The sequence below is a fragment of the Chenopodium album genome, chromosome 9 (assembly GCF_948465745.1).
Source record: "Chenopodium album chromosome 9, dcCheAlbu1.1, whole genome shotgun sequence".
Classification (NCBI taxonomy): Eukaryota; Viridiplantae; Streptophyta; class Magnoliopsida; order Caryophyllales; family Amaranthaceae; genus Chenopodium; species Chenopodium album.
The window spans coordinates 66,719,126-66,957,979 of NC_137842.1; the positions used below are offsets into that span (position 1 = coordinate 66,719,126).

The 238,854-nt window shown below is 34.1% G+C and overlaps 30 protein-coding genes, 1 non-coding gene and 1 pseudogene across 40 annotated transcripts; 16 read left to right on the top strand and 16 right to left on the bottom strand.

Moving 5' to 3' along the window:
• Positions 1-2,170: 2,170 nt before the first annotated feature.
• LOC145560256 (uncharacterized) lies at positions 2,171-3,643 on the top strand. The gene has a single exon (XM_081621512.1). It carries the CDS (start codon positions 2,295-2,297, stop codon positions 3,084-3,086), a length of 792 nt encoding a protein of 263 aa, XP_081477638.1. The 5' UTR covers positions 2,171-2,294; the 3' UTR covers positions 3,087-3,643.
• A 1,869-nt stretch (positions 3,644-5,512) lies between these two features.
• Positions 5,513-9,211, bottom strand: LOC145560257 (purple acid phosphatase 2-like). Its single transcript, XM_081621514.1, has 8 exons — positions 8,844-9,211; positions 8,332-8,532; positions 7,904-8,015; positions 7,515-7,744; positions 7,195-7,333; positions 6,532-6,752; positions 6,145-6,266; positions 5,513-6,042 (listed from the first exon to the last, which is right to left on the bottom strand). The coding sequence occupies exons 1-8, from the start codon at positions 9,039-9,041 to the stop codon at positions 5,844-5,846; spliced, it is 1,422 nt and encodes a 473-aa protein (XP_081477640.1). The 5' UTR covers positions 9,042-9,211; the 3' UTR covers positions 5,513-5,843.
• Positions 9,212-10,633: 1,422 nt separating this feature from the next.
• LOC145558870 (sugar transport protein 1-like) lies at positions 10,634-13,027 on the top strand. Its single transcript, XM_081620225.1, has 3 exons — positions 10,634-10,769; positions 10,912-11,234; positions 11,921-13,027. The coding sequence occupies exons 1-3, from the start codon at positions 10,634-10,636 to the stop codon at positions 13,025-13,027; spliced, it is 1,566 nt and encodes a 521-aa protein (XP_081476351.1).
• Positions 13,028-13,709: 682 nt separating this feature from the next.
• LOC145558871 (purple acid phosphatase 2-like) lies at positions 13,710-16,792 on the bottom strand. 2 transcript variants are annotated; one of them, XM_081620227.1, is made up of 10 exons: positions 16,666-16,792; positions 16,503-16,562; positions 15,878-16,097; positions 15,564-15,764; positions 15,347-15,458; positions 15,004-15,233; positions 14,786-14,924; positions 14,479-14,699; positions 14,254-14,375; positions 13,710-14,149 (listed from the first exon to the last, which is right to left on the bottom strand). In XM_081620227.1, the coding sequence occupies exons 3-10, from the start codon at positions 16,079-16,081 to the stop codon at positions 13,957-13,959; spliced, it is 1,422 nt and encodes a 473-aa protein (XP_081476353.1). In that variant the 5' UTR covers positions 16,082-16,097; positions 16,503-16,562; positions 16,666-16,792; the 3' UTR covers positions 13,710-13,956. The 2 variants fall into 2 exon arrangements, with proteins under 2 accessions (XP_081476353.1, XP_081476352.1); XM_081620226.1 differs by having other exon boundaries at positions 16,503-16,792.
• Positions 16,793-16,996: 204 nt separating this feature from the next.
• Positions 16,997-22,752, bottom strand: LOC145558869 (ABC transporter E family member 2). 2 transcript variants are annotated; one of them, XM_081620222.1, is made up of 13 exons: positions 22,612-22,752; positions 21,590-21,744; positions 21,044-21,129; positions 20,806-20,903; positions 20,604-20,721; positions 20,432-20,521; positions 19,926-20,230; positions 19,614-19,809; positions 19,350-19,535; positions 18,914-19,183; positions 18,405-18,650; positions 18,044-18,179; positions 16,997-17,305 (listed from the first exon to the last, which is right to left on the bottom strand). In XM_081620222.1, the coding sequence occupies exons 2-12, from the start codon at positions 21,690-21,692 to the stop codon at positions 18,060-18,062; spliced, it is 1,818 nt and encodes a 605-aa protein (XP_081476348.1). In that variant the 5' UTR covers positions 21,693-21,744; positions 22,612-22,752; the 3' UTR covers positions 16,997-17,305; positions 18,044-18,059. The 2 variants fall into 2 exon arrangements, with proteins under 2 accessions (XP_081476348.1, XP_081476349.1); XM_081620223.1 differs by having other exon boundaries at positions 18,022-18,179.
• A 2,978-nt stretch (positions 22,753-25,730) lies between these two features.
• On the top strand, positions 25,731-28,371 carry LOC145558872 (cysteine protease RD19A-like). The gene is made up of 4 exons (XM_081620228.1): positions 25,731-26,224; positions 26,910-27,029; positions 27,196-27,442; positions 27,731-28,371. Exons 1-4 carry the CDS (start codon positions 25,754-25,756, stop codon positions 28,006-28,008), a joined length of 1,116 nt encoding a protein of 371 aa, XP_081476354.1. The 5' UTR covers positions 25,731-25,753; the 3' UTR covers positions 28,009-28,371.
• Positions 28,372-28,833: 462 nt separating this feature from the next.
• Positions 28,834-39,449, bottom strand: LOC145558873 (V-type proton ATPase subunit a3-like). Its single transcript, XM_081620229.1, has 18 exons — positions 39,189-39,449; positions 37,953-37,997; positions 36,984-37,106; positions 36,746-36,853; positions 36,262-36,369; positions 35,994-36,167; positions 34,891-35,028; positions 34,056-34,163; positions 33,795-33,902; positions 33,540-33,688; positions 32,667-32,820; positions 31,660-31,820; positions 31,355-31,561; positions 30,946-31,129; positions 30,756-30,839; positions 30,477-30,670; positions 29,662-29,721; positions 28,834-29,457 (listed from the first exon to the last, which is right to left on the bottom strand). Exons 1-18 carry the CDS (start codon positions 39,321-39,323, stop codon positions 29,253-29,255), a joined length of 2,445 nt encoding a protein of 814 aa, XP_081476355.1. The 5' UTR covers positions 39,324-39,449; the 3' UTR covers positions 28,834-29,252.
• Positions 39,450-41,295: 1,846 nt separating this feature from the next.
• On the top strand, positions 41,296-43,575 carry LOC145558875 (pentatricopeptide repeat-containing protein At4g21065 pseudogene; annotated as a pseudogene).
• A 15-nt stretch (positions 43,576-43,590) lies between these two features.
• Positions 43,591-49,365, bottom strand: LOC145558874 (DNA replication licensing factor MCM4-like). Its single transcript, XM_081620230.1, has 18 exons — positions 49,239-49,365; positions 48,482-49,150; positions 48,241-48,369; positions 48,060-48,141; positions 47,305-47,437; positions 47,155-47,226; positions 46,944-47,069; positions 46,744-46,857; positions 46,445-46,657; positions 46,235-46,333; positions 45,881-46,041; positions 45,482-45,578; positions 45,235-45,396; positions 45,043-45,123; positions 44,843-44,921; positions 44,090-44,226; positions 43,949-44,002; positions 43,591-43,867 (listed from the first exon to the last, which is right to left on the bottom strand). Exons 1-18 carry the CDS (start codon positions 49,273-49,275, stop codon positions 43,793-43,795), a joined length of 2,520 nt encoding a protein of 839 aa, XP_081476356.1. The 5' UTR covers positions 49,276-49,365; the 3' UTR covers positions 43,591-43,792.
• A 7,456-nt stretch (positions 49,366-56,821) lies between these two features.
• Positions 56,822-58,285, bottom strand: LOC145560258 (protein SHI RELATED SEQUENCE 1-like). The gene is made up of 2 exons (XM_081621515.1): positions 57,964-58,285; positions 56,822-57,368 (listed from the first exon to the last, which is right to left on the bottom strand). The coding sequence occupies exons 1-2, from the start codon at positions 58,283-58,285 to the stop codon at positions 57,016-57,018; spliced, it is 675 nt and encodes a 224-aa protein (XP_081477641.1). The 3' UTR covers positions 56,822-57,015.
• Positions 58,286-70,774: 12,489 nt separating this feature from the next.
• Positions 70,775-75,647, top strand: LOC145560259 (uncharacterized). Its single transcript, XM_081621516.1, has 3 exons — positions 70,775-71,212; positions 72,706-73,107; positions 73,864-75,647. Exons 1-3 carry the CDS (start codon positions 70,865-70,867, stop codon positions 75,073-75,075), a joined length of 1,962 nt encoding a protein of 653 aa, XP_081477642.1. The 5' UTR covers positions 70,775-70,864; the 3' UTR covers positions 75,076-75,647.
• A 4,011-nt stretch (positions 75,648-79,658) lies between these two features.
• On the top strand, positions 79,659-80,843 carry LOC145558011 (uncharacterized). The gene is made up of 2 exons (XM_081619169.1): positions 79,659-80,004; positions 80,122-80,843. The coding sequence occupies exons 1-2, from the start codon at positions 79,659-79,661 to the stop codon at positions 80,841-80,843; spliced, it is 1,068 nt and encodes a 355-aa protein (XP_081475295.1).
• Positions 80,844-85,285: 4,442 nt separating this feature from the next.
• On the top strand, positions 85,286-86,470 carry LOC145558012 (uncharacterized). The gene is made up of 2 exons (XM_081619170.1): positions 85,286-85,687; positions 85,787-86,470. The coding sequence occupies exons 1-2, from the start codon at positions 85,286-85,288 to the stop codon at positions 86,468-86,470; spliced, it is 1,086 nt and encodes a 361-aa protein (XP_081475296.1).
• A 12,634-nt stretch (positions 86,471-99,104) lies between these two features.
• On the bottom strand, positions 99,105-106,249 carry LOC145558876 (coatomer subunit alpha-1-like). The gene is made up of 4 exons (XM_081620232.1): positions 105,878-106,249; positions 105,072-105,296; positions 103,639-104,133; positions 99,105-102,431 (listed from the first exon to the last, which is right to left on the bottom strand). Exons 2-4 carry the CDS (start codon positions 105,277-105,279, stop codon positions 99,496-99,498), a joined length of 3,639 nt encoding a protein of 1,212 aa, XP_081476358.1. The 5' UTR covers positions 105,280-105,296; positions 105,878-106,249; the 3' UTR covers positions 99,105-99,495.
• Positions 106,250-108,465: 2,216 nt separating this feature from the next.
• Positions 108,466-113,009, bottom strand: LOC145560261 (uncharacterized). The gene is made up of 11 exons (XM_081621517.1): positions 112,849-113,009; positions 112,660-112,745; positions 112,237-112,345; positions 111,599-111,697; positions 111,437-111,502; positions 111,230-111,346; positions 110,902-110,976; positions 110,423-110,525; positions 109,916-109,963; positions 109,370-109,491; positions 108,466-109,250 (listed from the first exon to the last, which is right to left on the bottom strand). Exons 1-11 carry the CDS (start codon positions 112,927-112,929, stop codon positions 109,149-109,151), a joined length of 1,008 nt encoding a protein of 335 aa, XP_081477643.1. The 5' UTR covers positions 112,930-113,009; the 3' UTR covers positions 108,466-109,148.
• Positions 113,010-113,589: 580 nt separating this feature from the next.
• LOC145558877 (uncharacterized) lies at positions 113,590-118,611 on the top strand. 2 transcript variants are annotated; one of them, XM_081620233.1, is made up of 7 exons: positions 113,590-114,369; positions 114,501-114,596; positions 114,759-114,872; positions 115,169-115,394; positions 115,719-115,756; positions 115,836-115,979; positions 118,142-118,611. In XM_081620233.1, the coding sequence occupies exons 1-6, from the start codon at positions 113,728-113,730 to the stop codon at positions 115,932-115,934; spliced, it is 1,215 nt and encodes a 404-aa protein (XP_081476359.1). In that variant the 5' UTR covers positions 113,590-113,727; the 3' UTR covers positions 115,935-115,979; positions 118,142-118,611. The 2 variants fall into 2 exon arrangements, with proteins under 2 accessions (XP_081476359.1, XP_081476360.1); XM_081620234.1 differs by having other exon boundaries at positions 113,597-114,369; positions 115,839-115,979.
• A 4,465-nt stretch (positions 118,612-123,076) lies between these two features.
• LOC145558878 (B-box zinc finger protein 20-like) lies at positions 123,077-126,323 on the top strand. Its single transcript, XM_081620235.1, has 3 exons — positions 123,077-123,400; positions 123,761-124,171; positions 125,978-126,323. Exons 1-3 carry the CDS (start codon positions 123,215-123,217, stop codon positions 126,146-126,148), a joined length of 768 nt encoding a protein of 255 aa, XP_081476361.1. The 5' UTR covers positions 123,077-123,214; the 3' UTR covers positions 126,149-126,323.
• An 821-nt stretch (positions 126,324-127,144) lies between these two features.
• Positions 127,145-137,433, bottom strand: LOC145558879 (kinesin-like protein KIN-7D, mitochondrial). 3 transcript variants are annotated; one of them, XR_014092615.1, is made up of 25 exons: positions 136,775-137,433; positions 136,545-136,645; positions 136,283-136,372; positions 135,988-136,040; positions 135,024-135,089; positions 134,769-134,822; positions 134,496-134,555; positions 134,327-134,405; positions 134,175-134,242; positions 133,384-133,440; positions 133,164-133,268; positions 132,878-132,982; positions 132,486-132,593; positions 132,252-132,383; positions 131,991-132,164; positions 131,446-131,628; positions 130,790-130,930; positions 130,275-130,394; positions 130,086-130,136; positions 129,434-129,481; positions 129,191-129,334; positions 128,108-128,839; positions 127,808-127,934; positions 127,604-127,696; positions 127,145-127,508 (listed from the first exon to the last, which is right to left on the bottom strand). XR_014092615.1 is itself a non-coding variant. In XM_081620236.1 (25 exons), exons 1-24 carry the CDS (start codon positions 137,095-137,097, stop codon positions 127,641-127,643), a joined length of 3,207 nt encoding a protein of 1,068 aa, XP_081476362.1. In that variant the 5' UTR covers positions 137,098-137,433; the 3' UTR covers positions 127,145-127,508; positions 127,604-127,640. The 3 variants fall into 3 exon arrangements, 2 of the variants coding, with proteins under 2 accessions (XP_081476362.1, XP_081476363.1); XM_081620236.1 differs by having other exon boundaries at positions 127,604-127,726; XM_081620237.1 differs by having other exon boundaries at positions 127,593-127,726.
• An 8,303-nt stretch (positions 137,434-145,736) lies between these two features.
• On the top strand, positions 145,737-149,565 carry LOC145558880 (D-ribulose kinase-like). 3 transcript variants are annotated; one of them, XM_081620238.1, is made up of 9 exons: positions 145,737-145,889; positions 145,985-146,202; positions 146,716-146,855; positions 147,006-147,258; positions 147,357-147,489; positions 147,823-147,911; positions 148,019-148,296; positions 149,064-149,133; positions 149,227-149,565. In XM_081620238.1, the coding sequence occupies exons 1-9, from the start codon at positions 145,829-145,831 to the stop codon at positions 149,416-149,418; spliced, it is 1,434 nt and encodes a 477-aa protein (XP_081476364.1). In that variant the 5' UTR covers positions 145,737-145,828; the 3' UTR covers positions 149,419-149,565. The 3 variants fall into 3 exon arrangements, with proteins under 3 accessions (XP_081476364.1, XP_081476366.1, XP_081476365.1); XM_081620240.1 differs by having other exon boundaries at positions 149,218-149,357; XM_081620239.1 differs by lacking the exon at positions 146,716-146,855 and having other exon boundaries at positions 146,992-147,258.
• Positions 149,566-154,018: 4,453 nt separating this feature from the next.
• LOC145560262 (protein terminal ear1 homolog) lies at positions 154,019-155,456 on the top strand. The gene is made up of 3 exons (XM_081621518.1): positions 154,019-154,095; positions 154,998-155,117; positions 155,255-155,456. Exons 1-3 carry the CDS (start codon positions 154,031-154,033, stop codon positions 155,424-155,426), a joined length of 357 nt encoding a protein of 118 aa, XP_081477644.1. The 5' UTR covers positions 154,019-154,030; the 3' UTR covers positions 155,427-155,456.
• A 1,855-nt stretch (positions 155,457-157,311) lies between these two features.
• TRNAP-CGG (transfer RNA proline (anticodon CGG)) lies at positions 157,312-157,383 on the bottom strand. The gene has a single exon. It is a non-coding gene; the product is annotated as a tRNA-Pro (tRNA).
• Positions 157,384-157,462: 79 nt separating this feature from the next.
• Positions 157,463-160,156, top strand: LOC145560263 (uncharacterized). The gene is made up of 3 exons (XM_081621519.1): positions 157,463-157,910; positions 159,572-159,778; positions 159,875-160,156. The coding sequence occupies exons 1-3, from the start codon at positions 157,491-157,493 to the stop codon at positions 159,956-159,958; spliced, it is 711 nt and encodes a 236-aa protein (XP_081477645.1). The 5' UTR covers positions 157,463-157,490; the 3' UTR covers positions 159,959-160,156.
• A 681-nt stretch (positions 160,157-160,837) lies between these two features.
• Positions 160,838-162,088, top strand: LOC145558013 (protein ANTAGONIST OF LIKE HETEROCHROMATIN PROTEIN 1-like). Its single transcript, XM_081619171.1, has one exon. It carries the CDS (start codon positions 160,838-160,840, stop codon positions 162,086-162,088), a length of 1,251 nt encoding a protein of 416 aa, XP_081475297.1.
• Positions 162,089-163,154: 1,066 nt separating this feature from the next.
• Positions 163,155-168,019, bottom strand: LOC145560264 (protein DETOXIFICATION 46, chloroplastic-like). Its single transcript, XM_081621521.1, has 14 exons — positions 167,468-168,019; positions 167,266-167,360; positions 166,791-166,899; positions 166,601-166,656; positions 165,967-166,022; positions 165,748-165,886; positions 165,476-165,613; positions 165,315-165,383; positions 165,108-165,218; positions 164,768-164,896; positions 164,243-164,320; positions 163,989-164,060; positions 163,779-163,841; positions 163,155-163,690 (listed from the first exon to the last, which is right to left on the bottom strand). The coding sequence occupies exons 1-14, from the start codon at positions 167,898-167,900 to the stop codon at positions 163,589-163,591; spliced, it is 1,650 nt and encodes a 549-aa protein (XP_081477647.1). The 5' UTR covers positions 167,901-168,019; the 3' UTR covers positions 163,155-163,588.
• A 2,670-nt stretch (positions 168,020-170,689) lies between these two features.
• On the bottom strand, positions 170,690-173,304 carry LOC145560265 (uncharacterized). Its single transcript, XM_081621522.1, has 2 exons — positions 172,757-173,304; positions 170,690-171,535 (listed from the first exon to the last, which is right to left on the bottom strand). The coding sequence occupies exons 1-2, from the start codon at positions 172,910-172,912 to the stop codon at positions 170,930-170,932; spliced, it is 762 nt and encodes a 253-aa protein (XP_081477648.1). The 5' UTR covers positions 172,913-173,304; the 3' UTR covers positions 170,690-170,929.
• An 853-nt stretch (positions 173,305-174,157) lies between these two features.
• On the bottom strand, positions 174,158-180,155 carry LOC145558882 (protein DETOXIFICATION 46, chloroplastic-like). 2 transcript variants are annotated; one of them, XM_081620242.1, is made up of 15 exons: positions 179,605-180,155; positions 179,402-179,496; positions 178,512-178,620; positions 178,282-178,337; positions 177,579-177,634; positions 177,283-177,421; positions 177,023-177,160; positions 176,867-176,935; positions 176,654-176,764; positions 176,191-176,319; positions 176,008-176,085; positions 175,477-175,548; positions 175,301-175,363; positions 175,096-175,197; positions 174,158-174,800 (listed from the first exon to the last, which is right to left on the bottom strand). In XM_081620242.1, the coding sequence occupies exons 1-14, from the start codon at positions 180,056-180,058 to the stop codon at positions 175,096-175,098; spliced, it is 1,671 nt and encodes a 556-aa protein (XP_081476368.1). In that variant the 5' UTR covers positions 180,059-180,155; the 3' UTR covers positions 174,158-174,800. The 2 variants fall into 2 exon arrangements, with proteins under 2 accessions (XP_081476368.1, XP_081476367.1); XM_081620241.1 differs by lacking the exon at positions 174,158-174,800 and having other exon boundaries at positions 174,807-175,197.
• Positions 180,156-181,267: 1,112 nt separating this feature from the next.
• Positions 181,268-186,868, bottom strand: LOC145560266 (protein DETOXIFICATION 46, chloroplastic-like). 2 transcript variants are annotated; one of them, XM_081621524.1, is made up of 15 exons: positions 185,972-186,868; positions 185,753-185,847; positions 184,857-184,965; positions 184,633-184,688; positions 183,948-184,003; positions 183,595-183,733; positions 183,385-183,522; positions 183,227-183,295; positions 183,013-183,123; positions 182,586-182,714; positions 182,402-182,479; positions 181,909-181,980; positions 181,735-181,797; positions 181,534-181,635; positions 181,268-181,443 (listed from the first exon to the last, which is right to left on the bottom strand). In XM_081621524.1, exons 1-14 carry the CDS (start codon positions 186,405-186,407, stop codon positions 181,534-181,536), a joined length of 1,653 nt encoding a protein of 550 aa, XP_081477650.1. In that variant the 5' UTR covers positions 186,408-186,868; the 3' UTR covers positions 181,268-181,443. The 2 variants fall into 2 exon arrangements, with proteins under 2 accessions (XP_081477650.1, XP_081477649.1); XM_081621523.1 differs by having other exon boundaries at positions 181,268-181,635.
• A 3,832-nt stretch (positions 186,869-190,700) lies between these two features.
• LOC145558883 (squalene synthase 2-like) lies at positions 190,701-198,060 on the top strand. Its single transcript, XM_081620243.1, has 13 exons — positions 190,701-191,097; positions 192,511-192,553; positions 193,040-193,129; positions 193,520-193,595; positions 193,953-194,022; positions 194,499-194,642; positions 194,732-194,836; positions 195,361-195,507; positions 196,366-196,441; positions 197,256-197,344; positions 197,425-197,516; positions 197,606-197,651; positions 197,722-198,060. Exons 1-13 carry the CDS (start codon positions 190,903-190,905, stop codon positions 197,788-197,790), a joined length of 1,242 nt encoding a protein of 413 aa, XP_081476369.1. The 5' UTR covers positions 190,701-190,902; the 3' UTR covers positions 197,791-198,060.
• Positions 198,061-198,707: 647 nt separating this feature from the next.
• On the top strand, positions 198,708-205,548 carry LOC145558884 (squalene synthase 2-like). Its single transcript, XM_081620245.1, has 14 exons — positions 198,708-199,070; positions 200,800-200,842; positions 201,292-201,381; positions 201,614-201,689; positions 202,485-202,554; positions 202,865-203,008; positions 203,127-203,231; positions 203,471-203,617; positions 203,917-203,992; positions 204,165-204,253; positions 204,502-204,593; positions 204,674-204,719; positions 204,791-204,872; positions 205,153-205,548. The coding sequence occupies exons 1-13, from the start codon at positions 198,876-198,878 to the stop codon at positions 204,857-204,859; spliced, it is 1,242 nt and encodes a 413-aa protein (XP_081476371.1). The 5' UTR covers positions 198,708-198,875; the 3' UTR covers positions 204,860-204,872; positions 205,153-205,548.
• Positions 205,549-205,951: 403 nt separating this feature from the next.
• LOC145560267 (squalene synthase 2-like) lies at positions 205,952-210,438 on the top strand. Its single transcript, XM_081621525.1, has 14 exons — positions 205,952-206,397; positions 206,596-206,638; positions 206,954-207,043; positions 207,202-207,277; positions 207,861-207,930; positions 208,322-208,465; positions 208,574-208,678; positions 208,834-208,980; positions 209,168-209,243; positions 209,338-209,426; positions 209,587-209,678; positions 209,780-209,825; positions 209,897-209,978; positions 210,160-210,438. The coding sequence occupies exons 1-13, from the start codon at positions 206,203-206,205 to the stop codon at positions 209,963-209,965; spliced, it is 1,242 nt and encodes a 413-aa protein (XP_081477651.1). The 5' UTR covers positions 205,952-206,202; the 3' UTR covers positions 209,966-209,978; positions 210,160-210,438.
• A 772-nt stretch (positions 210,439-211,210) lies between these two features.
• Positions 211,211-217,325, bottom strand: LOC145558886 (SH3 domain-containing protein 2-like). The gene is made up of 10 exons (XM_081620247.1): positions 217,164-217,325; positions 214,821-214,937; positions 214,674-214,743; positions 214,418-214,569; positions 213,390-213,491; positions 213,063-213,263; positions 212,892-212,954; positions 212,621-212,773; positions 212,105-212,179; positions 211,211-211,656 (listed from the first exon to the last, which is right to left on the bottom strand). The coding sequence occupies exons 1-10, from the start codon at positions 217,221-217,223 to the stop codon at positions 211,540-211,542; spliced, it is 1,110 nt and encodes a 369-aa protein (XP_081476373.1). The 5' UTR covers positions 217,224-217,325; the 3' UTR covers positions 211,211-211,539.
• A 559-nt stretch (positions 217,326-217,884) lies between these two features.
• Positions 217,885-230,288, bottom strand: LOC145558885 (MAG2-interacting protein 2-like). Its single transcript, XM_081620246.1, has 12 exons — positions 230,014-230,288; positions 229,888-229,936; positions 229,062-229,235; positions 228,096-228,297; positions 227,686-227,900; positions 226,569-227,535; positions 225,413-226,344; positions 224,951-225,039; positions 223,960-224,319; positions 221,293-222,490; positions 220,915-221,180; positions 217,885-220,752 (listed from the first exon to the last, which is right to left on the bottom strand). Exons 1-12 carry the CDS (start codon positions 230,098-230,100, stop codon positions 218,140-218,142), a joined length of 7,152 nt encoding a protein of 2,383 aa, XP_081476372.1. The 5' UTR covers positions 230,101-230,288; the 3' UTR covers positions 217,885-218,139.
• Positions 230,289-238,854: the final 8,566 nt, after the last annotated feature.

Below are 238,854 nucleotides of genomic sequence, written 5' to 3' on the forward strand. Positions count from 1 at the left end.
AGATAAAATGAATGATTCCAAATACTTAAATGACCTCGTGGAATCCACGGAAGCATTCAGCACTCTTTCTATTTAGAATAAGAAAGCACGAAACTTTCTATCTACAAAACTAAAGGTTATAATCCATATTTTTGGACCAAATTTGAGAATATTTTTCAAGTTTGGTGTCTTATAGGTTCATAATAATTGGTTTGGAATAATAACAAACCTATCAATAAGTCTATAAAATCCCGAGAATCAGTTAGATTGATCAATTATATGGCTATTTTGGAAATATGTTGCACGCACTAGCTAGAACTGAAGAGATTGTTCATTTCACCAACTTGGTTGGTTCCTATTAAGGTGTTGGGCATCCTTTATTGAGTCATTACGATGCACTGGTTGTTCTTGTCCATATTGATGTACACCCACCAGGACACCAGTCACCACAATACTATTGTTCATCCTGTGTGAAAGTATCCAAAAAAGAGTCTTATATGTAACTTCATGTTTAGGCCAGCTTGGTTATTGGACGAGTTGGGTGTAGATCGATAGTTGGTGTGGATTGATAACAAGTTGGGTCAAAAAAGGGTCATTTTGTATATTACAAAGCAATGCAGGCCGCGGGTTAATAGTGGGTTGATGCTAGTCGAACACATGGGCGAACCAAACCAGCCGGTCCAAGATTATTAAACACCCTAGTTACCACACCCATCAATCTTGATACTATTATTAGAAACCATGTCACCATGTGTACAATAGCGGTAAAGGCAATAGCTTTATCCCTAAATCCCCTCCACACCCAAAACCCCGAAAACTAGGCATTACGCTTACTAAACATTTCCTTTTGCAAGACAAAGTATCATTTGCTAATCTTCTAATCACTGTTACATATAAACATTTTTATTTTTCCCCTCAACTTGATAACTAACTTCATAAATAGTCAAGAATCCTTTCAATTTAATATAACTATTTCTCATTAGTCAAGTAAGCTTTGGCTAAATGTCAAATTAAAGAAATACCCCTTTTCTTCCTTCATGTTAAAGTGATTCCAATATTATGTAAAATGCAAAAAGCTGCACCATGGATTAACAATCAAACAAAAGGTCGGTCCATTTTATATTTACACTTCAGATACATAGAAATTTAATTTTCTGATTTTAAAGCTTATTCTTGTATGATAATTGCATGTGTATGTAATATGACTTCAACTCTTCAAGGAATATATTTAACTTTTGACCCAACAATTAATGAAAATAATAAATTAATATTAATTATGAATTCATCAAGCTTGAGTTCCTACACTTCCTAGTTCTTACACTTCTATAAAAGCAGTTGTTTGTTTTAGGATATATCATCATCAGCCCTTGAATATTAGTAATTATAACTTAATCATAAGTATAACTTACAATATTCATTAGTGCTATAATCAACTAATTAAGAAAAATGGGTTTGCCCAATATGATTTATCTTGGGTTCTTTGTTTTGTTTTTGGCTATCATGGCCGAGGCAGCAAGTACTCCACCAGGAATCGCTAAAAATCCTTCAAGAGCGTCGTGTAATAAAAAGGAGTACAAGATGTGCTACAACTTAGAGCATGTTTGTCCTAAATTTTGTCCTGATAGTTGTGAAGTAGATTGTGCTTCATGTAAGCCAATTTGTTCTTCTACTTCAACAAGTGAACATCATTCACCTTCGGGATCATCTTCTGCAGCATCATCCGCTGCTTCATCTGCAGCATCATCTGCTGCATCATCTGCAGCATCATCTGCAGCATCATCTGCTTCTTCATCGGCAACATCATCAGCATCATCAGCAGCTGCAGCTGCTGCTGCAGCTGCCGCTGCTGCATCTTCTGGTTCTTCCTCCTCTTCCTCCTCCCCCTCTTCATCATCATCTGGTGGAGGAAAAAAGAACTCTCATACATCATATTACCCAACACCATCAACTCCTAAGGCACCAACACCTTCTCCTTCTACTCCATCATCGCCTTCAAAGCCTACTCCCTCGACATCTTCTCCTCCTTCCTCTAATGCTGGCTACAGAAAGAGAGCTAAATGTAACAACAAGAAGTACGGACAATGTTATAACCAAGAGCATGTATGCCCTGCTAATTGCCCTACTTCATGTCAAGTCGATTGTGTCACTTGCAAGCCTGTCTGCAGTAAGTTTTTTTTTTTTTTTTTAATTTACTAAACAATATTACATTTACACTGCATACACCAATTTTGAACCCAAATGTTAGAAATTTTTTTAATTACTCTACATTGTCATTGGTTTAACTCTTACTCTGTATTAAATTAGCCACTAATTGTATGTTTGTGTACAACGTAGACTGTGACTATCCAGGAGCCGTATGTCAAGACCCTCGCTTCATAGGAGGAGACGGTATCACCTTCTACTTCCATGGAAAGAAGGACAAAGACTTTTGCCTAGTGACCGACCCCAACCTCCACATCAACGGACACTTCATCGGTAAAAGAAATGCAAACATGGGACGTGACTTTACATGGGTTCAATCCATTGGAGTCCTCTTCGACAACCATCGTCTCTTCTTAGGCGCTAAGAAGACCTCCGTATGGGATGATGCCAATGACCGCCTTTCCTTGGCCTTCAACGGGGAGCCAATATACCTAGAAGAAACCGAAGGCTCTCAATGGTCATCCACCTCCACTCCTTTAGTCACCATAACAAGAACAAGTAAGACCAACGAACTTATCGTTGAAGTCCAAGGAAAACTCAAGGTCACGGCTAAGGTTGTACCTATTACCGACGAAGACTCTAGGGTGCACAACTATGGTGTCACTGATGAGGATCGGTTTGCTCATCTTGATCTCGGGTTCAAGTTTCTATCATTAACCGGAAAGGTTGATGGTGTGCTAGGGAAAACTTATGCAAATGATTACGTGAGTCGAGTTAATACTCGTGTATCAATGCCGGTTATGGGAGGAGAAAGGGAGTATGCTAGTAGTAGCATTTTCGCCACGGATTGTTTGGCTTCAAGGTTTGTTGGTGCTCAAGAAGAGACTTCATTGCCAACCATGGAGCTTGCTAGCATGAACTGTGGTAGTGGGATGAATGGACGTGGGGTTGTTTGCAAGAGATAACTCAAAGTATTATTTCCATATATGTGATGGAAATGTATAAGTAATAAGATTTATTTATTTACTTACTCATATAATAAAGTACATAAGTATATGTACAAGGTTGAATGTCCTAAAGAATATTCAGCATTTTATAGTATGGTTGATATATGATTGAGAATTTGGGATATATTTGTAACAAAATGTGTTCAAATACGAAGTATACGTTTTTAGTAAAAATAATTAATACGTACATTGTACTACTAAGTTGTTCTTTTTTTTTTTTTTTTTTTTGGACAAAAGAACTAGGAAAAAACTAATATTGAGAATACAACAACTGCCTACGACGAGCACACCCAGCCAACCAATGAGCTGGTGAAACCCAAGGCCGAGGAACTTTCCGAATCTGTCACACCCATACATTTTTATGCCAATTGCATAAAAAATGATTAGCTTTACAACTATAAGTATATATCAGAATATCACCTATACATTTTTTTTTTTAATTTTTTTGGAAAAAAGAACCTCCAGCATTATATTAAGTTAATCAATTTTCGCCAACTATAAGATGTTGTGGGAAAACGGGCCCATACAAATGTACTCCAAAGTACCGTAGGTATCTCATCTAGCAATTATATGAGCTACAGTATTACATACTCTTTTCACATTGAGCACTACTAAAATAGTCAAATAGTGAGCTATATATCTAGACAATATCATTATTAAGGATAATGATGTCCTTTTTGCGCGAAAATGGTATGGATTAAACAAATAAGAAAGTCCATCCATCTTCTCCCTATAATACTACTTATTTCTCTTGTACAAAATTTAAAATATATTGTTTTTATGATCTTTTCAAATCATTCTTCATTATAACTCATTTTAAAAAAAAATGTTTTTCGTTCGAAACAAAAGAATGACGGTAAAAAATCATCACTTAAGTACTCGAAATAAGTGCATGTCTCCTAATGACCAACCGAAGTCTTATATTCTTCTTTCTTCTTCTCTAAACTTTTGTTCTTCAGTCAAAAGTCAAGTGAGATTTTTCCATAGTCAAGCTGAACATCTGAGCCATTGTTCTCGTTCTTGTTCCTTCCATTAATGCTACAGTGAGTGAGAACATTTATTGAGCATTTTTTGTTGGTGCAAAGTCCTAGAGCTGATAAAATTCAGCCCGGCCCAGCCCCTCCAAACGGGCTGATTTGTTGGCCTTGGTCCGGCCCGGTCGATCATCTAATCACCTCTATGCAAAGAGTTCAAACAGGAAGATGGTGTATGTAGATGGAATAGAATTCGAGCTTTAGATATCAAGACTCGAGACTTTAACCAACTAATCTAATTGACATCCATACTTGTTTAAAGATGAAGTACTTAACATTACCATGTCAGAGCAAACGCGGCAATGGCCTCTATTGAGCTCTATAAATAGGTAAAATAGCCAAATTGCCTATCCCAATCACAAGTGAAACAAAACTGAAATATTCATAATTACAGTTAAATTTTTTTTATTGCAAAGTTAATTCTCTAAATTTTCCTCCTCTGTTTCATCCCCTATCCAAGATACAACCACCAAGAGTCACCATGGCGCCACTTACACCGCCATGACTGTCATTCTGATTACCAAATACCACCCCCTTCCCCTCATTCAATAAACATTATAACACTCCCAAAGCATGCCAAATTACAACCAAAATTTCTTAGAAATCTTGTAGGTCTTCATTACCTACATGGTTGCATCCTAGAATGACCGAAATCATGTAAAATTTTCCTACCCCAGTTATTCAAAGTGTGTAACAAGATCTTAACTCTGCATTCAGCATGTCAAGCTCACTAAACTCTACATTCCTATGCCCTTCTAGCCCAAATCAAACACAATCCACATCACCTCTTGCCAAGAAACACATCCCTGAGCACCAAGAAATACCGCCTTTTTCTCCCTCAATGACCTCAAACCTTGAGCTCCTATCTTCAGTGACATGCTCAGAAACCGAAAGCTCAATCCATCAAAAGAAAAGGCACAGGAAGAGAAGGGTATGGAAACCCAAAGGCTTTCTGGCACAGATGGTGCACAAAGGATCTCAAACTCTTGAAGAGACAAGCCACTGTATGTCCCAAGTAGATGATCAAAAGAAGGATGGGAAGAATTTAATTATTGTGCAAGCTCTCTTACCTGTCGATACAGCAAAGATCTTTGATCTAAATAAACCCCCTCCAGCAGAGTTTGAAGAGCCGGAAACACTTTCTCTAACGCTAAAACACTAAAGTTGCAGCCTTGCAAGTTGGCTACCCCCCACCCCTTCGCATTAAGTGTATTGCCTTTAATCCTTTTCCAGATAAACAATATACGAGTATGATGTAGAATTGTAGCACCTTAACTAAATCCTTAAAAACTTTGCTTTTATCTAACATAAGCTAAATATGTTAACAATACAAATTCTGCTTCCTTAGAATTTCAGAACAATGCAAGGGTTTCCTTTACCATCAAAGAGAAACTCGTTGCCTACTTTTCTGTTCATTAGCGGAATTTACTTATTCATCAACAAGTAACAGGCAGAAAGTTTTCTTATGACTTATAACATCAGGTTCAGATAGCTTAAAGGAAATACAGGGGAATTGGAAACTGTATGCTTTATGTAACCTTTATTACTCTACCATTAGTATACATCTTATGCCTTGTGATCGTTATAGGTTATACAATTATACCTAACAAAGCACACAAAGAAAAAAAAGAAATTGATGAGAGAACGAGGCACCTTGCAGTATGTTGAAGAATATCTAGTATCAAATAACAGCATTAACAGATTCGGCAACAGGATGCCAGAATCTATTGAAAAACCACATTGAATCTGCTTTCACAGAGGAACCATCTTGGTTACGGTGCCAACTATAGTAAGCATGAGTCCGATTCTTAATGTCAAGAATGGCATGTCCGAAGCTGGCTTCTCGAAAAGCTGAGTAGAATGGCTGTGGTTCTGTCATACTGCAGATTTATATATTAGATGTTAGGGCCATTATTAAGAGGGGAGAAAATAAGGAATGGTATTTGATTCATAAACACAATAAATTGGTGTAGTTGTCTTACTTCGTTGCTAAACCTTCTAGATTTCCTCCATCTCCTATTGTTATGTAAACAGGAGCAGATTGGTCTTCAACTGGTCTGCATTCTCCATTGACAATGGTGTATCCAATATTCGATACACGTCTCTGCATTTCATTTCAGAAGTTAAAATTATGAAAGGCAGACTACTAAATTCATTTCTATCAGTTGGGTTTGTTCTTTTGCCTAAATAATTAATTCAGGGAAAATAAGGCCTAATCAGAAGGGAAAAAAATTGAGTTAAGGATCAATAATTAGTTTAGGTACGTTCAAATTAGTTCAGACAAGGGTTAATGCAATAGTAAGTTCAAATAAGGGACTTCCGGTTTACAAAAATGAAGACTTAGGGAAGTGAAGACATATCGAACTTACTGATCTCTCATAAGCATGAACATGACCAGCAAAGACGATATCAACTTTGTATTGGACAAACCAGGGCTCATACATGACTCTCATCGACTCTCCTTCCATGTAATGGTAATTGTAGCTATTGTACCAAGGAGAATGCACCAGAACAATCAACCAAGGAGTCTCATTCCTGTTAACCTTTGGTAACTCCTCCTCAAGCCATTTATACTGCGGGGTGTACTTTCCTGCAAAGGAGTAATCACAGTTATAATAATTAGAAAGTAAACTGCCGATAGAAAGAGTTGTTCTATTCTCCAAACACAAAGAGTCATAAAACAAGCAAGGCTTTATATATCAAACATGATGCTTGAAGTTTGATGGTCATTGTAACTATGCGAGAACTGAGAAGTTTTAAAATGCAGAGTGACACTGTCCAAGCATTAGTTTGAAAATTCGGGAGCAATACCAAAACTTATATTCCCAAATTTTTTTACAGAACAATCAATATGTTTCCATATTTTAGATGATTATTATTTAAAACCAATAAGCTTCAAACATTTAAGAACTATCCTTAAAACAGACTCATCAACTTCTCAGTTCTCAAGCTGCTAGATCACGTAAATAAAAGCCAAAGTTCTCAATATTCTTGTGTACTTTTTACTTTTATAAGGAGATTAAGGACTTTACCATATGCGGAGTATGATGATAGAACGATTATGTAAGCAGGGCCTCTCTTGATTGAGTACCAGAACGGAGCTGTACTGTTTGATGCTTTGTAAGGTGTGGGATATCTGTTCTTAAATGGTTTGAAAGGCTTTGTTTCACCCTGTTACAACATAGCTGATAGTAAGTGTTTCTGTATAGCTTAGCAGTGTGCACACTGAAGATAAGTTAGAATATGGAAACTATATAGATGCAAGAAAACAGACTTCTAGAAGCTTAATTTGTTTAACTTAATTGGTTTTCCAAAGAATAAGTTTAAAGGAAACAAAGGTTGAAGTATATACAATTTCAGGAGCAAAATCAATCTCATGATTCCCTGCAGTCCAAATCCAGGGTTGGTAGGCGACGCTTCTCTCAACAAATCTAGCCCAAGAATCCCATCTGTTATTATCATGATTGGGATAATTATCTGCATATGAAAGATCCCCAACAAACAAAACAGTTTGCCCTTTGATCGGGTTTTGTTCATAATGTGTTAGAGTCGCGTTTGAATCATAACTTTGTCCTAGATCACCTGCAAAAATGACTCACACTAATTGGATCAGGGTAAGGAACTTCAGACATATATCATGTACAAAAGGCAATCATATTGCTCATTACTCTAAACAAATCGAGGAAGTATTAGCCATTCTCAAAGATCCATGAATACCGAAAGTCTAAAATAGTTACCTACCTATAAGACCAAAAGCGTAACGAACATCAGGACCAACTTTAGGCGGAGTCTTGAACCAGAATGTTCTTGGGGTTTGTCCAACACCTACTTCATAGTAATATTTAGTGTCATACTGCAAAACATTCCAAAAACAATATGCTAATTAATTAATGTTCTAATTTAATGTACTAATACTCCATAACACTCCATGTCTGATATAAAAAATGCATGTACAGATTGACAACAAGGATATTTTACAAACAGGTAAACTACACCAAAAACGACACGAAAATTGTTCTATTGGACCAATTTGTACGTTTTGGACCATAGTTTGTGGGGATTAGCGAATTAGGTAACACTATTAATAATTGAAGACACTCAACATTAAAATATCACACCAATTTCTAATACTTTAGAACTGAATTAAAAAAACAGGTTCAAAATCTAACCTCCAAATTTTTTAGGGTACAGTGATGAATATACCCAGAAGTATAATTATGATACTTGTACTTCGACATTTTGCCCTTAATAGTTTTCTTCTTTTCGCTATTCTTTTTCCAGTAAACCACCTCATTTGAACCTGGTTCCTCCATTGTTACCCATGAAACTATCATTGCTTTTCCTTCATGATCTCCTTGAGTAATATGAACCTTCACACACCATACAAAAACCAAAATATATTCAATTAATTTTCATAACTCAAAAAAAAGGAATGATTCTATCCCAAATTAAGACTATACCCATGATTCATTTGAGTGAAAAGATGCAAACTTCGGATTATAAATCAAATTTAACTAACAGCTAAATGGGTATTAATTTCATCATAAAATAAGCAATTATGTGAATGTAGGGACTCGGGGTGGTACACAAGACCTCGGATCAAATCTCGTCTACATCATTGCCCTCGGACTTTAATTATAACTACGAGTAATGATTAATGGAGAGAAAGAAAGAAAGAAACCTGTTGGGGAGCATTGTAGCCTGGAGGAACAGAGAAGACATCACTATCAAGAGGCATATCAATTGTTTTTTCCACTTTTCTGACAAAATTGCTTGTTTTTCCTCCATGACAAATCAGAGCTTGGTTTAAAATCAAACCCAGAATAACAAAAACCCATAAAATTGAACCAAATTGGGAGGAAGATTGCAATGGAGCCATTTCTATTCAATTTGAAATTTTGGAGAAAATAATCCCCAAAATTTAGTATTTTCCTCCCCTTTTATTAATTTCTTCTTATATTTATAGCATTTTTGCTTTCTTTGTGAATAGGAAAATATTGCTAGGAGAATATTCAAAGAGTATAAAATCGCATATAATGTGAATATGTGATTTATGTAATTGATTATTGGTTGATTAATATAATTAAAAAAGTTTTTCAAAAAAAAAAATATAATTAAAAAAGAAAAAAAAAAAGTATGGGTATCTTTCATGATTGTGAAAGTCAACTTTCGACTTTGAATAATGAGAATCTTGAGATTGCGTAGGGATGATAAGGTTTGGGCCGTTTTTATCAAAATATGCGAGTATTTTGCATTGCTTTTAGAAAAAGGCAACAGTTAATCAATTGATAAAGTTTGTAATCTTACAATGTTTTTTGGTTTGTTATTCTTTTATTTATTCCCACGATTTCGGCATTTGGTTTTCAAGACTTTCGAAACAAAGAAATGTTCCTTTAAATCTCTTTTGTGATCGTCTATATAAAAATTAATCAGAATCTAATAGTTGTAAATTATGTTGACACACATATTTTCATTTTGTCTTGAGAATTTTGATATACAAGTAGTTTTTTCTTATGTTCAAATAAGTTAATTGGGAACTTCTTGATTTCACATTATCTATTTCAAGGAATGTGTGGAGTCTAGCAAACGAACGTTCATCAATGGGCCTATTAGAAAACTATGCAAGATGGCCAGCCTGTAAAGCCCATTACAAATGAGTCTAGTCACAATTCACAAATCATGAAATCAATGATATCTATAATTTTTAACTGCAAAATTATGAACCTAAATCCAAATTGAACCTGAAATTAGGTGTTTTGATTTTGAACCAAAACTGATTTTGTACCATATTTTAAATTAATTCTACAATATAGGCATATAGCAATGCTCAACCACTTACTATATACGAAGTACATTATAATGAAAACACGTGATAACTCTAATGAGATATTTGTACATAAATTCTTGTCAAATCTAAGAGAGAGAACTAAAAAAAAAAAAAAAAAAAAAAAAAAAAAAACTTTACTCCGTATAATAAGAACAGATGAACAATATTAGAGTGTACTCTAATGCAATTTTTTTTAGAAACTTGACAAATATTTATCTCCTTTTTTTTTCCCTTTCTCAATCATCTTCCTCAGCAGTAGTAATGGCAATTACTTTCTTTCAAAAAAAAAAAGTAATGGCAATTACTAAAATATGTCCAAAAAAAATAAATGGCAATTACGTCTACAATTCACATATTTGATGCATGCACCACGTCTAGATTATCTATCAAACGTACGTGTAAACTTTCCTCGTTGTGGTATGCCAAGTTTCCAAAAACATTTCCTACAAAATAAAATTCCAAAAATATGCATACTTTATGTATTATAAATACACCCTTCATTCATTTATTTGCAAAAAACATCATAATACTCCTTTTCTATAATAAAAAACTAGCTAAATATTTGTTAAACACTCTTTATTTTTTACTTTAATTCAATTCAATTCCCTCTAAACTTTAGCTCTTCACTCTCGCAGAAAAACAACATGCCAATACCATCAGGAGGATTTGTTCCTCAACATCAGAAAGAGTACCCCGGAAACGCAACACCTTTTGTGCTAGCAACATGCATTGTCGCGGCCATGGGTGGTTTGATTTTTGGTTACGATATAGGAATTTCAGGTAATACACTACCGGACAATATATATTCCATCCGTCTCAAAATAAAGTATTGCATAAACGTGTCAGAAAAATAGCTATTGGTTAAAGTTACAATTACTCGTGTATTTCTAATGTGTTATTGTGTACGTTTTATTTTTGTTAGGGGGCGTGACATCTATGCCGTCGTTTCTAAAGGAATTTTTCCCATCAGTATACAAGAAAGAAGAGCTAGACACTTCAACAAACCAGTATTGCAAATTTAATAGTGAAACCGTTACATTATTTACTTCAACATTATATGTAACAGCTTTATTAGCTTCTTTGGTTGCTTCAACTGTGACAAGGAAATTGGGTAGAAGAAGATCCATGTTATTTGGAGGTCTTCTCTTTTGTTCTGGTGCTATCATCAATGCTTTTGCACAAAATGTAGCTATGCTGATTATTGGTCGCGCTCTTCTCGGTTTTGGTGTTGGATTTGCTAATCAGGTATTTAATTACTTAATTAAAAAACTAATTAATTACACATCTCAAGTTAGACAGTGCAGACGAGTACTTAAGTACTTGTTTATTTTATTCTAAGATGTCACGAATTGTTTATTTTATTCTAAGATGTCACCAAAAAGTTGTCATACTTCCTCCGTTTTTTAATAGTTGCAACACACTTTTTCACGGTATTTAAAGTATGTGGGGTTCATATGGGGTGAGTGGTTGTTAAGAGTGTAATCTAGTGGACCATGTGCTTTAAATAAGGAAAATATTATAGTTTTTCCTCAAAATAATCTAGTGTGTTCGTTGCAATTATTGTGACATTTCCATTTTAGGAAAGTGTTGCAAATATTAAAAAACAGAAGAAGTGTCTTATAATTTCTTATAGTATTTTTTAATTTGGTGTAGTATGTTAAGATTTTTTTTGAGGAAATAGTATGTTATGATCATATTGAAAAAAGTTGTTATATTTTATAATTTCATAGATTATATTTTAATTTGGTGTAGTATGTTATGATCATATTATTGATAAACATGCAACTAAGTCTTTTGCAGAGTATTCCAAGGAATTATATGTATTTGAACTATAAGTCTTTTTATAAATTTAATTAATTATAATCTTATAATTACATTATTACTAATTTATGCTTAATTTGTGTCATTGTGTGATCATGTGCATATAACAGTCAGTACCACTCTACTTAGCTGAGATGGCTCCATACAAGTACAGAGGAGCACTGAATATTGTCTTCCAACTCTCAATCACAATTGGCATATTAGTAGCCAATGTTGTCAACTATTTCTTTGCCAAAATTGATAACTGGGGTTGGAGGTTGAGCTTAGGAGGAGCCACAATCCCTGCTATGATCATCATTATCGGGTCCATCGTTCTCCCTGACACTCCAAACTCCTTGATTGAGCGAGGGATGTATGACAAGGCCATCGAGAACCTTAGGAGGATTCGAGGAATTAAAGAAGTAGACAAGGAGTTTAATGACTTGGTGGAAGCTAGTAAGGCCTCGAATAAGGTGGATCATCCTTGGAGAAACCTGGTTGAAAGAAAGTATAGGCCTCATTTTACAATGGCAATTGCAATTCCTTTCTTTCAGCAATTTACTGGTATCAATATCATCATGTTCTATGCCCCGGTCCTTTTCAAGACTATTGGATTTCAGGACAATGCTTCGCTAATGTCTGCTGTCATCACTGGTGCTTTCAATGTGTTGGCTACTTTTGTTTCCATCTATGGTGTTGATAAATGGGGGAGAAGGATCCTTTTTCTGCAAGGTGGGATTCAGATGTTCGTCTGTCAAGTAGTTGTCGCAATTTTTATAGGAGTTAAGTTTGGGGTGAGTGGCAACCCAGCAGCACAACTTCCCCAATGGTATGCAATGCTGATTGTGCTCTGCATATGCTTGTATGTCTGTGCTTTTGCTTGGTCATGGGGTCCACTCGCTTGGCTCGTGCCAAGTGAGATCTTCCCTTTGGAAATCCGTTCTGCAGCACAAAGTATCAATGTATCAGTCAACATGTTCTTCACTTTCGTCGTGGCTCAGGTCTTCCTCACCATGCTTTGCCACCTTAAGTTCGGCCTCTTCCTCTTCTTTGCCTTCTTCATCTTTGTTATGTCCGTGTTTATCTACTTCTTTCTACCCAAGACCAAGGGCATACCCATTGAAGAAATGAGCATTGTGTGGAAGAATCACTGGTTCTGGTGCCGCTTTCTCCCTGATAATGATGATAATGACCTTGAGATGGCCAAGAACAGGCAGCCTCCCAAGAGCATCAATTGAACCTTGTCCAACAGTATCCATTAAACTGACAGGAGAGTTTTATTTACTTCATTCATGCTAATATTTACTGCTTTGCTGCTTATTTCTTTATTTGTTGTTCATTACTGGCAGAATAAATTAGATTTTAAATTTTTGGTCCATGTAGTGTAATAGATTCATTACTAAGTACTGATATTCATATATTCAAGTATGTTTATTACTGATCAAATTTGCCAAGTGCAGTTTTTGTTTTTTGTTTTTGTTACTATAACTTCACAATAGCACCAAAACATATACTAGTATTTGTCAAAATTGGACAATACAATTCTCCAAATCTTCCTTACACTCTAAATTAAGCCAATTGTTTAATCTAACAAATTACTGAGCTCCTTGAAAGCATGAAAATTTCTGAACATAATTTGTTTTCTATTTGTATTGATGATTGTAAGGCATTCCCAAGTTAGAAATAGAAGCATAAAGCAGATCCAAAACAGTTGCATTACTTAGAATGTACTTTTGTAACTTGTTCCCATTGCCATTCACAATCATATTTGATATCACTCTACCTTCTTAAGCTTACCTAACAAATAACCTAGTACTCGAGAATCCCAACCCCGGTCATCTCATGTAAAGTATAGATTGATCAAAATTATGGAAGATTCATAGCAAGGATACATCATCCAAATGCTCAATAACAAAGGAAGGAAGAAGACTACAATTGCATAAAATGAGGATCACAACAGTATTTTAACCAACCCTTTTCTGATTGCTGCTATCAGAACTTGTAATATTATGTTTTAAAAGTGCAATTTTGTTTAGTAAATGATGTAAAATTAACATAGGAATAGTATGCACCAACAAAGCATTACTCTATGATACAAAATGGGAATACACAAGTTAATGAGATTATTCTGTGAAAAGAAAATAACTCTTTTCTGTTGTGATCAACATCAATTGTCAGAGGAACTGTCCTCAGGCATCCAGTATCTGTTGTGTAGCCACATGGAATCGGCTTGGACAGAGTAACCATCTTGGTTACGGTGCCAGCTGAAATGAGCATGAGTTCGGTTTTTTATATCAAATGTTCCGTGCCCAAAACTAGCCTCTCTGTAAGCTGAGTAACTTGGTTGGGGTTCAGTCATGCTGCAAGCAAAATAGGGCCAAATAAGTTCAATTTCTTTTCAGCACTTGACCAAAAAATATGAAGAATTATAGCCAAGAATTATTATAAGTTGAATTGATCTTACTTGGTTGCTAATCCTTCAATATTTCCTCCATCACCAATGGTTATGTATACTGGAGCAGAACGGTCCTTTACAGGGCTGCATAGGTTATTTGTGATGTTGAACGCGATATTAGACACTCGCTCCTGTGAAATGGAAAACATTTTAATTAGACCATAAAGATAGACTGTATGTATGTTCATGCTTTAATTGCGAAAAATTAGAGCATATTTGGAAGACTGTACTTACAGATCTTTCATATGCGTGCACATGACCAGCAAAGACCACGTCGACATTGTACTGCACTAACCAGGATTCATACATGACTCTCATGGTCTCCCCTTCCATATAATGGTAGTTGTAGCTGTTGTACCATGGCGAGTGCACCAAGACGATCAACCAAGGTGTTTCACTTCTGTTTACCTTAGGAAGCTCATTCTCAAGCCATTCATACTGAGGGGTGTATTTACCTAAATCAAAATTTCCAATTATTACAGTAAGGACTTTTTCCCTTTTGGATCTAATTTTTGGCAACATAATTGCTTTGATACTTTACCATATGCAGAATATGAGGACAAGACAATAATGTATGCTGAAGCTCTCTTGATTGAATACCATAAAGGAGAAGTGCTCTCTGAGGCCTTATACGGTACATGATATCGGTGTGTGTAAGGCTTGAAGGGCACTGTTTCATTCTGCAGAGGAAAATGCTGATAAAATTAGAATTTATGTACATGTTAGAGTGCTTTGTTTTTAAATGTTAAGAGTGCTTACAATTTCAGGGGCATAATCAAGTTCATGGTTTCCGGCAGTCCAAATCCATGGTTGATAAGCTGCACTCCTCTCAACAAATCTTCCCCAAGTGTCCCATCTCACATTGTCATGAAATGGGTAGTGATCAGCATAAGATAGGTCCCCAACAAAAAGAAGGGTCTTCCCTTTTGTTGGATTCATCTCATAATGTGTAAGCGTCGTGTTTGAGTCAAATGTTTGGCCGAGATCTCCTGCATAATTATTCAAAACAACAAAGAATGATCAAACTATTTCTAAAATCTATACAAACCATTTTAGTTCTTCTTTTGGAATTTTATTTGCCAGAATGAATTCAATTTCTTGCCTATGACACCAAAAGTGTATGGTACATCAGGACCAACTTCTGGTGGAGTCACAAACCAGAAAGTCCTTGCATATTTTCCAGCCCCAACTTTGTAATAGTATTTGGTATTGTACTGCAAATGTTTATATATTATACAAATTAATTTAGAAGAATCTCAATTATATTAAAAGTTCAGAACGAACAATAAACATAACAAACCAAGAACAAGGTAACTAACCTCCAAGTTTTCAATGGTACAGTGATGAATGTAACCAGAAGTGTAATTGTAGTACTTGTATTTGGTAACTATGCCTTCAGCCGTGTACTTATGTTGGCTGTTATTAGTCCAATACACCACTGAACTAGAATCTGCCGCGATTGGAGTAACCCACGACACAATCACACCCTTTCCATTATGATCTCCTTGTGTTATATGAACCTTCAAACAATACAACCCGAAAAAACAATCTCAACAACGGAGAAAAAAATACAGCATTGACCAAGAGCAAAACACCGAGCTCAATGCTGGTAGGAAGATATCAAGATAGGTACCTGTTGAGGAGCATTATGTCCTGGAGGTAGTCTAAAAACATCACTGTCAAGAGGCATATCAACAGATTTTTCGACTTTCCTGACGAAAGCACTTGATTTTCCTGCATTGCTAACCACTGCTACATTCAGAATTAATCCCAGAACCAAGAGAGCACCTGAGCAAGGACTAGGATATCTGTTCATCCCACCCATTTTGTATTGCATAAACTTTGAGGTACCACTGCAGACATATATATAGTTTCCAAAATGTATAATTAAAAATAATGAAATGGAAATTTAAATGTTGTTGAAATTGTTAATTAGCCAATAAATCAACTGGAATATCCATAAAAGTTGAGAATATACTCATTAAGAAAGATGAGTTTTGTCTGTATATACACTAATTAGTTGAATTTCCAAGAAGAATCATATCTGATGCCATCCGTTAAACTAGGATATGTGACAATAATTAAATTTCGTTGACCAATAAATTATTAAAAAGTTCCTAGTTTGGTGACAGTACTTTGTAGGACATTTCACATTATCTTTCTGATCAAAGAGCCTTTTAAATTACTTTTTTTTGGGTTTTCCTTTTACACTGTATCTGGGTAGCTTCCTTTCAGTCAATAGTTATTTGTCTTCCTACCTCCGGTTCGTATTATATGCAACTTGGATGTAGTCTCCATCCGAGAGCACGATACAGAATCTACAGGCATATAGAGAGGCAGATGACTCCTGCAGCTCAATATAGCATATATCTAATAATTTGCAATCACAAGTGTACTTCGAAATTGGTTAGACGTGCTTACCAAAATTTTATTGAGGTTGGGTGCAGAATTCGTAAGTTTTATCCACTGCGAATTAGTCAAAATTAACATGCAATTATTGTTTCACTGGGAGGCAACTTCGCAAGTTAAAAAAATGTGTAGCTCTAAGACCACTCTCACTCATGGGCAAAAAATAAAAATGCCACTCTCTCTCTACTCACTTTCTCACTCCTCTTTTCCATTTTTTCTTATGGGCATTTTATTTAAGAAGAGAGGAATAACCTAAGATTGGCACAAAAAATAACACGCACTATTAGATTTTATCAAGAAAACATTATTGATTTGTATCACTTCAGTATAATCAAACGCCCTCAAAGACAAATCATCATCCTGATTCAAACCAATGCCAAAATTGGCCAAGGCAAAATTCACTCGCGCTAAAGCTAAAATCTTTATCTAGCCCAAACATGGTGCAAAATTTTATCACAACAGAAGAGATCTAACGCTAATGAAATAACAGTAACAGATCACGGAAACAAATAAATCAGTATGCGAGGAAAATCTGAAGGCCACCCTCTATCACCCCAAAATTCAAACTATCACCATCACCCTCAGCTCCAATATAACAATAGCCAGCAACAGATCAAATGCTGCAACTTCTTGAGATTGCTGGCAAAAATTCCTGCAAAGATGCAATCAAATTACAGACTTCAGCTGGTGGGAACAAAATCAAAGATAAATGCAAAGGGCATCATTTAGAATGGAAAACGGCAAAAGGTTATTGGAGTATGCAAAATGTCTCAAGCCGATATAAATCTCGCATAGGGAGCAACTTTTTTACAATTCACTATCATACAAGGCAAAAGTCTGATTATACTGAAGTTACGGCATATCTGTCAGAAATTACGGCATTGGCAGGTTAACATTATTCATGATATATTGGTAATACGGAATGATTATTTTACAATATGAGACTTCAATAATATAAGTAAAAACATATTTTGTGTTGTGATTCAAGTCCACCAAACCAAAAAAAAAAAAAAAAAAAAAAAAGTTGTTTGACAGGAGAAACAAAGCAAAGCATTATTTAAATACAAAACAAAATAAACAGGGAGTAACACACGACTTTGGACGGAGTAAACAAAAAGATTATCATGAAACTAAGAGAGCTTCACGTTTTTCACAATGTTGAAAACCAGATTGCAAATAGCGTTTCCATCTATAAGCTTGCCATAATTCTCCTACAAAGACCCCAAATGGCGACAAACTCTGCCGAAAAAACAAAGACAGCATAGGAACATTCCTCCAAAACAGCAGAGCCTAAGTTTAGCCTCCAAAACCAGACCAAGGACAAGCACAGACACTGAGACAAAGTTGGACAACAGAACTAAGACTTACTAGAAAAGGCAGAAGAGCAAACCTGTGTGAGAGCCAAATCAATCATCCAGGTAATAATAAGTTCCTGCAGATTTCTGCTCCCTGTCCTTAGTGGACTCTAGCTTGTTAATCCTAGGTCGAAAATTAGTTGGATCCCTTCTGAATGTGATATCCAGATGCTGCAATTATTCCCAGGAAAAAAAAAAGTTACAAATTGCATCACTAGCATTAACAAAACAAAGTAAAAAACCACACCTAGCAGAAAGTCTTGCTACATCCCAACACTCCCAAAATAGGCCATCTGAGCATGACCCTCAACAACAAAAATCCATTTAAAACTTAATAATTCTTGTGAAATAATCCACAATGCTCAACAAGATAAAGCAAAAAGGAGTGATACTTACAGACAAGAAAAGATTCATTCCAGTCAGCAATGATTGGGGAGAATTTGCAACACAATCCACAGATGGCATTCCTTCATACACAATCACTCTGTCCGCTAGATATGTTGCCATTATAAAATCGTGTTCGACAACAAATGCAGTCTTCTTGGCATGGAGAATAAATCTTTTTATCACCTTTGAAGCAACAATACGCTGCTCAGAATCGAGGTACGCACTCGGTTCATCGATCAAATAGATATCTGCAGGCTGCATGAGTACAAAATGCTTAATGTAATAAGAAGAATCATTTCAATTACTAAAAGCCAAACAGAAGAATTAGTAGCCAATCATTCAATAATATTTCACCATGTATACATCATTATTATGCCCAAAGAACCTGCATACTAAAAAAAAGTTTCCACAACATATCCCACACATACATCACACAGTATCAACCAAGAAATGAGAAATTAGAAGCAAAAGACAGAAGAGACAGAGAGCAAGTGAGCCACACCAACAAATAGGTTTACCTTTCCTAAGCACAAAGCTAATGCAACTCTCTGCAATTCTCCACCAGATAGATTCACAACTTCCTGATCCATTAGCTGCTCAATCTGAAGAGGCTTCATAACATCTGAGATAAATTGGGGGTGAGTATATGAATCCCGTATCTTTTGATGTAATAGACTCCTCACACTATGTTGGAATTTTGGACTGATCTTCTGGGGCTTGTAAGAAACATTGAACTCAGGTATTTCCACATCAGAGCCTTCCACAGTATCAGGCTTCAGTAGACCAGCCTGAAATTTCAGAATTAAAAGTGGGTTAAGGATCCTAGACCACCAAAGATCTCATTTCCATAATAGCATATGGTTTCTTTTTTTTCCAATAACCAAAACCCAGAGTAAATATTTTCCAGGAAAATTTCAAACTATTCATCTCTTAATTAATGTAAGGAAAGAATACCAGCATACGAATAAATGTTGTCTTCCCCGTTCCATTTTCTCCCAGCATCACAATAATCTGTGAGTCAGTAAATTCACCTTCCATAACACGCAGTTTAAATCCACCCTGAGTTTTCGTCATTGTTGGGTATTTGTATCGAGCATATGTCTCAACTTCCTCAGCGTTATCTTGAGGTGTCTCAGCAACCTAAAGAATCACACATGAAATGACTTATAATGGTATGTAAAGAGCAGCTGAAAGTATGTAGTGTAGATGAAAGATTACCTTGAACGTAAGAGACTCAACCCGAAAACGAAGATTTTCTGTAGGTACAAATCCAGCCAAGAATATATTGATTCCTTCTCTAACAGAGAATGGTAGGGTGACAACTCCATATGCACCCGGTTTACCATACAAGCAGCAAATGAAGTCTGAAAGATAGTCTAAAACGCTAAGATCATGCTCCACGACAATAACATAGCTGAAACACACAAGTAAACAACACAAAAAGAGCTTTTCAATTACTTGTTCATCCAGTACAAGGCCCCTTACAAGGCTACAAATACGGTAAGAGAGAGATCAAATATGAATAAATACCTATTGGGTCTAAGCAATGATCTAACAACTTGAGCAGCTTTAAGCCTTTGTTTCACATCCAGATAACTTGAAGGCTCATCAAACATATAGATCTCAGCAGCCTGTATGGCAACAACTGCAATAGCAAACCTCTGCAGTTCACCACCAGACAGATCTCCAACATTACGATCCAGAACTTTATTCAGCTCCAGATCATCACAAAGTACAACCTTCATATCTCTCTCATCTTTCTGCTCAAGCACCTGTCCAACATTGCCCTGGACTGCCTTCGGAATATGGTCCACATACTGGGGCTTGATAATAGCCTATACATAGATATGCAAAATTAAAAAAGAAAAGAGGCAAAACTAAATAGACAAGAAGTGCTCCCACCTAATAACACATCCAAAAAAAAAAAAAAAAAGACACAGAAATCAAAATTACAAAAAATACTCGATGGTTAACTAGTAGTCACCATTTTCAGTAATAAAGGTAAGCAAGGGCTTAAAACTAAAAAGAGTAGCTACCTTCAAATTATCTTCCAATATGCGCGTAAAATAATTTTGCAGTTCAGATCCACGGAAGTATGTTAAGATTTCCTGCCAGTCAGGTGGATTCTGCAGAGAAAACACTAGCAGGTGAATAGGCAGAAGAGATCACGAAACAATCAACAAAAATTAGTGATATTGAGCATATTACATTGAACCTTCCCAAATTGGGCTTCAATTTGCCAGCTAAAACTTTGAGAGCAGTTGATTTCCCAATACCATTTGTTCCCACTAAACCAAGAACCTGCCCTGGCCTGGGGACAGGTAGCCTGTAATTGAATGTGTTCACCGTTTAAAACTGAAAGATCAGATGGAACATAAAATCAGTATGTTAGGACCCCAAACCAGCAAACCTGTGTAGCTTGAAAGTATTGGGGCCATAACGATGTGTTGTATCCTTTTCCAAATCTTTTGGAAGATTGATGATCTGAATTGCTTCAAAGGGACATTTCTGCATCCATGATTGAGACATAGAGTCAAAAAAAAAAAAAAGCAATAAGCAGCACACAATGTAATTGTGGTCTACATAAATATGAGCATATGTTTTTAATATGTATGGGTAAGTAAGAGGGAGCATAGATTATAGCTGACCTTGACACAAATACCACACCCAATGCACAGCTCCTCAGATATAAATGCGAGCTTTGCTGCTGGAGAAACCTCAATACATAGTTTCCCTGGGATGAAGGAAAACAAGTAATAAAGGTTTCATTACAGATCATATAACGTACCAAATCTATACATTAATAAGTGTATCCATCAATCAGTATGACATACATTTGACCTGCTTACATATAAGCTTTCACAAAGTACATGGCTTTTCTCCGTCATCATAGCTCATGAACCAAACTCACTTTCAGGGGAAGGGAGGGGGGGGGGGGGGGGGGCAGAACATTTAGAAAACCACTGCCCCCGTGATAAGGTCAGTAAATAAGTCTCTCAAGCAACATTGTCAAGTCAAAAATATATCAGAATAACCAGCAATCACCACCAAAAATATACCACAAAATCTATGTACAACAACAAATATAGATTTAAGCAAATCTCTCAGAATATTTAAAGCGGGTGAAGAAGCCAAAGTAACACTATTGCACCAGAATGATAAATCAAGTTATAATACAGAAAACAAGTGCACACCTGTCTTAACCACAGGACAGCTCTTTTTGCACTCCTGACGGCATTTTTTCGGCTTGCACCGATCAGAGCTCACAATTGCAATACGTGTCAGACGTTCTGACATCCTGCTACTTCTTGTTGTACTAAAAGGAAAACCACCCAATAAGCCTACGCCACTGAGAGATAGAGCAAGACAAGTGAATGACAATAATGGAAGTTACTACTAAGACGTGTAAAAATCTCCTAATTACACGAGATAAAGTGTAAGACTAGTCATAACTCTTAATTTTTGCAAGACAATAAACAAAAGTAACTCAATGTCAACCAGAAAACACAACAACCAAGTCAATAGAAAATGGGCTACAATTTAATAAACAATCCTTAGTCACGGAACAAAAATTAATTACAGCAACTAAAACAGGTTATGAATATGCATCCCTCTATATATTATGATATAAAATATAACACATTTAAAAACTCTAAAGAATGACATAAATTTGTTCTTCAATAATAACTACAATAGTAATCGAAAAACGAGTGAGGAGCCACAGATTCCACAGTTTCTCCACACAATACAATAACAGCACAAGTGATCAGACAGATCTTTATCGATGTTTTTCCACGAAACGATCACAATAGAAGAGTACAATTAGGAATAAAAAATAAATTTGTGATCACCGTGTTTGCCACTTTATAGCACGGCAAAAGCAACCGAATCCATTTTCATTGTTCTATCCTAACATTAAAGACATAAGTAACAAAATTTTACAAAACATTAGCAATCAAATTTGATTCAATTATCAAATTAGGCTCAAAATCACGTCAAATTTTTCTCAATTAAGAACATGAATAGCAATATTCTAGCAACGAAATCGAAATTTATAATCGTTCATACGTTCAAATTTTATAACTAATTGTTCAATAATCCACCTTCAAAGAACCCTAAATTGACTGTACTGAGAATTACATTGAAGATTAACACTTGATTCTGAAATTGAAATTAGATTATTACAAAAATAAATAGAAAAAAAAAATTAAGGTACCTCGGAAGCTACTTTAATGGAGGACAGAAAGCTCACAAGCATTTCAATGGAGAAGAAGGAGGGACTGAGGGAGGCGTGCAGCGAACACGCGAAAAAGCTCTAAAGGGGGAGAAAAGAAACGTAAGAGGGTTTCTTATCTTTTTTTTCTTTTTCTTTTTTTTTTTTTTTTTTTTTTATTATTATTATTATTACTATTATTTAGTAAAAATAAAAATAATTTACTTTTACTACTTTAAAATCCACTTTTTACTCCCTTAGGCACTTTTTTACTCCCTTAGGTGTTTCATGTTTGGTTGGAGGGATTGCCTAAAAAAAAAAAATGTTTGGTTAGAGGGATAGGAATAAAATAGATAAGGAGGGATGATAAAAATAAAGAATCGATAGGTGTGATTATCGATGCCTATCGAGCGAGTCGATCACGAGATGAGGAGGGGTGCTCAACTCAACTCGAAAACTTTTTATATGTTTTCAACTCGTGCTCACTAAAGTTTCGAGCAAATAAAACCTGCTCGACTCGTGCTCATTAAAGTTTCGAGTCGAGTAGCTCACAATCTGTTCATTAAAAATTTATAATTTAGGTCCTTCTGTTATTATACTTTTTATTATTTTTTGTTCAATTATATTGTTTTCCTTATTATATATAGATATTACTAAAAATTTACTCTTTTTTTTTATGATATAAGTGTTTCGATTTTTAAGGCTTAATAAGTGTCAAATTTGTTTAAAGATAGTAACTTTATTTGCAAATTCTATATTAATAATATATTATCGAGTTGCTCACGAGCTTATTGAGTCGAGTTAGAGCTTGCTCAACTCGTGCTCGTTAATATCTCGAGTCGAGCGTTGACCGAGTCGAGTACGAGTTGCTCGCGACCTGCTCAACTCAATTGGCACCCCTGTGTGTGATAAGGACTAATAATTCTTATCCCATGATTGGTAGTATGAGAAATAAGATAAGTAATAAAATTATTAAAATACCCTTTTACCAACTTCTACCTTTTCCTTATCCTTTCAATTTCATTAATGACTTAGGTCCTTTTCATGGACGATGGAGGTATTGGGACAACATTTATTTTTTTTATTTTTTTTGGTGTTTGGAGAGCCACAAGGGTGGGGGTGAGAATTGATCCTAGGATCTCCTCGAATCGGGAGGGAAGCTCTAACCACTTGAGCTATCCCTCACTCTCAGGGACAACATTATTGAATACCCATAGAATTTGAATTTCTATGTTTGAAATACTTATGTTTCCGAAACAAAGATTTAGAATTTGAAATCCATTATTTCAATTACAGAAACTCAATTTAACTATTTGAAATGAATTCCTTGTTTCCAAACACAACCTAAGGGTAATTTGGCATTTTTAGCCTATTTCTCATTTCTTTTTCTTATATCACCCCCTTAGTTATAGAAATGGAGGGATAAAGGGTGTTTTTATCCCTATCCTCATTTGCTACGAATTGTTAGAGCTTCCCTCTGGATATGAGTAGGGTTGTTCATCGGTCCAAGATCGGACCGAAAATTAAATTTTTTAAAACCGAACACCGGACCGATTAAGCTATACCAAACCCGAATCGGACCAAAAGAATCAGTTTAAAACCCGGACCGGACCGCTTTGGACCGATTTAAGAATTTTTTAAAAAAGTATTCTAATTTTTTATTAATTTTATGGAAATCTAAAAAAAAAGTAAATACATAACGAGGGGCATAGGGGTCATTTTATGTAAATGATTGTAACTTTTACTTATTTCAGGGATAACTTTTGATTACTTTAGGCTATCTTTATAATAGATGTATAATAATTATTTTACACCCGCTTTTTTAAAAGGAAAAATTGATTCTAATAATCCCACCTTTGTCTGGTTTGCCGATAATAATCCTACCTATTGATTATTATTTAATAATCCCACCTTTGAGAGTCATCTTCTTCTAATGGTCCTTAACTTGTTAGTAACCAACTAACCGCTATAATAGGTGAACATGCGACGTGTCACTTTATGATTCGTCCAAATATATTTTATATTTAAAAAAAAAATTATTTTTTTAAAATTTTCTTTCCCTTTCCTCTTTCCTCTTTCCTTTTCCACTCCCCCTCCATTGATTCCGACCACCCAGACCAGCCACCTCCCACACGCAGCCACCTCCCACGCGCAACCACCTCTCTTTGAAATAGGCACCCTCACGACCTCACCCATAACCAGCCACCCCCACCCACGGACCAACCATCCCCATCCATGAAAAACTGTTGAAACCCATTGTAACCCACTTATGAGTGTCCCACATTGGAGAAAGAAGAGAGATGGTTTCACTTTATAAGGTAGAGGAATACCTCCTACTATTGCCAATTGGTTTTAGTATAAAAGCTCCAAAGCCTTGTTTGTGGACCAAACTCTCCTCCTCCTTGTTCGGGTTGTCCAGACCCGTTTCACATTGTTTCGAAATTTAACAAAAACCCCACCCACGGCTGGCCACTCCCATCCACAAAAACAGCCGCCTCACCCATAAAATACCCCCACCCACGCCCTACCACGACCGACAACCTTATGCATGAAACCCCTACCCTCGAAACCCTCACCTAAAAAAGTGAAAAACTTGTCCTTGGACTGACTTGTGATGGAATTGGAGGATGAGGATCTAAGGGAGAATAGGAGGAAAAAAAAAAAAAAAAAAAACTTACCCATTCTTCAAGTTACCGGTCATATAGGACCAATAAGAGAAGATGACCTCTATAATTGGATCATTAAATAATAGTTAATAGATGGGGTTATTATTTGCGAATCCGACGGAATTATTAAAATCAATTTTTTCTTTTTAAAAAGTTTGTGTAGTGTAGTACATAAAATTCATGATATTTTCCACCGCTTTGTGCAATTACTAATTTTTAGAAAATCACTACAAATACAAGTATACAACTATACAACTAATACAAGTACAGTACCATTTTTAAATTTAGACAATCATCATTAATAATCACGAGAACATTAAAAAATAAAAATTTTAAAAATCAGCATAATTTTCAGTACAATTTCCCCACGTGTCATAACACAATTCGCCCACGCTCCCGCCTTTCCAACAACCTATCCCACACTCACTATAAAAAACAACCAATCCTCACTACACACTCATCTACACAACGTGAAAAGCATGGCTCATATTTTCTCTCTCCTCACTTTCTCTCTCCTCATCCTCACCACCGCCGTATCCGGCGACATTCCCGGCGCCGGCGAATTTTCCGACGACTCCCTCATCCGTCAAGTCGTCGATGAAGACGCCAACTCACTAGACTTATCACAATCCCACCACCATTTCTCTCTCTTCAAGAAACGTTTCGGAAAATCATACGCCACTCAAGAAGAACACGATTACCGGTTCGAGATCTTTAAGGCTAACTTGCGGCAAGCTAAGGTTAATCAAGCTCTTGACCCGAGTGCGGTTCATGGGGTGACCCGGTTTTCCGATTTGAGTGAGTCTGAGTTTAGGAGTCAGTTTCTGGGTGTTAAGAATGGGTTGAAGTATCCTTCTCATGCTAATAAGGCTCCTATTTTGCCTACTGATGATCTTCCTCTTGATTTTGATTGGAGGAAACTTGGTGCTGTTACTCCTCCTAAAGATCAGGTCTATAATTTTATTTTTAATTTTTAATTTTTGGTTATTTTTATGAATTTTTTATGATCATGTTATGTTATTCAATTAATTTATTGGTGTTTTGTTGGGCGGAGTTGACTTGTGAGAGGTTCTGATCCAATAGAATACTTATGTTAGAAATAGTAGGATGAAAAGTGAAATTGATATGTTTTTAAAGATTATTTTCAATTTTTTGTTTAGGATATGCTAAAATTTTAGCTGTTCTAGTACAATGTGTCAAGAAAAGATTACAAATTTACAAGTCAAGTATTAATTATAGATAATGTGAATTAATGATCAAACTTTAGATTCAAATTAGGTAATTTTAGTGATGATTGTTGTTTAAATCAGGTGAATTTGGGTTATGTGTTGTGAAATTTTTTTTGACTCTGCATCTCAGCTGTAGCTGTGAATGCTGCTGTAGAAAGTTGCCTTTTCTAAGCTTCACATATATTGTTAGATTTGTAACTTCAACTTTGAGAAATTTCTAGGAACTTTCTAAATTTGTGATATGATGCTTAATCTGATATTTGACTTTGCTACTGTGCTGTACATTCTTTTGGTTGACATTCTTTGACTTTTAAGCCTACAATACTGGGAATGTACAATGATTCCTAGTTTTTGAATCAGAACATCAATTGTGATCTAATGTGGTGGTTTGATGTGTGATATTCAGGGTGGATGTGGTTCGTGCTGGTCCTTTAGTACCACTGGAGCCATGGAAGGTGCACACTTTATCGCGACAGGGAAGCTAGAGAGTCTTAGTGAGCAGCAGCTTCTGGATTGTGATCGTGAGGTTTGCACCAATACAAATTTTTAAACATCACTATATAGTTTTAATATATTGGTACATCTCTTATTGTTGTAAGAAGTTTTAGATAATTGAAAGATGAGATTCATGTAGTCTATGTTTGGCTTGCAATATCAAATGCTCTCTGATGTAATTACATGTCATTTGATAGTGTGATCCAGAGGGGGAACCGGATGATTGTGACCTTGGTTGCCAAGGTGGGTTGATGAACAATGCCTTTGAATATCTTCTGAAAGCTGGTGGATTGATGCGAGAGGAGGACTATCCATACACTGCTAGAAATGGTCGCTGCAAATTTGACAAGAGCAAGATAGCAGCTAAGGTAGCAAACTTCAGCGTTGTCCCTGTTGATGAAGGCCAGATTGCTGCAAACCTTGTGAAAAATGGACCTCTTGCTGGTAAGCCTTTTTCTTCTGTCAATTTACGATGTTTCAAATGGATAGCTCTTGTTTTTTTGGATGTTTATGTTCCTCGTGAATATATGTACTCCAGTAATGCACGAATAGATTTATGATTATATCTAATTTGAAATGGAAGCCTATTATTTGGATGGTGCTCCTGTGTGTAGCATGTTATTTGTTTTTCTCTTCATCTGGTTTACTAAAGTGCATCTACTTTTCTTTCTCTTCTTCTGGTTTACTGAAGTGCATCTGCAGTTCGTTAATTTAAGCTCATCTTGATTGCAGTGGGCATAAATGCTCGTTATATGTCAAGCTACAGAGGTGGAGTTTCATGCCCATTGACATGCTCAGCTGATTTAGAGCACGGAGTGCTATTGGTTGGCTTTGGTTCTTCTGGTTACTCTGATATGCGCAAGGAAGAGAAGCCATACTGGATCATTAAGAACTCGTGGGGTGAATACTGGGGAGAGAATGGGTATTACAGATTATGTAGGGGCTACGATCTTTGTGGTGTCAACACTTTGGTCTCTACTGTTGCCGCAGCTCCTGCTACCTCTCAGTAAGTCAGTAGGGTATGATGAATGCAGCAACCATATACCCATGCTACCAGCATACGTTACTGTACATTTAATGTAAAAGGAGTAAGCCTGAAACAAGAAACTATGTATTCAAGGCTTCCTCTCTTCCATCGTTACGATGTTGTAAGTCTTTGGAGGGGAAGGATGTCACATTGAAAGAGCATAAAAATGAAAATCAGTGTCTCTAGTATGTGTTATTATCACAGGATCTGTACTATTATTGTATCAGTGTATGCCCAGTTAGACTATCGCTCCAAATTGTTGGTTGCTTATATTTTATAGTTAATTGGAAATCAATTGAGTCTCTTTTTCTATTTTAATCATCTAGACTATAAAGTCTATTGGTGAGGAATTATGGCACCTTTTGAGCCATAAGACACTGGGACAGGCATTATTTTGACATATGAGAATGTTTTTGTTGTTTCATAAGCTACTGAATTAATAATGGCATTATGCTGCCTTAACACGTTTTGTCCGATAAATCGAATTATTTAACAAACCCGTGAAAGACGATCTACTTGAGCGACAAAAACCATCTTGATGTATGCAGTGGACACTGGACAACACTGGTTTTGAGAATTATAACTAAAGAGGCAATCATTTGACGTTCCTCAAATCCCAGACGATGTATAGAAACAATTTGTTGTGAATTTTTCGTGCATCACCGACAAACTAAAGGAAACCGAACTAAAACATTCAATTTTTTTCAGTGTTAACTGATTTAAATAACCCCGTATAACTGCATCAACAGCCTAATAATAGTGGGTTGTAGTGTTTCCTTTGTTGAGGACCTAAGATGACTGTGCTGAATGAAAGAAGAAAAAAACCGTATTCGGCTAAAGATTGTCATTAGATCAACAGATAATGATCACCCAAAATGTCTAATTTGACATTATTCTGATAAAAGCTACAATAATTACTTGCATTTTGGTGTTTAATCATCATGAACAATGATGTTCAAAGGAATAACTTATTGTACATAAACACACAAACAGCTGATTTGTTATGATACATGGCCAGTAACTTCTCTCTGAGGCCTTTTATTTCTTCCAAGTACAAATAAACAATTGGAAGGTCTGAAACTCTTCACTGTGCAAAACTAATTCTCGCAAATGTCCCTCAAAGGGGCGTTTCCCAACTTCCGTCTCCAGGAAGCTAGATAAATTAAGGAATCAAATATCAACAACTCGCAACTTCCTAGCGAAATGGCTAAGCTATATCTGAAACATTCACTCTTCTTCTTCGCCAATCAAAGAAAATGAGAAGGGGAGGAACTTGTATCCATCTCCAAAGTAAAACTTGTTCTGGAATTCCACCCAATGGAGACGCAATGCATGTAGAAATGCACTAAGGGTTTCCATGACTAGCAACACACCGACAGTAGCAAAGATGAAGACAATAATACCTACTATAAGAATAATGACATTGTTGTACCTGCAATGACAAGGAAAAAGTTAGGATATTCAACCAAGATGTTGCTCATAGAACAAAACATAACCTCTTTGATTTGTACAATTCGAGTGGATGAGTGAAACGCTGCACTTTCCTTTAATAGAAGTAGACTAGCATTCTCTCAAGGCTAAAATCTAATTTTTCAAAATGTAACAAACAACAAAGAGGATATTTGCTTTGACATACCCCCATGCAAGCATCAAAACCTTGTCATAAAACACTGTAGACAACTCTGAGTGAGCCAAACTGCATCAAAAAAAAAAAAAAATATCACAGAAACCATTAGCCATTGCTGACAAAATTACGGTATTTATTTATCTCATCAATTTATCCACACTAATACCCATGATGTCGAACATCTTTAATACTAATTTCTAACATTTATAAAAAATTCTATTTGATTAGCTTACATAGATTGTTTAATCATGTTTTGATTATATTTGAGGTTTTATATTCATTTAAAGAATTTAAATGCCAAACCAATATACTACATTAACTTGTATCATAAAAGTCCATATTTTAGATAACCTTATGGTGTACATAGACCTTCAAAGGTGTACATAGACCTTTACAAGAATTTAATACTCATGGGTCAATTCTAACATAAAGGTGCTTTAAATTTGTCATGCATTATACATTACTTTTTACCAAAATCCTTTAAGTTTGATGCATTTTGTGTAGTATTTAAGCGATATATCTTACTCAGACTCAATGATGCTCTTGCATCAAATTAACTTCTGCATACCAATATGCTCTGAAAGACAAAGACAGGCATGCGTTGAGTGCAATATGAACCTAGTGTTGCTAGTACCAAGGGGTTTACAAAATGCAATTGTTAGCATCCGGTCATCTGATGGATTGAAATTATCCGGCCAGTTATTTCAGTGATTGTCCAATTATAATTCAGGCTCAATACTACTATTAACAACATCAGGATTGCTAATTATGTGTTGTTCAGCATTAATAGTCTCTTAAGATTGGCAGCATTTAGCAACAATTACCTTAACGCCCATAAACGAAGGTATGACGCGGTATTTGAAACTGCTCCGAGCACGAACTCTATAGTATGAATGAGCTGATGCACCAGGACTTCACTGAATTCAAATTCCTCATGATCTCCATGACCTCCGTTTGTAGGTTCCACTTGAAGGCTTTCTTCTGCGTGAAGGGGAACGTATGACTCACCCTGGTGCCTCTGCAAGAAAGTTAAATTTGGGCAATGAGGCATAAAACCTACACTTGATCAACTAATAAGTTCAACAAATGTCTTAGAAATTTACACTTTGATGCTGGCTTTTCATGATAAAAGGCTTTGGAAGCAGCATCCAAGGTACAGCCACAAGGGCTAGCAGCAACAGAACAATCTGAAACACAGGGAGAAAGTAAGTGCAAATAGTAAGATAACCAAGGATACAAATATGTGAGAATTAAAATTTTAATCTCAAACAGGTGTTAAAAAAGATAAAAGACCTGAGTCATCTTCTGGCCAGAGAAAAGCTGATTTTCACCCAATTCATCAGTAGGGCTTAAAAACATGTAGATCATTATGTGATATAAATCAGCTTTAGAGCCAGTGCACCACTTCAATACAATAAGAAAGGAGAGGTATCCAAACAAACTATTCAAAAAAATCATTTGTGGAACAAATTGGAACCTGCAGCAAACAATTCAAAGGTCAGTGGCAAAGCCAGTGCAAAACTGTAGCTACAGGAAACCACGTTGCATTTCGCTATAAGAATAAGATTAAGTATAATACAAAAATCAAGAAGCAAAGAGGGACAAAATCATTGTAGCTGATAGCATAGTGATATTGCACATGCTGCCATTTATTGTCCAAAATCATAAGCACTAGAACTGAGTCAGACTTTTTAATACATACCATATATCCACACAACTTCTGAAGAACTTAGCATTAAAGAAACTCATCATGATCCCCAGATTCATTTGGGCAACACCAAGAAGAATTGACATTTTCATCTTTAGGGAGTTAAGGAAAGGCAATTCGCTTCGAGAACCATGCCATACAGGATCTAATCCAAACGGGTATGCATCTCTCACTTTAATCAAACCATCAGTCGTTGCATCCCTGAAATGCAATTGCATAACCACAGATAAACAAAACAATACTATGAAAAGTGCAATAAAAAAAACAAAGACCACAGTAAGCAATAGTTTTGTATATACTTGCAGGAAGGATCACGGCATGCATAGGCTGACTTTCCAAATAATTCAAATGGGACTGAAAAGAATTCGTTATAGATGAAGCCTGTGTAAATTGAAAAGATTGCCATCATCAAAATAACATATCGACCTCCAAACATCATCTCCATGATGTCTCCAAGTTTCTGCAAAAATAAATCAATGTTTATCAGATAAAATAAAATATTGAGCAACAATCAAGCCTAGACCAAAATTACAAAGCCAAAATCTATAACAATTAAGAATTGACTGACAGAATACAGTCTTAGTAATCTCCGTATTTCAGAAAACACCACCTTATGGCTTATATATGGCACTCTAAAAATGAGAAATTTATAAACTTTGTATATATTTGTGCACCACACCTAGAATATATCGCAGTAATATTTGAATCTTGGTGCCAAATATCAAATCATATTAAAGCACAAGGGCTTTATAAGCAAATATCTCTGTTAAATAAAAATGTTTGTTCATATGAATAATGGAACTTCTACTAATTTGTAACATTGTCTTCCAAATATAGGTTTGGCACCGTCCAGCAACGATTTGTGTTCCTCAAACATGTGAAAGTGAGGACTTTCCTCAGCATAATATTATTTTTTGTTCTTGATCCCTAATCCAATATGATAATTTAGTCATAAACTATGTTATTACATTACACCTGCACATAGGAGGAGAATATTGTGAGCATATGCTCCTCCACATGTGCTTTCTTCAGGAAAGAGCTTTGTACAGATGGCTGCAAATTTTAAATAAAATGCTCTCGCATTTTTTTCATTTAGATAATCTTTTACGGTAGTTTTACCCCATTCTGCATATGCAGTATGTCAGAAGATTTTGCTAGCCCAAAACATAAATAAATAACTTTCAGGTCAGTAAACAAAGTAGGAAGGAAGCAGACTAAGCACTATTTGAGCATGAAGTTAATTCACAAAACTCATGTTAACAGCTTCAGAGATACTTGATTGTTACATTAAGTTTAAGAGAATCACCTGACTCCCAAGCTTCTTCTCCCTGGCTACCAGGTATAAAGTTGCAAGTAACACACATAAACCATGCCCCCAATCACCAAACATGACTGCAAACAAGAATGGGAAAGTAACAACTGTGTATACAGTTGGATTTGCTTCTCGATACCGAGCAATCCTGCAGATATGACATTGATTACTTTAGCAATGATGAAAATTGATGCATATGTAAGCAGATAAAGAAGCTGCACCACCATATAGTCGACAATTTTAAAAAACTCATGAGCTAAATAAGCTTTAGGACATTAGCCACTCAAGTTCAATTATTCAGAAAGCAAAGCAAGCACCATTTTCTTACTGATTTGAACATATTCAATTTAAAAGGCATACAAATAGTAGCAAGTGAAACCTCAGAGAATTATATACAAGCTAAATTCTACTTTGGGAGGAGGTGGGAAGGTTTTATATGGGAATTACACACAAGCATACACCATGTCTTCTTCAAATTACACATGTTGCTAAGGAGAATATAAAAAGGTAAGAAAAGTTGAAGATGGAGTGAGTAACATTAAAAAGGGAAAACAGTGTAGAAGAGAGAGTTTGATATCCATCCTCTTAGTTGCAATTACAGTACACAAGAACATAGATCAAATGCATAAGTATGTTACCATGTCATCTTACAACCCGTGAGAAATTTACCAGAGATAAAGAAGGGGTTTGGAGGCACTGTTGTCTAAAGGTATAGAGTTTATTTGCTACAATTATAAGGAAGGTTAATTTCAATATTGATTATAGCTATTTGCTGCTTTCGGGCTTGGATAATATATACTACATATGTGATAAAGACATAACATTCATAGAACAGAACAATTAGCCGTCAAAGTTAAGATAACTTACCCATATGAATCAACAATCTCCTGAAAAGCAGAAGTAAATTTGTTTGTCCTGAAATAAGTTGGTGGTGACTCCCTTGTATGTAGAACCTGAAATATAGCTTCAACTTGTGAATTTGAGTCCAGCGTCGCCCTGTGCAACAAATCCTGGATCTGTATAGATGAAGCATTACTTCAGTTTCAACGCTTCATCAAAAACTATTTGCACGCACAATTAACCAAAAATTTACACTTCAGATAGTTGATATTAGAAGTTTACCTGTTTTGTGGCAAAAACTGGACACCACCCTTCAGCAACAAGACATTTTTTCGTTACATCCATGCTGAGCATGTTTAATGTGTGGTAAATGGATTTCTCCTTTCTCACCTTCAAAATAAGAAGGAAAAAAATAATCCAAAATTTCAAATTTTGACCACAAATCATTGGAAATGCTGAGCAAGAAAATTTACTAAATGCTTTCAAAATTTCAATTAATAACACAAACAAATTGCTGAATTGAATTGAGAATTTCTAACAGACCAGAATGTTCCATTGCTCAAACTGATCACCGATAGTCTGCAATAAGTTTCCACGATGCAGAAGTCCAGCGTCAATGGTAGTCCTCAGCTCAGAAAGTCTACCAGAAACCTAAAATCCAACCATGCAAGGTCAGAATTTTGCATTTTCCATGGAAAAAGATGGGCTTTGAAGTCAAAGGTAAGAAAATTTTCACAAAAAGAAAAAGTTGTACAAGCAAAAGATATCCACTCTACTCAAAAGGAAAACTAAACAGAAGCCAAAGAAGTGAATCTATCAACGCTGCTGCTTTAAGGTATAGTAATCCATTAATCTCTAGGTTTAATGGTGTTTGTGTTTGTTGACATTCACAAATATTGAGAAATTTGGGGATGTAAATGTAAATTCACAGTGAGGCAAACGAGCAATTAAGACAGTCAAGCTGAAACATTTAGACCAAAAAGAAGAAGAATTGCTAAGAAATGGAAGTAGTTAAGTTGACAAATAAAGGAATATACTTTTACAGTAAAAAGGCACAAGCAAAGCTTATAAATGATGCTAAGAAAAACTTTTCAAGGAAAATATAGCTTTTAAATATGAGAGATAATAGATCTGCAGAATAGATGACATATGTTTATCAAAACTGTCCACTTCCCAATTCCTCAGCATGCTTCAATTTTTCCACTGTATCAGGAGGATTTTTTATTAAAAAAAAAAAATTTACTGGAGAATGAAGAATGGTGCAGTGGATGTGGATACTAATAAAAATTCATCATCTTATCAAAGGTAGATACAAGAAAATAACCAGAGAAGAGGCAAACAAAGTAAGTAAATGGTAGACAAATTCCATAAAGCACACCTCTTTCAACATCTGAGCTTGTTTGCCAAAGTCATCACTGAAAGGATAACGGTTAGCTCCAAATGCTTCACATATCTTAAGAATTTTGTTTTTTGCTCTTTCTCCAGAATAGAATATTACAAAGACATTTTTCTCAACCTGAAAATTAGAATCCAAAAATTAGTAAAAGCACCAGACTAATAATCACTATGGTTGAAACTTGAAATGGTTCCACACAAACAAAAAAACCCAGCCTACAAGCAATGGACATTGAATTACAATACAATCCACCTTCTATCACCCACATGCTGAAGTACTTGAGTAAATTGTAGACAAAATGGGTAATTCTAGTTTTTCAGTTTCTCATATATTTCAGTAAATTACTATTGACAAATTCCTCATCAAGCCCTTTAAGCCATAAGTAAGAATAAAATACAATTATAATCCTAGTAGAAAAGGTACCGCAAATAATTACAATTTTAAGACTTCAAGATCTTTACAAAAATAAAATTTAAGATGTTACAGAAAGCTTTATTGCTATTCAAGCACACTCACCCTAGAAATACAGTGCCGGACTTACTGGTTTGGCAAAGTTAACAGTCCTAGCCACTAGTACGAAGGAATTAAACTAATACCAGGTTACTGACTCTTGGCTGAAAAGCTATATGCTGCATTTAAGGTGGAAGAGTCCAGGTAACAAAGTCATCTTCAGAGAAAAGTTAATTTAATAATTTATTCCAGATTAGTTTGGGAATAAATGCAACTTTGCACACATTACCTATGACCCATGGCCATTGAGAGTATCAAAGGATTACCCTTGATACTACTCTGCGTATAAAAATCAGGTATTTAAGAGGAAACAATGACCAAGAAAACCAGTCATCAGCTGAGAGAACTACAAAAATAATATATAAACAATATTTCCTTTTCAATCCAAAACCACATCGGTTATAAGTTCAAATTTATACACCTGTCAAAACTAGGAGGTAGAGCTGAAAAGATGCAACGTGGAGGAAAGAAAGAAGGGGTGAATGATAAAGGACTGGTTCAAAATTAAACTTGATAAGGAAGAAAATTTCTTCCAAAGCATTAAAACTAATGCATGGAAAGGATAATAGTTGAACCTTCTCTCCAGAAGCAGGATCAATCACTGGATTCTCTACTGTAGTCTGCCTAACGAAAACATTGCCCCTAGTAGCACGAAACAAGATCCTTTCAAATGGCATAGATTTCTCCCTGGGTACAAGGCCAGTAAAGAACCCCAGCTGCACCTGCTTTGATGGATCACCCGATTTGTCCTGAACACAATTCCATCAAAAAATTATTCTAAAGGAAATAAAAGCAGGCAAACAGGATAAATACAATCAAAATAGATGATCAAATCAAGTTTACTTGATCCATCAGTAAAGGTGTGTCCAAGGACTCTTCAGTTTGCTGTGCTTCTATTTCTCTCTGCTGAGCAGCCGCAGTTCTTTGAGCTGAATGGAAGAATTCATCGGCCTGAACAGAAATAAAAGAAAGCCATTTTCAATATGATCTGACCAATCAAGATAATTCATGCATAATTAATTACACTATGTATCTTGATATTGCAACTTGGTCTTTGAAATATGTTCCTAAAGATTATGCACTCCAATGTAAGAAAGAATGAGACACTAGAATTATTTTTTGCCACCCAACTACTTTTTTCAGAGCTACAGGAATATGGGATGGGTGCCTGAGGTTGTTCAGCTATAGCTAAATCAACACCCTAATATCTAAAAGTCTTAGTATTCAACTGCTTCACCATGTTGGATGATTATATATTTAATATGAAGGGGGGCTAATATGGACAGGTCCAATAATGAAGAGCTTCAAAGAAGAATGAATAGCTTACCTTCTGTAGAACAAGTTTATATTCAACAAGTTCATTATAAGTCCGCTGTAACTTTCCATTGTTTGCATTCATCTCAATAAGCTCAGCTTCCAGCTCTCCAAGTTTCACCTGAATAAACACGAAACCGCATGTCACTAAGTCAGTAAACCATTTTTAATTTTAATTCCCTTCAAACACAAAATTTATACAGAATCTGTATGTGAATAATGACAAGCAAAATGAAAAAGGAGAAACATACCTCCAAATCATCCACTTTGATATCATTCGTCAAGAAAGACTTCGGTGGAGTTGAAATGCCAGCATTGGCCATTTGTTCCCTGAAATATCGCAATCTACGTGCCATCTCTCCACATTTTTTGATCTTCAGAGAGAATTACAAAACCAAGTCAACCAAATTGCAAAAAATACATTGAATAAAGCACATTTGAGACTTTCTAATTTAGTAATTTTTAAACTTTGAATACAATGGACAAAATCAACTGCTCACTTAGACGTCCCTGAATTATTTTTCTGTGAAGTATTAGATCAATCAGTTGCCTTTTGGACCTTACCGAAGACAAATATTTTTACAACTGTAGAGGTAAGGCTAAAAGAGCTTCAATGCATCGCACAAGTGAGGCTATGAACAAATCACGTCTTAAGCTCTTTTCAGGGATTACTATTGAAGGAGAATGATTTACTTTAAAATCATTCAAACCAAGGAACACCACAGGATATGCATTGTACTAAGATTATTTTAAGAAGTATAGAACAACAGTTCAAGGCTGTCCTTTTACTTAAGCTAGAAGATGTCAAAATATGGTAATCACAATTCACAAGTCCATGTATGAAAAGAGTCAACAAGTAAGCCTTCATCAATTAACTATTACAAGGACTAGTTGCTAATCAGCTGATACGCCCTCATTGAACAAAAGGATCCAAATCCACAGTCAACAAACTGAAAATTGAGATTGGGCATAAAGAGCCAAGGAGGACTTGTAATGCTGAGTTTAACTTATTTAAGTACTAAACACGTGCAAGCTGTCAAATTTTAAGTGTATCCAATCCGTTGAGGTGAATGATGAAGTGGGATATGTTCAACCAATAAACACAACAACGCAAGTTTGCAACATGATTAAGGATGAACAAAGTAGGGCCTAGAAAGACATTTTGAATACTTGAGGCCAACTAGAAGATAAATAAATGGCGTAATTAAATTTCAACATACCTGATTTGCATAAGTTCGCTGGAAAGGACTCTTATCTGAATTCAACTGGAAAAAAGAAAAAAAAGGATGTCAGAAAAGTATATATCACCCAGCTACAATCACACGATGCCTCTTACAAACAAGGTGAAAGCAGAAAAGTTTGGAGAGAATAACAAATAGAAAAACAGCACAATCAGACAAACATGATGTTGAACAAACATCACAAGCCTAAAAATTATTACCAACACATTTCTACAAGCTAGGTACATTAGCTCTTAATTTCAAGGCAGTAGCTGTTACTATATCGACCACACATCACAATCTCTTTCCATTATTCCAAGGTCGAAGATACTGGCACATCAATCCATATAATTTCTCTACAGATTAAACTCTTCCCTTCAATATCACAAGCTTTACAACACCTTCAGAGGCTATCATCTCACAAGTGCCAAGCACATAACCTCAACATACCTCAGCACCCACAGTACCTTCACAGCCAACAGGCAAGCTACTCTATTTACAAAAAATCCTTCTTTCATGGATAAATTCATATTATACGTATCAAATATCAACAATGCGACACAATGCATTGTCAAAGCCAACTTCAATCCGTTGCCTTTCTAAATCATCAAAAACCTAAATACTTTAAAATAGCCAGCACATCAGTCCATACACTCCAACATACATCAAACTCTTCCCTTCACCACCACAACACCTCAAAAAGTTTTCATCTACCAAGTACTAATCACATAACCTCAAACCTCGGCATACCTCAGCACTCAAAGCACCTTTTGCAGCAAACAAGTTATCAACTTTACACACAAAAAACCTTTCTTTCAAGAATCATTCCATGTCAAAGTATCAATCTCATCAACACAACACATTGCATTAATCAAACTCAGCTTCACTCCGTTGACTTCAAAAAACTTCAAAAACCTAAAGACTTAAAAGTTAAAAACTTTAAATCACAAAACCATCACAATCCACAAAAAATAAAAACTCCAGAAACAATTCCGCAACAAAAAGTAGCAAAATTCAGAGCAGCAACAAACGATGATCAAAATAACCACAAAAACCCTAATCATCAAAATTCCAGAAAAAGACAAAATATGATCCAATCAACAATCAGATACCAAAATTCCAATCAAAATTCAACATCTCCAAACAATCAATAATCAGAAATTCCGATAAACAATTAAGCAATAAAATCAAAACAAAAAATTCAATGAATGAAAGAATTTGAATTGGAACACGAACATCTTTGAATTGGAGAAGGCCGAGGTCACCGAGATAAGAGACGGTGAGATGAGAAGACTCAAGCGGAATGATGAGCTGCACCAATTGCATCTCTTCGGACCGCATCAGATCCATGGGAGGACAACATCCCACCATTGTTGTTGCTGCAACTTTCTCTCTCCTCGCTCGCTCGACGAGATTGCTTTCTCTCTCCTCCTCTCCCTGGTAATTTGTGATGTTTCCTCTGTTTGTCTTTGGCTAAGATATATGATGACAGTGTCACGGAATGAGGAGAGAGAAACTGTGAAATTTTTGTGGTTTTATTATTATAATATTAAATTTAATTAAATAATGATTCGATTGATTAATCTTCTACCACGTTCGTCTGACAGCTATAACCTGGTTTTATGTTTTCTTACCTTCTTCTTGTTTAGATTCCTCATTAATTAAGGGTTACTGTCACTGTAAAATGTAAATTGTTGAGTTAATTATTTATGGGCAATGATTAAAAAGTGTTAAGCGGCTAGTAAATTTTCATTGATCTAATGAGAGTTGTCGACTACTGATAATCTTCACTTATGTGACTTGTGGTTTTGAGTTATAAATTTGTATTTTTTAAAAGAATAAGAAACATAAAGAAGAGTATTTTGTTTAAAGTAGGTCAAAAAAGGTAAGGACTAATGAATACATAACTTAAGTTGAAAAGAATAAGAAACTTAAAGAGTATTTTTTTATGGGGTCGGGGCAGTTTGTGTAGGAGGTTTTGGGGATCGGTAGTGGGTCAGGTGGGGCGTTAAAGGGCCAGTCGGCCGATTGTTGGTAGTTAAGGTGGTGACCGGCCGTTTTCCGACGAGATAAGGAGAGGGGCTAGGGTTTGGTGGTGGTGGGTAGGTGGCTGGGAAATTTTTTGTTTTTTTTTTTTTAATTTTTATGAATTAAGACAAATGTTCCAATCATATCATGACATGTGTCATGATTAAACCCTAATGACTAATGGAGTTAACAGTCGTTGGTCATGAATGATATTTGGTGAATTTTTAAAAAACTGGGTAGCATTTGGTGAATTTTGAAAAATCCAATGGCAATTGGTGAATTTTTAAAGTGCTTAATAACATTGAGTGAAATAGCCGAAAATAAAAAATACTAGATGAAGCCCGTGCGATGCACGGTTTGTTTGAATTTTCAAAAATAATTTTTTTTATACATATATTTATGTGCTAAAATTTGTTATATATTTAGATAAAATTCCTAATATCAAAAGATAATATTTTATATTTAATTAATTTAAATTGGAAAATCTCATTCGCCAATTTTGCTTACGTGACATTTGAATTATTTAATTATAAAAGATTTTAATAATCTCCTACTTAATTGGTTCCTACTAAAATTTATAATCCTACATGGCACACTAAGAAAATTAGATCCTATGTGGCTCTCTAAAAACTCGGGAAAAAACTCCCCTTTATATATATATACTAGTTTTGTACCCGTGCGATACCCGGGTTGTTTATTGAATTTTAAGATAAATTTTTAATCTATATGTCAAATTTTAAAACATATCATTGATACAAAATTACTTAGGAATTGATGTGTTTTTTGTGGTGATTTAAACTATATAGTAGGCATGTAATGACTAATAATAACATTGGTGAAAAACATTTCTTGACCCGTAACCTAAAATATTGACCCTGCCCGAAATGACTCTAGATTGTAAAGTATATTGTTTTAATTGATTAGAATACATTATAAATAATGGATGTGGTGCATTTTGAGCTAATTCCTTCGCTCCAAAAAAATACTATGATACAAAAAATAAATTTATATGATAATTTATGATTGTAATATTTTTTTTTAATAAAATTATAATTTAATTTGTACATATGAAATATTGATATTTTATCGAAAATAAAACTCTAAATTAACAATTTTATCCTAAAATTCTATCCAAATTTAATTGAAAATAGAATTATAAAATAATTTTTTTATCATACAAATTGAATTCTATATAACTCTATCCTACGTGGCGCGACACTTGGCGAAAAGTTGGAGCGTCAAGTGTCGCTATCTCGTCGTCTGGCTAAAAGTTTAGCTTTATATATTAGTTATATGATTAGATTTATATACACTCGTATGTAAGTTGCACCAAAGATATTTTTTACACGTCCGGTCCGGGTCCGGTATATTCACCAAGGGCAATAACGGCAGTTGCCAACCCGATTTTCTCCGCTCATCAATCAATTCATAGGGGACCAAAATCAACTGAACTCATCACCTTCCACGAGTATACTTTACAGATAAGATGTATTTACAGTAGAAAAACTAGAGTTACTTGTCTTCAAGCTATTCATCAATGGAGGTAACCACCATGTCTCAGGCTATGCAACTCCATGCTCAAGCACTCAAATCAGGCGCACAACCCCACCATCAAAATTACAGCAAGCTCTTCACTTTCTCTGCTCTTTCACCTTCAGGTGACCTCAATTATGCGCGCCTTATTCTTGATTGTCTTCCAACCCCAAATTCTTATTACTGGAACACCATGATTCGAGCTTACTGCGAAAGCTCAGACCCTTATCAATCAATCTTTCTTTTTCTTGCAATGCATAATGATCAATCTCATGGTTTCGTGCCGAAACCGGATAAATTTACTTACCCTTTTGTTTTGAAGGCTTGTGGTAGATTGAGGGATACCCAGTTGGGGAAACAGGTTCATTGTTTGATTTGTAAAATGGGGTTTGAGTCTGATAAATATGTTTGTAATTCTTTGATTCATATGTATGGGAAATGTAGTGATTTGGGGTGTGCACGTAAGGTGTTTGATAATATGCTTGAGAGAGATGTTGTTGCTTGGACGTCTATGATTGATGGGTTAGTTGATAATGGTAGAGCTGTCGAAGCGATTAGGTTGTTTGAGGAGATGGTGGAGTGTGGTGTGGAGCCTAATGATGCGACTATTGTGTCGGTTTTGAGGGGTTGTGCTGAGGCTGGGGCGTTCGAGGTTGGGAGAAGGGCTCATAGGATTGTTGAAGAACAGGGGATTGGTTTGATGGCTAATGTTAGTACTGCTTTGATTGATATGTATTGTAAATGTGGGTGTATTGATAGTGCTAGGGAAGTATTCGACAAGGTTTTGGATAAGGATGTGTGTGCTTGGACTGCCATGATTCATGGCCTTGCTAGTCACGGTATGATTAAGGAGGCTATTGATTCTTTTGAAGAAATGAAAAAATCGGGTGTAATGCCTGATGAGCAGACCATGACTGCTGTGCTAGCAGCATGTAGGAACGCGGGCTGGGTGACTGAAGCTTATCGTTACTTTGAAGAAATGAGAAAGAAATATGGAATCAAACCTAACCTTCAACATCATGGATGTATAGTGGACCTTTATGCGCGATCAGGACAGTTGGATGAGGCTGAAGATTTTATTAGGAAGATGCTGATTCGGCCTGATGCAGTGCTGTGGAGAACTGTCGTATGGGCATGTAAAATTCATGGAGATAATGATCGTGCAGAGCGTTTGATAAAGGAAATGAACGTATATTTTGATGACTGTGGGAGTTATGTACTTCTCAGTAATATTTACGCCTCTGCTGGAAAATGGCATGATAAGGCTATCTGTAGGGAAACAATGAGCAGACAAGGGCTTGTGAAAACACCAGGCTCAAGTAAGATTGAGGTTGATGGTAGTGTTCATGATTTCACTGCAGGGGATTCGAGTCACATTGAAGCACATAATATTTATAAGAAGTTGGAAGAGATATACGAGAGGTTAAGAGAAGAAGGATATAAACCTGAAATTTCAGAGGTCTTGCTAGAAGTTGATGATGATGAGAAGGCTACACAATTGCTTCATCATAGTGAGAAACTTGCTGTTGCCTTTGGACTGATGAAGATGAAACCAGGTTCCCAAATTAGAATTGTGAAGAATTTGCGATCTTGTGAAGATTGCCATTCTTTTATGAAATTGATTTCTAGAGTGTATGAAAGGGAAATAATAGTTAGAGATCGCATTCGTTTCCATCATTTTAGGAATGGGGTCTGCTCCTGTGGAGATTACTGGTGAACCTATCTCCAGCTACCCCCTTTCCACTTCTTTTTGTTGATGGAATGAATGTGCTAGGTCTTTGTTAGGCATTACACAATTTGTAATTATGTTGAGAAAAAGTAGAGGCATGTCTGAAAGATCTCATCATAATCCATCATATTTACAGGAAAGCAGGCCCGTCTGTTAAACACTATTACAACAAATCTTTACAAGACGCCTCTCGTTCCATATCTCCAGCAGCTTGATTCTTTATTTTCGTAGCTCGTTCCTGAATTTCAGGTTTCATGGGAATTTTTCTTTTGATACTTTCAACCAGCATTTCTAACACAAGGACCAACTATCTAATGACAAGAACTGAAGAACTCAAATCACAAAAAATTGTCTAAGATCATGGCATTCATATAATAATAAGATCAATAACACTACAGATTTTGCTGGAACCTTACAGAGCGGTCTTTTTACAATGAACTATTGTCACTGAAATTCATGAAACTTGTACATGCCAGGTTTTAGGGTGATACAGTTGGACTGTTTCCTTGATGAATATTCTTTTGATTCAGAGGTTTGCTGCATTCCTCTTCTATATTCTCTTTACACTATCACCATGAACAGATACAAATCCCTCGCTTGCTAGAGTTGATAATGCATTCCGAACCTGTTACATTGGAGAGCAAACAAGTCAATATCAATCAAATAATAAACAAACAAATAAAAACCGATAGATGCTATAACTTACATCATTAAGGTGGAATTCAGCACCAGAACTCTGCTTCTTCAGCTCTTCAAGCAGCTGGCAGGTAAATACATCGAATTTCAGAATCAGACCTCAGAAATTTGATACACAGATTCTTCATGGGATCTAAATATAAATTGTTACCTCTAATGTGCGTATTGATGGTCCGCCAAGTTGCATTTTGTCCATAATTACATTGCGGGTTGCAGACAGCACTTGTTCACGTCTTATCCTTTCACTTGCTGATATCCCAGTTGTAATTAGATCCATATCTATGGTTCCTGAGAGGAAGTAATTCAAAATGTGAGATTTGAGTACTCGCAGCAAAAGTTAATGCTGGAGATGGAGTGCTGGACAAGGTATATGAACTAATATAGAACTAAGACAGCACAACGAAAATAAGTTTGTTAATTGCTATACATAGTTCAAAACAATAGCTGTTCATATTCCCTCTATTACCACGAGAGTCCATTTATTGTAGGATATAGATAGAGAAAAGTACTCCATCTGAAATTAAATATTTGAGGATAAAAAATCTGCAACTACTTAAAATGGCAATTTTTCGGGTGTAATCATGTATTGTTCAAAATTGAGAGAGGTTTGGGACTTGGGACTTGGGACAACAAGGCAACTAACACCAGATATTAACAGGTTAATGTGTGAAACGGTCTATTTCTCCACCAATGATGACACACATACAAAAGAATGGTATAATCATGTATTGTACGTAATTAATAGTCTTGACTCTTGAGAAATGGTGCATTTTGCATTTTAAAGATAAGACTCTAACTAAAGAGTAAAAGATGGATATTGAGGTTGACAAGAACAAGTATCTGCAGTCATCCTTGCTGTTCTGTAAAAGTTAAATACGTAGTATACAATTGAATATGCATTTACCTGTAGAATGATCAGTTGCTGATTGTTGCATTGCAACTTCTAGTAGCCGAATAGCTTCAGTCACATCTTGCTTCTCAACCTGAATGTACCAAGATATTAAATAAATACAAGTCCCTCTCCAATAGCACCATGTTAAATACAAGTCCCTCTCCAATAACACCATGTTATGTCAATTCATGATAGTCTTAAAATTTACTCACCCATTCAGAAAAACGCATCCGAGCCAATGCTTCACCAAGTCGTATTAAACTTTCAAGTTGCCTAGGGGTTGCAGTTATAACCTGATCATAATTGAAATTAAATAAATCATGGATTACATAAAACCACTTTTATGTCCCATGAAGCATTGAAACTAGAAGAATCTTTAAAAGCTGTAGAGGATTTTACTATACCTTCTTACTACTACCCGGAAAGTTTCCTTTCCTTCTCATCTCAACATATCCACGGATTAATTCTTCAGAAGCTTCATCAGAAAGCCGCGGATGAATATTTTTTCTTGCATAACTCACATAAGTAGTTAATGTCTGAAGGTCTAGAAAATCCTGCTGTATACTCTGCAGATTGTAATAGAAGACATTCAGACACGTGCTGAATGCAATAGAATGTTCTCTTGCAACAAAAAACAGAACTTGATCATACCTCTGGGTCTTCAAAGTGAAGAGCAACTATATGCTTTGCCAGACGCCTGTCTGTCTGTTCATCAGCTTTGTCAAGTATCAAATAAATCAAATCAAACCTGTAAAAAAAAAAAATTAAAAAAATTAAAAAAAAAATAAAATTGAATTGATACACAAAAACATAGGGCTTCTACATTATCTTTAAAAATCCTTCTAAGCCTTCAGAGTGCAACCTAATATAGTTAAAACTATAATGTATGATATGCAGATAGACCACATTTGGGCATGTTAATGCCTATCTACTCAAGTTAGTATGCAGGATTACATGTATTATCACCTAAAGTGGTTAATAGGAGCATAGTTGTAAGGTTGATAGTATATTAGTAAACATAATGCGTGTTATGCAGGTGTGTATAATTACCTTGACAATAATGTAGGGGGAAGGTGTATGTTGTCAATAACAGACAAACGAGGATTGTAACGCGAACCACTGGGATTTGCACAAGCCAATACCGAGGTTCTAGCATTAAGGGAAGCAATGATTCCAGCCTTCGCAATTGAAACTGTTTGTTGTTCCATCACCTAAGTTGTGTTGAATTCAGAACCAGAAGTTAGGGATCACACAATTGCACTAAAATAAACTAATGCAATAGGAAGAGAAAATGTGAGAGCTGAGAGCTTCTTTTGGATTATATCAAAAGCTTGGCATGATGTAAAATTGACACAGCTATTGCAAGATGATCTCAAAGCAGCATGATTGGTGATGAACTCTTACCTCGTGTAACATGCTTCGTGCACTGTCAGACATTTTGTCAAATTCATCAATGCAACATATGCCTCTATCACTTAGAACAAGGGCTCCACTCTCCAAAACCTGAATTCACAAAACATATAACATGAAGGATATGTTACATAACCCATATGGCATTACTTATACTAATGGAAGCAGTGATTCAAACAAATCATAAAATAAGTACTATCTTACGGTTTCCCCTGTTTCAGGATCTTTGGCAACATAAGCAGTCAATCCAACAGCTGAACTTCCTCTACCACTTGTATATATCCCGCGAGGAGATAGCTTATGGATATACTGAAGCAGTTGTGACTTGCTTGTTCCAGGATCACCAACAAGAAGAATGTTGATGTCACCACGAAAATTAGCTCCAGCCGCCAGCTTCAAGTGACTACCACCAAACAGCTACAGATTGGAAAATATAGCAGCATAAGAATCAATCCACTAAGAATTCAACTAATCAGTTTGATTGGATGAGTAATTCTGTATACCTGACAAAGAAGGCCTTTTTTGACATCATCAAGCTCCCAAATATTTGGTGCCAATGACCTTGTTAGCCGATCATATATGTCAGGCAGCTTTGACAGCTCCTTCAATTTCTCCACCTAAAGACAGGAAGTGCATTGTCAGCCAAAAGATTCCAATAGATTGAAATTGATATGAGGTTTGAGAGACAGTAACGTTCAGTTACCTTCTTTTGATAGTCAACATTCATATCTTCTTCGTTATTGCTTGAGCCCATATCTATCTCCATGGGGTCTTCATTCTGCATCCTTGACTTATCGGTTTTCTTTATGTGGAGACAATCAATATAAGTCTGCCAAAAAAAAAGGTACCGTCAAGTTAAGAGATGGCCTCTTTGTGTCTCAAAAAATACAAGGATGCAAGAGCTAGATACATGCCTTGAACAATGACTTCACATTTCTTTGTGTAGGTCCAACTCTGACACTCATTGCCCTATAAATTCCAGTGACCTAGAACACACAAAGACCGCAATTTAACATGTGATAAGAGTTTGTAATGGAAAGTCATCCTCTGATATAACTGCTCACCTCAACCCGGTCACCTGGCTTTGCTGAATCCACCAATTTATCGTGCAACAACAAGCTCACTGTGTGAGGTGTCCCTCCGTCAGGAATCTCATCTGGTGTCTCTTGGAGCCGCACAATCTGCTTATCAGCAAACCTGATGGAAAATCACAGTAAGCCTAGTTTTAGCAGAAGCTGCATTATAAATTACTACAGCTAGCTCAGCATTCTTGACTGATTGGTATTTTTTACACCCTTTCTTAAAAATAAATTCCACGACAACACTATTGTTAAGCTAAAATTGAAGTGTAAAATGGAGCATCTATTCACATGCCCTACGACATATTCTTAACATAATCAAATATTAAGACAACATTCTTCCCGAGTTCCTGAAAGAAAAGATTCAAAACTATGCTACTTTGCTCTTCCACATTGACTTTAATTCATGTGTCTAACTTAAATATCAAGATACCATTTGACCCTTAAACTTTGTCTGAACGACATTGTCAAAATCCGAGGATGAAGTATGTTGGAATTCTAAATATATGATAAACGGTTAGCAAAAAAAAGGTTTAAGCATCAACAGCTAAAACAGAAATCCTCCTTTGACACTAGTTCTGATAACCACTACATCAGTACATTTCCTTAAGCTCTATAATCATCAATGTAATGGCATTTGTAGTTTTGTACTATATTAAGGGAAATTATACATATAATGAAGTACAAAATATCAGAACTAGCAACATTACACAGTTTTACAAAGAGTTAGATTGATATACCTGCATCTATTGTGAACAAGTGACATAGAGTTTTTTGCCTTGCATTCTTCCCTAAAACAGGCTGGAGGCTCACTAACTCTTCCTGTTAACGTTGCAAATAATTTAAATCACTTCAGCAAAAAAAAGCCTCAACTTAACACTTGCATAAATACAACAAAATGAGCAAATTAAGAAGATGTACCTCGGTCTACAACAAGGGAGTCAGTGAAATAACCACACACAAGACACCTGAAAACCGCTTCTCGAATATCGGGTATAACTGAACTGCATCTAATAACCATTCCCTTCAAAGATACCATCTTCTCAATATCTATCATATATCAAAAACAAATACACCCATTTCACAATCATTCTCAATTAAACAATGGCTAACATCAAAAACACATAATTAAAGCTAGTTTTAGAGAAAACAAAAGGTTTACCAGAAGGATTCAAATTCCTCATACAACTAGAAACTTTAAGATTAAAGATCCTAGCTTGAACATGCTTCTCAAAAAGGGGCTTAATCTTGGCAACAATATCCATCAAAACGATATCGAAAATCGCCAAAACTTCAAGAGGATACCTCACCATTTTATTATACAAATCAGGATCATAATCAAACACATGGTGTGCATCAACATCAAGCCAATCACCTTCAATCTCAATCACTCGTCGAATCGATCTCATATACTTCCCTTCCAACTCACCACTCTCAAAATCAATAGATTCATCCCTAAAATTCCTCAAGAACCTAAGAATTGCACCATTAACATCCTGAACACTAATATTAGTCCCCCAAACATACATTGGAGGAGCATCATCACCATCAAACCCCTCCCCGGCTTCGGACGATGTCGGGGTGGGGGCAACGGGTGTCGAAGGAGTTGGGTCACGCCGCGGTCCGCCTCTTCGGCGGGACCCAGTAGAAGAAGGGGTTCTAGCCTCATTTGAAGGGTTTAGCCTTGACCGAAGTGGAGTTGAGGTGTTCGACGAAGTGGGTCTCTGACTCCGGCGAGTTTGTCGGCCGCCACCGCTTCCGCCGCCGTCTCCGGGAGAAGAGAAAGTGTTTCCGATTGGACTAGATGCGAAATCATCCGGGGAAGAAGGACCTGCAAAAAAAAATTGTGGAAAAATTTAGGTTAAATTGAATCTATGAAATGGGTTTTTGAGAAAGAGGAGAGAGAAAGAGAGGGTTACCTCCATTGTTGTTGCCAGGAGAAGAATCGGACGCCATTGATGAGGGTTTAGGAGAGAGAAAATGAGGTTTTGGGGGTTTATTTGGGAGAAATTGGGGAAAGTGAGTGAAGGAGTGTTGTTTTTGGGGATTGAGTTGGCGGGAAATGAGTGTAGTTCCCGCCAGAATTGGTTAGTGGGTTTAGGTTAAAACGGCAAATGTGAGTGGCTGAATTTTATGGGCTGGTTAATTTGGGCTTTATGGTACTTAATTGATGGGCTAATACCATTTTTAGTCTTTTGTTTTGGGCTACATTTTTTTTTTTTTTTTTTTTTTTTTTTTTTTTTTTTTGAGGACAATGTTTTGGGCTACTGTGATTTTAAGGGATTTAGCCATTTTGAACTTTTAGATCCAAATGCCAACATTCAACAGTCAACACTAAGGGTCTGTTCTGATTTACTGAAATGAATTGTTTATAAGGGAAGGAAATTAGGAATATAACTAAACTGAAATTAAGCTAAAGAGAACATGCCCTAATATTAAAAGCTAATTAGGTTTTAGACTTTTTAGCTTGGTTAATGCCTTTTTTTTTTTTCATTCTTTGTTGTAAGTTACCATCTCTCTTGTGAGTTATGCTCGTTGTATCTTGTAAAGTACAACCAATTATCGAGTTTGTGAATTAATTTTGCTCATTTGCATTGTTGTGCTCATATATGTAAGTGAGTTTGCTTATTGTGTAAATGTTGAATTAAACAATTAAGTGAAAGAAAGGTTATGCTTGTGTATATGAGCACAATTTTCGCATCATAAGCAACACAAAATATCAATAAGTAGTACAATTTTGTTGTCTCTGTTATGACCTTTTTTGTTGCTTGTCACAAGTACTATCGAATTATTTCCTGGGATCTAAATTAAGGTTTCCTTATTTTATAAAGAGAAATCAACCAACCTTTGTTCTATTGATGGTTACGATAAGCTCTCATATTTGTAACCTATAAACTATGTTTGATCAACTAAGTCATATAAATCTCTATGTCCTCGGTACCTATTTATTATTACATTATCTTCATAATTTCTATTGTTGACTAGTGTTACAATTTGGGTAACACAACATTGCCAATTAATTACATAGTGTCTAATTCACACCCATCCTAGAAAGAACGAGTTTAATGTGACATTCCTACAAATGACATCTCTAGGTCTAGCTGAATTGTTTTGCAATTCTTCATGAGATTGAAAAGCTTTTAATTCATCATCCATATCCATTTTAAAATTAATCGTTAGAGGATTAGTGGGTATCTCCCAACATTCAAATTATTCCCACAGCGAACCTTTCTTACTTGCTTAATCATCTTCGTTATTGTTACCTTTGTAGGTAATCATCACAAATTCACAACTATTAGTATAGCTAAGATCGAAATTGAATTTTTTTTATTTTTTTTCTTTAAAAAAAAAAAAGAAAAATCTTATATGAACCTTTTATTAGAATTGCATGTCTCAGTTATCGTACCACATAGTATTTTTTGAGCAAGTAAATCAACATTGATATCATTAGCTTTAGTGCTTTACATACACAATCATGATAACTGTTAAATTGCAATCTGCGCATTCCATGGCTTTCCATTAAAAATATTGCAGTAAAAAAGATGAAAAGATTTAAGGAAGACCGATTGGTGTAACTCCTTGTTAAGGCCCCTACCTTCATGGAATATGAATTCAACTGTAACTGAACAGAAGAATAAACCTTTGAATTTACAGATTCTCATAATTATTACACTTGCTTCCTCTTTTGTTTTTACTGGCCCCTATTTTTAAGCCACCAATTCATCAATAGTTTCAAGCTTAGATATCTTTTTTCCCTCACTTTTTTAAAATTACCATTTTATCATATATAACCTCTTCATTCGGCTTCTACTGGTCCACAGTTTGGATGTGGTTTGGTCTTCTAGTTGTCCGGGCTCCGTAGCTCTTGGTTTGCTGCACGATCTTTTCAATTGTTTGTTATCTTCGATCTTCTTGTAATAGTTCTTAGTGTGTAGGTTGTAATTTTGTTTTTCTTTAATAGTATCTTTTGTCAAAAAAAAAAAAAAAAAAAAAAAAAAAACCTCTTCATTTGAAGCACGCGGTCTCTTGACTCTTCCTAAGTAAAGGATTTATCATTGCTAAACCGCTAAGAAAAGATGAAGAAATTGTTTTCCACCCTTTACATGATACTAAACAATGAAAAATAAAAAAGTTCGTCGTCAATACAGATGAAGCCTAATGCACTACTGCCTCTTTTTTTTTTTTTTTTTAAATGAATCACTTTGATTTTTGCACTATTCACATATTATGTTTGATTTAATTTTTTTACCTCTATAAAATAAATAAATGTTATTATATATTAGATTAGTCATAATGTCTAATTTCATAATATCATTGTATTACAATTTTACTAATAGACAATTAAAAATATTAATGATCAAAGTTGTGTCTCGGCAAATGTACCAATTAAACTGATACATATAAAAGAAAACAGAGGGAGTATTAATTTTTATATATTCATTTTCATTCAATTGAACTCATTTTTCTCATTCAATACAATTTAGATTTAGGACTAAAGTGACCTTGCTTTTTTGCACTTTGTTTCACAGTCTATAACAGTATTTGTTTGCTCCTCCATATTCGAGTTGATCGAAGATAATTTGATTTTGCAGAATTCTCACTAAAGTGATTGGCTCAAAACACAGGAACTAGGACCCTTGTTTTAAGGATACTTGCATGCTTTTATTTGTTGTTCAATAAAGTTGATGTAAAATAGGTCCCATGCTCCATGACACTAATACAATTTTGTTTAATAAGTCAACTTAACGTATGAAAAATGGAGCATTATGTTGTATAAACTTTTAATTGTTTTGTAATGCAGCCTAATAAAGTTTATAATTTAAAGGAACATTTTGTTTTGTACAAAAAAGGGGGAGAAATAGGGATGAAATGGTGCTTCAATGCTAGTACTTTTAGAGGTTTTGCATTATTTATGCCTTTGAAACTAACATACACAATGAAGAGACATAAAGGTCCAATATTTATATTTATAGTATGTATAATTTTAACATTAGAAGAGTGAGCTTATACAAGAATGTTCCTCCGAAAATAAAACTAGATAGAGGTTTTTATTAGTATTTCTATCTTATAAAATTTAAAAGACTTATAGTAGTTTTAGTTAATAGTCTTGACATAATAAAAATTACTCCTATTTTTTCCTATAATTTACATGATAATGACTCGTACGTCTTTAAAATCGTAAAATGTGAATCCTTTGATACCTGATTTTTGGAATCAAAACCTATCTATATACATGTTTGCCCTCAGTTGTCCATTTGCTATCCAAAATTGGAAAGTAGACAACATATGTTTACATAACAATCATGCTTGATTATATATGAGTATATGACACTTTATCATTACCTTTGTCCTGTGTATAGTTGTTTACTTCATTGGTTGTCTTATGATCTCTATTAGTAGTTATAAGTAAGTTTCCCTTCGTACTTACATAAAGTTATTTGCTACATCGCATTACATACTTGAGCACGGTATGTATTGAAGGGATTAATAATCATCTAAAAAAAAACTTTTTTTGATGATCCGTTTATTGTATAATCATCCGTCATATACCCATATAAGGAACTACATATAACAAGCTAAGACTTCTACTTCGTACTAATCAAGATTTGCTATTTGGCTACACAAGAAGCCACTAGGCAATGCTATGATACAAAGATTACAAACGACAACAAATTAAACCCAAAGTCATGGATACTACCTCTTAAAACTTTGCCACACGATAACTTAAATACGGAACTAATGATCCACAAGATATATGATTAATGCAATCATGGAATAATCACAAAGTTACCCAAGGAACCTAAAATTATACTGGTACAAACTAACATCCAAAATTCTATCAATTCAACATTTTCAGTACCCATGATTTCATGCACTCCACATACCAATTCCATAAAATGTGGAAGTGATATGATCACATTATATGCATGAAGTAATAAAACAAAGTGTAATAGAATGAGACAAAATTTTAACTACTAAATCAGTAGATAATACCCAATAAATCAATATTCCTATGAATGACATTCAAAATGCTTGAGCCAATGAACAAACAGTATGCAACTTAATGTCCGGTAACATCATCATTCATCATCAAAATCTGAAAAATTGATGCAGTACTGTAGAGTTGTAGTGTTCATAAATAGGTTTCTTTGCCTTTTCTCCCTAGTTTGCAGCTTAACACCAAAATAAGCACTTTTTTTTTTCTTTCTTTTTAAAAAAAAAAAAAAAGAGTATAAGAGCAACTCTAATGGTTGGAAAAAGGGACTAGCTTGCAAATATTAAAAATCTTAAGCTAGTAGCTAAACCATTGTTTCACATATTGTTGATTAGCTTTGGCAAGCAAATTAGCTTTGTAGAGCTAATTAGCTTGGCAAATATTTATTAGATAAAAAATATTATTTATTTAAAAATAAATTAATTTTCAACTAGCTTAACCATTGGAGCAACAAATAGCTTGAATTGTTGTAGCTTAAGAAGATGATGTGGAATGTCAAGCTATTCAATAAATTAGCCAACCATTGTAGTTGCTCTAAGAAAGTGGCATATCAACATAATGCAGATTTATTTACAGCATATTTCACTTAGCCAACACATAAAATACTTTAAAAAAATAATACGTACTAATACATATTATCTCCGTTTCATATTATTTGCAACGTTTAGACATTTTCCCTCTCTATTTTATGTCAAATCGTTGCAAATAATATGAAACGGAGGTAGTATATCATGAAAAAAAAAAACACAAATGTATAAGGTGTAATCATAAGCCGTTGATATTTTATAAAATTTAATAAGTGGTATGGTGAAACCATAACTTTTTAGGTGGTTCGCTACAACTTAACAACATTGGTTATTAGCTAGCTAAGTAAACAATTATATCATATTATTAATTAGGTTGGAAAACCGATTTTTCCAAATTAAGTTCCTACAAGTATATATAAAATTAAGTACAATCCAAAAGACACATGAGTTTTTATTAATTAACACTCAAAATCTTGACTAAAAGCCCAGAATAGAAGCAACAAAGTAATGCATCAATACATTGCATGAAATAACGAATCATTTTTCGACATGAGCCTCAATTCTACACTTTGGTGTAAAATTTCTAGAACAAACATTAAAAACAAAAGCAATTATACATTTATTCCACATTCCATAAGATGAGTAATTAATCAAAGATTAAGAAAATGTCAACTAAAGTTATGAGTTTACATTAATGCACATCTTTTTAAGAGATCCAAGAAGGCTCTTTAGTCTTTAGTATGGTGGAAATGCAAGAAAAAGAGAATGTATCTATCAAAAGACATAGTACAACTCATTGAGTTAGTGATATCCTCCTTTTAAGAAAGCATTAAGCACATTGTTTTGCTAAGATCAGGTGCTTTAAATGCATCATGAAACATCATCATCTATAATTAACAACTAATTAGGAAATTAAAGCTTAATCATGTCCACAATCGCCATAATCTAATTAAACTAATAACGACGTACTTCAATCAATCCCACAACCTTTTTCCTAATAAGGAAAAGGGATTTGTAAACTTTAATCAACAAGTAAAGGTCACTAAGGTAAGCTTAAGATTAATAATATTAATTAGGTGAGTCGATATTTGAAAATGCACGCAAGAATTTTTTCCATCTTAAGTACAAAGGATATATTCCTTTAAAGGTATTTTGTGTCACTTAAGGGTATCAATCTTTTTATTTTCATAATTTAGTGTAATGTAAAGTCTCTTTATTGAAAGAGAATGCTTAATCTAGGGTTTATTTAAAAAAGTCTTTGTACTACCCAACAAAGTTACAAGATGCCCACTTATTCTTGCTTATTTTTGAGAATTTTAACTAAGTCACAAAAATATGTCCAAAACTTTAAGGGTGATACCTAAAAGAAATGCAATTATTCCTTGCTAACTTTCAGCATATGTAGTTTAAATAAAGTTATATTATGGCCCGGTTTCATGAAAGTTGCCTAACATAAAAGAAATTAAGGACTTAGTTGGGGGGACATAAAACAATACTCATCTTGTCATGTTTGAGCTATTTCAAATATGGCCAAAAATATGTGAGACATCCCTTCACACTATTAAAGACTTGCAACATGATAGGTTTCATATTACCGATCTCCCCTTATAATAATATACAACCCCTAATAGTCACATTGATAGCGTAATTCAAGTCATGACAAAGAAGTGTGAACTAAATTCTAGGTGCTAGATGTGCATCAAGAGAAAGGCAGATTCAGACACACTAACATAAAAGAAACAACTTAGAAAATTGATGATTATGATCTCTAGTATGATATATAGATAAGTAGTTAGTTAAATAACAGATGCATTATGCAATTAACCATAAGCATGGATTCTAAAATGGAGGCATTTCAGAAACCACACTATAAGACAGCCTCTTAGTAACCTAAGCATCTTCATAAAATAGACTTAAGCATGACCATGTATAATATTTGTAGTCGAGTCTGAGTAACATAGCATTAGAGAAGAATATCTCTCCGATGTTAGGTGAAGTTATGGAGGAGGGATTGAATCTTATTACCTTGTACCTGTACAAGTCTAATTCTAACAGTAGTATTCTTTCTTTTGTACAAAAAGCTGAACTTGTGAGCCTATACATGATTATTATTTATTACACTAGCTAGTACTTCTAATAAATTAGTTAATCACGAAAGAAAACTAATCACAGGTTATTAAGCTAGTACATTCACATTTGACTATTTAAGCTAATGCTTTCTTATATTATATAGCTACCTAAGTACTTTTATTTCTTAATCAAGTTCTATTCTAGTTGAGCAAATTGCAAACACAAATCACTCCAAATCTCAATAATAATCACAACTCACTACGACATACCCTCGAAAATCCTTAGTTGAACAAATTAAACATTACCTTAGCTTAGCTTCTAGGAAGACCTCTATATCCTAAGTCTTATTAAGAAATGAAATCGTACTAGTTAATTAAGCACGATTATTGTTCTCTTACATGTGTATGAAAAGAAGAGGTTCTTCGAAATGATGCTTGCTTTACCAATATGATCAGGTGGAAATGCATGCATGAAGGACAAATAAACAAAAGCCATTAATCTAAGCCTAAATCTAATTATACAATTATGTATGTACTAAATATTTTAAACTACAATTGCATTATTCTAATCCCGCCAACGAAACAGATAAGAAGGGGCAAAAAGTATGCTTAGGAGAAGATTAACAAAGCATAATCAATTCATTAGCAAATTAAAGATTGACATTGAGCTCATCACAAGAAAGAAAAGTACCCTTAATTAAATTAAACAACTTAAGACAAACACTGCAAAATCTATCAACAAAGCTAACAAGATCATATATTATAATCAAAGGACATATTAATTAAAACATAAACATACATAATATACAACAGATCCCCAACAAAAGAGAACTAACATTTTTATTAAATAGAATTGAAAATTAATAAAGTTTAAGACATTAGAGAGACAAGATCAAATAATTTGGCCATTGGAATTATTAACAAATTGGGTAATGTCTCTCATCTGTCCTTAAATTGTCTTATATGCTCCAGCTTAAAGACAACATTAACATAATATAATAAGATTAATTGTTATTAATTATTTGGCAAGAGGAGAAAAATCAATTTAACAAAAAAAAAAAACAAGATTGACTAATTTTAATTTTAATTACACTAATTTAATTAATTAATTAGGCCTTGGATGGGGGAAGAACTGCATACCAGGCAAGAAAGCATTGAAGCTAGGAGCAGAATATAGGGATGGAGGGTGGTATATATTAGCACCACCCGCCATGGAGGTGGCGGTACCCGTGATATTGAACGGGAGATGATCGCTTGTGGCGATCGATGAGGCCTCACCACCGCGTCTTGCGGTGGTGGGGCCTTGATCATAGAGTACCCCTTTGAAAACATGCCCTCCTATTGTAATTGAGGTTTGATAAGCATATTGATCCACCACATTATCCTCTGAGCTAACCCGAATGCATCGAAAAGTCGCCGAGGAATTCACTTCTGCCGGAAAATTCCCCCCTTCTAGCCCTGCAACAATTATCAACAAAATCAAAACACTTCCACAAATAAACCTAAACAATTTTTAAGTCATGAAGATAACAAAAAATGATTATTATTATTAGGGTTTTGTGGAAATAGTGAATGAATAAATAAAATTGGAATAAAAACAACTTATTAATTGATAAGGTTCCAAAAATTGTATAATAAGATGCACTTACTATATAAATGTAACATGAAGCTAGATCTAAATAATTTAGCGTTGTTAGGGAAAAAAAAAAAAAAAAAAATCAAGTGTCATAATTTTGTCAAAAAGAACAAAAGAAATTTCAAAGAAAGAAAGGGAAAGATAGAGAAAGGAGGTACAATAATTAGGGTTTACTCATGAATAGTACTTCTTGTAAAGAATCATAACATAGCTACAAAGCTACTAAAATAAAAATAAAAATAAAAAAAGCTAAAACTCAAGAAAAGGACTAATCTTGTTTCAAAAAAAAGAAAATGACTAATCTTGACCTAGCTATATCACATACCAAAAAAACAAAAAACACCCAAAAAACCAAAAAATAAAATAAATTTTCAAAAATGACAAAATAAAAAAAAAATGTGAAAAATAATTTATTACCAGCTGAAGTAGGGCTATGATGATGAATGTTTGAAAGAGAAAGAGGTAAAGGAAGGTATTGATTATAATGACCCATAGTATTCGACGAGGCGAGGCGGCCGTGTTGTTGATGATGATGATGTTGTTGCTGTTGTTGTTGTTGTTTTTGACGCCTTCGAGCAACCGGAACCCAAGTGCTTTTAACATGAGTTGCACATTGAAAACCTCTACTCTTACAACAAGTTCTGCACCTCATATGTTCACAATCTCTCTTTGCTTTGTTTCCACAATCTTGACAACTTGTATTAGTACTACTACTTCCTCCACTTGAGGATCTCATCATCCACAATTTATCACCTTTTCTTTAAATTTTGCTCTACTTTGCGGCTATTACTACTACTACTATTACTATTACTACTAGCATCGATCGAATGAACTAACCCACCATTCTAGCTATATATATATATGTCACGATTCTATTGGTGCATTTTTATATAATAATAATAATAATAATAATAACAACGGATACAGACACAGATACAGAGACAGGTAACGCGTGGTGGATCATTGGGGTGGTGGGATAATATAAGATCTAGGATTTACTATTGTAGATTATTTTGAAGATAAGGTTTGTGGGTAAATTTTTTTTTTTTCCTCTTTCAATTTAATTTTGGTTAAATTGTTGTTTAAAAAAAAATTGAATTGATCTAAATTTAGTACTGTGTAAGAATTGAAGTATGTTGATATAATTGTGGGATTTATTTAATGTGGGGAACATAGGAAATCTATGAAAATTTCAATCATAATCTAAAATAATAGTGACTGAAATAATAAAAATAATAGTATGCAATAATAATAATAATAAAAAGTGATGATCAATAATATTATTATCATGGTTAAGGTTTTAAGATAGAGGAGAGAGAAAATGAAAGAAGATAAACATAGTCACAGTCTCCAAAGAGAAGCAGAACAAATAGTACTTACTCTTTTAGAACAGTAGCATAAAAACTCAGGTTGCTAGCTTTTGGCTTAATTTGCTCTTTTTAATTTCAATTTTTTATTTTTTTAAAAAATTTTATGTAATAAGATGATTTTTGCTTTGTTTTGTTTTGTCCTGTTTTTCCGGAAAAAGTCTGTGTGTTTTTTTCCTTTTGCTTGACCCTACGTAGAGACGAGGGGGTGAACAAAATAAGCTAGTGAGTGTTTGAAATTGAAATTGTTCTTCCCCAACTCTATTATAAATAACCCTATTTAGTTTTTACCCTATGTGTTAGGATAGGGTGTGATAATGTAGCTTTTTGAATGTTTCAAATCGACAATTTTAACCATTTATTATTTATAAAAGTTGTAATTTTTACAGGTACACCGTACCTGTGAAGGTATGTTTGAGGGTTTACTTTAAAAAAGAATCTTGTGACATGGTAAAAAAAATTCCTATTGATGAGCGTTATGTCCGTCTATTCCTCCTTGATTTTAAAAAGGGAGGAGAATTGACATTAAACTTTGAATTCTCTTGCGTGCTTTTTTTTTTTTTTCAATTTGGCCTGGGTTTGTTTAGCTATTTAGGACTAGCCGACTAGGTAGGAATTTATTTTTCTTCGTGTCGTTTTCCTCTCCGCAGTCCTCGGATTCCTCACTGTATTCATATCTTTCGTTTAACCCTACTACTCCCATCTTACAAATCATACATAATACATAGTACTTTTTTGTTATCAGTCAAATTTTAGCGCATAAAATTAAATTTTGTTCTCTTTATAAGCAAAATGTACATAATGTGACGTATTTAAGTATTCTATTTGAGTTATGCTTGAAACTCTCTCAACTCCAATACCCTGACCACCATAAACTTTTAGTGTTATAGATTATCATCGATTTTTAAATGGGTAACTGTAAGCCCTAGTTTTCAGCTATATGTGAGTCTTCACATATTTCCAAACACAAAAGTTTGACACAAAGTATTAATTGAAATTAATTAATTAACTTCAATTTAAATACGACGTCACATGACATTCTATAGATTTCCTAATTTTAATCATAAGTTTAAACATATGTTACAAACGTTTCATTTACCAAACAAGCAGAGCCATAAAGATAAGAATTTCATTAATGTAACATTAATAATATAGAATAATATCTTCCAACAAATTACAAAACTTCCTAACCACAAGTGTTGGTTGGGTGATTCCCTAAGCAAGAACAGTAGAATTGAGTACAAATATGCTCATAGTTTAAGCTGAACAAAAGTAGATAAAAGAGGTACACCAGTTCTAATGGCAAGTCAAGTTCAACCCTTCTACTTTTAACAGATTTAAGTTTAACTGCTTCTCTTTTCCCCCTTAAAAAAGGCGGTCTCAAAGGCCCCATTAGCCAATAATATCGTGCCACCTTTACATGAAAAAAAAAATGGTAAAGACAACAAAGACGACAACAATTTCTAGAGTATAGAGTGGAATTTCCTCTAATTTAAGCTAGATTCAGGGTATACGTGCTGCAGAGGTGGATTTTTAAAAGAAAAAACATTCCTGACTAATTTCTAAACTTAATTTTATTTAATTCTTATGGAATCAACGTACTCTTAACGTTCCTTCATTTGTTATTTTACTTAAAAAATGTACAACTTTAGAAAACGTTATTATGTTCATTTGTTATTTTACTTAGAAATTTACAACTTGGGAAATGTTATTATGCTATATACCCCTATATTCATTCACTTAATAACATTGCATGTTATACAATGATGCAATGATACATGTAGATTATACATGGCTGGTGAAATAATAATCTTTAGCATGATCAGAAAAAGACAAATGTCATAAATCTTAGCTTCATCCTTGAGCTAAATTTTGTTGCGGCTATTCAAGTTGAAAGCTTCATATATATGAAATAGGGAGTACTTTATAGAATGAAGCATAAGTAGCTGTTTGGTTGACAAAATCATAGAAAGTTGTATTGTATAGCAAAGTTTGTTTCAATCTCACAAAACAAAGAAATTTGATCACCTAAAACCTCTTGTTTGTGGCCTTAAGTACGCATTTCCATGAGAATTTAATTATTCAATTAATCAACCAAACTAACTGGTACACTTCACTTGAACTAACTAATATGGAGTATTTTATTATTTGTTGAGCCAAACCAACATGTACTAAGAAAAACGAATAATTAATCGTGTTAACTTCCTAAGAAATGGTAATTGGATATTTTACATTGAAATTTACCGCATTACTCAATAATCATGAGCTTAAAAGAGGCGAGATTGATAGATTTACTACTTTGATCTCTTACTTAATTCAAATGCCTTTCTCTATTGGCAAGTAAACTTGGACATTATTTATTAATTTAAAAAAAAAAATCCTTAGTCAAATATTCCAAACCTTAAGAATGACAACCATTAACCATTAAAAAGTTGGCACTTGGCATAATATTGAAACCATGACAAAGTTAACTGCAATGCACAGCATGTGAAGAACGGAACCATATACTTTCTACTACTCACTTCTTGTAAACTGCGCACTTTCTTTAGCTTGTTCTTCGAAGCCTCCAAATCTTTATTTTTCTTAACATTGAAACAATAAATTAATAAAGTACTAAAGGTACATAATGATTAATTAAGAAAATTAAATTACACTGTAGATACAATCAACGTGTATTAGTGTAGTCGTTTATAATAATTAAACTTGATTTGTATAAAAAAATTAGGCCAAAGTTGTAAGGTACGAAGACAGAGAAATGTAAAAGAGTAGATTATGATTTCACGCGGATGTATTAGTATTAGTATTAGTAATAGTGTTAGACTAGTAGTGTTACTTTCATGCACTTTTAATGGGAAATAATACCTTGATTTCTTAATATTAACTTGTCTCTTATTTTGGAACCAGCAGCTTTTCTCCTACTGACTAGGGTAACATACGCCATACAATTTTGTCAATTATGTTTGCACCTTTATATACATTAAATCATCACTAAATATGATAAACGTAATTTAATTAACAGTTATAGAATGAATAAATGTCAGAAAGTTTAGAGTGGTTACCAAAAACAATCGAAGACATGACTACAATTATTGTTTGATTTATTATAACCTTCCAACATTGCTGAATAATCTTGTCCATTTAGACTTTTTTCTTTTTTATTATTCTTTATTTTTTACCGGACATTTTGTTGGAAATAAATAAAGGAAATTCTATGGGCGCCTGATCGGGCGCCCGACCGAGCGAGACCCGCCCGATCGGGCGCGAGAAGAGTTGTAAAATTCTAGAGTTCCGCCGCTCGATCGAGCGCCCGACCGGGCGCGAGAAGACATCTGGAAAAAGGGAGTGTCCGCCCGATCGGGCGCGTGTTTGTCTGTTGGACTCCAACGGCTCCCTTGATTTCCTTTTCTTGTTTGATTTCTTGTAACCCCCAATTTAAGAGGTTGATTATGGTGTTTTAATCACCATAATATTTTTGACTTCTTTTCTTTGTTCATAGAAGATTCCTCCATGATCTTTCATCTTCTTCTATCATTCATCTCTATAAACTGGAGGATGTTTTTTCTGATTTTCAGATACACAAGAAATACATATCAAACACAAGCTTGCTTAAACACATACTCTATATTGGGCATAAGTTACTTGGCTCCAACCTTCCACCCAAAAAGTGCCTTTGTGTGGAAGTGGTGTGTTAACCTTAGGGAATGTGCCGACGAATACAATAGTGCACCCCGGTTGCGCCGGAATTTCGTTTTCAAGTCAGAGATTTGCATCACGACACACCGTACTCTTCCATTGTCTCAAGATCATCTTTTCGATTTTCTTATTTTATAATATAGCCTTGAAAATACTTCTTATATTACAACACATTTAATTAGTTGACATTACATTATTAGTATATAATACTTTAAATTGATCTTAGTATATAAATGAACACAATTAACATAATTACTACAACGTAATCTATGATTAAAAAAAAATGGAGTTTCATTCTCACCAATTCTTCATGTGTACGTACGAATATATTATTTATTTTAGTGTTTAGAGTGCCACAAGGATAGAATCGATCATAGAGTCTTCATTAGATATTATGTAAGGTAATCACTCTTAGAAAAATAAAACTTGTATATAAACTCCTCCACATAATGCGTGTTGTTGCTTGCTATTATTTTGTACTATGTATTACCATTTTATTTTAAGAAAAAAAAAAAAAAAAAAAAAAAAAGTATATTGGACATATAGAAAACAACTTAAATTTGTCAAAAATAAAAAAATGTTGTTCAAGGTCTTAAGGAGCAAAAAAATTGGTAATATAAACTTAAGGACCAATAATTAATGAGATATTTGTAGGAATAATTAGTTGTATAAATGTCCTAAATAGCAGTATCTAGGTACATCGAGTACACGTTCACTTTCGGCGGACTGTCCCTGATTTCGTATATACGAAGATTCAACCATTTGTAATTCTACTACTCGTACTAACCGATCATTCGATATAATAACCTCAACGTGAAAATCATACTTGGGTTAAAAAAAGGGTGTCATGTATCATGTATGTGTTTGTTCATGTCACTTTTGTTTACAAGATTTTTATTTAAAAAAAAAAAAGGAATTTTGTCTTATTTACAGAATTACAGAGAGTATTAGTTATTAATTTATTATGATTAACGACAACTTCAATGGTGCATTTTTGTTGTAACATAGAATAGTTTAGTTTTACAATTAAACCGTGGAGTTGTAATGAGTTATCTAACCAATCAACATAAATTGTTCGACTCTATATATTTAAGGAAGAAAATAAAAAATGAAATTGGTGTAATAATGTTTAATTGATATGTGGGGTCGTATAAACAACATGCTTTACTAGATGTTAACACAAAATAGTTAACACAAAATAGTTGATTAAAGTCTTAAAGTGATACTTTACATCAATACGTTTCGCGGCTCTTTTTAAGCATAAAAAATTATGTTTCTTAACTCGCAAGTAAATGAAAATGATTAAAAAAAAAAAAAAAAACCCGATGTGGTGATTTGGTGAATATAATGTTGCTCAACGTTTAGATCAAATTAAATGTAGATGTTAACTCTCTTGATCGGTTACAGTCTAAAGAGTTGTACTACATACAGAGTTGATATTGAATCTCATCCAAGTAATTTCATATCCTAATAAAGGACATTTTAAGATTTATAAATGTGTACGATGTACTCCGTATATTTTACGAGTAAGTTTTTAACTACTAAAATGCACTATAACAAAGTCACTCAATCTCATCCAAGCATATATCAAGGTGGTTTTTTTTTTTTTTTTTTTTTTTCTTCTTTTATTTTTTTTAGTTGCACATAAATGCATAATCGCATTAGTTTGATTGTGTTCTTTTTTTCCCCATCAATTGTGTACTATAATTTACTTTTTTTAAAAAAATAAAAAAAATAAAAAAAAAAAAAAAAAAAAAATGGTATGAAGAATATAATCAGACCTACTTCGACCCTCACAAATTTTTGGTCCAGTATTTATAGGTCAGGTACTTGGGATTAGAGGGGAGGGTAAGAGAATTCATACCCCCAATTATCTCACTTGGTAGGATTCAAACCCCAAACCTTTGGAATTTAAGGTAAGAGTCTTAAGGTAATACTTTGTTTGTACTTAAATCTTATTGTATCCATTTTTTTTCCCTAAAACATTATACGCAGTACAATTTACGTAGAATGTAGATTATTGAATGTATATTTTCGTTTTTATCACCAGGTTATCACTTATATACTTATATTTAAATCAAGGAAATAAACTTAATATCTATCCATTATCAAATCCCCAATTGTCACCTCATAAAAACAATTACTCTGTACTAGATTCTGATTGTAGTAAATTTGTTGAGTTTTAACTTTTAAGCACTGACTAACTAACAATGAGGCTTGGTTCAACAAGATTTTAATGGACCTGGTCCGGCCCACTCTACATTCTTGACGTAAGAAGGAAACCTTACCAACAACCTTACTAACATTCTTAAGATTGTGCATTTGAATGGCCATTTAGCTCTTCACCTAGCTACCATGTAAAATTTTTACTAAATTTCATCTAAAATTACTTGGAGGGTAAAAAGCATTTGACTGTGCCATAATAAAAAATAATAGTTAGTATCGCAATTATTTTTATTTTAATTGGATCTTGCTAACAGTGTCTTAGGGTGTTAGATTATTACTTAAAATAGTTTTAAGTTAGGAATGTATAACAAAGTCACACATTAATTGGTGTAATTAATGTTAATTTTACTTTAACATTTCCACTTTTATTTTTCTTATCGGAAGCTTTACGAGTGCTTGTAGCCCTTACCCATTTCAAAAAATTACTTGGAAAAATAGCAACAAAAACACAATTACATTAATTAGCCAAGATTCAGTACAATTACTCCGTAGTAAAAAAAATAGGACTAATCTTGACCAGCAACAGTTGACTCTGTTCATGAAAAAAGTATGTTGAAAAGAAGTAGGCAACAATTGAATCTAACATTAAAATTCAAGTTACAAATAGCAAATGGGCTGATTGCAAAAGACAAATAACACATGGTAATGGGCCACTGAGACCAATGACATGGTACTATTAACTAGCATATTGCTAAAAATGTCTTATCATACAAAAAAAATCCACTAACAATTTATATCAAAATACAATTATTATCAATGTTGGCCATGAAATCATCTTTAAAAGGGTGTTTTTAAGAAGGTAACAGTGTAAAACATCATATCATATCTCCAAGTTAAATGTGGAGTCCAAAATAAGAGGTCATTTTCATCAAACTTTTTCTCTTCCAAAGGCCACACACCAAGGATTTGGTGGGATGAGATATGCCATACCACGAAATGTCAATGATTTTTCTTTGTCTAACCACTCGTTTTAGTCACTAATTATAAAGGGGTTTAAAGGGGGCAATATGGGGCATTTCAACTAGATGACTAGGCAAAGTCGTGAGGAGGAGACATGAGTGACGCTTTATGTTATAACGAATGCAAGAAATATATGCGACGACTCCATCCCTCCATTTTTTAGAGTCTTTTGTCGTTGATGAGCTCTTCATTTCATCATATAACGTCTTAGCCTTAGAAGAAAAAACATTATATCACTCAATTTCATGACGGAAAAGAATAAAGCTAACATAAATCACACTCTAAAACATTATTTGAACAATAATTAATCATATTTAATGGTTAATTATTGTTCACCTTGGCCATCAAACTTGCAACAAGGTATCCAGGTAGGTAGGTAATCATATATAATGGTTAGGTGTCCATCTATTATTCTATTGTACATCACTTAGAATGTGACTTACGTACATACATATATATTTGATGATAGCTCAACTAAATTAAAGTTTCCTATTGGCCAATAGTTGACGTAATTAGGTGAAAGGGAGGATTAATGAAGTATTAACCACGAGATAAGTAGAGATTTATGATATGCACGGTATTATACGTAACTCTTCCCATTAAGGGCTTGTTTTCTTCAATTTCAGTTCAGTTGTTAATTTCCTTCTCTCATAACCATTTCAGTTCAGTTCAGTAAATCAGATTAGGCCCTAAGTACTTGTATATAATGCTCCGTACTATTATCTTCAAATGGTTCTTCATAGAAGTGTAAAAGGTAATAATTTTATCATGTGTCTAACAATGTCATTAATGATTATTATTTCTAATTTTGTTATTCGTATTATATATATACATAGCTATAAGCTGTTACATAGAATTATAACAGGTCTTGCCGATGCTAATCTTTGATCACTAATATCTTTAATTATCAATAAATATAAATTCTAACAACTGAAAAATAATAATCCATTCATTAAGATGATTCCAACAAGTACCCACAAGACTATATTTTTTCTTATGTATAAATCACAAACATTAGTCTAAGTAGGACAAATGAATAGTGTAAAAAATATAAATGGAGCAAGTATTTAAATACGGAGGGAGTAATATTTTGAAGCATTTGTTAGCTTTATGTAAGAAGGGCAAGTATTTACTTAACTAACCTAGACTATCTTAGTTTGACCGTTTATGGTCTCGTATGAGCCATATTTCTGTACCTCTCGATCGTTTCAAAAATCGGTTGTTCATTTCTAGTTAAGCCAACTAAACATAATACAATTGGGATTAGAGATTTAATCGTATTACCGTACAACACCATTAGCTGTAATCCTGTTCTTCCTCCTTTAATTCCTTTTATACGGAGTAACTTAATTTGAATTGTAGAAACTTCAATCTTGTACACTATTCTAGCAATAATAACATGAGAAATTAATAACAATTGCGTATGAAGCAAAACGTGTTGTACACTTGTATATTCTGCAGAATTTAATGTAAGCAATGATCAACTCGTTCCTTTCACGAAACCACCCTACTTTGAGCAAATTGCCAAATTGCAAAACAATTTTGTCAAAAAAAAAAAAAAAAAAAAAAAAAAAAAAACGTTGCACATGTTTATCTTTTACATTACTACCTCCGTTAAATGTTATGTGCAACTTTTAACGGAGGTAGTATTTTCAATCAAATATTTGATCATCCATCATTCTATAAAATGTGTTTTAAAATATGTCAAATAATAACTAGTATAATCCAACATACATATATGTTTAGATGTATTGATTAAACAAAATCGAAATTCCCCTCTTCAAATGAATACTCTAAATAGGGAAAACATTAAAAGTGAAGGGAACACATCATAAAAGTATTGTTTTACATAATTGTATAGTATAATTCATATTTAGTTGAATTGTTAGGTCTATGGTTGTTAGTCAATAGTCTTTATCAAAGTTAATAATTATACATGTTTATTTGGTTGATATAAAGATAAATGTAACAACAAAAAATTTCATATTAAGAATATAAGACGTGGAATCATTTACTTGCAATTGTTGCAAACAAATGAAAATTTGCACAATCAAAAACTTCCTAAATCTCAAAATGACGGATTCTCAACACAACTTCAATTCTTGTAATTGCCTAAACAAGCACTAACTTCCTAATTCTCAAAATGACGGATTTCCAACATTACAACTTCAATTCTTGAAATCGCCTAAACAAGCACCAACTTCCTAAATCTCAAAATGACGGATTTCCAACATTACAAGTTCAATTCTTGTAATCGCTTAAGCAAGCACTATGAACTACTAAATGAGTAAAATGACAATCTAACCAACACTCTAGGAGTAATAGACTTTTAAAAATCTTTATCACACACATGTTCTTCACGAAACACCAACCACATTCAATAATTCCAAACAAGTTACCTCCAAATTATAATATTATGTCATCAATAAAAAAGCAAAATAAAGGAAAAGGCCAAGAGATGTCTACATCCATCATTTAGAAACTTATGAAAATGCCAACAAATTGTTACCAATAGTTGAGGAATCCATAAGTCGTAACCATCATAAACTAAAACCACAAATCCAATATCATCGATATGATCACATAAGCTACTGCATAACGTATGGAATTGAATCCCGCCTACATTACCAATTGTAAATAACGTATGGAATCAAATCCCGCCTACATTACCATCTTATCGTAATTGAATTCAGCCTACACCCGAAAAGAATTATATAACATAGGGCCACAATATCAATTGAACCATCTACCATATTAACATAACATCCAATCATCTTGGACAAAGATCAATTTATTTACAAGATACTTTGATTACTACATACGAAGTAGACAATTTACTTACAATTTCTTTCCCATGATCATAATCATCCAACTAAAAAGGAAAAGGAAAAGAAAATTACAGAAACATCAACTAAGATTAACACCTAAAATCAATGATAAAATGGTCCAAATTACCATGTTAATCAAGATTATCTTCAGTAAACTTTGAGCCCTAAACCATGCTTACCACGAACACAACCAGGTCGAGTAAAAACACGAGCAGATTTCTTGGATTTCGCCATTTTTCCAAACGAATTTTTCCCAGATTTTATCATCCTCTGTCTCACGAATCGATCTTTAACTTCCCATGGTACCAATTCATCATCCATGCCATACCCACCATCATCATCATCATGAACATCATCATCATCTTCATCATCTTGAACATCATCAGCAGCAGCATCATGAACATACCCATGAAAATTCAAGTTCGACCCATCAGAAAACTCAAAGAACACATCAGGTTTCTCATGATAATCATCACCAAACTTACTCAAATCAACATCATGATTTTGCCCCAAATCAGAAACCCTAGAACATTTCATACCATCATAATCGAGATTCTTGATGACATCATTTGTGGGTCCTTCATTTTCTTCATCATCTTCTTTCGCACCATCATCATCTACCTCAGATGAAGACGAAACAGAGAGAGAATCAATCGATTCAACAAGATCGTAAATGCTTTCATCATCATCAACATCAAATTCAGCCCCAATTTCAAAATCAAACCGATTGACAAATTCCCAGTTGCAGAGATCTTCTGGGGTTGCGATTGAAACAATTGATTGGTTCGCCATTGATGATTGTTGAAGTTTTTTGTGGGTAATTTTTGAAGTAGATGTGAGTTTCTCTCTCTAAAATTTGGTTGTTTGTTTATCTATCACAGAAATGGTGGTGTTGCTTGTGAAATGTGAAATGTACTTGGCTTTTTTGAATTTAAATAAAAAAGGAATAACCGAATCTTTTATGGTTTTAATATTTACGTGTTCCTTGGATTTTGATTGGTCCACGTAGGTAAAGTTGTGTTCATTTCTCACATTTTCCCATTTTTTTTTGGTTTTTTGACTATTGTACTAGCGTAGCCAATAGGAGTGTAATTCTGTAATGAAATATAATAATCTTTTTCATTTTATTTTTTTTTAAAAATGACGTGCAAACGTCTATGAGAAGTCTGAAGTTTGGTCAAAAAAAAAAAAGAAGTCTGAAGTTGTCAATTTCCTTTTTTTTTTTTCTTTCTAATTTTATTTTAATCTGTCCATTAGAACTAAGGCATGGGCCGAGTTGGTATGAAGGCCGGTCTGCCTGGCCAACAGTCCAAGTGTGGCACAAATATGGTATGGACGGAGACAAATCCCTCACAAGCCCGATGCTAAAGAATTTGCATGCCGATAGGCCGATAGGGTATGGATCACGCATGGACATTATTTTCAAAATTTGTTACAAACACAACAAGCTAGTTCATGTGTAGGCGTATTATCTATAGTCTACCAAAAATAACGTTGTATTATGTGGGTTTGATATTTTGATGGACTAAAATAACATGACATGTGAGTCAGGTTGTGCACAAGCTTTGTTAAGAGTTAAGATAGACATGACATAATTTTCTCTTAAGTCATTCTAAGCACAACCTAAAAGTGCAAGATACGGTGCATGGTATGCGAACTTATATGACATGCTTTAGCTCCAGCTTGCCAAAAATACTCCATATTCACTATCTCTTCCATAATAATGTTATTTTTTCTGTAAAATAATTGCTGAAGAAAGGATAGTGAGTGTGAGAATTCCATAGGAAACCCTCTTCACGAGTGAAAATCCTAATGTAACGCAGACATTAGAGTAGGTTTATAGTTTTTTATGTGTATTGAAAAAGTCACACATACAATAATGTAGACAAGATTCGATCTCATGTTTTGGGTATCACCTCAATAATTTAGTGTTGCCTCAATTAGAAAATACAAAGTATAAATTGTCAATTTACTTGCTAATTATACATAGATATTTTTTTTACTTGTTTTTTAAAAAATATTTTTGAATTCCACAAAAAAAAAAAAAAAAAAAAAAAAAATGTTTTTTTTGGATTTTTTCACACTTTTACCAAACCTAAATATCATAACAGGGGAAAAAAAAAAGGGACTTTATGTAGAATGCCAAGTTGCCAACAAACCAAAACCCTTGTTACCCCAGAAATGCTCTTCAATGGAGGAAGAAGCTAACTCCTAAGAGAGAAATTTAGGGTTTAATCGATCACTATGTTTGTCACCAGAAATCTTCAAAGACAATCTCTCAAAACCCTAACTTCTCTTCTCGACAACAACCCCTTTTTTCTAAGAAATTCAATTTTTTCTTCAAATGCTGGAATTCAGCAAAATAGTTCATCAATCTTCAATACATCTTCTTCAAATTCATCAAATTTGTATTTGGGTTTCAATGGTTTTCGACGATGGATGTCGACGGCGAAAGGGCGGAGTATGAGGAGCAAAGTAGAGCGAAGAATGCAGAGAGAAGCTGGTAAAACTCAAAGGCAGATTCGTCAAGCTAAGAAGATTAAGCTTAAGCTTATGACTGAGGAAGAACGCCTCATTTATAATCTTCGAAGGGTATTTTTCTTTTCCCTAATTTTTTGATTTTATGAGAAATTATTATTGTACTTTTATTCTGATGTAGTCTTGAAGCTCTCAAGTCTTAACTCCTCGTAATTAAGGATATGACATGATTCGGCTCGATGACCATTTGTATTAGTTGAAATAGTAGTGATATGATTAGGAAATGTGGCATCTTGAAATAGTATATGTTACTATTATTTACCGGAGTTGCATACTTGGCTTTGTGTAACATAAGTTGTAGTGATTGTCATTGCCATTTTTACATTGTTGATTATGTCAATGCTTTGAATTTGGGGGCTAGTTATGGTGGAATTTGGCAATTTGCTATTATGTTGTATGGATTTGGGAATGTGGGGTTAATTAGGATTGCTGGGGGAGGGGGGTGGGAGGTTTTTTTTTGCGATACATTTGTCGTACGCAGTTTAGCAGATAGTAGGGTAATTGGAGAGTGAAATGAGGTTATTCATCTGTCTAATTGTGGAAATTTAATGGTATAATTGTAAGTTGTAACCATGATGAAGTATTGGAGTAACAGACTGTAGAAATGTAAAAAGTTGGAAATGTAACCATGAGTTTATCGGTCCCTTGGAAATTTGCTGAAAGATGAGTTCCTTTCTTGTCATAAGCCCATGGAAATCCTTCAGCTGATATTAAAAATTGATGGGATTAAATTGGTTTGTCCTATTTTCACTTGAACTTAAATACCGAATTTCACTTAGGTGAGGTAGTTGAAGCTTGAACAAAAAGTCAAAGGTTGTGATGATATTAAACATTTAGGCTATAATGCTAAATGCTTTACCATACTCTCCCAAACTGTTGGGTATCACCATATGGTCTGGTGAATCCTTGTTTGGAGCTCTCCTATTTTCATCTGTCAGAAATTCACTTAAAATGTATGATGCAGACGTGTAGTGTGTGCTATGTTACTAGATTGTTTTCTGAACTAGCTGGTTAAATAGAATATTTGCTTGCATCTCCTGAAATCTAGTGATTTCTGACTACTGGTTTTGGTTATGATGACCTGTTGTTTCTCTGGATCATGTTTGTTGCAAAGTTACAACTATTGTCATTGCGGCTAACACTTGCTTTGTTCTTTTTACCTTAAAGGCAATGAAAGGATTATGCTCAGATTAAGTTTATACTATAATTACAAATAAGTGCTTCTCCAAGTTCAATTTTATAATCTCAGATATATAAGGTGTAATGAGTTCAAATAAGCTCCATTATGTTTAGATTTAGCATATTCAGGTGAAAAGATCAAAGCCTTGTGCAGTTCATAAATCACTGGTGTTTTCTGAAATTCCTTTATAACCACCACCAGGAAGAAAAAAAAAAAAAAAAAGCTCCTTCTACAATGGGGCACTGCTCTACGCAGTTCAATCAAATTATGACCTTGTATCAGTTTTGCACAAAATATTAAATATCATCATATGATTGTTTTGCACTGAATACTTAATATCATCATTGATCTTTAAATGATGCTGCAGGCTAAGAAGAAAGTTGCATTGCTTCTGCAAAAGCTCAAGAAGTATGAGCTGCCTGAGTTGCCTCCACCAAGGCATGACCCAGAGCTGCTGACAGCTGAGCAGCTCCAGGCTTTCAAGAAGATTGGCTTTAGAAATAAAAACTATTGCGAGGTTGGTGTTCGGGGAGTCTTTGGTGGAGTTGTCCAGAATATGCATCTTCACTGGAAGTTCCACGAGACTGTGCAAGTTTGTTGTGATAACTTCCCTAAAGAAAGGATTAAGGAGATGGCAACAATTCTTGCAAGGCTAAGTGGTGGTATTGTGGTTAATGTACACAATGTAAAAACTATTATTATGTTTCGTGGTAGGAACTACAGGCAACCAAAAAATTTGATACCTGTCAATACCCTTACGAAGAGGAAGGTATGTGAATCTAGTTTTGTTGTTGTTTTCCAGATCTGCATGGTTAGAGTTGCCTATGGCTGGTCATTTTAGAAATTTTGTGTCTTGATTGATACGTATGTTACTGGCTAGTGCCTAGTGGCATCTACCTCCTTCCCCTGAGCTACCTTGAGTTGATGATGAGAGTCTCAAGTAGGATGGTCTTTATATGCGTGGCCTTGAAAATTGAAGCCACATTCACCCCTTTTGTGGAACTTCTATCCTGAATTTTTTTTCATGTGCTCATTATGTCCAATGAGGGCTGTCATTTCTTGCATATTGGGTTTGTGTGTGTGTGTGGGGGGGGGGGGGGGGGGGGGGGGAAGATGGGGCATAGCTGCAATTCCATTGATGGAGTTCCTTTTTGTAAATTTTAGTGCAATGATATAATTTCCATTGTTTTAGTCCATCTTCAGGTGGTCTAATTCAATTTTCTAAAGCCTGGTCTGGTTTACACTAATATATTGTAAAAATTATAGTCAAGCGGGGTCTTTTTAGATGTCTTAATGTGTATATTCCAAATATCTAATTTTTCATAATATTCAATAATATGGTTAAGAATTTGGCAGTAATCTAATTATAAAAATGATGATCCACTCTGTGTCCCGTATGATTTTAAAAAATAAGATATATGTTCCCAAAATAAGTTGAAGTGAACACTGCCTAGTTGCCTGTTTTTGCATTTGTCTTCTACTGGAATTTCATGCTAATGATCTACATTTTGGTTGGCAATTGCAGGCTCTCTTCAAGGCAAGATTTGAGCAAGCACTTGAATCTCAGAAACTCAATATAAAGAAGATTGAGCAGCAGCTTCGCAAAAAGGGAATAAGCCCGGATGATCCTGTTGCCATGGCAAGTATTCAGAGGGTAGCATCAACATTCTTTAACGCAATTGACAAGAAGGAAGGGAGCCCCTATGTCTTCCGTGAGGCTGAAGAATCTGTGAAGCAGCCTCTGAAAAGATCAGAACACTCTGATCCTGCTGAGGATAGTGATCAAGAAGAGCTTGACAAATTTATAGCGGAGATAGAGGATGCTGTTGACAAGGAATGGGCTGAGGAGGAGGCTGCAGAACAGGAAGAGTACGGAAAGATAAGGTACCGGAACAAGGAAGAGTATGGTGGAAGATTCAACAAACCAGAGCGCTTTGTAGATAATTTCTCCGATGATGGAAATAGAGGTCGAGGTAGAGGTATGATGGATACGCATCGAAGGCAAAGAATAGAAGACAGTGAAGATGAAGATTCTGCACCTATTGAAGAAGATAGCGCAAGCGAAGATGAAAGGCAGGCTTATGATTCTGATGATGATAAACTTAAATGCCGACCATCCAGAGTTGAAAGATGGAATCCAGAAAGGTCAAGAGGATCACATGGAAACCAAGGCTTCAAGCAGACCAATAATAGAATTACAGGAAAGATGTCTGAAGAGGAATCTGAGCCAGAAAGTATGTTTGAGGACCTAGATGATGTAATGCGTGAATCTGATAGTGAAGGGGGACATACACCAAGACTACCAAAGACCCCAAGAAATGAATACCATAGTGGCCATAGCTCAGATAGGAGAGAGAGGAGTAGTAGGGTAGATGGTGCAGGTTATCCTGCAATTGATAGTGATGACTCTGATGAAGGTGACAGAAATCCCAGGTTTAGAGATAGAACCAGAAATCAGGACAAAAGAGGCAGGGCTGATACTGTGGGAAGAAAATGGGGGAGTGATGGTTCTGATATTGATGAAGATTTTATTGAATCTGAAATTGCCATGTATGGATCAGGTGATAATGATGATGATGATGCTCTCGAATCCAGCGCTCTGAGAGGAGCCGATGAGGACTACAACAGCTTGGGTGGGCTGCCACATCATCATGCCAAGGTGGAGGATAACAAAACCCCTAGGAGAAATCAAGTGTCTCGAAAACAGAATGATGATGAACTTTGGGATAGTGATTGAGCCCGGTAAATGTGAGTCCATCAGTGATAGCATCAACTATTGCAGTCCTGGAGTAAAACTGCATTTCAATTCGAGAAAGGATACAACTTTCAGGATGACTCGACTGTCTCGTGCACTGAAGATGGAAGTACTGCATGTGAAATATCACATTGCCTGTATAGGGCTCTGACATAATCATGAAGTACAATATACAGCACCTCTTCCAGAATCCATACATAATACGGGCTACTGTACGTGGGTAAGTACAATTTATAACTATGATATTCATACGAGCTCATGACATTTCATTGTGTATTCTGCTCATGTTAGGGGTGTTAGTGGTTAGGTATCTTTTTGAAGGTAAACTCATGTATGAGTGAAGTGTAAGTGTGTAGAAATTCACAATGTAGCTTGCCTTTTGTGTTGGTTTGAAGGAATTTTCCATGTAGCTTAATTTAAAGAAATAATGATGTTGCTTTTGCCACAAATTGTATTTGTACATTATCCTGGATGCTGTTACTGAAGTTGAAAACTTGTTGGGTTTCGATAACATTTGTTAATTCAATAACATTTGTTAAGCTCTCTTTTTTGTTTTTCCTCATTTGTTTCTACTATATGAATGTGATATCTATTTCGTATTTTCATTGTTGCGACACAGCTGAATACAAGTAGTTTTTTAATGTGATTTGGCTGTATGAAATAGGAACAATATCATCTTCTGTTATCGATTGGTCCAGTTATTATGTGTACATGTATATGGAGGCTTTGATTCGAAGGATATGAAATGTAGTTCCTAGTAAAGTAGATCGACACTGTTGGTTTTATTGACATGAAAGTGGAATACAATACACTACTCCCTCCGTCCACATTTACTCACATTAATAGTGTAATAAACACAAGTAACCAACTAATTCGAACAGAGGGCAATCTCAGAGGAAGGTAGCTTAACCAACGTGAGGAATTACCACAACATTTCCTGCATTATCAGTCCAGATCCAAACTCGACTGCAAACATAGTCATGAGTTACAATAGCCGTTTGCTTCTTGATGATCGCCGTTACAAAAGGATTCTGTGTCTCAATTATCCTTTTCGCGACTTGAGCATTTTTCCCTAGTAATTCTGGCCAGGCATTCTTTCCTGCATCATTATAAGAACCTTCATTAAATCATTAGATTTAGTTTAACCCCGTAAAAATCAAAATCAAAATCAAAATTGTAGACCCAAAAAATATAAGTAATAATCACCTCTACAATAAATTTCCATCTCAACTTTTTTAAAAAACAAGGCCGCTGTTGCTTAAACTCTGAAAGTTTATTTTATAAATTTTAGAGCTAATTATGTGTATGTTGTAAAAAAAAAATGGTACAAAAATGCTGATTTTATAGAGGAATATTGTTGTTTATTAATAGTAACACTTGTTTAGTGAGTGGAAAAGTGTCTAGACTTCCAGAATTCAGTTTGTTCATGACATACAGCGTTATCGGGCATTTACTAAACTTTGGACACACTTACGAAGTATTTTTTTTTTGAAGAAACCATATTTGATACTTATGTATAAACTTATCTAAATTATTTTTATTTAAATTTGGATTAATATGGTTTTTTTATTTGACTAAACTTTGACTATATTGAAAAAAAAAATTATCAAATGAAATATCGTGAAATTTGTATTACACGAAGTATATATACTTACTGATAAGAAAATATAATAGAGGGGTATGGTATACTTCCTCCGTTTTTCTTTTATTGCACCATATGGACTTTTACACTATTCACTTAATCTCCTTTGACCATCTTTTACAAAGTATGATTTATCCATTAGGAAAAACATAGTCACGTGAGATCTAGTTACATTCGTCTCGACATCTACTTTTCAAATATCAATTTTTAATAATTTTTACAAAAGTATAATTAAAGATATTAATAGCCAAAGTAATGCATTGGCAAGCGTGAAACCCCTTATAGTGCAATAAAAAAAAACGGAGGACGTATTAGATATTCCGATCTAGTTATTGGTAAATTAAGCAAACCATGGCCTAATTTAAACTCCTAATAAAGTTAAAATTTAAGATGTAATCTTTTGTTCAATGGAATCATTAACATATAGTTTTGTACTATTATAGGAAAATAAGAAATCCTGGACTCGTGTTTCATGTATGGATTATTTTATTATCACTTGTTAAACGTAAAAGAAGATCCCAAAAATAATGATGATGGTTATGAATTGTGTGATATCTAGTCATTTGATCATGGATATTTTTACCAAATATTTTTTGGCGTTCATCTAAAATTATAGACTACGTACACAAAATGTTGGCGTATAACTTGATTATTGTTTACACGTTGATAGCCATATACTCACATTAGTGTACCACAAGTTATTAGGTTACCCTTATGGTAGCACCACATCAACGAACGCACGTGTTACTTGTGTATTAAAAAATTATAACGAAAACGAGCAATCAAATACTCATTATACAATAATAATATTGCTACTATAGTTTTATTTATTGATGAAGGTAGCATTACATAATATTTCAATCAAGGAGATAATGAACTTAATCAGCCAACTTTAGGTACAAGGACAATAATTCCAGCATCATTCACCCAAATAATAACCCTATCACAACGATGATCATGGATATAAAGATTTTTAACATTAATAATGACTCCCGTCACAAGTATGTTCTCACGCTCTACCACTTTTTTACCTTCTTCACCACTTTTTCCTAGCAATTTAGGCCAGAAGAGTGGATCACCTGCATCAATATATAAATATAAACATATCGTTAGTTAGTCGTTTTAAATTAACTAGTACGTGTACGTCCCTCCCCCCGCTTCTTTTTGTTCTTCGTATTTAGAATTATTTTGCCAAAACAAAAAGAAGCAGAGGGAGTAATTCGGCACAAATGAAAAATGAAACTAACATAAAAAGATCACATAAGAATTGAAGAGAAATAAGTAATGAGGTAATTACCCTCACACTTATCTTGTGCCATTTTTTTTTTTTTTTTTTGAGAAAATTAAAGTTGAAAATGTAAATTTGTGTTTTTTGTTCATAGAAGATTAAAAGAGGGGGTATTTATAGAAGCATTTTGATGAGGTTATGCCTAAGATAATATTAAAAAAAAAAAAAGATTTATTGCTTAATTATTACTAATTTTGTAGGAGATAAGCTCATAAATATGAACTTTTAATTACAAAGGATTTATTCCTTAATATTTTTTGTAAATGCGGTTGATTTGATGCGGAGTATATATTTTTGTATTGCTCTTGTTTAAATTCCCCTAATCTCTTACTTTGGGGCTTTGGATACATTGCTCATACAAGTAATTGTATTATCTCTTCTATGAGCACATCTTTTATAATGTATATAAAAGAGATTAAGATACCTTGTATATAAAATTAAATACTCATATGAGCAATGTATCTTAATCTTAATATAGGGTACCTAAATAGAATTATACATTATTCATACAATTAAATACTCATATGAGCAATGTATCTTAATCTTAATGTAGGATACCTAAATAGAATTATACATTGTTCATACAATTAGTTGTATTATCTTTATATACAAGGTATCTTAATCTCTTTTATTTAAGTGCCCTACATTATTTTTTATTTTTATTTTTTTTAATGGAATAGGGAGGGGTGATTTCATTAAATAATAATAGTCATTCAGCACTTACAATCATCCCTTAAGAGATCTAAATTCTCAATACAGGAATTAAATACCCCTAAACTAATGGCATCACTTCTGAACTGCTCATGGATAATTTTAGATGTCTTTGCATCGTTCTTGACGGAGCTCCATTGATGTATAGTCGCAAAAGAGATATAACTTGATTGATCATCAAGATCTGCAAATTTATTAGACGAATCTTCTAAATCTGCACCCATATACCAACAGACGCGCAATTCCACAAATTTACAAGATTAATCTTCTAAATTTATATGCCAGCACGCACTAAAACCAAACAAACAAACAATAATAAACCCTACATGGAGGGACTGACAAAACCCTACATGGAGGGTCTGACTATAATCATCATACTGATGGTGATCTTTATTGGCCAAAAACATTAAATTAAAGAAGAATTTGGGGCTTACCATCGATAAAAATCGATGGCAGCCCCTAATTTTAATATGGTGGCTAGGTTTGAAGAGAGAGAACAGAGAAAATTTCAGGGTTTTTGAAGAGAGGGTAGGTGCCCTACATAATTAGTATAGTTATAGTGCGTAATGATAATAATATTAAAATATATTCAGTAACATTTGCTCTAAGACCTTAAATTTGTTAGCTTTCTTGAAATGTTATGGATGTTTGTCATTACAATTTTTAGTGAGACAAGATAATGTCAGATCCAAATATATGAAATAGAAGTGGTTGTTGACTAAGTAAGGTTTTATTTTTGAAACAGTCCAAAAAATTAGTGAAATTTGGTAGATTAATGAAAAAAAAATGATAATAAGGTTCAATTGATTAAAAAGTGAATAAACAAAAAGAGTCATTTTGTAGTTTTTAGCCACTCTAAAACTAGGAATTCTTTTGCCACATTCGGCCCCTCCCACTGTCAGTTTTTTCATCAATCTTCACACCATGGGTTGGGATTCTACCAAAGTTGTTGATTGGTTTGTTCCTGCGGATGCTTCTACAATCCCGGCTATGGAGGCCCCTAATACGACTCAGGTCGATTTCCGTTATTGGGCGGGTACCCCTTCTGGAAAGTACTCGGTTAAAACTGGGTATGCTATGCTTCAACAACAACTTCCCCTTCCTTCTATACCGTCCGCCTCTAATTCTTTCTGGAAGGTTCTTTGGTCTCTTCCGGTGCAGCCTAAATGGAAGTTGTTTTTATGGAAACTGCTACACTGCGCTCTTGCGGTTAAGGCGGAACTCAATCATCGAGGAGTTCCGATTCTAGACGTGTGTTGTGACCTCTGCCGTTCGGAACCGGACGATTTACAACACCTTTTCAGAAAGTGCTTTAATGCACGTTCGGTTTGGAGGGGAGGATGCCTCGGCATTTGCTCATAATTTAATGGAGACCTTTCTCTCTCAGATTGGATCCAAGATTATATCCGACTTTTTATCAGTCAGGATGGTCTTTCTAGTACTCGCTTAGGTACCTTTGTTGGTACGCTTTGGTGCTTGTGGTTATGTCGTAATTCCAGGATTTTTAGGGATCTTTCAGCGTCTCGGCCTTTTGATTCTCTGTTTCAGGAGGCAATGGATAATCATTCAATTTTTGTCAATTCAGAGGCCCCTACTAGTAACCCGGCTTCTGCGGACGCAGATGGTGGTGCCTCGTCTCCGCCTGGGTTTTACATGGCTCAGCTTGGTCTGACTCCGCATGGGAGTGCTCTACTTTCTCTTCAGATAGATGGCGCTTGGTCCAAAGATTCTCGACGAGCAGGAATGGGATGGTGCTTGGATAATGATGACCCACTGGATGATCGGATCATTGGAGGTAGTCACTTCGGGGTTTGTTCCTCGGCTTTACATGCGGAGGCGTTGGCTTGCATGTATGGTCTACAATGGGCGTTTGATCAAGGATTCACGTCTCTCGTGGTTTTTACTGATTCCTATCTTCTGGTCTCCCTGCTTCGAGGGAAGGGGCAAGGTTATATCGCTTATATATGGCTCATTCGGAGGATTTTACAGCTTGCCTCTAGGTTTCGGGTTTGCACTATTCACAAGGCGAATCGCCAGCGCGTCCACAGAGCTCATCTAATTGCTGGAGAAGCAGCGGTTAACTCTATTTGCTTTAGTATTAATATGTAATTTCTTGTTTGTATCCTTTGTCAAAAAAAAAAAAAAAAAAAAAAAACAACTCTCAGTCTCTCAATTCTCATGCACTTTTTTTTTTTTTTTTTTTTTTTTTTAATATAACTTTCAAATAACTCCCATAACTCCAAATAATTAATTTATGAAAAAAAATTATCATAACTTCCTTTTTTTTTTTAAAAAAAAAAATCTATAACTTTCACTTATACTAACTTTTTTTTTTCCACATGCATTAGCATGGATACATCCGGCCCATGCATTAGCATGGATATATCCGGCCCATGCATTAGAATGGATACATTCTAGCTGAAGAAATTTCCCACTAGAATAAAATAGTGAGGAAATTTGGTTGTTCAAAGTGAAAAGAAGTAAAAAAAAAAAGGTGAAATTAAAAATAAAAATAAAAATAAAAATAAAATAAAATAAAATAAAAAGCAAGGTTTAGGAATTGAAACTATAATTTGAGACTATAATTTTTTGCCAAAATAATAATGATAAATTATTACTTCCTTCAATCCTTCAATTGATTCATTCCTCTTATTTCACAATATTAAGAGTTATGTTGCATGACTTGTAATTTTTATCTTACATGTTGGAAAAAAAATAGGTCTAACAAAATTAAACGAGGCAATCCAGCTTTTAGTTATGAGACAGACAAGTTTTCAAATAAAAAAAAAAATAAATAATAAAAAATAAAAAAAAGAAGCTGATTTGGGTGAGTCAAAACTCTGCTAAATGCTTGGTTGAACAGAAATTTTCAAAAATTCTACCAACTATGAGAGTTGGAGTCTTGATAAACGATGCAAATGGTACAATTAGGGCCTATTCTCATTGACTGAACTCAGCTTAATTGAACTGTATTGAACTGAACTGAACTGAACTAAAATGAATATTTTATAAGAGAATGAAATTAGGAGCTGCCTGAACAGAACTGAACTGAACTGAATTTCAACGTATGAGAACAGGTCGTTAATCGGTTTTCATAGGCAGCAAATACTTCAAAATTTAGAACAAAAATCTAATAGGGGAGGTGTGGGTTAAGTAAAATCTCCATATTTCTACATAACTGAATGTTCATACGTCATTGTACCTATTTATCAGTGGCGGATCTTGAAACATTTTTTATCGGGGGCCAAAATTTTTTAACATCTTCTGTTATGCATTATAGCATTTCACAAATATTAAAGACCTCGTACCAAGCAATTACTGATCAGTTTGACTCATATTAAGACTGGGATGTGACAAAGTTTTTCACTGGCTGTCACTGGCCTACCAAGTAAACAAGGAAAATATACATGATAAATTGACTCAATTGCACAATCAATTTTAGCGTTTATAATCATTTATGAGTGTCTGAATTTATATAAGAAATACATAGTACTCCGCATACAATTTGATTCAATTTTTTTTTTTTTTTTAAACATAACTAAAGAATTTCAATACCATATGTTGAGTAAATGTTGATAACATGAATTGACAATTGTTCACAAATTTTGATAACATGAATTGGCATTCATTTACAAATTTACTTGCAAATTGCAATAGTGTTGCATGCTCATAGAGATAAGAGAGAGGAAAGTCATTAATAATAAAATAGTACTCCGTATAAGTTAAGTGACCCACTTATCATTATTAGCTGTTAGATTATTATAAGAAACTCTATCTTTTACTAATACGTACACTTCTTATTTTATATATAAAGCTTATGTGGCAGTTGGGGGTTGATATTTTCTTGTTTTGGGCTTCTTTGTCAAATGGTCTAATATTTTTATTTCAAAAATCTTTCAGGGGCTAAGCCCATGCGAGCCTCAATGAAGGACCGCCTCTGCCTATTATGACCATATCTAGTTTAACATGAGCCCTTTAGCCATTTCTGTCTATCAACATCTAACATGAATGACCAAAAATTAAAATTCCAGAGTTTATCACATCTGAATTCGTAAAATAAACTAAAGATAGAAAGTTAAAAATAAATTGACATCACAAAGCAAGTTAAGAAACATTCATTCGATGATCACTCATAAAACGTACAAGAAAATCCCTAATACATCTGATGATGGTTGTGAATTGTGTGATATCTAGTCATTTGATCATGGATATTTTTACCAAATATTTTTTGGCGTTCATCTAAAATTATAGACTACATACACAAATTGTTGGCGTATAACTTGATTATTGTTTACACGTTGATAGCCATATACTCACATTAGTGTACCACAAGTTATTAGGTTACCCTTATGGTAGCACCACATCAACGAACACACGTGTTACTTGTGTATTAAAAAATTATAACGAAAACGAGCAATCAAATACTCATTATACAATAATAATATTGCTACTATAGTTTTATTTATTGATGAAGGTAGCATTACATAATATTTCAATCAAGGAGATAATGAACTTAATCAGCCAACTTTAGGTACAAGGACAATAATTCCAGCATCATTCACCCAAATAATAACCCTATCACAACGATGATCATGGATATAAAGATTTTTAACATTAATAATGACTCCCGTCACAAGTATGTTCTCACGCTCTACCACTTTTTTACCTTCTTCACCACTTTTTCCTAGCAATTTAGGCCAGAAGAGTGGATCACCTGCATCAATATATAAATATAAACATATCGTTAGTTAGTTGTTTTAAATTAACTAGTACGTGTACGTCCCTCCCCCCGCTTCTTTTTGTTCTTCGTATTTAGAATTATTTTGCCAAAACAAAAAGAAGCAGAGGGAGTAATTCGGCACAAATGAAAAATGAAACTAACATAAAAAGATCACATAAGAATTGAAGAGAAATAAGTAATGAGGTAATTACCCTCACACTTATCTTGTGCCATTTTTTTTTTTTTTATTTAGAAAATTAAAGTTGAAAATGTAAATTTGTGTTTTTTGTTCATAGAAGATTAAAAGAGGGGGTATTTATAGAAGCATTTTGGATGAGGTTATGCCTAAGATAATATTAAAAAAAAAAAAAAAGATTTCTTGCTTAATTATTACTAATTTTGTAGGAGATATGCTCATAAATATGAACTTTTAATTACAAAGGATTTATTCCTTAATATTTTTTGTAAATGCGGTTGATTTGATGCGGAGTATATATTTTTGTATTGCTCTTGTTTAAATTCCCCTAATCTCTTACTTTGGGGCTTTGGATACATTGCTCATACAAGTAATTGTATTATCTCTTCTATGAGCACATCTTTTATAATGTATATAAAAGAGATTAAGATACCTTGTATATAAAATTAAATACTCATATGAGCAATGTATCTTAAACTTAATATAGGGTACCTAAATAGAATTATACATTGTTCATACAATTAAATACTCATATGAGCAATGTATCTTAATCTTAATATAGGATACCTAAATAGAATTATACATTGTTCATACAATTAATTGTATTATCTTTATATACAAGGTATCTTAATCTCTTTTATTTAGGTGCCCTCCATTATTTTTTTTTTAATGGAATAGGGAGGGGTGATTTCATTAAATAATAATAGTCATTCAGCACTTACAATCATCCCTTAAGAGATCTAAATTCTCAATACAGGAATTAAATACCCCTAAACTAATGGCATCACTTCTGAACTGCTCATGGATAATTTTAGATGTCTTTGCATCGTTCTTGACGGAGCTCCATTGATGTATAGTCGCAAAAGAGATATAACTTGATTGATCATCAAGATCTGCAAATTTATTAGACGAATCTTCTAAATCTGCACCCATATACCAACAGACGCGCAATTCCACAAATTTACAAGATTAATCTTCTAAATTTATATGCCAGCACGCACTAAAACCAAACAAACAAACAATACTAAACCCTACATGGAGGGACTGACAAAACCCTACATGGAGGGTCTGACTATAATCATCATGCTGATGGTGATCTTTATTGGCCAACAACATTAAATTAAAGAAGAATTTGGGGCTTACCATCGATAAAAAATCGATGGTAGCCCCTAAGTTTTAATATGGTGGCTAGGTTTAAAGAGAGAGAACAGAGAAAATTTCAGGGTTTTTGAAGAGAGGGTAGGTGCCCTACATAATTAGTATAGTTATAGTGCGTAATGATAATAATATTAAAATATATTCAGTAACATTTGCTCCAAGACCTTAAATTTGTTAGCTTTCTTGAAATGTTATGGATGTTTGTCATTACAATTTTTAGTGAGACAAGATAATGTCAGATCCAAATATATGAAATAGAAGTGGTTGTTGACTAAGTAAGGTTTTATTTTTGAAACAGTCCAAAAAATTAGTGAAATTTGGTATATTAATGAAAAAAAAATGATAATAAGGTTTAATTGATTAAAAAGTGAATAAACAAAAAGAGTCATTTTGCAGTTTTTAGCCACTCTAAAACTAGGAATTCTTTTGCCACATTCGGCCCCTCCCACTGTTAGTTTTTTCATCAATCTTCACACCATGGGTTGGGATTCTACCAAAGTTGTTGATTGGTTTGTTCCTGCGGATGCTTCTACAATCCTGGCTATGGAGGCCCCTGATACGACTCAGGTCGATTTCCGTTATTGGGCGGGTACCCGTTCTGGAAAGTACTCGGTTAAAACTGGGTATGCTATTCTTAAACAACAACTTCCCCTTCCTTCTATACCGTCCGCCTCTAATTCTTTCTGGAAGGTTCTTTGGTCTCTTCCGGTGCAGCCTAAATGGAAGTTGTTTTTATGGAAACTGCTACACCGCGCTCTTGCGGTTAAGGCGGAACTCAATCATCGAGGAGTTCCGATTCTGGACGTATGTTGTGACCTCTATCGTTCGGAACCGGAGGATTTACAACACCTTTTCAGAAAGTGCTTTAATGCACGTTCGGTTTGGAGGGGAGGATGCCTCGGCATTTGCTCATAATTTAATGGAGACCTTTCTCTCTCAGATTGGATCCAAGATTATATCCGACTTTTTATCAGTCAGGATGGTCTTTCTAGTACTCGCTTAGGTACCTTTGTTGGTACGCTTTGGTGCTTGTGGTTATGTCGTAATTCCAGGATTTTTAGGGATCTTTCAGCGTCTCGGCCTTTTGAGTCTCTGTTTCAGGAGGCAATGGATAATCATTCAATTTTTGTCAATTCAGAGGCCCCTACTAGTAACCCGGCTTCTGCGGACGCAGATGGTGGTGCCTCGTCTCCGCCTGGGTTTTACATGGCTCAGCTTGGTCTGACTCCGCATGGGAGTGCTCTACTTTCTCTTCAGATAGATGGCGCTTGGTCCAAAGATTCTCGACGAGCAGGAATGGGATGGTGCTTGGATAATGATGACCCACTGGATGATCGGATCATTGGAGGTAGTCACTTTGGGGTTTGTTCCTCGGCTTTACATGCGGAGGCGTTGGCTTGCATGTATGGTCTACAATGGGCGTTTGATCAAGGATTCACGTCTCTCGTGGTTTTTACTGATTCCTATCTTCTGGTCTCCCTGCTTCGAGGGAAGGGGCAAGGTTATATCGCTTATATATGGCTCATTCGGAGGATTTTACAGCTTGCCTCTAGGTTTCGGGTTTGCACTATTCACAAGGCGGATCGCCAGCGCGTCCACAGAGCTCATCTAATTGCTGGAGAAGCAGCGGTTAACTCTATTTGCTTTAGTATTAATATGTAATTTCTTGTTTGTATCCTTTGTCAAAACACTACAAGAAAAATCACTTTTCGTAGCGATTATTTCGTAGCGATTGTTAATTCGCTACAATATGCAAGTATGTTTGTGAAATAATTAAGGATGTCGTATCATTTTTACAATCGCCATGGTTTTCCCATATAAAATCGATACGGAAAGCATAATAATACATATCCACACTATTTTTACACATTTATATAATTTTGAGAAATCGTATCATTTACAATCGCCACTAAATCCTAAAAATCGATACGAAAAGCCTTTTCAACACTAGATATATAAATATTGTATGACAAAGAATACATAAAATATGTCATAACTTATTGGTGAAACATTTAATATAAGAGTTTGAGGTTGCATGTTTGAATCTTGTAAAGATCATACGCATGTTTTTTTTTTTGAAGAAAATGAGTTGAACATTTATAGCGGTTATAATCGCTACAATAATCACTACGATTGGATGTAGTTTTTCGTATCGATTATTGAGGCCAACCCCAACGATATTGAAAACCACTACTAAAGGCTAAGGCAACGGGGGGTATTGTATCGAATGACCATTCGTTGGGAAAGCTTTTTGTTGCAATTACAATCGATACTAAAGGTTAAAATAATCGCTACGAAAAGGTTATTTTCTTGTAGTGAAAAAAAAAAAAAAAAAAAAAAAAAAAAAACCCAACTCTCAGTCTCTCAATTCTCATGCACTTTTTTTTTTTTTTTTTTTAAATAACTTTCAAATAACTCCCATAACTCCAAATAATTAATTTATGAAAAAAAATTATCATAACTTCCTTTTTTTTTAAAAAAAAAAAAAATCTATAACTTTCACTTATACTAACTTTTTTTTTTCCACATGCATTAGCATGGATACATCCGGCCCATGCATTAGCATGGATATATCCGGCCCATGCATTAGAATGGATACATTCTAGCTGAAGAAATTTCCCACTAGAATAAAATAGTGAGGAAATTTGGTTGTTTAAAGTGAAAAGAAGTAAAAAAAAAGGTGAAATTAAAATTAAAAATAAAAATAAAATAAAATAAAATAAAAAGCAAGGTTTAGGAATTGAAACTATAATTTGAGACTATAATTTTTTGCCAAAATAATAATGATAAATTATTACTTCCTTCAATCCTTCAATTGATTCATTCCTCTTATTTCACAATATTAAGAGTTATGTTGCATGACTTGTAATTTTTATCTTACATGTTGGAAAAAAAATAGGTCTAACAAAATTAAACGAGGCAATCCAGCTTTTAGTTATGAGACAGACAAGTTTTCAAATAAAAAAAATAATAAATAATAAAAAATAAAAAAAAGAAGCTGATTTGGGTGAGTCAAAACTCTGCTAAATGCTTGGTTGAACAGAAATTTTCAAAAATTCTACCAACTATGAGAGTTGGAGTCTTGATAAACGATGCAAATGGTACAATTAGGGCCTATTCTCATTGACTGAACTCAGCTTAATTGAACTGTATTGAACTGAACTGAACTGAACTAAAATGAATATTTTATAAGAGAATGAAATTAGGAGCTGCCTGAACAGAACTGAACTGAACTGAATTTCAACGTATGAGAACAGGTCGTTAATCGGTTTTCATAGGCAGCAAATACTTCAAAATTTAGAACAAAAATCTAATAGGGGAGGTGTGGGTTAAGTAAAATCTCCATATTTCTACATAACTGAATGTTCATACGTCATTGTACCTATTTATCAGTGGCGGATCTTGAAACATTTTTTATCGGGGGCCAAAATTTTTTAACATCTTCTGTTATGCATTATAGCATTTCACAAATATTAAAGACTTCGTACCAAGCAATTACTGATCAGTTTGACTCATATTAAGACTGGGATGTGACAAAGTTTTTCACTGGCTGTCACTGGCCTACCAAGTAAACAAGGAAAATATACATGATAAATTGACTCAATTGCACAATCAATTTTAGCGTTTATAATCATTTATGAGTGTCTGAATTTATATAAGAAATACATAGTACTCCGCATACAATTTGATTCAATTTTCTTTTTTTTTTTTTTTAAACATAACTAAAGAATTTCAATGCCATATGTTGATTAAATTTTGATAACATGAATTGACAATCGTTCACAAATTTTGATAATATGAATTGGCAATCATTTACAAATTTACTTGCAAATTGCAATAGTGTTGCATGCTCATAGAGATAAGAGAGAGGAAAGTCATTAATAATAAAATAGTACTCCCTCCGTTTTTTTATATGCATCACTTGCATTTACACGAAGTTTTAGGAAAGTTATTTGTTTCAATATTATATTGTGCAAGTGGGGCAAGTGGATGATTAATTTATTTTGATAAAAGTACAATGTGGGTCATGAAATAGATAGTATGTGAGAGAGAATAATTTATTTAATATATAAGTGGGGACCATGAAAGAGAGTGAAATGATAAAATATTTTCGTGGGGTATTTGAGAAGAGAGAGAGGAGATAATAAGATATAGTATAAAGTTACCAAATATAAAAGTGATGCATATATAAAAAACACCCCTAAATAGAAAGTGATGCATATAAAAAAAAATGGAGAGAGTACTCCGTATAAGTTAAGTGGCCCACTTATCATTATTAGCTGTCAGATTATTATAAGAAACTCTATCTTTTACTAATACGTACACTTCTTATTTTATATATAAAGCTTATGCATGTGGCAGTTGGGGGGTTGATATATTCTTGTTTTGGGCTTCTTTGTCAAACGGTCCAATATTTTTATTTCAAAAACCTTTCAGGGGCTAAACCCTTGCGAGCCTCAATGAAGGTCCGCCTCTTCCTATTATGACCATATCTAGTTTAACATGAGCCCTTTGGCCATTTCTGTCTATCAACATCTAACATGAATGACCAAAAATCAAAATTCCAGAGTTTATCACATCTGAATTCGTAAAATAAACTAAAGGTAGAAAGTTTAAAAAAAATTGACATCACAAAGCAAGTTAAGAAACATTCATTCCTGTCCAATTTCCTTACATGTGTAGCTGTTGAGGTTCATTCTTTGGGATATAACCTTCCTTGGCAGATGCGAAAGCAATGACATAGAATAGAAATGTCTCAATCGAGCAGGGAGGTTGCTCATCTTACCTTAGACTCGTGTTTCATGTATGGATTTATAATCACTCGTAAAACGTACAAGAAAATCCCTAAAAAAATGATGATGATTGTGAATTGTGTGATATCTAGTCATTTGATCATGGATATTTTTACCAAATACATCTAAAATTGTAGACTACGTACACAAATTGTTGGCGTATAACTTGATTATTGTTTACACGTCGATAGCCATATACTCACATTAGTGTACCACAAGTTATTAGGTTACCCTTATGGTAGCATCACATCAACGCACGTGTATTACTGGTGTGTTTAAATATTATAACGAAAACGATCAATCAAATACTCATTATACAATAATAATATTGCTACTATAGTTTTATTTATTGATGAAGGTAGCATTACATAATATTTCAATCAAGGAGATAATGAACTTAATCAGCCTTGTTTAGGTACACGGACAATAATTCCAACATCATTCACCCAAAGAACAACCCTATCACAACGAAAGTCAGGAATATAATAATCTTTAATATTAATAATGACTCCCGTCACAATATCGTTGTCATGCTCTACCACTTTTTTACCTTCTTCACCACTTTTTCCTAGCAATTTAGGCCACCAGACTTTGCCATCTGCATCAATATATAAATAAATATAAACATATCGTTAGTTAGTCGTTTTAAATTAACTGCTACGTGTATGTCACTACCTCCGTTTCTTTTTAAAATTGTTTTGTCAAAACAAAAAGAAGCAGAGGGAGTAATTCGGCACAAGTGAAAAATAAGACAACATAAAAATCATATAAGAATTGAAGAGAAATAAGTAATGAGGTAATTACGTTGACAATTCTCCGATGACGACATTTTTGAGAAAATTAAAGTTGAAAATGTAAAATAGGAGGGGGGTATTTATAGAATCATTTTGGGTGAGGTTATGCCAAGATAAAAAATGATTTCTTGATTAATTACTAATTTTGTAGGAGAATCTCGTAATTATGAAATTTCAATTACAAAGGATTTTTTTTTTTCCTGATTTGTATATTTTTTTATGTAAATGCGGTCGATTTGATTCTATGTACATATTTTTTGTATGGTTCTTGTTTAAATTCACTTGATTTCTTACCTTTGGGGCTTTGGATACATTGCTCATACAAGTAAATGAATTCTCTCTTCTATGAGCACATCTTTTATAATGTATATAAAAGAGATTAAGATACCTTGTATATAAAATTAAATACTCATATGAGCAATGTATCTTACTCTTAATATAGGGTACCTAAATAGAATTATACATTGTTCATACAATTAATTATATTATCTTTATATACAAGGTATCTGAATCTCTTTTATTTAGGTGCCCTACATAATTTATTTATTTATTTATTTTTATTTTTTTTTTGAATGGAATAGGGAGGGGTGATTTTATTAAATAATAATAGTCATTCGACACTTACAATCATCCCTTAAGTGATCTAAATTCTCAATACAGGAATTAAATACCCCTAAACTAATGGCATCGCTTCTGAATTGCTCCTGGATAATTTTAGATGTCTTTGCATTGTTCTGAACTGCTCATATAGGTGAGGTTATGCCAAGATAAAAAAAAAATGATTTTTTGATTAATTACTAATTTTGTAGGAGAATCTCGTAATTATGAAATTTCAATTACAAAGGATTTTTTTTCTTGATTTGTATATTTTTTTTTTTTATGTAAATGCGGTCGATTTGATTCTATGTACATATTTTTTGTATTGTTCTTGTTTAAATTCACTTGATTTCTTACCTTTGGGGCTTTGGATACATTGCTCATACAAGTAAATGTATTATCTCTTTTATGAGCAATGTATCAAAATCTCTTTAATATAGGACACCTAAATAAAATTATACATTGTTATTTTTGGTGAAATAAAATTACATTGTATAAACGTAGTAAAAGAGATTAAGATACACGTATAATTTTGTTATATAGGCCACCTATAAAAAAAGAGATTAAGATACCTTAGCTTGTATATAAAATTAAGGAAATAATCATATGAGCAATGTATCTTAATATCTATATAGGGCAACTAAATAAGATTATACATTGCTCATATAATAAGTAATTGTATCGTTCACCAAAAAAAAAAAAAGTAATTGTATATTTACAAGTGTATTATCTAGTATCTTAATATCTATATAGGGCACCTAAATATAATTATACATTGATCATACAAGTAATTGTATATACAAGGTATCTTAATCTCTTTTGCGCTGAAACTTAATTTTGTTGCTTTCTTGAAATGTTATGGATGTTTGTCATTACAATTTTTAGTGAGACAAAACAATGTCAGATCCAAACAGATAAAATACAAGTGGTTGTTGACGAAGTAAGGTATTATTGTTTTCCAAAAAAAAAAAAAAGTAAACAAATTTTTTTTTTGGAAATAGTCCAGAAAAATTATTGAAATTTGGTAGATTAATGGAAAAAAATATGATAATACGGCTCAATCTATCTATCTATATATATATATATTTATATAGGACCAAGTTATTATGAGAACCAAGGCTAAAATAAGAACTAGGAACTAATCTAGGCCCTTAAATCATGTTAATCGGACGGCTCACATGCTTCCCGTATCATTAATGGCATTTTTGTAATATTTGAATGTTACAAACTGATTCCCAGCTTCATTTCTAAAAAGTAAATGAAAAGTTAGTAAAAGTAAATGAAATCAGTCATTAAGTAAATGAAATTGCCTTAAAAGTTAAAAAACTGGAAAAAAGTTTGAAAATCCGCGAAATTACGAAAATGCCATTAATGAAAGCGGGTGAGATGTGAGCCGTCAGATGGAGCACGATTGAAGGCTAAGATTGGTTCCTAGTTCCTATTATTCACCTTGGTTCTCACATGATCTCAATTATATATATATATATATATATATATATATATATATATATATATATATATATATATATATATATATATATATATATATATATATATATATATATATATATATATATATATATATATATATATATCCGTTCTTTTATTATTGCACCACTTGCTTTTTTAGGAAGTTTTACAAATATTGCACCATTTCTTGTTTAGGAAAAAAATTATTTGTGTTCACACTACAAATACCCAACATACCCTTGCTTTTTCACACTTATTTTTTAGTTTATCAATATGTCACATGGGCAATTTTGTATTTTTACCTTTCTCTTTCTTACTTTTTTCCACTACCAAAATATTTGTACTCAATTCATGTGGTGCAATAATAAAAAAACGGAGGAAGTATATATATTATACTAAAAGACAAGCGCCTCAATGTGAGGATGACAAATGTCACTCTCTCATTGGCTTATCTTATGTATAAAATATATACTGTTTACATATTCAAGAATATTTCTTTTTGTTCAACTTTAAACAATAAAGTAAGTTTCTTTACATGCATAAGATTTTCATGATTTCCTAACATAAATATTGATTTAATTTTTAATAATAAAATATATACTTTCCAATACTACAAATAATCCATAACGTCTTTCCAATCTTTATTTATAATCAAGTTAAAGAATAATAACTAATTTGAAGCAATATGATTAAAGTGGCATAATTAAGGAAACAAATATTTCGTATTTTGAAAGGCTAATATTGTTTTTTTTTTTAATGAAAATTAAATAAAATCGATAGAATTTAGTTTGACGTCAATTATGAAATCAATACAAACATTTTAAAAAAAATAAAATAAAATCAGATGTACAGTAAAATATTGTGCACCTATTATAAAAGTTATCCTAAATTCAATACAAGTTATCGGATGAATACAATAGTTTTTTTATAAAGATACAAAATAGTGTAAAAATTACTTTTATCGTTTGTTGTACTCCTTGACAAATACTGAATGCTGAGCCGAAATGTTGTTTTAGAAAAAAATGTATAATCTTGAACATAAATTTAATTTTAATTGGCCTTTTATTTTCTATACAATGCCTTTTACAATCACCTTTTGTTTTTCTCACGAAAAAAAAAAAAAATTGAACCAAAAATCAATCTAGACAAAAAGAATAAAAGTTAAATTGAATTAGACATTTAGCATAGATATAAAATGTATTATAACTATTACTCGGGTTTAAAATTGTAATATTCTTATTAACAATGCTATTACTTATGAATTTTTTTTTTTTAGAAAAACTAACATTTTGATTTAAAAATCGTGCATTGATCATGTACTATACTAGATATACGACAATCATATGCAATAATTTATGTTGTTTTATACTTCGTACTTAATAATACTTTTAACTATAATTTAGACTTTCAAATCAACATTTTATAATAAAACAAATATGCATATATGTCATTTTTTATTACACCTAAACATTATATAATAAGTCATATTGTTAAAGTTCTAATTATATTATTGGAATGTAGGTATGATACTATTTTCATGTACTTTACATTCTATGTAATAACGTATAGTTTGAAAATTAATATATTTCGTGTAAAATAGTATGCGTATATAATATAACATTTTTATAATATAAAAACGTATATGTATATACTATAATATTTTATAACATGGGTCCTCCATATCAAGTGTAATCTCAATCACCACTACACCAACAACCAATTGGTGTAGTGGTGATTGAGACTAGGGAGGACCCGTGTTCGATCCCCTGCAACAACAATCGGGAGGGGAGTGGAACCTAAAAGCCCAGAACTGATCTTCGAATCCGGATTAGCCCAAAGGGTAGAACACCTAAAAAAAAAATGATCGACCAACTCAATGCATATTTGACAAGAATTAACTTATCCTTTTTCTATCTTATACTTCCTCCGTTTTTTTATAGTTGCAACACACACTTTATCACGGTATTTTAGAAAAGTGGACCTCACATGATATAATACACTTAAAATGGGGTTAAGAGTATAATCAAGTGTGTCATGTGCTTTTAATATAGGTAATAGTACAATTTCCACCGTATAAACCTTCCTTTTATGGTGTGTTGTAACTATTATGACATTTCCATTTAGGGAAGTGTTGCAACTATAAAGAAACGGAGGAAGTACAAAACTCCAAAGTCTATATTTTTTTCAAAATGTAATAATAACATTTGTAAATTTTTGTTAATATGAAAGATATAAACCTATCAAAATGTATAAATAGTTAAATTGTTTAATAACTTATATCGAATGCGTAATTTTATTGAAATTATTTGCATGTAGTCATTAAATGTGTTGGATGTTGTGTAGCTATGCAATGTTCAAAACTTTAGTTGAACTACTTTGATTTAGTGATTGTACTGTAAAAAGATATTGACTTTGATCTTGAAATATAATAGTCTAAAAAATTCAAAATAGAAAAATTAAAATAAAAGGAAATGAAAATAGTAAATGGCTTTAAATAATGAAATAAACATAATCTAGTAAATCAATTTAGTGAATTCAAGAGACAACTTTAAGACTTTTAAAATTAAATGGGGGAAAAATGTATGTAAAAGAACATTTTTAGAGATATAAATGTCCATGCACTATTATAAGAGTTTTGTTAACTTTTTTTATAATTAAGGTAGGGATAAATCTTAATATATACTCCGTATATTTTATTTATATAAAATAATCAGTATCCATACCTATATACGAAGTATTTGTGTTGTATAGTGTATTTAATCAGCTGTTGGTTATATGACTATTATATAATGTATAGTTTTTGGCGCAATGTTTAACTTAGGAAAATATATGTATTGATAGGTTAGATATAAGGTTATTATTGTGTCTATAGATTTGGTGAGTGTGACGGGTAAATAAAACATGTACTTCCTCCGTTCTTTATTACTTGACCTGTATTCCTTTTTGAAAAGTTTCTTTTTACTTAACCTGTTTTTTTTTGGCAAATTTAATACTACACTTTTACTTATTTACCCTTACATTTTAAACATAATTAAAACCATATACCCTTTGTTACTACACCCCCTTCTCTCTCATCTCAATTATTCAACCCTCATAGTTCACCAGACCACCATATCCTCCCTGCTCCCTCCAAAATATCCATGGCAGCCACCAATCTCCACCACCCCAACAATTTTTTTGAAACACCACCACAAAACATCAACCATCGCCCTTATCTACCTCTTCACCGTCGATGGTCTACCGTCACCTCCATGGCTCTACCGTCGCCGTGACCATCTTAATTTGTAAAAACGCTTGAAGTTCACCAAAATCAAGGCCATGGTGGTCGAATTTGGCTAGCAATTGCAGATCTGAAACCACCATAGCCAATTTCGACCACCAATAAGCTCTTAATTCTCAAAATTCTGCTAAGGGACGGTGGTTGCCTGGTTGGAGAAGTGTGGGTATTTTCTCTCTCCTCTTTCTTTTATTTTTGTGGTGGTATGTACGATGCACGGTACATATGCGATTTTTGTCAAGTTTACGATGGTTGTGGTGGCGGCGGCGTAGGGGATATGGTGGTGGAGTGAGAGGTTACGCCTTACGGTGGTTGTGGTGGTGGCGTCTGGGTTGTGGTGGTAGCATGTGGGTTGCGGTGGTAGCGTGTGGGGGATAATGGTGGCAGCGTGTGGGTTGCGGTGAGGGGATGTGGTGGTGGAGTGTGGATTGTGGGGGTGAGACTGTAAAAGTGAAAAGTCAGTGGAGGGGGAATAGTTACTTGGCAGGTGTAAGACCCTTAATAATCGTGTATGGGCATGATGCGCGGGTGCGTTTGTAAATGGTATTGTTAACTCTATGGTGTAGTTAATTGTGTCGTTTGTAAGTTTGTAGCATTATATATATGATATGATATTTAACTAAGTACCTACGGGCTATCTTTGGTTCCAATGGATGGGCCAAAAGTCCCATTATTGTGTTACTGTCATTCCAGTGTTCACTAATATTTGAAGCCTAGAACAAAATAAAACTCTTTAGGGGGTGAGTGCCTCCTATGGTTGGGTGTGGCCGTAGGTATCTCCTTGGCTTGGGCAAAGGGGTATGGTGCTAGCATGGTATGGGGCATGCTAGACCTTGGCACGGTTGTTGGCTTGATATTTAGTGCGATTGGATGCGTGACTTAGGTTGGGGCTATGCAGTGCGTAAGCTATGGTGCCGTAGCACGCATAGGTGCTTTAATGCTTGGCTTAAAGCTACGGTTTGTGTGTGAAACGACACTATCTTCATAGTACATGTTATGGTACTTGTATTAAGTCATATGGTTGACTATTATCCGTTGGATATTGCGCTATGGTGCGCGCTTGTGCGAAGTGTCGCTTGGGGTTCGGTTGTGGTGCAAAGGGACGCTACGCTTGGGAAGTGTTGCGATGCTTGGGCGAAGCACTAACAGCGAGCGAAGAGACACGATGCTTGCGAAGCATCACGTCGATTGGCGAAGTAATGCGTTGCTTGGGGAGCGACGCAATGCTTGGCGAAATGGTATGTTGGTTGAGCATGCACAAGTAATGGTTGTGTGGTCAGACTATTTGGTGCCTATTCATTGATGCGTGTGTTGGGCACACGCCCTGGTAGTTATCCTTGATGGGTCAATATTGGCCACCAAGGGATGCGTCAGTTGGTGAGATGCCTATGGTGGCATGGCTGACGGTTAACAAGTGTGAGTGAACGGTTGCTTTTGGTGCGAATAGGTGCGATGCTTCGAGGAGGCGCTATGTGGCTATGTTGTGGATAAGGACGGTTAGGCTTATGTGGGTTCGGTTTATCTGTTCATTAGTTTAGCTAAAGGTAGGCGTTGCATGGATGCCACTTGGCATGCATGCATGCTCGTGTCTGTTCACCCAAGGGAGGGGGTTGTCCTCCCATTTGTCTATAAATAGAGGACCTTGGGGGTTGTCCAAGGCATTCATTCATTCTGATTCGTATTCTTATTCATTCAAAACCCTTGTATCTTTGTCTGATCATCAATAAAATATATAGTTGCCTTTAGGTTTAATATTTGGGTGTTTGGTTACATTGTTTAAGTATTGTTTCCGCGTAAAATTCACGAGGGTATTCTAACCTTGTAGGCTTTAAAGTTAGGCTGACTAGGGGGCGTTTCCTAGTGCCGCGCAGCGCGAAAAATTACGCTAGCTGTGACAGCAGGGGTAGTGGGCAGGGGTATTTTGGTCTTTGAGCTTTTTGCTCTAGTCTTTCTTAAATTGTGTGCCTATTTACAATGAGTCAAGTAATAAAAAACAGAGGAAGTATATATTAGATTGATTGTAGCTACTAATGCGGATGGTATGATAAGAAAATTTAAGTTTTTTGTCAACGGGAGATATAAATAAATTAGTCCACTTCTCTTACATAGTTATGTGGAGTATTATTCAATTAATAAAATAACATTATAAAAATTAAAAGAAATTCAAATAACATAAAATACTATTCAAATAACGTTCTTTTAATAATTTTTTTTTTAATTGACCATTAGTAACCAAGTCCTTTATTAGTAATTGAATTACCTTTGTTTTTATTTATATTTTTCCTACGGGTTTTATAATTTGATTTATAAACTGTGCATCGCACGGGCACTATGCTAGTTGATTAATAAGTGAATAAACAAAATTGTGAGGAAATTTCGTAGAATTTTTTATGGGTTTTTCTAAGTTATACCCCCAAACTTCTTCGATTTTTAAGTTGTGCCCTCAACCTCACTAATTTTTATTAACAATAACCTTTGACGTTAACAATAACCCTTTTTTGTATTATTATTTTATTTTCTGATTTTAAATTTTTTTTTAGAGTATTAAATCAATTAGAACGGGACACATGTAAAATTAATAACGCCAAGATTTTATTGTTGATGAAATAACTTAACTTTCGTTAACAGATATGGATTTTAAAGGGTATTGTCGATAAAATATCGTGAGGTGGAGGGCACAGTTTATAACTATAAAAAAGCATGGATACAACTTAGAAATTCAATAAATTAGGAGGCATAACTTAGAAAAACCCATTTTTTACACCCCGGTGTACTGTACACTCAACTAGCTTTCGAAATTTCATTATTTAAAGTGAAAAGAAGTGTAACTTAACGTGAAATTAAGAAATAAGGGTTTTTTTTTTTGGAATCTAAACTTTTATTTGAGACTACATTTTTTTGCCAAAATAATACGAAGTAGTAATGAAAAATTAGTACTTCCTTCCATCCTTCAATAGATTCATTCCTCCTATTTCACAATTTATTAAGAGTTATGTTGCATGTCTTCCAATTATTATCTTAAATGTTGGAAAGAAAAAAGATTAAGATAACAATGTTAAACGATGCAATCCAGCTTCCAGTTATGAGACAGATGATTTTTCACACACACACACACAAAAAAAAAAAAAAAAAAAAAAAAAAAAAAAATTTAATAATAAAATTTTAAAATAAAATAAAATAAAAAAATAAATACAGTAAATAAATTGGGTGAGTAAAAAATGCTTGATTGAACAGTAAAGTTCAAAAGTTCTACCAACCATGAGAGTTGGAGTCTTGGAAAACGATGCATATGGTACAATAACTCAGTTTTCATAGGCAGAAAATACTTTAAAATTTATAACAAAATTTAATAGGGGAGGTGTGGGTTAAATAAAATCTCCAAATTTCTGCATAACTGAATGTTCAGACGTCGTTGTACGACTTGTACCTATGACCATATCTAGTTTAACACGAGCCCTTTGGCCATTCCTGTCTATCAACATCTAACATGAATGACCAAAAATCAAAATTCCAGAGTTTATTACATCTGAATTCGTAAAATAAACTAAAGGTAGAAAGTAAAAAAAAAAAAATTGACATCACAAAGCAAGTTAAGAAACATTCATTCCTGTCCAATTTCCTTACATGTGTAGCTGTTGAGGTTCATTCTTCGGGATATAACTTCCTTGGCAGATGCGAAAGCAATTAATGCCACAGAATAGAGCCAATGCAGAGAGGGTAAAGTTTACAAATGTCTCAGTCGAGCAGGGAGGTTGCTCATCTTACCTGAGATGGGGAACAAAGCAAACCAGATGCATCTTCTCCGATCACAGCAAGCTCACAAACGTTACAGATTTGCCCTTCTTGGCTTGGAACAAACCGTGCAGTACAATAAGGACATGAGACATCTTTTTGACCACGATAAATTGGCACATATGTGGCCCCACATGTCACAAAAGGATTTCGGAAATCATAGTCCAGTTCAACTGCATTAGTCATGTTCTTCTCGGCAGCTTGTACAACTTGCCGGGCAAGCTTTTGCTGTTGCTCACTGGGGTTTGTCTCAATGAGCCGTCTGGCAAAGCTAGCAGCTGTGAGGAGATTCTTAGCTCTGAAGCAAACGGTCATAGCATTTTGCAGGGCCAGCTTCAAATGAGTAGGTTGAAGCTTGCAATGAGTGAAATAAGCAGCAAGCTCCTGCTGACGCTTTGGATCATCCTTCAGCTCCCTTCTCTTAGTTTCCATCTTGAGACCCAAGACATATTCTTTTACTATGTCAATCAGTTCTTTAACATCATCAACTTCTCTTCTGGACTCCACAACTATCAGAGGAATAGTATGAAGCATACTTAAGAAGGTCCGAAGGGCATCCGAAAATTTGCCTTGTGTTGTGAGCTTGTAGCCAGTCTTCAGTTTCTCTTCAATTTGGGATAAACTATACACCAAGGCCGGTGGGCTTCTCACATTAGGGCTGGCTGACTCAGTCCAACCCCTTTCCAAGGCCACAGAAATAACAGGAGCAGATGCAAATGCACGTAAATAACTATGACTACCAGAATGAAGATCTAGGAACATGGGTTTCAAAGGAGTAAAATTTTTAATCCCAAGTTGCCGATTCAGCAATTTCATTGCAGTATCAAAATTCCCAGCCGCTGCATGCTCAGCAGCAAGAGCTGATCTCTGGGTCCAGATTTGACTGACGGGCATGCCAGGAGTTGGAGCAACAAACATTGCTGAACGGGCACTAACAGAAGCTCTTGGAGTATCTATCTCTGGGGGAAGATCCAAATCCTCCAAGATCCATCCTGGTTCCTCATTATCGTCAGCTACTTCTTCGTCAGCCAAATCTTCTGCCACCTCCTCATTCTCAACATCATTCATATTTAAATCATTATCCCACTCACCACCAAACTCTTCTTCTTCCTCTTCAGCATCGACCCTGTTAACAGTATCAAATTCGCTGAAGATCCCCTTCATCACTCTCAACAGGGGCCAATCTCCAGCGCACACAACAGGTGAAGGAGGTATCAAAAGGGAGGGGACCTTACCTTCAGGTAAGGACGGAACATCATCTCCCAACTCAGTAGCTAGCCTCTCAGCAACATCATGCAGCCCATGGACTGAAGCAGTGATGTAAGCCAGAGGTAAATGCCCCGCATTCTCCAAAATCTTAACACGTTCCTCTACATCACCCAAATAAAGGGCATTGTGAAACTGACCCATAACATCATTCTTTACCTCAGCAATTTTCAACATCTTGTTTAACTTTTCCACATTTCCAGTCATTAAATAAAGAAAAGACAGCCTCTCAAAATTCTTTGTCCTCTGGTAAGCATATTCTACAATACCAGCATTACCCTGGCGAAGAGCCTCCAGCCCTAGTCTATACCAGTGATCTTTCTCATCAATTTCCTTTGCTGAAGCAACGGCGATTTGAATATTTCCACTCTCCAGAGCTAAATTAAAACGGGTCCTCTCATCTTTAACAAAATGCAAAGCAACTTCAGGAAATCCTTTCTGCTGCAAATAAGCTATCATTGCTTGCCCTACAAGTTGAGAGCTTCTTATCATGTTCATCACATGGTCATACCTCTTCCTCAGCAGAGATAACTTGAAAAGATACTCTGTTGCATCGATAACTATGGCCTTGTTCTTTCCATCCCGATCCAAGCAAAAAATTGTATTCCCAGAAACCTTGGTGATGTAAATTGGAACGTCAAGCGTTTTAATTATGCCACTATCTCCATTAGGAAGACAATACTTGATGTGATTTAGAGTTGTATAGATGAATACTCCATTATCATCCCAGGCTCCACTCTTGACTCGAATCGTTTCATGAAGAGTGCATTGATGCACAAGCTTTTTACTTGCAATCACAATGGCGTGTTTACTAAGCAAGGCAACACTCTCCATGTCATTGGACCAGACAACATACTTGACAAAAGGGGTTTGAAGTTCACCAAGAATACTCCTTTGTTGAAGGTCAAATATAACAACCTTATCCTCAGCCCTACAGAGCAAGTTACCTGTACCAGCATAGAATATCGCATCAGTGGCAATAGGGAGGACGCTCTTTTTCCCAGTCTCATTCTTCAGATTCTTTATCAGCACTTCATTTTTGCTTTTGTCAAGCACTGCAAACCTGTTACGAGCAATAAAAACAGCAGATCCTCCAACACCTCTTTTTGCCTCTTGTGCCGTATCACCCCTGCCAAATGAATCTTTAGGTACAACATAGAGCTCATAAGACCCACCATCAACATCAGAACATACAAGGACAGCATTCTCTGTAGGACTATAAGAAAGAGTCCGAGGACCCTGATTTAAGCTTGCAGTGCCAGGCCGGCGAATAGGAATAACCTGAGTATCTCGTTGAGTTGAAAATTCAAAAAACCTCAAGAAACGGTCTTTAGCGTAAAACATGGCATCACCACTGACATAAAATGCAGGACGCTCTCTCTCCAATTTGAAGACAATCATCCCACTATCATGACCAGCAGCCAGGAGATTCATCTCAGGATGAGCTGCAAGAATCCAAAATCTATCTTGCTCCCTACGAAATGTCTGAATGCCGGTCCGCTTTGTTACATCCCAGACACGAATACTTTTGTCTTCTGAATTAGATACAATAATATCCTGTTTGGCATGGAACATAACACAGGAAACATTGTTCATGTGTCCCCTCAACGTGTCCACCTCCCAAGCTTTTGTATCTGATAAAAAAATGAACTAGTAAGAGCTAGTCATTCAGCAGAAAATCATGCAAGAGCAGGCACGAGATGCCTCAGCCTAAAATAGAACTGAGAGCCAACTCTAGACTTAACACAATACTTATTCCATGACATTCATGTGCAACTTTTACATTTTAACTAGGGTATAAAGATGTATTAATTTAACTGGAAAAAGTAACTATGCAAGTTTAATAGCACCCAATGTTAACTGTAATAACACAAGCGCGCAGACACACACATGTACCAATGTCCTATTTTATCATTTAGGTAGATTTTATAGTCACAAAGCTACACAAAGTATTTTATAAGAAGTTAACAGCTCAATTACTCTATATTTTATACCAATGTCCTCTTTTATCTATCAAGTTGATTAAAGTGACAAAGCTATATTTTACAAGAGGTTAACAGCTTGATTACTCTACACAAAACCACATTTGAAAAAAAAAATAAAAAAATAAAAATAAAAAACAAGAGCAATCAAATCAACTCAAAAAAGAAAAGAGCGAGAGAGAGATGTATGTCTACAGATTGTTCAAAATCCAACGCTTCCTTTAAACAAACAGAACATTAAAAAAATGCCTCCAGGGACAAGTTACATGAACACGTAAGATATCAAGGACTACTACTGAAGGCATATGGGGTATTGTTTTGGAAAAAAAAAAAGCACACTAAACTTGGAACAAGGGACTAAGGACTAAATTAAAGAACTCTTTGCTAACCCGACAAAGGGTACAAATTGGGAACATATTAATTCTGATCTATATTAAAAAAAATTGCCTTAAGAGTGGAATCCAAAAACCTATCCTGGAATTTACTCATTGCCAGTCTAGAGACTAGGCAAGCCATGCCAAGGTTCAAAAAAAAAAATGTATCAAAAAAGTGGTCGCAGAAAACCCATGTACTCTATTTTCTATCTATGAAAGAGACAAAACAGAAGAAATACTGGGCACCAGAAACAAACAACACTCCACTCGTCTAAAAGCAGGGAAGCAACAGATTAATTGCTTATTTTAACTCTCTATCAGGTTACTCCTACAGATAATTTAAGTCCTAATATTATAGGAGAGAGCATCTTGAGATCCATAAAACTGATGGAAAGTCATACAATTAAAATATTTATTTTTAAGTCCTGATATTAACATCCATATACAATGGGTAAAAAAAACCAGAGGTCACATAATAGACTTACCATTCATACGCCACAATTTCACTTGACGGTCATCAGCTCCAGAAACAATCAAGGGCAGACTAGGATGAAATGAAGCCCAATTAACCCCCCTGTCATGACCTTCCAAGACATACTTGACCACAGCATCAACCCCACCAAAAAGATCTGTATTCATCTGACTCAGTCGCAATAAGTCATCTGCAGGAGATGCACTTTTCTTTTTAAGCGACCCAATATCCCAGACCCGAACAGTCTGGTCAAGAGATGCTGACACAACAAGGTCTTCTTTCGGATGAAATGAGGCACACATAACATAATGGTTGTGTCCTGTCAAGACAGAGATACATGTTCGCGACTGCCAGTTCCAAATGCGAATAGTCTGGTCATCACTGGCACTCACAATCCAAGGGCTTTCGTGGTGGAACTGCACCGTACGAATATAATCAAGGTGTCCCAGTAGAGTAAATAGACACCTGTGGAGTTTATAGTTCCAAACTTTAATCTTGTAATCATCACCTGACAAAACAAAGGAAGTTGTATATACATCACTTATGAGACGCATATTACAGAATATGTCAACTTTTACCAAAATCATCTACAAAGTATAACATAACTGCACCTAATACACAATCACTGCACTCGTGAAACAAATAACCAAGGTCTAAGATGTTCAACAAGAAGTTAAATGCACTGAGAATCCAACACATCAAGAAAACATGGGACAACTAATATATCTTGCATCTTTAATCCTATAATTATATTATAAACCACACGTCTATAATATCTATACGGTGTCATATGCATTTTGCCCCACATCCATAGAGATTATATAGTATTGTATAAGAATACAGCTAACTTGGGGATACTTTCTTCAGTGCATCCAGAAACTCATATAAACAACCTTGAATCAGTTTTCATCTATGAGTTTCTATACCAACATCCCAGCTGGCCTACAAATTATTATAGAACATCAATCTTAGCCCATAAATTACAAGTTCCATCCAATATTATAAATTTAGGAGTCGTAATCTGCTTGTTAGCCTGGAGACAATGGGAAATGGATCAGGCATTGGTTTAATTTGGCTGCACTCTAGCTCATTAGCCTTGACACATTCACTAATGTGTGATGAGATCAGGTGAGACTGAGAAATTCCATCCATATATAAGTTGCAAAGAATTAATAGGTAATTAAGGTAAATACCTCAAAGGTCACTACTAATCCATGCTTCAAGACCATAAGGTGGTAAGGGATGTTAGAGAGGGTATAAAGGCAAATTCTCACAGCTTACTATCCTGAAGGAAGGAGACTATTTTTGCCTCACATAAAGAGATGAACATTATTTATGAACAGGGTATACATGTTATAATCTATGGCATGAAGGTTAAACTATTATTCGATGCTACAATTGACAACCAAAAAACGCAATGAACACAATATTAATATAACTTTTTACCTCCTGACACAAACAGTGGCTGAGATTTATGGAAGTGAACACCACGAACAGGGCCATCATGCTCATCAAATCGGTCAATCAGTGTACCCATTCTGTAATCCCATAGCTGGATCACACCACTGTGGAGACTCGCCAAGATCCATGGCCTCTTAGTGTGGAAACTAAGTCCCTTAACCCTGTTACTCTTTGTCTCGAACTTTGTCAACATCACTCAAATCTTTCTCGCTGCAAACAATCATAACCCAATCAGAACAGATACTGCACAACTAAGCTCTAAGCATCCTTATTATGTTTTTACCAATCAAAACAATGTAATTTCAACAAAATGACCACTCAATTAATCATTTACATTCGTCGAAACATCAACATATCTCAGTATCCCTAATTCAGTACCAAATTTATAAAATAATTTACGACTTCAAGCTCAATCACATACAAATGTACAGATAATCAAATCACACACTCAACAGTCATCCCAAACAACACTCACATCAAGTCCACTAAATTCTCCCCCAATTTCTGAAACCACTACTAATTAAAACAATCTAAGCTCATTATTTCAGCATAAAAGCTAATTAAATCAAAAAATCTGATCGAATTCAGAAAATACCTAATTACACATAATGCTCAAACTAAATCAAACCGAAATCAATTAAAAACTTACCAAATCAATTACAACCCTAACTAAATAAAAATCAAACCGTAAAACAAACTAATTAAAAGCAGATCGAATGCCAATAATAAATCGAATTCAAAAAAAATAAAAAGATCGGTGAAAATAAAATTGAAATTCAAACTAAAATTACCTTCAGATCTGAAAAGTGAAATAGTAGTGGTAGATCAAGTGAAGCGCAGAATTTGCATCCAAAATCGACAGATGAACAAGAGAGAGAAATTAAAAATTGAGAGGATTTTAGGAGAGAGAAAATGAGGGAGTGGAGAGAAGAAGGGTTTTTAGTACTGTATTTATTTTTTTTCCCCTTTATTATGATAGTATCGTAGATCTGGATTCACTGCTGCGTTTAATTAGAAAGTAAGGAAGAGTGTAATTTCTTAATCATATCCATAGCCTCATAGGAGGGAGGTGTAATTCGTGGTTTCATTTTTCTTAACTTGACACAGTAATTCGTGGTTTCATTGGGATGGCTGATGTCACTAATTAAATTTTATTTGAGTACTCCCTCCGTTTCCGAAAGAACGACTCATTTGGGTTGATTACGCGGGTATTAAGAAAGTTGTATATTGGAAAGAAAAATTTACATGGGGTTTGTAAAAAAATAGAGAGAGAAAATAATAAATAACATGGAAAATCAAATTTTTATATGGGAAATCTACTTTTGCACAAATATTATTACAAATTGGTGGGTGTTAATGCAAATGGGTCATTCTTTTTGGAACTAAAATTAGGTCAAATGGGTCGTTCTTTCAGAAACGGAGGTAGTATTATATATACGAGGGAGCCCCACTTAATCCCTAAGATTAACATTCCAAGTTAATCTCATGGTAAAGGCTACACATGCAATTGTTGTATGCCCCACATACAACTTTACTTTGTCATGTTTTTATTGGCTGCAATAATGGGTCATGTTCCATTAGAATTCAATTTATATTTGACTCCTAATTTTCTCCCTTTTTTAATGATGTGTCAAATTTCTAGTGATGTTGTATGTAGGAACAACATACAATGATTGTATGTGCATCCAAAAAATGCAGGAAAATTTTTAACCTGACAAGTGTCATTCCTAGTTTCGCCTTTAGTATAAGTTATTGATGATTGATGTTAGTATTTTTGTAATTAAAAGTTTCCAAGTATATATAGAATATATGTAAAAAATTTAATTGAGTAATATTGGATTAAATATGTTGTCAAAATAGAAATGACTATTATTATATGTTATAAAAATGTATAGATGTCATTAAAATATGGCAAAAAAATTAAAAAGGAAGGGAAAAAAAAGGCGGGAAAATTTTTAACCAGGAAATGACAAGTGTCATTCCTAGTTTCGCCTTTAGGGCCTGTTCATATTTACTTAATTTGAGTTCAGTTCAGCTCCAATCAGTTCAGTTCAGCTTCAATCAGTTCAGTTCAGCTCCTAATTTACCTCTCTCATAAAATATTCATTTCAGCTCAATTTAGTTAAGTTCAGTTAAGTTCAGCTCCAATCAGTTCAGTTCAGCTCAGTTCAGTAAATGTGAACAGACCCTTAGTATAAGTTATGATTGATTGATTCGCCTTTAGTATAAGTTATTGATTATTGATGATTGATTGATACGATCAATATGAGTATGCAACAAGTTAATAACAACACATTTTGTGTATGGTTTTTTCTTTATTTTATTTTATTTTTATTTTATTTTTATTTTTTTTATAGGTCATTTTGTGTATGGTTGGTTATATCATGTGACCACTTATAATTTTTTTTTTTAAAAAGGTAATCTTTATACTATTGGCCGAGTAATCCCTACAACACGTGGACAATGAGCAAAACATCCACGACACGAGATTTCTTAACGGTTGCAAGTTAGCTTTGTCAATTTTTAAAAAATCGAATAGTGTATTTACATGTGATAGTATTACATGCTCTTTTAATACTAGTATTAGAAAAAAAAAAAAAAAAGAAAAAAAAAATCAAAACATAGACTATATTTCCTAATGTCATCTAATACCAAAATGTCCAAATGTATAGGAGAAACCTATGTATTCTTTGTGTATTGCTGCTTGAACAACATTTACAATATCACTTTCAAAGTTTCAACCATTATACGTGTAGTTTCAAACATTTGAGAATGATGGATAGCTCAAGTGGTTAGAATTTCCTTCCCGATTTCAAAAAATCATGTGATCAATACTCACCCCCGCCCCTGTGGCTCTAAAAAAAATGATTAATACGGAGTATTAATTAGAGTTGGACCATTCAAAAAATAAATAAATACTGAGTAATATTTTGGGGATAATATTAAGAGTTGGACCATTCATGGGTGCATTGGGTAATTGTACATTTGTACGTAAATTTTAATCACTATAAATCGTTGTCATCACTCATTCACTCATCATCCTTGCATATAAAGCAAGATAGACTTAACATTGGAAGAAACAAAGTCAATATTTGGCTTTTTACCACTTGCGGATTAAATGATTAGATAGGGAAAAATTGCTTTAGAGAAGATATTTTCCAAAGTTCAAATTATTTTGGTTGAATTTATTTCCTGTTCTCCCTTTTTGAGAAATATTTCCTGATCAATAAAAGGAGAATGATTAAAATCAAAATAGTTGGTTTCTGTAATTTGTTTTTAAACTAAGAATAGATGAAATATTATAAAACATTTACCGCTAAATCATGCCTAAGGCTTCTCTAAAAATCTCAAGATTATGTGGTCAAGATTTATCTAGTTTGTACGAAACTACAAATACATTTACCATCCAAAAATTTCATTGTCATGCTTAAATCGTTTAAATGAATCGATATTGCATGCAATCAATAATGTTCTTTGGTACCAAATGTTGTCCATATACTTTGTATTTAACTCCCTTTGAGCCTTTTAGGTGCTTCATATATAACACCACATACTCCGTACTAGTTTCGGACTTACTGGGAAGTGGGAAGGTATGTAGAAGCCTGCCATATGACATGAAACATGATCTTTACCCAAGCCTGAACATCTACGTTATCTCAAGATTTGGACCTTTTCGTCTAATCTAAGAAGCAAATTTTGATATTTTGGGTACATGTAACGTATTCAAGCATTTTCATGTCAAGCAGGAGTGACTCCGAGGGGAATAACATGAAAATCTAATCGAAGAACTTCCAAAGAAAGCAACAACCACCAAAAATGGGGAATCTAGTATCTATGAACAGGAAGGGGAAGTTTTGCAGCAAACTTTATGTTGAGTTGTTCCTGAATTTTCAACAGAGTCAAGGTGGTTTCATCAAAAGATGATTTCTGTAGCAAGGAGAACTGTATTGGAGAAAGGCTGAATTCGTAAGCGTGGCTTGAAAATTCTTCATTTTCTTTAATGTCCTGTAATAAGCCGGTAACTACCTTAACTGTCTCAACTCTCAAATGATCTTCGAGACCTCATTGTTGGTTTCCTTGTAAGGCCTGAATAACTTCCTCAGCTCTTGACTGTATGCCTTTAAGGTACTCGGTAAGAATACGCTGCTGGTAAGATCCTCCTTCCTGAACATAGGAAAATGACTGATACCTCTAATAGTACTGGTTACAAGCTTACAACGAGGAACTAATGTGGATATATGACACAGCCAAAAGGGGAAAAGGAGATAGTGGTTTTTACTTACTGTTCGAATCAAAACTCGTTCTCTTCGTTTATTAAGCACAGCATAAAATTCCTCTGGAGAAATATCTCCTTTTGCAATTGTTAAACCATTAAGCAGCAGCATGTTCCATTCACTTTCAGGAGCTGCACAAGTTCAAAAGTGTTTACGAATTGCTGAAAGGCAAGTACAAGCAGTAAAGAACTATAATACACATAACACTTCCCAATATCCCATGCAAGCTGGCTTTAGCTAAATGCACAGGTCAAGCTAAAGATGAACTTCATATCAAGCAATGTGGTTCACCACACAATATCTAGATGAAATCTGACGGGCTGAAGAAAGTAATTTCAAGAAACAGGATTGCAAGCAGTAAAAGTGAACTTAAGATGGGAGATTATGCACTCAGTAATCAGAAATTTTTTCATGTCTTCCAAGAAAGGTTAATGGCAGAAAGGGACATAAGATGTTGCAGATTTCCTCCGCGTGGAAATGAAGATAATTCAATGCTAAGAGAGGAAAGTTGAGCAAAAATTAACCAGGAACCAACATTGATAAAAGATGAGTTACCTTTAATAATAGTCTCAAGGAATTGCTCCGTCTTCAGGATTTCATTACCTGTACAGAAACACATAAAGACTCCAATTACTCATTATTGTAACAAATAAGCATGAATTTTCGTTTACTGCCTCCTTCAGCGCCCCTAACACAGGAATACAGGATCAATCTACAAAGTACTGGGATGCTGAATATAATATTAAAGTAACACTCAAAGAGATAATTAAGCAATCCTTTGAAGCTAAGGTTAATTTTAACTTCACAAGCAACTATTCGCACAAGAATAGATTTTCCAAATCTAAGCTACTGAAACAAGAAATTTGTTAGCAACACTAAGTTCTGAGTAAACTAAAACTTTCACTGGAGATAGGGTCCATATAAGAGTCTGACATTCCTTTGATATATATGTATGTAAAACAAATTAATTGACACCTAGTATCTGGATTCTGGAAGTACAAAAGTTTGGTTCTGCCAAATAGCTAATAACAACAGACCAGAAATATGGGTGGGGGTACATACCTTTTTTAGCATAACTACGTTTTGAAAGAATTCTGGAGGCATAAAGCTGTAAAACTTTTTGCAGCATAGCCACAAGTCCTGGCTTGTCCCCGTCTTCTTTTGCCTGCAAGAAAAGATGAAAGACTACGGACTACAGCTTCCTCCATGATATTGGCAGTAATGTATAAACATCTGACTATTTGAAAGTTTGAGACCTCAAACCACAGAGGACTAAATGGTTCTCTTATCCATGTATGAATATTTCAGTTTGTCACTTTTTGATACATCTTATTGAGTTTAAAAGGTCACACCACTTCGGCACTTCATGTGATAAGCTGGCCTCAATGACCATGATGAAGAGAAACAGAAGACATGTATACAAGTCTTTTCAATGAATAATACGGAGTATCAGATATGGTTGGTTAAGATTGAATTGGCCAGTTCTTTACCACAATATACAAGAAAATCTAAATATATCACATAATGAAAGGAATACTCACTTGCCGCAGTTGTGCATTGACTTCTGAAAGGAATCCTTCATCAAGATATCCTTCTTGTTCTCTTTGATTTAACTCCTGGTGAACACATATAAAGGGCACAATGAAATTTTTTTAAAAAAAAAAAATTAAAAACGTCAAGAAACAAGAAATTTTCAATTTACTTATAATCTCAAAAGCTAGATGAACCTGTTGAACACTATACTGTAGACACTACACTTAATATGATAAAAGCAACTAAGTTTCGAAATACATGCAATGGACACAATATATAAATAAGCAGTGTGTCAAAATAACAAAAAATAATCAGTGTACAAGAAGATGGACGTGCCTGTTCCATCAGACTGAGAGCTTCGGGGTCTCTTGGTGGCCAAGTAAGCTCTTGATCTTCATCCACCACATGTTTGAGAATCGATTTTAAAACATCAGTAGCTGACTCAATTTTTTCCTTCAAAAGAGAACAAAGAACATAAGATCAAGCAATGGACAATGTGACTGGATTGAATGGAAGGGTATCCCAATTAAAACAAGAAAGTACATTGGTTTTGTGAACAAGACGGTCTACTGTACTCATTAACGTTGCTGCCAATTCTTCATAATCTTTCTGCATGCAAACAAAGCCAGGTCATTTTTTATGAAAATAAGAATCCACAACTTAGTATTCCACAGAAAAATAATGACAATAGTGAAGAAACCATGCTTTATCATCCTCTGATTTGCAGGTATCAGTTCTGGCAGCTAGCCGAATCCAGAAACCCTCATTGAAAGCCAGAACATTTTCAGCCACGAGCTGTGGTAGCTGTTACAAATAGAACCAATATCAGCTAACGAGAAACTGTCAACGGAAACACAAGTCCTGAACTGGTCGGATTTAAACAATCACTTAAGGCAAATTGGCTAATACAACTTTTTGTTCAAACAATGATTTCTGAAGTACACTTGCACCAAAGAAGTGAAAGAACCTCTATCAACAATCACAAAAGCTTACATACATGTACCTCCCTACTCCCTAGTACCTGGCAATGATACTACTCCTACTCGATTATAAATGTTACAAAAATCATGACTTCTCCGTGCATTGCCAGATAATCAAACCACAACATGGTCAGCTAATTTATCAACATCCCCATTCCTATGAGTGGCTATGAAGCCCACCGCCCACGAGCATAGGATTTTGGCTACAACACGAATTTGCAGCATTAAAGAGGACTCCAGGACTAATATATCATGCAAAAATGTGTTTCTTGAACATAGCTGAACTATAAAACAAAGCAACCTAACACTAAGAAGCTTGTAATCAACAAAAGGGCAAACAAATTATGCATAAGAAATTCTCACCTCTTTCGGATTAGCTTCCCTTAACGTATCGATCAGCCTATCGACTTCAACAGTCTTCTTGAAAGCTTCCTCAGCACCACCTTGACTGACTGCACAGACCAAATTTCTCCTGTTTTAAATATACCCAAAACAAGGCCTTTTACCATGAAAATGATCACCCATTTAACAATTATAATGCTGAATGTCTCAACATACAGAATATTGCACCTAGAAAATAAACTAATTATAAACCCCCAAAACATTTGATTTTTTTTAGTGATTCTATTAATTGAACACAAATAATTAGTAATAATCATAAACATTCATTTTCAACAACATTTAGGAGGAAATTCTACATTAATTTTAACGAAATCCACCCAATTACATAATTATATAAATAAATTGAATTGAACTATAAAAAATTAAAAATTAATAAGGAAGTACCTTTGGTTGAACAATGGAGAAGGGAGTTGCTTAATCATTTTACAAAACCTGATTGTTCCCTGCTTCCATGATTGACTCAAAGCATACTGTAATTCCCACAATTTTCCGCCATAAAAAAAGATAATCAAGCAAGAATTTAGATACAGTAAGTAAAGAATTACAGAACATTCATAAATGAGATAGAGAGACCTGGGAATGAGAAGAGTAATGCGAAGAAGAGATGGTTGAAGAACAGGAGGGCGAGGTGGTCACTGCAATGGATGAAGCCATGAAATGAGAGAGAACAAACACAGGAGAAAATGACCAGAATTTTTTGAGTGGTGTAGAGTTTGTATTATGAGGTACAAGTATATGGATCTTGGTTACTTGGGGTGTATTTTCGGGTAAGAAGAAGGATCCTACGCAGCACTAGTACTCCCTCCGTTTTTAAATACTTGCTCTATAAAAGTACGTTATTACTCTAAAACACCCTAATAATAATGAAAACTTGTGTAGGAAAACAAATAAATTATGGGGGAATACGCATTACCACGGAAGTGAATAATTAATTTTTATCCATTATGGATAACCTATCATGTTGGGCACGAACTTTGTTGTGTAAATGCTCCAACAAGTTGTACCAAGAAAAGTTGTGTAGATATTTCATAAACAAGTTTAAATGTTTAATAGTTTATATGTCGAGTCATGTCAAGTCAACAAACTTTCATCCCCCTTGATGTCTATGCACAACTCATGTCATGTCAACAAACTCCCTTCCCCTTGATGTCTATGCACAACTCATGACCTACCATCGTGTCTCTCATATTATGCTCACGTCAAGTTACGCCAAATTGCCAACTATTTAGAATAAGCAATTCAACCCCATTTATGCCCTACTCTATCATAGAAACCAATTGGTGATTTATGACAAACTATTGAAAATGGAAAGAGAAAAATAAAAACATTCCACCATGGATAAATAAGTTTCTTTAGCTAAGAGATGGAACACTCAATTGTGAAGTAGGAAACGGAGGGAAACTCACTATAAAAAAATAAAAAAATAAAAATACCCGAAAAAAAACAGACGAAATGGCGGTAATAATATCTAGCAACTTCTACACCATTACCAATCATCCAAACCTCCATAACCATATCCAAAGAAGCTTCCAAACTACCACCAAAAACTCCAATCTCTCTCCTCTTCATCATCATCATCATCATCATCTTCGTCGTTGCAGATTACGTGCATCATCAAACCCTAGCGATTACGAAGCAGAAGAACAACGATGGCTTCGAGAAGAACAGAGATGGCTTCGAGAAGAACAACGATGGCTTCGCGAAGAAGCTCGCTGGAATTCCGAACGACAATCTTTGTTACGCCAGATTTCCGAATTATCGCTTCAAATTCAACATTTGCAGTCGGAATTGGATGATTTTCGTAGTAATCGATCGAATTCTGCTGATTTTGAGGTTACTACTCTGACAAAAATGGCGGCTCTTTTGGAAGCTAAGAATTCTAATCGGATTCTTGATTTTTCTGGTAGTGAGTTGAATTCTGAGGTGGAATCTGTGAATTTGGATTCTGGTTCTGATTTTTCGACTGTGAATTCGCCGGAAAGTGAGATGAAGGAGGAGACGAAGCCATTAGAGAAGGCGAAATCGAGTTCGAGTTCGAGTTGGAGTACTAGTTTGAGAATTGGATGCGAAGGTGAAGAAGTTCGTGCTATGCAGGTTTGATTGATTTCATTTTCTAAAACCTAATTTTGATTTTAATTTCTTCCATTTTTATTTTGAAGTATGATTTGTTAATTGTTAATTTTATTTTTATATGATTAATTTATGTAATTGTATGTATATGGCAGGATGCATTGATGAAATTAGGGTTTTATTCTGGAGAGGAGGACATGGAGTTTAGTTATTTCTCTACTGATACTGAGAGAGCTGTTAAAACTTGGCAAGTATGTTGTTTTTTTTGTGTACATTTTAAACTTTTTTGCTCGAAATGGTAAATTTCCATTATAATCAAGAAAGATTTGATGACCTAGTGCTCTTAAATTTGGATAACAGCATTGTTTGATTATGCTAAATTTTACATTGGTTGTGATGAACATAATTCACAGGCTTCAATTGGCATTCGCGAGGATGGGATTATGACTCTAGAGCTGCTTGATCAATTGTATGCGCCTCAACAGAGTTCGAGTCCTAAAACACAAGTCAAGGCTGATATCCCAAAAGTGAGTGCTATGGATGAAACAGGAATGGTTTGTTTTCTAATATGTGCTGTAGCTGTGAGCTGTTTCTTCTTTCGTGCTGTATTTTTGAGGAATCAAGCATCGATGTGTAATCGTGTTACATTATTGGGAGATTGATTCTTTGTCCTTGTATACAAAGAAAACAAAGCACAGTACCAGCTTAGTAGTGTTATAGGGAATATACATTGTGTTTGGTGTTTGAGTGTAGTGTTGAGTATCTGAGTATTGATTTATAATTCGATTCAAACTGCTTAATTCATTTGTTGTTATGGTGAAAGGACAAAGCAAATGGGGCTCCTATCAAAGTCAAAGAAGTTCAGCAGACAGTTGCAAAGAAAGTGCCAACTGATGTGGGTATTCCTGAACACCGAGTATTTCTTCTAGGTGAGAATCGGTGGGAGGAGCCTTCCAGGCTAAATAAAGGAAATGATAAGTTGGGTGGCGGAAAATCATCTGCACCAAAATGCCTCAGTTGTCGAGGGGAGGGTCGTCTATTGTGCATGGGTATGTAGATTATTCTATTTCACTTGCAAAAAGGTATCTCTTTGGTAAATAGGTCCCTAGAGTTGATGCACAATATTTTTTCCAATCATTTGAGAATTAGTCATGACATACGCTGGAACTTCTTTCTATATGTGCTATGATTTACTTGGCCTCAATCAATACTTGTGAGCTTTGGCTTATCCCCAACAAATCATACTAGAAGCAATACAATGCTAGTAATTCTTAAGCTTCCGAAGGAAATAAATAACTGGCAGCAAAAGCTCTTGCTTAGGTTTACATGTTATCAATCTTTCTAGCTAAACCCTAGTTCCCTTTTCACTGCAGAGTGTGATGGAACGGGAGATTCACAAGTCGAAGAACAGGTTGGTTGAAATTTCATTACTATTATTTATCTTTTTTATTTGCATGTTTTCTTTGCATCTTATGTTCAGACATATGAAGCAGTTTTTGGATTGGGTGGACGGAGGAGCAAAATGCCCATATTGTGAAGGCCTTGGATACACTGACTGTGATATTTGTGAAGGGAAAGGTACTGCCTAGTTGCAGTATGGGGTATTTGGACCCTTTGCAGTTTTGCCCAACCAGGTACCGTTCTTTAGCTACTGGAGATGTCTGATGAGAGAGTTTGAGTTTAGATTGTCCTTTATATGCTTGATGCTGTTAGAAGCTGCCTTATCACTGCCCCATCCCCTACCGGCCTACCCACTTGCACACACCACCACTGCTGTTTTATAATTATGTTGATGACACTGCTTAATACAAAGTTAGGAGCTTTACATAAATTATTGTGCTTGGCTTGCTCAATCTCTCAAGAATAGCAAACAGTATTTGCCTTACTGGAATGCTATTCAATGATGTTACTAGTTACAGTAATAAGAAAACTCATCCTATCAATTAAATATTATACCAATTACACTTTTGTACATGTCAGATTCTCTATGATCTAGCTTGATCACCTTTACAATTCCTGTATCAGCTGCATTCTTCAGATCCTTAAAGTCCACCCCTCTTTCCTCCCTCCCTCTTTCCCAGCAATAATGCTGTCATTTATAACACTCTCTAGGTTCATTTGAGTGTGAAAGGATATTTCTCACCTCCTTCAGGCATTTGGTCTTTCTTGGGCAATTAAGAAATCAAATGAGTAACATTGCTGAAATATTGAATAATTAGTTTTAAAATGCCATGGCTTATGGCCCTTTCCATTACAATAGCAGAAGAATCCACATTTATAGCTAGGAACAAAGTGGTTGGACTCAAGACTAATCCTGAGTCATGGCAATTAAACTTATTCAGATGTTTTTGCTCTTCAAAATGCAAGATATATTCATTATTCAAATACATAAAACTGAAGATAATTATATGTACATGTATTTACATTATTATCCTGTTTTCCTATTCATCACAAACTGGGTGGTTATTTAGTGCTGTTTTAAGTTTATCTTGGTTCGGTGGATGGAGCTGAGCTAGGCTTATTAAGGAGGCACATATATTATTAATATCATTAGCTCTTAATTTGGAGCAAGGTGAAGAGATATTGGGCTTTATATAAGTGCTGATTGCCTGACAGCCTGAGGAGACCAGGAGCTGTCCATGGTCCTCCATACAGAAGATGCATAAAAAAGATAGGAGCAAATGGTAAAGAGTGATGAAGGAATTGATGTGGGAGAAACATTTTGGGTTGGAGATAGTACATTACTATCAAGTCCACATGTATATATTTTTATTTTTGTTACATCTATTTATGAATGTACCCTACGGAATGTCAGAATAATGAAGATGTCAAGGTCCACTGAAATCAATAGTTATAGAGACCATGTTAATACTCCGTAGTTCGTACTCCACAGTAGAGCTACTACAGCAGCTAACATGTTGACCATAAGCTGTTGAAACAGACCCGCCAAAGTTGATTAGATTATCTTGAACATTTCATGCATTATGAATTTTACGATGATACTTTTCATGATATGAAATGTGTTTTGTCTACATCGTATACCGTCTTATCCAGCTTTGGCTAAAAGGATTTTTTTTAGACAAGGGGGGCTAGAATATGACACAACCATCTTGTGAACTCTTACATGATTTTGGTTCAAAAGTAAAGTGTCTAACTGTCATACCAATACCTGAGTATTGAATACGGGGCTTCACACATAGGTATTTGAGGTGAAATGAAGAGTCAAGTGATGTAGCTGTAAACTAAACATAACTAAGTGGGCGCTGTAACTGGTCAGTCTTCAGATTTTTTTCTTTGGATGTCTATGCTACAAGAGCTTATCACAAGTACCATTAGAATTTTGTTGTGAATTTTAATTAAAAACCTTGACTAAGTTTGTGCTACCTATGCTTGTTAAATGTGCTGATATTGTTCTCTAAGTTTTCTTTTTCACAAAATAATCTTCACTGTATGTCTGCATAATTCTCGCAAAATGTGTTGTTTTTACTACTTCCAGTCTCAGTCCTGTATATATAGTATTATATGGGCTACAATAAGGATTTTCTTGATTTCTTCTATGGTCTGTCAACTCCTAAAGTTTTTCCTGGTTCCTTTTTTTTTTTCTTTTTTTTTTGGCTATCTGCGCTTGTATAATTAAAAAAAACTGTCATAAAACTGTTATATCCCCAAGGAGGCAGGAAAAAATGGAGTATTTTGTGCTACCTGTGGTTTGGATACTCCTCAGGTTTATACTGCTATAACTCTGTACTGATGTACCAAACTTAATTAACTCATCAGAAGAAACTTTATATTACAGATTTACAGGACGTTGTTGGCGATCAATTTTCAAGACCATCTCTAATTCTCTATCATGGAAGTCCACAATGTCCTACAGGCTTTTTACTCGGGCTTATATCAGTTATATGAACTGCCTGCTTCTCTCAGAGTCTGATTCAGCCACTGAAGTATTAAATTATACTCCTTATGCCGTAGCCTGATTTGACGCAGCGTCACAGCCCATGATCACCATTAGTGTTCCGACTGGTGGAGCTAGTAGAAGAAAAAGATACTCCCACAGGAAAGATGAGCTAGAAAGCAGAACTGTTTGTGGGCGATTTCCTTTTCTTGAGTTCTGATGTCTAAATTTAATAAATCATGTAAAACCAAACTTTTATGCCTTTTACATGATAACGATCTTAAAATAAGTATTTGTGAAGGGTTGTATTTGACATAATTAGTGTTAATTGTTGAAGGTTAAGAATCTCAGTCTTGATATTGTTCTTTTCACCTTAAAGTTGTGTGTAGGTTTTGATAAATTCACTCTATAGCTAATAGGATTTGAGCATGATCTATCGGATCCGATCTCTAATATGATGCTAGAGCAATGGCAACTAGCAAAATGTTGAGCTCAAATCTTTGGATTTCTTATTGACCAATTGTCAAGGTTTGATTCATTTCTACTTAGCAATGCAATCTAAAATAAATGTGTAAAGCACAAAGTTTAGATAATCATATATCCAACCAACATTAGGTGACACAAAGCTTGAGATTTTGTGGAATGTGCGCTAAACACCTTATGTGAATGTGTCATACCATTAGTTGATGGTATCACATCTAATTTCTGATCAAAGCATGTGTAAAGAAAACTTATTAGAGTTTTAAGCTTTTGATATGTAGTTATTTTGTATTACATATACAATAATACAAGTATATCACTCAATTACCCAATGTATTCTATTTTTCTAAGATGTGAAGATAAATAAGGTCAATTTTTTTTATTAAAGGAGGACTTACTACACTATCTCCCTTTAAAATTCTCTCAAATAAAATTGTTTGAACACCAACTTGGACATCGAAGGTTCTACCAAGGGACTAACATACGAAGTACCGAAAACATACATCAAGATATCCATCCATAAACGACCAAAAGCGAAGAGGTAGGCCCTTATGCATAAATGAAAACTTGTAATTAATTTGCGATCTAGGACATATCTTGAAACCTCATCCCATCAAGATCGTTTATGAATTATGAGGAGTTGCTAATAAGCTACGCGACGACAATCATTTAAAGGACAGCCAAAAGTGCATCAATTACACATGGAAACTGAGCAATGGAAATTTCAAGAACAAAGTTCTTAAACTAGAGTAATATTTTATGAGTACTTTTTTTATTAATAATGCATTATTATTTTAATAGTCCAACAAAAGCCAATGAATTTGATTGCTTCAATTTCTCACCTTTTTTGGATAGCTAAACTATTTATCTAAATTTTATAAAGGGTTGAAGATTCCTCTAGATTTCCTCGGTCAAATAATTCTTACAAAAAGGTGTTGTTTGTCTTAGAGTACCAACTACTCCGTATTACTAATAATTAATCTACTTTCCTGTCAAAAAAAAAAAAAAAAAAAAAAAAAATCTACTTTCTTCCTCTTTTAGATGTAGCAATTTCACCAATATTCTCATGGGTTACCATTTAAAGGGTACATATTCAACTACAAGCATTTTTTTTTTTTCTCTTTTAAGGGGGATTTGTTCAAGCAATTAATAAATAATTTGTTTGAAATATTTGGTGAAACTTAATTAAGTCACAATGATAATATTTGTTTGAAATATTGACAAATGATATATCTAAAATGATTGTTGTATACAATACAGTCTACTATCTTATAATTTTAGTTTTAGAGTACAAAGGGTAGAATTAGGGCTTGTTCTCATTGACTGAACTCAGCTGAACTGAACTGAACCTGAACTGAATTGAGCTGAACTGAACTGAAGTGAAATGAATATTTTATAAGAGAAGGAAATTAGGAGCTGAACTGAACTGAACTGAACTGAAATGAGCTGAGCTGAACTGAACTTAATTTCAACGTAAGAGAACAGACCCTTATTGTAGATAAAATTTGTTAAACTCGAACATTACTCAATAATTTACATGGAGTAAGTGACTACATGTCATGTGTTTATCATTGACTTTTTATAACCTTTTTTTTTTTTTTTTAATCTTTATTTGTGGCAAAAATTAGTACTACGTAAGTACTTTGTTTATGGTATAGATTGTAGTCAAAAGGCAAAAGTTTGTTCTTTAGCCAAACCCACAATCACTCATCTTTGAACTTGCATTCACACATCCATATTTTAATTATCTTAATGTACATCGAAAGCATTAGTAAAACCTTGGTTCATGCATTCATTCATATATATATATAATACTTTGTATTTGTGGACGCCCAAAAATGCATGCATTCAATAATATAATCTTACTCGTTTTCAATAATTCCTACAAATAAAAAACATGCATAAGATGGAGTAGTTATTATTGTTCCAAGAAAGCGGCAACCTAAAAATATTCAAAGATAAGGATTTCACATGATAATGCTTGCTCCCAATGAAGAGAATTTGGTTGATTGAAAATTTGAAAGTCCAAATCTTGTTGTGTCACTTACAAAAGTGAAGTTTTGATTATATATTTGACGTTGTCATGTAGGTAAGCCGCTATTAATTCCAAAAGTGAAAGGGCAATGTTACTACCTCTTCAATAATGCGGAATAATTATGTATTACTACTTACTAGTAATTCCTTCGTCCTAAAAGTTATTTATGTCGTCGTATAAACTTGTAACATAATTTTAAAAATATTTTTTTATAAGTTTTATTTATAAGGTATGTAGTAAATCAAAGAGGAATAATAAGATACGTGTACACTATTTCAAAAAAAAAATAAAAATAAATAAGATACGTGTACACAATTTTACAAAAACAAATACTACGTTTGTTTTTTTTTTTAGTTGTAATTTTGGGATATTATTTGAGAAATATAAAATATTTCAAAGTTGCAACTAAAGAAAGGCGGTGGAAGTAAATTAAAAGTACGGGTGTACTATTTACATGGATAATGGACGGAAGCAGTAATCAGAACTTTACAAGCAAAGTGGGAGAAGAAATCGAAATGCAAAAACTACAAAAATACCCATAAATGGTACGGATAATACAACATATATGGGTCCAATTTCAAAATTTATTTTGTTCTTTATTTCTAATTTTAATTGCTCATCAAAAATCAAATAAAAATAGAGAGTAATACAGTAGTATGTATTTATGTGCAGTGGTCCATGTATTATGTAGCTATACTATTACTATTAATTATAGAGTTTGTTAATCCACAAGTTACAGCTAACAAGTTTACAACCAATATATGGCTTTTCTGTCTACTTCGTATATGACTAATTGTCTATTTAATAAGGATGCATGGGATATTTAATTTTTTGAAAAATGACACGGTAGAAACATCAATATTATATTATATACAAGTATATGGTTTAATAACTAAAAACAAAAAATAAATAAATTAGAAAACTCTAAAACCAACCTCACTATCACATACACTCATTAGAAATTAAATATCCCATGCATCCTTATTAAATGTTCTTCCCTATATATTGCTTTTTGATATATCAAACGAAGTATAAAATAAATTGAGATAAGAAGTTCGAATAATATAATAAGCCAATGTTCTAGAGTTATAACTCTTATAAGTCAATATACGAGTAATTCTAAATAAATTTTAGCAGAACACCCTTTTAACTTTATTCTTCCTTTTTTAAAAAGATTTTAGGGTGAAATGATGAAGTATTACTCGTACTAAGCTTGTTGCGGCTCATTTCTCTTCTTGTCAAGGGAAGGAATTTAATAGGTATTATCTCATATAAGAAGAATAGAAGATTGTAAGAAATTAGTTGGGATCAAATTTGTTTTTAATGATCTAAACTAATTTAAATGAACTACGACTATTGATTTTTATTTACATTGTAAGAAATAAATAATTAAAACTCGTTCTCAAAAAAAAAAAAAAAAAAAAAAAACATTAAAACTCAGCTAAACACTTGAGAAACCTTACTAATTAAGCTACTTGAACTTCTTCAATTCCAACACAAATCCAAAGCTACCAATGAAATGAGCTGGCACATTTGATTATCTAACTTTTGCCTATCTCCTCCAAATAGTTATTATGTCAAAAGATGGGCTCTACCCAATTGGGATCAATTCATTCAATGAAAATGCAACATAAATTCTATCTTTATGAAATATTAATTCTGTACATACAAGAGCATATAAGTTACTAATTCACTTATGCTAAGATGATATAAGCTATGAGTCTGATCCACCTATCACATATTTAAAATCAATTTCTTACAATTCAAATTTTAAAAGTGTTGAGAACCGAAATCAAATTAAACTCTTCTCAAACGCTAGCAATTAGACTCGAATTTTATACTTTTGACTCACTTATCTAATGATCAAACATCAATCATTCAATCAACCAGCCACTAGACCAAACCTACCTTTCAAGATATACATGAGAAACTCATATCAATAAATACAAACATATAAAAGAACTTCACCATAACTTCATCCCCACAATGCCAAAGAGATCTAACTCATATAAAGATCATCATAACTATCTTTTAGGCTTTTAGATTTTTGATAGATATCAAAATCTTCCCATTGGTCCACTTGCTCTTTTTCCCCTTGTCTTTTTCCAATATTTTCTCCTCACATTAGTATATAAAAGGAAGAGGAAAACAAAGCAAAAAGAGCAACAAAAAAAAGGGAAATCCATGTTATGTTATCTCACTTTCTTTGTCTAGAAATTTCCTTGCCCATACCCTTTTTTCTACAAAAAAAAATTTAATAAAAATAAAATAAAAAACCCTTATTAAAGAAATAAAGTCCTAAATTTAATTGGTCTAACTTAAATCTTTTTTCTTTGTTGGGTATCTTTCAATATATTCCTTTTTTTACTCAAAAAATAAATTGAAAGTTCATACTTTTTTTAGCTCATAATATTACACTTTCTAAGATTTTTCATACCCACAAAAATAAATTAGGAAAAATGAAGATTCAATGTGATGTTTGTGAGAAACAAGAGGCTATAGTGTTTTGTACAGCAGATGAAGCAGCACTTTGTGAAGGGTGTGATTATAAGGTGCACCATGCCAACAAGCTTGCTAGCAAACATGCTCGTTTTTCTCTTCTTCTTCCTTCTTTCAAAGATTCTCCTCTTTGTGATATTTGCCAAGTAATTTTCTTATCCTTTTATTTAAGTTTATTTTTCCTAGTAACAATACCGACAATTCATTGAGACCTTATCCTTAACAACTTAAAGCTCGTTAAAATGATGTTTTTATTTGGATGCTGATATGGATAACATTTTTTAAAATTTGAGTTTCGACGACAATCCACTATTTTTTGTCTTTGTCGTGTTACTGAAAGTCGTGTTTTCCACTATTATATTTCTGTTATCGATCTACGGAGTAGAAAACTTTGAATTAACATCCTAAAATTTAAATTGTTTTAATTAATTATAATTTGTATTTGTACCTTTGTTAATTTAAAGACTAAATTATAATTTTATTTTTTATTTTATTTTTTTTGGCAGGAGAAAAGGGCATTCTTGTTTTGCAAAGAAGACAGGGCAATATTATGCAGAGAATGTGACATACCAATACACAAAACAAATGAACACACACAAAGTCACAATAGATTTCTTCTAACTGGTGTTAAACTCTCAGCTTCATCAGCTACATACCCTACTACTTCTCGTTCGTCTACCTCGTCCGGGCCGAATTCCATGTCACAAACTAGATCATCAGTTACAATATCTAGCTATGATCATGACATGTTTAACCAACACAACACAACCCCATCATCAACAACGACAACGACGACGACGACAAATTATGATCAAATTAATGAAGAGGGTATATCAGAATACCTAATGGAGACTTTACCTGGTTGGAGAGTAGAAGATTTGCTTGACTCTTCTTCAGCTTCCCATAATTTTTGTAAGGTTTGCATTATCCTTCTTTATTTAGTCATTTTTTTTTATAAAAAAAATGTGTTACTTTATTCTTTTTGTTTTATGTATACATAAAACTAACTTTCAAAAAATTTAAATAAAATATCAACGACTATAAGCTACAATTATGAGCACATAGTACTTGAGGTCAATCAACATGTACATTGGTATTGAATTAGAATTAGTTGTCTGCCTTTTTCAATTGACAATAAATTGGTGTTTTTATTTTCTGATTAATTATGATTGAATATATTTTGATGACTGAAAATTTTAGACGTGGGTCGTTTACTATAAACTCAAGTAGTAAACTTTCCTACATGTGTAGGTATGCTATAATTAAATTAGGATTTTTTTTGTTACATTATTACAATTTTTAAATTTTATCATAGTTCCATTGACCATGTCTTTAAAAAGCGCAATTTTAACATTTATTATATGTAACTCCTATAAAAATGGGGTAATGTTATATGTAGCCCTAAGGGCTATATATAAGCACTAAATATACTCTTGGAAATTGTATAAAATTAGGAATTCGTGTAAAAAAAACGCGTAAATCAGTATTATTAGTGTTTATATTTTGATGATTTCTTAACTTTTTACGATTTTCAAGTGTAAATTTAATGCTTATAGGTAGCCCTAAGAGCTATGTATAACATTTTCCATAAAAATGAAGGTAATGTTATATCTAGCCTTTACGGCTATGAATAATCATTTAAAATCTTTCATTAATTTAAGAATAAATTACAAAATCTTGCACAAATCAGTGTAGTTAATGTTATATTTTTATTTGATTTTTTCGTTTTTAACTCTTTATATGTAGCCTTTATTATTAACGTTTTCACTAAAATTATTCATTCTTGGACGGTCTATCATACATTCTCACGTATGAATATGATATGTCCTACAAGGCTACAACTACCAATTGTCCAATTTCTTTCAAAATGTTCAAACATTCAGCATGTTTTGCAGTCAATTATAGCACATTATTAGGTGAAGTCAACTTTGGGTCCAAATAAATTTAGGGCATGGGCCTTCATAGCCCAAGACTAGAAAGCATAATTTGTCGTACAAACAATCCTTTTTAACATTTTAGACTTTTAGTGAAGGTTGAGATTAATTATGCATGCAATAGAATTATAGGTTAGGATTGAATTTAATAGCTAGTATAAAGAATTTAGTTAAGCTATTGACTGTTGACTCCTAGTTGCAACTTGGTACTATTATTCCAAATTTCCAACATTATGTAGCTGTTATATGACATTATGACCCCAAAACATTAATTTTTCTTATGACTTTGCACTTGCACCATGAGAAGGGAGGAAAGGGTAAGGGGTCCCTAACACAAGTGGTGAGATGCGGAGTGAATTTTGCCTTAGGGTTGCGGAAAGTTAGATTGCATGGAAACAGATATGAACATAGATATTGGCTTAGATAGTTAGATATGATACATATTATTAAGTGTTGAACATAGAGATATTGGACGTATACTCGTATAGGTATGATACAATTGTGTCCATGTGGGAGGCCATGGTATATTTCAACACTAGGTAATACTCGTACATATAATAAAGGCTATTTATTATTGCGTGTTTAGTGGTATAATATTTTAAGACATTAGAATTTCCAAATAGCTTCATCTTTTTTACTGCGTATTATGTACTTCGTAGCTGCTTACACATACTGTATTAGATACATCCAAAAAAAATGATTTGTACTATCTTTTAGGGCTATCTAAATCTTACGCCAAAAAATAAATAAAATGATAATAATAATTTGATTCTTGTGTTGTTTTTGCAGATTTCTGACTACACAAATATAAATCCAGTAAATACAAAGCAACAAGTTGAGGAAAGTATGGGTGGATTTGGTTCAGAAAGTAACTCAGTAATGTGGGAACTTCATCAACAAGCTCATAATGTTGGACCACTTGTTTCTTCCCATATTCCTACTAACTTTCATCAGAGATAATTTTTCACATTTTATGGGAGCCCATCAACATGATATAAAAGTGTCTCCTACTGTCAAGAAAATGCTGCAATTTTGATTCTTCAAGAAAAACTAGAAAAAGAAATCATGCAATTGTACATTATCTCAATTTCCCATTATATATCACATATTTAAAAATTATTTTTACTTATAAAAATTTTTAATACGTATTTGAGCAAGTTAAATCGATAGAGAATCATAACCATAGACAATGCGACATTACATCCAATGCATAATACATATTTATAAACGCTTTTCCATTGTTATCATTTATTACCCGCCTACCAAATGGATCATTAGAGTTAGTGAACTAGCGATGAGTAGTTATAAATTGAAATTCGAAAACTAATAGGTAACGGAATTTAATACTACAAAAATATATTGGTAATGGAAATTTATACAGCACAATTGGATTAACTCGTAAGATAACTTATTTATCCATTAACAGCGCTGTTGACTGGAGAAGATTTGTTTACTACGCAATGCAGAAAGCGTAAAAACGCAGGAAGCTTATTTCATCGAAAATTGAGTGAAACTTCATAAAAAAAATGAGGAAACGTAAACATTCAACTTGCTTAAAGACATAAAAGTTTAGATTTAGAAGAAAGCAATCTTGTTCATTATGAAAACGAATTATTCATCTTCATTCTTCTTAACTTGTTGGAGTATATTACACGAGATTGAACATGATGCCACATGATTGTAACCTCTAATCTTCATTCAGGTGTGACAAGAAACGGCCTCGTTTTTCTTTCGAGTGTTCTTAACATTAAAGTAGTGTTATGGCTAAGATCCTTTACTATAAAACTGGGCATGGGAGTTTCTTCTCATCTTGCTCCTTCGAGTTGCAAATGATAATAACTAAACTGATTAATTTAACTGCGAATAAGTGCACGCATAAGTCTTTTAGACGTCGGTTCATGGCATATTTGTAGGGAGTACATGGGGGTGGGGGGAAATTAAAGAAGTTCTTGATGCAAGAAATGTGATTATAGAGATCATATTTTCTTTTTCGAAGCTTACGCTGTTTCTTCTATACAATAACAATAAACAGGGTATACATCACAACACTGCTGCACACTAGAAAACAATCAACATGCAGCAATATGCAACCTTTTGATGTAGGTTTCCTCTGTCCTCTCACCCCCAATTCTTCACCTTTTCTATTTTGAGTTCTTATTTTACAACCCTTAGCGGGAAAAAGGAAAAGCCGAGGGACTAAAAAAAGAAATAAGAAAAATAATATACCTGGGGGGAATAGATACAGGCTAACTAATAAAAGAATTTGCACCGGCCATGGAACTGAAACTCAGCAAATACGGCAAAAAAATTTAAATACCCCCTGAAAAATGAAGGCAAAAAAGACCTATCGTTAAGAACATAAAATTTGTAAAAGACTAGATTATCGTAGTAAATTATCACATACCAGTTAATTACCTTCATAATCACGGGTGTAAGTGTGTAACACACATTGTCATGAAGTGAATGCGAAAATTCTATCTGCTATATTTGTGCGGCATATAGGACATTCTGAACAAGCCAGTGAACAAGGTTTACATACTGCAAAGAGACCAAGCGTAACTAATTTTGAAAAACTGGCATAAATGTTGAACAAAGGTAAAAACAATACGGATAACTTACAACAAAAATGTCGGCAAGGAAGAAGGATTGCAGCTGTAGGTGATTCATAACAAACTTTGCACAGATGGGAATTTGTCTCTCCATTGCCCATATGTTTTTCTTTGTCTTTCATCTCTTGCATCCTTGCCTAATATTTACAATACATCAGTTACTAATGGACAAAAGCTGAATCACCAATATTTCTGCTCACAAAGTTCTATGTTAATGTACATGGTAAAAGTTTAATCCTGTCCATCATGAGTCATGAGACTCGTTACCATGAAGTACAATTATAACAAAAACTGAGCATAAAATAGTCACCTTTAACCGAGCAACTAATGGCTCTTCGCTGGGAGCATCTTGAGCTGTTTTGTTGACCTCCAAAGATTGAGTTTCCTTGATGAAGCCATTTTTCTCTACCTCAGCAGCTTTCTGTCCGTTCGAAATATCCCCATTATCAAGCCTCTCATCAGACATAGACTCGTGAGCAGCTCCGACTTCTTTCTTCAACTTGGCGACCAGCACCCACATGTTTGCCAAATCATTTTCAAGAGCTACCTCCCTTCTCTTAGCCTCTTCAACCTTTTTCCGGCATTCCTCTTCCACATATTCTTTGTCAGCCAAAGCAGCTTCAAGAGCTGCCTCCCTCTGTTTCCGTGCAAGTAGTTCCATTTTAAGGTCTTCCAGATCCAAATTATAAGAGTCAAATTCATCATAAAATCCTCCTGATACATCATTACCACGACCAGGATATCGACCTTTTCTTCCAGCTTTCATGCCGTCCCCATGTTTCCGATTACCACCATTGGAAATTTGGGAGCCTCTGGAGTGACTAAATTCACGAGCAGCCTGCAATTCCTTTTCTAGTTTTGCATTCTGCAATGAAATTTTTGTTACTTCAGCAGCCAAGTTTTTCAGCTCAACAGCAGCAGCAGAAGCTAGTTCCTTAGCATAGGAAGCCTCTTCGGATAATTTTTGATTCTGCACACACAATCCACTATTTTCTTCCACTAACTGAACATGTTCCAGCTTCAATTTCTCATTTTCCATCTCCTGCACAAACAGAAAATATTAAATTCTATAGCTTATTTAGGTTAAAAAAATTTCCAGAGTCGACAATCTTAAATGAATAAGATAAAGATGAATTATCGCTATACAAAGAACAAAATGAATACAATCATACAGTTTTATAAATGGTTTGAAATTGTAAGAAAAAAAACCACATAAATAACTAAATATAATTTAATAGATTGCACAGATAGAGTTTAGCTAAGCAAAGGGCTATAATTCCAATCTTCGAGCACACCTAATTTTCAAGATATCAACATAACAAACTCACATTATCATTATGAAAACTATTAGAGTCCATGAAACAGTGAACTATATCTTAAGAAAATTATTCACCTGTGACTGAACTTTCTTTCTCAATTCCTCAGTATACTCATCAGTCGTGGCCTGTTCAGAAGGCAAAGGAAAATCATCACCAGTTGAAGCCACATGCTTTTCCAGGGCATTCAATCGATCCAGTAGTTCCATATTTTCTGCACACTGTAAGAAACAGGAAATACAAAAGTAAGACTAACAGTGCATATAATTTTATTCTCCCAGCACATAGGAAACACTAAATCGAGACAAAAACTAAGATACCTTATTTTGAAGCTGTTCCTGAAGAATCCGGTTGTCGGCTGTTTTTAACTGCAAGAGAAGATTAATGATGAATCCACTTGATAAAAATGCTTTTGTTAGAATTAGTCATTTCAACTCATCACAGTTTAAACCAATCGAAAAGGTTTCATTAGTCATTTGTATAACAAGATCAACCATCAAAATGCACCTGTAGCAGACACAGAGGATGCTAGTTCAAAATGCTTAAACATATTCTTTTGACTAGTCAAACACAAATATCCACGTCATAAACCATCAATCAGGATTCAGGAGTGCTCTCCAATGGCTAGTTGCCAAAGGGAAAAATAAATGATTACAACGCCAAATAACCAATAAACAAGTACCAACAAATTCTTGATGAGCTGATTGATGGAAAGGAGAATAGCCAGAAGCATAGAAAATCATCATGCATATAGATATTTCGAAATGGTAAGTAATATTCACAGAAACAACAAAATTTGATGATGAAAAAAAAAAAAAAAAAGCAAAGTTTACATGAACATGCAGTGCTAAATGGTAAACAGGTGCATGTACTATGTTAGATACAATACAGTATCAGTATCACTTCAAGAGTACTGCAGCAGTAAAAAAGAAAACCATTGTCATTCAGACTTATATGCAAAGAGAAACATACCTCTAACTCAAATTCCTTTTGGCTACACTCGGTCTTTAATCTTGTAACAGTCTGTCACAGAGGAAGGTGAGATGTTAAAAGACGACATCTTCGCACATGGCCCACTCACACAAAGGCCATGGAGTTGAGAGGGAAAAAAAAGGATGTAGGCTACAGAGAACAGTAATTCAGATTGTTCTAGAAGACAACCTGCTGCATATCAAGCAATGACGCACTTGCCACTGAAGCCTCACCACTCTGGATAATGCGCTGTTCTAGAAGCCTCATCTGCTTCCTCTTATCTTGGATTTCACATTCCAAATTATGGATCTGCATTTCAGAGAATTATAAGAACAGTAGAAATCAACATTAAATATGGGTACTCGCATTAATGGATATATATACATTTATCAGCTAATCTAGAAATCTACAAAAATTTCACTTAGAAACAAGAGGCCATGACTTCATAATTTCATATAGGAGCACATGTATAGATAAAGTGGGTATCAATACTTTAAAAATATAAATGCACCCTTATAGGAAATTAATGTCCTAGGGCAATCCGAGAATATCAATTAGAGCAATCTAAAAAAGTGTATTAATAATGGTATTACAAGGAACTTAACACCGAAATTCCCCATCTAGTCTAAGCACAAGCACATATACTAAGACTGATTTCCAACATGGTAAAAGCTGTATGAAAAAGGGCAATAAGAAAAGCATACTTGGCTTTGGGCGGCATCGGGATCATTTGCAGATTGCTCAACCAAGCGTTTCAGTGTGCTTGTACTGAAAGCAATTTCACCAGCAAGCATCTTCACTTGCTCCACAAGAAGGTCCATCTCATCAGATGCAGTTATATCGTCCTGACACCCAACAAATACATGAATGCATAAGAAATTATAAGCAAACAACAATGATAATAATTAACAGAGAATTTTAGCATTTGTCTCACATGTAAAAGAGCACATATAATAAGTAAAAGCACACTTGTGCAAGAATTTCACAATAAATTGCAACATATTATTCAACAACATGATGAAATAGTGAGAAGGATGCAAACAGGGTAAAAAAACAAAAAGTAACATTCAAAAAAAGCAGAACAAAAACAATGTTCAGATCAAAGAAGTATGGTCATTTATTTGGCTAATGAATTCAGAAATAAAGAACTATCTAATAGCTTAATTTCAAATTAATTTAAAACAAGCTGGTGGTACTTTGAGCAGGAAAATTAGAAGCCTTCATATTTTGATATTTGCAGCAACAATCATTGCCATTATGCCTTCAACTAAATTATAACATAAATCATTCACATTTATGAAAAAGGAAAACAAACATAACTAGACATATGTATCAGGACTGAATAAAACAAAATACATACAGTTGTAAGGTTAGAACCACTGATGAACTCGCCAGCTTCGTTAGATTCTGCGAGTATGCTGCCAGCTGCAGAAAGTTCGTCATTCCATTTGCTAGATGAGCGTTTGTGTTGGAAATCAACCGCAGGATCTGACAGTGCTGACGGGGAATCCTTATTGTTTTCACAGTCCCCAAGCTCTAATTTCTGAGACCAGATAAATACAAAAAATGTTATAAGCGTAGAACACAATCTTTGTCTCTCCAGAAGGTAACTTTTATTGGTTCACATGCCACTCTAGGCCTCCTCAATAAGTTGACAATTTTCATGTTTTCCAATCTCTTGTTTCTTTCCTAGTGTCAAAAGGCCTAGAAGCAGTGATCATAGGTAGATGAGGATAATGGACTGTATGGTGGATTGGTGGCAAGTGGCAAGGGAGTATAAATGGCCAAAAAGGAAGAAAAAAATAAAGAGGCATGTCATGAGAAAGAGACGATGTAGTAGGTAACCTTTTCATATTGGAGGCAAGCTTGTCAAAAAAAATAAACTTAAGATCATGCAGAACTTACATCATCAGAGTGACTTCTCTGGTAACCAGCAGCATCACCCAGATATGAAGGAATACTGTTTTTTGAGGAAACAAGTATCAATTTAGTCAGCCTCTGTATTCTACTCATCAGAGCTGCCTTTGCTTCTTCTTCTTCCTCTAGCCTTGATTGCATTTTAAATTGACCTTCTTCCAACTAGAACCAATACTAGAATAAGCATAACAATGCATACAAAACAGCAAATATAATTACTGTTAAGTACTAGTTAAAACAGCAAGGAACCTTTTGCTTTAAGGTCAAAATCTCCTCATGACTAACTCCAACAAGCATTCCTCTCCTTAACTGATCAAGTTCTTCCTTAAGAGTTGTAATTTCTCGCTGGTACTTTTTAATTAAGGACTTCTCATCAATAATCTGCACAATAATAAATTTCATACATCATTAGTTAATTTCAACATACTGGAGTCCAATGGTCAACAAAACGTTGGATTACATTTCCACATGGATAAGGCATACCTTATTACGTGAAGCAAATATCTCCACACGCTTAGCCCTGCTAGCAAATTTCAGAGTATTATGAGTCTCCTCCATACTACTAGATGCAGGGGTAACTGTGCATATAAGCTGCAAAATTTCCAACAAAAGGCCTGTGATAAGAAAGTTGCTAAATCATAATAAAAAAAATCGTATTGTGCGATTGTGCCACCAAATATTAATTTGAATACAAACAGCGGTGTTTGCTAGTTCACAACACGCCAGCAACAGACAGTTATTAAAACAAGAATGCGATCAAAAATTGTCCAGACCTTTTTGCATTACAAGAAGTTACAATAATGAGTGATCTTAAAAGTATGATTCAATTCCTTCATGGAACCCTAGTGTAAAAATAATATCTATCTCCAACTTACTGAAACATGTCCACGACCACTAAGAGAGGATTGCAGAAGGCGAGTAAGCTTCGAATCTCGATAAGGAATGTGAGATGCCTTCCCCTCACTGAGCTTCCCAATGACCTTCACATCCAAAAAAAAAAAAAAAGCACATTATATGGCATGAAAAAGAGTAGTGCAACCAAAGAAAAATTCTAGCCAGATGATCCTGCTGGGACAAGTCAGCTACTTGCAAAACGCCTACACCATAAATTCAATGCAAAATACATTTGGGAGAAAACAGATATAAATGTGGAGCACTTACGGTTCCAAGAGTCAAAAGACTCTTATTGATATATGAACCTTCCTTTCTTCTCAATCCTGTTGTTTCGGTTTTGGAGCTTTCGGATCCAGCTAAATCAATCAAATTCTACAAAAAAAAAAAAAAAAAAAAAAAAAAAAGGTAAATAAAATAACATATTGTCATACAGAAAAATCTTCAAAATTGCACATTTCATACACTAAATCATAGATCAGAAATGTACCAGCTGTGAGAATACCACCCCATCATATTCATCACCATGGGAACCACTCTCTATCATCTACAAAGTGAATTACAGGTCAATAAATATGGCATATAAACAGAAATTCAGAATTGCCTAAACTGTAAAAATCGGTAAATTATGCATAAAGCCACATTGGCAACTATACTAAATTTTCAGTAAATATACAAATTTAAGGTCCTGTTTGGAACATATACATCTGGGTAATCTCAGAAACTGCAAATGACAATACATCCTCTAACATGTCAACCCTTTTTAGGCTGCTATAAAACTACTTGCAAATGGAAAAATTAGATACATATGGACGACAAAGTTAAAGAAAAAAGTATGCATCCTAATCTTGTCAAACTATTAGATACATTTCTGCAATGAAGCCTACAATAAGATTCTTCAGAAATTAACAATCTATGCAGCCATCAAGCAGTACAAATAACATGCCAACCGACAAGAGTAACTTTCACATATCCGAGAGCGGTCCTTACAATGCTTGAAGGCTGCATACTACAATTAATTTCTGGAAACCCAAATAACCCATGCATATGGAAACAGAATAATAATTAAACTACAGAGAATCTTGGTCTTACTTAGAGAGATTTATATAAGCCACTTTAGATTACTGAGATTGTCTCAAATGGACGACGAACCAGCTAATGATTCCAATAAATGTAGTAAAATAATGGAGCAGCAGCAAAGACATAACACTAAGAGCCAAAAACAGACATAATTAGAGAGAAGTTAGCATAAAGTTCACAAAGTACAGAAGTCAACTTTACCAGTGAGAATATGGTGTGGCTTCTACTACTGAAAAGGTTAAAATTGTTAGAACCAACGTGGCGATGCTCTGCAGGCATAAAAACTGATTTAATAACAGGAACTTAAAGACGGTAAAATAAGAAATCATAAGGCATCAAACTCTTAAATGTACCTTCCCCAGCAGCAATAAAAGATAATGCATGCCCAGGAGACAAAACAACCTCTTCTTTAATGCCTTCAACATAAGTTCCCTGAAAAATCTTGCACGATCATTTTTATGTACTGTCACAAATGAATATGGAAAGATTATGTTCCAGCCAATAACTGAAACCAACACAAACCTGGGCATCTTCTCTTACACGTAGATTCTGACCAGTTGGATCAAGCAAATCATTTATAACCTGAAATCACACGATTCAGATTAAATACAATTCTACTCATAAGTAAACCCTGAGATAAATACTTGAAACAGAAAACTTAATTAAAGAGAATAGCATGACGGGATGATCAATAAAAAGCCTTCATCGTGAATATTAAATGTCAATATGCTGTGTTATAAGTCAGTAAAAACTTCTCGATTATCAGATCTATATTAATGTATAAGTTATCTTTACCTCATTATAGATCTCGAGATAGGAAACACGAAGCAGGAACTCTCTCCCAGGAGTCTGAACCAAATGCGAAGTAAATCAGCCATAGTTCATTAATATAAGGACATAAAGAATGATAATTCTAGTTGAACCCCACGTATAATCAAACATGGTTCGTAGTAAAAGATAATAAAAACGTAATAGCAAACGGTGAAAGAGCAGCTTCAAATGGAACGCTCAATATCCAATGGCTATAGCAAGAGAAGAAAGTGTGCTTACTTCCTGTATAATACTGAAGACATCTTTGATTGCCAGTGGTATGATACCAGGACAGTCTTGGTCCCCCTGTAAAAACAACATCAGATTAGTCAATGACAATGAATCATTACTTTCCAAGCTATGAACAAGAAACATGAGCCATTTAGTCAATGACATTTCTGATATATTCAAACACTTTCAAAGATCTCATGAATAGAAGTCAAGAATAATTTAGTCAAACAAGGACTTGTAGTTGAGGCCTTGTAGCCAAAGCAGCAATAGGAAAGGTGTCATAACAAGTGTCTCAAAGAGTAACCTTCCCATCATTTCATCATCATTCATACTGTCAATTCAAGAGATTATGGCTTAGATGGAGGTTAAAGAGCAAATTTGAGGGAATTGTATTTGTGACAATGCCTGTCAAGAAAACCATGTGTTCTACTCCATAACTGTTCAATTAGATATTTAAGAGTGTGACAAAATGCATGGTAGCTTCCCACAAAATGAGATGTATATTTCCTACCATAGCTCCTCTCATCCATCACAATGATCATAGCTTTTGGTGGTGATAAAAGAACGAGTTTGGTGGAATTGTGACAATGGCATTCTACTCGGATATCTATTCAAATTGGGAATCAGAAAATAATCTTTATAATTTGTTAAAACGATTAGTTGTCTACAAATTAAAGGTACAGATCCATCCTACTTCAGCTGCCATCAACATTGCACAGTACAATGACATGGCTCATTCTTGTAAACCAGAGTCACTACAACAGCCACTGTAAATAACCCAAATCTAACGTAATGACTTTCTTCGCCAAAAGAGTTAACATAAGGGGAGATACACTGTTAATCTCGATAGATAAGTTCATTAATTGATCTCAAGATTCCCAACTTGTTATTTGGATTACGATAAATCTAACGCAGCCAATAATAAACACGAACATAATGTATTCATATCAAAGGCAGCTACTTAACCACTTACATGCATTGTGTGTGTCTTCCCACTACTGGTAACACCATAAGCAAACACAGTACCTGCAATATCAAAAGTGCACTTTCACATCACTAACCGTCGAAAAAACACAATTCCTACATTACAATCAACTACAAGATCACCACTAGCCGTCACAATTCAACTCAAAATCTAAAGCACTACAAATCAATAACCATTTGATCATCACTGGCAACAGTATTACACCTCAATACCAAAAATCAAAACAATAAATCCAATTTCATTCAACAAACTCGAGTCCGATCAACCCTTACACAATACATACCATTAACACCATCCATTGCAGCTTTAACAACAGGCCGAGCCGCAACATCATAAACCTCCTCCGTATTCGCATTCGGCCCGAAAACCTTATCTGCCAACACAAATTCAATCAAACATCAACCGATTGCTACGATCACCATAATCAAAATCAAATTCAACATCATTAATTCAACAATTCATCAACCACATTACATTAATTCCTTATTTACTTAATTAATCCAACATCAATTAACTCAAAGCCTAAAAATAGTAAAATTGATTACCAAATGCATAAGCACATGTAGCTGGACTATACTCGCTTCTTACAGTCTTATCACCATCTGGATACCATGATACCTCATCTCCTCTCTGATATTCTCTATCACTGCAAAAATAAAATCAAAAATAAATTCAAAAAATTAAGATCCATCAATTTATCATCAATAAATAAAAATTCAGATCTAAATTCAAAAAAAAAATGAAAATTAAATGAAATTAAATAGTATTAAATAACCTCATGGGACGAAATCGGACGGTGACGGAGATACTATCAGCGGTGGATCTAGGAGCATCGAACGGTTCAGGAAGAAGGTCATCGGAAGGAGAGAATGCGACGGGAGAGCGACCGCCATAAGTCCGGTTCGGAGTCATGGATCTTGAACCGTAAGTGTTGTTACCGGTTGAACCGTGGAAGGAGGAAGAAGAGGAGCTGTTAGACCGGGGAATGAACCGGCCACTAGTGTTCATAAACGACGACGTAGAGGAAGAAGAAGAGAAGGGACTAGAAGTTCTCCGATTATGGCTGAACGGTGAACTACTTCTTGCCCTTGACGACATCTACTTTACGACGCCGTTTTTGGGTCAAATGCAACAATTTGAAGAAGAATGAATTTGGAAGGAACAAAAATGGAGGAGAGAGAAAGTTGTGGGAAGAAGAATTTGTCAGAAATTGCACATGGTGTCAATGACAAAAAAGGAAGTGCATTTTTGTATTTTTTAAAAAAATTAATTTTGAAGGTTTGAAAAATGAATTCAAATAATTTAATTAATAAAGTAAGTGAAAAATGGAAGGTTTTGAGAGTTGCAGAAGAGAGAGAAAATGGAGGAGAGAGAAAGAGAGAAGGAGAGAGGAAGAAGATGACCAATAACTGGTGACTGGGGAGAGAGGTAGGAAGTAATGAGGACGACGGTGTAATTGTCAATATAGTTTTTTTTTATTTTTTAATTGAGTTTGTAATTTAGTGGGTTATTTTTTCTAGAGAGTGAAATTCAAATTTTCAAATTCGGGCTGACGTGGAGAGCTGAGGTGGCGGGAGTGGAGGGAGAGTACTCTATAGATTAATTCACTTTGAAATTTTTATTACTCTAATTAAGAAATGCTTGACTCTTATTAAATTAGTTGAGGCAATGGACAATATTTTATTTTTCATATGATGATTTTTTTTACTCTATTCAGTTTGAAATCAAGAGGTGATCCGAGTAAATGTATCAATTAATGTTTTTTTTTTCATTTTGTTTACTTATTTCTACCTATTATTTTAAGTGTCTGACTTGTAAATATTGTACAGTAAAGCCCCGTTCTCTTCACCTTATTTTTGTTGAACTAAAATTATTTTTACTGAAATAAAATTATATTTGCTAAAATTGAATTATTTTTTACTGAACTTAAATTAATTTTATTGAACTGATATTATTTTTGTTGAACTAAAATTATTTTTACTGATTTTCTATTATAATTTTTCTTTAAAAAAAAACTAAATTTTACTTAACTGAAATTAATTTTAACTAAACTGAACTTATTTTTACTGAACTGAAATTATTTTTACTTAATATTATTTTTTTTATGGTGAAGAGAACAGGGCCTAAATTAAGAATAAATATACAGCAAAAATGGTTAAAGTTTATTTATGGTTTTGTCCTTACAAAAAAAATGTTTATTTATGATCTAAGCTATTCCATCACCTTTACAAAAAAATGTAAGAAATAAATTAAACTACTAGTAATAAGCTACTACATTATTTAAATAATCTTTAAAAAGAAATAACGAGTTCTTATTTTAGTTTGCAATCCTTCTATTCTTTGGGTGTATTATATTTGTATGGAGGATGTGAACGTGGTTCTACAAATTGTCTCATTTGTTTCAATATGTTGTAGCTTGTATAGTTGTATGCCGTAGTATTATATTTATATTATTGTTGTATTTATCAATGTTATTTTTGATAATAAATAAATAAATAAATTCTTATTTTTTTACCTCCATTAAACTCCTTGCTTGTTACGTCTTTTGTTTGTTTCTTAAATTATGGAGTAAAATAATTTGACTTATTTACTATATGTATATACTTCATACATACACGTGCTTTTTAAAAAAAAATAGTTAAGGGCTTGTTTGGCATCAATTTTGGTTTTCAGTTTCCTTTTTTTTTTAAAACCAAAAACAAAAAACAAGAAAAAGGTGTTTTCACTTTTCTGTTGTCAGTTTTCAAAATTATCATAATTTTAATAAGTTTATATAATTTTTGATTCATTATGGGACACATATCTTATACTTTTAGAATACAAAAAACCACATCAATGCCAAACGAACCTTAAACTAATAATTTTAAGTAAAATGTCATTAACTCATCCTAACATGTATACTTTTTAATATTTTATTTCTTATAGGATCAAGTTATTGTAAATAGATAATTAAATACTTCGTATATTAGTGGTTAAGTTGTTTATTGACACTTGGCAAATGGAATATTTTGTAACGTAACTTCCATACAATATATGAAGTATTAAGCATAAATATTCTTAATATAGTAATTAAAATGTTGATTTTGTTAAATCAAACTACACGTTGAATCAAAATATATACTCCCTCCATTTCATAATGTTAGTCTCATATAGAATCAATCACATAAAATAAGAAAACAAATATATTTAGAATCTAACATTAAAGTACAACATAATTCATAATTAGTTTACCTTATTTAACTTTTTTGATTTTTTAATTAGGAAAGCACAAGTCATAATTACATAATTTGAGGTAAAAATTTCCTTATTTAGAGTTATGTCATTAATCCACAATCAATTAATTCCAAAAAAAAATCAAGATATAAATGAAATATATTCAATATGGGTAGATCTTTTTGAAACGCCCAAAATAGTATATGGGACTAACATTATGAAACGGAGGGAGTAATAAAAAAAAATGACTACGAAGTACCATTCCAGTAGAATATATATAAAAAAAATAGTAATAAATAAAGTAAGCGTCACAACTTTTATTTTAAATGTAACAACCTCAAAAATACGGAGTAGTTTTTTATACAAAGTATTGTACTCCGTATTAGAGTTTTTTTTTTTTTTTTTTATTATTATTTCAAGTACTCGTAATGTATATATGAATACCAACAATGAAGTAGAATGTACTAGTATTTAACAACCACAAATCCAAGCATCTATAAATTAACTCTTATTGTATTCTCTTATTTAGTCAAAGGGCAAAAACCTAAACAAAGATAAATTCATCCACAAACTCATGATATATAATTATACACGGAGTACTATTTCGGAGCTTCTTGACATCAATTATTAAACTTTGATAACCAAAAAGTCAATAGGAAGATAGCAAGAAAGAACAACATTTTTAAATTTTTTTTGTTGTTTAAATGAGGACAATAGAATAGGAATAGCTATCAATTATTTGGATTATTTTGACAAATTCAAAATTCCAATTGTGGGTGATGTGGAAGGGAGTGATGACGTGGAGGAGAGAGAAAACGAGAGTTGGTGAGTTGTTTTTTTTTTTTATTATTATTAAAAAATAAATGGGAAAAGGTAGAGTTTAAAGAGAAGAAAATGGGCGGGAAGTTTTACATTATTTACTGGAGTGTGTCATAGTTGCAGTCGAAGGGGGTCAGATAAGATAGTTGTAAACTGTAAAAAGGTCAAGGCTGGAGCAAGTAAAACACAAATTTCCTCAAAACTTTCAACTAATCAGGGCATTTTGGTCTTTTTAATGTTTGGCTTTGCTTTCCTACTACTCCAGTACTCCTTGGTAAATTAATAATTACGGAGTAAGCTAATTACCGCATAATAATTACAATTAGACTACTCCCCTTTTATGGTGCGTTGTATACTTGCATTCACCTATGTACAATACCTATATTCACTAATTTAAACTTAGGGCCTGTTCTCATTGACTGAACTCAGTTGACCTGAACTGAAATGAATATTTTATAAGAGAAGGAAATTGAGAGTTGAACTGAACTGAACTGAACTTATTAGAGGTAAACTGAATTGAATTGAAATGAAAATAAACGTATGAGAACAAACTCTTAGTTTAATTGTAAATTAAATTTGGTCCAAACTTTATGTTTGTTTTTTATAAATCTACACTATTCACAGATAATATACTCCGCATGTAGAAATCTTATAAATGAAAATTAGATAAGTTGAACTACTTTGAAAAAAAGTGAATTTATGAAATTATAAATGGTTCTATTAGGGAAGAACATGGAAAATTAATACTCCGTATTATCGTATTATAGATGTGTCAATATCAAACATAAAAGAACGAATGAAATACATATTCCCCCATTCTTGAAAATTCGACTCATTTTGTATTTGCGCAATATTTAATATATATCTTTGACCATGAATATCTTCGGACATTATGTAGATTAAAATTATAAAAAGCTGATATTAGAAAAAGAATCTAATAAGATATCACATGTTAACTTATGAAATACTCATATTTATTGTATAAAAAAAAATGGTCAAAGTTAATTTAGTTTGAATATTTTATGAGAGAGGGAAATTAAGAGTTGAACTGATTGGAACTGAACTGAACTGAACTGATTGGAGCTGAACTGAACTGAACTGAACTGAAAATAAGTAAATATGAACAGGCCCGAAGGTAGTATCTAACTGAAAGCATATTTACTTTGGTAATGAAATTTCACCATTGTTAACCATTTGCTTATTGAGCTCAATCTTCTATTTTCTTATAATTTTCAATGGTTGTTTTACAATTTAATACTCTGGTATATCAATTTACTAAAACGGCACCTCTTAACTCCCAAACATTTTATAGCTGATGGGGCTCAAACTTGTGACCTCAAATTCATAAGATGAGTTCCCCCACCAACTCAAAGCTTGGTTACATGCTCTGATGCTCTTACAAGATAAGGTAAATAGAATAAATCTTTAATAGCAAGAGTAGAATGTACTCCGTATTAAAGATAAAGGATTTTGGGTTTAACAAGTGTGATTTAGTGAAGGGCAAAGTAATTAATTAGAAAGGCAAAGAGGACCCGAAAGAGATCCAAATCCACGTGAGAGTTGGTTGGCTTTTGGAACATTGAACCTTTTTGCACATGATACCACTTCCTTAAGTTAGAATCACTATGGGCCCCCTTTTCTAATTAACTACACCCATACATACTCTCTTGACTTCTCAGGTCTCAACTCATTTTGATAAACCTCCAAATATTTAGTCCAACAAATTCTTAGTTGCATCATTATACAGCTAGGTAGCTAACCGAGGAGGCGATCAATGAGGAGATGGAGGGATGGGTATCTCCATCTCTCTCTCAAGTGATGATCGTTCGATTTCTTGAAAACCCCACTTTTGTGATAGAGTTAAGGCCATTTTTCCCGTAATTTACCATTAAAAATAAAATAAAATTATTATTTATCTAAACTAACTTAGACCTATTGATTTAGTCCTTCCTATAATTTATTAATTTTTATTCTTTTCAACTCAAAATAACTAACACATGTATTACACACTTATTTTTGTCCGTCTCTAAATAATTAACACATTATTAAATATAGCATGAGACTACTAGTTAAAAACTAGTATTTTCCTTACTCTTTCACGGCCCATTAATTTTTGAATTACAATTATAGCCACATTTTAAAAAAAATTATAAAAAAAGAGGGAATTTTATACAACTTCTGTTTCATATCAAATCGTTACAAATAATATGAAACGGAGGTAGTATTAAACAAAAGTATTAAATGATTTCACTCAAATTTTTCTTAAACTACATGCCCGTTCCAGCGTCCTAGATATTCTGAAATGGAGGGAGTAATTTTTAGCAAAAATGATTCTTAGTTTATTGTTATAAAAAAAAAAGGTAAGTACTTAGCATGTTTGTTTTTTTTTTTTTTTTCGAGAGCTCTTAACTATACAATTAAATCAAAAGCCAAGCTATAAATATCCATGAAGAATCAATTAAATGTCCCACATTGACAATTCAATCAATTTATCTATAGCTTCCTCATTAAACACACCTCAATAAAAAAAAAAAAGAATGAAAAAAATCTTAAACAATACATTATTAGAAGAAAAAAAAAACATAAAGATACAAGAATCATAGAGTACTTTGTACTTTCATAAACGAATTTAACAAGAGTGTTTTAAAAATAACAAATCGTACATTTTTTTCTAAACATTAAACCCTCATACAACCTAAGGCAATAGTTTCGATTGTTCGTTGATTATATTAGCCCCGTCTAATTAGAGACATCTAATTAAATTGAAACGACGTTGATAACCCTATTAGCGAGACTTTAATTAATTTTCCATGCTAATTAAACACAGCCTAATAAGACCATGCTTTGTCTCTTTGTCCACACTTTGAACGAACCTTAACAATAAAAAGTAATGATTTTTCTGCTTCCTTGCCTCTTGTATGTTCAAATATCTTAAACAAAATAATTAAATTAAATTAGCTAGGTGATTGATTACACTCCACCTCTCTTTATAGTGGCCCGCAATTTAGGAATTAAAGGTGAGACATAATTTTCTTGCACCCATATTAATTAACATAAATTTATTATAACCTTTTGATAATATTTAGATAGATTTGTTTTAAATCAACCATGCCACCTACTATGAGGATGATATCTAATTGGGGCCAAAAATGATGTGATAGCTTAGTTTATATTATTTTTTTTTACCTTGTTTTGGTTATTAGTTAATCATTCTCCACTCAAATCTTAAGCACACTAATAATTTCAATAGTTTTTTAGGTAATTTATCGGCTAGCTACTGGTTTAAAATAATGTGCATATTTAACTTCTTCTAACTAATTATTGAATTCAATAGGTGCAAATTAAAGTTGCGCCAAGGGCCCAAGGTTAAATATTGACATAAAGGTTATAGAGTGACTAGAGCTTATGACAAGGAGCATTATCTAATTAATTAATTAACCCAAAATTATTGAGAGAATTCCAAATTCAATTCAACACAAACTTGAACAATATAAATCGATTACATACAACACAATTATCCTAATGTGTAATTATTCTATTCCATGCAATTCAATGTGTATCTAAATTTTGTATTATTTGAAATTATAGCTAAGGCCAAATCTAATTATTTAAATCACCAAAAGTTTCAGGCTAAGTGAGCGATAGCAAATAACCTCCAGATATATATCACACTGACAATATATAGAGACAATTGCTCATATTGTATTAAGAAAATGTATAAAGTGGAACGAATGAAGAGCCTCAACCCTCAGGTATATAGAATTGTAATGCACTAAATTTATTACGAGTCATTAAAAAATATTTACTAAAAGTAACTAATCATTATTACGATCAATAAAATCCATCTGATGATAGTTAATCCGATCTCACATAATAAGATTATACGAAATCCGTCTGGTGACGTACCATATACAAGAATACAAACAATGGTTATCGAAGTGCTACCATGAAGGTGCAAGACCCACTCATAGTACAAGTAAAAAATATTCTTGGCAAAGAAGAGTACAAGCAAAGAATGCTCAAATATCCATGATTAGTAACATAGAGAGACCATCTTTTTTCTACTATGCCACCCTTTTTCTGATGCCTAAAATTACAACTCAAGCTATATAAGTATATATTGTGGTCCTTCTTAGATCTTTATACTACTACTACTACGGAGTAACTACATACACACACTTGGTCACTTGTATTATTATACTGAATCTGAGAGTGAGTGCTATTCTTAGCTGTCACTTCCCATTACTACCATGTGATATTGTGTTACGCATATTATACACTACTTGCGCACGTGCCAGGGGGCTTCTATTTATTTGCCACGTGTGTCCCACACTTTTCTTTTACATCTTTTTTTTTTTGTAGAAGCTTCATCATCTTTTTGCATATTGTATAGTCTGGCAGATCTCATCTTCCATTATTATTTTGTTACTCTATATATTATTCGATCTCCTTTTGTTTGTGCTATTTATTAGCCTTGGAGGCTTGTACCATAATGCTTTTTGCAGAGCTAACCACTTACCATCATATAAACGGATAAACCTCTTACCTATTTACAATCGATATGTACAATACCCTTGTCAAAAGAATAAATAGTTACGAGTCTTACGAAGCGTGAAGTATAATCAATTTACTACCTCAAGTAGTCCTTGAGCAACCTCTATTTGGACGAGGATCCTAACGAATAAATTAAATATATACTTGGTACGAAGTATATTATATGATTATATCAATTGGTGTAATAGTCGCAAGATTGCAATTTTTTTGCTACTAGATAGCATTGTGGAGTAATGGAATACTATGAACAATTTACAATAATGTTTTTGTCTTAATGATGATTGATCAAATTGGTCCTACTAGGGAACTAAAAAGCTATTATCTGACCAAACAATTAAAATCTCATACGTATACATAATTATTAACAAAATGAACGTTGGATATTCATTGACAACTTTCGATTTTGTTGATGATATAATTCAATAATTGTCCTTCACATAAATTAATAAATAGGGCCAATAATACTCATTAGGGGTGGTCCTTAACGTCCTTCAACGTCTATTTCAACTTCTTCTCTAGTTAGAGGCCCAAAGGAAAAATGGGCCTTACTTTTTCTTTAATCTACATTTAAATCTGAACAAGCCTTGTTGATGAATTATGGACTGGCCCATTCCCATGAGATATTTTTAGTACATTAACTTCATACCGTTTCATACACCCTCTGTTTCAAAATAATGGTTACATCCTAATCGTTGAAGAATTGAAGATCAATGAAGCATAAAAGAGGTTTTTGGTTTGAGGCCAATCTTGTACAATAGTTTTGTACTCAAGTCTTCACACGCCAATTTGAGGAAGAAAACGGGTTGCTTAACAAAATACTCTAAAACTTTCCTTTTACCGGTGTTTAGGTTATTTTAGTTTAATAGTCCATCTATATTTTCTATTCTTTTCTTTAAAGTAGAGTGCTAAGGGTCTGTTTTCTTCAGATTATTTTCAATTCATTTCAATTTCAGTTCAGTTCTTAATTTCCTTGTCTTATAAAATATTTAGTTTAGTTTAGAGTTCAGTTAATCAAAACCAGCCCTAAGATCATTATTCGAAAGGCCGAGTTAGACAACTCGTGTTAGTTAAACCAACTTTTTTTAAAAATTTTTTTTATTTAATGAGATATCCAATTTTTAATTTTTAATTTTTTGGCTCCTATATGGAATTGCCTTCAAACCAAAAAGAAAGGATTGGCTCTTGGTTAAGTTTGCCACATTGCCTTATCCTAGAGGAATAGTGAGCAGAAAATCAGGAAGAAATGCAAGCATCAGTCCACCCTATAACATGCTATGTCTCCTTCTTTTCTCTCATTCATCAAGGTAATTTTAATTTCTTAATTTTCTCCCCCTTTTCTTTAATTTTACAAGTTTGACAAATTAATATTTTCTTACAAAAGTTGGACTCTATATTTCAGGAAATGGTAGTATAAATGTACATAAAGCATTTAGAAGAGGAAAGGTTTATTGCTCAAAGATATCATCATCAATGGAGAACCCTGAAAAGGGCAAAAATGGTAATTCAGAACGATTATACCTTGGAATGGACTTTGGTACATCAGGGGCTAGATATGCTCTCATTGATAAACAAGCCCAAATCATTGCTGAGGCCAAGAGAGAATACCCTCTTTATTTGGTATATGCTCTAATTTTAGTACTTTGTTCAAAATTTATGTTATTTAATTTTATTATGCTGCTTGAAAATTTGAAATCTGCTTTGTAGAATGGAAAAATAAGTTTAGCTAAGTTCGATAAGTGTTATGGAGTACAAATTTTGATTCGTTACTAAAGCTAGATTGTACCCGTACTAATGCACGTGATATTATAACATCAGAGAGTAGATAATTAAACTATTACTAGCTAAGATTGCATTTCTTAGGTTAGGCAAATTGCTATGGCTTTAGTTGATAAATTGGCAAAGATTGCATTTGTTTAATTTAACTTTTTATTTGATTGGCATTTATATGGGACAAAGTTTGTACTAAAATGTGGTATTGTGTAATGTTTTGTGGCAAATTAGCTAGTAGGTAAATTGGTATATAATAGGCAGAAATTTAGAAAAGTTCTTGATTATTAGTATTTAGTAGTAGTAGTAGTAACTAGTGATGAAGTTTGTTGGGATTAACATTTATGTTAAATGTCTAGAAAGGATGGAGAATCTGTTAACTGGGCGCGCTCATGGAAAGAAACACTATTTTCATTGCTTGAAGACGTTCCAGTACAGCTTCGGCCTCTTGTTGCTTCCATTTCCATAGATGGCACATCTGCTACAACTATGATTGTTAACAGGTTAACTCCTTTACCTTCCATTTGCCTAATGTTGTTGTGGACTTACTACCTTACGAATAATGATATTATTTAGGAACGGAGGAAGTAGTTGTTTTATATCCCTTTTTATAGTGGTATATGAATTTGTAGCATTTAGACTTGTGGATGCAGCTCTACAGGGGAGCCATTATGTAGGCCTCTTTTGTATAACGAGAGTTGCCCGGATGCTTTACCAGCAGTTAAGTCCATAGCTCCCCCAAATCATACTGTCTGTACTGGTTCCTCTACGCTGTGTAAGCTGGTTTCTTGGTGGAATTCTGACAGCCAGAACAAGGATTCTGCTGCATTATTGCATCAAGCAGATTGGTTACTTTGGCTGCTTCATGGAAAATTAGGCATCTCGGACTACAACAATGCTCTGAAGGTACTTTGCTTCTTGGCTCATCTGCTTCTCATTCCGCTCAAACTTTGATTTTCTTGGGACTGTGTCACTGATGGGGTTTGTGTGTATGTACTGTGTAGGTTGGTTTTGATCCTGGGATGGATTCTTATCCACCTTGGCTGCTGTCACAACCTTACTCGAGCGTTTTGCCTTCTATTTTAGCTCCAGGGTCTGCAATAGCAAATGTCAAAGAGGATGTCAGAAAAAGATTAGGTATCATTTTTTGTGCTGTCTGAGAATTCTCTATACAGTCAAGTAATGTATGCTGTAAGATGCAGTTATCCTTCTACCTTTGAGTTTGATATGATCTGAGTTCGCATTTTCTACTTGATTTTTATAGGGGCTTTGAATTATTGCTAAGTTGTAGCCTTGTTTTGTGAATGAGCCAATAGCTGTATGTTCTGCAGGGAAGTAACAGGGTGACAGTAGCTCTTATCATCAGACATCATTCAAAATGAGGACAGGAATCAATGATAATTTTGTCAAATTCTGTGTAAGAATTGACTTATATTGGCATGTCATATTAATCATTGAAATGCTTGACAGGTTTCTCTGAGGATTGCGTTGTTTGTGCTGGAACAACTGATAGCATTGCCGCGTTTCTTGCAGCTCGTGCCACAGAACCAGGAAAGGCGGTAAGACTTGCATTTAACATATAAGACTTGAGTTGATAACTCGATATCTATTCCTGATTTGCAATTGAGACTTCTGCTAATGACTTATGTTAAATAACTGTTTCTAGGTAACATCTTTGGGTTCAACCCTTGCAATAAAACTACTAAGTAAAACCAGGGTTGAGGATGCGCGATTTGGAGTATACAGCCATCGGCTTGATGATATGTGGCTTGTTGGAGGAGCTTCGAACACAGGAGGGGCTGTCTTGAGGCAACTTTTTACTGATGAGCAGCTGGAGAAGCTGAGTGAGCAAATAAATCCTGCACTACCTTCTTCTCTAGATTACTACCCTTTACCAGCTGCCGGGGAGAGATTTCCTGTAGCAGATCCTGACATGCAGCCCAGGTAAGAGTCTACACTTATGTTAACTGCGTACTTTGTGAAAATCAAGTAATATGGCTGGCAACACTGTTTGTCTAATGTGTGCATCTTTATTGTCAGAGAACTGAGATGGAACTCAATTTTATACTTATGCAGTGACCTTTATCTATAATTGTTCGATTATTATTACATACGAAGTAGAAAGATTCAATAGATGTTGGATTGCTAAATTTGGCTTCTATTCACTTTCAAGGATTGGTAAGCTACAAGAAAAAGGCGTAGGATTAAGGCATACTGTCATAGAATTTGTGATTTGGGAGGGAGTGAGGGACTAATTAGCACACAGGTGCCGTGGTTCTTGCTGCTTTTTTCTGTTTTATAAATTCTGTACACTAAGCTAGCTTCAAGATATGAGAGTGAGGGATAGCTCAAGTGGTTAGAGCTTCTCTCCCAATTCCAGGAGATCCTGGGATCGATTCTCACCCCGCCCTTGTGGCTCTCTAAACACCAAAAAAAAAAAAAAAGCTAGCTTCAAGATATCAAGTAATTTAAAAAATAATTAAATTTTGGCATACAAAAAGTCTTTTAAGTTTTCAGCAAATTTGTCTGAGCAAAACTTTTTGAGTCTTGAGAAAACTATCTGATGATTTTGATGACTACTTTAGTGTTTGATCATCGTCTCTTAGGGAGTTAAGGATTAACGTGCTTATGATTTGCACATTTCCAGTTATAAAAAATGTATGTATAGTGGCTTGCACAGCTGAATTATGTATTACTCTCTGACCACGCAGATTACATCCGCGTCCTGATAGTGATTCTGATTACTTGCATGGTGTTCTAGAGTCCATTGCACGCATAGAGGTATACTAAAATCTCCCTTAAACTTCAGCTATATACTTAATAACTTGCAAGTATTTCCCATCTCTGTAACCTTACCTATTTAAGGCTGTTTAGGCAAAAGGTTATGGCCTACTTAAAGATCTTGGGGCAACTGGGGCAGATGAAGTTTTCACAGCCGGAGGTGGGGCAAAGAATGATAAATGGACTAAAATTCGAGAGAGAGTGCTTGGTTTGCCAGTCAGTCGCGCTGTTCAAACAGAAGCTGCTTATGGTGCTGCTCTGTTGGCATTGAAGGGTGCTAGATAATAAGGAAATAATCTAGCTTATGCTTTACTACCACTGCTAGTATAACTTGGAAGTCCCAAATTAGGACTTTGTCCTTGTCCTTTCTTGAATTTATGACTTGTGAATGAGTGTTCTAATTTTTTATGGCTATTTTTCTTCTTCTTCTTATTTTTCCTTTTTTTTTTTTTTTTTTTTTTTTTTTTTTTTTTTTTTTTTGATAGCATACAAGTTCATTTTGTTAATTTTCATCTCTATTGTTTTTAAAGTTTTGAATTGCACTTTGTAGTTAAAGCTTCGATAAAAACATGCAATTAATTAAATAAATGATTGTTTGATTTGATAATAATAATAAAAAATGAGACATTGTTTGGTTGACAAAAATATATATTTTTTAAGAAGTTTTACTTCATACTATGTACTTTGTATAACTAAAGTAGTTTATCTAGATTCATGTAAGTGGGATTTCCATGATCAACCAAATAAATGTGGTTGAAAATTCTAATCGGGCGCATTCAAACCCGATTTCCCACATTTGTAGGCCACAACTTGGTCCAACCTAAAAAACCTCTTTATCCTAACCCCAATTTTGCATATATTAAGGGGGTGTTTGGTATGAAAATTTGTAATGTAAGAAACGTAAACAAATAAGTGTTTCCGTTTTTATTAGTTTGGTATGAGCTACAACTAACAAATACCGTTTCCAAAGGGTAACAAAATTCCCCAAATTGTTATCCTAATCCAACTAGTGGAAACAAAATGTATTTCCCTCCTCAATCATAAACTCAATTTGTTTCCATTTTATAAAGATACCAAACATATATCAAAGGTAACGTGTATCATTACCCTTTCCCTTACTTATATAAATCATTTCCATTACATTTACAGAATTTATACCAAACGCCCCCTAAATGCTTTTTCATACTTACACATGCCCTTGAATCCATTATATCTAATTATTTAAAATGAGTTGATCAAATTAAGTTTTGCTAGGTGATTTTAGCTCAAGGTAAAAATTAAATTTATTGAACAAAAAATACGGAGTACTCCGTAGTACATAGGGTGTTATATGTATTCTTATGATTTATTGAAGAAGGGTAGATTTCTTGTCATAAGACTCATACAAGATTACAAGTAACTCATAAGAGTAGTAGTGGCTTAGTGCCAATAAAAGAAACAAAAAATACTGCGTAAAACGTATATGCTCATGTCAGGCTAATGTCAGCCATATCTATTTGTTTATTTTGGGCATATCTCCTTGATTTAAGCCGGTTATCCCAATTGTTCTACATCAAAATCTTAGGGAACATTAAAGATAGAGTAGTAAATTAGTAAGCGTTTGTTCTCTTACGTTGAAATTCAGTTAAGTTCAGCTCAATTCAGTTCAGCTCAGCTCCTAATTTTCATCTCTTATAAAATGTTCAGTTCAGTTCAGTTCAGCTCAGCTCAGTTCAGTTTAGTTCAGCTCAATTCAGTTCAGTTCAGTTCAGCTGAGTTCAGACAATGAGAACATGTCCTAACTTTCTACTCTCACTATATATGAAGGATTAATCAAAGCAGATAAATAAATACAATACTAATAGGGCCTGTTCTCATTGACTGAACTCAGCTGAACTGAACTGAGCTGAACTGAACTGAACTGAATTGAGCTGAACTGAACTGAACTGAACTGAACTGAACTGAATTGAACTTAGCTGAACTGAAATGAAATGAAATGAATATTTTATAAGAGAAGGAAATTAGGAGCTGAAATGAATTGAGCTGAACTGAACTGAACTGAATTTCAACGTAAGAGAACAGGCCCTAAGTACTTCGTATATTTTATGTAAAAAAATTTACCATAGTCGTTTGAAATATGACTATCATAATGTTTTGGTGGTTTTGTAGTTTATAATTGATATATTTTTTTTCAAGTAATTAATTATATTACTTTGTTTTTGATAAAATAGTATTTATAAACATTTTTTTGATTTATTAAATTTTTTTATTTTCATTTATGTAATTTTTATTCTTATTATATAGTTTGTCCTAAAATATTTATTTTATGTTGGATTAAAATTGTCCAAAATTATAATTGCATTGTAGATATTAAAATACTAACTGTGGTCATTTTATAATGTGAAATAATAAACCGGTCATATTATATATCATTAAAATAATATGATAGTTATTTTTAAAATGACTGACATAATATGGGCACAAGTAAATGTCTCTACGTAGTATGAAATTAAAGTAGGACATGGTTCGGATCATACGAGTTTGGGGGGTGGAGTGTGAGTAAAAAAAAGTCACGAAAATCAAAGTTGTAAAGATTAGCAATTTCGCACATTCTTATTTTAAAATTTTCTTCCCATATGTTATGTTAGCTTTCTAGTACAATACGAGATTTACGAGGTATACTTTTATTTAACTCACAGATTGAGTCATAGCTTGAGGTCTTGATTTTTCAAGACTCCGTCAGGACTTTACCAAGACCTATCTAATTTAATGCTACATAATACGAGTACAAATTATTCCGTTAGGTCTTAAAACTTATTACGAGTATATTATGACATACTATTTTAAAAAAAAAAAAATCTATTATGAAATATGATGTGTCATACTTTGTTAGCTTAAGACGTTAGTTATAAACTTGCTAAATGAATTGAAGTTTGATCTGCATATAACGAAATAGGTATAAATTAAACAAAAACACACTTATTATTAACTCTACCTCTACAATTGCACACCTCTCCTCCCCTTAATTATATAAATGTTAGAAATGGATCACTTGCAACAATTACTCAACCATTCAAATTACAAGAATATGAAAAACCTTCATTTCTACTCAAAAAAAAAAAAAAAAAAAAAAAGAATTAAAAGATTTGTCAGTGGAATTGTAGATTGAGTAATGTATGGTTGGTGCACCCGGGTGCACCATGCACCCGGAAAGAACATAAGGTATATTTAAAAGAACATGGGCAAAAAAAGAACATTATATATATTTATAAAGAACATGAGCATAATATGTTCTTTAAGTTTGATGATTATGTTCTTTGAGTTTGAACTATATGTTCTTTATATTATACAATATATTCTTTAATGCATGTACATTAAAAAAAAAAAAAAAAAAAAAAAAAAAAAACCAATCACTCGAGTAACCAGAAAAAAGAACATGTTCTTTAATGTATTATCATGTTCTTTTTGTAAAGACTTTATGTTCTTTGGCTAGAGGTGATCAAAGTTAGAACAGCCCGACCCGATTTTGCACGGGTTTTGGGCAGAATTTTTTTCGCCCCCAAAATCGGGTCGGACCTGGCCCTTAAATTTAATTTTTTGGGCGGGTTTGGGAATGCGTTTTATGCATTTTAGTTGATTTTTTTACTCGACCCGAAAAGGCCGCACGGCCGGACAATTTTGGGCACAAAAACTTCGGCCCAAAATTTGGCCCGACCCGAGAAGTGAGCTGATTTTTTAACCTTGGCCCGGCCCACCCAATGATCACCTACATCTTTGTCAAACACGAACCTGTTCTTTTTTGTCAAATATAATGTTCTTTTTCAAACACGTTCAACACCTAAATAACCATGAAAAATAATATGTTTTTTTTGTAAAGACTTTATGTTCTTTGTATTGTCATGTTCTTGTCAAACACAAACATGTTCTTTTGTCAAATATAGGTATGTTCTTTTTCTAACACTAGCATGTTCTTTTTTTTGCCCATATTCTTTAAAATATGTCTAATGTTCTTTTCGGGTGCACCATGCGCATGGTGCACTATACTATTTTCATAGATTGAGGCATAGAGCCATAGAGATAGATAGAGAGAGATTACTAATGATATGACTATTGACAGTCTTTCCTATGCCTCTTCTCCTCCTTCAAGATTGTATTTTTCCTTTTAATATTTTTTTTGAAAGAAAATACAGTATTTTATTTTTTGGGAAAACCCAAATACCTAAAAATAACTTTTTAGTTAAACAAAATAAAATTACACCACCAAATATATATATCCTCTTTTGTTTCTGCATCCTTAAAATACTCCTACTAAAAAAAATACTACACTTTCTTTTTTTCTTTGAGTATAAACCCTAACAAAAAAAGGAGAGAAAGAATGAGAGGAAGAATTAGAAGAAGAAGAAGCTACTTAAATCCTGGTGCCCCTGAATTTCATCCCTCTTTTTACTCTACTAGTAATAATAATAACAATAATACTAGATTTACTAATATTAATTGTTATTACAACTATAACTACTATCATCCTAATTTTAATCATCCTAATTTCCCTTACTATCCAACTCTCCCTCCACTGCCACCACCATCTTCAGTTGTACTTGCTCAAAATTTCCAAAACTACCCTCATTTCATCAACCAACCTAACCACATGCAACTCCCACCACCTTCGCAAATGGGCCAGCTACGACCTACAGCTCCTCCCTCAGCCCAGTTCAGGTCAGGCCCATCTCCGGCATGGCCCAAAAGCCCAGCTATCAATGGTAGTGGTGGTGTACGTGGAAGAGCAAGAGGAAGATCAAGAAGTAGAAGAAGGGATGTTATTAATAAAAATGAGAGGAAACAAGGGTTTGATTTTGATACTACTACTACTAGTACTAGTAATAATTTAGGAGGAGAGAGAAAAAAAGAGGAAAGGGTGGTAATGACGGTGAAGCCTAATGGAACTGAGACTACTGCTATGATCAGGAACATTCCTAATCAATATACGTATGATTTTTTCCTTACTCCTTTATTTTCATGATAATTAAATAATAAAGCTAAATAAAAATATTTATAAAGCAAGTGTTAATTAAATCCATTTTTTTTTTAATTAATGAGGAGTTCCGTTAATTAAAAAATATTTATTGTTTTTTGATCAAATCTCTTAATATTGTTCTTACTTAAACCGTGATTGTATCATGTGTAGTATGATGAGTAAAAAAAAAAAATTCAAAAAGTTGGAATAACATTATTTAAAGACAGCACATTATGTAAGCCAGATGAAATTTAATTTCACTAAGGGGCTGTTCTCTTACGTTGAAATTTAGTTCAGCTCAGCTCCTAATTTCCTTCTCTTATAAAATATTCATTTCAGTTCAGCTCAATTCAGTTCACTTCTGTTCAACTCAGTTTAGTTCAGCTCAATTTAGTTCAGTTCAGCTAAGTTCAGTGATTGAGAACAGACCCTAAAGTTCAATTTGCTATTTCATTGATAAGCTCCATGGTTTTTGGCATTAATTGCCTTTATTTATTATTCTATAATTTTTTTTTTCTTACCAATTTATATACACGTAGTTTAATTTATTTTACTCGGTCATATTGTTTGCTCATTTTGGGAAAATGTACTACGAGTAATTTTTTTTTGTTGGATATTAAATGTAATTATTGCCTTGAAAAACACAAATAAATTTGGTTCATGCATAATTTATTTTCTAAGACAAGTTTGATTGATTGATTTACTGGTTTAGCCCACTTCAGAAGGGTCTATGACGTAGCTTTACATACTAGAAGTAGTAGCTACTAATACAGACCATACAGTACAGTGTAGGTGTAATAATTAGTTTTATGAAATTGTAATAATAATAATGATTATATTTCTAAGCATATACTCAACGTTTAACTTGTTTCAGGCGTGAAATGTTGATCAAGTTTTTGGATGAATTTTGCCGCATTGAGAACCAAAGATTGCGCCCTACTGATAATCGTCAACCTCTTGCATTTGATTTCCTCTACTTGCCTATTGATTTCGTGTAACGATTTTTTTTTATCGACTATATTTCATTTGATTTCTTTGAGTAGATTTGAACAAAGTCTTCATTTTTCGGGTTTTAATTTTTTGATTTGATGCATGTTGATGATTTATATAATTTTATTGGTTTATTAATAGGAGAGGAGCTAACAAAGGGTATGCCTTTGTCAATTTCACCCATGCAATCGCGGTGTGGAAGCTTCACCTTGCTTGTAGTAATCAACCCTGGAGTCATTGCAACTCTCCTAAGATTTGTAAAATCAATTATGCCTCCATTCAGGTATATTATATTATAATTAAAGTGATATAATATCTTAATAAAAAGGTCTCCTAATATCCATTAGATACATTATACATGTCATACATACATGGTTACATGATCAGTGCAATAATCCATCTCTCACAAGTTGCAACCCCTACAATATAGTGAAATTTTATGGCAATTGCAAGGAAAAAAAAAAATGAATTTTAAATTTTTACGAGTGTAAATTTTCTAACTTTAAATCATGTATAGCAATAATAGTACCATAGTGTGACTATGGTTAAGGATTATATTATACTTTGTTATATGCCTACCCTAACTCGAATCCTTAAAAAGGAGTTTATACTATTGGTGTATGTTGTACTATGTGATATGTCTTGTTTCCCCCTCGAGTTGCTTCAATAATTTGACTATATTTAGGATGTTAGGTTTGTGTTCGATATCATTTGAATTCTAGTTAGCTTGATTGTGATTTGAGGCAAAACCATGCATTTATATGGTGACATTGTACCTTTGAAGTTGGGAGTTTGATTTGATTTTAAATTACCAACCCTACCTCTACTTTAATGCATGACGACTCTACATGTCTTTTAGGTCATATTTTACTCCTTAGGTTCTCTCTACCCTCATAATTAATTAATTAATTACTCCAGAAGTGTTTGTAATTAGGGTTCATTAGGCATTGTATCAAGACGATTTAGTAATTTTAGTATACCTTTACAATACCAGAAGTGTTTGTAATTAGGGTTCATTTGGCTAGTTTGCTTGCTTGTAGTGGTAAACTTACATTTGTAACTTGTTTAATTACATAACGTGCTTGAGAAATCTTGTGTTACCATATGTTATTTTTTTGTACAACTTTTGCAGGGCAAGGAAAGGCTAGAGGAACACTTTGGTAGAAGTAGGTTCATTTGTAACCATGACGAGTATTTACCAGTTTGCTTTAGCCCTCCTAGAGATGGCTCTGGTGCTTCAGTGGCCGAAACTACAATTGGAACCCGTATCTCCTCCTCATCCCATCCCAAAAACTAATCGTTTGTTGTACTGAATTAACTCCTAGGTCTAGCTAGTTATTTTGAGTGATGATAGTCCAATCTCTAGATCATCATTATGGACGACTTTTGAAGCTTATATATGTAGGTTTTGGAGGGTGGAACTCGGCGCCTAATCTATGTCAAATCTTCAAAAGAAAGATATGTTGGATATAACTCCGAAAATACACTCGAATATACGAAGTTTATTTTCAGTCTTATGTCCAGCAATTGGCATAGGCAGGTGGTTGGTTCCACCCTTGATCAAGGAGATCTTTGTTGTGCGTTTTTTTTCCCCTTCTTCTTCGTCATGTGTATTTGTTATTCCACTCGATCTTTAATTTCTGCAATGTATAGTGCATGTAACATATTTGACTCCTTGAATTTTAATTAAAGCTTTCTTATCGTAGGATAAAGGTGCACTGTATTTGTTTTTATTGATTTGACATGATAATCTTAGGATAAACTTCGGACAAATATTCCTTAATATGAAGTAATATTTCTGTATTTTATTATTAAGTTGTAACTTTGAAATACTTTATACGAATATTTTTCAAATAATAATACCACAAAGTTGCATATATATGAAACGAATAGATACAGTACTTTGCATTTGCTTAGGATGCTAAAATATTGCCTTGACAAAAATTTTACTGTATTTCGTGTGCATCATCACTAAATCTTATCAAGGTACATGAATTTGTAGCCCAACTATGCAAATGCTGTGTTCTATTACTTGATTTTCACGCATTAGATCTGATCTTATTCAATACACGAATGAATAGATTTAACGATTAATATCATTAACGAGCAAAATAAATGTATAAATAGTGTCAAAGTCAAAATGTGTGAACTAATAAACAAACGGAGGAAAATACATTTACGTAAAAATATAAAAAAATGGGGCGTTCCGGGAATCGAACTCGGGACCTCTCGCACCCGAAGCGAGAATCATACCACTAGACCAAACGCCCTTGTTGTTAATTAAGCACAACCTTTATTATATAAACAAGAAAAAGATAAATGATTAATTCTTAATTATATATCCTCCAATTTTCTGCCATTTTCGGATAAATAAAAAATGGCAACCACCGCAACACTAACTCAATTCCTCCTCCACCGCCATATCTTCCGCCCTCTCCACCTCTCAACCGCCGTCCCTTTCTCTCTCCTCCACACCCCTAAACTCTCTTTCTCTCTCTTAAAATCTCAAATTCAACCACTTTCTTCTTCATTTCCCCTGTTTTGTTCCCTTGAAGAAAACATTAACCTTAGTAATTCCGAAGATTTTAAGGAAAATGAAGCAACCCCAGAACCTAAAATTGCTAAAATTAAGGTTGGAGATTTGCCCAATTTGACTGTTAAAGAAAAGAAGGATCTTTGTTCTTATGCTAATAGTCTTGGTGATAAGCTTAAGTCTCAACAAGTGGGTAAATCTGGTGTTACTGATAATGTTGTTTTTGCTTTGTCTGAAACTCTTGAGGCCAATGAACTTCTCAAGGTTCGATTATTGTACTTTGTTCTTGTTTTATTGTGTTAATTGTTGTTTGTTTTGGATTTTTTGTGTGAAATGGTTGAATGTGTTTTTGAGGTTTTACATTTAAGGATGAATTTTTAGTACTGTTTATGATAGAATGAATATGGGATTATGTAGAATTTGAATTTGCTTGAATTTGATTGTTTTTGGATTTTTTGATTTGGGAATTGGGAGTTGAGTTTTAGCGGTTTAGGGTTTATCATGTGGTGGTGGTGGTAGTTTTGTTTTGGATTTGTGATTGGTGATATTTTGCTGATGGAAATGGGGTTTTGGTTTAGTGCAATGATATTGGAAAGTTGGGACTTGGTTTTGTAGCACCAAAAGAAAAGAATTTTTTTGTAGGAACTATGGAATTGACAATCTTGATTATGCTTAGAGTAAGAGCTAAGAGAAAAGGAATGATTTAAGGGGGTAGTAAGAACTTATACTTAGTTGCGAACAAAAAGGAACGGAGGGAGTAGAAGTTAACATAATGTGGGTGGAGGTGGTTTTGGTGGTGGTTCATACAACCTATGACAGTTTATATGATTACCTTGACTTCTTCATAAATGGATTTTGGAGAAGTGTGAATAAGGTGGCTTTGGCTTTAAGATGTGAGTTGCACTATTCATAAATCTTGGGGATTAGCTAGTATGTTTGAATTTTCGAAGAACCTGTTATCTATTTAGGACTTCGGAATTGGGAGTTATAGATAACTCTTGTTGGTAATTGATCATTCTTCCCTACTATTCTACAGGATAGTGAATCCCAAAATAGTAGCTATTATCCAACTGTTTGATTCCCTTGTCCCAAGCTTATCTTTATGGTGTTTTTGTTCCATTTTGGGATGGTATTTTTTATTGCATTTGATGCTTCGTTAGGATGATATGGTCCGTTGCCTACATGACCGATGTAGAAGTATAATGAATGTATTTCCTGGTTCATTGGTCATAGTATGATATATCTGGTGTATTGGATAGTGAAATTCAGGAGTTGCAAAGCTTGAAGACTTGCTGATTTCATGAGATGATTCGTTCATGCTGGTTAATCTAATTTCTTTTGCAGTCTGTAAATTACTGTTGTGGCGTTGCTTGAATGATTGTGGTTCTAAAAGATATCCTTATCTTGCTATGGTCTCACTTCTCAGACAAGTTTACATATATGTAAAAGCGGTAACCTAGACAGTGCAAGAATCTTATAACATGTACAAGTAGTCAAGTAGTTATATTGGAATAACACAACTCTTCTCCAAATACCAATAAAGATATCAAGTCACTGTAAATGTTTGAAGACGCTTGCAGTTGCTGTGGCAACTTCATACTTGTATGTTTTAGTTAGAAGCTATCATTGCTTTTGTTTGGACACATGACATTGTGTCTATTTGAGTTAGTGGATTTAGCTTGCCATCCTGGATAGCCGGCATATCCCTCCATGGTTTGATTTCCAAAGCTAGTGATTTGGCTTTAATTTCATTCTGCAAGATCCTTTTTCTGTCTACCTGGTAAATGTCGTGACCAATGCAACCCCCCCCCCCCCCCACCCTTTCTTTAATGGCAGGATGAACGCAACTGTTTTATCACATATCTTCTTCCTGTACTTGTATAAAAAAAATTCGCTGAGATTTGTTTCGTTGTATATTAAAACAGCTTAAGATACATAGAACCTGCCCAGGCGAGATGGATGATGTTGTTAAGCAACTAGAACTTGCTACTGGATCTGTTGTTGTAGGCCAGATTGGTCGAACAGTCATATTCTATCGGCCAAGCCTTACAAAATTAGAGGCCGAGAAGAAGAAAGAGCGTTCTCGTAAGCTTTTTGCTCAGAAGAGGGAGAGGGCTCAGGCCGCTTTCATGGTAAAAATTTTTACACCCACCAGGCCAACATATGTGATAAATCGATTTCTTTACAAATTATTTTCTGATTAAAGTTTTCTATGTGAAAAATTGCAGAAAAGAGAACAATTTCCAAAACGTCCAGGAGGCCCAGGTCGAGGTCAGTTTGGATATCGCAGATCTGAGAAGGTTGCCTCATAGATTAGCTGTTTGGTATTGTTGCTACAATTATTAGCATCACCTGTCATAGTGTAGATCATTTTTCCCCTAATCATGCCACTTCTTTTGTAAAAATTTGAGTATCTAGTATCTTAAAATGCTTATGTGCTTCTTTGAAGCTGTTCCCTTTTGTATTTATAAGAAGATAAATCAGTTTAAGGTTGAGCAAGTGCAAGCCAATATGAATCCTCTTTCTTCATCTATTGCAAACAAGATAATTCGTTCGTATCATTGCGGCTAGCTTAGTATCATTGCCAAACAAGATATAGGCATGTTGCTGCTAGCTTAGTATCATTGCTGCTAGCTTAGTATCATTGCTGCTAGTATCATATCATAAACAAGATAATTCTATTAATGTCAATTCTTCCCGAACGGCTTTAAAGAGAGATTCTCCTTAAATGGGGTAAGAGATACCACAATAAAAACGTCTACTCCTATAAGCTATGCATGTTGACTCTGAATCGCCTTCACCTAAACACCAATCTGAACCGCACCCAATCATATATGAGAATAATGGGATTGGTCACTCTTTGCACGAGAGCATACATAGAACGCAAGATATCCATTATACACCCGAGTGTACAACAGGATACATTCTGAAAATTGACTAGGGTCCGAACCCTTTTTGACCTAATGAGACTCAAAAAAAAAATATGGCCCACAAATCCAAAGTACACAAAAAATCGGCCCAGAAAAGCTGATACATCCAAACTACCAATTCTTAAGGGCTCCACTAAAAACCTTTTATTCTGATTACCTGATAAAGTATAATCAGATTCTGGTTCAGACTTCAGACAGACAGAAGTCAGATGCAAACAAACAGAGGAGAGAGAAAACAGAAACAGAAGAAAGAGCTGACAAATGGATTCTCCTCAATTAGCAGCTCTACTCTCTTCTCTAATCTCTCAACTCACCCTCTTAATCCTTCTCCTTTACCCTTCTTCTCCCATTCCCTCTATTGCCGATTCCAATTCCAATTCTTCTAATTTCCAAACAATTTTCTCTCTCCTCCACCACTTCCTCTCCTCCTCCGAAATCGCCGCTTCCCTTTCCCTCCGCCGCAAACGGAGGCGAACCCATTTCTCGGATCCTGATTCCGACCCGGAATCCCTTTCCGGGTCATCCAAACTCGCTCGACTCGCCCGAGTCGACTCAGCCCCTGACTCGTTCCGGGTCTTCTTCAAAATGGCGCCATCAACCTTCGAGTGGCTTTCCGGGTTGCTCGAGCCACTCCTCGAATGCCGAGATCCAATTGGATTGACTATAAACCTCTCAGCCGAGCTACGGCTCGGTATCGGGTTATACCGATTGTCAACCGGGTCGGACTATTCGGAGATTGCGACCCGGTTTCGGGTCACTGATCAAGTTGCCAAATTCTGCTCTAAACAACTTTGCAGGGTATTGTGTACAAACTTCAGATTTTGGGTTGGGTTCCCTAACTCGGTCGAGTTGAACTCAGTGTCCCAAAAATTTGACATTACAGGGTTACCCAATTGTTGTGGTGTGATCAGTTGTACAAGGTTTAATCTCAGTACACAAGAGAGTATAGCTGCTCAAATCGTTGTCGACTCGTCGAGTCGAATTCTGAGCATTGTTGCTGGATTTCATGGTCATAACAGCAACACAAAGGTGCTAAAATCAACCACATTATACAAGGATATACAAGAAGGGAAAATATTGAACTCAACCCCTGTTTATTTAGGTGGGTTGGAAATACCTCAATATTTGGTTGCAACAAATAATGAGTACCCTTTACTACCTTGGCTTATAATCCCATATGATGACCCTGTACCTGGATCAAATGAGGAGAGGTTCAATGCTGCTCTTCGAATACCGCGAATTTCGATGCTTAAAACGGTTGCTAGTTTGAGGAATTGGGGTATATTGAGCAAGCCAATTGAGGAGGATTTTAGGAGTGGTGTTGCATATATTGGTGCTTGTGCTATTCTTCATAATGCTTTGTTAATAAGGGAGGATTATTCAGGATTATGTGATGATTTAGTGGATTATACTGTTAATGATCATGGGTTAGTACAAAGGAATGGCTCTAAAATGGAGGAGATTTCTGTTGATGGATGTCTAATCAGAAGTGCATTGGCAACAAAACAGTGAGAAATGATTCAATATGGACAGATTTTTCATAGGATTTTTTTTCTTTGATTGATTTTTTCATCACTTGATAATACAAATTTTTCATTGAGTGAAAATTGTTATTTATTTTCCTTTTTTTTTTTCTTGAATTTTAGTTAATTAGATGATGATTTTTGCCGTTCAATTAACCTGTTTGCGATACAGAAGATTGTACCATCTAACCTTGAGGTTGGGTGTTCAATCTCTACTAGAGGCACTTTGAGGATGGGAATCCCTTACGCTTCCTCCCTCACTCTCAAAGTGTACCGTGAGGGTTGAGGTTTGATAATGTCCTCTTTATGAAAAAAAAAAAAAGATACGTAATTTAGTAGGTTTTAGGTCAGATGATCTTACTATACGGCTTTTGAGTGCTTAGTCATGGAATAATGATATTTTAATGTTTCTACTATAGGAAGATACTTAAATTAATGGACATATGAATCACCCCTTTGAAGGGTTCCTAATCTCATTTCAATGGACCATCTTACCTTAAAAAAAAAAAAAAGGTTTAAAGATATGATATGAAACTTTATTGTATGGATTTTAATCATAATGCTGGGTATCTGAAATCAATTCCTCCCTAAGCAGCTACTTGATTGGGCTGTTGGAAAAAGTTAAGATAAAGATATCTTAAATATACCTTTCCAAAGCTATAGTCTAGCACTGAGTTAATATTTTAATTATGGTGTGTTTTAGTCAAAGGAATGAAATCACTATTTATAATAATTAATTAGTGAAAAAATGAATGTAGGAAAGCACAAAGCACCCTATGACCCTTCAGAACAGAGAGGACCAGAATTAGGAGGAGAGGTGTAATCACATATTGGGATTAGGTTGTACTATAGTTAATTAGTAATGTACATTAAACATTAAATAAGGCCCTCTTGCCCCACGACCCGTATTAGGTATTTCAAAGGGCCAAACACTTGGTAGAAGGCCGAGGGGAAGGAAGGACCTCGATTGGGTTTTTTTCCTGTAAGGCGAATTTCTGTATCGTTCCAATTTTATCGGATTATCCTGAAGGGGTGAACCAACAAAACCTGAGTGGTTCTTTACCAAAATTTGTCACCTTTTGATCTGAAAGTTGTTCTCTGTCCTTATTGACACTTCTTGTTACAATAATCAGTTTGCTTAAACTCTTTAAGCAGGCCTAGGATTGCTCAATGAACTGTATAATTTTCAAGGGCTTCTATATGTTTTCAATATCTGATTTAGTATGGATAATATGCATCTGGCTTGGTTCCGGTCTTTGAAGCATTAATATGAGCAACAAACTTACACAGAACAGTAGAATTACACCAAGTAGTATACAAATCAACTATCTTTTGTAGTATAGATGCACTGCGTCACCAAGTAGGTAATCTTCTAAGCCTCATTTGGGCTTCAGAGAGTGATGAACGCGACTTCTGGACCATATGCTGTGGTTTTAAAAACATCCAAAGCACCAAGTTTTGTCGTTAAAAAATGTGGCTGGTACAGCATCTAAGCTGTTTTTAGCTCAGATAAATTAAAACGGAGAAGATCCTCTGAAAACAGTATCCCACTCGGAGAAAGAAGGCGTTGTAGAGCAATAAAAAATCGTGCCTAGAAATTGAAGGTGGAGGGGAAATGCAGTCAGGCAATGTTAGATGATGTATTAAAAGAACTGAAAATTTGATGGAGAAAAAATTACCCATTGAAATCCAATTAGAGCAGTCCAGCAGCCTACCAAACCCAAACCTTGACTTCTCACAAGCTGTCATAAATTGCAAATGTGTTAAATTCACTCGAGGGAAGCTAAGTGTTTGGGAAATTTAGATGGAAAAGAGGAAGACAGAATAATTGTACTGAATATCAGCAAGAGGCCGATAAATAAACATCAGAAAGTTCAGCATCGCAATACCAGCAATACAAGAGAGCCCAAGACAAAACATCCAGCCATTGATGTACTAATGAATTTAAGGTCCCTTCCAGCCTGCATGTCAAAGGCGATAAACCAATCCAATGTCAACAACCATAGGATGATTGAGACTATGACAGTATGACTTTTAAAATTGATTCATGAGTTCAGTTGTTTATATGGTGATGCAATGACTAATTACTTGACAATTTACAGTTTGACAAGGAAATGATCAAAATGAAATCTCCAACTCTTACCAGCAATGTTCCCTCACAGCTGAGTATACAAGGAGTCACACATAAAGAGAGAAAGAACGGAACCCATACTTTGTGCATCTGCAGTCATATAAAAATGTCACCATTCCGCAGGAGTTAAGCAAACAAAAGACATTCATTTACTCGATTTATGGTCAGAAAGTTGCAACTGAGAAGCTGATTTACCATAATATTGTACCAATGTACCCCCCACATTTCTAATATAGGTATCCCAAAATAATACGCCACTTCCACATTTTACACTTAATAATACAAATTACAGCAGCAAGAATTTTAAAGGAAGACTAATATATGGTATGGTGGTGTTGCAAAAATATAACGCTGAAGATAACATAGTTCTCCATAAAATTCTTAAAAAATTCCCAGGTCATATGTGGCCTATAATCTGGGGACAAAAGGATACGATTTTACATAAGCAAAATTTTGACTTGTGTTAATCTACATGTGTTTGGAAGTCCAACAAGCATTACCAACTCATTTATTTTTAAAAAGGAAAACGAAACTAACCTCTGCTATAACGGCAGGATCAGGAGTGAAAACATTGGGAGCCAAGAAAGGAATGGATGTTGCAACAATGGCTAGAAAAAGACCGACAGAAGCACCTATGATCAAAAGAGATTTCAGCAGATCTCTAGCCTGTGCAACATGAACATTCACGTCATCAGTAATATAAGTAAACTCCTAGATAAACTTGTACACTGAAGTGTCATTCAAAATGTCCTCAAATTATGACTTAATGATGAATAATGACTATGATTACTATAAGAGGCACCTACTCGGAGCTAAAACAAATCAGACCACTAGGATTTGGTGGCAGTCAAGGACTAGAAACTGACTGCTAGAATACCTTTACTAAACTTCGGTTTACTCCATACAGCAGCTCTGGCATGAATGATTGTGCTGTCTGAGAAAGGGGTTCACCCCATACAGCACACATGTGGAATATTTGAGACAGGACCTACAAGGTTTTCAATTGGCACTATGTTAACCACTTAAGTTCAGCTGCAGTACAGAGCCAAATATTATTCAAAAGCCTTGAACAAATTAGGCTCACCTGATGAGCAGCAATTGTATGCGTTCCCATGGAGGTAGCGAAGTATATTATCAAAGAGTAAAAGGACACCTAAAACAAAATTAACATATCTTGAATGTCAGCTGAGTTTTGCTTCAAACAGCTATAATTTAAACTTGATGCTACTTAAATTCGCAACAAACCTTTGAAACTATAGTTATAAATACTGGGGCAGCAATTGCAAATATTTCTTGAAGTTCATGGAGCGTTGGAACTGCAATAGAATACCCATTGTATCCTTTCTTATTCAAAGCATCAATCATTGTGTAGGCTGCAACAATCTGAACAAGGAATATTCCAGCAATTGAGATCAGAAACACAAAAGCAAAATAACAATAGTAAAAACTAAGTTATAGTAGAAAAGAGCGGGATAGCAATAGTAAGAGAACAAAGAAGATAAACGGACTGAGCTCACCTGTGATATTGCAGTTGCCCATGCTGCACCAGCAATCCCATAGCCAAGGAACATGCAGAGTACTATATCACCAACACCATTTAAGACACTTGCGATTACCAAGGCCTTTAAAGGTCCCATTGAATCTTTCATGCCCAGACTAATAGCAAATTAGAAAACATATGTTTTAACATAGAGGTAAAATAGAAGATAACTTTTTACACAGGGAACATCAAGTACCTTGCACTCTGAGCAACCCATCCTACAAGAATAGCAGGCCATGCTAAAGCTCGAATCTAGCAGGCAAAAGAAAAAGTCTTTGACAATCAAAGGAAGAAGAAGATGTTGCGCGCAAATAAGACTCAACAAATCAGAATTAAGCAAACCAAAATACCATAATTTGGAGGTAGAAAGTGGAGAGCTGTCTAATACCATTTAACAAGCAAGTACATTGAAGCAAGGAAACATGAATACACCTTGTTTTAGATACACCACTATCCAAGGGATGAACATTTGAAGATTTTTAGAAATATCAAGGATACATGTATTCAATCTTGTTACTTTAGTCATAATAGAAATTTACAAAGTCATATGTACTTGAAATGTACACATGTATCAGTCCTTTCATGAACTCAATATGTTCAAAATCTCTAATTTTAGTACATATTGAAACATCATATTCCTGTGTGATCAAAACCATTTGAAAACAGTGCCAAAATTTGTCACAGATACTCCTAAATCCCAACTGTTAACTCAATTAGAGACCAGACCAAAACCTCTTCAGCAGCACAGGAAGTTATTGCCCCAAATAACGACCAAACAAACTAGAAAAAAGACACAAGACACAGAAGTGACCACAATATAGTAAACAAACCTGAATATAAGAATTCGCAGCAGGCAAAAGATGCACATTCTGTGCTCCAGCAAAAGCTGCAATTATAGCAAGCAAAGGCTTTATTCTAGGAATTAGAACAAAACTTTCCAAGGAGGCAACAAATGATCAAGTATTTCACTGAAGATCAACATGTATATACAAAATATGTTCTTATACCAGTTTTATTTACCAGTTAAAGCCCATGTACCAAAGAATTTCGTAAATATAAGCATCGACACTCCACAAGCCAAACCCACAAATAGCAAAATTGATATCTGATGCTGCACTTGCTTCTCATCCTGCATTAATCACACAAAGTATACTTCATATTGATATCCATATACAAAGTCATACAAAATGAAAAAAAGAATACTACACACTCGCTTTGTTACTAAATAATAGGCGACAATTCTATTTTGGATCGCCTATTACCCTCCACATTACCCTAAACTAACCATTATAAGAAATTGCAACCTTTTGACATGGTGGATACACTGATACAGTAAAAAAATTTAAACACCTTAGACGTAACAATAGTTGTGTAATGATACTTTAACTCGATTTATTGAAAAATAAACGTACGTGTCACAAATGCGGCCTATTATATAGAAATAAAAGTAATAGTGTAACACTACTATAACTAATTAGTGAACAGAGTAATGCACCTGTCTAGCAAGTGAAGTTGCAACCATATTAGATGTTGCAATTGAAAGAAACATAAACACATAGCTCATATAATCACAAAGAACAGTTCCAGGACCTGCACAATAAACATTACATTAGCCCCACTTAATTAAATCATAACCACAAAATAAAATTGTTAAAAACCCCAAAAATATCACAGAAAAAAAATTCAGATTATAATACCCAAAGCAGCAAGCTCAATGGAGCTGCCTTGACCAATAACAGCAGTATCAATGAGACTCATCAAAGGCCCACAAATCCAAAGCCCAGTAGCAGGCCCAGAAAACTTGATGATCTCAATCATTTGATTCCATAAGCTTGGACTGGTGGATTTCTCAGTTGTGGGGTCCACCAAATCAGGGATTTCTTCTTCTTCATCCCTAAAATCAGATTCACTGGAAAGTTCTTGAGCAGGGGTGATGCAGTGAAGTTTTTGGGAAATGTGAAGAGTTGGGTGACTGAAAGTTGGTAACTTTAGTGAAATTGAAGAGGATTTAGAGCGGAAATGTGAGGAATGGGAAGAAGTAAAAGAGGGGAAAGGGAAATACGTTGGGTTTAAATTTAAGGGTTTGAGTTGAATAAAAGGGGAAATGGGTGTTATGGCTTTGAATTGCATTGTTTGGTTGTTTGTTTAGTACAAGGAAAATGAAGAAGATGATGAAGGAAAAGGAAAGAAATGAACTTAGGAAGTGTTTGATTTTGGAAAGAGAGGAGAAAGGGTAGTTGGTGCTTGTAGTTTTGTGGAAGTTGAGATATCCTTTGAAAGATCCAAGAATGACTTTAATGATATGAAAGTGAAATTGGAGTATAATGACTTTGTAAGTTTGTAACAAGGTTAAATTTTGTCAAGGCACAAGTGCTCGAGGAGTCGAGGGATATGGTTTAGATGTACATCAGTACATGCTTTCGGTAATAGGTCCTAGTAATTATATTTTTTACTTTTTTCTCGAAGTATTAAATAGGAAAAGAAATAAAATGACAATAGTAAACTTTAAGTCACCGATTGATAAATTGAAGGGAGCTCTATCACACATTTTAGTTATATCACATTCTATCTTTACATTATCACGCACAACCTATTGTATCACACTTAGAGTTAAACAAGCAACATAGTCTCTCCTAAGCAGACCGTGTTTTCCACTCAACTTTCTATTGACGGATAACCACCATGGCACCACCATTATCACCTAACTACCACACGTCCACAACTAGGCCAAGACCAATACCTATCCCCCCTTCCCCTTTCCCTCCCATAACGGGTGAAAGTTTAAGCTAAGGGAATCACTCATTTGGGTGAGCATTGTACATTTGTACCTTAATACAAATTGATATAGTGGGCACTCTAATGTTAATAGATGAAACAAGAATAAGTTACAAACTTACGGAGTAATAATAAATCTCGTGATTTTATAATTTGTACATCTTTACATGATTGAAATCTAAAGCTACATTTAGTAAAAATTTAAAATTTATTTTATATTGAAATATTACAAACTTATGGTGTTATTATAAATCTCGTGATTCTTTAATTTATTCGTCTTTGTATGATTGAAAATTTGAAATCTACAGCTACAATAAGTAAAAATCACGGCATATATTACTTTATAGTCTACTCTTTATTCCAAAAACATTACATGATGGTGGAATACTACAAGTCTATAAGCATACTTCCCTACAGCAACACTGGTGGAAGCAGAGCAACTACATATCTTGTGCTTACCATAATTCTCCAACTATTTTGGGCCCTTTTTCTTCTTCCACCACAACTGCTAACTCCGTAATTGGGTCAAGTGAAATAATGCATAGCCTAGTGGGCTCCACTTCATTCTTGCCATTCAATCAATGTGACTGCTAGTGTTATAAGTCGTTGTAATTCCACTTGTGGGTGTCTTACATTTGATTAAAAGGAAAAATATTTTCATTGGATCATAGTATTTACTGATCCGTTTTAATATGGAACCTCTCTGGGCCTTATTTTTAACCGAATTCTCTTCTTCATTGTTTGGGTTGCCTACCTCGTCTCATATTATTTTAAATTTTATCATCATATTAGAGCTTGAGTTGCAGGTTCCTTCTAAACTTTATAATTAACTCTAAGTTTTTAAGAAAGGGGTAGGGCATGTTTTGATTTACTGAACTGATTGGAGGCTTGGAGCTGAACTGATTAGAGTTGAACTGAAATGTACTGAATTGAATATTTTATGAAAAAAGGAAATTAGAAACTGAACTGAACTGATTGTAACTGAATTGAACTGAACCCAAAATAAGCTAAAGAGAATAGGCCCTAACTCCTAGTCTCCTACCTTCACCGTTGATTTTTGTGTGGAACATTCTTGGGTCTTGTTTTTAGATCAAACTTTCTTCCTCCTTATTCTAGGTTGTTTAGGTCTGTTTTATATTATCTTAATATTCAACAAATAGGAATTAAAACCGATACAATTTATATTATTAAAGAGAAAATCGAAAAAATTGAAATTATTTGAATATCTAATCCCCTATCGAAGTTACTATTTGTTGATGGTAATTTTTAAACCCCTCATTTAAATAGAAACTTTTGTGTACATAAATATATTTCTTAAAAAAAAAAAATTAGAGTACATCAAACAATTTTAAGATGACTTTAAAATGAATTTGGGTAACTTTTGATACGATTTTAATGTAATTAGATGATTAGCTTCACATAGTGTGACTTAACTTCAACTCAATTTTATCAATAAAAGAACTTTAGACAGATTGGGGTATCATTCTAGTATAATTTCATAATCGATGTATAACTATTGCACTACCAATTTATTTAAAACTATGCTATAATTACTTTTAAGACTTATTGTGAGGCTTGTGGGCCTATTGGGCTTTTAAAAATTTAATTAATCTTTACCCCATTATTATAAAATAAAGTTCATGGGCCATCATCCAGGCCTTAAATAAAAATTTGTTTCATTAATTTGGGTTTTCTGAATAGACCAAACAAAATGATCTCCATGAAATTGGGAATACTATGAAAAGCCTTAAATGCAATTGTTGTGTTAAAGACTTAAAGAATATCATCAGTTATAGTTCACTAAAATAACACAAGGGAGTAGAGTTTTCCATTGTGTGTTACCTTTAGCACTCCTAGAAATTTTCACAAGGGCTTCGCGATTGAAGATCAGAGTACCATGGTGTTGGTAAGTTGGTAACTTGGTAAGGCATCAGAGCTCGGAGATGTCATACCAGTCTGACCATTAGCTAACTTAAGCAACGGAGGGAGTTTCCTTGAGTTACCCTCGAGGGCAGTTAATATGTTATTACTTGCAGCTACTAAGTATGCTACTCGTAGGCTCTTGATAGGCATACCTGTTCAAACCATCTCATTTCCATACTTCGGATAGTATTGAAAGACATTGAATTGAATCAAAAGAAGGATGAAAAGCTAAAGAAATTTTTCCTTAATCATGTATAACTTTAGAAATGTACAAGTCTATTAGTCTATCAATAAACTACCTATCTCAGCTCTCGTAGAACTATCATCTTTCATAAGGCTGATACTAAACCATACTAGAAGTATTACCCCCACCAAGAAATGCTAGAGGATGAAACCATTCAAAATCCAATCAAACTGGCTGCATCCGACTTTAATTCCTAGAAAACCCGAGCTCATATGAGTCACATCGACATGTTAAGATCAATCTTAGGCTTCTTATTCATCGTAGGCAAATGAACAACTGAATTGCACTTAGGACATTTAGGATCATTCTTCGATATCAACACATATAGCAAGCAAGCAGGGCAAGCTGCAGCAACCAATAACCCTTCATTTTGATTATCAGAAGGTAAAGAATTCGACAACCTTGATGACTCCCGTTCCTCCTCACCAATAGACAATGACAAGGAATTCGAGGGTGATGGAGATGACTTTGATGATGATCTGACAGTCGTAGGCATCATCATCCAACGCTTCTTAGATGAAGACGACGAGGAAGTTGATGATGAGGATGTAGGTGAGGCTCTCTCAGCTCTATCAAGAGCTGATTTCACCTTGTCTAAAGTACACACACTTGAATAATTTGAGGGTTGATTATTAGGGATTAACTTAAGGTCTAAACTTGGTTGTTCAAGCAGTCCAAGTGTTGGCTTTGTATTGGATGATGATGATGATGATTGTTGAAACACGTTTAAATCTTGTGGTTTGGTGGAAATCTCTTTTGCCATTTTCTTATGTTCAGATGCTGAGTTTGCAGGATTGCTTCTCTGTATGTAGACTTTTCCTGACTGCAGACCAATACAGATACAACGCGTTAGTAAACCCGAACATTAATTACACCAATCAATACGTGACACTAATATGACCCGTCTTATGATATAGTACTATGTTCAATTTGCCCTTGGGGCTATGAATATCAAACTCCATTTTTTAATTTTTTGTTTTTTTCTACTATCAGAAAACAGAACATAGTACTCATAATTAGTCTCGAAATACCCTCAAACAAACACAATTAAAAACAGGTTTAGCTAGGTTTTTTCTTTCTTTGAAAAACTACAATATTAATTACTCTTCTCAGTCTTTAAGATTGAATTTTGACCACTTATATTTCAAAAAATTATCAATAAATATTATACAAAGTACTATAGTTACGTTTGAGGTATTAATTAATTCTTCATATTTCTTCTATAATTGCATTGTTTGAACTTTCACGTTTGTCAATCAAAACTTTTGACTATATTAATATCTCTAGTTATCCTTTTTTTAAAAAAAAAAATTGATATTTTGAAAGTAGATATTAAGACGTATCTAACCAAGTTACACGTGATTGGTAAATACTCCGTAGTTTAAAAGTCCAATAACGGAGGAAATAACTTGAATTACATGTATTAAAGATAAATCAACTCCAACATTATCAACCCTATTTAACAGGAGAATTAACTTAACATATGCCAACAAAAATTAATTGTCCTGACCTTCAAATTTAAGGTAAGGTAATAGGATTATAAAATAATTATTTAAAAATTAATCAAGATTTGAACTTTGTAACATCTTAACATTTACAGATATAATCAGAGGAAATATATAAAAAGAGAAATTATAATAGAAAAAAAAATGAACGTGAGCAATCACTATGCTTAAAAGTCACACATTGATCATCGTAGCATTTATTTTTTATTTTTTTTTTGACGGGATCGTAGCATTTATTATATCACTTAAATGATGCAATAAATTTCTGAATTCATAAATAAATACATTTCTTCAACATTAAAAACGAAATAAATTTAAAAAACAAAAATATAAAGTGCAAAATTTTTAATGAACTAGTCGCATAACTATAAGTCTATAACCCATACATATGATCACCGATTATCTATTGACAAGAAGGTCACGAGTTCAAACATTGATTACACCTTTTAAACCCGAGCTCGGGTTTTAAAAACCCGGGCACAATCAAAACATACGAAACGAAAAGAAAAATAAAATAAAATAAAATAAAAGTATGGTACCTTAAGATCAAGACGTTTTTCCCAACCATTAGGAACATGCAAATCAAGGTCTAATTCTTTAGAATCAACACCAAAACACCCACCAAGAAAATCACGAGTAATTAACCCAGATTTCGTATTATTATCTTTAATCAACATACTAACATCAGCAGCCATAATTTTATTCAAAATATGAAACAGAGGAGAGAGAAAATGATGAAAAAAGGAGAGAGAAAATAGGAAGAAAAAAAGTGGAGATATGAAAAGAATGAAGAAAGAAAAATGAATAAATAAAAAAAAAAAGGGAAGTTCGAATTAATTACGGGGTGGGAAGAAAATGATGAAAATTAAATGAGGGTTTGGAATTGGGTGTGAGAAAAAAATTAAATAACCATTAATTAGTTTTGGTTTTATTGGTGTTGGAATTTAATGTTATAGCCAAGAATGAAAGGAGCGTAGTAGTAATAAAGAAGGGATATTGAAGAGTTGTGGGGTAAACTAATTAATTAATAATTTCCAAGGAGAGAGAAAATATTTATTTATAAATGTAAAAGGAGGCGTGTGAGTAATTGGGGGGTGTATTTAATGTTGTTTGATGAATGATAATTAATTAATGTACAAATGGATGTCTTTTATTGTGATTGTTTTGGTATTCTTTTTATGGTCTATATTGGATAATTAATTAGGTAACCTACTATGACAAATCTTAAGTACTTATGATGAATGACTAGTACGTCCTTGGCATCTTTGGTCTATATAAATGTACATGTACATACGGAGTTATTGTGAATTTATAATCAATGAATATTTCGTGGATGGATGGATGGACGGACCTACTTGTTATTATTGTTATTATTAGGGTTGTGTTATTGGGCATCAGGGTCGGAGAATTCTAATTTGGAAATTTTGGGTCGTGGTTTGGGTTTGAGGTTGCGCGTTGGGGATTAGGTTGACCTGATTGTCAGACCCATGTTTTTATCGTGCCGGATCGTGTCGTGTTTTTTTTAAATATTATTTTATGTCAAAGTGTTAGAGTTTTGAGTTTTGACATGCCCATCTGTAGTAATCGTGCCTTTTGTATCTTGATTCAGCTTGTCAGGGCAGGCCGGTGCTATCTTTAAAAATTCTAACCCGACCACTTTTAAATCATGTCATGCTCATTTGAATAAATAAGGGAGGTGGGGTGGGGCGGAGTGGGCACTTAAGTAGTCATACTATGTAAAAGTACACCCAAACAATATAACCCAATTTGCTGACTTAAATGGTAAAATCATCAAAATTGTACCTAAAATTAGATGACTCAAATTGCAATTGATTTGAACCAAAATAAATTAAATACATAGTATAATCGAAACTTATCTACTTTCCATAGTAAATTGATTTCCATTGAATCTGAAAATGACCCGATCCAAACAAAAATGACTGCTCCGTTACTCTCCAAAATCGAACACTGTATTTCCTTTGTCACTTCTATAGATTTTTAAAAGCTCACGGGCCTTTCCAACACAAAAGGGCCAAAAAAAGTACATATACTATCAAGCATAACTTCACACCTCTCGTCCATTACGCCGTTTCGCACGCTTTCTATGGGACCATATATGATGATATACCACAATTGTAACACCAAATACCAAGTAATCCAATTTCAGATTTGACCCAACATAATAAATTATTAATGCAAAACAAAACAATACACTAAGTCCCAATCTTCCCAAATATTAACCACTGATATTTCGAAACAAAAAACTTACAAACTTTGGAAGCATGTCTCTTTTCTTCTTGCAAAGGTTGAACACGAGTTTCTTAAGACTGAATTCAGCTTCTTTAGTTGCCCCCTTTTTTTTTTTTTTTTTTTCCTACAATCACCCCTAAACTTGTGTCGGTTCGCTTCACTAGTTTGTACTGAATTACTCCGTTTTTGTATCAGTTTGATGTTTATAATGGGTTTTTGATTGTGAGTTTTTGTATGCATGAATCAATGCAAAGTTGTGTTTACAAGTCGACAATTGGAGATTGTACATAACACGACAACTCGACAAGTCATGGGGTAAAAGGGGTGGATATTCTGCAAATGATCCCAAAAAAATGAATTATGATACTTGTAGTTGATTACAGTTTAGCTTAAGCTATATGTATACTCCTCTCTCTGAGACTCTAATGTTAGAGTATCATTAGAGTCTCAGAGAATACAGTTGCAATTCTTGCAGACAGTATAGAATAAAAAAAAAAAATGTACGTAATAGTTTTTATGATTGTACAAACCCTGAAGCACCAAATTCATCTTACTTGAATTTGCTGAAGGTAGTTTAAGTGTTTAACCAATGAAAAGAATTTTCTGAAGGTGTTTGTTGAATCTTTACCTAAGCAACTTTAAGCTCGGCCAATCTCAAACAAGCAAGATCCTCTGAGAATAGTACGCCACTAGGAGAAAGAAGGCGTCTAAGAGAAATCAAGAAGCGTGCCTGTGTATTGTATCAGAGAAAATTGATCAGAAGATGCCTAATGATTTGCTCTGAACAGACATCAGTTACTTCATAACAAACTTGAGAAAAGAAAGGTACGTACCCATTGAAATCCAACAAGGGCACTCCAACAGCCTAATAAGCCTAATCCTTGACTTCTCACGAGCTGTCAGATTTGAACAAAGGCAGGGATATGCATCAATTTCACCCAAGGAGGAGAGGATAAAATTTTTTATGATTGTAAGATATTTTAAATACTAAGGAAGATCAGCAGAATACCAGTAATACAATTCCGCCTAAAGCGAAACATCCACTCATTGATACACTAATGAATTTGAGATCCCTGCCAGCCTTCACATGAAAAAAAGCGAAACATCTCAAATTTTTAATCTGTTACTTGATCATCATATCAATAGCTACAGAAATTAAACACAAGACACAATTAAGCAGCATGTGTCAAACGGGTCAGCAGAGTTGGGTTTGGGTCGATCATCATAGATTTCTGGATTTGAAGTGCTTATTTGCACCATAATTTAATGGGCTTTTGAAATAATATTCACATTTGGTCCTTTTTCTCAGTCAGGTTGAGGTCTGTAAAGCTCAATTTGTGGGAAAGAATTTTAGGCTAACTTTACAGGGACTTTCATATATCAAGATTACAAATATACAAGTTGGATTTAGTCAGATTTAACCCGGTTGGGTCAACAATTGACAGGATAATTTTATATACAGCTCCACAAGTGGAAAACTATATTCATCGCAATGAAAAAGATAATATTCAATGAAACAAGGAAGCAAGTTAGATTTTACCAGCAATGTACCCTCACAGGGGAGTATACAGGGTGTCACACTCAAAGCCAGGAAGAAACAAATCCAAACATTGCGCATCTGCATACAGAGACAATGCCGTTATTCCAAAGGATGTGGACATAGTTCAAAACCTTAAGACACCAAGATAAAGAATGGGCGAAGATTGTAACAAGTTCAACCAACCTCTCCTATCACTACTGTATCAGATGTGAAGAGATTTGGAACAACAAAAGGGACCGCAGTTGCGGCAGTTCCTAGAAGAAGTCCAAGAAACGCTCCTATTATCAGAAGAGACTTCAATAGAGATCTCGCCTGTTTGTAAAAACAAACTACATGAAACTTAGGATATCTTTAAAACCTTAAATGGAAATAAGGAATGACTTCAAGATTTTGGCTGTACCTACTGCATATAATGTATTGATGTTAAAGTTATACCAACAAATAAGGCACATTCGGTATATTTTCCAATATCTCACACTTTCTATTTCAGTCAAAAAATTAAAAAAGGTTAACATTCCTTCTATTCTCATCACATGGGTGAACATTCTCATCCCTCTCTTCAACACATGAGTTAATAAGTGTATCATTACGGCTATTGAAAAACAACAGGAGGATTTGTAATGACAATGTCATGGATAACAATTACCTTTACTAAACTTCGGTTGGCTCCATACAATAGCTCGGGCATAAATGATTGTGCAGTTTGAGAAAGGGGCTCACCCCATACTGAACATATGCCAAATATATTAAGCAACACCTACACAGCAGTCAGTCAGTTGAGAGCATATAACCTGTTTGCTAGGAGTCTGCAATTAAAATAGAATTGGAGATCCCTGAACATTAGGCAGTTTTAGCTCACCTGATGAGCAGCCACTACATGCGAACCCATAGACGTAGCAAAATATATAAGTAGACCGTAGAAGCCCACCTGACACGAAATGGGATAGCTTACATAAATTAATTAGGAGTAAAAAAAATGCTAGGATCAGATGTGAAGTTACTATAATGGTCAAACCTTAGAAACCATGGTTACAAAGACGGGGGCAGCAATCCCAGCTATCACTTGCAGTTCAGCAGTTGATGGAACTGAAAAGGAATACCCATTGTAACCTTTTCTATTCAAACCATCAATCATCACATAAGCTGCAGCAATCTGAAAGATCATTCCCACGATTTAAAAAATGGTGAATACAAACATGTAGACAATGGAATGATGAAACGACTGAATTGGTTAAACATTGATACATAAACAAAGATTTTATTCAGTCAACACACTTGTGATGCTGCAGTAGCCCATGCTGCACCAGCTATCCCATAATTTAAGAAGGTACAGAGTACTATATCACCAAGGCCATTGAGAGCACTGGCAATGAGCAGGGCCTTCAATGGTCCCAGCGAATCTTTCATGCCTAGACTGGAAATTAGAGGCAGGACATCAACACATTAGCATATAATTAGGCTTTTTGTTGATAAACAAGAAATATAACATGCTTAATAATCGCGTGTTTTTGTAGGCCAGGTGCTAAAAGCAACCGATTATATAAAGGTAAATAATATGCAGTGTGTTTTACCTGGCACTCTGAGCAACATAGCCAACAAGAATGGCAGGCCATGCTAAGGCACGAATCTATCAACCCATGCAAAAAAAAAAAAAAAAAAAAAAAAAAAAAAAAAAAAAAACGATTAAGCTGAAGGAAACTTACGTGCCAGAAAAAAATTTTATTAAAAAAATATAAGATGTGAGTGTACAGTTACTTGAAAGACAAAAAAAATTGGAAAACATTTAATAGGGTAGGGCATGAGTTCACTTGCATCCTTGTTGAACATTTATGAGTCAGAAAAACAAGCTACTACAATGGTAGTGAAGTTTATTCAAATATTGATTTTGCAAAGCATGATTGTCAGCAACTTACCGAAAGAACATAAATAATCGTTTAGTGCGAAGAAAAGACATTGTTACTCATTATAAAGGGTCTCCAGTTTTTCCCATTCACAGTCTAAAGAATACTTAATAGATGTAAGTTGAGAAAGAAGAGTTTATATTCAAATTAGGAATGCACAAATTTTCTACAAACTACTTAAGATATGTGTCATATATATACCATATCTTATTTGGGAGTATTTGAGCACTAAAAGCATAGTGAAATTTATCAGCATTTCTGAGTGTTCTGACAATGCTCCTATTCAGATGAACATTGCACATTATCAAATGCACAACATCCTCTAATTCCTAAGCAGAGTAAACAGATAGAACACATATCAAAAGTAACAAACCTGTATATACGAATTCGCAGCAGATACAAGATTCACATTCTTAACTCCCACAAAAGCTGAACGAAAACACGGAGATATGAAAAATGAGATGGTGGCAGTCTGGTGATGGTGAAACAACACAATCTACTCAACAGCAGAAATCAAAATCAAGACAGAAAAATAAGGTGTTTTCATTAGAAGTTGGCACGTGGACGTGGTAGCAACAAAGTTCCTGTACCAGTTTCAATTACCAGTTAAAGCCCATTCACCGAAGCCTTTTGTCAGCAAAAACAACAGCAATCCACTTGCCAGACTGATGAATAGTAACATGGATATCTGATGCTGCACTTGATCCTCATCCTGTTTCAATTACATGCAAGTGGATCGTGACTTTGTGTGCAATATTAAACAGCAATTACAAATCACACTATATGCATATTAGTAGATGGCACAGGCTAATTTGATAGTCAGTGTTGTTCACAGATAGTTCCAATTCCCACCAACATTGGTACTCCGTATCAAGTATGGCATGTGTATGTAGTCTATGTTTGATGTAGTTAACATTAACAATCATTATGCCTAATGAAAAAATATCCAAAAATATCAAATAGATACATTTCATTCTCGAGTAACTAAAACTAATTGGACATTAATAATAATAAGAATACCAATACTGCAACAGTTCTGATCTTTCAAAGCCTTACAAAACTTACAACCCATTCGATCACTGGTAATAAATGGACGTAATAAGAACAAATTTGTACATAATTTTGTCAGAATAATCAATGTTCATTCTCGTGGTAATGCTAAATTATCTCTCTCTCTTTACATATTTCATTATCGTCCACTACCATTTGGGGGGCGGTATTAGATGGTACTCAACATTTCCCTATATGAAAACACAATGTTGGGAATGAGATTACATTACTATGGACATTAAGATGTTACTAAGCTTGTCATATTACACATAAATTCATTCTCATTAAGATAAACAATATCTCAATCCTTGATAACTCAACATCACAAATCAAAGTTACTAAACCTGCCCTTTCAACAATTGATACATAATTAATCAATGAAAAACTATTACAATTTGGTAAGCACATAAAAGTAAGAATTATAAGATGGTAAAGCAAATGACCTTTTGAGCTAGTGAAGTAGCAACCATATTGGAAGTTGCAACTGAAATAAACATAAACACAAATCCAACATAATCACATAGTACAGTTGCTGGACCTGCCCATTTATTAACATATAAAATCAATCACCATTATATTAAATCAACCTTATAATCATAATCATTATTTATAAAAAATAAAAAAAAAAAATCAAAATCAAAATTACCTAAAGCGGCTAGCTCAAGAGAGCTGCCTTGACCAATAACAGCAGTATCAATGAGACTCATCAAAGGCCCACAAATCCAAAGCCCAGTAGCAGGCCCAGAAAACTTAATAATCTCAATCATTTGATCCCATGTACTTTGATTAGCAAATTCTTCAGCTTCATTAGTGGGTTCTGAAAATTGAAGGTTTTGAATTTCTGGGTTAGTCTCAAAACTAGTAATTTCGGGCTCTGGTTCATGGGTTTGAAGATTATCACCCAGAAATTCTTGGCTAGGGCTAATGCAGCCATTTTTCTGCAAATTTCTGGGAATTGGATGGAATTCAGGAAAGCATAAATTGAAGGGTTTGAGGAAGGATTTAGGGCGCTGCAAATTGGATGAGAAAGATAAATGTTTAATTGTGGGAATATTGATTTGAATGTTAAGAGAAGGGGAAAGTATGGCTTTGAGTTGCATTTTGGCTGGTGTATTATTGTCAAAAGAATTGGAGAAAGATTTGAAAAGTGTAATGGTGATAACGGAATAAACTGATATATTGCAAGTGAAGTAATAGAAGTCGAATTTTGTGGAGCTAAGCAAGTGAGGATGTAAGTTGCATGGACCATTTGGAATTTGCTATGTTTGGACTTTGGAGTATTGAAGTTAGTTGGTTCAATACTCCAAAATGATTAAAAAAATCAAATCAATCATGATTAAGGGTTCTTTCTTTTCTTTTTTTTTTTTTTTTTTTTTGGTGGAATAGATGATTAAGGCGTTTCTCTATGGGTAGAGCCGTAGAGGCGATCATGAGTCGAGTTCGGGTTGTGCTTGCCAAAAAAAGAAAAAAAAAACACATGACGTTGGACAGGGTCGAGTAGAAAATGCTTGCCCAAAACCTGTAAATTTTAATCAGGCCATTTTGGAAAAAAAAAAAAAACTAGAATTTTAAAATGTTTGTCCACAGCCCACCTAAAAACCGGGTTGAGTCTATCTTAATCACCTCTATTTTTGGGTCACGATCTACTTTGAGAGTAAAATAGTGTATGTTTATCTTTTCGGTATATTTGATTTTTCCGGTTTTATTATGTAGGTTGAGAAGTAATTTATCATCGGCATGATTTTATCAATTATATAGTTTCTCAATCAAAGCTTTTAATAGAGAATTCGAAACTGGCCCCTCAATCGAGAAAGTGAAACATACAAGTAGTTTCAATAGAGAAATCAAAATTCTCGAACATCTTCAATGGAGTAGGACGAGAAATCCTGCCCTTTTGGCCTTTTTAGGTTAACCACTCATCTTCACTATTGCATCCACTCCAACCCCTCTTGGTGTTAGTCTCTCTCCATCATTACATGTTTATTAAGGGCTTGTTCATTATCGTTTTTTTGTTTCGGGTCCTAAAACAAAACTGTGGTAACCATAGTTTTTGTGTAATTTTACTCAAGGTTTTGCAACTATTTACCTGCTTTATCTTCTTGCAAAGGTTGACCACTTGAGTTTTTAAGGATTGAATTGAGCTTCTTTTGTTGCCATTTTTGCTAAAATCACCCCTAAACTTGTGTTGGTTTGTTTCATTAGTTTGTACCAAATTACTCCGTTTTTGTATCTGTATAATGTTTCAAGGTTGTGTTTACAAGTCGACTAGAGATCCAACATAACACAATGAATGATGGGGTAGAGGGAGATTTTCTGCAAAGCTTATCAAATACATAGAATATGATATTTAATTACATTTCACCTTAAGCTACATATGTACTTCTATCTCTGAAACTCTAATGTTAGAAATATCAGAGAATACAGTTGCAATTCTTGCAAAGAACTACTATGGAATAATTTTTATGATTGTACATACCCTGATTCCCTGCAACATCAAATTTATCCTTACTCGAATTTGCTGAAGGTAGTTTAACCAATGAAAAGAATTTTTTGAAGGTGTTTGTTGAATCTTTACCTAAGCTACCTTAAGCTCAGCCAATCTGAATTTGTCAAGATCCTCGGAAAATAATACACCACTAGGAGAAAGAAGGCGTCTTAGAGAAATCAAGAAGCGTGCCTGTGTATTGTATCAAAGAAAATTGATCAAAAGATGTCAAATGAACTGCTCTGGACAAATATGAGTTACTCCATTACAAACTTGAGAAGAGAAAGGTACCCATTGAAATCCTACAAGGGCACTCCAACAGCCTACTAAACCTACTCCTTGACTTCTCACGAGCTGTCAAATTATAAACAAAGGCAGGAATATGCATCAATTTCACTCGAGAAGAGGATAACAAATTTTGTGATTGTATGATATTTGCAATGCCAAGGAAGATCAGCAAGATACCAGTAATACAAGTGCGCCCAAAGAGAAACATCCGCTCATTGATATACTAATGAATTTGAGATCCCTGCCAGCCTGCACATGAAGAAAAAGTATCTCAAATTCCTAATGTGTTACTTGATCATCAGATCTATAGTTACAAAAATCAAATACAAAGCAGCATGTATCAATTGGGTCAGCAGAGTTGGCTTTGGGTCTATCATTATAGATTTCCAGAGCTGAAGTGCATATATGCACCAATATTTATTAGGCTTTTGAAATGACATTCATATTTGGTCTTCTTTTTTTTTTTTTTTCAGTCAGGTTTAGGTCTGTGAAGCTCAACTTTAGGGATTTTGTCGGGTTTTACCCAGTTGAATCAATAATTTGACAGGTTGCCAGTCAACAAATTGAGTGTGATACTTCTAGATATAGCTCTACAAGTGGAATACTATATTCATAGCAATGAATTAGATAAATATACAATAAAACAAGGAAGCAAGTTGGATTTTATTACCAGCAATGTACCCTCACAGGGGAGTATACAAGGAGTCACACTCAAAGCAAGGAAGAAGCAAATCCAAACATTGCGCATCTGCATACATAAACAACTTTCGTTATTGCAATGGAAGTAGGCATAGCTCAAAACCTCAAGATACCTAGATACAGAATGGGCAAAGATTGTAACAAATTCAACCAACCTCTCCTATCACTACTGTATCAGATGTGAAGAAATTAGGAACAACAAAGGGGACAGAAGTTGCAGCAGTTCCTAGAAGAAGTCCAATGGATGCTCCTATTATCAAAAGAGACTTCAATAGAGATCTCGCCTGTTTGTAAAAACAAACTACATGAAATTAAGATATCATTAAAACCTTAAATGGAAATAAGAAATATGTCTTCATGATTTTGACAGTACCTACTGCATATAATGTATTGATGTTAAATGTATACCAACAAAGAAGGCACTCTGTATATTTTTTACAAGGTTAACATTCCTTCTGTTCTCCTCATCACATGGGGGGACATTGTCATCCCTCTTCAACACATGAGTTGATAAGTGTTTCATTAAAGTTATTGACAAACAACAGGAGGATTCCTAATTACAATGTCATGGATAACAATCACCTTTACTAAACTTCGGTTGGCTCCATACAGTAGCTCGGGCATAAATGATTGTGCAGTTTGAGAAAGGGGCTCACCCCATACAGAACACATGCCAAATATATTAAGCAACACCTACACAGCAGTCAGTCGATCGAATACATTTAACCTGATTGATAGGAGTCTGCAATCAAAATTAAAATTGAAAATCACTGGACATTAGGCAGGTTTAACTTACCTGATGAGCAGCCACTACATGCGTACCCATAGACGTAGCAAAATAAATAAGTAGACCATAGAAGGCCACCTGTTACAAAATAGGATAGCTTCCACATAATTGATTTGGAATTAAAAAAAAATGATGTGATCAAATGTGAAATAACTATAACGGTAAACCTTTGAAAACATGGTTACAAAGATGGGGGCAGCTATCCCAAATATCTCTTGCAATTCAGCAAGTGATGGAGCTGAAAAGGAATACCCATTGTATCCTTTTTTATTCAAAGCATCAATCATCACATAAGCTGCAACAATCTGAAAAAAAAAATGGTGAATACAAATATGTAGACAATGGAATGATGAAACGATTATATCCAGTTAACACACTTGTGATACTGCAGTTGCCCACGCTGCACCAGATATTCCATAATTTAAGAATAAACAGAGTACTATATCACCAATTCCACTGAGAGCAGTGGCAATGAGCAATGCCTTCAATGGTCCCAGGGAATCTTTCATGCCTAGACTGGAAATTAGAGGCAGGACATCAATACATTAGCAATTTTTAAGGTAAGAAAAATAATCATTAGGAAGCCCTCCTCACAAAATTTGAGGCTTTTTGTAGATAAACAAGAAAATACTGATGTACTTAATACAACAAATTTCAATTGCATATTTTTGAAGGCCAGGTGCTAAAAGCAACTGATTATAAATGGTAAATAATATGCAGTGCATTTTACCTGGCACTCTGAGCGACATAGCCAACAAGAATGGCAGGCCATGCTAAAGCACGAATCTATCAACCCATGCAAAAACAAAATTAGCTACAAGAGTACAACAAATAAGCTGAAAGAAACTTATGCACCAGAAAACTATGGGGGAAGGAAAAAAAAAAAAGTGAGTGTATGATTACTTCAAAGAACAATATATTGAAAACATTTAATAGAGCAAGAGTTCACTTGCATCCTTATTGAGCATTTATGAATCAGAAGAACAAGCTACTACAATGGTAGCGAACTTTATTCAAATTTTAATTTTGCAAAGCACAATTTTCAGCAACTTATCGAAAGAACAAATAATCATTGGTGCAAAAAGAAGATATTATAACTCATCATAAAGGGTCTCCAGTTTTTCCCATTCCCAGTCTATTAAATACTTTATAAATGTAAGATGAGAAAGAGGGGCTTAAATTCAACTTAGGAATGCACAAATTTTCTACAAACTGCTTAAGATATGTCATATACTTTGTACAATAACTTATTTGGGAGTATTATAGCACTAAAAGCATAGTGAAATACATTAGTACTTTTGACTGTTCTGGCAAAACTCCTATTAAGACGAACATTGCACATCATCACATGCATAAAATTCTCTCATTCCTTAGCAGAGCAAAACAGAAAGAGCACATGTCAAAAGCAGACAAACCTGTAAATATGAATTTGCAGCAGATACAAGATTCATATTCTTCGCTCCCACAAAAGCTGAAAGAAAACACCGTAACATGACAAATGAAATGGTGGCAGTCAGGGGACAATTAAGTAGCACAATCTTCCCAGCAGCGAAAATCAAAATCAAGACAGAAAAATAAGGTACTTTCATGAGAAGTTGATACATGGTAGCAACGAAGTGCCTGTACCAGTTTCAATTACCAGTTAAAGCCCATTTACCGAAGCCTTTTGTCAGTAAAAACAACAACACTCCACTTGCCAAACTTATGAATAGTAACATGGATATCTGATGCTGCACTTGATCCTCATTCTGTTTCAGTTACATGCAAGTGAATCATGATCTTGCGTGTTTACACTATAAACAGATTACATAGTCTAAACAGATAGTCATTGTTGTTCACAGATAGTTCGAATTCTCGCCAACATTGATATAAGGTATGGCATGTGTATGTTAATGTTTGAGTAGTTGACATTTAACAATTATCAACATGACAAATGAAAAATTATCCAAAAATATCAAATAGATAAATTTCATTCTCTAGTAATTAAAACTTAAGTGGACATTGATGTTAATAAGAATACCAACACTGCAACAGTTTTTATCTTTCAAAATCTTACAAAACTAAAAGCCCGTTTGGCCATTTGATCACTAGTAATAGATGGACGTGATAAGAATGAATTTGTACATAAATACGTCAGTAAAATCAATTTTTATTCCCGCGGTAATGCTAGAACACCCCAAATTATCTCTTATTCTTCACATATTTCATTACCAAAACAAAACAGAAAAACATTTCCTTACAGAAAAACAAAAGGCTGGGGATGAGATTGCATTACATTGGACATTAAGATGTTACCTAGCTTGATATATTACACTTAAAAATATTCGCATTACTACTATTTATGATCGGCTACCAAACAGGACATTTAGATAAACAATATCTCATAATTCTCATTCCTTGATAACACAACATAATCACATATCACAGTTGCAAAATTTGCCTATTCAACACTTGATTAATTATTAATCAATGACAAACTATAACAATTTGGTAAGAACAAAAACAGAAAGAATTATAAGATGGTAAAGCAATTACCTTTTGAGCTAGTGAAGTAGCAACCATATTAGAAGTTGCAACTGAAAGAAACATAAACACATATCCAACATAGTCACATAGTACAGTTGCTGGACCTGCCCATTTAACATATATAATCAATCACCATTATATATATAATAATCAATTAATCACCATTATAATCATAATCATAATCATAATTAAATAAAACCCCAAATAAAAAAAAAAAACCAAAATTACCTAAAGCAGCAAGTTCAAGAGAGCTGCCTTGGCCAATAACAGCAGTATCAATGAGACTCATCAAAGGCCCACAAATCCAAAGCCCAGTAGCAGGCCCAGAAAACTTAACAATCTCAATTATTTGATCCCATGTACTTTGATTAGCAAATTCTTCAGCTACATTTGTGGGTTTTGAAGGTTGAAGATTATGAATTTCTGGGTTAATGTCGGATTCTGGTTCATGGGTTTGAAGATTTTCACCCAGAAATTCTTGGCTAGGACTAATGCAACCATATTTCTGCAAATTTCTGGGAATTTGATGGGATTTAGGAAAGCATAAATTGAAGGGCTTAAGGGAGGTTTTAGGGTGCCGAAAATTGGAGAAAGAAAATTGTTTGATCATGGGAATTTTGATTTGAATGTTAGGAGAAGGGGAAATTATGGCTTTGAATTGCATTTTGGCTGGTTATTTGCTGATACTATAGAATTGGAGGAAATTTTGAAAAATAAATAAATAAATGGTGAATTGGTGATTAGTTGATTACTGAAATAATGCAAATGAGTACGGAAAAAAATGTACGACAGAAGAAGGTTGTGGAGCTAAGCAAATAAGGATGTAGAAGTTGCATGTACGGAGTACCATTTGTAATTTGGAATTTAGTGCTCAAGTTAGTTGGTTCAATACTTACTTCAAAAAAAAAAAAAAAAGGAAAATTCTCAATGATACTCTCCAATTTTATAAAATTCTCAATGGTAAACAAAGTTTTATAAAATTATCTTTGGTACTCACTAATTAGCATTCCTAATTCAATGGTAACATCAATGATATAAATATGCAATTATAAGTTAACCTTAGTTAACTAAAGGCATAATGACCTATACAACCCTATTAATTAAATTAAAAAAACCCCAACCACCCCAACCCCCTGCCAGCGGCGGCCGGCTACCCTATCCTTCCCGGATTCCCTCTATCAGCAAGATTTCCGAGTCTGATGAGAGGGTATGTTCTTGCATATTCTAAAAAATGCTCCATATGATTCATTCTTTTGGTGATTTGCTACTCGATTATCTGTTATTATTAGTCACCCACACTTAATCGAACTCCGCCGCCGCCCAAGAACCACCAGCTTCATTCTCCTGATCATTCGCTCATGGTAATGCCAAAAATTGTTAATTTTTCCTAATTCTTCACCTGGGTACTTGAATAATAGTATTAGGGGGATAAATCCTTCAAATGCTATGCTTCTGTTTAACTGTTTCAATCCACATCAATTCAAGGTTTGAGTTTAATGGGTGATAGGATCATCGCCAATGTTGGGGTCATGGTAGAGGGGCTGGCTGGGTTGGGGGAGGGGAAAGAAGTGTGTGTGTTTTTTTTTTTTTTTAAAAAAAAGGGTATTTTAGTCATTTCTCTTTTCCCTCCCTTTTAATATATGAACCATGGTTAATATTTCCTTAAAATACTTAACTAATGCTACCACTGCGTTATTTTTACAAATTATAGATTACCAATGATAATTTGATATTTTAGTGTTTACTATTGAGAAAAATAAAAAATTGGAGAGTACCATTGAGAATTTCCCAAAAGAAAAAAGTTTTTTTCTATGTTATGTACTTCAAGTTCTTTCGTTTCTAATCTGTATCCATGCTTTTCAAAGTTATAAGTTGTGTCCTCTATCTCACGATATTTTATTGACAATACCCTTTGAGAGTTATTTTCGTTAACGAAAGTTAAGTTATATATCAACAATGGTGTCGAGGCGTTATTAATTTGACATATGTCACATTCTAATTGGTTTAACACTTTAAAAAAATTAAAAATCAGAAAATAAAATAATAATAATAATAATAAAAAAAAAAAAGGTTATTGTTAATAAAAATTAGTGAGGTTGAGGGCACAGCTTAGACATTTCAAAAAGCAGCTTAGAAACCGAAGAATTTTGGGGGCATAACTTAGAAAAAACCCAAAAAAAAAAGTTGGTTCAAAACTCCAAATGATTAAATGCCTTTTAATCGAGAAAAACTTTTGTATACATTCGGTTTACACTAATATTAGTATGTATCAAGCGATATAAGGATAACTTTTAGCTAAATTTAGGGTAACTTTTAGCTAAATTTAGGGTAACTTTTTTTTTTTTTTTTTTTTTGGTAACTTTAAACATAATGTTACCTTCGATTTTTTTTAGTTGTAACTATGGAATATTTTATATCTCTCAAATAATACCCTAAAGTTGCAACTAAAAAAAAAAAATCAGAGCTAGGCCTGTTCACATTTACTGAACTGAACTGATTGGAGCTGAACTGAACTGAAATGAATATTTTATGAGAGAAGAAAATTAGGAGCTGGACTGAACTGAACTGAACTGAAATTAAGTAAATGTGAACATGCTCGTAGTACAATTTTTATATAAATAGACAACAAGAAAAGTTTTATAAAGGTAATTTAATTACATTCAATCACTAATAATTAATTTTTAGTCATTTAAAATTTGATACTTTACTAATAAAGAATAAATAATTTTTATTTGTATTGGGTTACTTTTATGCATATTGGAGTGACTTTTATTTATTTCAAGGGTAATTTTTAATTATTTTAAGATATCTTTATAATAGATGTACAATAATTATTATACCCGATTTTAAAAAAAGTTTGTGTTTAATTAAAGTATATTGGAGGATCCAAGGGCATTTCGAGGATTAGGAGGGTTCCTAATAAAGCACCTTGACTTGTCAGGTGCATTAGTGGCCTTGCTGTAGCATGTAGGCCTTAGCTAGCTTTATTTTCCTTTGTTTTATTTTCGTATTTCTTGTTTTTTTGTTTAGTAGTTGTAGCATTTTTGTTCGTTTTTTAGGCTTGTCCCTCGTGTGCACCAAATATATATAATTATAGTTCATCTTAATTTTATTTCAGTTTAGTTCAGCTCAATCAGTTCATTTTAATTCAATCCAGTTCCTAATTTCCTTCTTTTATAAACATTTCAGCTCTATTCAGTTCAATTCAGCTCCAATTAGTTTAGTTTTGTTGTTTTCAGTAAATCAAACATAGGCCCTATGTTATTTCTTTTGGCCACTAGTAGAGGCGAGCATGATAATAGAGTAAGGGTCAAGCTTAAAGGATTTTTAATAGACAGGGCCTCTTATGGACAGGGCCCTTATAGGATATGGTCAATATAGGGCCAAAATGTTTTTCCAATTTAATTGATAAAGAAAATAGATAATGTAAAAATAATTACATAGATAAATATGTATTCATATATACTTTGGTTTTGTCCAATATTTATTTTGATTGATATTTTGTAGGTCTGTCCTTTAGCGACATGCGACCGCATTGGCCCGACCACGATATTAACCCTATGAAATGTGACCCTCCTTGACCCGACCTGCACCGACCTTGACCTGCCCCGCCCATTCGCCCAATAATCAAGTCTACTGCAAAATATATTGTTTTCTTACTATTTCACTATGCAAACACCAAATATATCCCTATTGACATTTTCATTATAAACACAAGTTTTGTTCATTTAACCAAATATATCCCTATTGACATTTTCATTATAAACACAAGTTTTGTTCATTTAATACGAAGTATGATTTTTATAGTCACTTTTCACCTTTTCCTTAAAAAAAAAATAGTCACTTTTCACCTTTTGATGACCCTTTTTTTTTTTTTTTTTTTTTTGATAATTAATCTCGTCTATCCTCATGTTGCATATATACAAGCCAGATACAACCATACATCTAAAGTAGATGAGTTGTATACTTGCATTTTTGACTTAAGACTATGCTTGATGGGTTCACCAAAATTACTATAAATTGTTTGGAATTTGCCAAGTTAGGGACTTAGGAACTAGGGCCATGATCGTAAGATACAAAAGGCTAAATTTGGTTTGACCAAAAAAAAAAAAAAAAAAAAACATGATTTTCAAGGGAATACATAATTTAATATGGAGTAATTGATAGTTCAATCTACTTTTTGGAAAAAAATATACTGTACTCGTATTACTCTGTAGTTTTTATATATAACTAGTCAACAATTAATTATCGAATGAGTGCTATAATTTGTCTAATTTCACATCTAACGACCCTTTAATAGCTAACTACGAGCTGAATTTTTCCATAATATTCCCTAAGAGTTCACAAAATATTCCCAAAGATTTCATTAGAAACTCATAGCCATTTTTTTTTAAGAAAAACATCGATCGAGATATTTTTTTTTTTTTTTTTTTTTTTTTTTGGTGCGAAAGAGGAGCAAGCCCCAAAGAAAAATAACTAAAACACAAAAAATAAGAAAACATAACAAAAAGGAAAGAAAAAAAAAACAATAAAAAGACTCCACGACGCTACTTCAATCCCTATTAGAAGGGTTAAGTCTCACCCGAGCCACTTTACTCAAATCCTCCAATAAAACAGCACGAAAATCCCTTGAGATCGCTGACAAAATCACCATATCAAGATAAATTAATTAATAGCCAAAACATCTGAAAAATATTGTTTAGACTTTAGATCAAATTTTATAATTTGGAGTAATTTTCTTTTGTACTCGTAAGTTGGTTTGAGACTTTGGGCCTTAAAAAAAATAAACATTCGAGATCTCCCACGAGCTCGCGTTCCACGTTCTCCCTCCAAACCAAACAGACTCTCAAACCCAAAAACACAACTCACATTTTACTTATTAATAAATTAAATAATTCGCATTTAAGGTCCCACCAACTCTATTTTTTTCTTTAAAAACCCACAATTTTTTTTACAATCTCCACTCAATTAAATAACTAAATTTGTAGTATTCATTCATTTACGGATTACAAAATCAATTCTACGAATTACAACATCTCAATTTGATTTCCTCGGATTCTTCTTACGCCACATAAATACAATTTCAACCCTTTTCAAAATCATAAATCCCATCAAAATCCCAGATTTTGAGCAATACCCATTTTTCAAATTGATCAAAAATGGGGAGTTTAGGTGCGATTTTGAAACACCCAGATGAATTTTACCCACTTTTGAAGTTGAAAATGGCGGTCAAAGAGGCTGAAAAGCAGATCCCACCTGAACCTCATTGGGGTTTTTGCTATTCTATGCTTCATAAGGTTTCCAGAAGTTTCGCCCTTGTTATTCAACAACTTGGTACTGAGCTTCGCAATGCTGTGAGTTTTCTTACTATTTTGTTTTTCCGATTACTGTGTTGTTTTTGTTTTTGGTGGTGGCGATGAATTCGAGGTTGTGCGGGTTTACTCGCTTTGTCCCTTTTTGTTTGTCTCATCGATATTTGATTGAGTGGGGTTGATTAAATATAGTGATTGTGAGAGTAAAGTAGTGATCTTGGTTATTATTTTATAACACGGGACGTTCTTTTAGGGACATATGTGAAAATGTAGCAAACAAATGGGACCGAGGTAGATTTTGTGTACGATTGTGTGTATTGATGTTAACTTGTGAAGTTATTAAATAAAAGGTGACAATTTGTTTGAATATACATTGATTTTGATAAATGCTACCAGGGGAATTCAGTCTCTTTTTAATATCTGCGATTCATTTGTGTGAGATCGATCAATATGAGATACACGGAGTTCAGAGGATTAACAACATTGGCTTTCTTGTAACTTTAGTCAACGTTAATATGTGTATATGCGTGTGTTTTTTGTTGTTTAAAAAGAAGGTATTTTGTAAAATCTCTTTTGGAAATTTCAAAGTTTAGTCCTTTAATTTTTGACCTGAGGTTTCATAGTTCTTCTGGAAAGCCACCAGAGGTAAGGAGGACTAGTTATGCGTATGGATGTTAGATGTTTTATTAGTATGTCTTTTTCGAAAAGGTGATCACATTTTTTTTTACTTGCTTTTGTGTCTTTATTTGACTTTATTAAAAAAAAAAGCCTTACATGCTTAATCAAGAAATAATTGCATGCTTTTCCTGTTAAATTAGTTGGTTTAGTTGATTGTCCCTAAATGACAAGATTTGATGATGACAGTGCAAGTTTCTTGATTGTTCCTAGTTTCTGGTCCATTTGAGTTTAAAGAAAATGATGCATGATGTGCTAGATAGTTTATAAATATGGCTAGATTGATGAATACTGAAAGAGAGATATATGGTGTAATTGCTGGTTCTTTGTGCACTTGTGTATGATCTATGCATGTGAGGGTTTTATGTAGAACCTTTTACTGCCTATTGGGAAACTCAAAACATGTTGCATTGAGGATTTTATTAAAGGGCGCACTTTACAGCTCTCTATATGATAGTTTGATAGCCATCAACAATCACATGAGAAGTGCATTGGATTCGTGTAGGTTGCGGCCAACAGATGTGGTTGGCTTGGACCTTTTCTACTGTTTGGGGGAAAAGATGAGGGAGGGGGGGGGGGGGGGGGAGGGGGAGGGTGTTAAGTACCTTAGTAACTACTAAAAGTGCACTGAGTTTCATCTGACGTAGGAAAATTATGGAGTAAAACCTGGTTCCTTTCTGATCTGGTACTTAAAGTCTAAGTTTGCAGAAGAATAGTTCAACTTTTTCCTTTTCTGTACACAATTACTATATTTGCTCATAAATTTTACTTGTGTTACAGGTCTGTGTGTTTTACTTGGTCCTTCGAGCCCTCGACACTGTAGGTTTGTCTCTACAAGCTCAACAACTATATCCATGCATTGTTACTGACTTACTGTTATCATGTCATGTAGTTATAAACTTATTATGGCCTCCTTAATGCTGCTGAGACTAATAGTCCTGATGACGAGATGAAAATTGTGATTTTAGCTCAGTTTAAAATCTAAACTTTATTAATAGGCCTTATCTCATCTATACTCTTTGTCCTCTTCTAATTTATTTAGTCTTCTAGGATTTTGAATTACTCTTGAATTTTGTTTGATTTTTTTTTTTTTTAAAAAAAACATCCGGTGACACTTGACACCCATCCTAGGACCAGCTGTACTGATTTTTTTTGTAATAGTCAGTAGCATAAAAACTAATGAATATGAAATGAAAAAATGTATATATTGTTTCCCGAGGACCAACATATATGCTGAAGTTTGGATTGTGAATTACCATAAGTATGTATCTTATCTCTTATTGCTTTTCGGTTTGGTACTCATGTGCAGAGGATGATACAAGCATTGCTACAGATGTCAAGTTGCCCATCCTAGAAGCTTTTCATCAGCACATATATGATCGTGACTGGCATTTTTCCTGTGAGTAACTGAGTTTTTCTCAACTTCTCTTCCATTGTCCAAATCTTGTTCTTGTTATTCATAAATGACCTGGCATTCAAATTGGGATTTTGGATATTGTTTGTCCAATGTTTATCTCCTTTTATTGCTATTTTTATGATATAATTTTAACTTTATTGTTATTAATGGTTTTATCTTATTGTGTTACTAAGAGGCATATGCCTCATATCATATCTGCCGTCTGGTTTGAGATTGGTAGATTCTTTATGCACAATGTCACAATCCATCTATTGATTTTCTATTACGGAGTTATTATTATTTCATACCCCCCGCCCCCCCTTCCCCCCTCTCCCCCTAGATCTTTGTCTGAAGTAACATCTGTCATTTTGATTGTCCTTTATGTAATATAAGGTGGTACAAAGCACTACAAAGTTCTGATGGATGAGTTTCATCATGTCTCAACTGCCTTTTCGGAGCTTGACAGAGGGTGAGCTTCTTATCTCCTTAATCTCTGTTGCATTTCAAGATTAGCATATTGCAGTGTATGCAAAAAACTTCTATGCTCTATTAATGCCTTCTAACGTTGAAGCCATAGATAAGTGCTTGTTAATTTGCCTTTGCTTTTCTTCTAGGGAATATCCGGCTTTTATATTAACCTTGTTTTCTCTTAAAATATAAACCTTTAGGAGTTAAAAAAATGAAGCATTGCTCGTTAGTGGTCATTCTTAGTTTATATAGTCGTGGGCTATGTTTCCTTGTTCTGAATTGTTCACAAGCTCTTGTGTTTACAAATTTATCTACTACTCTTGATACTATGTGTGATATTTACTTGTGGCATCTGCAGATACCAAGTGGCAATTGAGGATATCACAAAAAGGATGGGTGCTGGTATGGGAAAATTTATCTGCAATGAGGTTTGTGCAAAATGAATTAGAAAAGCTTTTTTGTATTCTCATAATAGTTTATAATTGGTTCCCCTTCCCCACAAAATTCCCCGATACCAGAAGAGTTTTACTGTTAGATTTAAGAGGAAAATGTTTGCAATTCCTTACCTGCTTTCTCTGATGTATCTGTCTGCTTGCCCATATACCTTCATTAAAATCATTATACCTCTACATGCTTGGGAGTTGGGAATTCTAGAACCTTTTTTTTTCCTTGCAAATGATATGGATCTTTTTTTTTTTTTTTTTTTTTGTTTTTTTTTTTGTGGGAGTTGGGAATTCTAGAACCTTAATCATTATTGCCTCACAGAAGCAGTTTGTACGTGATATGGCCATAAAGCATGTTATTTTTGTGTATATCTTATAAATATGGGATTTAACTTTGTTAAGGTGTTAATCTTCCAAATGAGGTGTAAATCTACTTTAAAACAGTTTTATTTGTTTGGCAGGTAGAATCCGTTGCTGACTATGATGAATATTGCCACTATGTAGCTGGACTTGTTGGTTTGGGGTTGTCAAAGCTTTTCCATAATGCAGGTTTAGAGGACCTTGCTTCAGATGATCTTTCCAATTCAATGGGTTTATTTCTTCAGGTATTCCTTTTTGCTTGGAACCTGGTGTCTTATGTGCTCCATGAAATCATATATAATATTTTGCTATACTGTCTATCCAAAATGCGCAGAAAACCAACATTATTCGTGACTACCTTGAAGATATAAATGAGATTCCAAAATGTCGCATGTTTTGGCCACGGGAGATATGGAGTAAATATGTTAATAAACTCGAGGTTAGGCACTTATATATTTCAACTGTTTTATCAGATTCTGTCCTCCAGTGAGGGACTCAATTACAAGCATATTAAAATGAGGTGGATGAGAATGACATGCTTTATGCAGGTGCATAGTTTTTGAACTACAGATACATCACTTTTGGGGTGCTTACTTTCTGAACTGCATGTACATGTTTATTTCAAACAAGTCGCCCTGAGAAAAAGTGTATCTATTGTTCAGAAATCACGCATCCTTAAAGTTCATGTACTTTGTAGCTCAGAAATTATGCACCTTATGTAGAGATATGTGTATGCAATTCAACAATCATGTACCATCCTCATCCTTCTCTTTCGACCTTTTAAAATTTGTTCTCATTTACCTCTTTGTTTTTCTGGATGGACTGGATCGTGTGAATGTGATGTAGTATGAGATATTGACATATTTATCTCTAGATGGAGGTGGGCGAAGAACCTGCCCTTTAAAAGGGAAAAGAATTACTTGTAATAGTTTTACTTAACTTTCTGTGAAATTTGTTATGCAGGATTTGAAATATGAGGAAAACTCAGAGAAGGCAGTTCAATGTTTAAATGACATGGTGACAAATGCCTTATTGCACGTTGAAGATTGTCTAAAATACATGTCTGATTTGCGGGATCCTGCTATATTCCGGTTCTGTGCTATTCCTCAAGTATGAAAATTTCTGAATCAGCACTGATACAGCCTCCCTTATTTCATATATTACCCTTATTATCAATTGTTATCTACTATGGAGTAGTTGTTATTACTAGTAAAAACTATAAAATGTACAACTAAAAATCACATTGGGTGAACCAAGAACAATCAATTTGAGGTAAAACCTAAGGCTTAGATTAAAACCAGAAACTATCAGAGTAGGGCAATGATCCCCCCCCCCCCCTCTCCCTCCCTCCCCATTTTTTTTTTGCCATATTTATCCAAGTAGAGATGCAGTGATATGGTCTGAGTTGACTGTAGAATGATGTTTATAAAATACAGAGCAAATGCTTTCTGCAATTGCTATGGAAGAGAACAATATTAAACTGCGTTAATTGAATAAAATTTGCTGATGTATGCTTCTCCCACTATGCCTAAACGATCGTAATGTTTGTTACTTTAGCCATTCCCCTTTGTTGGTTACATTTCAACTATTTCTATTTCCAATACAGATATTTTTACTCAATTTCCCTCATATATACATTCTAACAAGGCAACTATTCCCATTTACCAGAATATCTACCTACTCCAAAATCAAATATTCCCATTTCCCAACGTTGACTTAATGTCTTAATACTTGATACATGTGACATCTAATCATTGCTTTTCACTATCTTTTATTCCTTAATAAACTCGTAAAATCACCATACGTAACCAACTAACCATCATTTAGGATTGGAAGGAGTATTATTTAAAAAGCCATATTCCTTCTTTTGTGCATTTGATTTTGTTTCTGTCCACAAGACCAAAAGGCAGAGGTTTTATTGTTATCTTAGCGTTGTAATCGCATGTTACCCTTCTGTACGTGTTTTAGATCATGGCCATTGGAACTTTAGCTATATGCTACAACAATCTTCAAGTGTTCAGAGGTGTGGTGAAAATGAGACGCGGTAAGTTAATCTGCTGTTTGTTTCCTTCTTACGTATATCTGCTAGTATTTATGATGTTTTTTATGGGCTTGCTTGACCTATGCTGCTGTCACCTTTTATATGATGCCATAATTTGGATTTTTTTATTTTTATTTTGAGAGAGGTAGCAATTGTTCCTATGCTTACTGCTTCAAACTAAGCCTGGTGATGAGATCTAGAAACTTGCATCTTGTTCTTTTAGTATTTTTGTCCTCCTTGATTCTGGTGTCAGTTCTACCTTTAGTTTTTGGCAGCTTTATGTCGTTGCTTTAATGACAGATGTAGGATATGGCTGAAGGCAAAGTCTTGGAGTCTATACTATGAAACAAAATTTGCTTCTCTTTAGACTTTAGCTACTTTGAACTGTGTTGCCTATTTTAGATGACTGAAACGTTTTGGAAACATTGTCTTTAGTCTTATAGCATCGTTGGCCAAAAGGATATATTCAATGGCGACACATGTTAATCCGGGCTTTGCATGAACCATATGATTAAGGAGGTTGCTCCTATAACCTTATATTTTGCTGCTGCTGGATTCTTTTCTATGTGATCATTAAAGCTACCTTTGCTTTGATCTTATTTCCTTTGCCTTAATGTTTCTCATTTATTGTAAATTCTGCCATAGATTAGAGCTGGTTGCTTGTGTTGTGGTGTTCTTGGGACAGACCTATATCTTCTTGTGTACTCTATTGTTCGGAATATACTGTGTTTATTAATTGTTTGTGTCCAAAAACCTGTCATTTTGTTAATTCTTCCAAGGGTTTTTTTTATAATTTGTTTATTTTTGTGCAAATTAGGTCTCACTGCTATAGTTATTGACCAGACAAACACAATGCCTGATGTTTATGGTGCCTTCTATGATTTCGCCTGTATGATGAAACCGAAGGTAAATGCCTCATAATTTTAACAAATTGACTTCTATACGTACATATATTAGAAAGACTTAATTTGAATTTACTTATGTAGGTTGATAATAGGGATCCAAATGCCACAAAAACACTAAGTAGGATCGAAGCAATCCAGAAAATTTGCAAGGACTCTGGAACTCTGAACAAAAGGTGATTCCGAATTTCTGCTCATGCATAATTTGAATAATTTTTTCACAAATGATAATTTTTTCACAAATGATAATTTTTTCTTTTCTCAGGAAATTGAACGTTATGAAGACCAAGTCAGCATACACTCCAATCATGGTGAGAACTTGTGAAAAATTCTCTTAACGGCTCTGTGGTTATTTAGATACTGACTAATATTTCTACACAGATGATGGTGTTCTTCATTGTATTGGCGATCATATATGCTCGTCTGTCTTCCAACCAACAGAACAATTGATTATTTAGCAGTGGTACGAAAAGTACATTGTCATACACACTAGAGTTACCTGCCAGATAGTTTTTACCGTTTATGGCTGCAGTTATGCAGAATGGCTTTCTCGTGTGGTTGCTGTCGAATGAGGATGACTTTCTCTAAGTTTGAAGCTGTGGCTTGTTTGATAATTTTTTTGTAATATATTTGCTAGAATATTTCACGTGAATGTTTGAGAGACGAATTTATTGGCACACTTCTGGCTTCTTATATTCATTGTTAGTATCATTCTTTTCATTGTTCAGGCTGCACAAACACCATGTGTAGCATTACCAGAGTTCTGAATAATCTATTGTTCGGAATTTCTCCAATTTTCAACTCGAATCGAGAATCTCATTGGTTTGTTTGAATACACTTTGGACGGACATAATTTCATTGCTAAGAAACCTTTGTTTAGAAGAGTAATTGATGCATCTATTAATCTATCATACAATTGATCAAAAGAACTATCTTAGATTTACTTGCTAGGTGATCCTTTAATTTGAGCTTTGAGCTTATAGTATTAGTTTGAGTGAAACTAGTAGATCAATCAATACTTGATTATGATGAAAGTTGAATTCGCATAAACAAGCAAATTTTTATTTTCAAGGGAATATAAAATGAGCAAAAATTTAACTCGGGAATTTTTCTTTAATACTCCATTTCTAAATAAAAAAAAAAAAACCTACTTTAAAAAATAAAAATTAACTTGAGTATATTGTTAGATTCATTAAAATGTATTATGTATATTTTTCTATCAATAGAAATTAAAAGCATTAATTTCTCAAAACAATTAATTTTGTCAACTAAACAAGCACAAAAAAATATCTCACGCAAAGAAATCTTACGTGGTGAGCTAATGAGTGATGACGATGCAATTTCAGAAACACACACCAATTTAAAAATTATAAAAATAAAATAAAAAATACACCCCAAAAAAAAAAAAATGAAAACACTAAATTCAAGATACCAAAACACGCACTCACAAAGTTACAAGTCAACTTTGAATATTGACAATTGTAAGTACAAATTACATCAAAATCACAGATTTTTGGCAACAAAATTTGATAAAAATGGGGGTTTTTGAGGAGATTCTGAAACACCCAGATGAATTATACCCACTTTTGAAGTTGAAAATGGCGGTGAAACAGTCTGAGAAGCAGATCCCAAATGAAGTTCATTGGTGTTTCTGCTATTCTATGCTTCACAAAGTTTCCAGAAGTTTCGCTCTTGTTATTCATAAACTTGAACCTCAGCTTCGCAATGCTGTAAGATCTTCAATTTTGTCCTTTGTTGTTGTTGTTGTTGCTGCTGTGAGTTTGTATTACTCCTTCTGTTCCTAAATACTCGTAATTGATCATGTGTCGTTTTTATCAGTTTCTGAAATATTACTGCACTTCCTATTTTGATACTGACCCATTATTCCCTTTAATTGTTTGCCACGAGTTAGGGAAATGATTTTGGCACACTCGATAATTATACTCTCAAATAGGGGTGTGTCAAAATCAATTAGTGGCGTGCTAAAATCACTTTCCCACTAGTTACGCTTTGCTTTATTAAGTTTTGGTTGGGTGAAGTTGATTATTTATAAAAATTAGTGGGAATTAAAGGTGAATTTTTTGAGAGTAGAGTTGTGGTCCCATGTTCAATTTTCGTATGTGGCAATGTCCTAAGCCTTGACAATCAGCTTCACATTGCTGTAAACTCTCCAAATTTTATCTTCTTTTACTATTGTTGTTGTTGCCAACTTTGTACTAAGAATAAGAAATAGAAAATTTATGTATAAGTGAGAGCACACTCCATTAGTTTGAGGTTTTTTTTGAAAGTTTTCCAAAATGAACTCCTATGTTTATAGCGGACAATATCATACTAATATGGAGTGAACTCGGTGTAGGAAAACATGCAGCCCAACAAGTAGTACAGATCCGAAGCGATCTTGGGTGGTATGAAAATTATGGCAAACTTAAAAGGATAAATGAAGTACTTTCCATTCTATTTTTTATGGCATTAATTTGTTTTATAATTAGTATATGTTATTCTTCTCTAATCCCTTCCTCAAACTGCTGAGGGTCTGATAAATTTTGAAACAATATGAAATGGGCCTGGGCAACCCGAATAAGGAGGAGGAGAGTTTGGTCCACAAACAAGGCTTTGGGGCTTCCATACTAAAACCAATTGGCAATAGTAGGAGTAACTCCTCTACCTTATAAAGTGGAACTACCTCTCCTCTTTTCTCCAACGTGGGACACTCACAAGTGGGCTACAATGGGTTCAACACTCCCCCTCATAAGTGATACACATTGGAGAAAGAGGAGAGGTGGTTCCACTTTATAAGGTAGAGGAGTAATTCCTACTATTGCCAATTGGTTTTAGTATGGAAGCTCCAAAGCCTTGTTTGTGGACCAAACTCTCCTTATCCTTATTCGGGTTGCCAGGCAGGCCCATTTCATATTGTTTCAAAATTTATCATGGTATCAGAGCCCAGGTTTGTTGGGCCGTTTATAACTGGGCATTTGTCAAGCCACTGGTTAAGGGGCCTCTATTGGATGTTCATTCCCAAAGAGGATTTATATTGTACCTTCAGGTGTGCTCTAATTCTAAGGGCACTCACAAGTGAGGGGGAGTGTTGGGACCCAATGTGTATCACTTGTGAGTGTCCCACATTGGAAAAAGAGGAGAGGTGGTTCCACTTTATAAGGTAGAGGAGTAACTCCTACTATTGCCAATTGGTTTTAGTATGGAAGCTCCAAAGCCTTGTTTGTGGACCAAACTCTCCTCCTCCTTATTCGGGTTGCCAGGCCCATTTCATATTGTTTCCAAATTTAACAGGGTCAAGTAAATATTAGGAGAGGAGGCAACTAACCATTCTCATTTTATGAATGTCTATGCATTATTTCAATCATTAATTACCAATAAGTAACATATACAGAAATTTATTTACCTATTTTTGCTTATCAGTTTAAGATATTTATTGTGTTAAAAATTTACAATTTACAGGTATGTGTCTTGTACTTGGTCCTTCGAGCCCTCGACACTGTAGGTTTGTCTCTTTAAGCTCTACAAATTTTTATTCATGCAAGCTATAAGCCTATAACCCGATTCCATATTTGATAAGTTAGACATGGTATGTGTCAAGTGTTGGACTCACATTCCACATAATTATTTCAATATCTTTGGTCCAAATGTCCAATATAAAGTGTCAAGTCTTTATGTCCATCTTATGTTAAACATGTGGTCATATCCATATTATGTTAGACATAGGTATGTGTTGACTCTGGTTTTAATGAAAATATTTCGGTATCCTTGATCCAATATATAGTGTCAAGTGTTCATATTTATGTTACCATGTGCTAGGCAATCTGATTTGAGTGTTGAGGTGAATTGAAGAGTCCGTTCAACTTAACATGGCAATGGCATATTGAAAGTTGAACTATGATTTACTATAAACTTCATCTTTTTCTCTTATTGGTTTTTGGCACTAATGGACAGAGGATGATACAAGCATAGCTACAGATGTCAAATTGCCTATTTTGAGAGCTTTTCATCAGCACATATATGACAGTGACTGGCATTTCTCTTGTGAGTCAACTCAGAATCTATTCTGTAGTCCAAATCTTAGTATTAGTATACTGTTTTCTAGTGTGTAATATTGTATGGTAGAATGTTTTTCACTTAAATTTCTAATTCCCTGTAAGTTTTTCTAAATTTCTTATGCATTTGCTTAATTTAGCCATTTCATAGCTAAATTTATTTTATATTGATATGATATCTGGTTCTTTTGCTCTATATGTCCGTTTTCTGCTGTACTAAGGTGGTACAATGGACTGCAAAGTTCTGATGGATGAGTTTCATCACGTCTCAATTGCTTTTCTGGAGCTTGAAAGAGGGTAAGCTTCTTATCTCTCAAATTAATGTCTCCTTCCAAATATAACATTTGCTACATATTCATTAAAGAGCTTTTATGTTGCATATAAAATTCTTGTTAATTATTTAAAACATAGTCGAGTAGCTTGATGTAAGTTCCTTTACCTATCTTCTTAGTTAGGCGGTTAGGCCTAACATCTATGCATAATTCCTGCTATCAACATGTATTAGCAATTTTTTTAACGTTGTTATTGGTTGCTTAATTGTTATAGTGTATACTCCTAAAGTCCTTTCCTTTTTTCGCAACAAAGCTTCATATCCTGTTTGCATACTATTCACTACTTGCTAATTGCCTCATTCAGTTCCATTCTCTATCATCTGAATATTTTAGTTAGTTTGGTTGAAGTTTGATCAAATTTAAAACTCTTTTAAGTACTTGCTTTAGTAAATGGATCAGGATGAAATTTGGCACTATCCTTTAAAACAGTTTACCTTTTCTGTGTCTGATTATAAATGTTTGTATCTTTTGATATCGCATGCTGAGTAATATATATGTCTGTGCATGAAGAATGGCACCTTGGTGTTAACATTATCCTTGCTGCATGGCCTCTTGCAGTAGCTGCTTTATGGAAATAAATGTATGACTAGAACTTTTGATCTAATGCATTGTTAACTATGTATGTCTCAGCTTATTGACTCATTGCTCAATAGTTGTGTTCATTTAAAGTTTTGTGAAGTCCCAGGCTCTGTTACATTGTTCCGAATTGTTAACTTGCTCTGATTTATGTGTGAGCTACTTATACTCGTGGATTCTGCAGTTGCCAGGTGGTTATTGAGGATACGATCAAAATGATGGGAGAAGGAATGGCAAAATTCATCTGCAAGGAGGTTTGTGCATATGAATTACCAAATGACTTGTATATATAGAATTATTTATAGTTGTTCTATTTCCTTCCTAGCTAACCCCCCAGTTTTTCTATGCAAAGTTGCTGAGGCAAGAAAACATATGCTAAGTGATGAGCTATTCCTATATAATATACTTGTATAATTCTTGATACCTGAGTTCGCCTAAATCTGCTGGAAATCCAAAGACTTTGATTTTAAAAATCTTTGCTAAAACTATGGGACTTAACTAATCTTCCAAACCTGGTGTATTGACATCTATATCATTATTATTTAAATGTTCCTTACATGGCAGATAGAAACGATTGGTGACTATGATGAATATTGCCACTATGTAGCAGGACTTGTTGGATTAGGGCTGTCAAAGCTTTTCCATTATGTTGGTTCAGAGGATCTAGCTCCAGACAATCTTCCCAATTCGATTGGTTTATTTCTGCAGGTATTAGTTTCTGCCTTTATTTCATTGCAACCTTCTCGGTCTGCTATACTGCTCTGTGATAACAAAATAAGTATGCAGTATGTTGTTACATAACAAACAATCTGTCCATATTGTGCAGAAAGTAAACATTATTCGTGATTACCTTGAAGATATAAATGAGGTTCCAAAATCTCGCATGTTTTGGCCTCGGGAGATTTGGAGTAAATATGTTAACAAACTTGAGGTTAGTAATGTCTTTGTAATTGTAGTTAGCTTGTTTTTCGCTCTTATCATCTTCTTAGAGTATTTTCCTTTGTTTTGTCTATAGAAATCATGTAAATACAGGTGATTGTGATGTGCGCAAGTAAATGTGAAATTACTTGCTCAATAAACTTTAAGGAGCTTGGTAATATATGTGAAAAAATACTGAAGAATTTCTTGAATTGTAGTATCTTTAAGATTGAAATTTAATTTTTTCTGCAGGATTTGAAATGTGAAGGAAACTCAGAAAAGGCAGTTCAATGTTTGAATGAGATGGTGACAAATGCCTTATTGCATGTGGAAGATTGCCTAAACTGCATGTCTGCTTTGCGGGATCATTCCATACTCTGGAGCTGTGCTATTCCTCAAGTATGAGATCTTCTGAATCAGCTAGCATTCTTACTGCCCCCAATTTTCATATAATTGGGGTCTTGTTAGGAAAAAATTCTAGATATTATGCATCAAACAATTTAGGAGTATTTTCAAACAGCATCAACTCTGTTTCATAATATTGTGCTTGAAAAGGTAGAATACTCTGCTACGGAGTACAAGATTTTTATTTTTTTCTGCAGATTTTAGCTGTTATTTTTCACGAGGCATCTCTCTTTTACCCTAAGTCTTGGTGCCTGTTATTATAACCTCTTGACATTCTTCTTTACATATTCTAGATTATGGGCATTGGAACTTTAGCTTTATGCTACAACAATTATCAATTCTTTCAAGGTGCTGTAAAAATTAGACGTGGTAAGTACTATCAGCTCTTTTTTTCCACATGTATCTGTTATGTATCCATCCTAAGAAATGACATACATGACATTACAGCAGGTTGTTTGTAATGTTTCAGTGGTTACCATAACTGTATTGTCTCCTTATGATGTATTTTCTATATTTGTATTTGTGCATATTTGCACATTAGGTCTTGCTGCTGTAGTTTTTGATCAGACGAACACAAAGGCTGATGTTTATGGCGCCTTTAATGATTTCGTCTCAATTATGAAAACCAAGGTAATGCTCCGGAAAACAAACAGCCATTGCTTTTACACTCCAATCATTTTCAACATAAACAATAGGCTATACACGATCATCCTATTTCAGATACCGAATTAGCTTGTCCTTCATTATGGTTACCCTGACATCTCTACCACACCAATGTTATTACTAGAGATGAAAGGACTATATTGGAAAAGGAAGAAAGTGTGAACACAACATGATTTGCCTTTTCTATTTAGTTTTACACAAATCCTCTTTTGTAGGTTGATAAGAAGGATCCAAATGCTACAGAAACACTGAGCAGGATTGAAGCAATCCAGAGGATTTGTAGGGATTCTGGAACTCTAAACAAAAGGTGATTACAGATGCATATTCTCGCTGAGACCATGTGTCTTTCCACAACGTATGATAATTTCTATCTATGTTTTTCCTCAGGAAATTGCACATTGTGAGGAATAAGTCAGCATACTCGCCAATCTTGGTGAGAACTTTTAAAATATGCTATGGTGGCTAAAGGTTTAAAGTTAGAGACTGACCATAATTTATATGCAGATAATGGTGTTCTTCATTGTTATGGCAATCATTTTTTCTCGCCTTTCTGCCAATCGACAGATTGCTTAATTGTTACTCAGTGGTAAGTATAGCACAACTAGACTTGGATGTCATATGATATGCTTATGTAATTATGTGCCATGACAATATGCTTATTTGCCTAATTAGTTAGGCAACTAACACGGAATGAAATGAACTAAGTATCATGAGGCATGAACAAACCGTAGTTATACTGAAGTAAGGACATTATCAACATCTCGCACATGTTGCCTAACTAGTAGGCAGACATCATCTGGACTCATGTCATTAAAACTAATGCTACATGCCAACATTATTTAACATGTGTTGCTGCATTTTTGTAGGTATGGCTTCATGTGCATTTGAGTGGTGTGTTGTTGTAAGAATATACAGGAATACTTATGTTCTCAAGGTTCGAAACGAGCTCCTGAGTCATAGCAGCAAAACAAAATATATATTGCACATAAATCACTCATGAGGAGAACGATATGGCACACGTCATTATTGATGGTTTGTAGCTGCTTCGTAACATTCTGATAAGTTTGCTTGTAAGTTGTAAGTGCTGCTGATGTACTTTAAGGACCATTTCAGTCTTGTTCTAGTTTTGGCACGAACTTAATTTTATTGTTTTTTTAGTCCATTTAAAACGAGACGACTATTCTTCATTCCTTCTTTTGTTTTACACAATTTGTATGTATTGGGAAGCATTTAATTACTATGGAGTACTATTTTTGAATCAATTTTATTTTTTGCTAATACTCATGAGATAATGACTGGTAGCCTCTTGCCTGCATGTGAGAAATAACAAAAATTCAAGGCATGTGGGACATATTTGAAATCAGTTCTCAATTTTTCAGATGGAAAAAAAATATCATACTATATAAATTGTCGGGGTAAAAAAATTGACATTCTTGTAGAAGAGTTTAACTATTTAATAACTCCGTAAAAACTTAACTATCAATTCAACATCATTGTTTCATACAATTCAACATCATTGTTTCATACGGAGTATTTTTTTTTTTACCAATAGTTATTCCCCTAACAATGATATAACGTTGAATTGATAGTTAAGTTTTTACGGAGTACCTTTCATTTCAAGGTCATATATTCAATATTTTAGAGCAACAATGTTTATTTATTCAATGTCGGTATTGTGAGATGAATGAACTTAATGGAGTATGAGTATTGAAAGATGAGTAGACCAACTTTATTTATTTTTGTTCAAATAATGCACAAGGCACTGATTGCTAAGTAACAAAAAAACAAAAAACAGCACTGCAGCATACACTCACTCACATTGTGAACTTGACTTATTATCATTACTGAATTATACTCTATATTATACATTGAAATATCATATTTAGAGCAATAGCCAGTTCTTACAATTGATCAAAATGGAAACTTTGTGGGAGATTTTGAAATACCCAGATGAATTTTACCCACTTTTGAAGGTAAAGATGGCTGTTAAAGAGGCTAAGAAGCAAATCCCACCTGATATTCACTGGGGTTTCTGCTATACTATGCTTCATAAGGTTTCCACAAGTTTCTCTCTTGTTATACAACAGCTTGATACCGAGCTTCGCAATGCTGTGAGCTTCATCTCCTATCTTTTCTCCTTACTTTGTGTCAAACATACAAATGTATTAACATGAAGATAGAATATACAAAGTATTCTTTACATGCAACATGTGTATATGTTTTTATATGTGTTCTTTTGGAACAAATGTGCATCATGCTCTCAAATGTACTCTGCTAGGTTTAATTTGTGCTGCTTCATTGTATTACAGGCATGTGTCTTTTACTTGTTCCTTCGAGCCATCGACACTGTAGGTTTGTCTCTTTAATCTCAACAATATTGTATAAATGATTCTTTGCAAGCACTTACATGAACTATGGAATGCACTTATGCTAGACAAGGGTATGTGTCCATGTGTCAAACTCGGATGATAAATATAATTTTACATGTATTTGGACAAATTGGTCCAAGAGACTAAAATGTTGTGCTGAGCTGAAATGAAGAGTTTGTAATGACATTGTAACAACTATAGCCTGCAATTTCATGCCATACATGTTTTAAGTTGTTTTCTATAATTGCTTAGTGTATGTGTATCTTATCTCATGTTGCTTTTTTGCATTGATGGATAGAGGATGACATGAGCATAGCTATGGATGTCAAACTGCCTATTCTGAGAGCTTTTCATCAGCATATATATGATCGCGACTGGAAGTTTTCTTGTGAGTGAACGAAGTTTTGCACAATTCTTTTGTCCATATGTTGGTCTTGTTATAATTTGTACAAAATACAGTATTTAATAACATTCTTTGTTTGACATTTAAATTAAATCAGTGCATATACATATTGTACAACTCTGATTATCTTGTTCTGTATAAAGGTGGAGCAGGGGACTGCAAAATTCTGATGGATGGGTTTCATCATGTCTCAACTGCTTTTCTGGAACTTGATAGACAGTAACCTTCATATCAATCTCTTGAATATTTATCGCCTTTCAAAAATATCATTTTCCAAAGCATGCAATAACTTTAGAATTGGTTAATTATCTTACCAATTTTCAGTGTCAAAATATTCATGTGTGCATGTGCATCTCCTGATGATATTGCATGCAATGTGATAATATGATATTAAATGTTTAGAAGGCACATTGTTTGTTCTAATGCACTAGTTCAGTACCCGTCTGTCTGATCCTGATGATACATTTTTTTATTTTTAAAAAAATTCGAATTAACCGGCTAAAATAAGTTGCAAACGGAAAGTTTACCTATATTGTAGGTTATAGTACTCTATTTGATACAAATGAAAGTTCGGTACCTTAATTGATATTTTTTGCAAAGTTTAGTACCTTGTAGTGTATATAACTCCATCCAATTATGTATTTATACCTCACTACTGGCTTCATTGGTCATGTTAAGCTTGCAAAATCCTAGGCTGGTTCATTGTTCTGAATCTTAAATCTTTCACATGCACCAACTTATCCTGGTTTATCGAGTTCCAATTGTAGGCTGTGAGAACTAATTTTACTTGTGTCATCTGCAGTTTCCAAGTAGTAATTGAGGATATGATTAGACAGACGGGTGAAGGAATGGCAAAATTTATCTGCAGGGAGGTTTGTTACATTATTTACCTGCTTTTTAGTAGAATAATCTGTCTGCTTGTCTCTTGTACTTTCATATTACATTGCTAGATACCTGAACATTTGTTTACAGTTCCACCTAAATGTGCTGGAGATCCATTGCCGAAACTGAATCTTGTAACATAACTCTCTTAAAGGTTGTTCTACTAGAGGCAGAAATTTTGCCATCATGATATGAAACAGAAACCGTTGTTGATTTGGCCTTGAGGCAGAAATTTTCTTACTATTACCATAAATATAGACTTATAAACCTTATATATAGACTTATAAATATGTTATTTAGCTTATGTTTTTACAAAAAATCAAATTCGGGATACAAAATAGGTGATGTTTTTTTTTTTTTTTTTTTGTTTTTTTTTTACAGATAAAAACAGTTGGGGACTATGATGAATATTGCCATCATGTAACAGGACCTATTGGTTTAGGATTGTCAAAGCTTTTCCATAACCCTGGTTTGGAGGAACTAGCTCCTGAGGATCTTTCCAATTCGGTGTCTTTATTTTTGCAGGTAATCCGGTCCCTTTTGCTTTAGACTCTGCATTACACCTTTCTCTGCTCCATGATATCATATTTGTCTATGATATTACATATTGTAGTATCTGTCTATATTGTGCAGAAAACAAACATTATTCAAGATTACCTTGAAGATATAAATGATATTCCAAGTCCTCGCAAGTTTTGGCCTGGAGAGATTTGGTGTAAGTATGTCAACCAACTGGAGGTAAGTCATCCTTCTGATTTTAATTGGATTTAAATTAAAAATTGGACAAGGTAAATGTGATTTAGTATGAGATATCAATGTCTTGAAGAGGAGTGTGTTGGTGACGAATTTCTTGATCAACTGTCTCCCTAACTTGGTTTATATATGTTATGCAGGACTTGAAATGCGAGGAGAACACTGAAAAGGCGGTCCAATGTTTAAATGAGATGGTGACAAATTCCTTGTTGCATGTAGAAGATTGCCTAAACTACATGTCTGCTATAAAGGATCATGCCATTTTTCGGTTTTCAGCTATTCCACAAGTATAACTTCTTCTGAATCACCTAATTTTAGCTGTTATATCCAGTAGATATCTTTCTCCTTATGCACTTGATGTCTGCTTATAGTCATCTATGAATCTATGATGATATAAGGCAATTAAGGCAGATGTTATATTAATTATCTTTAGAATTATAATGATGCTGTTCCTCTGTAATTTATGCGCGTTAGATCATGAGCATTGGAACTTTAGCTTTATGCTACAACAATAGCCAATTCTTCAGAGGCCCTGTGAAAATGAGACGCGGTAGGTTGAACCTGTATTTTGTCTTTGCTGTTTCCAATTTCCATGACTGCTCTGTCTTTGATGTATTTGCTATGTTTGAATTTGTGCAAATTAGGTCTTGCTGCTGTAATTTTTTGTCAGACAAACACAATGTCTGATGTTTACGGCGCCTTCTATGATTTCCTTGCTTTGATGAAATCCAAGGTAATGCTCCATAGGAAACAAGTCATTACTAGTATCCCATTCGGCTATTGTCTATAAATAATAGGCAACATGAATGATCAAGAAATTGAGTTAAATTAACATTACTGTCTTTTACTTTTCTGATTTTATCAACTTACGCAGATCCGATCCGCTTATGTAGGTTGATAAGAAGGATCCAAATGCCACAAAAACACTAAGCAAAATTGAAGCAATCCAAAGTATTTGTAAGAATTCTGGAACCCTGAAAAAAAGGTACAGTAATTCCAAAATCCTACTCTCACAATTCACAAACGATGTAACTTTTCACAGCATTTGATAGAATCCCATCTGTATTTTTTTTTTTTTTTTTCCAGGAAGCTGCACATTGTGAGGACTAAGTCAGCATACTCTCCAATCATGGTGAGAACCTTTAAAAGTATGCTATGGTACGGTGTTTCGATCAGTATATTTACTATCCATGACCTATGCAGATGATGGTGTTCTTCATTGTTCTGGCAATCATTTATGCTCGTCTGTCTTCCAACCAACAGAATAACTAAATATTAAGCAGTGGTACGTATAACACTAGTACACTACTCGATGTGGATGTCATAATAATGAATTACCTAACAAGTTAGGCAACTAACACGGGGCTAAATGATCTTAGTATCCTGCAACCAGCCAGGGCTCATGCTGTAAAGGCTAGAGTTACATGCCAATATATTATTTTTAACAATTACCCGCGTTTTTGTAGGTATGGCTTCTTGTGCAGTGGCTTGGCTTTTTTACTGTATGGGTTCGCTTACTTTCTCTAAGCATGAATTCGTGAAACCAATGTTTTTTTCAAGTAACTGCCTTGTAATAATACGCTTTGTATTTTCTAACTTCTGATTCAACTTGAGGATCAGTTTATAGTTCCTGTTTTGCTAAATAATTAATACCTTTGATTGGAAGGTTTAGTGATGATAACGCTTGTTGTTTGATGAATTGATGTATTCATTTAAAGTTAAAACTATAGTGTAGTGTTATATAAGAAGGGTATCCTATTATATTTTCACCTTTCAAATTATGACATTTTTGTACTTGTTCATTTGTTTTTTGTAACATTTGGTACAATTTGAAATAATTAATAATTCTTGTTAACAAATTTGAGATGAGATAAGCGAGGTTCAGAGGTTATGAACAATTTTTCCATCAAAATAAGGCTTCCATTCATTCATTGTGTTGAGTAAAACACAACATCAATATACTAGTATTACAGTGCTTCCTCCGTTTCTTTTTAGTTGACAGTTTGACACATTTCTTTAGTCACGGTGCACAAATTCAACCATTCATATCTTTAATTACCGATAAGCAAAATTATGAAAAGTTCATATTTTGAAAATATATATCGTGATGAATCTAACAAGATCCCACATGACTATATTTTTCGTTACGTATAAAGCACAAAATACGATCAAAGCGGAGTATGTGAATAGTGCTAAAGTCAAAACATGTCAACTAAAAAAAACAGAGGTAGTATAATACAAAGTCAACAGTCTCATTAATCGATTCAATTCCACACATTCTTGAGTCATGATATCTTTTTCTTCCTCATTCTAACTATTGAATTTGGGATGCTAAGTTAGTAATTATTATAATCCTCTCTTGCAGCTATTCACTACCCCCATGCAACATAGATTTTGAAGTATCACTGTATCAGTCACACAAGTGTAATAGCAAGAGTCACATTGAGTATCAGTTGGCATTTGGTAATAAACCGAAAAAAAAAAAAAAAAAAAAAAAAGAGTACAACAAATAGGCAATAAACCAACAAAAGAAATCAAAAATAGCATATTAAAAATTTGAAGTATCAGTCACACTTTCATGACATCCTCACAGTCATTCCCCCTCCCACTTCCGATGTAGACAATACATGACATATACTTCTATAAGATGGCACAAAATGTAAAAGAAAAAAAAATTGGGAGATCAGAAAGTAAACAAAAATGATAGCTACATCATACACTACAGTAAACCTACGGCAATTGTTCCATTTATATATCAAACAAACAATGAATTTTGGGCTTTGATGTAGAGTTGAAACACATTACAAACAAAACCTTTTTCAGTTTCAGCTACCCAGACGTAGATTTCAGAAAACTTCGGCGATCTTGCTTGCTAGTACGCGTTCTCTTCTTTCAATGTAACCGTAAGGAAACCAACCGGCTTTGCCTTTGCTTTCACCTTCAGCCCAGCCGTTGTTGGATACCTGTCAATAGCAGGTTTCAATTTGTGTTTTACTTGAAGTTAAGACAAGATGTTTTAACAAATAAATAGAGGGAAAAAAAAAAAACAGCTTGTGCCTTTTTCCATCATTAATTATGACAAAATATGTGATTTTCAGAATGTTTGATAGGCTAAAGCTCAAAAGCTTTGCTCTTTTCACATGAAATACTTGTCTAATTTAATGTTTAAGTCGTGAAATGAATTAGGTAGCCCATATCTGAATTTCCATTTCTTCAAAACTCATATTACTAAGGTGAAATGAGCACCATCAGTCCTGTAAGTTTATGTAACTATGGGGATAACACCATAACGGCATAACTGTCAAAAACAAAATTCATTCAAGCACATAATTTCAGATGCTTGTGACAAAATAACTAAACACAGCAGCAGCCAAAGAGTCAAAATTAAAGGTAAAGATGTAAGCTGCAAACCTTTCGAACAACAACATAATCCCCTATTGACAAATTCAACTCAATGTCGGACTCTGCTTGGTATGGGCATGTGACCTGCAAAATGAAAATATACGTTAAAATCAGAGAAAATCACAAGGGAAGGGAGAGTTACACACAAAGACAAATTACATTAAACCAGCTCCATAGTTTAGCAATCAGTATGAAGTGGGCTCAGATTGCTATTCATTAAGCGTACTGCTGCAGCCTATGCTTCTGTGCATATATATTGATGAAAAAGTAATACGTTCCATCACATAAATACTATGAATTGTAACAACCTTTTGATCAATTGAAGCCCTTAGTTTGGAGTCGTATTTTCTTTGGTATAGGCCTCTATTTCCTTCATAATTTGACATTTAAGAAGATGATGATATCTTCTATACTATATTCAACTTCACTCCCACCAGCCCCTTACTGAGCAAAGAAATTGATATATGCATGCTTCTAAGCCATGTTTTTACTACATAATAGAACACAAGGCCAATAGTTACTAACCTCTCCTAGGAAATAACCCATGCTGTCAGTTGTGCCATTCTGAGCCTGAGACGCAAACCCACCATTAACTTCTTCATAAGCTGGAGGTGGTGATACATTGTTCTCAATACTTGGGCTGGGGGCAGCTTCTATACGTTGTCGCTCTGATATCATCTATACATCACCACAAACTAAAGCTTGACCACATCGAAAGAGAAATGAAAAGGATTGCAGACTCAACAGAAACATAAATAATACTTCATATACACCAACTAAGATGAATTGAGGATACCTCGCCTTCAAGCTGTTCAAGTATCTGGAGTGCTCTTTGATGGTAGGCACGTTCTGCTTCCACCTTATATATTGTGGACACGGAAGGGGAAAAAACTTATGGTTCAGCCTTACGACATATGTACTGTATAATATTAATTTAAGTTCTGTAAGATAGAGAATTCCTTATTACCATGGCAATGAGTCGTTGAAGAGTCAATCTCTGTTGCTGACCCTCAACAGCCGCCATTGCAGATGCAGCTTCCTTTCCCAATATCCCCATATTAGATTTCAAGTCATGAAGCTTTGACTCAGCAGCTTCCAACTTCATAACGATTTCTGGATTTCCTGATGCTTCTCTAACTTTTGCCTGACGTTTAGAAACTTCAATTGCCTGTCTAGGTTCAAGTTAGATGAATTTGAAATCACAGACTATGCATGTGAATTTTTAAGTTTAAGGACAAAAGCATATTCTTCCAAGCTCTAAATTATAAGATAATAGTGTAATTATTTGTAATACCTGAGCTTCAGCTTCTTGTCGCATTCGGTCATATCGTTGAGCAAGATGCCGAGCATCTTCTAAGGGAGCTCCCATAACCATTGCTCTTAAGGGCTCCGCTACCTAGTAATCAAAAGACCTTAATAAATATCTTATGGAATTAGATATAGTGTGCTATTAGAAGACATTATATAAGGAACAAATACACTTTTATTAAACAACTAAAGCACTTAATCAGTAATGGGAAATTGGTGCGACACTTTTCTTATATTCTTCTTTTTTTTTTTTTTTTCTTGATAGTGAGACACTTCTTTAGGTGGGAAGTTGAGAGAGAAAAGGCTCCAAACAGATTATTTATTTTTTGGCAGGGTATAACTCGTATAAAGGCACCTATACACTATAAATTTATCTCCTTGCCTTCACTTTGCTCCCTTATTTTTATTTTTTTAAAATATATAATTTAAGCTTCTATTACATATAGCACCTAGGCCATCTATATAAGAATAATTAGAAAACACAAAATTTATTTTGCACTCTTTCAAACAGATTATGCTGTAAGCCTGTAAAATAATAAATATGTATACGTAAGACTATATTTCAAAGTTCAAAGAGTATAAGACTTTATGCATATGCACTACAATATTAGCAATACACACTCATGCCGCGTCCCCACACCCATGTCCAGATCCCAGCAGAGTCCTCAGGCGCCCAATTTTTAGAATTGCCATATCAGACACTAGGATTTATATCCGTATCCAACACTCCTACGGTCCTACCCCAGTCCGTAACATATATGAGTACTGCAACCTTAACTGAACAATAGTGCTATAATTGCATAGTCGGTGAAAGGGTTGCTTATATATGATGATTAGCATCCATCTGCATTCATAGTCAACCTTCTTGCATAATGTTCTCAGTTATCAAGGTAGTATATTCCAAAGTAGAAAATAATAAATATAGCCAACTCGTTTCAGTAAATCATTGTTGATGTTCTCCCTTGCTGTTGAAAAACATAGAAACAATGATTATTAAAGCAGAGATGGTCAGACCTGTGTACCAAGAGCTTTTAATAAATTTCCGCGCTCCTTCTCCATCTGTGCACGAGCTCGGGAAAAACTAACAGCTGCTTTGGACAATGTGCTACCACTAGTGCATGTATTTTCACCACCATACTTCCTGCTATCCTCAGACAACTTTGTACCTAATAAACAAGTGGCACACAATGACTAATGATTATAAGAAATCAACTATATTGCTTTCCAAGTGATGAGGGATTACAAACTGATTATATGGGTAGAAAATTACCAATTTCAACTTGTTTCGATCCTGTAACAATATAACCTTCAACTCCACGCACGATATCTCTTTGAAAATGCTGAAACATGATAACATTATAATAAGCAGAAATTTTAAGAAGAAAAGTCTAGAGATTTCCAAGGAAAATCAGATAACCTTAGCAGCTCGTGTTGATATGTAAAGCTTCTCAAGTTTCTGATGTTGATGAAGCTCTGCCTCATCTGTGACCAAATTATCTGAATTATATCCTCCACCAAATTGCTTGAAAACAGCCTGCAGTACAGATACAAATCATTAAGATAACATCAATCACAGAGAAGACATTTGTTTGAATTCAGCAATGGAAGTGTCAACTGATAAGTATGCATCTAGCCAGAAAGTAAGCAGGTATTTATCCCTATTTAAAACTTTTTTGGAAATATGAGGTACACAGGTAAGCAAAGAGGGGGATTGTTTATTTGTAAACAAAGGTTGTTCTTTTCACCTTGAAAGATCACTTTTCAGGGGAAAAAAGTCCAAATAAGAACATGTAAGGCGATCAGTAAATACAAGTTCAGGCGTGGGTTACCAATTTCAATTTACAACTAAAACTAAGTTTCAAAAAGTTCAGGTATTACAGATAAGTTTATATGAGAAAGTTTTTGAGTGAAATAACGAAACCTAAAAAGCTCAATGTCAGCTCAATTCCAATGTGACAAGCAAAGAAGCTGAAATTTATCGATCAGAATTATAAATAGTTGATATTTCCTTTTGGGATGCTGGCTAGGCACCAAGGCCAACAAACAGAGTGTATATGATTATATCCGTGTCTTAAAAACAGAGGTCTAGAGAATTAATGAGTTCAGGTACCAAGATTTGTTAATTAAGTAAAAACCACTACCTCACTAAATGTTTTCAAACAATTTTACTACTTGGCTACATCATTAAACAGCATCCTATAAAAGAAAATAGGAAAATTGTCGAGCATTAAAAATAATACTGCTGTCCTACTTGCATAAATGTCATTTGTAGAGGTTCGGTACTGATTTTTTTTTTTTTTTTTTTTATGAGCTTCATATTTAGAATATTGCCATCAATGTATACACTATTAATCAATCATTCAAAGCCTTAATCCCATAAGTGGGGTCGGCTACATGAACCAAAAGTGATTATTCCGTATAGTCATCCACAAAAATCTTCCACCTCCATCCCTTCCGAACAAATACCTCATTCTCACGCAAATCAATTTGCTTCATATCCTTTCTAACTCCTTCTAACCAAGTCATTTTCGGTCTCCCTCTACCTCGTTTAAACTCTCTATCAACGTATTCACTGCAGTGTGAAAATCAGACCACCACTCTCCAGCAGTCAAACATGATAACTGATCTGCATACGGTTGTAGATGAATCAATATACCCATGAACAAGTGAAAAACCATGAAGCAAGTGCTCACTGATAGTAAACAGGCCCAGCTTGAACATCATGACAGTTCAGCTCACTTACAGTGTATGCAGCGGATATGTCATTAAAATCCATTGCTTGATCTTTTATATCCTCCATTAACTCGATGTGTGGAATTCGAATGATTTGACACAACAAGATCAATGCAACGTGATTCTTTCACAATATGTCAATATCTACTCTACCTCCACACCTAACAGTTGTAAAGAAGATATTTTCATTGGCCAAGCTGAAGCTCGTACACTTAATATACAATCAAATTTCTTCAAATGTTCAAGTTCAGCTCACTTTTATCTCTCGAGACTTTATTCGAAGCAAGTGACAAATCAAGTCAATAGATGATTTTCACATGATGGGTGAAAGTCTCTTTTACCAAAAGGCCTTAGCTTGTGAATTAGTCCATTCGAAAATTACTTGTCTTTTCTCCTCCAATGTAATAAGGCTAAAATAAACACCGAAATTTAACTCGACATTAACCTTCGGAAAGAGCAGTCCTTGCAACATTCTCCTGGTCAAAATCACCTTCATTATACCACCAATGCAATATAAAGTTATAAACTAGCTCCACAAGTCCTCCAGAATCAAGACCCCTACTTCGTCTTACCGGACCCCTCATCTCTCCTTAATTACAGTATACTATGCATTGATATCAAGAAATCAACCTTAAACAGATAAATTTAGACTACTCTAATCTGATCCAAAATCGCCGAATCATCTAAATTTGATCGCATTTCAGTTCAACACCAAAAAGTATTAATCATTTCAATTAAACTCAAATCAAATTCATAATTAAGATCGGAAAACCTTGGCAGATCGATCAAATTACTCAATTAACCCCTAAATTTGCAAAAAAACAGTCAAAATGACGATCTCAATTTACATATTGAATAAAATAAAATCACAAACAAATAAATCAAAATTAGCAAAAGTTTAGCTCAAAGATCAAGAAAATGAGTAAACCGGATCAATTAAAACAAAGAATAATTGGAAATTGATGATTTGAGGGTAAAATTAGGGTTCAGTCAGAAGTAATTAACGAGAAAAAATTCAAAAAAAAACCTGCTGCTGCTTAGCAACTTGTTCGCGGAGGCGAGTAGCTTGCTTTCTGATGGCTTCCATTAACAATTTCAATGTCTGTGTGCTTTCTGCTCGCGGGAGAGAGAAAAAGGAACGTTGTAGAGAGAGAAATTAGAAACAGAAATCACAGATTTCAAATCATAACCTTTTTTAGTTTTACACCCACTTTTTATTTTTATTTTTATTTTTTAATTCATTTTTTTAATCATTTAAAAACTTTAGACATGGATGTTTAAAACTTTAATTACAAGTAGATTCTTCGGGTTTTTTTTTTTTTTTACTTGTTTTGATTTATTGAACTAAACTAATACAAAGTACTAAAATAAAAAAATTACGGAGTATAAAACGAAAGATATTGAATTTATATATGTACACAGTACACATTTGAAAGTCGCAACATTACAAAAATTATAAAACGAAAGAAGTACAGTTTAAAAATAAAGTGAAATTTATGTTCATACTGAAAAATAAAAAATTACAATAGATGAGATGCTAGAAAACTTGTTTTATTTTCCTCAAAAAAAAATAAAAAAAAAATTAAAAATTAAAAAATTAAAAAAACAAAATCTTGTATTAATGTGCACTTTTCTAATATGAATTCTTTATAATATGTTTATATTACAGAATTTAAGTTTTTTAACAAGTGAGCAAACAAATAAAACGATAATTGATGCAATCATTGCAATGTTTACAAGAAAAGGACTAAGCAACAAAATTTGACTAACACTACTTAAATATTAGGGTTGAATTCCAGAACTCTACTGTCAGTTCAGAATTATACCAGTACATCATATTTCAAACAATGTATCACCAACCAGCTTACTCTTAGATGTACAATTCAACAGAGCAAAAAACATGTACAAGGCCCCTACATATATTTTTCTACAACAAAATTCCTTTAGCTGGAACGAAAATTCTCAGCAGTGTATACCCAAAAAATGGGTTTAGTATAACAAAACTATGAACTACTGTTAGGAAGCAACATTAATGCAGATCGGATCAAGTTCTTCAATTTTAATTCCAAGTTAGACAGTGTCTGTCCTAGTATCTCTGGCTTTCTTGCTTCTGTTGCAGAGTCACGGCATTCTAGTTGCTGCATGTGGCTTCGCAAATACCTGCTGAGGCCAGCCTCGGCAACATTAATCAGGCAAAGAGAAGGATTTGTGTGCATAAATTTCGTAACAAGAAATCCAGCTAAAATTTGCTGATTTGCCTTCACCAGTTCTGAAACAAAACAAGGAAACAGAATTTGTACGAAAGTAAGGCAGAAGCCTTCGATCTCATCATCTATCAGATTCTGATTTGTCTTTGACAACAGGAAATTCTGAGATTGATGTGATAAATCACCCACCAAGTAACAGATGTAAGAGAAAGTAGCTCCAAGTGCTGGTTCAGAAATTATGGTGGATATAATCCCAGAAGATAAAACAAGAACTAACAAGTTCTTATCAGTGTTCTCTGGGATACCTTCCAGTTTAAGCTTGTTTTCAATTGCATCTAAGCAGCGCATATGTAGTGTTCCATATGGAAGCAATAACACTACTTTTAGGGCCATGAAGGAATCAGAACCAATTAACATGCTACTCAAGTTGCTTGCATCATCTTCATCAATCAAGACCAAATCAGATCTTTCCAAAGATCGATCAATTAATTTCACCACTTCATGGAATAGGGACAGCATGATGAGTTTTCTTAGAATCTCCATCCAACATGCGTGCAAAGGATGTATAGATACTAAAGATTCAATTTTCTCTTCCTGAACAGGTTCCTCATCATGAATGCTTTCTTTTTCCCAACCCTCATCATCCCAATCACTCCAGTTATTGCCTGCATCAGATGCTACTGAGACTTCTGCAGAAGCTTCTTTTTTCTCCACGAGAAAGAGGGTTTCCCATTCCTCCAAAATGGCCACAAGAGTACCAATATGTGCATGTGTATCCGCAGCTTCACACACTTTTGCAAAGCAAGAAACAGCTGAATCAACTGTCAAGAGATCATTGGCACTTATATCCAAGTGGGAAGAAATTGATCCTGCAAGCTCAGTAGTTCTCAAAGCAACAAGTGCATTATCAAACCTGTTAGAACCTTCTGATTGATTTGCAAGTGGCTGCTCTGCTGTAAGTTCAGCATTCTTACTTATGGAATTCCATTCATCCCATTCTTCCCAAGGAAGAATACTAATTTCCTGATCTGTTGATAGCTTACCTTTTCTGCCTAAAATGAATTGCAATACCTCCAAGACATACACTCGTACATGACTAGGCAACTGCAAGTTATCAGAAAACTTGGCTAACCTTTCCCAAACTGCAGTTCGAACCACCTTTAGAGCTTCTAGATCACCTTCAAATCTACTTAAAGAAGATAGCAAGTTGCGCAAGTTATGTCGTTCACTATCATCATGTACTAAGTTAGACAAAATACTTTCTAGTATGTCTAGGTATAAATTACAAACATCAATATAACAAGTAACGCCACTCTCGTTGTCCAACCTCATACCATGGTCAATCGAGCATTCAGAAAGAGCTTCAGAAAATACAGCCTCCACAGAGCCAAACTCACTACCAGATAAGATCATAGCTCTACAGAAAGAGCAATATACCGAAGGACTAGTTAATAAGCTGCAATTGGCAAAGAAATATACAGTGCCCCATCCCTGACTTGGTGTAATTTTTCCCTCCACCACTAACCTCAAGAAAACCTTAAGGCATATCATCAAAGAAACTGCAGCAAACTTCTCATCTGAACTTTCAGCCATTTCCACCATATCAGCATTCAATTTCATCCAGAAATTCAGAAGTACAATAAGGCAATCATTCAGACATAGATCACTGAAAGCACTCTCTCTAACAAAATGCAAAGGGATAACATTACAGAAGTACCGCTTCATGATAACTAAAGCAGACTGGCATTCCAAGATTCTAATGTGCTTACTGCACGCATCATAGGTCTGCTCAACTTCGCTTAGCAAGCTTTGTAGGCTCTCAGGATTTTCAAGATGAATCTTTTTAGCTCGGTACTCCAAATTCTCTAACAAATTTACAACATGATGCTTATACACATCTTGCCATGATATAATATCCTTGGAGGTTGTACTGGTAATGGTACAATGAAGCTCTTGCACCATTTTTGAAAGGGCTTCTACAGTAAATTCACTAACATGCCGGCAAACTTCATCATTGAAATGAACAGAGTTCAGACAGCCTAAATTAATGTCTACAATGTTTTTGAAGTTCAGATCTGTTATGAAGGAGACACGAAAGCATTCTTGTTCAAGGACCCGATAGAAATGCCCCAATGTTACAGATGAATCTCCTAACCCTTGAAATTCTGAGGGATGCAAACCTTTTATTTCCGCCAAATGCAGGTAACAGTCTGAAAGCTGTGCAAAAATATAAGCAAGACGAGCTTTATTGCAACCATCAATTACAGGATACACGACAGAGGTTATGACATCAATAGTCTTTGTAGCAGATTCGAGGATTTCTCCCTTAAAATCTGAAATTTCAGAATCAATTTCCTCATTGCTCCAAACCTCTGAAACTAATACACAAGCAAGAAACTTCAACAAGACCTGGAGAAGAACAAATAGCAATATCATCAAATGACCTCTTGGAACAAAAAAGAAGAAACGCATGTACATTTGTATGCCCGAGTGTCAACAACTAAAGAAAAAGTATTAAAAATTAAAAAATGAATCATTCTGAATCATTTAAAGAAATACTTCAGCATTTACCTCTGTACGATTTAAGCCATAGGTGTCTGCTAATTTCAACATGTCTCTCAAGATAGGTTTCTTTTGTAACCTTACTGAGTCAATAAAAGACATGACAACACTATTCATGTACTGTAAATCCCCGGATAAGAAGCGTGCAGTTTCAACTCCAGGAATTAGTTCCTCCAACACCTTTACACGATCTGCCAACCGCTTTTGCTCTTCCAGTTTCAGTTTCCAGCCTCTCCAAAATGTGGCTTGTGCTTTTTCAACTTTTTCCAGTTCATCTAAATAATCAAAAAATTATCATGAAAGATTATTACAAACATAAAAAGTACAATTTTTAATGGAAATTTCAATCTTCGTGCAATTAACTCAAAACAGAAAGGTGTTAGTTACCTGAACTAATCTTCTCCTGAAACTTTCTCTGCAACAGCTCTCTCCTCTGAAGTGGATCTTTACATGCATTTCCTGAATTGTGTAACAAGCTATATACCATCCCCACATTCATAATGCTACAAATCTCCTGGTAATCCTCCCTAGTTTTGAGCTGCTGTTCAATAACTTCCACCCCATGAAAAGCATCAATGAGGTTTAAAAGGAAAGAGCAACCCACAACATCATCTTCCTCCGTGACTGGTGGTTCCATAATGTGTTTAGCCAGAGAGGAAATCAGATCATCCCTGGGAGCAAATCCATTCCTAGCCAACCAGGACAAAATTGTTATTACAGCTTGGGTTCTTACTGAAACATATTGCTTTCCAGGCACCGAAACGGGATAGTAATTTGATACCGATTCTGGTTCACAGCTTAATTGAACTAACCATGGAAGCTGCAAATTAGCAAAAGACAGAACTTTCCTGTTCTCTCTTAGGATATCATCCCAACTGGTCCCATTTGCCACAGGAATATCTTTAGCAACCTTAGAAATTACCACCTTAATTTTATTTAATAAAGTCTCTTCATCCTCGGAAAAATCACCAGCCGTTACAGGTTGAGCAGTGTGATCAGGAGCTGAAATAGTTGAGGAACTGTTAACAGCAAACTCATCTGTACCTGTTTGCATCATCAGCGACTCATATTGGGCTTGCATATCTAGATCTTTCCACGCATGTAGCAAGTCGCCAATGGATTCATCATCACAATGGCACAAAGCAAAGCCCAGAAGCTGCTTACGAGAATTTATATCCATGTTCTCAATGGCAGGACCCCTAGCTAATGCAGCACAAAGATCCCAAATGAAACCATGGCCTTTCCTAGCCAAAACAAGGCATAGATCAAAAGCCAACTGCAGATCTCCAGCAACAGCAGCTTCACGTGCTATAGCTTCTTGAACAGCAGATATATCTTCCTGAGAAGCTAACCCAAGAAGCTTGGCGACTTCAATTATTTCATCAACATTTAGATATGCTCCAGCCTGGCTAGTAATAGCCATCTTGACGATTTCCATAGGATCCTTTATTTGCTTATACTGCATAGGCAAAACATTGACACCAAGGTTCGGCAGTTTGACTGTTAATGCGTCAATAACATCAGCCTCCATTCTAACAGTTGGGCTGCTAGGAAAGAGGTCAAGACAGTCCCTAGCCTTCCAGATCTGAAACAAGTTGAGAAAATATGATAAAAGGATTATAAAATAGGCAATCAGTTAAAATCAGTTAAGGACTTAAAGTAGAATGTTGACATCCAAAACAAAAACACTGGACAAAAGGCATGCGACCAAAATAGACCTTTGCATCACATAATCAACTAATCATTTCTTAGAAAAATATTAAATATAGATGAAGAGTGATGAAGACTGAACACAAGCAAATAGCAACTAAGAGAGTATAATAGCAAAAGCTACACTTCCTAATTATGAAATGAACAATTTTACAGATATACCCATTTAATTAAGTGATAAAAGCCTTTAAGGCATTAATTTTGTTTTCTATACTCATTTACAAAGGAGAGCCATGCAAAACATACAAGATCAATTCCAACCACAAAGCCAATAATTACAAAGGATCCTGCCTATAGACTAAAGTAGACAACTAAAGATTCTCTAGATACTCTTATCTTCCAGATTACAAAAGGTATAATCCATTTCTTCCTAAAAAAGAGCCTTAGTTTAGATTATCCCTCATCTCTCACTGAAAAACTGTCATTTTTATGATATAATTAAGATATACCCAACTGGATTATAAGTGCCTTCTATTTCCTTGTCCTCTTGAGTGTCAACCCTCAAGCTTAAATGTGCCATACTGATGATTTACCTCTCTTTTGCAATGATGTATGGTGCCTTATATTTACTTCATGATAAGAAATTCTCTAACTTCACCTGTGCTTCTAGTTTGACATCCGTTCTTTATAAGCCATCCATATACTTTGGTAATGTACATCTATTTCCTGGGAGGGATTATCAGGTTATCAGCCTTTCAACACTTTTCACTTGGTAACCCAAATGAAAACTTGGAGGACCTTAATTCTGCTAAGAAGCCATCTAATATCTTAAGTATTATATAAGAGAATTTAACAATCAAAACTTGAAGCTCAAGCATTTTGCACTGCTCATGGAGACATGGGCATACATAGTTACTGGGCCACTGAGTTTGTTCTGCAAAACATTGTCGTAGGGAGGCCACCAATATCTGCCAATATTCATATGGAAGCAGAAAGCTATTCTACTAAGGACCCCCCATCACTCGGCTTTTGGTCTATATAGGTCCCATGGAGCACCGAGGGTAGGGGGAGGGGGAGTCAGATGTTGTGTTCACTGGTTTTGAACTATGGACAGAAAAGCAGCCATGAAACTTGATAGTTCGTGGAACTGGTGGGTCAGCCGTGTTTAGTTGGTGGGACTCCAACCTTATTTAGACAAATCGCAAACCAGACTAAAGAACCTATGTCCTGTTAAGTCAGGGTTGAGTGGATGCACCATCCCACAAATAAGAAAAAAAGAGCCATTCTCTCTCAATTTCTTTAGATTGGAGGGGAGGGGGGTGTTGCATGACTGCATGCAGAAGTATGAAGAAAAAATTTTGCATATTACCAACTACAAGCTACATTCAAAACAACAAAGATTACCTCAGAGGAAGATAGACTTGATGCTGAGAAAAAATATTCCCTTGCTGTTTGAATCACAAGGCTTTCTGCCTTGTCCATTGGCAAACTGATTGTTCCCGTACCCTTTAAATAATTCCTTGCAAGAGAAAATCTCCCAGCTTTAAGCAATCCTCTGCAAAATTCCATTAACATATACTCCAAGTCTATGAATGGGAAGGCTTTTTCCTGCAAGCACTGCAAATCACGCCACATACTTGCCCAGTCGTTGTCCGATCGAGCAGGTTGACGTCTTGCAAATTTTGAAAGGACAAGACGAAGAATCTGTTTTACAGCCTTGTCATCTTTATGAGCCTCATGAAAAAAATTCACTGGTTTTGGAACCTGAAGTTCAAAAAACAAGGGGAGGGAAAATGAGAAAAATTTGTGAGTGTATATCATTGGCTTTACTTCCCATGATACTTTCAATCCTTTTCCAACAGCTATTCCATTTTGGAATTCAACACAGGTAAAATGTAAACGATAAAACACCTTCATATGCTCAAAACAGAGGAAAAAAATCAGATTTCTGGACGGAAATTGTATCAATATCTGAATTTCTGAGCTTCAACTTACTCTTCTTTATACAAAACATCACCAGCTGGTGTGACTGTGTAACCCACACTGGCTGTTGTCTCGCCATCCCAGGCAGTAAGAAATACTAAGTGATGAGATACTCCAAGTCATCCACTTAAAACAGCAATGAAGGAATACAAAATAGAATAATTTCCATTAAGGCATATTACATGTATCATGTAGGTTGTAGACCAGTGAAAAATGAAAATACTCATTGATGGATATAAGTGGCGATAGGAAAAGCTTATAATAATCTATAATTGTTTCTTACACTCTCTTCTAAATTTAAATTAGCCTTTCAGATATCTGTCACAAACTCACAATGATAAAGCAATACACTTAGAGTTAAGTTTCAAACAATTTAGAGAAGTTATTGGGCATCAGATGATCAGATACAAACCTGATATAGAGCCAATAGTCGCCCTGCTTCAATATGACCCTCTGCTATTCTGAGTTTTTTCTCTAGGCTCTCAGAACGAATGTCACTACCTGCATAACCATATACATCACATTATATTAGTCAACAAATTAATCAGAGGCACTCTAGACTTCTTTGACTTGTAATCATACAGAAAACGAAGATAGCCAATACATTCCTAAGTTGAGAGAAATAGAACTGTGGCACAGATAATGAAAGTATAAGCCATGCTTGTCGTGACTTACAGAGACAATAAAAAAAATGAAAAAAAATTACAAACAAAAAAATCCCAAAATCCACTCCATTGGGGACCCATTTATCATAAATTGTTTAAATTAGATAGATAGTTGTAAATTCATGATTAATGCTCAACATTATGCATCTCTGAAACTAGTAAACTTTATTTCTAATATGGAGAGCAGGTTACAGTAGGAATAACCTCACCTCTTGAATTTGGAAACTTTGACAGAATGGATGCCATAGTATTCCACCTATCCATAGCATTGCACGAGTATATGCACTGAAGAGCACACTCAGCTGCTTCCATCTCATCCACAAAAAATCCACATTGTACATCCCGATACCATTCATCAATGACCACGGAGCAAAATTCAATTTTGCTCTGAGCAGCATTCTCCTTCAACCACTGAACCAAAAATGAATCCCTCTGATGTTCTACTTCCAAATGACGTTTATTCATCATGAATGGGATTGCTCGAAAACGTAATCTTTCAACAATATTCTCTTCTTTCACACCCTTAAGTATGGTTTTGAACTTCTCATAGTCAGACATATGCTCCCATTCAATAAGACTGATAGGACAATGCATCTCATCATCAATTCCTTCAGAATAAACAAGCTGTTGCAAGTACCAAACATCATCAAGAAACTGCTGTAACTCATACATACCCCTACGGCAACCATAGTCAATCAAGCAGATACTATTCTCTAGCTGTCCACTTAATTTATCAATTTCTTGGGCCCTTTCCTTGTACCATATCAGTATCTCACTAGTTGACGGCCATAAAATCCCATAGAGTTGCTTAATTATAGGTTCAGTTTTAATAAGCACAACTCTTCCATCAGTTTCAGGTAACTTTCTGATATATTCCATCATATCTTCACATTCAACCCAGTCTCTCTCTCGAAGAGGAGTAACAGGAGGAGGGGCCCTTCCAGGAAGGAGTTGACTGTACGTCTGGACTTGAATGGTTTCAGGTATAGCACCCAGTATTTTCAGAATAAAGGGGGAACAGGAGAAAGGATGTCGCTTGAATAGAAGATTCAAAGCTCCGATTTTTCCATTCTCAGCAAGCTTCACAGCTGCTTCAGTAATCGACATTACGCGGAATTTACTGTATTCCTGCACAGAAAACCTGCACAACTATGTCATTACACAATGAGTCAGTGGTACCTTAAACTCTTTAACTGAGAGAATTCCAAGACATATGGCATCACACTTTCATGATATCACTACAATTAACTAAAAAAACTGAAAAGATGTACAATTGGATGAATAGAAAAAGGAAATCTGTAAATTCCAATGCTTTGTGTGTTGTCATTACTCTTGTGAAGCCAATGTTTACTGAGGAAATAATACCTGCCCATGTTTATTCCAAGAAAAGTCTCCAGCCTATCCTTGAATTGCAACAGCTGAAGTCTTGTCAGACGAGAATCCCATACATGTTCACACAAGTCAGATTCAGGTTCAGAAAACTTGTAGCGATTAGTCAGGTTAAGCCCATATGCAAGTAAAGCTCGCAATGCATCCTCTGTTTGCCCAACTCTCTCAACACATTCACGAAGCACAAAAGCTTCATCCTTGACGTTAGATAGAAGCATATGCACCTCGTCACTCCCTTGTGCAGAGTGCAGCCACTGAGATTTGAATACTTGATCCTTATCCAATTTGTAACGATCGGCAAAGTCTAAAGCAGACTGATAACTATGACTATTGATAAGGACATCGTACATTTCAGGAACTGATTTCCTTGAAAATGACAGCAACCTCCATGAAAGTCTTGATGTCTCAACTTGATTAAGGTTCCCTTCAATATACTGGTCCATATCATGAATATAACTTATTTCCATATGATCAGCAGAATTTAGGGTCTCTTTAAGCAACGGGATATCTAAAACAAACACTTTTCCCGAGAAAAATTCAGTTCTCTCCAAGACAGGTACAGAAAACACAGGATCATTGTCTAAAAGCTTTTTCCCACTAATGACGTCAAACATGGTCATAGCACCTCCCTTTTTTGCTATAGTGCACACATGATCAGACCACCAAGTAAAATCGACAATATCTTCTAGAAAATCATTGTCTGTCCCTCCACAAGTAAATAGAGAAAGAGACGAGCTATCAACACTAAGCTTAAATATGTTCAAACGTGCTCTTAAATCCAGGGTCCCAATAAATTTTCCATGAGGTGAGATCAGCACCTTTGGAGATACGACCAGGCCTCTAAACCCCTTAGGTTTGCTATAAACGCCTTCAAATTGCAGAGAATTGACTTGTAGCAAACCTGATTTTTGACTCCAGCGCCATACAGAGAGTGTAGAAGATCCTGCAGGTGGAAGCAACAATTGATAACCATAAAGATTAAAGTGCAGTTCTAAATAAAACCTCTTTTAGTAAAATTCTAAAAAAAACTCATCACTTGTATATATAGAGAAGAGCATGTATTGATTTTAATAAAGGATGCAAACTAAAATACCAGTAGGGCTGCTAGCAGTTATAGAAATATTGGTAGGGACACCAACTAGAACAAGCAAAGAATGTTCTGGGTTGTAGTCTAGACAGAAGAAATTTAGTGAAAACTGTCTCTTTACGTCACTCCAAGTCCGTATTGAAGAGAGAGAAGCACTCAGATCCTGGCTGATCTCAATGTGATGAAGAGTTCCATCGGAAGTAAGAAAATTAAAGTTACACCTGCAAAACTCACATAATTAAAACAAATACACAATGTAGTGACCATCACAGCCTAACTTAAACATAGAAGAAAGAAATTTTGAGTTTTTCCCACAAGGACAACCCAAAAACACTGGAAAGAAATCGAAATACTTCCATGCCTGGTAAACCCATTTAGATTGACTGGTTATGCTACAATACTGAAAGAAAACTTACAAGAGAGGTTCCGTTGCCTCTGTAACATCAGGCACAAAAAGGCCCACGATTGGAAACGCCAATTTCAGATGCCTGCGCTCAATTCTTATTATTTCATCACCATTTGACTTGATAAAGTATAATGTGTCCACATCATCAACAATTCCGAGCACATCATGAGATTCTGACCATGCTCCAAGAGTAAATGCACCAACATTATTACCTAAACAAACATAACAAATTTCAATTTTCTTTCCAGTAAAACTTGCAGTATCAAAGCTATCATTATCTGTAGCCACTAGCAGACTCTTTGCTCCTTGGTTTTCATCCAACCTTCACTGCTTCTCAGAGCTTACGCTACTTAGTGTTTGTAAGACTGAAATAAGGCATATAATTTATACTACCTCCATTAACTTTTAGTTGCGACAAAGGGGTATTTTTTGTGAGATATTCCTTTGTTGCAACTAAAATTTAACAGATGTAGTAATTAAGTTATTGAATGGGCAGATAATATGATATGGAGAGAATTTTTTCTAATACTGATAAATAAATAGGGCCATGGTAGAGGCACTTTTTCTTAAACTAGTAAAAAGATTCAACTGAGTTGAATCTAAATTTGAGTCTTGGATCTGCATACTTGAATCTGAGTTTGAGTATTAAAGCACCAAGGTACAAGAAAATTATTCTCCATAGTAAAATTCAAGACTTAATAAAGTATTATTAATTTATTACTATTCTTTGACTGCTGGATATACTTGCATACATCCAATCCCCCTTATCAGCCCAAAATATGAGCATCTTCAGAGGCATTGAGAATGTTGGAAAAATTGTTATTCATGCAGTACAGAAATTCAAAACATATATCAACAAATGATTTTTGAAAAAAAAATAAAACCAATAACCAGTAAACAAAATGCCAAATCAAAACATTAGATGCACAGCTTCTAGCATCAACATCTTAACTACAAATAAGATAGTAAATCTTACTAGCAAAAGTCCCATATGGTTGATGATACTCCTCATCCTTCCGTAAAATGGTTATATGATTTCCAACAGCAACAGCCACTCGTTCACCTTTAGGGGCTACAAACAACGACACCAACCTCTTCAATTTCTTTGGTTGTCTATACGCATTCCACTTTTCTTTAATTTGAGTCAGACCTAAAAGAAACGCAAAAGAAGAGAGCTCATAAGAAACTCCCTAGTACTCCTCATACAATCGTTTCGTTCATTGACATGCAAAAAGACGATGGAATTCATGACAGTGCATGGCTTAGAACGTTGATATAATAACATAATCAAGCATATAGAAACTATCTAGTACAGAGTTCCAATCCCAATCAAGGAAGAAAAAATCACATATAATTAAAGCTATAGTTTAAATCTCAATCAAGGAAGAAAAAATCACATATAACTAAAGCTGAAACTAATGTCTCCAGCTCAAGTATAGTCTTGTACAAATCAGTGATCAACCTAATTGTGCAACTATCGCAATCAACCGGGAAAACGATCAAACAGCAATTCACACATTGATATTGCCCATTCCATTCCCGGCTCATTTCAATTCAGCAAAGACTACACTCATTTCACTCTCAATACACCAGAAACAAATTCAATTGTTTCCAAGCTCAATAACACCCTAACTAAATCTTCCTTTCATAATTCTATTAATTCTACCCTAAAACAATACAATTTACTTTACAATCACTAGATAATCAAACCATAGTACATGATTATCACTTGCATAACATATTTAAACTTAAACTACCCAATTATGACAAAATTGCTAGCAAAAAAATCAAATTCAACATACCTCGAGTTGAAATCAATGACAATACTCCTGAATTAGCAGTATCAATAACCTGAAATCACCAAAATCAATCACAATTAACAAACAATTTGCGCCAAAAAACCTAAACAAATTGAGAGAATTTCAAACCTGTTGAGGCGGATAATTAGGGAAACAAGGTCCGGAAGCGTGTTGAAGAGTTTGATAGAGAACCTCAGATGAGGTTGCTTCCGCCATTGAAGAACCTCGATTTGTCGGAGAGAGTATATATACTCTATGTGACCACCATTAAAAGCGATGAACCGCCGTAAATAACACCGTAGAAGCGTCGAGAACGGCGGAGATCTGATTGATGATGATCTTAGCAATGGAGTAAGGTTGCGATGTGGGAGTGAATCAGATTTGGGGAGGAGAGAGAAGAAAGTAAATCGTGATACGGACCATGTAAGTTATTTACTGCGTTACAAAATTTTACCTTTTTTTTAAACCAAAAAATTTACTTTTTTTTAATTTAAGGTAAAAAAAAATTAAAAAATATAAATACATAAAAAACACGAAGTAGTATTTTGGCCCGTACAATGCACGGTTTGGGTTGCTCAGAGAAAATACCAATACATCGTTTTGGGGTGTAATTAGGGGTGCTAATTGAGTTGAGCAGCTCGCGAGCAACTCGTACTCAACTCGATCAACGCTTGGTCAAAACTCGACTCGAGATGTTAACGAGCACGAGTTGAGCAAGCTCTAACTCGACTCGATAAGCTCGTGAGTAGGGTTGTCAGTGGGGCGGGTCAAGTAGGAGACCCGCCCCATCCCCGCCCCAATGGGGCGGGAATGGGTCTCGATTTGGCGGGTGGTGGGGCGGGGATGGGGATAAAAACCATACCCGCCATGGGTTATGGGGCGGGGGTGGATTTTAAGTTGCACCCGCCCCATCCCCGCCCCGCCCCACTTTGTACCCGCCCCATCCCCACCTCATACCCACAACTATATATCTTTTAAAGTAAAATTACATACTTTTATTCTATAAAATAATTACATAAAATACAATATTAATTATAATACTTTGTACGACACTTATATTATAACACAAAAATGTGTATAGAATGTTTTATTTTATAATTCGTATTAATTATGTAAGATTGTGTATTTGAGATACGGATATTAGGTGGATCTTGGGTGGGGATTAGGCGGGTCTTTGGTGGGGATTAGGTGGGAATGGATATCCAAGTAGGGGGTGGGGCGGGGATGGTTTTGGAGTTGTACCCGGTGGGGCGGGGATGGGGATGAAAATTGGACCCGCCGCGGGGATGGGGATGAAAATATTAGGTGGGGATGGGGATGGGAAGGCCAACATCCGCCCCGCCCCGCCCCATTGACATCCCTACTCGTGAGCAACTCGATAATATATTATTAATATAGAATTTGCAAACAAAGTTACTATCTTTAAACAAATTTGACACTTATTAAACGTTAATTTAAATCATAAAAAAAGAAAGAGTAAATTTTAAATATATATATATATATATATATATATATATATATATATATATATATATATATATATATATATATATATATATATATATATATATATATATATATATATAATAAGGAAAACAATATAAATTGAACAAAAAATAAATAAAGGAATATAATAATAGAAGGACCAAAATTTTAACGAGCAGATTGTGAGCTACTGGACTCGACTCGAAACTTTAACGAGCACGAGTCGAGCAGGTTTTATTAGCTCAAAACTTTAGTGAGCACGAGTTGAGCACATGTAAAAAGTTTTCGAGTTGAGTCGATCACCCCTCAGCTCGTGATCGACTCACTCGATAAGCACCCCTAGGTGTAATGTATAATAATAAAAAATATGATTACAAAAATTTAATTTTTGAGACTTTAGTTCAAAATGAGGCTTGAAAAATAGAAGATGGAAATATTAAAATTAACGAATTAAAAGGAAAAGGTTAAATTGAAGAGGAGAATTTGTAAATAAAAATAATTGAAGAGGGGAGATGAAGATAAGGCGTTTAATGAAAAGAGTTAAAACAAGATAGTGTATTTAAAAAATTAACATGTAAGACAACATATGGCGCATTTGGTTGAAAAATAAGGTAGGGAAGTGAAACAGGATGGACTTGTGTCTTTTTCCGATTTGAGTTTTTAAGTATACACTTTTTCATTTCAGCTTAATTTCCTTCTCTCATAAAATATTCATTTCAGTCCAATTCAGTTCAGTTCCAAATTCCAATCAATTCAATACAGTTCAGTAAATGTGAATAGGCCCCATTATAAATGCAATATTGCAATGTAATGCTAAATTAGTTAACACAAAATAATTTTGAAATACCCTTGGCATCCCCTCATGCTATAAGAAAATGATAAAGTTAATTTGTGAACTTGTTCATGAATCACTCATAGGATGAGCGCTTATGTCCATTGATCTACTATATTTTAATTAAAAATAAACATCTACAAACACCGTTCACAAATCTTTTCTTTTTAAGAGTTGCATTATTAATTCTGTTTTTTTTTTTTTTTTTTTTTTTTTTTTTTTTACTTTTCATTATAATTTGAAAAAAAAAATGTTTAATTTATACTTTGATGAGCATTTTTAGAAGCGTAAAATTTTTAAAATATATATATATATATTTACAGTTTATAGTATAATTTTATTTTAAAATATATATATATTGGTAGACTTTATTGCATGCAATTATATGCTGCCCCTCGTGCCTCATGTCTCGTGCAAATTAGGTGTACAATATATAGTACAAGGTTCGACAAAACGTTGCCTCACCAATCAAGTTTAAACAATTTTAGGTACTTATAATACATTAATACATAAACTTGTGCAATTATCGAATTTCCATGCTTTTTAAAAATCAGAGAATGACAAATAGAAAAGGAAAATAAAAAAAGTGTGACGATTGTTTTGATAATGTGTGAGAAAAGTAGGTGCATAATGCACACAACATTTATGTCGTTGCAATTTAGAAGAAGCCAAACAATGTTGTTAAGGTGATAAGGCCTAGTGAAGTAGTAGTGTCCCAAGAGGTATAGTATACTAATAAAATTGAAATTACAAGTGATTGTGTGGCACCCAATTAATCATGCATTTTATTTCACCAATTTTAATTAATCATGCATTTTATTTCACCATTTTTTCAATCATACACTAATCATTCTTGCAATTGGAAGTTTGTGCTTGAATTTATTCTTTAAAAAAAATAAATAAATAAATAAAAAAAATAAAATTGGATTGATATCTAAAAATGTGACGTTGAAAGAGAAGGCGATAGGAACCAATACAAATTAACTTTAGTTTACCATTATTCCGTAGTACTCCGCCTAGAAACTAGTTATATTATTGTGCATCCGGTGTTCTGGTTGTTCCCTATCTTTTTTTTTTTTTTTTTTTTTTCTCGCATGAGACTTAAAAAAAAATGGTTGAAATTACAATACACTAGGGGTGAGCAAAAAATCAGGGTACCCTGAATCGGAACCGGAACCTATTAGGAACCGCAGGTTCCGGAACCAGAACCTATACAAGAGGTTCCGGTTCCGGGTAGCAAACTGGAGAACCTATTGTAATAGGTTCCGGTTCAGTTCTCAATTTTTTGGAACCGGAACCTATAGGGTACCCTGTACCTGATAAAAGTATCACTTAATTTCAAATTATACACTAATTCTTACTCAATTTTAAATAATAAATATCAAAATTACAATTATAAAAATATATATATTAAATTTGTTAGACAACTACTATTAGTTTGTCTTATTTGCAAGTTGCAAACATTATAAATTAGTGACCAACCAGTTTTTTTATTAAAAATTCCGCGAAAAAGTTAGTGAGTATATTATAATACAGGGTACCCTGAATCGGAACCGAAACCTACAGGTTCCGGTTCCGGTTCCCAATTTCCAGGAACCTGTTCAACAGGTTCCGGTTCCGGTTCTCATTTTGAGGAACCTGTTGCAACAGGTTCCGATTCCGGTTTCTGGAATTTTTACAGGGTACCCTGTTATGCTCACCCCTACAACACACTACATACATTATTTGCTAATATCATCATAAGAATGACATAGATAAAAACGAAACGACTATAATAAAAGGTCATTTGTAAAGTGTCATTTTTGTATTTGTTAATTATTGGGAGGTTTACAACTTTGTTTGTGTATAAATTGTAGGATACGGTGAAAAAAGTATTACTCCATAATTTTTTCAATTTTTATTTTCTAAAACTTATCTCATATGAATTTAACTTAATTATCACTTATTTTGTTTTAAATTGAACATTGTAACACATTTATTATTAATTTTTTTTCTCCCAACTTAGATTGTGTTCTCTACACCCAACTTTTCTTATTAAACTTGAATATATTGACCTAATTAGGACTTGCTCTCTTCAATTTAATTTCAGTTCAATTCAACTCCAATCAGTTTAGTTCAGTTCTTAATTTCCTTCTCTCATATATAAACTATTCATTTAAGCTCCATTCAGTTTAGTTCAGTTCAGTTTAACTCTGATCAAAACAAACCCTTATTTATTATTTTCATGCTATATATACATATTATTAGACTTAATTAATCAACCTGATTAGACCATATAACTTATATTGTTAAGGTTAATAAAACACTCTCTAAGCTTATTTTTTCATTCGTGAACTTAATTAACATCTTGTTTTAAAATAAGCAAAGAAGAAGATGATATATATGGAGTATAACCCTAATTATCCCTAATTTTCATCGTATATTAATTATCGATCTTCGATATAGGACATATGCCCGGCCCGTACAGAGAGCTCCTACTCACTAAGGATTAGTTTACTTGACGGAAATTGATCATTTGTAATTTGGCTTTGATGTTTAATAATAGTTCCCATATTTCTTTCAAAAAAAAAAAAAAAAAAAAATCATTTTCAAACGGCATCATAGGCACCCTCAAGTTTTCACAAGCTACTAGCTATATACTAACATTTTTTTCAAAATAGGAAAATTTCACGAAGATAAGAGGTATACTCTCAACATTATTAAAACCTTAATAACTCAACAATAGAAAAATAAGAAATTTACTATCAAAAAATAAATAATGAGTGATTTAACTAGTTTTAAAAAATTGTATGTAATGTAAGTGTGACCGAACATTGCAACATTATTGGTTGCTCGATTAGCTTCATGCAGATGTAATGTATATGAAACTGAGAATTGACATTGAATATAATACTCGATAGTACAGCATTGAACTATTACTTATTACTCCATCAACATATACAATATTGAACTGTTATTTAAAAAATTTATTCAAAACAACAAACATGAAATTAATAAATGAGGTTGTGACAAGCATTAAAGTTAGAATTTAGGGTTTTGGTGGTTTAACAACCAAGAAAATTCATTTAATTTGTCAACTCGTGGACGACGCACATCGAAATTGGTAATAGTGCTTTTCAAATTAATTTGATTGGATTAAACAATGTGACCGACACTTGCTCCAGTTGATAGCAACCTCACTCACACTTGCAAGTGTTCGTTACTATGAGAATTATTTTTAAATTGAGTGCAATAATGAATGCTTAATTACATTGCTTAATTTGTGGTGTAATTGTGATTAGAGGTCGAACCTACAATTTCTTATGTTTTGATTATTATTTACATGGAGTATTATATAAGCATGAATATGATGGGTATATATAATAAGATGATTGAATGCAAATCACATTTATTATAATTTATAAAGTTATATACCTTTTAAAATTTAAAAATTCACCCCTTAAAGACCATTTTTTTTGTTTGATATGAAAGTTAAAATATATCGTTCAATTATGTATGATCTTTTAATTGGTTTAGTTTAATCTACGAAGTGGAAGCTCAATCGAGTGCACGACTACTCTTTCGATCACTATGTTCATTGAACTTAATAAAAAACGTAAAACAAATATAAACCGCATGCATGATACATTCTCATGTATAATGTACCTTCTGCGTAAAACACGATGATTACTACTCTATAAAACAACAAAATAATTTCTCATTCAACGCTACTAAATGACAAATACTGAAATATACCCTGTATATTGTACTCCAACATGTATGTAACTATGTACCCCTTTAATTAAGCTTATTAACTTTTATATTCATAACAAAATCATCTTGCTTTAAAGTATGATATTCTCTTTAATTTCTGATTAAAGTATGTTACGTTGAAAAAGTTAGTGAATCAATTTCAAATCTACACACCTGAATTATTCTTGTAGAGTCACAAAAATCATCAGACCAAACAATAAAGAAAGTTGGATTAAATAAAGAAAAAGAAGAGAGAGAAAAAGGAGTGATTCACTACTAAATTTAGTGTTGGATATTCGGCAAAAATGCAATGTCGTTATAATTGAGTTGTCACTTAAAATTAAGTCGTGCTTACGATGTGACATATGAATCTATGTGTCTCTACTCTCTAGTCTCCTTCTCGTCCAACCGTCGGCAAATTTATACTTTCTCTGTTTTTTAATATTACTATTTGTCTTTTTAGGAAGCATCATAATACGGAGTCTCATTATTTTATTTAATGAAAATGAATACATGTTTTTGCACTATAAATAATACCAAATATATCATTATTTTTCTACACTTGATTTTTTTGTTTATGTATACCATTGCATGGGCAATCTTGTATTTTTATCTTTTCCTCTCGTCCTTTTTTCCACAACACACCCAACCCTTGGTGCAATTAAAAAAAAAACGGAGGAAGTATAAATAAGATTTTACTTGTTTATCAAATTACTCACGAAACTGCTTGACATGTAAGTACACCAATTTTTGATTGATGATGACCTAACTTACTACTCTTCAACCCCTCGATCACTTTGTCAAATTGTATGTGTATTCTATTGTTTGGGAGTAATTGTCCATGAGTAATTGTCACGTTATTTAGGTGTAGTTTTGGAAAAACCGAAAAAAACAAATTCATTACACACCTCTAAACTCGACTTCAATGTGTAAATTTATGAAATTTCAATTCATTAGTACGTACATTATGTATCGATTGCTTGATGTTTAATTGTTTGTACTATACGATAGGAAGAATGCACGGATTGTATTAACACATTAGGCCATAAAAGGATTGATCGAAGAAGCTAAGATACGACTCATACGAGTATTATTTATTTTTACAACTCTATATATATATGCTAATATGCTATAGTTATTCTTGTTCATTAGTTTCAAGCTTTCAACAATGCCAACAACAAAAACTCCTACACGAATAGTAGTTACATAGTTAAAAATGAAAATGTCAGAGTACAAATACGTAGTAACAATGAAACACTAGGAGTACAAATGGAATAACAAATGCGGAGTATACAATAGGTCTGAAATTTTTATGATAGATCCCTTTTACAGGGAAAGCCTAATCATGCTTATATATGTAGTTAGCTAGATGCTATGTAGTGCTAAAATTAATGGCCGGTGGATCATAGCGGCATAGCCCCATAGAGTAGCATCTATTTAGGTAATTAGGGTAACCATAGATAAAGCGATACTATCTCAATTATTCCACTTTAATAAGTCACATACTGTATAATTTACAAGTACTCGTATCTATTAATCTTTGTATTTATTAATCTTATTACTACATTTAGAATTTGATATGTTATGCCAACATTATATGAATGAGTTAACTTTTTTTAAAAAAAATTGAACGTGTTAATAGTTTTAATTTCGTAGAGTTAAAAGTATACATTGTGTAAATATTTTCTTTAGGCTTCCTACACAATGGGTTCATTGTTGTATTATAACCTTTCTACTTTGTTTATAATATTCCGTAATATCCTTGGAATACTCTCTAATTAAGGAGACTTGCACAGGCGACTATTCATAGATTGTGTAATAAATTGAATCTTTTTTAGTGCAATTTTCTCATAAAAAGAGAAAATAATAGGTTATGGTTATGGTACAATGAAAATTAGTCGTGGGAATAATTTAAGATAAATTAAAGACTTAAACTAGTACGTTAAATAGAACGAAATGGGAAAAGTATATGATAATATGAAAATATGTAATAAGGACAAGTTCGTTCTTTTAAAATCTTAAGCTATTTGCTTAATTAAGTGCCAAAAGTAGGCTATTAGAAAATGGAAGACGAACGACAAAAAGTTAGGTATAATGACTGATATTCTCAGTGATTACTGAACAGTTGATCAAGTTCAAACAATTGAATCGAGTCTATCTCCCTCTCTTTAAAAAAAAAAATCTACTTACAAACAAAAATATCTCATTAGCAAATCAGGCATTAACGTATTCTTGACAAAACTTCACATGCATTGGAATACAAAGGAGTTTCTTATCTCTAAGCTAACCCTTGTTTAATTTGAAGTGACCAACAGAACTTAACTAGTCACTTGATACGAATTGGAGTACTCCGATCCATAAAGAATTAAAGACCGTAATATGACCAAATTTTAGCCTTGGAATACGACTTGTAGCTTTTTTTTTTTTTTTTGAAGAAACGTTAGCCGGGTAATATATTAAATCAAATCAAGATCCGCCAAAGTGGTGAAACTTTGAGGGAAATTGTCAAGCCATACATAAGTTGATTCACTAATACTATATCTAGCCACTAAATGTGCTAGAGTATTACCCACCCGACGAACATGACTACACTTAAAGTAACTAAAATCAGCTTTCATCTTCTTGATATCATCATAATATAACATTAGTGGAGAGTATCCTAGGGGCTTTTTTAGCTTTTTTAGCTGTAGATAAATATACATCAATCAATTATAAAATACTACAACCTATACAAAATAACATGACTTTTAAGCTAGACATATATAATCTATTTCACGATCACACATTCGAATTTAGTTGCCACATTAATAATTACGCAATATTTTAAACTACCATCAAGATGCATGACTACTACGATGCTTCATCACCAAATACGGTCATTTTGTTTAGGACGTTGGACTAGACAAGCACGTCAAGCAGTC

Coding starts and splice junctions, on each gene's coding strand:
- LOC145558870 (XM_081620225.1), top strand. CDS start 10,634: ATGCCAATACCATCAGGAGGATTTGTTCCTCAACATCAGAAAGAGTAC. Junction 10,770..10,911: donor TTACGATATAGGAATTTCAG/GTAATACACTAC, acceptor TATTTTTGTTAG/GGGGCGTGACATCTATGCCG. Junction 11,235..11,920: donor GTGTTGGATTTGCTAATCAG/GTATTTAATTAC, acceptor TGCATATAACAG/TCAGTACCACTCTACTTAGC.
- LOC145558871 (XM_081620227.1), bottom strand. CDS start 16,081: ATGCAATACAAAATGGGTGGGATGAACAGATATCCTAGTCCTTGCTCA. Junction 15,459..15,563: donor GTACCATTGAAAACTTGGAG/GTTAGTTACCTT, acceptor AAACATTTGCAG/TACAATACCAAATACTATTA. Junction 14,376..14,478: donor TGCACGCATATGAAAGATCT/GTAAGTACAGTC, acceptor TCCATTTCACAG/GAGCGAGTGTCTAATATCGC.
- LOC145560259 (XM_081621516.1), top strand. CDS start 70,865: ATGTTTGTCACCAGAAATCTTCAAAGACAATCTCTCAAAACCCTAACT. Junction 71,213..72,705: donor TCATTTATAATCTTCGAAGG/GTATTTTTCTTT, acceptor ATGATGCTGCAG/GCTAAGAAGAAAGTTGCATT. Junction 73,108..73,863: donor ATACCCTTACGAAGAGGAAG/GTATGTGAATCT, acceptor TGGCAATTGCAG/GCTCTCTTCAAGGCAAGATT.
- LOC145560267 (XM_081621525.1), top strand. CDS start 206,203: ATGGAAACTTTGTGGGAGATTTTGAAATACCCAGATGAATTTTACCCA. Junction 207,278..207,860: donor TTTCTGGAACTTGATAGACA/GTAACCTTCATA, acceptor TGTCATCTGCAG/TTTCCAAGTAGTAATTGAGG. Junction 209,826..209,896: donor CAGCATACTCTCCAATCATG/GTGAGAACCTTT, acceptor TGACCTATGCAG/ATGATGGTGTTCTTCATTGT.
- LOC145558877 (XM_081620233.1), top strand. CDS start 113,728: ATGGCGGTAATAATATCTAGCAACTTCTACACCATTACCAATCATCCA. Junction 114,873..115,168: donor TCAAGGCTGATATCCCAAAA/GTGAGTGCTATG, acceptor TTATGGTGAAAG/GACAAAGCAAATGGGGCTCC. Junction 115,757..115,835: donor ATTCACAAGTCGAAGAACAG/GTTGGTTGAAAT, acceptor AGACATATGAAG/CAGTTTTTGGATTGGGTGGA.
- LOC145558885 (XM_081620246.1), bottom strand. CDS start 230,100: ATGGCGGAAGCAACCTCATCTGAGGTTCTCTATCAAACTCTTCAACAC. Junction 229,236..229,887: donor GTCATTGATTTCAACTCGAG/GTATGTTGAATT, acceptor CGTTTCTTTTAG/GTCTGACTCAAATTAAAGAA. Junction 225,040..225,412: donor AAAGTTTCCAAATTCAAGAG/GTGAGGTTATTC, acceptor ATGGTTATGCAG/GTAGTGACATTCGTTCTGAG.
- LOC145558879 (XM_081620236.1), bottom strand. CDS start 137,097: ATGTCGTCAAGGGCAAGAAGTAGTTCACCGTTCAGCCATAATCGGAGA. Junction 134,556..134,768: donor ATCTCGAGATCTATAATGAG/GTAAAGATAACT, acceptor GTGTGATTTCAG/GTTATAAATGATTTGCTTGA. Junction 131,629..131,990: donor AGAGAAGTCACTCTGATGAT/GTAAGTTCTGCA, acceptor ATCTGGTCTCAG/AAATTAGAGCTTGGGGACTG.
- LOC145560265 (XM_081621522.1), bottom strand. CDS start 172,912: ATGGCTGCTGATGTTAGTATGTTGATTAAAGATAATAATACGAAATCT. Junction 171,536..172,756: donor AAAAACGTCTTGATCTTAAG/GTACCATACTTT, acceptor ATTGGTCTGCAG/TCAGGAAAAGTCTACATACA.
- LOC145558011 (XM_081619169.1), top strand. CDS start 79,659: ATGGGTTGGGATTCTACCAAAGTTGTTGATTGGTTTGTTCCTGCGGAT. Junction 80,005..80,121: donor CGTGTGTTGTGACCTCTGCC/GTTCGGAACCGG, acceptor TTTCTCTCTCAG/ATTGGATCCAAGATTATATC.
- LOC145558872 (XM_081620228.1), top strand. CDS start 25,754: ATGGCTCATATTTTCTCTCTCCTCACTTTCTCTCTCCTCATCCTCACC. Junction 27,030..27,195: donor TTCTGGATTGTGATCGTGAG/GTTTGCACCAAT, acceptor GTCATTTGATAG/TGTGATCCAGAGGGGGAACC. Junction 27,443..27,730: donor GAAAAATGGACCTCTTGCTG/GTAAGCCTTTTT, acceptor TCTTGATTGCAG/TGGGCATAAATGCTCGTTAT.
- LOC145560263 (XM_081621519.1), top strand. CDS start 157,491: ATGGCAACCACCGCAACACTAACTCAATTCCTCCTCCACCGCCATATC. Junction 157,911..159,571: donor AGGCCAATGAACTTCTCAAG/GTTCGATTATTG, acceptor ATATTAAAACAG/CTTAAGATACATAGAACCTG. Junction 159,779..159,874: donor GGGCTCAGGCCGCTTTCATG/GTAAAAATTTTT, acceptor GAAAAATTGCAG/AAAAGAGAACAATTTCCAAA.
- LOC145558012 (XM_081619170.1), top strand. CDS start 85,286: ATGGGTTGGGATTCTACCAAAGTTGTTGATTGGTTTGTTCCTGCGGAT. Junction 85,688..85,786: donor AGTGCTTTAATGCACGTTCG/GTTTGGAGGGGA, acceptor TTTATCAGTCAG/GATGGTCTTTCTAGTACTCG.
- LOC145560256 (XM_081621512.1), top strand. CDS start 2,295: ATGTTTGTGTACAACGTAGACTGTGACTATCCAGGAGCCGTATGTCAA.
- LOC145560262 (XM_081621518.1), top strand. CDS start 154,031: ATGACGGTGAAGCCTAATGGAACTGAGACTACTGCTATGATCAGGAAC. Junction 154,096..154,997: donor AACATTCCTAATCAATATAC/GTATGATTTTTT, acceptor AACTTGTTTCAG/GCGTGAAATGTTGATCAAGT. Junction 155,118..155,254: donor TACTTGCCTATTGATTTCGT/GTAACGATTTTT, acceptor GTTTATTAATAG/GAGAGGAGCTAACAAAGGGT.
- LOC145558886 (XM_081620247.1), bottom strand. CDS start 217,223: ATGGAAGCCATCAGAAAGCAAGCTACTCGCCTCCGCGAACAAGTTGCT. Junction 214,938..217,163: donor AAGTTGCTAAGCAGCAGCAG/GTTTTTTTTTGA, acceptor TCTGTACTGCAG/GCTGTTTTCAAGCAATTTGG. Junction 214,744..214,820: donor TATCAACACGAGCTGCTAAG/GTTATCTGATTT, acceptor ATCATGTTTCAG/CATTTTCAAAGAGATATCGT.
- LOC145560266 (XM_081621524.1), bottom strand. CDS start 186,407: ATGCAATTCAAAGCCATAATTTCCCCTTCTCCTAACATTCAAATCAAA. Junction 184,004..184,632: donor CTGCAAATTCATATTTACAG/GTTTGTCTGCTT, acceptor ATGGGTTGATAG/ATTCGTGCTTTAGCATGGCC. Junction 181,981..182,401: donor CCTGTGAGGGTACATTGCTG/GTAATAAAATCC, acceptor CTTCATGTGCAG/GCTGGCAGGGATCTCAAATT.
- LOC145558876 (XM_081620232.1), bottom strand. CDS start 105,279: ATGTTGACAAAGTTCGAGACAAAGAGTAACAGGGTTAAGGGACTTAGT. Junction 104,134..105,071: donor GCCACTGTTTGTGTCAGGAG/GTAAAAAGTTAT, acceptor TTGTTTTGTCAG/GTGATGATTACAAGATTAAA. Junction 102,432..103,638: donor GAAATTGTGGCGTATGAATG/GTAAGTCTATTA, acceptor TTTTTTTATCAG/ATACAAAAGCTTGGGAGGTG.
- LOC145558013 (XM_081619171.1), top strand. CDS start 160,838: ATGGATTCTCCTCAATTAGCAGCTCTACTCTCTTCTCTAATCTCTCAA.
- LOC145558878 (XM_081620235.1), top strand. CDS start 123,215: ATGAAGATTCAATGTGATGTTTGTGAGAAACAAGAGGCTATAGTGTTT. Junction 123,401..123,760: donor CTCTTTGTGATATTTGCCAA/GTAATTTTCTTA, acceptor TTTTTTTGGCAG/GAGAAAAGGGCATTCTTGTT. Junction 124,172..125,977: donor CTTCCCATAATTTTTGTAAG/GTTTGCATTATC, acceptor TTGTTTTTGCAG/ATTTCTGACTACACAAATAT.
- LOC145558884 (XM_081620245.1), top strand. CDS start 198,876: ATGGGGGTTTTTGAGGAGATTCTGAAACACCCAGATGAATTATACCCA. Junction 202,555..202,864: donor CAAAATTCATCTGCAAGGAG/GTTTGTGCATAT, acceptor CTTACATGGCAG/ATAGAAACGATTGGTGACTA. Junction 203,232..203,470: donor AATATGTTAACAAACTTGAG/GTTAGTAATGTC, acceptor TTTTTTCTGCAG/GATTTGAAATGTGAAGGAAA.
- LOC145560264 (XM_081621521.1), bottom strand. CDS start 167,900: ATGCAATTCAAAGCCATAACACCCATTTCCCCTTTTATTCAACTCAAA. Junction 165,614..165,747: donor GGGCAACTGCAATATCACAG/GTGAGCTCAGTC, acceptor TTCCTTGTTCAG/ATTGTTGCAGCCTACACAAT. Junction 164,897..165,107: donor TAAACCGAAGTTTAGTAAAG/GTATTCTAGCAG, acceptor CATGTTGCACAG/GCTAGAGATCTGCTGAAATC.
- LOC145560257 (XM_081621514.1), bottom strand. CDS start 9,041: ATGGCTCCATTGCAATCTTCCTCCCAATTTGGTTCAATTTTATGGGTT. Junction 7,334..7,514: donor TTGATTTTGCTCCTGAAATT/GTATATACTTCA, acceptor ATGTTGTAACAG/GGTGAAACAAAGCCTTTCAA. Junction 6,043..6,144: donor CTAGAAGGTTTAGCAACGAA/GTAAGACAACTA, acceptor ATAAATCTGCAG/TATGACAGAACCACAGCCAT.
- LOC145558873 (XM_081620229.1), bottom strand. CDS start 39,323: ATGGTGGGATGTTGTCCTCCCATGGATCTGATGCGGTCCGAAGAGATG. Junction 33,689..33,794: donor CAGTTTTTGCCACAAAACAG/GTAAACTTCTAA, acceptor TCATCTATACAG/ATCCAGGATTTGTTGCACAG. Junction 29,458..29,661: donor GTTTTGATGCTTGCATGGGG/GTATGTCAAAGC, acceptor TTGTCATTGCAG/GTACAACAATGTCATTATTC.
- LOC145558874 (XM_081620230.1), bottom strand. CDS start 49,275: ATGGCGTCCGATTCTTCTCCTGGCAACAACAATGGAG. Junction 48,142..48,240: donor CTCCCTTGTTGTAGACCGAG/GTACATCTTCTT, acceptor CAACGTTAACAG/GAAGAGTTAGTGAGCCTCCA. Junction 43,868..43,948: donor CTGAATTCCACCTTAATGAT/GTAAGTTATAGC, acceptor CCAATGTAACAG/GTTCGGAATGCATTATCAAC.
- LOC145558882 (XM_081620242.1), bottom strand. CDS start 180,058: ATGCAACTCAAAGCCATACTTTCCCCTTCTCTTAACATTCAAATCAAT. Junction 178,621..179,401: donor CTACTTCACTAGCTCAAAAG/GTCATTTGCTTT, acceptor TAATTGAAACAG/GATGAGGATCAAGTGCAGCA. Junction 177,635..178,281: donor CTGCGAATTCGTATATACAG/GTTTGTTACTTT, acceptor ATGGGTTGATAG/ATTCGTGCCTTAGCATGGCC.
- LOC145560258 (XM_081621515.1), bottom strand. CDS start 58,285: ATGATGAGATCCTCAAGTGGAGGAAGTAGTAGTACTAATACAAGTTGT. Junction 57,369..57,963: donor TCATAGCCCTACTTCAGCTG/GTAATAAATTAT, acceptor TAATTGTTGCAG/GGCTAGAAGGGGGGAATTTT.
- LOC145560261 (XM_081621517.1), bottom strand. CDS start 112,929: ATGGCTTCATCCATTGCAGTGACCACCTCGCCCTCCTGTTCTTCAACC. Junction 111,698..112,236: donor GGGAAGCTAATCCGAAAGAG/GTGAGAATTTCT, acceptor TATTTGTAACAG/CTACCACAGCTCGTGGCTGA. Junction 111,503..111,598: donor GCAAATCAGAGGATGATAAA/GCATGGTTTCTT, acceptor GTTTGCATGCAG/AAAGATTATGAAGAATTGGC.
- LOC145558869 (XM_081620222.1), bottom strand. CDS start 21,692: ATGTCAGAACGTCTGACACGTATTGCAATTGTGAGCTCTGATCGGTGC. Junction 20,722..20,805: donor AATACTTTCAAGCTACACAG/GTTTGCTGGTTT, acceptor ATTCAATTACAG/GCTACCTGTCCCCAGGCCAG. Junction 19,810..19,925: donor TCATTGCTTAGACCCAATAG/GTATTTATTCAT, acceptor TGTGTGTTTCAG/CTATGTTATTGTCGTGGAGC.
- LOC145558883 (XM_081620243.1), top strand. CDS start 190,903: ATGGGGAGTTTAGGTGCGATTTTGAAACACCCAGATGAATTTTACCCA. Junction 192,554..193,039: donor TCGAGCCCTCGACACTGTAG/GTTTGTCTCTAC, acceptor ACTCATGTGCAG/AGGATGATACAAGCATTGCT. Junction 196,442..197,255: donor TGTGGTGAAAATGAGACGCG/GTAAGTTAATCT, acceptor TGTGCAAATTAG/GTCTCACTGCTATAGTTATT.
- LOC145558880 (XM_081620238.1), top strand. CDS start 145,829: ATGCAAGCATCAGTCCACCCTATAACATGCTATGTCTCCTTCTTTTCT. Junction 146,856..147,005: donor ACAACTATGATTGTTAACAG/GTTAACTCCTTT, acceptor TTGTGGATGCAG/CTCTACAGGGGAGCCATTAT. Junction 147,490..147,822: donor GGATGTCAGAAAAAGATTAG/GTATCATTTTTT, acceptor AATGCTTGACAG/GTTTCTCTGAGGATTGCGTT.